The 276,306-nt window shown below is 48.6% G+C and overlaps 2 protein-coding genes and 2 long non-coding RNA genes across 12 annotated transcripts; 1 reads left to right on the top strand and 3 right to left on the bottom strand.

Moving 5' to 3' along the window:
- Window positions 1-64,366: 64,366 nt before the first annotated feature.
- Window positions 64,367-125,171, bottom strand: BCL2L11 (BCL2 like 11). 8 transcript variants are annotated; one of them, XM_074989218.1, is made up of 5 exons: window positions 120,916-121,006; window positions 119,491-119,648; window positions 119,245-119,334; window positions 90,814-90,926; window positions 64,367-69,445 (listed from the first exon to the last, which is right to left on the bottom strand). In XM_074989218.1, exons 2-5 carry the CDS (start codon window positions 119,630-119,632, stop codon window positions 69,359-69,361), a joined length of 432 nt encoding a protein of 143 aa, XP_074845319.1. In that variant the 5' UTR covers window positions 119,633-119,648; window positions 120,916-121,006; the 3' UTR covers window positions 64,367-69,358. The 8 variants fall into 8 exon arrangements, with proteins under 8 accessions (XP_074845319.1, XP_074845318.1, XP_074845323.1 ...); XM_074989217.1 differs by having other exon boundaries at window positions 119,230-119,334; window positions 119,503-119,648; XM_074989222.1 differs by lacking the exon at window positions 120,916-121,006 and adding an exon at window positions 125,018-125,171 and having other exon boundaries at window positions 119,230-119,648.
- A 3,650-nt stretch (window positions 125,172-128,821) lies between these two features.
- Window positions 128,822-188,320, bottom strand: LOC142010783 (uncharacterized). 2 transcript variants are annotated; one of them, XR_012644884.1, is made up of 4 exons: window positions 188,185-188,320; window positions 153,361-153,506; window positions 137,371-137,526; window positions 128,822-134,359 (listed from the first exon to the last, which is right to left on the bottom strand). It is a non-coding gene; the product is annotated as an uncharacterized LOC142010783 (long non-coding RNA). The 2 variants fall into 2 exon arrangements; XR_012644885.1 differs by having other exon boundaries at window positions 128,822-130,731.
- Window positions 188,321-221,180: 32,860 nt separating this feature from the next.
- LOC142010784 (uncharacterized) lies at window positions 221,181-229,041 on the bottom strand. The gene is made up of 2 exons (XR_012644886.1): window positions 228,758-229,041; window positions 221,181-225,074 (listed from the first exon to the last, which is right to left on the bottom strand). It is a non-coding gene; the product is annotated as an uncharacterized LOC142010784 (long non-coding RNA).
- Window positions 229,042-229,284: 243 nt separating this feature from the next.
- BUB1 (BUB1 mitotic checkpoint serine/threonine kinase) lies at window positions 229,285-275,757 on the top strand. Its single transcript, XM_074989213.1, has 25 exons — window positions 229,285-229,307; window positions 229,827-229,886; window positions 229,968-230,112; window positions 231,763-231,959; window positions 232,873-232,916; window positions 233,963-234,066; window positions 238,385-238,434; window positions 238,541-238,731; window positions 240,314-240,474; window positions 240,837-241,192; window positions 245,065-245,123; window positions 245,481-245,618; window positions 247,382-247,477; window positions 248,454-248,541; window positions 248,924-249,005; window positions 250,281-250,458; window positions 252,776-252,863; window positions 255,001-255,239; window positions 263,404-263,544; window positions 266,174-266,289; window positions 271,371-271,532; window positions 271,754-271,911; window positions 271,996-272,173; window positions 272,689-272,795; window positions 275,486-275,757. Exons 1-25 carry the CDS (start codon window positions 229,285-229,287, stop codon window positions 275,679-275,681), a joined length of 3,357 nt encoding a protein of 1,118 aa, XP_074845314.1. The 3' UTR covers window positions 275,682-275,757.
- Window positions 275,758-276,306: the final 549 nt, after the last annotated feature.

Below are 276,306 nucleotides of genomic sequence, written 5' to 3'. Positions count from 1 at the left end.
ATTTGTCAGTTACTGTCAATTGGTAATTTTTCTGTTTTCACACTTAAGAGAAGAAAATTGTAACTTGAAAATCAGCACTTCCTGCAGCACTATCCATGTTGACACAATCCATGTTCTGCTAGGACAGGTTTTAATGGACACATCTTGACCAGCAGCACCCCAATATCTTCCCCTTTTTCCCAGGCCTACTGGCACTGCTGGTGAATTACATCCTGATTTCTGCACCTAACTACACTCATTTTTGAACCCACTAAAAATGTTCATTGAATCTGAGAACTTGCAAGTCAAGCTGGATACAGAACACATTTTGTTGCACCAGGAAAACAAAACAAATCTGATGGGTATTTTTAGATTTTAATTGTTTAAACGAGAACAAGTATTTAAGCATTGAAAGGAGAAATTTGAGTAATGACAAATGGCACACCCACTTCACATCTGGCTGTAGCTTTGGGCACTGTCTGAAGAGCATCCCATGTCACACGCTTGGGATTCTGTTGGCTGAGTAAGAGCAAACTGAGAGCTGGAACTCTGAAGTGGCTCTTAGAAGCTGCGTAAGCCGAATAAACTCTGAGTGCTCGTCCCCTGAGCCAGAGCTATCCTTGTGAGATGAACAGTAACAGAGAGGGAGCCGGGCTAGTCTACACACTATCAAAACAAAAAAGCAGTCAAGTAGCACTTTAAAGACTAGCAAGATGGTTTATTAGGTGATGAGCTTTCGTGGGACAGACCCACTTCTTCAGACCACAGCCAGACCAGTGAGCACAAGGTCCAGCCAATAGTTACAAGGTAGCAGAAAACTCCTACAAGTTGAACCTTTCCAGTCTGGCAATAGCCGCAATCCAGCGTGATTCTAGGGAGCCAGACAACCACTTATGGGTGTGGCCGAGCTTCCTGTGGTCCAGTAAAGTTTGTTTGCAGCTACCCGGTGCTTTTTTTTCCAGGAAAATGGCAAACTCAAGCCCCCGAATGCCCAACCCCCTTCCAGCAGCTTAACTCCACCCTGCAGCGGGGCCCAAGCCACCCCCCCCCAGTGGCTTAACTGCCCCACAGCAGGGCTGAGCTGCCCCCCCAGCAGCTTAACCACCAGGTGTCGGCTTAACTCTTCCCGAGCCACCCGTCTCGGTGGCTTAACTGCCCCCCCAAGGTCCAAACCACCCCCCTGACAGCTTAACCACCCCCTGGAGCTTTAACTGCCCCCCAGCAGCTTAACTGCCCCCCCTCAGTGGCTTAACCACCCCCAGTGGCTTAACCCTGCCCTGGTAGGACCTGAGCTATCCCTGGGCAGCTTAACTGCCCCCCTCCGTTGCTCCCGAGTCACCCCCCAGCAGCTTACCCACCCCCGGGTGTTTTAACTGCCCCCCCCAGTGGAGGTCTCCCTGTTCCCCAAAGCCAGGTACCTCCAGGCGCCCACCCCCGGGAATGCCAGCTACTTACCTGGAGCCACGCAAGTGCCGAGCTGGGCCAGGCCACCCGGGCTGCTCCAGGACCACGCCAGGCTACAGGCAGCAGGAACCGCGCAGCTCCCAGCATGGAGCCGCATACTCATGGGGGCCGGGAGGAAGGGGCACATTCAAAAAAGTGGTCCTGGGGAGAACGGTGCCGGAACGCCATTCCACGGCCTTGTGGCAGAAAAATGCCCTGAAGCCGCCAGTCCTGGCTCTCCGTGTGCTGGGCAGTTACTTGGCTCTAATTTACCCCAAGTGTCTTCTAGGAGCCCGGCAAGCAGTGGCGGTGCTGGCCATGTGCTAGGCAATCCTGACCGTCTCTCGCCTGGCCCCGGCAGGCCCAGAGAGCTTCGACCCGTACGAGAGAACTACGCTGGGCGTCCTGGGGCATGTTGCCCAAGGGGTTCTGGCTAGCGCCTGCAGTCTGCACTGCCCTAACTTGCCCCGTCTCACGCCCTTTCACCAGGCCGGGGGCTGCGTTCTCCCAGCCGGGCTGGAAGTGACTCTTGGGCGTTGTGTGTGACAGCGCAGACAGAAAGGGAGCGTTCTGTTCTCACCACATACAGCAGACCAGCTGCTTTGGGCTGCGGGTAGGAGCGCCTGCGGGGCAGGAGGTGGCCAGAAGCCTCATTAGCCCTGCTCCCCACTCACCAGCGCCCCCCCCCCCGGAGTGGAGCCCCTTTCGCCCCCTCTCTCTCCTGTGCTAGGCTGGGCACTCGTGGGAGAATTAGCTGCACCCTTCCCTTCAGAGCAGACCCCAGCCAGCCGCGGGAGGGAAGTTTCCTCTGGAGCAGCCGAACACGTCCCCTTGCTGCAGGGCTGGGGAGCGGCGCTGCCTGGAAGCAGCTCCCAGATCCAAACACGTGGGGCAGTCCAAGCCTTCTGCTCAGCCAGCCCCTGGGCAGAGGCGCCTCTGGGTTAGAACCCGCCCCCACTGCGCACTCCTGTGCCCGGTGCTGCATTCCTCTGGGCTCTGGGCAGGGACAGTGCTGCCTGGCAGGAGGCCGGGGAAGGAAGACGGAAGCCTGTCAACGGGGTAGGGATCTCTTGGTGAGTCCCTCCTCTGTCTGTTCCCTCTGGGGCACTGGCGAGTCTCATGAGCCCAGGTCTGTATGTAGCCTGGGCCACTCAGACTTTCGGTGCTGCCCATTTGCTGAGAATCAGACTTACAGTTGTCAGAGCACCAGATGTGTGAGTCTGTATCCGCAAAGAGAGCAAGAGGTCCTGTGGCACCTGGTAGACTAACTGAGTTTTTGGAGCATCAGCTTTCGTGGGCAAAGACCCACTTTGCCAGATGTGAAGCCAGAAACGCCCTGAAGGGGTAGAGCAGGAGAGTAACCATCTTCCACCCTGAATCTGGGCGCTCTGCTGCCCTGGACTTCAGCAGCTTGGTGAGCAGCGTGAGCCTCCTCTCCGCCCCTTCGCCGGGGGAGGAATGGCCCCCCTACATGGAGGGGGCCGTGGGCATGGGGTGTTGTAGGTGATCCAGCATGGCTGGTAGCCAGGAGCCCCAAATCTTCTACCTGGGCAGTCACTGACCTGCTGTTGTTGGTATTGATGCTCCAGGAGCACTGAGGGTCCCTGGGGTGCATGGTGCCAGGTGCTGCACAAACATCAGGCTGTGTGCAAGGAGCCGTCCTGCCCCGGGGCAGCCTGTGCATGGGCAGAGCCCAGGAGCCGCCCCTCGCCTGGCTGAACCCACAGAAAGGGGCTCCTCTGTGCAGAACCCTGCCCGGAAGAGCTGAGAGCAGCTTTGGCCACCTGGGCTGTCTCAAGCTGGAGGTCGTGTCTGAGGGCCGTCTAGGCTGGCTGAGAAGCAGCTTCCTTAGCTTCTGTTCCTGGTTCTCCCAAGCAGCTGTAAACCTCCATCTCAGCCTGGCTGCTCTGTGTTGGGGGGCTTTGCTGCCTCCTGCACCAGCCCAGGTAGCACCTCACACTCCCTGCAGTAGGGCAGCTGTCAGCTGGCTGCTCCCGCCCTGCAGGAGTGGGGTAGGCTGTGGCCCCTGGGGGCCCCCTCTGCTGGGATTCCAGCAGGCGCAAAGCCCCTCTGCTCACCACCCATGGCCCAGCTCCACCCCTCGCTCACAACGGCTTCGTGCCCTTCTGCTCTCTCTCCCCCGCTGGGGGAGCCGCCGAGCCGGTGCGTTTCAGAATTGCACGAGGCTGGAAGGCCGGGTTCCGAGCCAGCATTCAAGGCCTGCTTCCCCAGCACCAGCTACTAAATCAAAGCCAGTCCAAAATCCGGATAGCACTCGGTGTAACTTGAGCTCTCTTCTCCCTTTACTGCTGTGAATTAGCCAAATGTCGCCGTGCTCTGGGCGCTGTTTGTGCAGCTCTCGTTTGGGTTTTGGCTTGTTCTGCTCACTGTGTTAAATAAAGCTGCCCTGGCTGAGCTTGGAGCCTGCTCTTATTAACCCCCGGGGCGAGGGGGCAGCAGGCAATGGAGCTGACTGCTGGGTGGGTCTGTGCACTAGGGCTGTGGGAAAATGCCAGGGTGCTAAGGGTTAAGGACAAGGCCCTGACCATGGAAACGTGCTCAGGCTGCAAATAGGCATGAAGCATTTGGAAGCTGCCTGTCCTAATGACCCTAAGCAGCAGAGTAAATACTGAGCCTGTAAAAAGAGGATGGAGCGACTGTGTAAAGTCCCTGCCCCACAGCAGGGGAAGGTCCATTCTCGGTGACCGTTTCCCAGACCATCGTGTTCCAGGAATCTCCCAAGGAGAGGGTCAAGTCGAGCGTATTAATGGACCTGCAGGACCCAGAGGGGATGTGCAGCCCCAGCTTGGCACCAGAAACTGACCCAGACAGACCTGAACTTGTGCTGACCTCCAGCCCCACCCGCCACCCCCAAAGGAGGGCGAGTAATGGGGCAGTGCACCCCACCACCACAGCGCTCTGGGAAGCCCAGGATTTCAGGCATGGGGCCTCTGACGGAGGGGGCTATTTGGGTACTGGGAAGTGGGCAGATCTAAGCCAGCCCAGTGCTAAGGCCCCTCCACCAGCCTAGTGGGAGGGGCTGTTGGACCCAGGACCCAACTGGTTGCTTGGGACACCTAATGGGAAAACAGGGGCAGGAAGGGAGAGGGGCTGGGAGTGGGTCATGGTCCTCATTGCTTTAAAAGGCACTCAGAGGACTGCAGCAGGATGGGGGCAGTGATCTGGGGGAGTTTCAGCTGGTGCTGACTTAGAGTGGACTGTCATCGCGTGTATTATACAGGGCACTGCAACGTACTGAGCACTGCCACAAAGCAAAACATTGAGTCAAGGAGAAGGACAGATTTGCTCTTCCAGATCAGGCCTTTGTCCTTGTGGCCCCTCAGTGTTGTGAGTGTCTGGGAGGGGAGCGTGGGAAGAGAGACCTGAGTTGTTCCAACACTGTTGTAAATGCCGGGGGTGTCCTTCCTGTGTGTTTGTACCGTGCCCCACATGACGGGGCCCGTGCCCCACATGACGGGGCTGAATCTGGTCGTGCAGCTGCTGCCCCGTAAGTGGTAAATACCAACAGTTCTGTCATTGTGCGTGTGCCGCCGGAAGTGGAGGAGCACGAGCTGTTTCTTCTTGATTGAGAAGAAGTGCTAGGCCAGGTGTGTGCCATGACGAAAAATCAATTTCCGATACAATGACTCCAGCCAGGCAAATTGCACAGCTGGAGTCAATGCATCAGAAGTGGATTTGCCTTGCCACCCCCTCAGCGGGCAGTCGACGGGAGAGAGAGTCTCCGCTTGACTTCCCTTACTCCTCGCTACAGTGAGGAGCACCAGGGTCAGCAGTGGAGCCCTGATGGTTCGAGTTAGGGTTGCATCACTAGCCATGCTAAATCAAACCCAGGAAGATCCACCACCACCACACTGCTCTACCAGTAGCTGTAGATGTACCCTCTGTTATCTGACCTTGCCAGATGGTCCTTTGGTAAGCCCATCTGCAGTGAGCATCTGGTCACCACCAGCGGCAGTGAACTCTGCAGGGTAATTCCGCTCTTTGAAAAGCGTTTCCTTTATGCTGGTCTGATTTTTTAGCTGCTCTTTAATTGCATCCACTTGTGTGTTTTCCATGTTGGGGACAGGACAAAAAGGCAACAAACTGAACAGTCACCAGCCTACGCTTTATCATTCAGCATCCCTGCGTCCGATCTTTCTCCAGCTCTTCTTTGTATCTTTAAAGAGCTCTAGCTTTTGTTGTCTCTCCTCCCAGCGCATTTCTGACTGTCCTTGTTGCCCTTTGCTGGGCTATTTCAATCTCATTGACAGCTTTCTTAACGTGAGATAATCAAATCTGAACCCAGAGATGCGAGACCCGTTGTCAGTGTACAAGGTGTCACTACTAGAGCTTATGCATTATATTTTACCTTTCATCCACTCATGCCTTGGAGCGTTGCATCCGTGTTAGTAACAACTGAAATCCATCCACAGGGACTCAAGTCTTTCACCAAAACAAGCTGTTGACTTGCAGAATCCATCTGCAATAGGAGACCCCGGACTCCAGTATTCTAACCAATGCATTTCCCCTTCTTTTGGGCCAAGGTAAATGTCCATTCCCTTGGGGTCTCCAAATCCACTCATGATGGACAGGCACAAATGGAGGCACCCCAAATTAGAAGCCATGTAAAAAAGGCCTTTCTTTGTATTTATTTTATTGGGGAGCACAGGCTAGTTTTCCAGCTAGGTACAATACAAAGCAAATGCTTTAGTACCAGCCAAAGATAATACTCACTCATTATTACTATTCTCTTCTGGCTGGGGCTGCTTCGGTCTGTCTGGAGCACTATGATTGTAAGTCTGCAGTAGAGCTGAACAAGAGTCCAGAAATGGAGAGTTGCACCAAACCATGGAAGAAGTTGCAAAGCAAGAGCTGAGCAGAAAGGTTTTGTGCTGGGTGCTCCCTAACTCTATGGCTTTCTGGCAATCACGGGCAATCAGTCAGTCTTCTGACCCAGGGAAGACCCCAGTGGGGTGTTCCTAGCTGATATGGATTTGACAGTGTTGGCTAGATGACACACCCCTGTCCCAGGACAGCTGTTGGCAGTGGAGAGACTAGGTGGGTGTGGCCATATCTTTTACTGGGCCAATGCCTCACCAAGAGAGGTTGGTCCAATAAAAGAGATGCCCTCACCCACCTTTTCTCCACAATACTCTGGTACCATGGAGACTCCTATGACTTAGCATCAGACACATCGTGGGGGTGTAACCCAGGAGGCAGGGGACATGGTGATAACCGCACTGTGCTCTGGGTGGCAAGGACCACTGGCAGGAAAAGAAAAGGCTGCTCCAGCTTAGGCAGTGGGTAGCAGTGCTCTTCCCCAGCCTCCAAGCCTGCCCCAAGCAATGGAAATGGGAGCTGGGCTCTCAGAGCTCACCGCCTTGAGTGCAGAAAAAAAGAACTCTGCAATGCAGAAGGGCTGTTACTAAGAGCACAGGGACTGGCCAGTCTCATTACCCAACAAAGGCAGAACCAAAGGAATAAAAGACCCTACAATGAAGCCACAAACCTTGAGGCTTGAGGCCTGGGGAAACCCTCACAGCCACTGGATTAGCAAGTTGAATGGAGGAGGCTGTGGATTTGACAGGCACCATCTCTCAGGGTGGGCTTCGGGGTAAGGAAATCAGTTGTGACACAATGCAGGGCAGGGGGCAGGTGACCCATGGGAGCTTCCTTTCCGCACTGAGTCCATGCCTGAAGGACTGTATCTACCAGTTGAGCGGTAGAACTTGGAAGGATGCTCAGGGGCTTGGGGGCCATTATTCCCCAGAGACGCAGTTACTTGCCCACATTTCCCAACAGTACCTGTGTGAGTGGCCTCTCAGGCATTTTATGTCTCAAGTTTCCCTGCAAAGAAATGTAGGCCGGGGCACAGCATTTAAGAGACAAATGAAGGAAGTGGGTAGCCACTTAAAATTTGCTTTCACAGTTGCCTTGCAAACAAACAATCGCTTTCACCAGAGGCGAGGCATTAAAAATATCCCCGATGGAAAGCACCAGCTACGGTCTGTTTGCTGTGCTCCTCAAATCCCACTGCAATTAAACTGCCATTAGGGCTTGTTGGCCACCGTGCAGCTTGTAACACTAGGGGCATTTTTTGATTGAATAAAACAGGTGACTGTCCCCAGCGGGATGCCGAGTGAAATGAGAAACCCACTGACTCTGTCAAGGCTCCTTAGAGGACTTGTCAGAAGCCAATTTCAGTTGATGCTGTCTGGTGGCACGTTTTAATGGGGTTACTTCCTGTTGTGCTGCCTTTATTGTCTCATGCCAAGTCCTGTCTGTGAATGCCAGAGCGAGCGTAGCTGTAAGTGGGGGGAAATCAACACAGGATGGAGGAAAAATGTCTTGGAGCTTCACCCCCCAACCCCCTCGGCTCCCAACCAAATGGGGCTTCTGCGAGCCGGTTCTGTGCTCATTCAAAGGGGCTGGAGCGTGAAAAGGGTTGGCCGTTTCATTTGTAATTACATAGGGGTGCAGGAGTTAAATGCCGGTGGGGAAGACGTTAGAACATCTTGAGTTTGTTTGCCACTAATCTCGCTATGCTGAGCTCTTCCCTAATTCTCAGCAAATGTTGTCCCCTTGACAACTTATGTGGTAAGAAGTTATGATTGTGTGTGGAAAGACAGTTTAGCAAGGGCTTACTTTTTCCATAGCTAAACACATTGTTATCCTCCAAATTGTAATCTTATCATATTTAAGTTGTTCCACATAAGTAGACCTATGTACATTTTCAGTAGTTTCAGCTGAAACCCGTTAAGAACAGATGTGGCTCTGATTCCATGGCAGTGATCCCTTACAACGGATTTTTCCATGAACACACATTATTATTTTCTCCTTCGGGATTGTGCCTTCATTCAGGGGACTACGCAATGGGGCGGTTGGGCTTCTTACAAGCCGAGTTTAGAAATACTTTTCCAACTTCCCTGTAGGGCCGTGCAGAGTTTTGAACACAGACGGGCTCTGCTGAGGCACAGCTGGGGTGTGGGTCACCATGGGTCTGTCTCTAGAGTGGCACGGCATTCTGCCTGGGTGTTTCCAGGGATGCCATTCTAGACCGGGGCCGGGTAGCCCAGTCAGGCAATGAGCAGGCAGACATGTCAGCCCACTGCAGCCAAGCGGAAGGACTCTTGGCCCCCCCTTGGCTCTCCTGGGTTCCCCCGTTCTCACTCTCAGTAGGTCACAGAGCTTGCGCCGTGGGTGAGTTTTCCAAAGAGAGACATGGAGGAGGTAAACCAAGGGTGGGGCGTCTGTCTCAGTAGCAGGGGAATGCTGGGAAGTTCTTGTCTCCCTGGACTCCAGGCATCGGGGTGAACCCGTCTCTGACACCTCCCATCGCCTTTTCCCTGGTTAAAAGAAGATAGCTGAGGCAGCCCACTGAGGGCCGGGGGTGGGGGATGTATATTATGCACTTTTCTCTGCGGCCATCAAGAGGGTGGTCCTTGCCGACATTGCCTCAGAGGTTGCCTTGGTTCAGGGATGACCTGCAAATGCATTGTGCTATTTGCCTATTTAACAACCTCGTTGTTATAATGTAACAAGGCTGCTGCAGGACCTCTGGGCAGCATCAGCATCCGGGGCTTGGGGGGGAGGAGTGCCTGGCATGCTGGGCTCTGGAACAGCACACGGTCCCGCCTGCCTGAAGTGCAGGTCTTGGTGCCACTCCATCCAGGACAGGTGGTTTTAGGGCACCAGTCCCACCTGAACCTCTGTTCCCTTTGGGGCGGTGCTGGCTGCTCTGGAGGAACAAGACACAGCAGGTGGCCATGGGAATACCAAGTCACCCTCCTGTGTGGGGAGCAGCAATCCAAGCACAGTGGAGTAGTGTAACCCCCCCGCAGGTGGACTCCAACCTGGGCCTCAGTGTAAGTGGTCTAGGTTCTACTCTCAGGGACAGGGACCCACACCTAGGTGTGGGGCTTGCGGTAGCATTGGTCACTGGGAGGTATTGGAGGCGGCCAACTAAGCCTCGAGCCCTGAGTTCTATTCCTGACTCTGCCACTGACCTGTGGGGTGGACTTGGGCAAATCTCTTGCTTTCTGCGTCCCACTCTGTGGCCCCCCGGTCAGTGCAAGCTGCTCCAGGTAGGTATGGATCCAGCGTGGCGAGCGTCCGATCGCAGGCAAGACCCCCTCGGCTCATGGGGCACTGTTCTAAGGTGTAGGTCCCACTGCACCAAGTTGCAGCATGGGGCCCCTTTCAAAGGGAGCACTCCAGGCCTTTTCTTTTCTCGCTTGTCCAGACAAGAGGCAGCCACCCTGCACGCTGTTGCACCATGCAGTGCAAGCCATGGGCTGACAGGCGTGGTGGTCACTTTCCCACTGTCCAGGCACAGCTGAGGTTCGGAGGAGGTCTGTGCCGAAAAATATCCACTCTGGGAGGCACGTGCAAAAATCTTCCTCGCTGTTCTCCTCATTTCAGAATACAAGTGGGCCAGATCCTCAGTTGGGGGAAGTCTGAGTACTCGACAAAATCGGGGGAAAATTAGTGTATCACATGTACACAACCGTATTCTACAGGGAAAAAGGGGGTTTATTCTGGATGCGTTCCACAGGCCAAAGCCTTTTCCCTCGCCTAGATTTATAAGAGAGGCCGATAACCAGCTCTGACCCTTCGCCCTGCATGTCTGCAGAGAAAACCATGAAGGGCTGATGCAACTTAAGGCAACGCTGCTTGTGTAGCTCGGATGCTGACACAAGGAGCCTGTGATCAGGAATGTACTTTGGGGCCTGATCTTGGAACTGTAGCCCCCAGAGTGCCACGTGACTTAGCTCAAATGGAATTTTGGTTGCATGAGCAACACAGCTGGTGCAAGCCGGGATGTCGGCTACTCCAAGCCAGGGAGAGGTGTCAGGGAGGGGACGAGTGAGTGAGTCCACAACTATGCCTGACTGGGGGGAGTTCCCCATACTCTTGAGGCGAGCACAAGGCTGTGGGAGTGGCTGGGCCAGGCCTGTGTATGTGCAACACCACCTCCTGGGTAGAGCCCTTCTAACAGGGCGGCGGACTTGACGTTGAGGCCTGGGTCAATCAGTGCATTGGAATGTCGTAGTCTGGAAGTGGCTTGCCTGAGTGGGGGCTCCCCGGGAAAGGCTGGTTGAAACTAGGACTCCCTTTATTTTGGAAAAAGAAACAAAGTGACCACTTGCGTACAAATCAGCAGTGAAATTTGTCTTGGTGGAGTACTGCAGCCAGGAGATGGAACTCCTTCAACACCCAGGAGACAGGCGCCCTCTGCTTAGCTAGAAAAACCAGCCAAATTGGTTTCTCTTTTTTTAAAACCCTTTTTGCTCCAGAGCGACCCGCCTGTAATAAAGTACCTGCTATCACAAATCACGCCAGCCAGGCTGCATGCTCCCTAATGAATTCTTCAGCCAGCAAGCAGCTCATTCATTTCTGGTGTAGTTGTTGCAGATCACTGCACAGCAACAAATGTTGCATCAGGCTGTTTGCGTCTGAACGTGTATTGCAATCAGAGGTAGGCACTCGGGCATGAGACGGTGAATCATTCACTGTTCTTCATAACATCCTTGCCTCCCCCCACCCCACGGCCCTCTGCCTCTCCTTGCGGACTTTAAGTGAGGCTTCTTGAAGTGCAGGCGGTAGGCTTTTATCCGGGCAGTCAGGGTGCATCAGTTTTTAGTTTTTTAACTCTGAGGTGCCCGAGGTTGCCATTAATCAGTGGTGGTGTGTGTATGTGTGTGTGTTTCTCACAAGAGAGAGGATGCCTGTGGCTTAATGCAAATCAGCATTAAAGGGCTTTTATCGGGATTGCTGCAAGCTGACAAAACTCAGTTGCAAAGAGAGGCTGAGGGCGTGGAAGGGGCCTGGATGGTGGCCAGGAAAAGGGGGAAGGCTTCAGCCCTGCCCCCCTCCCACCCCCTCCCCCGGGTGCTGTAATGACACTTTCTGGTTTGAGGCCGTTATTTCTGTGATTTCTTTTCATTGTTTCTTTCAAAGCAAACTGGGGTTTCCCCGCTCCTCCAAACAAACACAAAGCCGGTCGGTTTTCCCTGAGTTCCGTTACAAACGCTGCTGCCCTCCGAGGCCGCATACGCGCAGCGATGGATCCTGAGATATTCTGTGGAATGCAGTGCAACCCTCTGCCAGCGGGTAGCTCGGCAGGATGTGTTTACCCCGAAGGCTGGGAGTCGCACAGCCGGCTGAGAACAGCGTGCAGGCTCCCACAGGCCAGGAAGTCGGCGTTGGGGTCCTGCATCCGTGTGGCTTAATTGCGTTCCGACGTCAGGCCAGGACTGAACGAGAACCGGCGTTCAGGAAACGTTCCTGCCTGGCGCTGCTCCTGCAGCAGGGGCCAGCGGCGACTTCTCCTTTGCCCTGCCCGTGGCCTGTTTACACTCCATGGCCCTGTGCACAACAGGCAGCGTGCCCACTGCAGCCGCTGTGCAGCCTGCCCAGCCTCTCTGTGCACCTGGTGTTTGCGGGAGCGTGGCCACTGAGCAGAGACCATCCCGGCACGCACGGCAGCTCGCAGCACGGGCCAGAGGCTCAGCGCGGTGCAATCCGGCGCGGTCCCATTCACTCCAGTGGAGCTGGGCTGACTCACGCCTGCGGCGATACGGCCTGTCTAGTGACGGCGTACGCACCATCCCCCGGCCCTCTGGTCTTACAGAGAGCTGCGAGTGGTGCCTCTCGGCCCGGGCCTGAAGGAGCCCGGTGGGGAGCACTGCTCCCTTTCAGAGGTGGGCAGGCCTCCTGCCGCTTGGCCGCTGTGCCAGAGCGGTGCTGCTAATGGCCGTGCTCTGTGGCCATCGCGGGAAAGCTCCAGGGCTGTGTGGCGCCGTGGGGGCCTGACCGTCACCCATCGCTTCGCTGGGGAGGGTTGAGGCCAGGCCGGGCATTTCAGTGGCAGCTGCTGGCCCCCCCCGACGTCGTGCTCAGAATGGGCTCTGGAGGGGGAGGGTGGGCCTGGAGCTTGCGGGGAGGAGGAGAAGGCAGCAGGCCCAGGACCCCAGAGAAGCTGGACCAGTTCCCTGTTCTGGGGGGGCCTGGGGACACCCCTGGGGGCTAGAGCCGTGTGGGGAAGAGCTCCTAATACCCCGTGCCAAGAGGGGCCATGGCCTGGCAGTCTCACCACGGCGGGGCTGCTGCTGGCGGAGGCTACGCCCTGAGCAGCACAGAGCCGCCAGCAAAGCGGCATGGTTCAGACGGAGCGCCCGGCCCAGCACGGCAATGCCTCGCTGCCGCCCACAGGGAGCTGCAGCCCCTGGCTAGGTCCAGGCGCCCTGAGTGACCCACCCAAGCCACAGTGCTGCGCGGGGCCTGCCTGCGCCAGCCAGCGGGAGAAGCTGCGGTGTGGGACGGGCCTCATCCTTGACCCTCAAAGATGGGGGAATCATGGGCCTCTGCTTGGGGTTCACAGCCATGAGCCCCTGCTGGAGTCAGGCCCTTAGGCCGGGCAGTCCCAGGCTCAGATCTCCCTCAGTGCTAAAGGAGGCCTGGAAGCCAGGTCTGGCCCAGCTTGCAGGAGGGCTCTCACCCTCTAGCTGCCCTCTTATGCAGGGCCTCACCCTGCAGGGGTGCCCTAAATGGGCTCCTTGGTGGGCCCTGCGCACAAGATAGGCAGGGGAAAGACAGAGCCTGAGCCTCCCCTCAGGCATGGGCTGGGCACTGGGCGCCATGGCTGAGGCCACCAGCAGGCAGTTAGGTGCCAAGGGGATGTACTGGTGGGACTGTACACATTTATGGAATTTGAGCACCTGCAGGCTTAGCTGGCACCTGGATGAAAGGTTAGGTGCCTAAATCCCCTAGTGCATCTAGCCTGCGCACCTAATGAGAACAGCTTGGGAACTGCTTGACCAGGGAAGGTGGCTTTATACAGACAGTGCAGCAAACATGGGGCAGCCTCTGCCCCACCTCGATGCTGCAGATGCACATCCCCTACTAAAGCCAGGTTTCCTGTCTAGCCGCACACACTGCTGTACCTGCTCCGACATCCCCTCCCCAGGCTGCTAGCCACACTTTGGAGAAAAGCCTTAGCTGGGACGTTCATATTCTCTGGTAGTCCCTGAGGGCAGCCAGCATACCCCGGAGCAGTCCTGAGGCTGCTCTAATTGATGTCCAGGAGCCCAGCAGATGGGGGACATGAGAATGGATGGTCTCTACCTTTGCACCCTTCTCCCTGACTACTGCAGAGCTGCCCAAGTCTGGATTCCAGGGCCAGAATGGACCATTGTGATCACCTGGTCTGACCTCCTGCACGATGCAGGCCAGAGACCTGCCCCAGAGCTTTAGAAGACCGGCCAGCCTCGGGTTAAAAGTGGTCAGAGGTGGAGAATCCCCCTGCCCCTTGGCACATGGTTCCCCTGGCCAATTCCTCTCACCCTTAAAAATGAACCTCTCATTTCCCATGTCTGAACATGTCTTGCTTCGACTTCCCGCCACTGGCTCGTCGCTGCTGGGCCAAAGCGCCCGTTGTTAAACATTTCCCTTCCTACATGCTACAGACAGTAATCACGTCACCTCTGAGCCCTTCGCTGGCCGAGCTGATTGAACTCCTGGCGCCAGTGGCTCGGAGGCAGGTTTCTTATCCTTTCCTTGTTTTCGTGCTGCTTCTCTGACCCCTCAACAGTTCATCGACATCCTCCTTAGGCTGTGGGCCCCAGGATCAGGCACGGTGCTCTAAGCAGTGGTCTCTCCAGCGCCAAAGGCCGAGGTAAAATAAGTGCTCTGATCCTTTTTGAGTTTCCACCATTCAGCCATCCAAGGATCGCAGGAGCCTTTTGGCCATGGCATCCTGAAGGGAGCTCGTGCTCAGCTGATTATCCACAGGGACCCTGAATCCTTCTCATAGTCCCAGCTCCCCAGGGTCGCATCTCCCAGCCTGTAAGCCTGGCCAGCGTGCCGGGGTCCTTTATATTTAGCTCTGTTACAACACATGCTCTTTGTGTGTGCTCTGTATTGGTGGCCTGTCCTTGTCTTCATTTCCCATTTCTCCAACCTTTGTGTCACCTGCAACTTTATCGTGGGTGACTCTTTGTCCCCGGTCATTGATCAGAATGTTAAATGTCGTAGGGCGAAGAACCAACGCTAGCAGGACTCTCTAGCAGCGCACGCCCATCTAATGATGGGTCCCCGTCCGCAATCACTGGCAGTCAGCTGGCTTTTAGGCCACGTAATGGGTGCCACGTTCAGTGTATAGCATTCTAGTTCTTAAATCAAAGCATGCTGAGCTACCAAGTCAGCCCCTCGACAGACGGCTTAGCCTGTTACATCCACACTCCTCTCTCTATCAGCCAAACTTGCCTTCTCACTGACACAGAGACACGACATTCGTTTGACAGAATCTTCTTTCCATAGACTCATGCTGATTGGCATTAATTACATTACCCTCCTTTAATTCTTTATTAATTGAGTCCTGCATCAGCTGTCCCATTATCTTGCCTCAGATCAACGTCAGCCTGACAGGGCTGTAATTGCCCAGGTCAGCCTGTTTCACCCTTTAGAAGAGCAGCACGGTCCCCCCACCCGTCTTCTGGAATTCAGTTACTGAAAATAGCTCATGGCCCAGGGAGCTCTTTTACAGCTGTGCCCCAGCTCACGGGCTGGGCAGGCTGAGCGCCTGGCTCTGCTCTCGCATGTGTGTCTGTAGAATACAGTACACCCGAGCGTGAGCGCACACACAGAGCATTACCCTGTGCTCTTCACTCAGCAGTTCATTATTCATCCAATAAACAAGCTTCCAGCGTCATGTTGCTGCAGTCCTGGGTAGTTATGGGAGTCTGCCGAGCCTGCCAAATTGTACGTCAGCCAGTAGTTGCCTGACAGCTCATTAAGAGTAATTCTTGTTTGCTGGAGCCACAGCTCAGGTTTATGCAACTCCTTTCAGAAAAAAACGACCCTGCTGCTCAGACCCACACGTTAACAATGTGCAGGGTAACTCCGAACGATGCAAATGGAAGCCCATGCCAGAAGAAGTGGGGTGTGTGTGTGCGCACGCGCACATGTGTGTGTGCGTGCGCACGCGGGGGAGGGGGGTGGGAGGGCAGGTGACTATTATGTGGATAGAAGCTGCAAACATTTGCTCTCTTCTCTCCCAGCTGCCCCAGCCCAGGCGTAGGCGAGTCAAATGAGGCCGCCTGGCTGCGCTGTCGCTGGTTGCTGGGCCCAAGGGACAGAGTTCATTGGGTCCCAGTGGAGAGTCCAGGCGTAACTGCACGTCCCTCCTGGCGCAGCAGGAATCCCAGTCCCACTCTTTCCCCCTTGCTTGTCTCTATTCCAGTGACGAGAAATCCGGGTGCTTTGTTCTCCCAGGGCTGATGCCGCAGGTTGGGCAGGAGAAGTTGGCATCTGGGACGAGCGGCACCCAGCCCTTCCGCGCTGTGATGAGCTAAGGCTGGATTTGTACAATAGCTGGGCAGGGAAGGGTGTAGCCGGCAGAGGCCTAAGGGGCACGGAAGTGTCGTTAATAATCTGGCCCCCAGACTCAATAGTTTGAAATAGATCAACTCAGTGAAAAATCGATTTTCCTGTCTGTTCTGTTCAATGTCCCACTTTCAGGCCCAGACGGTTTCAACTCCAGCTCCTCCAGATTAGACCATCTCTGGTCACGACCTGGCTGGCAGGTGGTTTGCTCACTAGCTCTGGCCTGAAAGTGACTCTGCCATGGAAGGGTGAAGCCGGGGCTTTCCCCTAACCCGGCAGCTGCCTGCCCCCTCCCCCCGACCCACCTGTGGAGCCAGCGGGGGCTACAGGCTGGAGCATCTCTGAAACTTTCTCTTGGGTTGGCAGCCGGCCCACTTTGGGCTGAGGTCACAGGTAAACTATTCCAAGGCTGCCAGAGCTCCTGTGCCCACCCTGACCTGGCCCTGGTGCCCAAAGCGGGCAGCTCCTCCCAGCAGCCAGGGGAGGAAATCTCGGAACAGCTGGGCACAAGAAGCTGTGGGATGTGCCCACGGGTGCAGTCGTGGCACGCTCCGGTGAGTGCAGCGTGGTTCGGCAGCGCAGCCCTTTGCACGTGGGCTAGACTGACCCCAGCACGGGGGGCTGCTGACTGCCTGAACCGTGCAGCAGAGTCACAGCCCTGCATGGGCAGGACTCTGTACTGCTGGTGTCGCTGGGAGTTTCCATCACTCCACTCTGGTGGCATAAGGGGACCACAAAGCCGGTGCCAGGTCTACTTACCACCCGTGGCAGCCCACTGTGCGCTGCCGGTGGGTGTAAAGTGGCTTCGATGTAAACGAGAACCAGGCTCCAGGGTCGCTGTTCAGTTACTTGCGTTAGTGCGTTGGGTGGGGAGTACGGTTGTGCGCACGTTGGGGTGGGAGCCCAAGAGACCACACTTGAGAGTGAAAGTGCAGCTTCGTGCACATTAAAACGGGATCCCCACGTGGGACATTTCATCCCAATCTCTGGTCTCTAGGACTGGCTTGAACCCGCAGCCTGGTGCTGCATGTCCCTTCCCCCGTCCCTGATGGTGCTGGCTCTGCTTGTTGTCTGTGTAAACATCCGGTCCCTTCTGGACACTTGCGGAGTTCTTGGGACCGCGAGTGCCATGGCCTGAGCACACGCTGTGTGGAGCGTATTTCCTTTTTCCAGTTTAGAGTTTGCCATCTTTCATCTGCTTTGCAGGCCCTATTTTTACCACATTGTTTGTGCATGGGCCGTAACCTCGGGCTGGGGAAAGGGACAGCCAGGGCCCTAATGCAATGAGCGATATGTTTCCCTTGGTAATGGGAACCAGGGGAAGGACGCAGCGTCACAAAGAAGGATTGCACTTCAAAGTCCTGGGAGACCCCAAGCCTGCTCCCGTCCAAGGCAATGGAAGAACTCCTGTTCGTTATCTCCTGACGGACCCAAGCAGGGTCATCCGGGGGTGGAATAATTTTTGCTCTGTGCACTGAGGTGCGTGCAGCTGGGCACTGCCAATGGAGACGCAGGCTGCCCACTGTAGGCGCTCTGCTAACCAGCTGGGCATCACCTGAATCTCTGCTGGGTGGCTGCCCAAGTGCTCAGCTTACAGGGAATGCTGGATCCAGGCCGGAGCACAGGACTAAACCCCAACCATCCTCTATGTTCAAGCTTTCTGCAGCCAGAGTGGAGCCCAGCTCCACCGTGCCCCTCCTGCCGCTGGCCCCTTGACCTGCCCCCATCCTGCCCTCACTAGGCTCTCGAGCATCACGCGAAAGGCTGAATCTCAATCTTCCAAGAACAAACCTGACCCCCTGCTGGCTGGAGCAGCGCACAGCTCTGCCCTGGCTTAGGCTGACTCTAGAAGGCAGAGCCAGCTGGAATAAAGCCTTTCTGAATGCAGCCAAATTTCGCTCCGCCCTTCTGCTGTGCCCTGGGTGCGGACAGGGCTTAAAGGGTAGGCCATGCGCTGAAGCACACAGGCTCTTCGTTTTCAAACCCGCGCTGCTGGACTCTCCAGGTTGCCTCCGCCCAAAGAAGCAGCCAGGCAGGTATGACCCAGCCAGCTCCTAATCCCACCTTCCAGGTGAGGCTGAAAGTCTCCCAGTGGCAGCATGGGGGGCGGGGGGGGGTCAGAGGTAGCGATGTGTTAACCGGGGCATTTCCACGGACGGCGGTCTCCGACGTCAGCACCCCAGGGTGTGTTTGGCAGTGGTGAGGGCAGGAGCCCGTTGGTGGTGTCATGTTTTCTGTATGCGGGGTTGCCTCCTCCTGCCTGTTGCACCGTCTCTCGGTGTTGCCTTTGCATCACTTTGGGGCAATGTGGAGCATGTGGGAAGGGTGCTTGGGGTGTCTTGGTGTTGTTTGTTCAACTCCAGCAACTTGCAGCTTGCACTGTATTCGCACACTGGCAACGTGACCCTTCTGTCAGAGGCATCCAAAAAACAGCTCTTAGCTCTGCTTGGGGGCGGGGAGGGGTTGGCAGCTAGAACTTCTGAAGTGGGTGGAAGGGTGTGGGTAGGGGGAGTCCCCCTGTGTTAACCTGCTTTCATTGCTTGCTGCATATGAAACTTCCTGGTGATCTGCCTAAAGAGCATGGAGAACAAACTGACTAGATCAATTACTAGACGCTCTGTGCACTGGCCCAGCCCTTGGTGCATCTGAGCACAACTGCAGGGCCCTTATAGAGTCATAGGGCTGGAAGGGACCTCAGGAGTCATTGAGTCCAGCCCCCTGCTTCAAGCAGGATCAACCCCCAGTAAGTCATCCCAGCCAGGACCATGTCCAGCCAGAACTTAAAAATCTCGAGGGATGGAGATGCCACCACCTCTCTTGGGAACACATTCCAGTGCTCCACCATCCTCCTGGTGAAATAGTTTTTCCTAATATCCAATCTACTCCTCTCCTTCAGTAACTTCAGACCATTGCTCCTTGTTCTGCCATCTGACCACTGAGAACAGCCTCTCTCATAAGAACATAAGAACATAAGAATGGCCATACTGGGTCAGACCAAAGGCCCATCCAGCCCAGCATCCCATCTGCCGACGGTGGCCAATGCCAGGTGCCCCAGAGAAGGAGAACAGAAGACAATGATCAAGTGATTTATCTCCTGCCATCCATCTCTTGCCCTTGTTCTGAAGGCTAGGGGCACCATACTTTATCCCTGGCTAATAGCCATTTATGGACCTAACCTGCAAAAATTTATCAAGCTCTTTTTTAAACCCTAATAGAGTCCTGGCCTTCACAGCCTCCTCGGGCAAGGAGTTCCACAGGTTGACTGTGCGCTGTGTGAAGAAAAATTTCCTTTTATTAGTTGTGAACCTACTACCCATCAATTTCATTTGGTGTCCCCTAGTTCTTGTATTATGGGAAAAGGTAAATAATTTTTCTATATTCACTTTCTCCACACCATTCATGATTTTATATACCTCTATCATATCGCCCCTCAATCGCCTCTTTTCCAAACTGAAAAGTCCCAGTCTCTCTAGCCTCTCCCCATATGGGACCCGTTCCAAGCCCCTAATCATCTTAGTCGCCCTTTTCTGAACCTTTTCTAATGCCAATATATCTTTTTTGAGGTGAGGAGACCACATCTGCACGCAGTACTCAAGATGTGGGCGTACCATAGTTTTATATAGGGGAAGTATGATATCTTTTGTCTTATTATCTCTCCCTGTTTTAATAATTCCTAACATCCTATTTGCCTTACTAACTGCCGCTGCACACTGCGTGGATGTCTTCAGAGAACTATCCACTATAACTCCAAGATCCCTTTCCTGATCTGTCGTAGCTAAATTTGACCCCATCATGTAGTACGTGTAATTTGGGTTATTTTTTCCAACATGCATTACCTTACACTTACCCACATTAAATTTCATTTGCCATTTTGCTGCCCAATCACTCAGTTTGCTGAGATCTTTTTGTAGTTCTTCACAATCCCTTTTGGTTTTGACTGTCCTGAACAACTTGGTGTCATCTGCAAACTTTGCCACCTCACTGCTTACCTCATTTTCTAGATCATTGATGAACAAGTTGAACAGGATCAGTCCCAGGACTGACCCCTGGGGAACACCACTAGTTACCCTCCTCCATTGTAAAAATTTACCATTTATTCCCACCCTTTGTTTTCTGTCTTTTAACCAATTCCCGATCCATGAAAGGATCTTTCCTCCTATCCCATGACCACCTAATTTACATAAAAGCCTTTGGTGTGGGACCGTGTCAAAGGCTTTCTGGAAATCTAGGTATATTATGTCCACTGGGTGCCCCTTGTCCGCATGTTTATTAACCCCTTCAAAGAATTCTAATAGATTAGTTAGACACGACTTCCCTCTGCAGAAACCATGCTGACTTTTGCCCAGCAATTCGTGCTCTTCTACGTGCCTTGCAATTTTATTCTTTACTAGTGTTTCTACTAATTTGCCTGGTACTGATGTTAAACTTATCGGTCTATAATTGCCAGGGTCTCCTCTGGAGCCTTTTTTAAATATTGGTGTTATATTGGCCGTCTTCCAGTCATTTGGTACCAAAGTGGATTTAAAGGATAGGTTACAAACCACTGTTAATAACTCTGCAATTTCACATTTGAGTTCTTTCAGAACCCTTGGGTGAATGCCGTCTGGTCCTGGAGACTTGTTACTATTCAGCTTATCAATTAACTCCAAAACCTCCTCTAATGTCACTTCAATATGAGTGAGTTCCTCAGATTTGTCACCTAAAAAGGCTGGCTCAAATTTAGGAACCTCTGTAACATCCTCAGCCGTGAAGACTGAAGCAAAGAAATCATTTAATCGCTCCGCAATGGCACTGTCTTCCTTGATCGCTCCTTTTATATCTTTATCGTCCAAGGGCCCCACTGCTTTTTTAGCGGGCATCCTGCTTCTAATGTATTTAAAAAACATTTTACTATCGTTTTTTGAATTTTTGGCTAGCTGTTCCTCAAAATCTTTTTTGGCTTTTCTTACTACATTATGACACTTAATTTGGGAGTGTTTATGTTCCTTTCTATTTTCCTCACTAGGATTTGACTTCCACTTTTTAAAAGCTGCCCTTTTCTCTCTCACTGCCTTTTTAACATGGCTGTTTAGCCATGGTGGTTCTTTGTTAGGTCTCTTACTGTGTTTTTTTATTTGGGGTATACATTTAAGTTGGGCCTCTAGTATGGTGTCTTTAAACAGTTTCCATGCAGCTTCCAGGGATTTTAGTTTAATTACTCTACCTTTTAGTTTCTGTTTAACTAGCTTCCTCATTTTAGTGTAATTCCCCTTTTTGAAATTAAATGCCAGAGTGTTTGACCGCTGCGGTGTTCTTCCCAACACAGGAATATTAAAAGTTATTATATTGTGGTCACTATTTCCAAGTGGTCCAGTAACAGTTACCTCTTGGACCAGATCCTGCGTTCCAGTCAAGACTAGATCGAGAATTGACTCTCCCCTTGTGGGTTCCTGTACTAGCTGCTCCAAGAAGCAGTCATTTAAGGCATCACGAAATTTAATCTCTGAATCCCGTCCTGAGGTGACATGCACCCAATCAATATGGGGATAATTGAAATCTCCTATTATTACTGTGTTTTTTATTTTGATAGCCTCTCTAATCTCCCTTAACATTTCAGCATCACTATCACTGTCCTGGTTAGGTGGTCGGTAATATATTCCTAATGCCATATTCATATTAGAGGAATGAATTGTTATCCATAATGATTCGATGGAACATTTTGATTCCTTTAGGATTTTTACTTCATTTGATTCTATATTATCCTTCACATATAGTACCACTCCGCCACCCACACGACCTGTTCTGTCTTTCCAATATAATTTATATCCCGGTATGATAGTGTCCCACTGATTGTCCTCATTCCACCTCTCCATCCTCTTTAGAGCTTCCCTTCAGGAAGTTGAAGGCTACTGTCAAATCGCCCCTCAGTCTTCTCGTCTGTAAACTAAAGAAGCCCAAATCCCTCAGCCTGTCCTCATAGGTCTTGTGCTCCAGCCTCTTAATCATGTTCTTTGCCCTCTGCTGAACCTGCTCCAATGCGTCCACATCCTTTCTGTGCTGGGGGGCCAAAAACTGGACACAATATTCCAGATGTGGCCTCACCAGTGCTGAATGGAGTGGCACACTGTTTACTCATATCCACATTTTCATCCACCATAACCCCTAGGTCCCTTTCCATCGTACTGCTGCTGAGCCAGTCGGTCCCCAGCCTATAACAATGCCTGGGATTCTTCCGCCCCCAAGTGCAGGATTCAATACTTTTCCTTGTTGAACCGCATCAGATTTCTTTTGGCCCAGTCCTCTAATTTATCCAGGTCACTCTGGATTCTATTTCTACCCTCCAATGTATCTACCTCTCCCCCTAGCTTGGTGTCATCTGCAAACTTGCTGAGGGTGCAATCCAGTCCCTTATCCAGGCCCTTTTAGGATGAGTTTTTAATCCCATTTGTGGCTGGAGATCTAACAAAGCTGCAGGTTCTCACCACTCCACCTCCTAAATTATAGTTACAGTGGGTACGTGCCATGCTTATTTTGTCTTACCTTAAACAAAGAGCAAATCCAGCTTCCCTCTAGGCAGGATTTACTGGGCTGTATGACACTAGTATCCTTTTAGGCAGGACTTCTGCAGGTATTGGAGGATGACGTTTGCGGCCGAGAGCTGTCCTTGTCTGCTCTAGGGGGGAAAGTACCAGTGGGTTCCTTTCTACTCAGAAGACAAACTTTTCATGAGGTGCCATAAAGCTGCACTGGGAGATCTGACAGGCAGGCCGTAGCTATGGAAAATGGACTACAGTGAAATGTTCTTTGCAACGATCCCAGGGGAAATTCTGCCAATGCTGAAGTCAAAGGCAAACTTTCCATTGACTCCAGAGCAACCACCTTTTCACCCTCAGCTAGGGGCTGGCCCGGAACATGTCACAGCACATTTGAGCATTTTGTCTACACTGTATATAGCTATTTACTCTTCTCTTCAGTCAAAGAAGACTCCAACTTTCCCTCCGAACCCAGAAAGGTGAAGCCCAGATGTAATAAATTCTATGAGCTGCAGGAATCTAAAGCATACACAGCCATGTGCTCTACCACCATTTTATATTATTATTCTAGTTTATTTATTATCTCCTAAATTCTTTGTATTGGACTTTCAGGGAAAAAAAAAAAGCCCATACCAGTTCAAAGAGAGTAATTTAAAGCATCTGTAGTTTTGGTAAACTCTGTGATGTGTTTCTCATGTAACTCTTCAAGGGCTAAATGTCTCTCTGTTTGCTTCTCCTGGCTGTGCCCTGCTTCAATTTGGATTTAGGTTATTTTCGACTTGCAATGGATGAAACCTTAGAAGTTTCAGTTTGGATTCAGCTCAGAGCAGCAGCCAAAGCTGAGAAGCTTGTCCCTCAGACCCATCCTTTTGCACTGCTTCCCAATCAAGAGGTGTGACCTGGATGATTACAAGTGTGCAGAAATCATGAGGCACCTTCCGTCATCCAAAGATTCAGCTTTAAAATCAGGGGATTTGTGAAAAACAAAAATCAATTATTTTTCTTTGCCTTCAGATTTGAGAGGTAGCAGGGGCTGCTCCAGGTCACAGCTGGCCGAAACTTGTGACTTTTGATAGCAGAGCAATGTCATAAAGCTGGAAGTTCTCACAAACCAGCTATTCTGGGACACGCAAACACAGGGCGGTTTTGAAGGGATCTTTGCTGCTCCAGAGGGGCAGCTGCTAAATTAAACTGATTCTTGTGCCTGTTTCACTACTGCACTAGCCACAGTCCTGAGGGGGGGTGACTGCATTGGGGTCTCTGTCACAGGCGTGACAGACCTGGGCAACTGCTCCTAGGAACTTCCCAATACACAGCACTGGTGCTGTGAGCCTGGGAGCCTTGAGAACCTTCCCATGCCCTGGATTTCCAGGGTTCCTGTAGCTGAGCCCAGCTAGAGGTCCGGGCCAAAGATGAATGATGGTAAACCATGTAGGGCATGCACAGAGACATGAGGAGCGAGTTGTACTGAATGCAGTAGTTCAAGGGTCACATCCAAAAGCCAAGGCTTGTTCAGGCAGGAAGAGATGGGAAGGCTCTGCAGTGCATGAGGACGTTGGGAGATTGGAGAAGGTTTAGAGAAGAGCCATGAAAAGGATTGAAAACTGTGACTTGGTGTGACAGATGTGAGGAGCTGCTCTCTTCAGTTAAACAAGGAGAAGGCAATGGAGTAATTTAATCACAGCCTGTGAGCACTGAGGGACGGGAGCAAATGTTGGATAATGGGTTCTTCGGCCTTGGACAGTTAACAAGATCCAGTGGCTGGAAGTCCAGGCAAACTCAGCCTGAAGACAAGGCTAACAGCGGGAGTAATTACTGGAAACATTTAAATCCAGGACTGGAAGTGTTTCTCACTGACCTGCTCTTGTTGACATTGGAATTATTTTGGAGAAGTCCCATGGCCTGCATTATTCAGGAACTCCACCTCAGTGACACCGGTGGTCCTTTCTGGCGTTACACACTATGGCCCGGGAATTTCTGTTTCAAGAGGGAACTGAGGATGGAGGACAAACAGGTCCCGCTGAGAAATTCAGAGCAGGAGAATTAAAGCAGCATTTTCACCAAGAACTGGCCCTGTCACTGCGGCCCGTGAGAACAGTATAAGCCGGTTTGCTACTGCAGCTCCCGTTCTTCCGCCCCTGCCCCAGGATTCTCCTGAGCTCTCCACTGGCAAAGCGTCTGACCGGAGTTTCTGGATCCCCCACCCCCCAGGCAATGCGGAGCTCTCCAGCAGGGGCTCCCAACCTGTTCAGTAACCCGGCACACATCAATGAGACAGACAGTTCCACCACACACCCCCTTTTTTCAGCTGAATCAATTGCTCAAAAATGTCACATGGACTTACATTTACTATGGCTGTGGTCTTACTGGAGGGGTCTGCAACATAGCAGTGCATACCAGCTAAATGAGGATCAAATGCATTAATGTTGCAAACCCACCACCGTGAGCTTAGACAGTGAGCACAGACACATTGTCAAATCAACACCATGCTGGAGATGTTGAGTAAATGAGTTAACACTGAAAGCAGCTCCCCTCCCTCCCAGGCTGTAGACACCAGCTCCAACAGATTCTTGTCCTCCCCCTGGCCACAGCAGGGAGTGGGGGGCAGGGTCCCCACAAGCTCGTTCGGGCCAGGAAGCAGCAAGCGAACGGGGGCCTCTGGACATGGCATTTCCTCCCATGGTGGTACCACAAAGACCCACCATGGCAAGGAAATTGATGAGCTCTGTGTCAGCTGGGACTCAGGTAGCCTTGCTGCTTGAGCCCCAGCTGGCATGGGCCACAGGGTCATCAGTTCCCCTCCCCCACACCCCCCAGTGGCTCTGCAAAGAGCCCCAGTGAAGGGACGCTGATGAAACTTCACAGCACACTTGTACAGTTCTCTTGGCACACTGGTTGAAAGCCACTGCTCTAGAGCCCCCTGCCACGTACAGCTTGGGCAATGGCAGCAAGAAATGGTGCTGCTCCTTCCTGACTCTGCACTCGCTTTTATGGCCCTGTTTTCAGCTGTCACCAAGCTTCAGCCACTTGTTTGAATTCTGGAAGCCCCGCCGGGGCTGGGCCAAGATCAGGGCCCCATTGCTCTGGGTATTGTGCCATCACCTACTGAGACAGAGTGCCTGGGCCAGAGCTCCCCATCCACAGAGACAGGAGAGGGCCAAGGAGTCTGATCCCTGCAGAGAGGTCCACAGTGAAACTATGACTTGCCTGAAGTCACAGAGAAAGCCCCTGGCAGAACCGGGAACTCAGCCCTGCTCTCCTTGGGCCAGTCCAGCCTCTCAGCTGCGCAGTCACCCTGGACGCTCTCTGCCTCGCACACTCCATGGGCTCGCTGGAGCGTGTCACATTCTAACCTGGAAAGATCTTCAGCGCACACGCTTAGCTGCTCCGTCCCTCTGCCTTTGTGTTCCTCTGCCGCTCTGCTATTTATTTTTACAGGGCGTCGGAGGGTGTCCTCTGCAGGAGAGACTCAAAAAAGTGCACTGGCCCCGTGCAGTGTTTAACTAGACCGCTGAGTTTGTGCACATGAGTCTAATGCTGATAACAAGCCCAGCCCCAATGGGTAGTAGTGGAACCAGCTGAGAGCTGAGACTTGCTGCGGTGGCAGCCCGCATTCTGCCAGCCGGAGCACCGAACGGCTGGAGCTGGGCAATGCTTTTGTGCACACACTTTGTTTCATTGAACAATGGTCCTTTGCTAAAACAATAATGACGCCAATAATAATAATAATAGTACCTTTTGCCCAAAGTAACATTTTGTCATTGATTTTTTTCCCATTTTATTTCTGAAAAACAGCCAGCAGAAGTGGTACCAACGTGCTTGCCAGACGGATTTCAGGAGCTCTTTTGATTCAAAAAGATGGGGACTTTTCAGCTTAGAAAAGAGGCGACTAAGGGGGGATATGATAGGGGTTTATACAATCATGACTGGTGTGGAAAAAGCGAGGAAGGAAAAGTTATTTCCTTGGTCCAATAACATAAGAACTGGGGGTCACCAAATGAAATTAATGGGGAGCGGGTTTAAAACTAACAAAAGGAAATTTTTCTTCACACAACGCACAGTTGGCCTGTGGAACTCCTCGCCACAGGAGGCTGTGAAGACCAGGGTTCACAGAAAAACTAGAGAAATTCACAGAGATCAGGTCCATTGATGGCTCTTACCCAGGATATGAAGGAATGGCAACCCTAGCTTGTTTGTCTGAGGCTGGAAGTGGGAGACAGGAGAGGGCTCACTTGGTGTTTGCCTGTTCTGTTCATTCCTTCTGGGGCACCTGGCATTGGCCACTGCTGGCAGACAGGACACTGGGCTGGATGACCCTTTGGTCTGACCCAGTGTGATCATTCTTATGTTCTTATGTAGAAAAATAAAAATAAAATTGGGACGGCAGGGTACGGCGGGGGAAATCCATGTAAGGCGCATTTTCCAAAACACCTGAATGTGGGTCCGTCGAGTGCTGGGGAAGTTCAAACTGGGGCACATTTTTGCACACTTGGCTGTGGGTTTTCATCCTTCTCTGATTATCTCCCAGAGCTCTGAGACAACAACCAGACTCCTGAGGCAGGTTCTCTGCCCTCTTCTAAACCTCTTGCCCTGCTGAGTTTCCCCCAACAAGGAGCAGAAACCACTTGTCATTGCTTTGCGGGGACTTCCATGGCATGTCTCAAGCCACCCTGGCTATGCCTCCCAAGGGACGGGTGTGCTCTGTGCTCTCTGTCCATGGAGACTGTTGCTGGCTGGTGTAAACGAGAGCAGTCCCTAGGCTGTTCTAGCAGGACTGGAGCAGAGAGTCCACGAGCTGTAAGTGGCTGCTGGTGCGCAGCTTCTCTTGATCCCTTTTTCTGGACTGCCTGGAGGGTGTGACTCCTTTGCTGGATGCTCCCTTGACCTCAGGCAGAGGCTGCCCTGCCCTTACACTGCAGCAGGGAGACAAGGCAGTAGCCAGAGCCATTCTCCTCTCACCTGTGCTGTAGCAGGCTGCCAGCACCAGCCCCCTGGGGTAGGGAAGAGCAGCAGCTCCTCAGGGTGCTGGTGGTCTCCAGCGGAGCTGGGGCTGATGGGAAGCAGGTGGACCCACAAGCTCTGCTGTAGGTTCCTAGGTTGTGACACCACTAGCAGATGTCGTAATCAAGCACACCCAAGGTCCCTGGCTCTTGGCTTGGGGATCCCAACTGGCCCCAGGTCCAGGGCTGGACATCCTCTCCTTTCATTGGAAGGAGAAATAAAAGGATGTTTCTAGCCCTTGTTCTTGTGGAGAAATGCTGGAGAACGGTCTCCAGAAGGCAGCTCACCTGAGCCCAGTGTTTCTTCTGTGCAAAGTCTGGATGGGGGCCAGGCCATGTGACTCCCTCTCCCACGCCAGCTCTTGGAGTGGAGGAGGGGGAGCCATTTAACCAAGGGCGGAGGCAGAGTTTTCTTCAACTGGCAGGTGGGGGGTTCCTCTAGAAAGGCCCTGGGAGGGTGCAAGGTGCCAGGGGCATCCCTTGACTCTGTAGAGCAGATGGCTAAGGGGAGGGTTGTGGACTTTTGTTCTCTCTCTCTGGCCCAGGGCCTGACAGAAGTGGCCTTGGCCAGGGTTCTTCTCCACTCCCAACTGCAGCCTTGCTTGGGGCAGCGCCAGTCAGCCGGAGCTGGGGCCAGCACGGACAGGGCCCACGAGGGAGAGGAACGGAAGGAGAGCTGGTTCTCCTGCCAGGCCGGCTCTTAGTGCTGCTCAGCACATTTCCTATTCCGATTGCCTCTGGAGCCCTCCCTCCAGTGTGCTCTGCTGGGAGCCAACTTGTCTTACACCACGTCAGGCATTTCTTAGCCCCGCTGTTAGTTAGTTTGGTTTCTCAGATAATGTATTGCAGCCGGGTAATCCCAGGATTTATGGGCAGGCTTGTTGACAAGCTGATGTTTGATTAATATCTGCCTGGTGTGTGGAAAGGGGAAAGCGCCTGATAAATGTTCAGCTTCTTGCTTTGCTTTTTAAAAAATCAACCTCCCCCTGCCTGAGTTTTCATGCCTCTGGTTGCTTTCCTCAGGGGCACAGATCAGAAAGGCAGCTGGTGGCAAGGCACGGGAGCGGATCCCTCTCCCTATAAAACTCAGCTGCTGTCTGTCATCGGGAAGGTCCCACTGCCAGGTTCCCACCGCAGACCCAGCCCTGGTCAGTCCCGTCTGGCTTTTGAACGCGGTGCTCTCTGATCCAGAACAGGAGTTAATGAGAAGATTCATTTTAAGGAGGGGCTTTTCCTTTGGGCTGCCACGTTTCCAGCTTTTTGTTTGTGTCCCCAGCTTAGCCGCTGTTTTACCAAAGCAGAGCCCCACATTGCAAGCTGTCACCAGATCCCTGAATCTCAGAGGCAAGCTCGGTACTTCCAGGCAGCTCCCTCCTGGGCCTTGGGCCTCTCAACAGCTGGGCGCGTGCTTAGCTCCAGACCTTGTGCCCCACTACAGCCGTGGCTTAGCACCCAGCATGCAAGTCATCCCATTGGAATCACAGGTCTGTAGGGCTAGAGAGGGCCGTCCGGGTCACCTAGAGGAAACCGCTGCCAACGTGCAGGCTTTGCTGCATCTAGCCCATCCCAGCTACGAGGCTGTCCACCTCCTTTTGAAAACCTCCAGCAAAGGAGCATCTCCCATCCCACCAAGGCCTCTGGGCCATTGTCCAGCTCTTCGTGCAGCCAGGAAGTGTTTCCTGAGATTCAGTCCAAACCTGTGGTGCATCTCTTGTCCTGCCCTCCGTAGCAAGAGAGAGCAACTTCTCGCCATCCTTTTCCTGGCAACCTGTCAAGTGGGCAATGCTGGCTGTCACAGCCCTCCGAGTCCTCTTTCCAAAGTAGCCACACCCAGTTCCTTCAGCCTTGTCTGGGACGGCTTGCCTTCCCTCCCTCTGCCCAGCTTTGTCGCTTGCCACTGGATCCTTTCATGTGCCTTCACATCACTGCTGTACATCGGAGACCAAAACTGGACACATCACTGCAGCGGGGACTTAACCAGTGCCAGACAGGGCAGCTCTATCCCTCCTGCGCTTCAGGCAGTGTGGCCTAAAACTGCATTGGCTTGTGCTGCAACACCGCTGCGTCCTGTTGAGGTTGTGATTGACTGCAGCTCCCAGCCCCTTCTTAGTAGGGCTGCTGCCAAGTGAGTTACCCTCTCCACCCCTCAGCGTTTGTGCCTTCGCTGGCCTGTCCCTACCCAGAGCACTGCCCATTCTCTGAGTTTCATTGTGTTGTCAATAGCCCAATTTGTCATGATCCCCCTGAATTCCAGCACTATCCTCCAAAGCGTTGGCAGCCCCGCAGCTCTGTGTCATCTGCAAACTCGGTCAGTCTGTTCTGTGTTCCTACAGCCAGCTCAGTAATAAAGGTGTTAAACCACCCTGGACCCAGAGCTGAGCCCTGCACAACCACTTGAGATTCCCTCCAGTCCAACATTGTTCCATTCATAGGGACTCTTCGCTCTTGGCTGTTTAACCAACAGTGTCTCCACGTAATGGGAGTTCTGCGGAGCCGGCTTTCGCCAGCTTGCTTATCCGGCTGCCAGGTGTGACTGTCAGAAGCCTGGCTGAAGTGCAGGTGTGCTGGGGTCCACTGTGTACTGCAAGCCACCACACCAGTTAACCCATCAAAGAAGGAACTCACGCTGGTCTGGCCGGGTTTGTCCTGGGTAAGCCCAGGCTGACTACCAGCAACAACCCTTTCTTCCTCCCAGTACCTGCAAACTGCGTGTTTTCTGCATTCCGCTCGTAACTTCCCGTGTATTGAAGTCAAGTTGGCTAGGGATGCTCGGCTCCTCCCTTCCCCCCTTTGAAAGGTGGCCTCTATGTTAGCCTTTCTCCAGTCCCCCAGGACCTCTCCTGTCATCTGTGGATCAAAGTCCTGAGCTGATCCTGGGCAGGTTTGCAGCCTTGCTGTGCTGAGCTGGGAGGACGTTTCTAACTGATCTGGCCCTGCAGTGGAACCCAAGAGGTGTCCCCTCTGTTCCCGGCTGAGTGGCCTGGTGTGACCTCTCTCTGGCCCATGACTCAGTTCCCTGGCTGTACCTGACACGAGTGTTGTAGGCTAAACCCGTTAATGGGTCCATCAGTTACCCAGGCAATGAGTTTCCTGTTCATGGAGCTAACACAGGAAGTGAGTGGTGGGCGTTATGTACGTCCATTATCATTAAGCACAATTTGTCAAAATGGAAACACTCTCTGATGCCGTGTCAGGTTTGCCCAATCAACCAATTCGAAAAAGATTTGGAAAGAGGTTTTGAACTGCTTGAAAAGGCCTTTTTGGACACTTTCAAAACAAAATGTTTCATTTTTCAGTTTGAGCCATCATTTGGGGCCTTTGTGTTAGTTACGTTATCAAAAATTGACAGCATCAAAGGTCAAAAATCAATCTGAACCACCCTGGAGGTATGGAAACAAAATGCTTTCATGGGCCCAATCTGCATGTATTTATTTATGGGCAATCAGTTTGCCAAACTTGTTACGAGTTTGACTGTCCCACTTTGGGCTAGGAAACTATTTTGAAATCTCAAAAACTTTTCTGCCTAGTGCTGTTCATTTTCACTGGCTCTCAGGCAGCTGGCTCCAGCAGGGAAAGCGGTTAGGCCCCAGTAATAGAAAGCAAGCCAGGCAGTCAACCTCCTCCCCTCCATCCCTATCAGCTGGCAATACCAGGGCCTTGTTCAGTGACCAGCAGGTCAGCCGTGCAAACACTGCAGGGGATAGTGAAAAACAAGCAGAACTCTTCAAATGTCTTGACAAATGTGCAGCCTCCTCCCTGACCATGCATCACAAGTGCTGAGTCTTCTTCCAATCCCCGCATGTAGTTAAGACAGCCCTTCCGTGGCAACGGCATCCTAGTAACATGGAGGTGATTGTGGTAGCTGCACTGGAAGCTTTCTGAACACAATGTTGGAGCCTGGTTGGTCCCAGGATACGAGCAAGACTAAGTGGGTGAGGTGTTATCTTTTACTGGCCCATCTTCTCTTGGTGAGAGAGAGGTGCTTACAGGGGCACCACCTGTTCTGTGATGGACTCGGTACTTGAGGGGCAAATGAGGGACAGGTTCAGCAAGCAGGCAGGAGACACAGGCAGCCATCCCCGCTGGGCTCACGCAGGGAGTACGGGCCTATGAGTTTGGGCCTGAGGTATATGGACTTTTCTCCAGCTTTTCAAATGCACCAGTCCCTGTTGCTTTTCTCCACCCAGGGTGCAGCTCTCCGAAGGGGGCATAGCCAGCGCTGCAGAGCAGGGGTGTGTCTCGCGAGGGCAGAGGACCCCGGCTTCAGAAATAAAGTTGAAGTTGAGTTGCTTTCAAATCTGACAAATTTGACTTGTCAGATGCAAGTTCAACTTGTGGACAATTCACTAAAGGCCGATAATCGCCATAGTAACTGCTGCATCACATTACTTACAGACAAGCACTTTCCACTACAGACGGGGAACGGCGCTGAAAATCTTTTGCTTGTTTTAGTCCTTTCCTGATTATTTAATTTAACAGAATACGATCTGGGAACCGTTCTGTTTTTTAAGCTGATAGTTAACTGTAAAACTGCCACCACTGCAGCTGCCAAAGGGTTTTTCAAACATTAAATCAGCTTTTTTAAAGGCATGGATTTTTTCCACTTGTGGGGAGAGCGAGAGAGAGCAGTAAGATTGTAAGAGTTGGGAGTGACTCTGATTTTCTCTCCCCAGCTGCCCCCCTCCCTTTGGTTTTTCTTCCAGGAAACCAACAGAATTATGACTTCAGGTTTTTAGGACTTTTATTTATAGAGCACCAGCAAAGTGCGCTGTGCTTTGCAGAACATACTAAAAAGCAGGGTTCCTCCTGCTGCGCTCGTGTACTGACTCAGAGAAAATCTGACCATGACAGGCTCATGGAAATGTAGAGTCTCCATGGTGTGAGGGAGAACTGTCATTTTCTTTTCTTCCTGCCCCCCACCCCCAGCTTCACTTTTTTTTCAAACACTTGGCTTGAACCTTGCCTGGAGAGACAGTGAAAAATTCGACATGGCAGCAGTGAGGAGAGTCAGAAACCCTTAGCCAGCTAAATGCCTCGTCTCTCCTGTGACGGAGCAGCTGTACGCGGGTTTATTGCCCTGTGATTGGATTACACCCAGCTAAGTTCAGCAGCCCCTAAAATTTAGAGCTGCCTTCCAGGAAAAGATAAACAGACTCTCAACAACCTGCACCTCAGTGCTGTGGAAACTGTCCCTGCTGCTTCCAGCCATTTGTAACGGTGCGGCAGCTTCTTCCTGAGTCCTCTCTCTTCCACCGGCCTGTGATGTAGTTATTGCCCCTAATTTAATGCACCCCGAGGGCATGTCCCTTGTGCTGCAGCCTCGTTGGATATTTCTTCTTAGAACACATGGTGCGGAAAGCTGAAAAGACTCACAGCCACTTTGCAAGCACAGCAGAAAAGCAGGGGCATGATCCCACAGCCCCCTGACAGCCACCCACCTGTCCGGGATCGGGGCCCCACGAGGGAGGCCCTGCAGGCTGGCCCCACAGGGCAGTGCCTGCCCTCAGGCCCCCCTGGTGCCGGAGGGACACTGCAGAGTGGGTGAGGCCCAGAGGAGAGCGAGGCACCACTGGATGGTGCCGCAGACGGCAGCGGGCTGAGGAAGGTGCCGCTGAAGCTGGCTAATCGGGAATGATGCGGATGTGTGGCTGAACTTCGGCGCCTCCCTCTGACCTGGGTTTAGGCCATAGGCTGCCTCAGGATTCAGCACCGTGGATCCTCTCCAGGACTCGGGCAACTTGTGACTGTTGTCCCCGCCGTCGGTGTGCTCGGCTGGGTGTGGGAGACGTGGGTTCAAATCCCCCCAGCCTGTTGCTCAGCCGGGCTCGGAGCCCACAGCTCCCACTTGGCAGGGGGACTGCCCTACCCCCAGACCTGTGATGTGGGGGCCGGGGGCTCTCAGCCCCTCCTGTGGAAACCATTAGGCCTAGCACAGCAGTTGGCTCCTGGCTCTGCCGCGTGCCTGCTGAGCACATGGCTGTGCAGGTCCCAGAGGGGCCACCGCCGCTGCTCTCCTTGTTACGAGCGGGTCCCGGCGGGGAGCTGCTGGGGCCGAGGCATCTCAGGGATTCCGCCAGCAGAAACGCAGGCCCTGCGGGAACACAGGCGTCCGCAGGGTTAGGTGGCGGCTGGTCTGACCCCCCTGCACAAACACCGAGGGGGGGCTGGCCCAAAGTCCCCCGGGTTCAGCAGGGTCTCCTGCCAGCCTCGTTCTTCCCTCGCCCACTAACATCGCCTGGACTTCCAAGCACAGCCCAGTCCCCCGCGTTCCTCCCATGCGGATGCCTGCCCTCTTCGGGGGAGGGGAGGCACATTGCAAAATATGAACTGAGCGTAAGCGAGGAGCCGTCAGCTCTGTTCTGGCGTCGACTCGACTGAGTCCTGGCTCTGTGCCCCTGGCCTCATGCCACCGCGCAGAAGGGGCCGGCGCTGGCTGCCGATGCTGTCACACAGGGCGAGTCAATATCTGTGGTTGGCCCAGTGGCTCTTGGGGAGAGAGACAAGCATTCGCGTTTACACAGAGCCCTCGGAAGCGAACTCAGGGCTCGTCCACACCCCTCATTACATCGGCCTGCAGCCGCCGCAGCAACCACATTGCTGGTGCGTGGCTACACTGTGCAGCTGCTGTCAGTGGTGCACGGCCTCAGAAGAAGGTAAGAAGGTAAGAACGGCCCCGCTGGGGCGGAGCAAAGGTCTGTCTTGCTCCATGAGCTGTCTGCCAGCAGCGGCCAGCGCCGGGCGCCTGTCTCTGCTTGCTTGGATTGAGCTGTGCGCGTGGGCCATTGTGGGACAGCTTTGGAAAGCCAGCAGGAGTCAGTGGAAGTAGTGCGGTGTCTATGCGGACACTGTGTCAACTGAACTGCGTGGACGTTGACTCTCCTCCGCCTTCACAAGAGGCGCAAAGTCCACACAGTGGGTGAGATAGGTGAGCTGGAGTGAAATTTTAGTGTAGACACAGGTCCGTGCCGGCCACCTGGTGCCAACCTAATTCTGTCATGTAGAACCAGACCCAAAGAGTCGCAGCTAAATGCAAAGTGGAAAAGCTTATCCAATACGACGAGTTAACCCAGATTTCAAAGAAGCTTTTCAGGGAAAGTGGCCAGTTAACACCCTCCAGTCCCAGGGAGAAAGTGGGGGAACAGCTGGGGGCTTGCTCTTAGTGGGTTACAGATTGTTGTAATAAGCCATATGTCCCACGTCTCTGTTCAGCCCATGATTTTTAGTGCCCAGCAAGGTTATGAAGTTAAGCTCCCAGCTCATTTTTTGGAAGTGTTGCGCGGGTTCCTTTGCAGGTGAGAGGACAGCTGGGGAGTGATCGCTCTGTGAAAGTTGTTCACCCACAGTGGGGGTGCTGTGTTTTTCTCTATCATTTCCCTGGGTTTGAGCTTACTTCCAATGCTCAGCTTGGAGAGGCTGGTCTGACGGCCAGAAGAGGGGGCTTGGGGAAGATTTCTTTCCAGATGGGGTCCCCGCTGAATATGTAGTTGTTCATTGACATGCTGTATGGATTCCCAGGCTTGGCGTGGTAGGTGAGGACGAGAGGGTGTGATTGGAAGGGTACACTATTTCTATATTGAAGCAACAAGAGGTCTTGTGGCACCTTATAGACTAACATATTTTGGAGCGTGAGCTTTCGTGGGCAAAGACCCGCTTCATCAGATGCATCCCTGGGACCCTCCCTGGGACTGAAGGGTGTTAACTGGCCACTTTCCCTGAAAAGCTGCATCTGATGAAGCTTTTCCCTGAAAAGATGCATCTGATGAAGCAGATCTTTGCCCACAAAAGCTTATGCTCCAAAATATCTGTTAGTCTGTGAGGCGCCACAAGACTTTTTGTTGTTCTGGAAGCTGCAGACTAACACGGCTCCCTCTCTGTACTGAAGCAAGTTCTCTCTGGATGTTTGTGTGGCCCATTCCAGGACACGATCTGCTTCTGTGGTGGGGTGTCCTTGTTTGGTGAAGGCATTTTTGCGTGTTTATAAAGTGTGTATCTTGGACTCTCTCCTCAGAGCATGTTCTGTGCTATCTGAGAGCCTGGTTGTAGACAACAGATTTCATCTGTCTGGGGTGGTTTCTGATCTGGGGAGGCAAGCAGTCCTGTAGCACTTTAAAGACTAACCATTTTATTTATTAGGTGATGAGCTTTCGTGGGCAAGACTCTTACCCACCACAGCTTATTACCTAATAAATAAATGGGTCATTCTATAAGGTCCTACAGAACGGCTTGTTTCTGGGATGCTACAGACAAACACGCCTGAGCCATGAAAGTAGGCCTGGTGCTCCATGAGTTTCTTTGAATAGTTGTCTGTCTGGTACCAACATGGTTATAGTGGCTCTATCTGTCTGTCCATAGATCACCGAGTCATTTTTTAACCACACCACTCTAATCTCAGACAATTCACCGTTACCTCTTATTGTAGGCCCCATTTTCTGTGCATCACTAGGACGTTTTTCACTGTCCAGACACGGTCTCTTACAAAGTGATCTCTTGTCTGGTTCTCCGGAGCTACAAGGCCATTACCCCCCAGTCCCAGTGGCCAGGTCCCCCACTAACCTTCTGGAGGGAGGGACTGTCTTTTAGTTCAGTTTATACAGCACCTGGCGTACAACGTGGTCTGGGGCCATGACTAAGCGCTGCAATAATAAAATAATAAGACAAAAACATAAATCAGGAAACAAACAACTGGTTTTGAGTCTCCTGTGATGGGGGAAACTGTTACTTAATTCAGAGTTGGTAAGAGCTGCTCCAGCAGATTTTACAGCTTTGAAAGTCACTGCAGTGAAAGCCATTTGTCCGGCCTGGGCCACCTGCCCTGGGCTCCTGAGGCTGGGCTGTGGGCTGTACAGTTGTAGTGTAGACGTCTGAGCGCTGGCTCGCAGACCCTGCAAGGGGAGAGACCCATATCTCAGGCTCCAGCCTGAACCAAATGTCAACCCAAGGCCCCCATGAGCCCTAGTCAGCTGACCTCAGGCTGGGTGGGCCTGGATGTGGGTTTCTCATCGTGGTGTAGGCATATCCTCAGCTCCTGGGTTTCTGGCGCTGGGTTGTTACTAAGAAGCCACATGCAGCTCTCAAGTCTTCTGATGGAAGCCCAGGGCATCGTGCGGCAGATGGGGGAGTTGCTCTGTGTTCACAGCAATGGAAGCAAAAGCAGAACCTGCCCCAAGCTCTCGTGTTTAGCTGCCATGAGGCAGACCCCTGAGGTAGCACTGAGCGAGGTGCCGGGGGCCTTTGCTGAGCAGAGAGGGGCGCCCCTCCTCCCCCGCTCAGCTCTCCTCCGTTTCCCCGAAGCGACAGAGAAATTCCCACCTCAGGCTGCCAGGGTCCCGCTCCAGCTTCTGAGGATTGTGTGGAGGGCAGGAGAGAGGCCATGACCAGAGACTCCTGTGTCGGGCAGTATTCCTGCCTGGGCTGACCAGCTGTGGTCTGGGTCTCAGCCAGTCTGCATGGGCACATTAAAGAGCACGCTGACCTGTGGCTGACATGCCAACTCTGCAGTGCCTGCATGACACCGGCCCCTGCAGCTGGCACTACAGAGGTCAGTCCAGGCAGAGGGCTTGTTCACCTGTGGCTCATGGGGCCCCTTAAGCCTCCTGGGCTGGCTGGCTCATCAGTTTGTCGATTCCCAGGCTAGAAATGACCACTGTGATCAACTAATCTGACTGACTGGCCAAGGGCTCCTGGGGATTTGAACCCCCGACCCCCAGCATGAGCCAGCAGCCGATTTCAAATCAGCTCCTCTGCCCCTGGTCATAACACAGACCACAGAACTGCCTTGAAACAATTTGTGTAGCACCAGGGCGCATGTGCCTTATGTCTGGTCTCTGTCTGTCTGGCCTCCACCTCTAGCGCCAGGACAGTGTTAGGCCTTTCGCAGCTGGGCTGAAGAGACATGTTCCTCGTGCCAGGATTTTTCCCCACATTCTGCCCTCCTGAGAGGTCTCATAGAGAAACCGAAAGCTTCCCCTTTGTCAGCTGTGAGTCCCGTAGGGTGCTGTCAAGTCATCATGAACCCGCAGCCCCTTCCTCTTTCAGAAACAAAAAGAAACGAGATCCTCAGTGCTCAGAATGCTGCAGGCAGGAGGCAGGAATCTGCTATGGATTCCGTCTGGCATGCTGCAACTCAGACATAGGAGCCTGCCAGTCCTTTTGCAGCAAGATGGCATTGGTGGCAGCAGGTGGGCTGGTTAACAGGGGTTAGTCAAACTCCAGGTAGTTAGGCAGTGTGAGAAGAGACGTTTGCAGGAGGTTAGCGTGAGAGATGGACGATGCATAGGCTTCCGTAACTCAGCGTTTCTTAACTTCTGAGGCCTTGACTTTGCAACCTGAACGTTCTTTTACTGATGGTTCTGTAATGTCATTTCCTACTATTTTTCTTTAAATACAAACTGGAAAACCAGGAGCTCCGTCACATAAAACTGCATTAACCACCAACTGGGGTTCTCAGCGGGATGCAGGCCTTGGAGCTCAGGATGACTCTCCTAGATGTAATCCCCCACCCCCATTGCTCCAGCTCTAGACACCTCCTTAGAGATCCACTCTCTCCTACTTGAGCTACGGTGGGACTGGTAGCAACGTCTGGGCCAGCTGTTAGAGGCGGAGGAGAGACGTGCTTTGCCATTGGGTTTCAAGGTGGTTTAGCAACCAGAGAGAAATGGGGAGACTCAGGACTCCTGGGCTCCCGGTTCTGAAGTGAGTGGGGTTAAGTGGTTGGTGACCCTTCTTCTCATTCCCTCTCTCTTTCACCCTCATAGCAAAGCCCTCGATCCCTCATCACCTCCAGTCCTCCTCCCTACCCCAGCTCCTCCCACCGCCAGCTGGTCCGAGGGGCAGGTGCTCAGAGTATGGGCTGTGGGCATCAGTGTTCTGCGGCACAGGGTCCCCATGTGTCTGGCTTTCTGTGCGATCCTTTTGCGTGAAGGTTTTTTCTTGCTGGCACCTTTGGACGGGATGGGCACTGAAAACGCTTTCCCCACAGCTGGCAAAACGCCCTGCTCTGTCTTCACCACGACCATTGCGTAGTCCTCCTCATTCGTCTTGAGTCTAGCACCACAGTGGCCAGTGAGAGCAGCAATCATGGGGACTGTCCTGCTGAGCCCTGCCTGCTGGTGCATGTTTAGCCCAGCCACATGTAAGGTGGTGCAGAAATCACTGCCAAGCTCTAAGGCTTTACTTAGCATGCGCCCACCGAGATTTTAGCTTATAATTCAAATACATTTGTGCGTTTTTCTCCCGTGGCAACAGCGAAGCTCACACGCCGGACACCAGGGCAGTCTCCTGGGCAGATTTCAAGTCCTTGTTACAAAGTGTGGAGATGCGGGAGATTCTTAATGCAGCCCTCGTAACGGTTTGGGTTTTTTTGTTTTTTTCGTTTTTTTTTTACTTGGGCAAGACAGCGCCTTGCCTCTCTGCACTGGTGAGCGGATGTAGCTTGAGCGTTCCACAAATCTCAGCCTGCGGCAGACTCCCAGGGGGGATATTTCAGCTTGAGCAGTTAAAGTTTGGCAAGTGATACAGGGCTGAACCTAAGGTTTTGTAATGGGATGGTTGGGAAGCTCTAACAAAAGGCAGCACTGCCAGCATAATCTAGACTGTAATATGTACCTTACTTGTCAGTGATTTTAAAATGGGAAGGAATCCTTCTCTGTCACAGGGAGTGGTGAAATGTTACCTGTCCCGCCATTACATGAACAGTTGTCTCTTTGCTAAGCTGCGCCAGGCTGTCCAGCCAGGCAAGTGTTGACTGATTCATACTTGTCAGTGCTTTATAATTAAATAGCTCATTAGTGCTAGCACCTTTCCTACAAGTGGCTGTACATAGGCTGCTCCAAGTGGACGTGTAAAATGACTAACTATAATTAGCACTGTGTTTTGCTGAACTGAGGGGAGGGGAGGGTTGTTTGAAGCTGGAACAGCATCAGTTTCACTTAGGGTGATGAATTTCCCCAGCCCCAAAGTGACTCATTAGAACAAAGAAGCACACAATCCAGCCCAGAACAGGACTTTGATTCTAAGCCATCACTTCATCTGTCAGCACCCTGCGCTGCAGACTGCGGGGAAGATGGTGCAGAGAGATAAGACGGTACTTTGTGGGGGAAAGAAAACAGAGAGAGCCAAAGCGTGCAAGTTTTGTTTTGGAAAACACAGGTGGCAAAAGTAAACAGAGACAGACTCTCCAGGGCTGTCTAGACAGCACGGGGCAATTGTACCAAATTGCTGGGAGCCCAGTTAACTTCCTTGAATGATACCTATTCATGAACTTCACGTCCACCACCAGCATGTATCTATTAGCTGGGCTTAAAAGAGAATACCCTGGTGGGGCCAGCATGGCAGCGACCTGTTCCCAACACTTCAGTGAAGGGTGAGTACTCAGGCAGATGAAAAAGGTGGTATCATCATTGGTATACAAACATGGCCTGTGATTAGCTTTCATCTCCTGCTTTCGCTGGGCACCAACCGAATTCCTGTAACGATGCCTGACTTGTATGTAAATGCCGACATTGTCACCGAGTTTACGTATTTGCTGTTAATGATTGTTGTGCATTGCTGGACACCTCTCAGCGTGAAACAAAGGGCTAATTGCTAGGGATGGAATTGGTGAGGGGTGGCAGCTGCAGAGCTGGGTGGGGAAAACTGCCCAAGACAAAAAGCCCTGGCAGAAAGGCCCAAGGTCATTCCTAGGCTGTGACCCTCGTAAAAGTACAGTGAGAGGCCAAAGAAGCCAGAAGCGGACCCCACTGATTGAAAGCATCCTGTTTTCCAGCTCTTCACACAAATGTCATCCTTTCTGTACAAACGTGTCTCTTGGAAATGAACCGCTGCGGACCCATGGCATCCTGGGGTTGTTGAAAGATATCAATGATAATGTGGAGGCAGCGGTGAGAACATACAGGGAGTTGGGAAGTTGGTTTAAAACAAGTAGAGGTACGAGACAAGGAGATCCGATATCGCCAAGTATCTTCATCACACATCTGGAGAGAGCGACGGACAAGATCAAAGAAGAGATAGAAGGGATATCTGTGCATGGGAAAAGAATTAACAACTTGAGGTTCGCGGATGATATAGTTATCATTGAGGAAGATGTGGAGAAGCTAGCGAAAACGGTGCAGGTGTTAAACGAAGAAGGGAAGCAGTGGACTGATTATGAACATCGATAAAAAAAAACATTGGTATTTGGAGATAACGAAATAGGAAGGAAGATCAGTGTCAATGGTATTGAAAATGTGGAGAAGTTCACATGTCTGGGGAGCAACATAATGTATGATCTAGACTGGAAGAAGGAAACAGCGACTAGAATAGCGAAAGCGAGAGCGAGTTTGAAGGCGATGGATAAGATCTGGAAAAGCAAAGCGATTAGCTTAAGAATGAATCTGGGTGTCTTGAAAACGTGTGTATTCAGCAGCATGTTGTACGGATGTGAGACATGGGTGATAATGAAAGATTCGAAAAGAAGAATATTGGCGTTCAAAAGGAGTTGTTATAGAAAGATTCTGAGAATAGGATGGATGTAGAAGGTCACCAATGAGGAATTATATAGGAAGATACAGCCGAAAGAGAACCTGCTGCAGAAGGTTATAAAACAGAAGCTACAACTATTTGGACATATTTGCAGAATGAACGACGAACGAAAAATCAAGACCCTGGTATTCGGCATAATGGATGGCTCGAATTGGAGAGGCAGACCCCACAGAGAATGGATAGATGATGTAGTAGATTGGTGTGGAGCTAGTCTACAGAAACTAAGCCACTCTGCACTGGACAGGAAAAGATGGAAGGAAATAGCGAGGGAGGCATCGGACACCAATGGGCGCTGAGCCCACGGTTATTGATGGTGATGATTATGATGATGATGATGGGCCTGTAGGAACATTCTGCATCATTCTGCATCTTACAGCCCGTAAGATGATGTTAGTACACGTCCCAAACCGCCTAGGCAAAGGCTGGAGATACCTGTCTCAGGCAGAGGCCCGGGTGTTTACCTCAGCTGATGTGGAAAGTAGAAAACAGGGTCCCGAGACAGTAGCAAACAGAACAACTGGCATTTTAGCAAACACAAGGGCGTGGCGGGGATAGAGTCTGGAGCAAAGGCACACAGCACTCCCACGCATCCACCTCTGAGGGATCCCTGGTGGAAGTTCCCTGGACTAGAAAAGAAAGGGTCCGAGAGCCCGAAGCTTGCACGTTCTCCTCACCTGAGCAGCCTGTAGCAACCCGAAATGGCCAGGTGTATTTTAATAGAACTTTGTATTCCTATGTATCTTGGTACCACCCTGTATTGCCCTGTATCTTTTTAATAGGTCACAGACTTTGTATGACTCTTCAGATTTGTTATGTTATGTACTACTTTCTACCTTCGAAATATCCTTTATATTTATATCCTTCCTTAGCTCTCATCCACTAACACTCCATCTCTACTTACACTACATTGATGATATCTTCATCATCTGGACCCATGAGAAGGAGACTCTGGAGGAATTCCACCAGGACTTCAACAACTTTCACCCCAACATCAACCTCAGCCTGGAACAGTCCACACAGGAGATCCACTTCCTGGACACCACGGTGCTAATACACGATGGCCACATCAATACCACCATGTACCGTAAACCCACTGACTGCTACGCCTACCTTCATGCCTCCAGCTTCCATCCCAGACACACCACACGATCCATTGTCTACAGCCAAGCACTAAGATATAACCGCATTTGCTCCAACCCCTCCGACAGAGACAAACACCTACAGGATCTCTACCAAGCATTCTTGAAACTGCAATACCCACCTGAGGAAGTGAAAAGACAGAGCCAGACGTGTGTCACGAAGCCTCTTACTACAGGACAAGCCCAAGAGAGAAACCAACAGAACACCACTAGCCATCACCTACAGTCCTCAGCTAAAACCTCTACAGCGCATCATCAGGGATTTACAACCCATCCTGGACAATGATCCCCCACTTTCACAGGCCTTGGGAGGCAGACCAGTCCTTGCCCACAGACAACCTGCCAACCTGAAGCAAATCCTAACCAGCAACTATACACCGCACCACAGTCACTCTAATGCAGGGACCCATCCATGCAACAACCCTCGTTGCCAGCAATGCCCACATATCTACACCAGCAACACCATTACAGGACCTAACCAGATCAGCCACACCATCGCGGGTTCATTCAGCTGCACGTCTACCAATATAATTTATGCCATCATGTGCCAGCAATGCCCCTCTGCTATATACATCGGACAAACTGGACAGTCTCTACGTAAAAGAATAAACGCACACAAATCAGATATCAGAAATGGCAATATACAAAAACCCGTAGGAGAGCACTTCAATCTCCCAGGCCACACAGTAGCAGACTTAAAAGTAGCTATCCTACAGCAAAGAAATTTCAGGACCAGACTCCAAAGAGAAATTTCTGAGCTACAATTCATCTGCAAATTCAATGCCCTCAGCTCAGGCTTAAACAAAGACTGTGAATGGCTGGCTAAATACAGAAGCAGCTTCCCCTCCCTTGGTGTTCACACCTCCAGATCAACTGCTGGTAGTAAGCCTCACCCTTGCTGACTGAGCTAACCTTGTTATCCCCACCCTTGCTCTGGCTTATTTACACCTGGCCCTGCAGATTTCCAAGACCAGCATCTGATGAAGTGAGTCTGTGCTCACGAAAGCACATGCTCAAAACTTTTCTGTTAGTCTATAAGGTGCCACAGGACCCTTCATTGCCTTTATATTGGTTATTTTATATTCATAAGACACTTTGTACCAGATTCCATATTGTGCCTAAAACTCCATTTTACTCTTGTGTGAGCCTGTAACACTTGTGCTCTCAGTGAGAATGGGTGTGCGTGAGAGCCACCTGGAAGTGTGAATGTGGGCGCTTAGAGAGTTACTCTCTGGAGCTGCCTGTCTGGACAACAAAGACTTGGGGGCTGAAGAACAATGAGAACTGGACTCCACAGCAGTGACCCACCCGGAGAGGAGGATAGGTGATGAGTCACAGTGAAACCTGGGCAGTGGGGAAGGATCAAATCCCTCTGCCATTGACTGGTGACTCATCGTGCCGGGGGCAGTGGGACAGAACCAGAACTGTGGACTAAGAGCTATAAAAGACGTGTGCCCCACTGCAGAGCTGGGCTCCTCTTCTCGGCTTGTCAACGTCAGAGCATTGATTCGGATCAACAGAACCTGGCTCCACACTCACATGTAATCCATCTGGCCAACGGATTAGAGTGAGCAACCTTGGGTAACTATAAGCAACCACAGGACGGGTGTGCGTGTGAGTGTGTGTGTGTGTGTGCGCGTGTGTATGTGTCTGAGTAAACTATATATGTGATATGCACATCATAGAAAGGTGCCGTATTCTCAATAAATGTGGCGTTCTTGCCTTGTCCCTCTAAATAGATCCCGTGTGCTTCTTAGAAGTATAACAAGCCCAAGCAGCCAGCACGTGGGGCCTCGGGGAGAAGTCGTTAACGGGGAGGGAGAGTGGGGGGTCAGGTGCCACCTCACAGTGGGTGGAGGAGTGGGCAGGGGAGAAACCAAAGCAGGCCTGGAACCACCACTTGCTCGGGCGGATCTCAGACTTACAAAGGGGGGCGCAGCTGGCGAGGCTGGGAACCGTTTCTACCCATCTCCCCGGCGTTGGCGTTCACTGAAAAGCCCTGTTTGCCTTTGCTAATGTCGAGTTTGGCTTGCAATCTGCCCCATCCAGTGCATGTGCGAGGCCCGGGTGGAGCAGCGCGCTGTCGGGTCCTGAGCACCGAGCCGGGGCGCGGGTCCTTTTCACACCTGCACCGCCTGGCAGAGAGCAGCATGTGTTTCTGGGTGATTTCGGGGGCTGGGGTCTGCCCAGAAGCAATGCCCCAGGCTGGCCAGAGCCAGACCGTGGCTGGTGAGTTGCTGGCAGGCTGCTGGACCCGGGCTGTGGCGCCACGCGCACTCAGGGTGGCCTGCGTGCTGGCAGGCTGGAGTGGCCCAGGCTGGAAGCTGCAGCCGCCAAGCACTGGGAGGCCCGCAGGCGGTGACAGACCCTCGCTGACCTGGTCTGCACCCCATGATGGGGCACTGTCTCTTTTCCTTTCGATGCAGGCTGGAGTCAGGGGCCAAGGGGTGCGACCATCCCCATGTGGGTCAGCCCGCCCCTTCCCCACTCTGCCCGCCCTGGACCCTGCCTGACCAGCCTGGCTGGGGATTGCCCAGGAGGGGCTGGGAGGCAGACGGCAGCAGCAACCACAAGGGATTGCGCCCTCACTGCCACCCTCCACCCCGCCCCTGCTGCAGAGCGCTCCGCCTCCCCCAGGCCCGCTGAGCCCGGCTGGCAAGGGAAAAGAGCAAGCTGGGATGAAGCACTGCTGGGTGAGTGCTGGGGGGCCGTGGGAGGCTGGGGAGCAATCCCCTGTGGCGACGGCTGCCACCACCACCTGGCCCCGGCCCCAGGTAATCCTCCCTCTCCTGTGCCCGGTGGGGGGCAGGGTTCAGGGCGAGCGGGGGATGTTTGGGCCACGCAAGGGACAGTGTTTGAGCTGAGGGTGCTTGCTGGGGCTTTGTGAGGTCGGGGGGTGGCAGGGAGTCCTTGGGCTGAACGGGGGTGGGGAGGGGCTGAACCAGGCTGGCTGGAGGACCAGGGTTGGGGGAGAAGGGCAGAGCCCGTTCTAAGGGTGGGGGGGCATCCACATTTGCACCCCCCCAAAATTCCTGTGTCTGGGCCGGCCGTGGCTGTGTGTGTTATAACGTTCCCCGTGCACTGCAGGTGTTCAGTGTCCGGGCCTGCCGTGGTTGTGTGTGTTATAACGTTCCCCGTGCAGTGCAGGTGTTCAGCCTCCGCTAGGGCCAGGCTCAGAGAGGCAGGCTCGGTGGTGGCCAGCCACACAGGGCGTTTAGGAGCTGCACTAGGCACACCGGTAGAGTCTGCCTACCCGTTCAAATCCGGCTACTGGGCGCCAGCGTCCCTTGCTGCACTAGCGCCTGGGGGAAGCTCCGCACGTGCTCAGTCCTGCAAGAGTCTGAGTGCGCTGCCTGGGGGCCGGGGCCGCTCTGCCACACCTGAGTTTTCCTTCCATTGCATCCAGCAGAAAGGGGCCTTTGGGAATAAGTCATGGGCGGGGGCAGGCGGGAGGGTGCCCAGGTGTGTCTCAGTGAGAACTTCATCCCAGTGGTGGTGTTCTTTGCATCATCCAGTTGTGCCATCTCACGCCTGCTTCCGGTCAGCAGCTCTGTGTAACTTAACTACAATTTGCAGTGGCCTCTTATCAAACCCTTGATCTTTAGAAGTCGTATTTCAGTGGCTGCCGGAGAACATTGTTCCAAACCACACCTGATGCTATCGGCTGTCTGCCAGGTGCTATTGGTGGTGAAATAAAAGTGCAGCCAGCAAGTGGGCTTGTAGTACCCTGCAAAGGCACTCAGCCCTGCCTGTGACCTGCAGGCCACTGTACAGCACTGGGAATGGCTCCGAGTGCAGGCACCCCGCAGCCAGGAGCATGCACCCCAGAGAGGCCAGGGGTGGGCTTTCATCTGCCCACATGCAAAGGCAGGACACAGGCAACTGAAACGGCAGGAAAATGGCTCCTGGGAGAGCTGACATCAAAGGAGAGAGGAGGAACCGCCCATGAGGGGCTCTGTCATCTTCCAGGGCTGTTTGGTAGCCCCTGGGCCTTAACAGTGTACTGTCCCCAGAGCCCTGTAAATGCAGGTGGTGTCCCCTGCCAAGCCATCCCCAGACTGATTCATTTCAGAGCCAGGAGGGCCTGTTAGGCTCAGCCAGTGCATACTCCCTTGTAAGCCAGGCCAGACCCTCACCCGGTGCGAGGAGAGCACCACGTGTCCTTGCTGAAGCTGAGAGATCTCCCCAGAAGTGAGCACTGCGGGCGGACGTGGTCTCCTCACCTCAGAAAAGATGCACTGGCGTTAGGAAAGGGTCAGAAGAGGGCGACTGAGATGATGAAGGGTTTGGAACGGGTCCCATATGAGGAGAGGCTGGAGAGACTGGGACTTTTCAGTCTGGAAAAGGGGTGACTGAGGGGCGATGTGATAGAGGTATATAAAATCATGAATGGTGTGGAGAAAGTGAACACAGAAAAGTTATTTACTTGTTCCCATAATCTAAGAACTAGAGGACACCAAATGAAATTAATGGGTAGCAGGTTCAAAACCAATAAAAAAAAAGTTTTTCTTCACACAGCGCACAGTCAACCTGTGGAACTCCTTGCCAGAGGACGCTGTGAAGGGCAGGACTCTAACAGAGTTCAAAAAAGAGCTCGATAAATATTTGGAGGTTAGGTCCATAGATGGCTATTAGCAAGGGGTAAGGTATGGTGCCGCTAGCCTTTTGTCAAAGGTGGGAGATGGATGGCAGGAGACAAATCGCTTGATCATTGTCTTTGGTTCACCTCCTCTGGGGCACCTGGCATTGGCTACTGTCGGCAGACAGGATACTGGGCTGCATGGACCTTTGCTCTGACCCAGTATGGCCGTTCTTATGTTCTTATGAGAGGGCAACCCCACACCTTTCGCTGTGCCACCAGCACGCGGGGGTGGGGGGTCTGTGTACCAGCTGAGCTGAGCTCATTGCTCTCCTGCAAGGCTGGCCAGCAACGGAGACCTTCCTGTGCTCCCCGACCCTGGCCCCAGCTGGGGCCCCAGCCAGTTCTTGACATAAATTCAGAGTCGCCATGGCCGGAGGGGCCCGCAGTGATCATCCAGCTGCCCTCCTGTATAGCGCAGAGTGGAGAACGCCCCCCAGAGCAGAGCTTTTGCAGAAATAGCTCCAGCTGTGATTAAAAACAGCCAGTGATGGTGAGTTTGCAGGAGCCTTGGGGAATTGTTCCAGCGGCCGTGTGCATTCACCGCTGAAAGGTGCATTTTATTTCTCATCTGAACAGGGCTAGTTTGCTCCTCCAGCCGCTGACTGGGGCTAGACTTTCCTCTGCTAGGCTGAATGCTTGTGCCCCACGCAGACGCACCAGCCTGTGATGAAGTCCTCCCTTCAGTGGCTCTTGGTGAAGCTCGCTGGTTTGCGTTCCTCGAGCTTACCACCCTCGGGGACATCTGCACAGACAGCGCCCGAGCGGCATAGCAGCAAACCTTCAACACAGGCACTGCGTACGTTGCTTGGAGGCTTCGCCCTGGGCAGGGGGCAGCTGCCTCCCAAAGAGGCGGTAATGTGGCCGACAGGAGAATTCTTCTGCTCCCCTCGCTCTGGCTGCACCGTGGTTATGTTGCCATAGTGACGCCTCCTGTGGTGTGGATTCCCTCCCCCCCGCCCCCCCCGAGAGCTGGAGCTGCCCCCAAGCCAGTCGTAGCGCACAGCAGGCCTAGGCCACGTCCCCCCCATTCTCATGGCTTGGCTCCGAACCCGCTCCGACTCAGCGGCTGAGTCGTGGGCACCAGTGCTGGACGCAGCATTCCAGCAGTGGCTGCACTGGTCGCAAATACGGAGGCAAAATAGCCTCCACTCGTGTGCAGAAGCCCCTGCTCAGGTGTCCTTGGGGCACAGCATCCCGGACCCCTCCGCCAGCCCTTCCGTTCCGCCTGGCCTTGGCAAGGGGGATTTTTCCAGAGGTGGGACTTTGCACAGTGCAAGCCAGCTGGAAGTTGGCACTACAGCCACCTGAGGAGTCCTGTGGTCTCGTGCAGAGGTGGGGTTCTGGGGCCAGGCCACGACCAGTGCGTCTCTGTATGCCGGCAATGTCCAGCTGGCCGAACGGCCCTTGGGGAGCTTTTGCAGCGGGTGCACTTTGGAGCGGGTCGGAGCTGCCTTTAAGCTGTGCTGTAGGCGGGGACTGACCCCTGCCGAAGCCCAGGAATAGATCTCCCCGAAAGTGAGACTCTACCCTCCGCTCGGCCTAACAGAGATGACGGGGGAGGTGTAGCCATAGCCATGCACATGGCCACCAAGGAAGGATCCTCACAGGAGGGCAGAGTTGACTTGGAGGATCCGTGAATGGTGGCAGAAAGAGCAGGCGGCTGCGGCATAGACCTCTGCAGGGCAGGCGTTGAGGCGGAGTCCCTGCATTGATTAACCTACTGGGACTATTGCAGGGATGGCTACACCAGTGCAGTAGCTCAGGGCAGATGGCCCAAGTGCTTAGGGAAAAGCTGTGCCCAGCTGGGAATAAATGGAAGCCTGCTCTTTAGGAGTGGGCCGTCGGGCATTTCTTCCCTGGTGTTGCCAGACTGCAGGTGATGAACTCCGGCTGTTGATTAGATGTAAATTGTGGTGTTCTCAGGGTTGCCTCTGCCTGTTTGCACTGGTGCTGAGTGGTCGGGTTTTGTCGTAACTCTCTGGCTGTGTTAGTAAACCCTGTCTCAGCAAAGCACTGAGACAATCTTTCTGCTCCCCACCCCCATTTGTTCGGGATTCCCTGCCTTGGGTAGCATAGCCAAGTCTGAGTTTCAGGGGCCAGGCTCAAACTTAGCTGCTGCAAAGAGGAAACATCTTGGTAAGTATCTTTAGGAAACTCCCTTCATGTGGAATAACATTTACCAACCCCTTGCCTTCCCCCGCTGGCGAGAAATCTCCAGGCCCAGCTCCCATTGCAGTGAAAACCTTCTCTCCTACTCTACATAATTTTGTATCATCTGCAAACTTTGCTGTCATGCTGCTTTCTCCACCTCCCACTCCCCACTGCCCCACACGTGCTTTCCCAATCATCAATAATCCTACTAAACAGCCCAGGAGCTCGTCGGGAGCTGGGAGCCCCCATTGTGTACCTTTGGCCATGCCGAAGCAGAAGCTGGGGGCCAGATGCAGGCCTCACCGGCTGGCAGTTCCATCGCTGGGTTTTGCAGGAGGTCTGACAAGACGATCACGGTGAATTTATGTGCTGAGAGGAGAACGGGTGATTGGGGTTAAAGCTGAGGAGGACAATGCACATACCAGAAAAGGTATAATGGAAATATTTGTAGCAATAAATCCTTCACATTCCAAACAAAGTGGTGACCCCCAAAGGATTTACCCATCCTAAGAGCAGTTTCTTCCGACGCTGGCACTCGGTTTTAGTGCAGCACACTAGCCCCCTTGGCCCAAGTGGCGGCGTTGCTCCTGGACACAGGCTCAGGCTATTGGGAAAAGAGCCAAGAAATGCATAAATTACCTCGCTACTAATAACCCTCCCAATTGCTGCAACAGGCATTCCCACCAGCCCCTCCCCACCGCCCCCAACCCCACAGGGACGTCTAGCTCACTCCCCATGTACCATACAGCTCCTGCACCGAGTCACTCAACTGGGGAGCCCCACTTCCAAACAAAGCCCTTGGCACCCATCCCGCCAAGGCGGCTCAAGAGGAGCATTTACTGGGCCCTGTCCAACATCCACACCAGTCAGTGGAAGTTTCCCATTGAAACTTGGATGAACTTTGGCTGTGGCCAGAGGCGCTAAAATACTGTGTGAGAAACCCTTCCCCCACTGACATCAGCCTCCAAACCCAGGCACGCCGCCCATGCGGGGGCCGTCGCACTCTTTGTCCCCCTCTAGTGGTCAGAGGATGGTGGCATATGAGGCTGCTACTGTCTTCAGGCTCCCAGAGCAGTTCCTTTTGCTCGGGTAAAGCAGGCTGCTCCGCTCTTAGCTGGACGGGTCGGTCCTGTGGTCTGGCCCCATACGTCTGACCTGTCTGCACGTGCTGCTGCTGCTGCTGCTGCTGCCTGGGCAGATGCTGAAATTACTGAAGCAACCAGGTGCCTTTGAAAACGAGCCTTATTTTTTCCTCCCTCTTTGCTGCTGTCTTCCTGGCGGGTGTTTGGACTGTGCTGGGAAGGAAGTGGGCAAGATCGGAACGCCTTGTCCCAGGGCCGGTTTGTCTCGATGCCCGGGAGCTCCCGGACGGACCGGGGAGAGTCCCGCACGCCTTTTCCAAGGCCATAGAGGCCTCTCTGCTGTTGTGGGCGGCTAGCTTGTTTTCACACTTCTCAACGGAGCGGGAAGAGCTTTGCCGGCGCGCAGTGAACCTGCAGAGAGGGAAATGCAACACAATGGTAGCCTGGGCGCTCGGCTTACACACAATGGGCCAGCAGAAATGTGACACAGGTCACTGGCTGGGGACTGTTTATCCGGGCGCCCGCAGGCGTTCAGAGGCAGGAAGGGGAGGGGCTTTCCCCCTTTGTTTTTGAGGAAAACAAAACACAGAGAGGTGGTTTTTGTTTGTTTGCTTCCCCTAGTCCCAGCTGCAGCTAGAGACACAGCTTGGCTTCTCGGGGAAATTAACAAGGCAGCCGCCTTCTCTTTCCTGCGTGCTGCAGACTCCGGCCGCTCTCAACCCGCCTGCTGGTTATGAGTGTTTCTGCGGCGGCGGCGGTGGTGCTGCACAGCTATTTTGGGATCCCAAATCGCCAAACCCCCAACAGCCTATTTTGAATGAACTCGCAATAGGATGTGCAAGTTGTGTGTCTTATGTCCAAGGTTCGGGCACAGGGTAAACGTAGCCTGTGCGTCTTCCCTCAGATGCGAGGGGCCCGGTTACTGCCTTGCGTACCTAGGAAGCAAGAGGGAGACGGATACGCTCAGGGCAGCGTAGCTTCCGGGTTACAGGCGGACGATATCAAAGGGCCGTCGATGACCTGGGATCGGGGTATTGCACTGGGCCCCTCTGCGCTGAGGCAGCTCAGCCTCTGCTCTAATACTGGCAAGGACTCAGCCCGTCTCCCAGCTGTCTTTCGTTACTGTCAGCCGCGTCTGTAGCCCCCTTAGTTGTGTGACTGGGGGGCTGTGTTGGGATCTTACTTCCAGCACTGAGTAAGCAGTGGCTACCCCTTGGGAATTGCCATGGCTCAGCCACCTCCCCCAGGGCCACTACACTCCTGGGACAGGAGGAGCCACATGCTGTTAGCTGAGCACCTACAATTCCATTGTGCCCCGGCGTACGGGCGTGCGGTGAGGAGCGGGGTACAAAGAGCTCCTTTGCTTTGCACAGCTGGTGGGTGGCAAGGCTCCGGGGCGTTCCCGCTATCACAGGGCAGGAACATGCACTGCTGGAAGGCATTAGCCTCCCGCCTGGCCTGTTCCCTTCCCCTGGCCGTAAGCGCTCCGTGGGGCTATGGCCCCTCTGCACAGGCTGGGAGTTCCCTGTGCCCTGACAGTCATGGGGTGGCAAAGACCGGGCAGGGTCATTCAAGTCCCCTCTTGCCTTGGCAGGAGCCGGCTGCCAACGGGTGCAGAGTTCAGCCCACTGGAAGGGGTGAGCGTCAGCAGCTCGGCCCCTGCTGTGAACATCGGCTCTGGTGACCTAGTCTGCGTCCCCGGAGACCAGCTCGTGGGCCTCAGGGAGCGAGGACATGGGCCTCGCAGCCCAGCCTGGCTTATTGGCCAGATGAGAATGGGGAGCAGTGACCAGGCTTGGGCCAGCCTGGCCTATGCAACAGAGGTGGCATCACATGAGGGTCTGCTGTCCCCATGGGCCCAATGAGAAACATGGGCCCTGGCTCACCCAGCTGCCAGGTCAGGGGACAATCAGCACAGGGAGCCCTCAGCGGGGACAGGCAGTGAGGCTCTGTCGAGTTCCAGCACCGCCTCCGCTCACGTGAGCCCAGAGCCCTGTCCAAACGGAGCTGTTGCTACCCTTCAAGCCTGGCGTCCCTGGCACGTCCGCAGCAGGCCCCTGCTCAGCTAGCCAGCCCTGTCCTCGGTGTGCTCTTTGCACTCCACAGCCAGTCACCAGCTTCCCTCCTGGCAGAGGCAGCAAGCAGGGCCATGACCCGCATCCTCCGAAGAGACGAGGCCATGGTGCTGCAGAGGCTCAGGGTGTGGGAAAAGTTCATTTAGGAGCCCAGCCGGGGCCTAGAGGGAGAGGTGAAGGCAAGTGAAGGAGACATGAACACCAGGGACATGGGGGAAAGCGAGGAGACCATAAGGAAAGGTGGGAGGGGAGAGAGGCAGCCTGGCAGGAGGATGAGGAAACACAACGGAGTACAGGACAGGTTCTGGTGGCGCAATCCCAGCTTGGCTGGTGAATTGTTGAGCCTTGGTCGTCTTCTCTCCAGTCACTGCAACCTGTGTGTGCCAATGGCCCCCGGTGCCTTGCCCTGGGGCGTGGGGACCGGCTGCCCATGCAGCTTCACTCCGAGGACGCAGGGCGCTGTGGACGCTGTCCCCCCGCTGGGCAGGGGGTGTGACTCAGGTCTCCAGGGAGCGAGCGCGTGAGAGGCAGGTTCCAAACCTCCCACTGCGTCTGTGAGCTGGGGCGACCCGAGGCAGGTGGAAGTCGCAGCAGACCAAGGCGTGGAGTGGGCTCTGCTGGGACGGAGCCGAGGCGAGAGCCGGCAGAGAGACGTGCAGTGGGGGACGAGAAGAAGGCATCCACCCTGTATCTCTCCGGTCCCCATTACCATGGTACCAGGCGCCTCCCAATCCTCAATGTCTTCATCCTGCCAGCTCCCTGGAGACAGGGACATGCTGTGGTCCCTGTTACACCCTCTGCGACCTGGGGCTCGGCAAGCCTGGCCCAAGGGCTCTGAGGACACCTGTGGTGAGTGGGTGCTACCTGCTGGCCTGTCCACCGTCTCCACCACGCGGCCCAGGAGAAGAGCAGCCACAGAGCTGGCTCTGCCTGGGAACAGCAGCTGCCCAGCGACACCCTGGCAACGAGGACCTTCCTGTGCAGGCCTCAGGCCTCCGCTGCTGGGGAGACAGGGATTTTGTCCCAGTGAAAATCTTTGACCAAAAAGAAAATCTCGTTTGGCCAACATTTTCCTCTCGCTTTTTCCACCTTTCGGCAACGGAACGGTGGGATCTCTTCGGGGCTCGACAGCCGGCAGATGGCGGTGAGGCTGCCGCAGAGGCCTCCTCAGGGAAGCTTCCATTGCCCTCGCCTGCACACTGGCGCTCATCTCCCCTGCTTCCAGAGGGCTGCTGCGGGGCTCCCTCTCTGAGACAGGCTGGGCTGGGACGTGCAGCCTCCAGAACTTGGCACCCTGTGCTCTGAGCCCCACAGAGGCTTGGCTCCCTTGTGGGATGCCCTGACTGTCACCGGGCCCATGTGAGCAGGTGGAGAGTGAGGTTGTGTCTGGCTGCCAACTGACCTGTTGGGCTGCCCACACCAGCACCATCTCCCTGTTCACAAGGCTTGTGCTGACCTTGGCATGGTCCCTCCCACTTGTCGGCCGAGACGCCTGCTGCTCAAGGAGAGCCCTCCACGAAGAGGCCCTGGAGTTCCGCTTCTCTAGAGCTAAGAGGTGAAATCCCCGGCCTCACTGAACGCAACAGCAAAATCCCCATTGCCTGGCATGGGGACGGGGTTTCCTCCATCATCCTGCAGGGCTTCTGCCCGCCTGCCCCCCGTCCTGCCTCTGCTCAGAGTCTGAAGAGTGTCTCTTTTGGAGACTTTCTCCAGCCTGCCTGGCCCCAAGGGGAGTGCCTTTTGGCTACCCTTGTGCGGAGTCACGCTGAACTGGCTTTGGCCAGTGGGAGATGTGCTCCCCACACCCACAGCTGCGGTGTTGTGGTGGTATTCAGGGGTGGGGTGTTGCTCAGCTGGAGGTATTCCAGTGCTGTCAGTGCTCAGGATTTGCTCCTTCGTGTCTGGGATTTTGCATTAAGTCCCAGCTCCTGGAGTCAGGTGATGGCACCAGGATCTAGGCTTTTGTTTAAAAGGAAGGTAATCCTGGTCTGGTGGTTGTGAAGATAAGCCTGTACACATAGCCCAGGGGAACCTGAACATCTGAGCTCTAGAAGGCGTAGGAAACAATCCCTCCCCCATTCGTTAAATCTCAGGGTTTCAAGCCAAAGTCGTGCTTTTGAGAGCACCGTTTGGGACGTCTGAATGTGGGGCTGGCAACACTGAATCACATGCTAAGAGGTTCGTTAGGAAGCCAGGGTGTGCTCAGTAATTCACCCTTTTTTGGCTCCTGCAACTCCCGCAGGATGTGGGAAACGTACCTCTTGTCTCACCTCTGGGGCTCAACAACACTGCAAGTGGAAGCCCTGCGTCTGCCATCCTCTGGGCATGTGCCCGCAGATCGGGCCCACCTCCGTGCTTGGTGCTGGGCTGGGTTTGGTTTTGGGCACTTGGTTTTTCTCATCATTGCAGTATTTCACAGGGACGGTTTTGCAATGAAATGGCAGCAGTGCCGTCCTTTCAGAGAGCTGACGCGCCCCTTGCGTTCACATGATCCTTCTCTTGAAAATCCACGGCTTTGAAACCAGCAGGATGGAGCCGGGGAGAGACGAGCTGGCATGCCTGGGGAGTCCTCCTCTAGGCCCTGGGTGTCGCACGTCTTGGCAAAAGCAAATCGGACACAAGCGGGCCAGCTTACCCCAGGTCACAGCTTCTTCACTGGAGTGCCCTTCAGCAAGGAGGAGGTGTGTGGCAGCAGCTGGCAGAGTTTACCTCTGACGAGGGGCTGCTTCATCTGCAGCAAGGGAGATTCAGGGTAGCTGTTGGGAGAAAGTTGCTTTGCAATTCTCAGGAGAGCTAAGCTCTGGGATTGGCTTCCAAGAGAGATTGTGGAATCCCTGTCTTGGGAAGGTTTTAAGAGCTGCCTGGCCAAGCACGTGGCGGGGCCGGTCGGGGTTCACTTGGTTCTGCCGCAGCTCTGGAGGCTAGATGAGCACTCATGGTCCCTTCCTGGATCCTTGGCCTCTTGAGACCTTCCTGCGATCTGAAAGAGTTGCTCAGTGTCCTCCCAGAAAGGGCCAGCACCTCCCTCCCACTGCAGCTGGATCCCCGACATCTGCGCCCCAGCTGGAGTCTGGCTTGGCACAGGCCAGACCGAGCTGCTGGCTTTGCTGTGCAGTGTTTGGCCCTGGAGTTCTTTCTCAAGTCCCCGCTCCTGGAATCAGGGGATTGCCTGAGACTCCCTGCGTCCGCGGTTATTGGGAGGAGAGTGGTGGCAGCACAGAAGGGCCATAGTGCAGCAAAGAGCACGCCTGCACTACCGCTCACAAGACTTGTGGCGCCAGAGAGCTCCCCACGGTGCCCCGTCCAGCCAGCCGGGGATGCACTGCACAGTACCATGGCCACATGGCCCCAGGCAAACGGAGTCCCAGCTGTCCTCGCTTTCTGGCCCCCCTCTACCCGCTGGCAGCGGCTCCACAGACACGGCTGGGAGGGAAGGAGAAGGGGGTGAGGGGTGTGCAAAGGTGGGTGACGTATTCGTTCACACTGCCTTGGCCGTTCACAGTTTGTTTGTCATTGCAGGGCTGGGTTGTTACCGTTGTTCTGATGTTGGGATGGCTGTGGCCTGCCTGACCAGGCTTAATACTGGGTGACATCAGCGTGGACTTTACAGCAAGGGCTCGACATTTACGAGTGCGACATTCGCAAATGCCGCTGCCTGGGGCTCTGTGGCCCCGCCTTGGTGAAAATCAACATCCTCGAGGGTTCTGACCCCGGAGAGACCCGACTGCGCTTGCTCGCCAGTGGGCTTGCTTCGGAGGGTCACCACCAGGCAGTGCTGTCACCCAGGGACTTAAAATGCCGTGGACAGAGCGGCGCCAGCGATTTTAAACCTCCTCAGGGAGGACGCACAAGCCCAGGCACACAGCTGCTGTGCCCAAGGGCTCCAGTCCCCCTGGCACTGGGATTGCACTGTGGGGCAGGCATCCCTAAAGGCTTCGACCTTGCACATGCCTGCTTGATTTGGCTCATGCGATTCATCTTGTTTAAGTCAAAGGGAGCCCTTGAATGCTCCCAAGGAAGTCTCTGAGCCAATGGCTTCAAGATCAGGGCCAGAGACGGCCTCGGCTCCCCCATTTCACCACCGAGCCATCGCAAAAAAGGCTGTTTTTAAGCTCAGGCCCATGTGGCTGTGAGACAACACAGCAGCTAATAAAGCACAGCATACGAGAGACCCTCTCCGTGCAGTGAACTCGGCTCCGGGCCTGGACACAGAGTCAGTCACGTGCTCTGGAACGTGCACAACGACTCCCTGCGATGGCGTGCAGAGCCTGCAGATCAGAGCTGGGCTCGGGGCGTAGAACAGGAAGGTGCTTCGCCAGGACACGAGGACAGCACTGGGCCATGGGTTGGACCCATTCTGGAGAGACCCCTTCCTTGCAGAAGGCTGGTTTCACTTCCAAGAGCAGAGCCGTTTGCTGCACCTGGAGCCGTGCGGCTGGGAGCGATGAGAAGGGAGCGGAGCGGCTGCTTTGGGCATCTGGAGGAGGAACGCTGCCAGAGCTGGGAGCTGCTGACTCAGCAGAGCCCGAGGAGGACTAGTGAAATTCAATCACCCTCTGTTTTCTCCAGCACACGGCAGCTGCTCAGAAGAGCAACCCGCTTATCGGCCTGCCCACGCCTGGGAGCTCCAGAGCGCCCCACGGAGGGGCTCAGTCCTCTTCCGTCTGAGCAGGTTTCTTGCAGCCTCGTCCCACTCTGAGCTGGTCAGTGCAAACTGCTTTTGATTCCTGACGGCTGGGATCATTGACCTGTACAGCTCCTGAGCTTATTTTTTCAGTACATCTCCTGCTACCTCCCCACTCAGTGAGGAACCCCAAGAGGCTCTGGAAGAGCACTAACTGTGCTTTTCCGGCGTCACAGACGCTGCCACCGGTTAGAAGGCGAAGTCTTCCTGGTGGTCGCTTGATAACGAGTAGGACGCCTTCTTGTCACCCTCCTGTTTGTGAGCCCGCCGATGGCTGACCAGCCCGATTCTAGAGCTGTAGATGTTATCAGAGAAGGGACCGGTGTTGGTAGCTGGTGGAAGGGTGTGGAGCAGGTTTTGATTCTCTTTTCTCCTTCTCCGCCTCTCCTCGTCTGCACTGCGGCGGGACCTCTCAAATTGTGCCACCCCCTCCCGGGGACGTAACTCCAAACTCGGTATGACCATGACTATTACGACGCCGTAGCCGTCAAATGAGGAAAGCCACACGTGCTCAGACTCCCCCATTGTTGACGCACAAGACGTGGTCCTGAGCGAGCTCCTGGCATGCAGCGTTTCGAGGAGATGAGCGAGCGTGTTGCTGCTGCGGAGCAGGAAAGCTGGTCTGGCAGGGTTAACTCATTCTGCTTGCTCTCTACCGGGTAGGACTGTCAAGTCACTGCAGAATCGATGAGGTCATCTGGGTAGTTTCAGGTCAGGGCCATACTGTGAGCTCGGTTTGTTTTGTGGGTTCTGCCAAGGGAAGTCAGAGATTTTTCTCTTTTCATTTATCTAGTTACCTAGAATAAGGGGTTTCGCCTGCTCTGGTTAACACTTTCAGTTCACTCAGCTAATTGCAAAACTAATTCCAAGCCATTCAGAGCCTTGCAATTCGCAGTGCCTCTGTGGTCCTCAAATGACTGCTCAGCAGTCTGCCTCCTGACTGGGTGCCATGGAGGTGTGTGGTTATTGTTCTCTGCCCTGCAGTCTTCCAGCCCCCAGTAGCACCACAGAGCAGCTCCTACTGTTAGAGCTTGCTGCATTTTTCTACTGATGCTATATATAGTGCATGGAAACTTTCTAAGTTTTCTTCTGATATATTCATGGCTGGAGCTGGGTGAAATTGGTAAAACATTTGCACAAATTCATTTGAAATTATGCATCAGTTTACTTCATGCATAAATCTACTTCTAGCTCAGCCTTTCTTGTGTGTGCCATTTCCTGTACCAGCACTGTGGTAGCCAGGGGTTGGGCAAATTAACCGTGTTGAGAGAAAACAGGGGAGGTGGCAATCTACAAAACAGTTCTACATGCTCCCTGGGTCAGAAGCAGCCAGACACCTGGATTGCCACGGGCCAGGGACACCATTGTTCCTGGGGGGAGGGTTGGAAGAGTTAATTTTAATTCCTACCCTATGTGATGTTGAGCGTAGTGTTACTTCCCCTTCCAACCAGCTATGACTAATGGGTGTATTTCTTGAACTACAATATCTTGCTGTTTACAGCTTTTCCCGTCACTGAGGCTTCACTGGCTGCCTGTCGCTACCAGCGTGAATGCATCTCTTTCCATGAGGTAGCTCCTTTAGGCTTGTTTCATACCTCTGCCATGTCCATTTCTGAGGGCGTTCTGCAGAGGGCAGGGTTGAGGTTGCTCTCTGGGACTTGGGAGCCCGTGGAGGAGCAGAGCTGACTTGCTAGAGGGCTGGAGAGGAGGCTTCCGGGCTGGTGGACGTGTGAGAAGATGCGCCGTCAGGTGACTGTACACTGAGTGGGGCAGTCTGGTTTTCACCAAGTGGAGGGGAATTTTCTTCTTCGAGTTTCCTCTTTCTTTAGCGTTAGATGAAAACACAGGCTGGAATGTTTGAGGAAGACTCGTGTCACGTGAATGCGATCAGCTGACGTGCCACAATGAGCGGTCGCCCCGTTTGCCTCAGAGAGACTGCCCCTCGTTTGCCATTTCCCAAGGAAGTGAGATGGCCACTAGTAAAGATGGCCGCTCTCTCCTAATGGTCCCAAGGCACTAAAGCCACAGGCCGCCCTCACTTAAAATGGCCACCTTTGGGGTACAGCTTTTGCAAGTGGAACTGAGACGGCCCATAGAAATTGGTGTCTGTCGTCCATCGTCTGCAGCAGGTCTGGAGCCAGACAGCCTTCAGGAGCAGTGGCCACCCTCCCTGTGCTCGAGAGCTAAGGAAGGGGGCAGTGAATCTGGAGGAGGCCGGATTAAACACGGGGAGAGAGGAATATAGGCACGGTCCTTGTTTCCATCCCTGCCTGGAGTCCCAGCAGCGCTGCGCACCCGCCAAAGGGCCAGGCCCGTGTTTGTGGAGCTGCCATTCCCTCACTGCCAGGCTGTGTGCGCTGCCATGGAGGGGGCACGTTCTTTTCCACATCGATAACGTTACAGCCCCTCGCTGGGGTCCTTCGAGCCCAGCGTCCCAGAGGGAGGCCATGTGCCTAGCCCTGAGGCTGGAGAGCCCCCTGCGCCCTGCTGCGGAGATAACCACACGGCTAACCCGGGGCCGTCTGTCCGAGAGCCGGAGAGGTTTGAGCCGCACGTGCTGTGCAATGCTCTAGCTGGCGCTGGCTGAAGTCAAGAGAAAGACACAGCAGGGCCCCGCTGAGGGGAGTTTCCGCCATGCTTCCCACAACAGGGACTGGAAAACTGCCATTGATTTCAGCAGGAGCGGGGTCTGGCGATGCTGGGTGCCTCTGCCAGCCCCATCGCACTGGTGTTGAGAAAGTGCCTGATGCGATATAGCCCAGCATCTGCACCGTCCCCCTCGCCAGCAGCAGCAGTGATCGTTGGTCATTCTGATGACGATTAATTATCAAATAATCTGCGTTGTTGTTAATTTGAGGGGGCTCTAGGTGTGTCCCACATGCTGCAAGATTATTGTTTGGGAGCTACATTTTCAGAGCACTGATGTTCTGTCTTCCAAAGCAGCTAAAGGGATTTAGGCACCTACCAAAGAGCCAACAGCCACCCCAGGCCCCGCTGGAAGGTGGGAGGGGGGCCCAGCTCCACGCCCCTGGAAGGGGCTGATCCCCAAGCCAAAGGGGTGGGGCAGGGACAGTGCCACGCAGACCACACTTCTGCCCTCCCCAACTCCCACTCCCGCAGCGGCGCTGCTGTGGCCCAGAAATCCGTCAGTCGCCACTGCCAAAGTAGCAGCAGGGGTGGCAGCTGGAGTGCTGGGCCCCTGGGAAAACCGGGCCTGGGGGCAAGTGCCCCCTTCCCCCACCACCATTGGCTGGCCTGGACACCTAGAGGAGTTTGCAAAAGAACCGAAGCCGGAGAGGCCCCTGCCTCCCCGAGGTAAACACCCACCCTGCCTAGGTGCCGCCGCTCGCCAACTCGGCGTCTAACCTCGGTGTCAGGGGCCTGAGTACCAATCAAAAACCTGACTCTCGGAAGGCTAGATCAAGGTAATGGTACTTCGGCGCCTAAGCCAGGGCAGCGCTGTTAAAATGTCGCCCTTCTGCTGGTGTTCTAATAGAAACAAACTAAGGTGTAAAAAAAGCGATTGAACAAGGGACTTCACAAACCAGCCCTGTAGGCCAGCAGGCAGAAGCGGGTCGGCAAGAAAAGCTGGTGCTGGAGGTACCTTGAAGCAGAGCGGCGGCAGCACAGAAAGGGAAAGACGTGATTTACCCAAAATGGGTTGCGAGCACAGGACGGGGCAATAGCTGGAGAAGCAGCATTTATTCCGCTAGGTGCGACGGGGGGTCTGCTACTGGCTCAGTGCGCAGTTAAAACCAGGAAACAAAGGATCGGAGCAAACAGTTTTCAGAATGAAAGCAGGTGAATACCGGTGGCCCCCCCCCCCAGGGTCTGCAGTGGGACCAGGGCTGCTCAACGTACATTCACGCGAGCAGAAAAAAATTGCAGCTGAGGCAAAATTACTCAAGACAGTTAAATCTAAAGCTGCCAGTGAAGCGTTACAACAGCCCTCACAAAACCAGGTGAGCGACTTGTCTTTGCCATTTTGTTGCCCAGAGTTGATAAATGCGGAGTAATGCCCATTGCAAAGTGCAGCCCCAGCTGTACAAACAAATGGACGGGCTCTACGCTAGCTGCCACCACGCACGGAAACGCTCCGGCCGTCCCTGCAGGCCTGTCCCTGAGAACAGCCATTCAGTGTGCAGGGGCTGTCAACACCTGCGAGACTGTTGGGCACCACTAGGCAAGGGGTAGGTAAGACACGACACACCCTAAAGCCGCACTGTAACTCCAGGGCATGTGCACACCTTGAATAGCGGGTGCAGACCTGTCCTGCCAGCTCAGAAAGGATTGATTAGACGTGGACAAGGTGCAGAGAACAGCAGCAAGCGTGACTAGGGCTCAGCCCAGCTTCCCCTGGGGAGCGAGGCAGAGGTGTGGGACAATTCAGGCTGGCAAAGCGAGAGCCCTGGCAGAGGTCCAGGAAGTCATGACGTGTGTGCAGCAAGTACACAAGGAAGGGCTGTTTACTCCTTCTCAGACCCTGAGGAACTAGGGTCACCCACTGAACTCAACAGGCAGCAGGTTTACACCCAGCAGCAGCAAGTACTTCTCCATACGGCGTGCAGCCTGCCGCTGGCACTAGCTGCTGAGGGAAGGTGCGAAGGCCAGAATTGTAATTTTTTGTATCTTTTAAAAAAGAGAACTAGCTCAATGCCTGGAGGGCCGCTCCCGCGAGGGCTGTTAGCCAGGCCAGGCAGGGCCTCAGCCCCATGCCCTGGTGTCCCTCACTGCTCCCTGCCAGGGGCTGGGCCTGGCTGACAGGCCTGGCTCACTCGGCGGCACGTGGCAGAAGACAGGGCACTGGGTACGTAGCCCATTGGGCTGACCAGCACAGCCGGCCTTGTGTGTAAGGGGCTGGCTGGTTGCTACGGCCGCATGCGGTTCAGGCAGACGTGTGTTGAGGCAGACACAGGAACGCTCCTGAGGGCAGAATATCAGAACAGCGCTTGGTAACCGACTGTAAAGGGTGGCTCAGGTCAGCCAGGTCAGATGCCGCTTGCAGGAGGCCATGTCCTTCCTGTGGCAGAGTAGAACGGGTTCGGCCCGCGGCTGGAGAGTAGCGCTACATGGCACAGCATGGCGAACCCTGGAGCTGGGGCAAGGCCAGTGGGGGACCGTTAGAAAGCCCCAGGGAGAGGCAGATGGTGGAAGGGGTTAACAGCGAGGCAGAGCTGGGCTGGGCTGGGCAGGGCAAGCTTAGAACCAGAAACAAGGAGGTATGTTTGGTGATCCAGTTTGAATCAATTCAAGGGGCCAGGGCTGCTACCCAGAGGGTGATGGGGCAGGCGGTTGCAGTTGCTGGAATAAGAGAGCTGGGAGGTAGCACTGGGGAAGGGGGAACAGCCGCTGGCAGCAGAAGGCAGCCTGGCGGGGACAGAGGGGCACGGGCTGGTTGTATGGGTGCTAGGAACCTATGCCACCAGTGGGGCCTGCCCAAAGCTCACAGCAGCTCACAGGGACACAGGGGACGGGCGAGGAGTGCAGCGAGACTGGCTGGGGGAGCATGGGCTCTGAGCAGGGCATCCTCAGCCAGGGCCAGGAGCATCACTGAGAGCAAACGATGTCAGCAAGACCCTGCCCACAGGTGTGGGCTGCAGCTCTTGGGTCAAGCCAGATTTCCCTGAGCTGAGGAGAAAGGGCTTTGAGGATGCGAAGATGAGCCTGAACTGACAGAGCCTTCTGACCTGGCGAACTGCCAGGCCTGCCTGTGCAGGGCAGGGATGTGCAAACAAGTGTGCATGTGTGTGTGTGCACGTGCGTGCATGCATGTGTACACAAAACCCTGCTGGATGGGTTGGGCAAATTGACCGTTAGGGCCCTCTAAAGGAGGTGAACTTTCAAATGTGTGCAGGAACTTTTACTGGTGGGTGTGTTTGCTAGTAGTTTGACCAGAAGAACAGGTCTGCCTGCACAGGAAGAGCGGCCTGGAAACACACTGCTGCTGGCACTACTCTGGACATCACCCTCCGAGAGACAGCACCCTGTGGGCACTGGCTGCTAGACAGACTGGCTTGCAGGGCAGTGCAGCCTTAAAATGTGGGAGGGGAATGGGTTTCTGCAAGCAAGGGGATGGCTGGGGCCTTCACCAGGGAGTGCTTTCTGGCACTGTGTGCTTGGCCCATACAGCCGCAATGTGCATTTCCACTAGGCTTCACTCCAGCTTGCCTGTCTGTCCTTGTTGAGGGAAGGGGATTTTTGGAGCAGCATTAAGCTACCCATGAGGCATAAAACAGATGGCAGGTGTTGCAAGGAGGGGGTGGTGGGCGCTTAGCATTGGAGCCAGGCAGGGAGAGGAACCCTACGGAACGAGAGGAGACACAGGGCACACAAGAGCCTGCCCGGGGCAAGGAACCCCAAGGGCTGGGTGAACTGGGAAGGGCAGTGCAGGGAGGGGGTGTTGTTCGGTAAGTGAGACACATGCTCATCAAGTACCAGAGGGGTTGCCCTGTTAGTGTTTTTGTGGATATAGACTGAAGTCCTGGGGCACCTTAGAGACTAACAGATTTATTGGAGCATAAACTTTTGTGGACAAAGACCTGCTTTTCCAGACGCATTGGACGAAGTGAGTCTGCCCCCCAACCTTACGCACCAAAAAAAATCTGTTCGTCTGTACATCGCCCTAGGGCTTCTCATAGATTTGAGGAAGTGTGTGATTATGGGAGGTGGGGTGGCGGTGTGCATGTGTATAAGTGTTATGTACCACTGCTCACCCCCCAGGCTGCCGCCCTGAGGCAGCTTCCAGGAGAGGGAGTGGGTAAATACAGGGTACGGGGAGTTGGGGGGAGGTCTCAGAATGCAGAGACTGGGCCTCTCTTCTCAGCATGGTTTGCGGAGGGGTTCAAAGTGCATGTATCTCCAGATTGAATGTCTAGCTGCTGCTTTTTGTCCTTTGGCTGCCAGACAGAAGACCCCCTATTATCTGTACAGGCTCTTACAAGACAGGGCAGGTCACCCATTAACCTCCTCTTGGCTGAGGGGACTACACCTGTGGTGCTCAGGCACTGTGAGGCAGGTCTTCTAACTCCCTCATCATCCTTTGGCTCCTCCTGCCTTATGGGCCCAACTGTCCACACAATTGTAGCAGTGGCAGCCTCTGTGCCTTTTGGCCACAGCATTGCCCTAGGGAGTTCATGCTTAGCTGCTTCTCCGCCAGACCCCTGGAGCCCTGCTCCAAACCCCTGTGCCCCAGGATAGCACTCAGGTGCCCCAAGAGGCATGGCCAACATTACTTGTGTGTAGGTATTTAAGCACTTAACCCTCAGATCCTCCAAGGCATGAGGTGTCTGACTCCGTCAAAGCTGGTCCCTGGCCCGGCAGCGTGCATCCTTCGGCAACAGCAAGGCGGCTATTGTTTCCTTCCAGCCAGCCAAACAGTTGGGAATACTCAAATGTGTCAGAAGTGAAACACTGATGGCAAGATTGGTTTTGATGCATCTTGCCTTGGGAGGGGAAGGAGACATGTCTCACCTCAGCACGGAGAGCCCAGTGGTTGGGTCTGACACATCCAGTAACCCCCTGAATTCCTGGGCTAGGCGGGAGCAGGTGCAAAGGTATCATTTGAAACCTGCTGTTTTTCACAGCACCGGAAGAGAACATGCCACTGACTCTTCAGGTGAGAGTCTCATCCTCAGTGATGGTAGTAGTCTATGTATAGAGAAGCCCATAGGAATTCAGTGCATACTAAGGAAACATTTAAGAAAGACATTCCCAATGTCGTGTAACACTGAGTCTGACAAAAATAATACTCCTCACAAATAGATGAAAGTTTTATTTATATAAAATTCATTAAGAACATAAAAGATTGCATCTTAAAAAAGGATCTGTAGCTATGTACAGCAGTATTGCACAAGTAAAGTGGCAATTACCCTGTCAAAAATTCATCAGTGCAAACCACAAGTAAGCCAGGGAAATTGCAATAAAAATGCTACATAAAATGCTGGGTCCTATGAAACAAGTTAGTGATTAATCAGCACACGCTCAGTGCTTTGTTTGTACCTGATGAGTAGTTTTGATACAGTAATGACTGGTCTCAAAACCAGGATGCAAAAGTTTACTCTAGAAATCAAAGTAGAAAGTTCTATAAATAACTTGCAGGGGCTTCTTGTTTCCGAGGTAACAGCCATGTCCTGCACTATGTAAACCAAGGATGAAGGACAAGGTTTTTAATATCCCCAGAGATGGCTATTATTGCATTAACAGGAAGCACTATCAAGTTATAGAACTGAAATCTACAGCATAATTTTCAATTGTCAGCTGCATAAAACAATGAAGTGAGGCAGCCAAAAATCAGTATGAGCACACGGATGGTGAAATCTGAAGGCAGTGGATTGGCGTATCATATAGTTCTTGAAAGGTATGAAGTTCAACAGTATGTTTGACTAAACGGCCCTAGGACCCTTGGGATGATAATGTTTTGCTTAGAGGACTACAGTTACTCGTAGTTCAAAGCATTAGTTTATTACAAAGAGTATGGATGTGGCTTTGGTGTTTGACCCAGTTTGCACCTCCATGTTACATTTTACTTCAAATCTCTGCCTCTATGGGCTGTGCTGAAATCATTGTGTCCAGAAAGTTAGGACAAGTGGCCAAAAGAGGGGTTTCAAATGATGGATAAAATTTGGAAGACAGACTTTAGGTAGACAAACTCAAGTCCCCTTGACTTTTAGTACGTCACTGCCTAATTCACTTCTGAAACTTGGACTTAGAAGTCTAAGTCATTTAGGCACTTCTGAACATTTTACTTAGTAACTAAACCTTTTTGACTGCACTGAATTAGACAGTGCTCTAAACTGATCAATCACTAATTCCATATATACCAGTAAATTTCATTAAAAACTTTACAGGAACTTAAATAAGCAGAAAATAAATATACAACAATTCTACAAGTTACAGCATTATGGAACAGTAGAGTGCATTAATTACACAGAAAAAAGAATCTACAGTATTTACCAAGTTCAATCCTAAAAAGGGGGTAGAAACAGTTATTTACTTATTTATATGCTGTACAAAACTTTACTTGACATAGTAAGAAAAGATAAGAAACATTGCACACAGACATTTGGCTCAGATTATAAGAATATGATGCCCTAATCTAATAAATATTCAAATATTTACAATTATTGAATGAGAAAAGCATAATACCATATCATACAAGTTTTGTAGGAAAAAAATTGAATCTGGTTTCTCCACAACCAAAGAAAATTTTTCACAAAGTAGTTTTGGCAGGGCAGAGTATGGATATTATGGAATTAAAATAAATTCTTCCACTAACAATATAGCATACATTTTATAACTAACTGTTTTCAATGTCATGTTGAGATTTAAGAAACAAACTTGATAACCACCCATAAAGTTAACCTGGGCAGAGAGGTTGCCAAGGCACAAAACCAGCTTTAAATGGTCAGAAACAAACAATGGGGTTAGTTTTAACTATTTTTCTTAAAAAAATACATACTGCAAAACCATCTGCAGGAAACCTCTTGATAGACAAGAGTGCAGAGAAGTCCAAGTCACACGGTGCCAATATCTTGTTTGTTAATGTTTATATAATTCACAGAATTGTTTCTAAATTATTCATTACGCTTATAGTAAGCTAGTCTGAAGCCATGGTGTGGTGGCAACCCTGTTGCACTACCAGGCTAGAGGTAAACATACAAAAGGAAGCACCCAAGTCTCTGGGCCAGCAGAGCCTTGCTGAGAGATGAAGGGAGTGGGATAAGATAGGTTGTACTGATGCCAACTCTGTGAAGGGCACTATATTTAGAAGATCTGAAGTAAAGTGCTCCACTTTAGATGCATGTGTGTGTGCATCCATACACACACCAACTGTAGAAGCATGTTGGGGTGGGAGAGAGTACTGTAAACAGAACATTCTTTGGTGTGCTCAGAAAGGTACATATTGTAATGCCAACTTTCAGAACTAGCTCTACGGTGTTCATCGTGAGCTAGTGGTAGGTGGTCGTGGTTTCAGGACTGGTATACCTGAAGCATGTGGTCAACTAACCTAGTTCCAGGAAGTGGCTAGATTCCAATGACATCAAAAAAAGATTAGGGCAACATCTAGTGTTGAAAAAAATCTGATTTTGTCTTATCTTTTTAATGGTTGCGTGGCGCTGTTGGGGGAAGAATGCTCAAAATGGAACAAGAGTAAGGAATGGTCTCAGAGGCCCCTCCAGCCTTATTCTCACTTCTAGCTTCAAGAAGCAGTGAGAACTCTTACATTTATACTTGCTCAAATCATTATGTGTACGATGTTATGAATACCCCCACTATCCATAGTACTTTGATATGATCCAAAATTTGCTGTTATGGAGGTGATTATCTGCAGTCAGCCCACTGGAATTTCTGCCTGAAACTCCAGCTATAATTTGTCACCGATATTTCTGTAAAAAAAAATGTAAAAAATGAACTACCACAACTGCTTCGATAAATGAGACCAACTACTAGATGAAAGGTTTAGCCTAAGAACCAACATATGCCTTTATCCTGTGGAGTCACTGCTCTTGGGGGTGGATTAACACAACTGGGAAATAGAGCCACATCTGGAGGCGCCCTTCCACCTGCCACAGAGGCATCAGTGGTAAGTGCATAGAGTTCAGCATATACAAATTAACTTGACAAAACTAAAAAAAAAAAAGAGTCATCAGCATATGCTGTTGACCATATTGCAATGTTTGGAAGAAAAGCTACCATATTTTTCTATGGTGCTGGTGAAACCAGACATAAAATGCGGCATTTTGAAGTAGACTGTAGCAAACAGAAAACAATCATGCAAGCTGTCTGCATCACATACCAAAGGAAACCAGTTTCAGAAGACAATTCTGAAGCCAGACTGGGGTAAATTCTGCATTAATACATCACACAAGTTGAAGGAACTGTGCACTCCCCAAAGCACCTGTCATGTAGTTCATCTTTTGCACCATGGGAAATTGCAAAACAAATGTTAAAATTCATTTGAAGCCTAGATCTGTGGCTACAGCACCACAACAGGCTTGGGACAGCAGTCAATGTACATACCTGAAAATTAGAAAATGTTTTATTTTTTTCTGTGCAGTCCTTTTGGCACTTCTTGGCTTACTGAAGTTGTTACAGAATGATGCATTCTGTATGTTCTGAATACCAGAAGTTTGCAAGTCATGAGATCCAGACTATTTGTGGTTTCACAGAATGATGCATACTGGAATAACGTCAGTGAACCAGGAAGTGGTAAAGGCAGTTCTATAGAAGGAAGATTAATAAAAGACAAGGTAAGTTAAATTTTCTGTGCTAGATGCCTCCCCGAGCCTACTGAGTGGGTCACTCAATACAAGAGTCTTGATTTAACTTAGTTCTGTTTTTGGTGACCCTTTAAAACAAGTCACAGAAAGTCTAATGAATACAGTCAGTTCCTCACTGTGTGTGTATGCAGTGAGTGCCTTTAAAAGTGTGCTACTGGGAAAGATTTTATGGAACCTTTGCTAGAACTGCAGCATCTTTCAAAATGGCATAACTTGTGCCCTCCGTGGATTTTTGTTTTTTTTGTTAACTTTGGGATTTTTTGAACCACCATAACCAATTCAAATGTTATACTGTTGCCTGCAACACCAATACAACTCAGTCAGTAGTCCAGCCCATATGTTCAGCTGTTAACATGTTAGTTCCTCACATCCCTCAGAATAGACCTGAACCACACAGCCAGCTCTAGCAAAAATCCAAAACCATTTAAAAACCAGCAATACCAACCAACTGAGTTTATCAACAGTCACAATATATTAAGTGAAGTTTGAAATAGGTTTTGGAGTTACGCAATAGGGCATCTTTGGGTAAGACTGCTGTGTCTCAACTGTTTTACCCCCATACAAGTATTTTATTGTTCTATTACCCCCAACCTTCAACACTGTACATTACAGAACAACACGGATATGAGACTCGTGAGATACAAAGAGTTTTCAGAAAGGCAACTTGGTATGGGGGTTTTGAAACTTCATACTCTCACAGTGAAGCAAACTGCAGATCAACTTTGAAATTCCTGCTGCTAGGGTGGATGAGGTGGAAGTTTCACGTGGTAGCGCGCCAGCTGCACTTCGCTGCAGTTCACAATGTGTGGTTGTGTCACGCACACACTGTTGAATTTAGGGTGGTATTAGAGATTGACAGGGCAACTGAAGTTCTGATGTAAACCCTTCCATCCTCCTTCAAGGAACTTCAATGAGTGATTTACCCCTTTTTGCATGAAAGGAGCCAGGAACAGAGGAAGAGCACCCCGTCTCTGAATCAGTCCCTTCCCTCGTGGGGGAAACCACCTCTGCACACAATTATTTTATAACAGCCTAAGGCAGCTCTGCAAGGTAGCTGGCTCAGTTAATGTCATTGCAGGGTATAGCGAAGATTTGTACAGGTTTCCAGAAAAAGGAGTTTGATCATATTCTTTTAAAAGTTCAAGACAAACCAGCGTAAACACCACTCTTACATAAAGTCCTGCTTCTCAAGAGTATTCATGTATCCATTTCCAAAATCCATCATGTGTTCACAGTGAATTCCCATTTTAAAACACTCTGTCTTCTGATAGCAGACAAAATGAGACAGTATGTGCATATTTTTCACAAAGGTGGAGTCCTATTGCTCCTTCCAATGCTGCTGAAGTCCTGTAGGAAGATTTGTCAATTGCATATACAAGATATAGAAAGGGTACTATTGCTGCTTGTTTTTGCTGGTTTATGGGGACGTGAACAATCTCAGAATGTCTCTCTCTCTCTCTACAAATCTGTTACTGCATTCTCCAAATGAGGCGGATGATGTAACGCAACAGACGCAAAACAACTTGGTAGTTTACTGCTTGATTATCCAAGAAACCCTGCAACAGAAAAGAAGTTTATTCATTCATTCCTGAAGTCTCCATTGAGAAGTATCCATAACTATCTTACACAATAACAAATAGTGATAGAACACGGTGGCATTAACAGAACAATGCTGGATAAAACCAACAGCAAAGAAAAAATTTTAAGTGGAGCAAACTGATCATGGTTCCCTTTGGTAAGTTAATCAATTCTTCCCAAACCATTGTAGGGATTTCAAAAGAGTTAATCTTGGTTTAATAGAGAACTCCAAGTTGATACTGAGGAGTTCACATGATTACTGGTTATTTTTGTGTTAAACCTGTGGTCAGAAATCGCTTCCATTTTGCAAAGTGAGATATACTGGAAGCACAGGAACATGTTAACTTTACACTGCAGTACCAATACCAGATGAAAGGGACTCTTCCTCACTATTTCAGAAGCACACTAAGAATACCTACAATCATTCAGAACAGTGGTCCACACACAGTGGGGGGCATGTCTCCTTAGGGGAGGTGAGGAAACATTCGGAGGGGTGGGGGGGGGAGGGAGGAGGGATGTGCCACCCAGCCCTGTTCCAACTGCAGCCCTTGGACACTAATCCTGTTCCTGGCAAGGTGTGGACAGACTTCATTAGAAGTAAGGGGTGCACGACACAGTTTAAAGGGCCACTGATTTTAGAACCACAGCAATTTTCATTTTATGTACACTTTTTACATGCTTAATACACTGACACTGAGTTGATTTCAAGTTTGGATACACTAAAAAAACAGCTTGTAACTTACGGGATTTGGTACAGAGGAAAAAGTTGGGAAAAGCCAACAACATAGTATTCTCAGTGTATAACTGTGCCATAGTCCAAATTGTTGACTCTGTAAAATGTTTCAGATTCCCAAAGGGGAAAATCTGGTAGCTGTAATTTATTTAAGAAAGCCAGTGATTTGGTGTAATTCATGCTAAGGAGCTAAATACAGCTAAGGGGAGTCTGTGCCAGAACTAATGAACTAGTGAACCTCCAAGTTGTTCTCAAGTGAGTCCACCTGTGTAAATAATGTTTAGTCAACGTTTCTGGTCTACGTACATGGAGAGACATCTGAAAACAACTTCGCTCTTTTCAACTGAAAGTGGAAACTGTAAAACAGGGAAAAAGTTTATAAACTGCACATTTGTTGTATAGTAGAAGTTCAGAGTCATGCACACCTCAGGAATGGAGGGTGCTCCTAAGTCTGAAATGTTTGTAATTCTGAACAAAACATTATGGCTGCTATTTCAAGTTTACACTGACTTAAAACATCTCTGAAATCTAACTACACAGAAGAAAAAAATGTTGCTTTTTAACACTCTCACAAACGTCTTCTTACCTTATTTTTTAAAATCTTTCCTTTGATCTTTAGTAATTTGTTTAATATGCAGTATTGTGCTCTTTTGGTTTGTTTTTTGCCTCCCACCCCCTTTGGTCTTATTTCTGCTTTTGCCACTTGATTGTGTGCTTCTGGTTACCAAAAGAGGCATGTGATTGCATGGCCAGTTCATAGCTCTGAGATTCTAACCATGTTAAGTTTTGACTACACTGAACTATTGGCATGTTTTGTGTGTGGCAAATACAGAAACTAAGCTGCTGGTTTGACACTAATGAAACAGCTGGCACCCAACCTGCACACACCCTACACCTCTCTGCCAGATTTGTTTTCATTTCTTTTACGCCTGAGGGGAATTTGGAAGACGTTGTTCCAGGGTCACTGAACATGCATAAAAACAAAACACAAATCAACTCTTTCAATAAGATCAGATTAATCACTTCATTGTTAGGAACTGAACGCTGTGCTAGTGATTTCCTTAATAATATCTGCATAATAATCCAAAAATGCTGTAAGATGACATAGGCACTGCATTTTAAAATGAACACTGCCAGCCTCCACCACCTCACATCCCAACAGGCAGGGTAAATAACTATTTGGCTGGAAGCCTCCAGCCAATTGTGCTCAGTACTGGTTTGAGACAGGTTAGCTGTAGTTATTGACACAAGGCAGTCAGCGCCTCCACAGAGAAGAAACTCCACAGCAGCTGGTGCAGCTTTCTCCAAACTGTTGCCCTGGCTCTGGAGAACTTGCCTGACACAATGGGTTTGTGATAAGACCAAGGCATTTCCTCTCTGTATCTCTGTAACAAGATGGGAGGAAATCAGTTTTCTGTATGCAATGGCTGCAGACGCATTTAACCAGAGCACACTAAAATCTTTTCACATGCAGAATTGATTTTGCTCCAGTTTCAATATTGGCTTGTCATAAGTTTTCTGAAATAAATTTGAGGTTTTATTTTCAATTGGGGCGATGAGTCAGTTCCTTCACGACAGCTCAAAATAGAAGTTTCCTAGAGTACAGTCTTGTGACTTGAACCCTATGAAGCTGGAAGCTGAATATCTGGACCATTAACTAGCACTGGCCAATCCCAAACTGGGTTTGGCTGACCAGCTCTTAACAGAAACGATGCCTGAAATATGTCTGCAAAGGAAACACTCCTAAATTTATGTCCTTTCTTCTTATCATACATGATTCATAAAGAGCATTGATGGCGAAAACTGCTTAATTCAGAGAGGAAATTAGTTTTGGTCAGACAGTCCAGTGTTGTTCTTTGAGTGAAATGGGCGCCACAAATTGATTACCGAGCTGGTTTTCACCTCCACCCGCAGCATGCATCTTCAAGCAAGGGCCAAGTAAGCTCTCTCAGTCTGCACTTCTAGGTGCTCAAGACAGGCGCAAGGCAGAGAAGACAAAACCCAATTTTTGTAACACTTCAAAGGCAAAATAAAGTGAGTATAAAGGTGGTATAACAGTAGTTTTTAAGAAGACACAAACCAATTTTATTTCCTTCTCTTCAGGCCCCCATAAGAACGAGAGAACACCACAGAGATCACCATTCAGCGTCTGCTGTGCTACAAGAGTGGAGCCTCAGATCTGAGAGACTGTTGGCCCCTCTCTGCGGACAGGGCAAGGCGATGTAACCTGAGGTCCTCTGGTTAGTGCTCGTGGAAAAATATTAGATATATGCAGGGCATGAAGGGAGGGGAAGTTCCATATCCTAATTGCGAAGAAGGTGGCAGGAGCTGGATGAGAACAAAGGGAACCACAGGAGGCTGGCATTTCAAAGGGAATGAGTAAGGTGGTGGAGAGAGGCTGGTAGTATCAAGGACTGTGATGGATGGGATAAACCGAGGACAGATCCAGTAACTCAGAAGCAAAAGGCTTTCATCCCACTTCCATATGAACACACCCTATTAGCATAACTAACCAGAATAATATTAATCCTTCGAAAATGCAGTTTTCGCAAGAATCAACTTCTCTGCCTTAATCTGACTGTCATGAAATAATGAGCCAGAGTCTGGAATTACATTCCACTTGTGCCAAAATACCCCAATTAAACCACTCCATGGGAGTTCAATCCAGGGAAGCAGATGCATAGGAAACAAACGCAGAACTCCAGGGCAAACTGCTCCTTCAAAGGCCTGCTGCAAGCACCTGTTATGTTTAGCTATGCACTGTTTCGCTTCCAGGTATGAATGATGAAGTCAACAGCTGAATAAAATCTACTGCTAAATAATCTCAAGACCAGAATCACAGCAGTTTACTACAGTACAGAACTTTGCACCCCAACCCAGTACTCTTAACCAATCAAACGTGCAACAGTCTGTTAAAATAAAACCTGTAAAACAGGAGGGAGCTAAAAATACACACACCAAATGATCAACCAACCACAGTGCACAGAAGCAAGCCAGGCGGACACTACTGTGAGGACCACGCAGAGTGATGCAAGTCAGTGACACAAAATGGCCTAAATCCACTGTTAGCAACTGCATCCAGAGACACTGCTAAGATACAGAGCTGTTGCGCTGGGTCCACAAGCACTGCATGATCCTGCACACTAGGGGTATGGCCAGTGCTTTCTTCCTACATAAAAAGGTGCTGGAACTCAAGCCACAAACCTTCCCCCCCCTCCAACTGCCACAAACCGCCCTCCTACAGCCCCGTCCCCACTCAACCTGCCCATACAGCCCCAGCTCAACCCCCCCCCCCCCCAACCCACCCCCTTCTCCCTGGCCCCAGGGCTCTGGCTCAACTCCCCACAGCCCTAAGCCACTGCCAGGCTTAACCCCCACCCACCTACTATGGCATCAACCCAGCACTTACATTTCAAAAGGAGCTCCATATGCTCCTGCTGCTTCCCCAGCTGCATGGCTCCAGCCACACAGTCGCAGGAACAGCTCCCTGACCTGCACACTGAAAGAGCAAGAGTCAGTCTAATTGGTTTAATGGTCTGGCTGGCCATTAAGCCAATTAAATCAAGCCCCACTCTTTCCTCTGCAGCAGGGAGCCGGAAGAAAAGCCCTGGGTACATCTATACCTATGGGGGGGAGGTTGGTGTGGTGTGATCGATCTTCTGGAGACCCATTTTGCTGCATGTGAAACCGCAAAAAAATTGCTGTCTCTGGGCTTGGCTGTTGGCCCTGATTGTTCCTTGCTCCACGCGTCAGCATGGAGCAAGGGGATATCGACGTGAGCCCAAAGTTCTCTGATCTACACCAGGGAACAAAATCGATCCAGATATGTCGATTCTAGCTATGCTAATGGTGTGGCCAGAAGTACGCATCTGGGATCAACTTTGATCCCTAATGTAGACCAGACCTACAAGCAACCAGAGCAACAGCAAGGAACAGCAGGGGGGATAGCTCAGTGGTTTGAGCATTGGTCTGCTAGGCCTAGGGTTGTGAGCTCAATCCATTTAGGGATTTAGAGATCTGGGGCAAATAGATTTAAAAGAACAAATATATCCTTCAGGGATGGTGATAGGTTCTGTGGTGAGGGCAGGGGACTGGTCTTAATGACCTCCCAAGGTCCCTTCAAGTTCTAAGAGATGTGTATCTCCATATATTATATATTAACAATTGCTGCTGTAAGGGGATTTCTAAGAAGGAATGTGACCTCTCATTTTAGCATTAAGTCACTATGCCCAATGGGGTGTCCAGGGAGGGGTAGCACCTCTGTTGTGGGGACTTGTCATCTCTCTCCACAGGCAGTTCATGCACTTTTGGTCCCCACCTGGCACCCAGCTCTAACCTGTGGCTCCAAGAAGCTGTAGCATGTGGTAGCCACACCCTGATAAATCGCTTCGACAGGTGGGCTAAGCCAGGCGAGGGTAGCTGGCAGGTCTGAAATCTGCAGTGAAATAGGGAATTGCCTATCCCAGCATGCAAAGTCGGCCCCACCAGATTGGATGGATGAGATCAACAGCAAGATCCAATGACCAGGAAGGCAGTTCTGCAATGCTCTGTGGAGAGCAAGGGCATGACAAGGCACCAAAGACGGCCTGGCCATCCACTGCAGCCTAGGAAGTCCCAGCCGTGACAACTTTTCGTACTACTGGAACCAGGCTTCTGAGGTCGAGAGAGTGGAACTGTCCCTGTGCAATGATTTTTCCACTCTAAACATTCTCCCACACAGGTTCTTTGTGCATTCTCATCACACTTCTGTGTACCTCAAAGTCCTGCAGCGATGGCGGAGGAGCAAAACAACAGGTGGAGGTGACCACTGGGAGTCGTAGCTCCAAACCTGCCATGTAGGCGGCCTGTGGACTTTGGTCGCTCGACTCTGACCCCGGGACGACAGAGGAGTTCGGCAGCATCCCAGGTGACTGAGCAGGCCTTTTTAGCAACAGCACTGCTCACCTTCAAAATGAAGGAGAGTACTAGAAAAGGTGTCCCAAAAATTGCTTGTCTCAGACAAAATGGCCAGCATGCCACAGCTGGCAGTTTTACCCTCACGGTGGTCGAAAAACAGTGAAAAGAAAGATGATATTTGCAGCATGGAACGTTCGCACCCTCTTGGACAGGGAGAATGCTGTGAGGCCTGAGAGAAGAGCGGCCCTCATAGCAAGAGAACTGGCATAACATTGACATAGCCACCCTGAGCAAGACCAGACTGGCAGAGGAAGGATCCATCCGCGAACCAAAAGGAGGTTACACCTTCTTCTGGAAAGGGAGGCCAGAAAACGAAGACAGAATCCACGGAGTGGGACTTGCCATCAAGACATCACTTCTGCATCAGCTTCCTGGCCTACCAACTTGCATCAGTGAGCGTCTGATGAAGCTCCGCTTCCCCCACAACACCTCTCGCCACGTTACAGTCATCAACGCTTATGCCCCCACACTGACTAGCAGCGACAAAGCAAAAGAAAGTTTCTATAAGGACCTTTACCATCTTGTGAAAGCATCTCCTCCTAGTGACAAGCTTCTCCTCTTGGGTGACTTCAACACCAGGGTTGGCAAGGACTGTAGGACCTGGAAAGGGGTGCTGGGGCATCATGGTGTTGGTAACATGAATGCCAGCGGCCGCCTTCTGCTGAGCTGACGATTACCAACACTCTCTTCAGGCAAGCCAATAAATACAAGACCACATGGATGCACCCGACATCCAAACAGTGGCACTTGATTAACTATGTCATCAGTCGCAGGTGGGACATTCTAGATGTTAAGATCACCACGGCCATGCAGGGAGCTGAGTGCTGGACTGATCATAGACTTGTCAGATGAGTCCTTATGCTGCACATCACACCACTGCACCACAAGAAGCTCAAGGTTGTCAGACCCTCCTTCAACATCAGGAAGCTACAACATACTGGTCATCGTGAGAAATTTGCAGCCTGTCTTGACCAAGTGCTGATGTCCCATGGACCTCTGACTGGAGACCCAACACAAAAGTGGGGCCAGTTCAAAACACTGGTGACAGAGTCAGCCAAGTCAACACTAGGACTGAAAAGAAGAGTTCACCAAAACTGGTTTAATGAAAGTGATGAGGCCATCATGAAGATCTTAGAGGAAAAACAGAATGCATTTCTGCTATGGCAAAACAATCAGTCAATCTCCAAACGTGATCATTTCAAACACCTTCAGATCCAGGTGCAAACAGCACTTCGCAAAATGCAAGATGAATGGTGGGAGAGTAAAGCTGATGAAGTCCAATACTACGCTGACACCAACAACTCCACGATGTTCTTCAGGGCTATCAAAGCTATATATGGACCTTCAAAGCCAAGTACGACACCTCTCCTGTCTGCAGATGGCATGACCCTTCTGAGGGAGAAGAACAGCATCAACAATAGGTGGAGAGAGCACTTCAGCATCCTTCTCAACAGACCCTCCACTGTCAACCCTGTGGCCCTAGACCAGATCCCTCAGAAACCCACAATAGATAGTCTTGACCTGCTCTCTACAATGAATGAGGTCAAAAAGGCAATCAGCCAGACCAGCTCTGGCAAAGCCTCTGGGATGGACGGTATCCCTGCTGAAATTTTCAAAGTCGCAGGACCACTGTCACTTGAGGCCTTTCACATCATCTTGATCAGCATCTGGGAAGAAGAAGACATGCCCAAAGACTTTAAGGATGCCACAATCATCTCGCTCTTCAAGAACAAGGGCAACAAAGCTGACTGTGAAAACTATGGGGGCATCTTCCTTCTCTGTACTGCTCGGACAATCTTGGCTCGAGTCATCCTCAACTGTCTGATCACCAGCATCTCAGAGGAGAACCTACCAGAGGCACAGTGAGCTTTTTGCCCAGGCCGCAGCGCCACTGCCATGATCTTTGCTGTTCGTCAGGTCCAGGAAAAGCGCATAGAGCGGAACTTGGATCTGTGCGCTGTCTTTATAGATCTGACCAAGGCGTTTGACACCGTCAACAGAGAAGTCCTGTGGATTATCCTGTCAAAACTTGGCTGCCTGAGAATATTCATTAACCTCATATGCCTGTTCCACAACGACATGACTGGCTTTGTTCTTTCAAATGGCAAGTCCTCAGATGGATTTGAGATATCCAACAATGTGAAGCAAGGGTGCCTGCTGGCCCCAGTGTTATTCAACCTCTTTTTCACGTGCATCCTCAGCGATGCAGTCAGGGACCGGGACCATGGAGTCTGCATAAAATACAGACTTGATGGGTCACTTTTGACCTTCGTCAACTGAATGCTAAAACCAAGACACTTGAGAGGCTCATCCTTGAAGCCCTTTTTGCTGACGACTGTGCACTTATGGCACACAAGGAATCTGATCTCCAGCTCATCGTCAACAAGTTTGCTGATGCCACTCACCTCTTTGGTTTGACCATCAGCCTAGGAAAGACCCAGGCGCTGTTTCAACCTGTTCCAGGATCTGCTGCTCTCCCCACTTCAATCTTTATTGCAGGAACAGAGTTAAAAACAGTAGAGGAGCTCAAGTACCTCGGCAGTGTGACAGCCAATGACAGCTCCCTTGACAAAGAAATCAATGCCAGAATCTGCCAGGCCAGCCGGGCACTAGGACGTCCGAGAGCGTAAGTGTTGAATCAGCACAATATCCAACAGTCCACTAAACTGAAAGTGTACAGGGCTGTAGTCCTGACCAGTTTCCTGTAGGGCTGTGAAACCTGGACCTTGTACAGAAGACATATAAAAGTGCTGCAGCGCTTCCACACACGCAGCCTGAGGTTAATACTGCACATTCGATGGCAGGTCAGAGTTACAAACCTGGAAGTCCTGGACAGAGCAGGAACCACGAGCATCGAAGCCATGATTCTGACAGCCCAGCTTAGCTGGACAGGGCATGTCACACGAACAGAGGAGTCAAGAATCCCTAAGCAACTCCTCTGCGGTGAACTCTCCCAGGGCAAAAGGAATCCAGGTAGGCCTCGCAAGAGATAGAAAGACTGCGTGAAGGCCAACATTGCTCACGCTGGTTTAAAACCAGATCGGCTAGAGCAGCATGCAAAAGACTGAATAGGCTGGTGTGCTCTCATACAAACACACGTATGACAACTTTGAAGAGCAGTGACGCGTACGCCTCATTGATGCTCATGAAAGTAAGAAAGCAGCAGCAGCAGCTGCACCAACAGAGCCAGGACGATTCTCTTGCACCCACTCTGAACGCCCATGCCGTTCAAAGCTTGCATGTGGCTGAGGAATCCGAGTCCACAACTGACGAGCCTGTGCAAGCTCAAGATGTTATCATCTGACACGATGAACTACCTACACTATGCCCAGTGCCTGTCATTTGTTGTTCTGTTCTTTAACATGCTCATTTGTAGCTGGTCCAATCACAATCCATTGCTCTCAGACAAAAAGTAACATGCTGGCAAACAGGACCTCTCACCAAAGCTGACATCAGTGCAGGATTCCCCATCTTTCCCCATGAGCTCATTCAATTGAGCCTTTAAGGTAGACCATATCCAACTACTTCAGGTAGAGATTAGGGGAGCACAGTTAAAGGAAAAACAGCAGGAGAACGGACAGTCAGAAATTTAAGCACAGGCCTGTAGCCAGGAGGAGGAATTGCTTCCCACCAGCTCAAACCACATTAACAGCGGTGATTAGGGCATGCTGAAGTGAATCTGCTGGCTCTTCGCTGGATACTAACAGAACCAACCAGCAGAGGCCACTGTGTTTCCCAGTCCAACATCAGCTGGTACAGAGCTCCAAAATCCCCGGAGACCAGGACAGAGGAAGCACAATCCCGATGGAAGAAGCAATCAGACGCAGAGGGAAGCCCCAAGTTGGGCAAGAGCAGGCTTAAAGCTGTGGCAAGGCCAGGCAGACTCAGAGCTGGGAAGGAAAAGCTGAGACACAGAGAAGCTGCATGTTATTGGCTGAGAACACAGAGCAGCAGCAGCAGCCAGCGAGCAGGAGGCATGGGGCAAATGCCCATCTGGAGTGGACAGTGTGGATGGGCCCCAATGAGATGTGTACAGGAAGGCAGAACTCTGGCTGGGGGAAATGGCATTAGGCCTCAGGGCCCAGTTACCTTTGATACCCTTCTGTGGGACTACCCTTAGGGCTTAAGTCTGGTGTGCTGATCTTTTACAGAAACTGTTGACATCTCCGTCCCAAACTATTAACATATTTCCAAGATTAAAAAAATCAGGCTGAGTACACTAAAGGCAGGGGAAGTGGGGCATAAAATTACTTTTTTAAACAGTCCATTCCAGGACACTAAGATGGGCAGGAAATGCATATATTTGGCAGAGCTATAGTCCCTTTTGATCCTGTTCTACACTGGACACGCAGCTGATTTTTATTGTTGTTGACTTTTCATCTGACTGGCATCATACGCTCATGTGACTCAGTTTGTGGGAACCCCACTGTCATCATTTCACAGGCTGTACAGGACCTAACGAAGATGAACAAAAATCGTTGAGTCTCGACTATTTTTTAAGCAACTATAGTTTAATATATCCTTTTCCCCATGGAATTCTGAACAGATTCTACTGCAAGACAGGATAGAAGAGACATGATAGAAGAGAGTGAGCAACATATAGGATTGTTTTCACCAGATCTCAGCTAGAGTAATCATGAGATTTTTCATGCAGAAGACTGCTGGTCTCTTTGCATATCCTGCCTAAGACAGAACTGCATCATTGACAAAAACAAGATCAGGGCAACAGCAATGAAGAGACAGACATTTTACTTCAGTAGAGGAGCTATTCTCAAAAGGCTATGTAGAGCACCAAAGTAGTCTTCTTAGGTGGTGTGCCTGCAGTGCAGGAAATTCATGTCTGTACATGCCCTGGAGAACAGCAGAAATTCTGCCCTTGACACAGATGAGATTTTTTTTCTCATGGTTCTATCTAGCCATATGACATAATGAATGGTCATTAAATTTACAGTTTCCAACCTAAAGAGCGAGACAGGAGACTTCCCCTCTTGCTTGGCTGACACGGAAATAAAATGTTCAGGTTCTCTTCCATCTATGCATTCCCATGCCACAAGATTAGCACCTTTAGAACTCTGCTGGCCAAGTCCAGCTAGACAAAAACCACTGAACAGGAGGAAGGTGTGTGCGCGCGCGCACACACCTGCAGCCTGCCAGGTCTACTGTCCTCCAATTTGTGATAGATACGCAGCAAATTACATTGTCAAAAGAATGCTCTGAGTCTCTAGCTGAGCAGCTTCAGGCAGTCCAGCAGCCAAAGAGGGTTTTAAGACAAAAGAGAAACAAAGATGCACAATGCAATTAGAAGCATGCAGGAGAAGATAAACAAGGAAAGGCCTGTCTTGCCAGCAACAGCATGACAAAGTGCTTCTTCACAGGCACGGATTTCCCACAGGATTACACTGACTCAGGCTCATACTAGACACTTTAGCCCAGGCGTGGGGAACCTTTTTCAGGTTGGAGGCCAATAACCTGTAGAGTCAGACAAAATCAGTCAGCCACAGAAGCAAGAGGCATAAAAAAGTCCAAAACTGATGCGGTCCTCAACTATGGGCAATGGGGTCTGGGAAGAAGGGTGAAGGAGCAAGTTGGAAATTGGGGGCCGGGGAAGGAAGGGAGGGTGCAGGAGTGGGCTGCGAGATCTGGCTGGGAGAGGTGGGGGGTTGGGTGTGTAGGTCAGAGGAAGCGTACAGGAGGGTTTAGAGTGCAGGATCTGGGCGAGGGGCCTGGAGCAGGGCGCAGATGGGGAGTCAGTAGGAGGGAAGCTGCAGGAAGGGGTGAGGTGAGGGGTCCAGGCGGCAGGGGTACACTTACCTGGGCAACAGTCCTGGAGGCACATGGCTCTGTGCCGCCTTCCTCTGCTGCTCCAATTGGCTAGAATTCCAGCCAGAGCCACAGGAGGAAGCCTCCAGGCAGGCTGCAGAGACCACTGCTGATCCTCCTTCCCTTCCCCCAGCTGCGGGAACAGGAGTGACCTGCAGTGGAGCCTGGAGCTGCTTCCTGCCCCCACAATGTCCAGTCTGGATTCAGAGTACAGCTTGCCTGAGCTGGCCTGGCCCGTGAGCCTCAGGGCTCTGCACCCACAAGCCTGCCATGGGCCAGTTCTGCTATGGAGAGGAGCTCGGGGTCCAGAGGGTTCCCCATCCCTGCTTTACCCTACAGAATAGCGCCAGAATTTGTGCGCATGCATGCACATAACTTAACCTTTCTGTGCTGACAAAACCTGGATGTAGATGCAGTTCACATCAAAGTGCTTTTGCTAGTAAAGCTTATTTTGCCCACCAAACCATTATACCAGTAAAAAAGTATTGTTTTGCCGGTATTCACTGCATCGCCACTAGCGGTATTTACCATACAGACTGACCTGGCCTCAGTAGCCACCATCCCCATTCCAATCAAATAAGGGAGACTATTTCAAGAACCAACACTTTGGCCCTGCATGGGGATGTATAGCTTACTATCCCTTCATTGTCCAAGTGTCTGGCCACTGTTGACGGAAGGAGCCTTTGAAGGCCAAGCCAAAATTTAGCTTTGCTATTTCAAGTTAAGAGAAATACAACATCCTTCTCCACAGCTGCACATGAGAATGCAGCAGCATTGCGCTAGTGCTTGTGAAGAGGAAAATAAAACTGAGCAGAGTAGTTTTACCCTTCAAGGGAGTGAAGAGTGAATAAGTAATTAGATTTTTCAAATTATTTCACTTTTAATACTAAGGCATTACCTGTAGTTACAGGCAGGAATGGCTTTGAAATACCATTTTCAACTTGAGAAAAGGTGCAACTCCCAGGTTTCTTATACGAGTGGCACTCAACCTTTTCACATTACCATGTACCTTTCGGGGGTCTAATTTGTCTTCTGTACTCCCAAGTTACACCTCATTTAAAATCTACTTGCTTACAAAAGCAGACGAAAATATAAAAATGCCACAGAACACAATGGAATATTGCTTCCTTTCTCACTTTTACCATTAAGTATAAAATAAATCATTTGGGATATAAATCACTTACATTTCAATATACAATCTACAGAGCAGTATAAGCAAGTCATTATCTGTAAGAAATAACATTTTATACTGTCTTTGCTAGTGCTTTATATGTAGCTTGTTGAAAACTAGGTGACTAGATGTACTTCCCTGCAATATGCATGACTAACCTTAGGGAGACACAGACCTCTGGTTGAAAACTACTGCCTTTATACAAGCTCTCGCGCTCTCTCTCTCTCCTGGAATCAGAACCCAAGAAAAAACACCACATATGGCCCCTTTACCTTTAAAGCCCATACCACCACACTGATCGACATAAAAAAGGGACCCCCTGCTTCTTCCCCAGCCACCCACTGCCCCAACTATCCTCACAGACAGGGATATTCACTCTGACTGCCCTTCCCAGCCAACAGCTGGGTCAGAGACCGTACCCATCCCCCCACCGTTCAGGAGGGAGATCCTGTACTTTGCATGCTGGGAAACACAAGCACAGGGTCAGTCAGCTCCTTTTGTCCACTGGATACAGTCAATGTGAACAGTAATGTGCCTGATAGAAAATGCAAGGACTGAGGGGCTGGGGCACTGCCACACTCATGGGTCTGACAACACGCACTTGCCCAAATGAGAGCTGTATTTGTGCACTAGCAGTTCACTCAGTCCCACTTCGAGCCTCATCACATAGCGTCACACTTTACACTCTTAAGAGCATTTAATAGCCATCCATCCCCTTTCAGTTTTATGCAACACCCACACACCCAATTGCTCACCCCTCCAAAACCATTTGATGACAAATTAACCACCAATTGAAATCTGCGATATTGCCATGTCTTGCGGGGGTATTTTGTCCCCCAGCAACAAAAAGCACAGATTTTTTTATTTGAGAGCCAATACTGTGAACAGGCCTGTTCAATAGTTACTGTCAATTTCAGACTCATTTGTTATGTTATGAGAACATACATAAAACGTTTAAATCTATAAAACATTTTACACTTGTTTTCAACTGGCAACAGAGAATGAGCTGAGCAATAACTGTATGGATGAAACTGCATATTTCAGTTTAATTTCCCAGACACTGCTCCTTAAAGAAAACAAAAGGCTTAATGACTCAATCACTGGAAAGCAATTACATTTCCTCCCATAACAACAACAAAAAGCTGCAACATGTAAAACAAGTGTGATAATAATGAAGGAGGTAATCCACTGAGGTCAATGCCAGTAAATTTTGGGAACTATGAGCAAATACATTCATGAGGTCTGAAAACCCCCAATTCGAATTGACAAGGCACTAAGGGTTATACAGAGTACACTGCAAACCGTCTTCAGGGCTCAGAGTGCCCCTGCTTTAAATAAAAAAAATACAGAAATGAAAAGGTGAACCAATTTTACTCATCTCCATTTTAAAATGGACCAAGAAAAATGACTAGCCACCCCTCCCCCACCCCCATCCTGAAGAGCTCTGTGTAGTTTGCAAACTTGCCTCTTTCATCCACAAAACTTGGTCCAGCAAGACAGGGGTGCGCAAAGTGGAGAGTGGGCAGCATGATTGGCTGCTAGGTCTCAGGCTCATCCACCTCATTAAAAATGTTAAAATCAGTAACGTTTCATGTCTGTGTGTTCCCATTTACATACCGTTCAATAATGTTTTTACGTTCTACGTACTTATTTGCTTACACACGTCGAAAGGTTGGTTTTTTTTCCATATAAGCATACCCGAAACTTCCATTGAACTGGATTATATTAGACGGGTTTGGGTCGGGGGGGGCCTGATGTAAAAAGTTTGCTCATCCCTGCAGTACGAGATAGTACCTCACCCACCCTCTCGCTCTCTAAAGTAGGAGGACCAGCTTGGATACAACACTGCATACTATCTCGTCTCACACAAAGGGTTACAATTAGACTATGTCTAGACTACAGGGATCTGTCAGAAGTTCGTGTTGGAAGATGCCTTGCAAAGAAACTTCTATCAGATCATGTCCAGACTGCAGGGCGGATTGAAAGAGTGATCTCACTCTGTTGACAGACAGCCCAGACTGCTTGGCTGCTCTACTGGCAAAACGGCCACCTGGACCCACAGCAGACAGGATTGTGCAGTGTCCCAGAGGCCTTTTCTGTAGACAAAAGGCCCCCCACCCCACCCCAGGAACATCCAGACCACTGTTTTGCTGACAGATCTGTCGACAGCAGCATTCTTCCTCATGGTGAGCAGGGTATGGCTTTGACAACAGTGCTGTGTTCGGTCGACTTATTGTCAACAGAATGCGCTCAGCAATCTGGATGCTCCACAGGTTTAGTCGACAAAACTCTGTAGCCTAGACGTAGCTTTAGTGTCTTATGCTTTCTTTAACTTGTACAGAGCATTAAAGCTGGCAAACGTAACCAACTCTGACAAAGAGGGAAAGAAAAAGTTTTAGAAGAAATACCTTCAGACAGAGAAGGTGCATCAGAAATGAAAACCAAAAAGCGCAGGAGACTCAGCAGCTGCAGAGTGGGGAAAAAACTAGATTCTATTCTACGCTCTAAGAACTCCCATTCAATGTGAGGGTACAAAACGTTCCCTTTCATATGCCGGAAGAGGAAGGGGCAGCCCTTCCTCCTACTGTCCAATAGTCAGGGGACAGGCTGGAGATCAGTATTACAAGTTGATTAGACAATCCTAGTAGGCAAGACAGATATGAACGATGGCATGGACCTTCTGCTGGGAATTCCATTATGCCACTTCACAGATTTTGGGAAGAAATGCTTTTTACATTTCTCATTCATTTTACACCACAATTTGGTAATTTTTAAAATGTACTTGGATAATAAATAATCAGGAGAGTAATCAGTAAAGCAAAAGCACAACTGAAAATGCAGCTGGCAAGGGATGTGAAGGGTAACAAGAACAGTTTCTACAGGTATGTTAACGATATGCAGGTTATCAGAGAAGGTGTGGGGCCGTTACTAGATGAGAGAAGTAACCTAGTGACAGATGAAGTAAGAAAAGCTGAAGTACTCAATGCTTTTTTTGCCTCAGTCTTCACGGAAAAAGTCAACTGCCACGCTACAGTGCTAGACAATGCAGTATGGGAAGGTGGAGGGCAGCCATCTGTGGGAAAGGAACAAGTTCTGAGCTATCTAGAAAAAACTATATGTACACAAATCCACGAGTCTGGATTTAATGCACACAAGGGTGCAGAGGGAATTGGCAGATGTCATTGCGGAGACTTTGGCCATTACCTTTGAAGACTCTTGGAGATCGGGATTGATCCCAGATGACTGGAAAAAGGCAAATGTAGTGCGCCCATCTTTAAAAAAAGAAAGAAGGGCAATTCAGGGAACTATAGACTGGTCAGCCTTACCTCAGTCCCTGGGAAAATAATGGAGGGGATCCTCAGGGAATCCATTTTGGAGCACTTGGAAGAGGGGAAGTGATCAAAAGTAGTCAACATGGATTCATCACAGGCAAGTCCTGCCTGACTAATCTGATTAGCTTCTGTGACAAGGTAACAAGCTCTGTGGACATGGGGAAGTCAGTGGATGTGATATACCTTGATTTCAGCAAAGCTTTTGATATGGTCTCCCACAAAATTTTTGCCCACAAGTTAAGGAAATATGGATTGGATCCTTGGACTATAAGAAGGACAGAAAGTTGGCTTGACAGTTGGTCCCAACGGGTAGTGGTCAATATCTGGACAGTGGTTGGTTGTAAGTAGCATGCTGCAAGGCTCGGTTCTGGGGCTGGTGTTGTTCAACATCTTTATTAATGACCTGGATGAGGGACTGGATTGCACCCTCAGGACATTTGCAGATTACACAAAGCTAGGGGAAGAGGCAGATATGTTGGAGGATAGAGATAGAATACAGAGTGACCAGAATAAATTGGAGGACTGGTCCAAAAGAAATCTGATGCAGTTCAACAAGAAGTGTAGAGTCCTGCACCTGGGGTGGAAGAATCCCAAGCACTGTTATAAGGCTGGGAACCAACTGGCTAAGGAGCAGTACAGCAGACAGGGACCTAGGGGTTATGGTAGATGAAAGGCTGGATATGAGTCAGTGTGCCTTTGTAGCCAAGAAGGCTAACGGCATATTAGGGTGCATCAGGAGGAGCATTTCGAGCAGATCTAGAGAAGTGGTTGTTCCCCTCTATTCGGCACTGGTGAGGCCACAACTGGAATACTGTGTCCAGTTTTGGGCCTTCCAGTATAAAAAGGATGTGGATGTGCTGGAGCATGTTCAGCGGAGGGCAACAAAAATGATTAAGGGGCTGGAGCACATGAACTATGAGGATAGGCTGAGGGATTTGGGCTTGTTTAGTTTACAGAAGACAAAACTTAGGGCTGATTTAATAGCAGCCTTCAACTTCCTGAAGAGGAGCTCTAAAGAAGATGGTGAGAAATGGTCCTCAGTGGTGTCAGATGGTAGAAGAAGGAGTAATGGTCTGAAGCTAAAGAGGGAGATGTGTACCTTGGATATTAGGAAAAACTACTTCACCAGGAGGGTGGTGAAGCACTGGAATGCGTTGCCTAGAGAGATGGTGGATTCTCCATCCCCAGAGGTTTTTAAGTCCCAGCTTGACAAGGTCCTTGCTGGAATGACTTAGTAGGGGTTGATCCTGCTTGAAGCAGGGGGCTGGACTCGATGACATCCTGAGGTCTCTTCCAGCTCTATGATTCTATGAAAAGTACATTTCACAACTTGATATAATGCCTAAACATCTCAATCTCTAAAAGCAGAGGGATTATAACCACCTCTATTATCACTGGAAAGTGAATGAGCAAAACAGATTAAAAATTATATAAATTACCAGTATATAAATTTAAACATATACATAAACATAAACCTACCACCACCTTTGTATTTCACTTCCGATTTTCTCCTGAACAGCCTGCCAATGTGTACTAAAATGTGCTCAAGTACATTAAAGTCTTATGACTTCACACAAATTTGAACACAAGCCCCTACAGGAGAAAAGCTTTTGCAGTGACCCACACAATGTACTACTGTTTCTTCAGAATGCAGTTCGCACATGATTGGGAATGGGACAAGCTGAAATACCACAGGATAATTATACTATCCTTGCACAGATGAGTAAAATTATCCAGTACCCTCTAGAATCCAAAACTATCTTTGGTATCAGGTGACTTGTGTAGTAACTTGATTATGATGATGGTTTCACAAAGGCTCACCCAGAGTAGATTTAAAAAGTCAGTCCCACTTTCCAATTTAAAAAAAATAAAATTTCAGTACATTTTTTGGTGTTTGAGAACCTATTTCAAATTAAATCTGTAATTGTGACAACTGGTATCTTTTAAAATAATTAACAAAATAGAACCCTAGTCAAGCACTACTTAATTTACCCCCAAGTGTTTTAAAGCAACTACTCATCTGGTAGAAACCACTGCCTAAGCAGAGTTTAACAAGCTAAACCAAAGTTTGTTTTAGTGCTGAACCAACTTTGGGCAGACTATTTTCATCATTTCATTCTATTCTCCTGGTTCCATTAAAATGTGAAAAAAGCAACTTGGATCTGAAGAAGCAGGAAAGCTTGTTTTCATCTTCAAATATTTCAATAGAAACAAGATGTGAGGATAAGATCTACTTACTAGTTCTGAAACCTCGAAGGACATGGTAACCAGAATTCAGTTCAATTCACTCACCGCAAATACTTAGCTTGATCACTTCATTTCAAATGCTAAACATGTTTTCAAATAACCGTCTCTTACATATGCATCATGTTTTTATTAGCCATAACTATTGTAACCATTTTCAAATGGAGGGTCCTGATCAATTTTAAATTCCCATTTCCATCCAACTGCAATTTGATACAAATCATGCATAAAATTATCTAGTAAATTTTAGAACACAAAAATGCAAAACAAGGAATAACCTCAATAAATATATATTTAGCTATACAATTGCTTAAACAGAGGCATATTCAGCAACTAGCGTAGCCTCCTGGTTAACAAAAACAAGTTCCAGATTTAGTGTAGAGGATATATTTAGTTGCAAAACATGTTTTAATTGTTACCAATCAGCATGAATCAGCATTTCTACAGGAAATCTAATAAAAAGCATAAATACGAAACAGGATTCATTTTAATATGTCCCATTTGCCAACTGAAATTGTGATTAAAACTGGCGATGTAAAAATCAGTCCATTCTGGATTTATCAGAGCAAGAATTTAATAACACACTACAGAAGTAGTACGTAGCTGTAATATAGCTTTATATGTGTACTTCTCAAAAGGTGCTTACAAAAGAGGCTAGATATCACAGTCCCCATTTTACTGATGGGGAAAGAGGTACAAATGTGAAGTGTTTTTAAGAGCAGTGGCGGAGAATGAAACCCACATGTCCTCATTCCTAGTATAGAGACCTGTCCACTAGCTCACTCTGCCCCTGCAAGTTTGTTTACTCAATAGCTGCAGTTGATAGCATCATTTTCAATTTCAACATCTTAATGAATGATATACATATCATTTTATTTTATTTATATAAGCCAATTTCTTAATGGTCACAGCTATCAGGGGCTATGTCTACACTAGCCCTGGCCATGCAAATGGCCATTTCGAAGTTTACTAATGAAGCCTCATTAGCATGCGGGCGGCCGCGGCACTTCAAAATTGACGCAGCTCACCACCGTGCGGCTCGTCCAGACAGGGCTCCTTTTCCAAAGGACCCCGGCTACTTTGAAATTCCCTTATTCCCATCTGCTCATAGGAATAAGGGGACTTCGAAGTAGCTGGGGTCCTTTTGAAAAGGAGCCCTGTCTGGACGAGCCGCGCAGCGGTGAGCCACGTCAATTTCGAAGTGCCGCGGCTGCCCGCATTCTAATGAGGCGCTGAATATGTATTTCAGCGCTTCATTAGTAAACTTCAAAATGGCCATTTGCATGGCCATTTCGAAGTTTTTGGCTAGTGTAGACACGGCCAGGATGGAGTTGAGGTAGATGAGGCACAACAACATTTTATTGGAACAACTGCTATGGGTGGGAAACAAGCTTCTAAACTTACAGAAAGTACTTCTTCAGGTACTCTGTGAGTTTGTATCTTTCACCAACAGAAGTTGGTCCAATAAGAGATATTATTCCACTCACCTGGTTTCTCTAATATCAATGGACCAAAATGGCTATAAGGAGACCAGCATATAAAAACAAATTTTACGACTTCATGGCATTCAATCATTACCCATGAGTCCCTCAGTGTCAAAATGCCCAATTAAGATTGTTTTTCCCAAACTTGAACTTTTAATTATAGCACTAAGAGCCTGGTTTATTTGAATCCTCATAGCTGGACCAGTAGAAGAATCAATTTTCATCTATTTATATTAATGCCTTCACTGTCTACGAAAAGTTGGCTCATGGAAGAAATATGTTCTAGTTTGCAAGTTAAAAGCCCTTTGTGTTTTTAACCAGGAATTAAACTTAGAGGTCCAATTCTACCCCATTATACATCTTAGGGCATATTATAAAAATGAATATAATGTATTTACCATGCATAATAGGACACCAGCCTTGAGTTAGCTACCTTGGAACAATATTTCTTTGACCTGTTTTGGCTCAATTTTCAAAAACCAGTGTTGAATCCATATTGTGGAGACCACAGAGGGGGCTTTATTGGAAGCCAGGAGATAGGATGACAAGATAAATGAATGCACCCGGTGAATGGTCTTGTAAAAGATCTGATTCTAACCACAATCAGAGAAGTAGTACTGCATAATGTAGGCCTATACCCACTGAGACATGAGAAGCCTACAGTGAAAAGAAGTCAACACTCACTTCAAAACCAAATTCCACCAGTGCATAAACCTCAAAGAAAAAGCCAAAGTGTGAGCACAAGACAACATGGTATAGAATATCACATGTAATATCCCTTGCTCAATGCTTATGCCAGGCAGAATTCTCTGGGGGGTGAATCTAGGACTATGCGCTCTTATGATGCGATGGCATGTAAAATGAACATAGGGAAAAGAAACCTCCCTCCCCCAACAGGGATAGGATTGTCCAGGAAACAAGAAAGCAAGTCCTTTCCATCAGCTTCTGCCATTAAAAACAACCAAAGAAAAATTAAAATAGCTAGGAAAAGATTTTGCTTCAGACTGTTAGTGCAGCTGTGGTACTTGCTACTAAGCAAAGTACTCCACACAAAATTATTAGCAACATCCAGGAGAGAAATACAAGTATACAGAGATGGCACAGAAGATGAGGACAGGTCAAGTGGCGGACTGGGAGAAGAACAGATTGCACTGAGACAGACACTGAGAGCCTCCCAAATGAAAGTCAAGTTAAGGACAACTAAAATTTTATATAATATTCTTGTGTTATGCTGACTTACCATTCATGAAAGTCAGTTAAAAATCCAAGTCACCACTGACATCTCATCTCTCATTTAGGTAACAGGAGCCCTGAGCACCAGTGTATCTCTTTGCTGTTCTCAGCCTGTGGCACACAGCACATTAGTCTGCTGAGGGATGGAATACTTAACCTAATTATGCTATTTGAGTTAGCATGAGGGTAGCTGGGTGGTGCTAATGCCTCCCTGAAGTATTACACATCTATACATAAATGTTTGTTACACACCTCTCTGTACATTTGAGAACATTAAATTTTTGCAGCAAGACAAATTTTCTGAAATTATGTTTCCTTCAAAGTTGGCATACAAGGAAACAAAAAAAAAAAAAAAAAAAAAAAAATATCTTACCCTTCTCGGGCAATAGGAAGCATTAAACTCATCTCCAATACGCCGCAGTTCCTGTGCAATCCATATTTCTGGCTGCATGTCTTCACGTATTGAGGGAGACTCCCACCTGGAAGCTGCATCAGAACAAAAATTAAGAGTACTTTGAAATGTCCACAAGTTACTTACTGAAGTTAAAATACAACAGGAATTATCTATTAAATGTATTTGGCCAAAAGTTTGTGGAGTATATTTTGGTAAATGAAATGTGTAACAACGAAAAACCTAAGAATACAATCACTGGAAGCTGCAAAAGGCAGCAAGGGAAAATTATTTACCTGCAATTCTGTTTCTTTGAAGACACCAGGGAATCAAAATTCTCACTCTACAGTCTTCACTCGAGTCTACCTGTATCATGCTAGGAAGCTGCTACAAAAATACCCAACCACCACCACCAATAAAGGGGGATTGCAACTATCTCCATATTGACTGAGAACATCACATCAGGATGGGATATGGAGATAAAATTTCTGGAAACCATTAACAATTGCCTCTTGGAGCAGCTAGTCCTGGAAGCGGCATAGGTCTTCTAGTCCAACAATAGAACAGCTGAACAACTCAGTAATGGTAACCATAATGAAATTAAATTTAACATCCCTATACAGGGAAAAATGCCAAAGAAACTCACCATAGTAGCATTTAACTTCAAAATGAAAACTTCATAAAAATAAGGTGGTAAGTTAAATGGAAATTAAAAAGGAACAGGCACAAGAGTGAAATGCCTGCAAGCTGCATGGAAACCATTTCAAAACTCCACAACAGAAGATCAAACAATACATGTGCCCCAAATAAAAAAATCTAAACCAGTAAGAGGACTAAAACAATGTCACCCTAGCCAAACTGAGTAAAAATGGCTGTTAGAGATCAAAAGACATGTTAAAAACTGGAAGCCAACACTTACTGAGGAAAAACAGAACTAAGCATAAACTCTGGCAAAAGTGTACAATTAAGTAGGCCAAAAAGAATCTCCAGAGCAACTAGTAAGGGACACACACACACACACACACACACACGACAGTAATTTTTTAAAATTACGTCAGAAACAGGATGCTGGCCAAACGTGAGGCCACTTGATGACACAGATGCTAATGCGTAGTTAAGGAAAACAAGCAGAAACTAATTAAATTCTGTGCATCAGTCTTCACTGCAGAGGATGTGAGGGAGATTCCCAGACTTGAGATATTCTTTTGGGGAGAGGAGAAATGTGAGGGACTGTCCCAGATCGAGATGGTCAACAGAGATGGCTTAGAAAAAATTTAATTAATTTAAACAGTAAAAAGTCACCAGGACAAGAGCATTCACCAAAGAGTTCTGAAGGAATTCTGCAGTTCAATTTCTAACTGTGCTATATACAACCTATTGCTAAATCAACCTGTGTACCAGGTGACTAGCAGATAACTGATGCGACACCAATTTTTTAAAAAAGGCACCAGAGGCAATCCTAGCAATTACAGGCATACCAAGCAAGCTAGATAAAACTACTGTATTGAACATACTTTGACATGTAGATAAGCATGGCTTCTGTAAAGGGAAATCTGGCTTACCAATCTATTAAAAATTTTTTGAAAGGATCAACTGAGTGGACCAAAGGTGATCCAGTGACTATAGTGTCAGACCCTCTGAAAATCAAGTAAAAGAGCTCTCAAAGTCTCCTCAGCAAATTAAGCAGTAATGGAAAGGTCTTCTCATGGACAATGGTTAAAAGATTGGAAATAAAAAGTAGGAATAAATGGTCAGTTTGCACTTTGGAGAGGGATTAATAGCAGGGTCCCCAGAGATGTATGCTAAGACCACTGCTACTCAAAAGTCAAATGATATGGAAAAAAGGAGAGAACAGTGACATGGCGAAGCAAGCACCCGTTACAAAAATTAAGACAGTTAAATCCAGAGTAGACAACATTCACAAAGGGGATCTCACAAAACTGGATGACTGGGCAACAAAATGGCAGAAGAAATCTGATGCTGATAAATGCAGAGTAGTGCATAATTCCAATCATACATACAAATGGCTGGGACCCTTATCAGCTATTACACTCAAGAAAGATCTTGGAAACAGTATGGATAGTTCAGAAAACACCCACTCAGTACACAGAAGCAGCCAAAAAAAGTGAATACAATATGAAGAACCACTAAGAAAGGGAAAGATAAGCCAGAAGATACCCTAATACCACTGTATGCATCAGTGACAGACTGAGGCCCGCACCACACAAGTAGTTCTTTAAATGTGTCTCCTGGGGCTCTTTGCAGTCCAACATTAAAACAATGATTTAATTATTAACCACTCTAACTTATTTACTAATCAGAATGCTTTTACTGTGTTATTAACAAACTACAGTAGATAACATAACTTGGGTCAGACATTTTGCTATGAGAGTACACATAGAAAATATTTCCCTTATCATACTGTTTAACTATGAAAACAATGAATTCCAATTCACACTGCTGTGGCTCTTTTGGGGAATGCTGATCACAAATTGGGCTCCTGAAACAGAGGTGTGAGCAACACTGATATAAATCCATGGTACCCCCACATCTTGAATACTGCATTCAGTTCTGGCTCAGCCATCTCAAAAAGGACATTAGAAATGAGAAATGTATACAGAAGGTCAATAACAATTGTCAGAGTTAAGGAACTACCACCATCCAAGGAGAGATTAAAAAGGCTGGGACTGATGAATTTGGAAAAGAGAAACCTAAAGGGGGAAAATGATAAAGGTCTATGAACTCAATGGTTTAGAGAAAGGGATTAAGGAAGTGCATTTATACCTTCTCATCCCACAAGAACCAGGGATCACCCAATGAAATAGGCAACAGGTAAAACAAAACATACAGAAGCACTTCAGCAAGAAACGCAATTATCTTATGAATTCATTGCTGGGGGATGTTTGAAGACCCAAAACTGGGTTCAACAAAGAATTAGGTAAGTTTATGGACTGGTCCATCAATGGCTATTCACCAAGATGATCAGGGATCAACCTAGTGTTCCGAGGCCACTTAAACTTCTGACTGACAGAAGCCGAGATGTGTCAATGGGACAGATCATTCGAGATTTGACCTGCTCTGTAGGTTTGCCCTTGAGCATCTGGCACCGAACACTGTCAGAAACCACTGATCTGAGCCTAACGGCCATTTTTATGTTCTTATAGTCTTCTAGCTCCTGACCAGCCAAGTGAGAAGACAGACACCGATACAGTAATAGCAATACCCAGCTGGCTGGTGTGAAAAGCAAGGAATTGAGTGCGGTCAGTGCCCCAAGAGCCTTTTGACACTCAGCACATGAAAAGGACCTCATGGGGAGAGGAACAGAGGGTATGACAAATCTTGGCAGGACAACAGATTTAACAGAGTGGAACTTTCTCACAGCCGTGCAAATGACTTTTTGGTGATTCCACACCGACTGATCAGTCACAACATTTTGAAGCTCACTCTCACTAGGAGCTGAAATGACTCTCAGCAAGAAAACAATCTTCCATATGACACAATTAAACTCACAGAAACTGAAAAGTCTCAAAAGGAACTTTCACCAGCCTTGTCATAGTGATGTCGTTCTCCCTAACACCAGGGGCTGTTTAACATGAGGTTTCTGGAACTCTTGATACGGTCTCCCACAACGTTCTTGCCCATAAATTAAGGAAACATGGATTGAATCCATGGATTATAAGATGGATAGAAAGCTGTCTTGATGGTCAGGCCCAACAGATAGTGGTCAATGGCTCATTATCTAGATGGCTGTTGGTTTCATGTGGAGGGCCCCAAGGCTCGGTTCTGCGACCCAGTGTTGTTCAACATCTTTATTAATGACCTGGATGAGGGACTGGATTGCACCCTCAGCAAGTTTGCAGAGGACACAAAGCTAGGGGGAGAGATAGGCTCCAGAATTACCTGGATAAACTGGAGGATTATGCCAAAAGAAATCTCATGCAGTTCAACAAGAAGTGTAGAGTCCTGCACTTGGGATGGAAGAATCCCAAGCATTGTTATAGGCTGGGGACTGACTGGCTAAGCAGCAGCACAGCAGAAAAGGACCTAGGGATTAAGGTGGATGAAAGGCTGGATATGACTGAACAGAGTACCCTTGTAGCCAAGTAGGCCAATGGCATAATAGGGTGCATTAGGAGGAACATTTCGAGCAGATCTAGAGAAGTGGTTACCCTCTATTCAACACTGGTGAGGCCACATCTGGAGTACTGCATCCAGTTTTGGGCCCCCCAATACAGAAAGGATGCTGATGTGTTGGAGCAGGTCCAGTGGAGGGCAACAAAATTGATTAGGGGACTGGAGCACATGACCTATGAGAGGCGGCTCCGGGATTTGGGCTTATTTGCTTTGCAGAAGAAAGACTGAGGGGTGATTTAATAGCAGCTTTCAATTTCCTGAAGGAGAGCTCTGAAGAGGATGGAGAGAAACTGTTCTCCGTGGTCAGATGGCAGGACAAGGAGTAATGGTCTGAAGTTACAGGAGAGGAATAAGTTGGATATTAGGAAAAACTACTTAGTTCGGACTGATCCTGCTTTAAGCATGGGGCTGGACTCGATGACCTCTACTATATATCACAACTTTCTCTTTTAGTCCAAAGACAACAGTGTTAGGTTTTTAGGTTTCTTGGTCAAATAATACTGAAATGTCCAATAATAAAGAAAAATCTCATTTTTGTCAACCTAGAAGTCAGAGTTGTCCCTCTCCTAAAACGGCACATTTATTTATATCTGGAAATACTTTATTATTGCACAAACTGAAGAACTATTCCTCTTAGGTTAACTTCATCCTTCTACCAAGCTTTGAGTGAAAAAATTAGATCCAATAAAAAAGCATTGCCCCTAAAGGATGCTTAAACATAAAAATCTTTTGCATTTAAAAATATATGTAGTTGACAGCTTTGTTACTCATTTTAAGAAACAATTCAATATGAACATAAACCACAATCCTGAAATACATTAATAAGAGTGTTCTGCTTTTGACAATTCAGTGCATGCCACATTTGAAAAGAGATTTGTGCTTGTTGTGACAATCTGCGTCCAGACACCTTGAGCAGAAAACAGGGGAGCTGAACTTCAAAGAAAAAACAAGAAGCAGCCCTGTGGCACCTTATATACTAACAGATATTTTGGAGCGTAAGCTTTAGTGAGCAAAGACCCGCTTCATCAGATGCGTGAGTGAGGGGGTTTCAGAGGAGGATTTAGAGAGGGAGTCTCTGTAAAGGGAAGGGCCAGCGCTGACAAGGTCTATTCAGTCAGGGTAGATATGGCCCATTATCAGCACTTCATGTGGAGTTGTGAACATCAAGAGAGGAGAAACTGCTTTTGTAAAGGGCCAACTGCTCCTAGTGTCTATTCAATCCTCGGTTGATAGAGTCAAATTTGCAAATGAATTGCTGCTCAGAGATCTCTCTCTCTCCATTTTATTTTTGAATTTTTTTTGTTGTAGGACTTCTACTTTTAAATCTGTCACCGAGTGTCCAGGGAGACTGGAGTGTTCTACAAGTTTTAGTGTGCTACCGTTCCGGATGTCCGACTGACGTCCATTTATTCTTTTACGTACAGACTGTCCAGTCTGACCAATGTAAATTGCAGTGGGGCATTGATGGCACATGTGGTTGATGTGAGGTCCTGTGATATCGCCCTCCCCTTTACTGAGACTCCCTCTTTAAATCCTCCTCTGAAACCCCTCCTCTCATGTATCTGACAAAGAGGGTCTTTGCCCATGAAAGCTCATGCTCCAAAATATCTGTTACTCTATAAGGTACCACAGGACTTCTTGTTGTTTTTGAAGATACAGACTAACTCGGCTACCTCTCCGATACTTGTCCCCAAAGAAACAGGAACTGAATTAACTGATTGTACACAATATACTGTACAAGTGGACTGAGTAAGCGAGTTCAGAAAATGGTGAGACACTGATCATGACTATTACTGAGTGATGCTTGTATGATAGGTGTCTAAGAATAGGTGTGCTGGAAATGAGATCTTAAAATATGTTTAGGAGGCAGAGGATAGACAAGTGTGCCTTAGACAAAGAACTGTGGGTTTACCTATCTAGGACAAACTCTGTAAGCCATACACAATGAATGTACATTTACATATGAGATAACCAAAGCAAACAAGCAGTGAAGGAAACAGCTTGGTGAGCTCACTAGGGAGCCCTTAGCCCGGAGGTAGCTTTTTTCTTGGTTCCTGAGGCAAATCCAATAGATTCATAATTGTAACACATAACCATGCACTAGTCTCCTTTAAATCAGTTTATGACCAGGGAGCAAAGACATTCTAGTGATCCATCTCACGGGGAACAAAGGAAACAACATCTCTGACTCCCAACACTGGATACTCTTGCCTGCTAGAGGTGCAGGTGACTTGATTTGTTTTGGTAAAGACAACCTGCTAGAACTGAGTTTTAGAAACCACGCTCTTTGCCTTACTTCCAGCCATTTTCTGTTCTCTCTGCATAGTATCATTTAAACCTACGTTCTTAATTAGTAAAAGCTTATTCTTAGTTTTACTGTAAGTCAGCTTAGTGCTGGGATTTAAGGTAGAGCGCGTACCCTCTCGGAGCCAGGCTAGCGGGTACACTGCTCTGCAGCCAGCAGACAATGTCTGTAAGTGCCCTGTGAGAGGTACTGTATGTGCACAAAGAAGTCTCTGGGGAACTCTAAGTGGAGACTGCTGGTAAGGCAGAGATATTGCAACTGCACAGACTAACTCCAGCAGAGCTCTCCCATGCCAGGGCAGAGTGCATTCTGAGTGCCTGGAGAGCACACCACAGGGATACAGGATGTATTACGTGGAAATGTACACCCAAAATCTAAGCAAACACGATGACACTTTTTTAGCAAAGTATTTCACAAACTTGGCCAGAAAACCTAAAAGGAATCAAAGGAATACATAGCTTCCAATCTCAAAACAGTCAAAGAGTTAATAAGGCAATAAAATACAAGGGGAGTGAGGGAATCATCTAAGTGAGTGCCTGGCTCCAGTCTCACTAGGAATGTTACTTTTGAGCCTGACTAGTATTTGCTTGGCTTGGATATATATTTTGTTTTCATGTTGTAAGGTGAAAGACTAGCACCAATCAACCTTCACTGCAAAGTTTTTATTGGCAACAGTAATTTATTTTGTTAGAGGCTGAATTTCATTCTGCAAAGTCTTCATATTTGAGGAGAACATTTTGGAATCAGGAAAAACAATTCAAGGTAAGACGTAGAGAATAAAAACCAACCTAGATGCGCGCGACTGAACCAGGCAATTTGCTTCCCCAGGAGTTACAACTGAACCAACATGCAGTAAACTCTCTTGTAACTGGTATTGAATCAACCGGTACTCTCAGATAACTAGCACTCCCACAAGGCGCTCTCCTGGTGCCGAGGTCTCCTTTTCCAGGTGGCTGTGCTACCTGCAGGCAATAAAGGGATCCTTTCCCACCCCCAACCATTGATGTTGCTTCCCCTTCTTAAGAAGGGACTGGTGCTGGCACATGTGGGGGGGAGCCAAGAGCAAGCTACTGCATTGCCTGTTCCCCTCATCCCTCCCTGGGCCAGGGCTGCGGAGGCTCCAGGGCTCCTCAGCAACTGCTGTTGCCAATGGGGTGGAGAGTTGGGGGGGGAGGGAAGCATCCCTCCACCGCATGCCAGCCTCTAGGTGTGGCAACACCAGCTGGGGCTTCAGCCACTGGGGGCTGCTTAACCCCAGAGGGAGGGCAGTGGGGGCGAGTGGGCAGAGCACACTGAGCCAGCCCTACCCACCTCCCATGCGGCAGCACGTGCTAGAGCTTCAGTCACTGGTGGCTCTGAGAGCTGGGGGAGGAGCGCAGCGGGACGGTGGCCAGAGCCCGGGGAGCCAGTCCCTCCCCCTCCTCATGCAGGCCCATGGGCTGGGGCCTGAGCTGCCGAGCCCCAGCAGGGAGTGCAGAGCAGGCTGCGGAGGCAGAGGCAGTTCTCTGGTGACAAGGGATCCCTCTCTATTATCCGTGATACTTTCATAGCCAGCAACCTGCTGGTTCCAGGACTGCTGGGTATGAAAGTTTACTACAGACGTCTCACTGCTAAAGGGGGGTGGGGGGGAAATCAGCTTTTCAGGCCAGTGTTAAAGCACAGTTCAGATACCCACATGCAACAGACAGTTTTTAACCAACTGCATAACTACCACATTAAAAGGAGAGGGAGAAAGGCAGAGGGTAGGGGAGGAAAAAACAAGCACATGGATTTAGTTCTAGAACTAAAGTTAATAGGAGAAAATACACATCCCTCTGCTCCAATGCTTTCCCTTAAGAAGATGTGTTATGAGCCTCTGTATAGGCTTCAAATGATAAAAGCTCAGCAATTCAAGAAATTAGTATCATGGTTAGGTGGCTGAGAGTGAAATCAATCTGAGGTTTTCAGAAAGGACTTTCTGTCGTGCTGCCAAATCACAAAATCAGAAGTGTCAAGTCATAATTAGCCAAGCAAGCAGAGATAAACTCTCAAAATTAATTTAACACTTGCTAGCCACCAAATAACTTTCACCATCAGCATGAAGGAGCAGTACTAGTCATATCATGACACTTCAGTATTCTAAATCATAGAGAGCATCCACAGTAGTTGGGGGCGGGGAGAAAAAGTAACCTATCCCCTGAGAAATTAGCCTTCTAGCACCTGGAAAAAAGCAGACTCATGAAAATATTGTCCCTACTTATCATACTAAGACATTGGATATTCATTGGTCACCCATTCACAGGTACAAGATATTCCATTATCTGCAAATTAAATGTTTTTATCCATGCAACTTTCTGAAGCTGGTATTGAGCATTTCTATTCTTAGGCCAGCAGGTCTACACTAAGGGGTAGCATCAAACTAAGGTATGCAACTGGAGCTGACGTACCTTAGACTGAACTACCATGCCTCCCTATACTTCTCTTTCAGGTAGAGTACCATAGTCTATGCAAATGCAATCAGCAGTTGATTTAGCACATCTGTACTAGATCAGCTAAAGCAGGCTTTTCCCAATCTTTATATAGTTGGGACCCAGTTTTTTTCAGTACCTTTGAGGCCTAACTCACATGCCTCCCACCACTTCACCAGGAAGATGCTGAGCAGCTGGTTTTCACTCTGACAGCTACACAACAGTTCACCTGCTGGTTCCCTGCTATATCAAAGGAATGAGGAACTAGCTCTGGCTGTTCTCTTCCAGCCATTAGGCTGTGAGAATCCTGCTGATGCTCAGAGGCCTTTGACTGAGCCTAACGGAGCGTACCTAGTAAAGGACAGCTTCCATAACCCACACAATCACCGAGCACTGCTCAAAGGAAGAGAAACCGAGAATCACATCACCAGTTACAGGTTCCCAATTCTCTGCCCCTGCCCAAAGGAGGGGCTGCACAAAGTTACACAAGTTCACAGTGATCTACTAAGGGACATGCTCCAACCAAAGAAGATGTAGGAACTCGTTATGCCAGCTCTACATTCACTGGAATGTTTATACATATGGAGAATCCCAGAAGAGGAACACATGTGGGCAGCAGTACAGCTGGAGCAGACCAGGAAGAAAATATGCCATGCAGTACTGCTTGTGGCTTCTTACACCTTTTTAAAATAATACATATGGCCCTCAGGCTGAAGAGATTTTACATCACAGCTCTACCTTCTGGACAATGAAATGAAAGGTCTTAAAGAAAAAAAGTTTTGCCATTATGATTTCCTTTGCTTGATGTAACATTTGCAAGACAATCCCAAGCAGTCAACTTAATTTAGGGCAGTGCTTAAAAACAGCTGGTAAAACAACACAAATAATAAATCTTACAAAACACAGCCAGTGCCTTAATACTTTTAAGCTCTCAGAGTATATTGTCCATTTGCCACTTATCAGATTCCAGACAAAGCCACAATAAACTACTTCCATCAACTTAGTAACTTAACCCTTTGAAAGCGCTCAGCCAGACATATGGAGACGTAGAAAACATCTGCAGCATCGGAACACCAGTGTTCCTACTTTTATCTTTTCTGGTTTGTTTTATTTTTAGGCTTGTAGGTGTGTCTACAAACATCCATATAATACTAGCTTATGTTATACAATCAGTCTATAGAGTACTAAGTTCCCTCAAAATCTGTAAAGGTACATATCCTATTTTTGACTTGTGTATTTCAACATATTTAATAAATGACTCAAGCTGAAGTGTGAGGTGCCTGTATAAAACACACAAAAACAGAATCACATCCCCATTAAAGGCATTCAGAAACCCCTGTATAAAACACTCTTCCCATCAGCCCTCCCCTGACTTACACACATGCAGTGAATGTAGAGTTAGCCTGGCCTGTGGCTAACTGAAAGCAGAAACTTAAAGACTTTTTAATCTGCCAGTAAGTGGTCACCTTAAGTCCTGCTTCTCCAACACATTCCCTTCATAGAATAGCCGTGTTGAATTTGCATTCTTAATCATGCAAGGTTGCAAATTTTTTGAAGCAACAGCTGGAAGTTCAGGATTACCCAAACATGCCCAAAGCCATGCTTTCCACAGACAGAATGAATAATTCACCATGCATCTAAATGGTCTTCTGATCATTGTTTCCAGAAGCCCAATGTGCAGCTGGACTCCAAACTAGTAGTAGGGAGTTAGAGTTATCAGTGCACTTAACAATGAGGCTCTTGCAGGATGAATAACCGCTGAATAAGCAGTGAAAAGAATGGTCTAGTTTAGCAAGGAAGAGCTCTTTCCATACAGAAGAGCACGTAAGTTCAGTTCCACAGGATAGCTACAGATAAAGGAAGAATAGTGAACCGTTTGAGATGAAAGGCTAAAATTAATTCTGGGGAAAAATTGGGATGTTGCCAAAAACAGTGTCGTCAGAGGTTTAAAAGAAGGTAAAAGATCAACTAACCATTAGCATCTGCAACTCAGAACCACGAACCTCTCCTTTGAGATGAGGGTTTTGATCACCCCATGAGACACCAGAGTTACACAACCAGGAACGTCTCCAAAATGAGAAAGACCTTGCCAGGCTTTGATTATGAATCTCAGACAACCAAAGATGCCTAAACGGATTGCCTAGGTATCTCCAGTATTTCTCCTAACAGGTGCATAAACTCCTCTCTCTCATCTTTGAGAATGGATGAAACCTCAGGAAGCAATGAATTGCAGTTGGACTAACAATGGCTGTTCTCTCAAAGACGTGGCCTGTGACACCATCCACTCTGCAAAGAGCTTGCTGGAAGGAAATGCTGACAAACAATTACAGCAACAAGAAGGTGCTGATCCAAGTTTTACATATTTAAAAACTTATATCAGCAATATTTCACAGGGTACTGGGTACTACTTTTTGGTTTAAAAATAATGCATAGTGAAACAATTGCCCTTTAAAATGAAAGGATCAACACTGTGGCTCATATGTACAAATATTAAAGCATATGCCATGAACTACATGGAAAAAATATGACACTCTTTAAAGCTGTATTGAAGACTAGGCCCATAATAATTCTACTTCTAGAACTCAAAGAAGAGTACTGTAGGCTCAGTTCAAAGGACCAGTGTTGTATGTGGAGAAACCCTCCATGAAGGCTAAGGATGATGAACAGGCCAAGGATCTGATGAAGAATATGAATCAGACTCCTAGGGCTGGAAGAGGCCTCAGGAGATCATTGAGTCCAACCCCTTACCCAAAGCAAGACCAACCCTACCTAAATTATCCCAGGCAGGATTTTGTCAAGGTGAGATTTCAAAATCTCTAGGGACAGAGGTTTCACCACCAGCCTAGGTGACTCAGTCCAGTGCTTCACCACCCTCCAAGTGAAACAGTCTTTCTTAATACCCAACCTAGACCTCCCCACCGCAACTTGAGACCATTGCTCCTCATTCTGCCATCTGTCATTACTGAGAAGAGCCTCTCCCCATCCTCTTTGGAACCACCCTTCAGGTAGTTGAAGGCTGCCATCAAATCCCTCTATACTTCTGCAGACCAAACAAGTCCAAAATCCCTCAGTCTCTCCCTGTAGGCCATGTGCTCCAGCTCCCTAATCATTTTTGTTGTCCTCTGCTGGACCCTCTCCAATTAATCCACATCCTGAAGTTACAGAGGGGGAGATGTAGGTCAGATATTAGGAAAAACTACTTCACCAGGAGGGTGGTTAAGCACTGGAATGAGTTACCGAGAGAGGTGGCAGATTCTCCATCCCTAGAGATTAAGGTTAAGTCCCAGCTGGACATGGTCCTGGCTGGGATGATTTAGCTGGGGTTGATCCTGCTTTGGGCAAGGGGCTGGACTAGATGACCTCCTGAGGGCCCTTCCCGCCCTAGGATTCTACAACTGTGTGTGTGTGTGTGTGTGTGTGTGTGTGTGTGTGTGTGTGTACGTACACACACGTGGGGGTGACGGAGGAGACTGGCATACCGTTAACTCATGTACAACTTCTCAGCCAATGTAATCCCCAGGTCCTTTTCTGTCGAACTGCTGCTTAGATGGCAGTCCCCACCCTTTGAAACCTGCCTAGGATTCTTTCATCACAAGTGCAGGACTCTGCACTTGTCCTCGTTAAACCTCATCAGATTTCTTTTAACTCAATCCTCCAATGTGTCTAGGTCATGCTGGACCCTATCCCTACCTTCCAAACTATGTACCTCCCCCATCTCTTATTGTCATCTGCAAACTTGCTGAGGATGCAATCCATCCCCTCATCTAGGTCATTAATGAAGATGCTGAACAAAACTGGCCATAGAACTGCTCTCTCAAGTCCACATCCAGTGCTTTAACAGCAAACTCCATCTCTCTGTGAAATGGCAAATAAAGTTAGAGGACCTGATTCTGCTAGTCTCACTCACATTGAAATGTTCCTTACTCTAGTCTAGGAGCATTTCAGTGGAATAACTCAGGGACTTCGGCCTTGAACACCTTGAGTTAACGGCTCTAACGGATCTCAGAATTTTGGTTAGTCTGAAAGAGGCGACAGTGGCAAATTGCAGATTCATTCAATTTCCCTTCCTTTTTACATACATTTCCCAATAAAAGCCATTTGAAACCAACTGCCAACCAGACATTGAGCTATTGATTACAACAACCTCGCCAGCTTTCTATTCATCTCAGTCCATTTATCTCACATGGGCTATGTCTACACTAGCCCCCAACTTCGAAATGGCCATGCAAATGGCCATTTCAAAGTTTACTAATGAAGTGCTGAAATGCATATTCAGCGCTTCATTAGCATGCAGGCGGCTGTGGCACTTCGAAATTGACGTGGCTCGTCCCGATGGGGCTCCTTTTCGAAAAGGACCCAGCCTACTTTGAAGTCCCCTTATTCCCATCAGCTCATAGGAATAAGGGGACTTTGAAATAGGTGGGGTCCTTTCGAAAAGGAGCCCCGTCGGGACGAGTCGCGAGGCGCGTCAATTTCGAAGTGCCGCAGCTGTCCGCATGCTAATGAAGCGCTGAATATGCATTTCAGTGCTTCATTAGTAAACTTCAAAATGGCCATTTACGTGGCCATTTTGAAGTTTGGGGCTAGTGCAGACACGGCCATGGAGTCACACAAGGCTGTTACTGTGGAAACGAGCAGCTTGGTAGAGCCGTGAATCAGTCACCAGATTTATATATTAGGAACTTCCTCTGGCACAAAGGTTTCCAACAAACCGGCTGACTCTAAGGTCCTGAATAGCCAGTCAGTTTAATAGTCCATTCCAGTTCATGACAAGTGAACTGACCGCATATGAGAAAATTCACTTCTAACTTGCTCTCCCTAAGTAAATACTTCAGACAGGCAAATACACCCACTCTCACAAAGACACATGCATTAAAAAAACCTCCATAAAACTAACTGAGCTGTCTATAGCTGCTAAGGGAGAAAAAACTTGCTCCTAATTTTAAGTAGTTGGCAGGTACTCAGACCCTACAGTAATAGAGATCATATAAGTGAACAGATACACATAATATCCCCCTCAGCTCCTATAGGTCTAAGGACACTCTGTTAGGAACTCAGCACTTAAAATTTTAAGTGCTAACTGCTTAATAAGTTAATATTTAATTACTATGTTGCTGGAAGAAATTCAATCCAATCACAAAAAGATTATTAATTTTTATTTCAAAACCACAATTCATGAATTCTAAATGTATCAGGTTGCTTTTGGCATGCCTGAATTTTGAGTATACAGAGCATTCCACTTCAGAAAAATATTAACTTTTTATTCACCGCAAATTTCAATAGGGCAGCGGTTCCCAAACTATGTTCCAATGGAACACGGGTGTTTTGCGAGCTATGGCGAAGTGTTCAGCCACTGAAATAGAGTAATGGTGGTCTCCACCCCCTTGTCGGTGAAAAAAGTACATTTTGGGATGTTTTCTCTCGCATCCTGGCTATATTTGTTTTGTTAATGTCTGGTTTCATTATTATTTGTTGAACTGTGTTTACTGTACATTAATTTAGTATTATGAAACATTTTCCATTAGTAAAGTTCCTCATAGTTAGTATGATGACGTAAGAGAAGGCAAAGTGTGCCACATAGAGTGCTGTGATGTCCAAGTGTTCCATAACCATAAAAAGTTTAGGAACTGCTGCAATGGGGCATTTTGAATGATTTGCAATTCAACAAGTTGTATCATAGAAAAAAAAATCTATCAGACAGAAAACATTTCACAGCAATAACTCATTCCTATGAACTATTAGACTCCAGGAAGCAAAACCATAAAGGGAATCATAACAGATCTATGAACAGCACATCCATAATACATATTGACAACACTAATAATAGGTAAGGTTGCTTCACACTTTCCATTAGAGGACACAGTTTTCAGTGGCTTATAGTTTTGGCAGCCTTTAACTGCTCAGTCAGATATTTTTAATAGTTTCAGGTAAATGACTCTGCTGTTTCCAAGAATAAAAATCAAGGATATACAAAAGCTGTTTTGCTCATGCTTACGTATTTATTACAGCTGTTTCCCTGAGCTCTAGCACTTCCACATACTGCAGGAGGGGATTTTAATTTGATATGGAAGAGGCTGCCTTGGTAGCAGCAATGTGCCTTGAGCCACCACCACGAAATACAAGCCACGTGATTAAAAAATGAAATTTCATACACCCATGCCCACTGGAGACTTGTTAGTTGGCAACTACATTCTCCAAAGATGTCACCTGCATAAAGCATGCTACTATGCCTCGCAGCTTCTAAATGCTAGATGTACTGCCCAAGTGCCACCCTCATGGAGCAACAAGGCACATCCGTTCCATGGACATAAGGTCTCACCAGCACTTTCAAGGCAGTTGGGAGCCACGGCGGTACTAGAACTGAATACAGACAGACCCTCTCTGATGAATCCGTAATGCCCCCCTGAAGAGAGGAAGCTACCTAAATCAAATGCAAGAGGGTGAGTAAGCAGGGAAAGTAACAGAGGTGGCCATGTCAGTCTGTATTCTAACAAAACAAACCACCAGCATAGAGCACTTTAAAAGACTAACAACATAGTTTACTGGGTGATGAGCTTCCATGGGACAGACCAATTTCAGATGCAGCAGGGAAAGAGAGAAGGAAGTCTAGGAGGGAAAAAACACAAACCAAGTGGCAGGCAATGGAAGAACCACGAGGAGCTGGAGTGTCCAGAAGTCCTGTTGTGGTGGAGTGAATGGTGCAGGGGGGAGCAGCCACAATTTTATTAAAAGGTCAGGGAGTAAACAAGGGTATGTAAGGAAACGTGGAGGGCCACCTCGGGGAGCACGTGGTAGGTGAAATAGAGTGAGGTGAAGGTAGGCAGGACAAGTGTGGTGCTATAGTGACAACGGGAACTGAGAAGATGGAGAAGAGGTAGAGCTATGAAGAGCTGCAGACCTGGAGCAAGCAACACTTCTCCTCCTGCCCCGCAAACCAATACACCTGACTTACCTCTCCTACTGCATGTCTACTGAAAACCATGCTGTGACTCAACACACTGTAACCATGCTGGTTCGTAACGATTCAGTGCATGTGCATACTACAGAGCATTAACGACAAGACAAATAACCCAGAAAATCTCAACCCTCCCATACATACTCTACACAACTGTATACCCTTTGACTTAATTAGGGGAGGAGCAGATGTTTGTTTCATGATTAAACTGGCCTTTTTGTTTCAAGTTTTCCATCACTGCTGTTGTCATGCTGGCTGTTATAAAAACTCCTATCCCCTCACCCCCACACTTCCAACAAAAAAAAAAATCAAGAGGTTATGCAAGTATTTACTGTATTTGTTTTTCTTATTTTAACAAACAGACTGCTGCATCCGCTGTTAGAGAGTGAGCAGTAAGAGTTTCATTCAGGAGTTAACACCACACCATACCTCCTCTATCAGCTTCTGGCTGGGAGGAAAGCATACCACATGTGAAATAGCAGAGGAGAAACTAATACCAAACTATGATATATGCAATGCTCACATTTACATAACCCATACAGCCTTTCAAAACACACCAGGAAAACTGTAACTAATCAGACGCTTTTCTTTACGCAGTCACCTGTCTTTCATAAACTAGGTATTTTTCATTTAAAATATAAGCAGAATCATTAGTCCCTAAAATTGGCTAATCTGACCCGAAAATAGGTTTAAAATACTCAAGTGAGCACGAAAACAAACTTTTCACATCTTGTACTCCAAGGTTGTGTGTAGCCTGTGTCCACCCTACATGGAACCCACTAGCCCTTCTCTTCCCTAATTCTGGAATAAGACCACAGGATTCTCCACGTTCTTGATACTGCATATAATTACTTTTCTTCAACCTCAAAAGTTTCACTTCCAGATCATCAGCATGGAACCTTTCCCAAATCTGAGTCAAAACCCAGTCTTGTTTAAATTCCTGAAAGGTAAAAATTCATTCATAACAGAGCTGGGTCTACACTACACAGTTCCATCAACGACAGAGAGGCCTTCTGTAGACAAAACTAGGGAGTATCTACACTACAAATGCTCTCTGTCGAGAGCTGTCAACAGAACCCAGCAGAGATGTGTCTTGACTGTCCAAGGCATAGCACCTCAGTCAGATTCCATCAATAAAAAAGATAGTGTAGATGCTTCGGGAGGCCCACTGTCAACAGAAGCCTTTGTTGCACCAGGCATCCCTGTTTGCAGAGCTTCCACTTGGCTGTTCTGTTGACAGAGGGCTGGGCAGTCTAGCTGCTATCTGTCAACAGAGGATGTTGACGGGGGAGCCTCTATTAGCTGTGGACATGTCCTTTAGACAAAAGTTCTGTCAGGAAATAATCTGTTGCCAGTGACGTCTGTCGACAGAACTCTGTAGGGTAGACACAGCTCAGGAGAAAAATTAAGAACTACCTTAAGGCATATGCTTTAACACAGTGGTGTCCAAAAGGAAGTCCACCAATTGCCACATGCCCTGCCCCGCCAAGCACTGCCCCGACCCCAGTCAGGCATCCTACCTCCCTTCACCCCCACTGCTGACTCAGAGCCACAGTGCCAGAGCTGCCCAGCCTCAAGCGCCACACCGGGAAGGAGCTGCGCCGGGGCAGCACGGCAGGGCATGGCGCACAGCTCCTGGCCAAAGCCTCATGAGCTGCGTCGGGGAAAGAGCTGCCTCCTCTACTGCCGCTATGCGTTTGTGGTGGGGCACGTGCACAGAGCGGAGGGAGGGGTGCCCCACACGTGCAGATCTACTGAGCCGCTGAGTGGCATTTCGCTACACTGCGCTGCCCTGCTCGCCACATGTGGCAAACGGGAAACATACTGGACAACGCAGCTTAAACAGGACATGAAAAGTAAGAAAGCAAAACCTGGCTGTAAGGTTTGAAGTACAGATGTTACCAGAGGATTACCCACATGACAGCCCTATTTAGAGTACAGCCATGTCTTCAGGGAAGGGTCATGGAAACAGAACATACAGGACCAAAGCACCGAACCTAAGAATGACCATACTGGATCAAACAATAGTCTATCTAGCCCAATATCCCATCACCCAACAGCGGCCAATGTCAGAAGCTTTAGAGGGAATGAACTGAACAGCTGGTGATGCCTTTCAATGTGTCATTTACAAAACAGATTTAGTTGTATATCTGAAGTCCAAATACACAAAATCTAGTTTCCCTCCTGTTTCCCCATAACCCAGACACCTTAAGTTATAGAATCCCAGTATTCTTTTCCATATCCTCTCTGATCCTTGAGCATCTTCACAGAATTCTTTCACTGCCCTGACAGACAAAGTCAGGCTGTATTTTCATTATTCATTCTCTGTAACACACAGTCCTTTTACACAAAATTCTCATCAACTGTCCTGGTGCCATAACTTAGTCACAGCTTCTAACATTACAACTATTTTCACTCGAGTCTTTTGCTGCCTAAGAATCTTTCTAGACCTCTTGTTGCAGGAACACTTTTGAAAGTTTTAAATGAAAAATAACGTCTTGGCCTTAGGAACACTGAACACTGTAAAACCATGTCCCTTTACAAAGGAACTTAAGGCTAATCACCTTAATTTTTAGATTGCAGCCTGAGCCCTCATAATAATTTCTTCCCTGTGAAGAGATCGAATTTTGGAGTCCCTTTCACATTCATTGCCCAGCTTTTCAAATACACACACTTTAGATCTCTATTCCTCCACATACTCTTAGTTGTATAGCTCATTAAACACCACTAAAGCCACACAGCAGACTACCACCCACGTAAAGAAGCAGGCAGTCTGATCCTTTGGTGTAACAGACTCTCCAATATCCATTCAGAGCAAGTCAAGGTGTAGAACGTTTTCTGTTGCCTTTCAGTACTTCCTAACACTTCTTCAATCAATCATAAAAACAGAGTAGCATGGAAGAAAACAGGGATGGCTGCTGTATAATAAACTTCAGCCTGGACACAAGCATATGTTATACCAAGCCACACCCTTGACAGATGAAAAAAACCTGTTTAACACAATCCAAGGCTTGACCTTGCCTCCATGAGATTTAACTGCAGTTTTCAACTGTGCATCGCAATTGGCTAGGTGCTGGACTCTTAACCCACTGAACCCGTTCTGGCTGTAAGTAGTGGAGCTGGCCCAGAACGCATCACTAGAACTCTGTCAGTCTGTATTCAATTACTCATGTTTTGCCAATATGCAGAATGACCAACAACGAAGGAACTTCAAGCCACATTGCTTATTGAGTTATCTGCTGAATTTGTTTGCTTTGTACATTTTACTTTACCTATAAAGTATATTACCCCCAACAAAGATACAAACAGAAAATACAAGAGAGATATGATCTCTAGTACTGTCAGACATGTCTCTTCCTTATAAATTATTGACACACTGGGCTGAAAACAAAGGGCCTAAAAGCACCTGGGAAATTTAGGTCTCTAACATAACTGTTCATTTTGTGTCACTCTTATTTATATGACATGCTCCTAGTTACCTGTAAGAACATCATGGAGGGAGAAGGGAGGAGAAATCTAGAGAAAAAAACTGAAATGATGGTATGTGAACCTCATTTCTGTGCCGGTCCCTATACACCAGGACTACAGTCACACTACAGCACTCTGCCAACAGAAGTCACTGTCAGCAGAGATTTCCCAATAAAACTTCTATTGGCAAAGTGCAGCCATGCACACACGCCAATTCAGAGAGGGCTCTTCTCTTACAGAGCAGCTTGCCTGCCCAGCTGCTCTCTCAACAAAATAGGCACCCGGAAGCACAGCAGACAGGGTTGCCCACTGTCCTGGACAGCCTGTCTACCAACACTCACTCAGCTCTTTTCCCAACAGAACCTGCCAACAAAAGGCATGCTTCCTCATCTGCGAGAGAAAGAAGGCTGTCAGCGGAAGTGCAGATGCGTGCAGACGTTCCACCAGTTTTCTTAACAGCAGGGCTAGTGTAGCCGTAGCCCAGGAAAAGGGTTCTGTGGGCTCTCCAGAATTGGCTGGTGGGGAATTTCCCAGGTGTCTGAACTCAAGATGATGACTATAAACTATGGCTATAAACTACTTCCTGAGGACCACAAGCAAGTTCCAGCATAGGAGGTGCACTGGGGACAGAAGGAGACACACTGGGGTGGGAGACGAGCGTGCATCAAATACAGGAATTTTCAGGAGCCACAGGATATTGAGTAGAACATTAGACCTCCCCTGCTATTGGGGTGGGAGTATACTGAAAATTAAAGCTGCTCTCAGACCTATCCCCCTCAAAGTCATTCCCACCTGTGCAGCAGCAGAGTCTAGGAAGTGAAAAGTTGACCTTAAAGCCATCTGAGCCCCATATTTGCTAAAGGTTTCAAGTTCTGCATTGTGGCTCTAAGACATACCACAGAACCCCACCCTTGAAAATATTTCAAGTAAATTAAAGCCAATGGCAAAAAACCATACTTTCTTTCAATCCATCCTCAAACTGGGTTGGCCTAAAAATTCCTAATTTTATGGGTTTTGCTGAGGAACAGCATGCTCTAATGTGATTTCTGTTGTTTTGGGTACTTTTATCTTGGTGAAAAAATTACACCAGCAGTTTTATAACAAAGCTCACACTGAAATATTTAGGAAAAAAGTGTTTAGAAGTTCCCTCCCCCTCTAAAATATATGAAAACTTCCAAATAAATTGTAACTTTTTTTCCCATACCGGGGTCAATTCCAACATGGAACTGACAGCAACACATTCAACATAGCTCACTTAAGGACAATAATGTTGTTACTGTACCACAGTGAAAAATATAAATTTTAGGTCACAGTCCTCCAAGATTTATGAACATGCTTAACTGAACTCACAGTGCATAAATCCTACTGACTCCAGTGGGCCTATTTGTGTTTTCAAAACTAAAAAACCGCACTGGTATGCATTTTTGAAAGACTGGTCCCTTACAAGATCTACAAACATCAGGGTGGATAAAAATCGTTTTTTAAATCTGATCTAATTTTTCAAAATCAATGCTAAATTTCTGATGTAAAGGTAACTTAACAATTAAGTCTTAATACAAACATGCCATACCTACACTGAGTCTCATAAAAATGAATTAAATGGCTCTATTCTGTCCAGCCTAACAACCAGCTCTTACGTCTTCCAAGTTCTGGGCTTTCAATTTCTGCTTCTCAGCAGACTAGTATGTGCAAAGACAGGCTGGATAGGATTGTTTTGTTTCTGTGCTTATGTGGTGGTGTACCTAGGCTATGCATGCCAGAATTTGTTAAGACACTGTCTAAAGACAGAGACAATATATAGAAACAAACAATGGCTTGTGGGGGGGGGCGGCAGGGGGGAGACATTCAGTGCACACACAGCTTCCTATACTGCCCTATCTTTTACCACACAAAAACTGTTATGGTTTCTGGGTATTAAAAAAAAGAAATTCGTTCCCTGGGTAAAAAAAACAAGAATGTGTCAAGTGTAAATAGTGATGCATGGCCTAGTTGTAAGAATGCAATACCATAAAGAAACAGGGAGAAAATTATGTGAATATGTCTGAAGAACAATGTGGATCAACTCCATAATGTATTACTCTTCAAGACTCTATGCTTTTCAGTATGCTGCAACAAGTAAGCTCCCAAGCTGTTTACTACGTCAGACACTACTGGTGGGTGGGGGGGGGGGGGGGGGGGAGTTTAGCCTAGCTAATTCTTCTGCTTGTTTAATATCACCCAAGTATGCAGTACAGAAAGCTGCAGTAAGAAATCTAGAGTTGCTACTGTGTATCATTTTCTTATATTGCGTAACACATGCCTCTTACTTTGGAACATAATGGTCACAGACCAGAACGGTGATGCCATACATCTATTCCCTATTTTCATAGAACGAGGCTACGTCTACACTAGCCAAAAACTTTGAAATGGCCATTTTGAAGTTTACTAATGAAGCGCTGAAATACATATTCAGCACCTCATTAGCATGCGGGCGGCCGCGGTACTTGAAATTGACACGGCTTGTCCAGTCGGGGCTCCTTTCCGAAAGGACCCCGGCTGACTGGACAAGCCGCGTCAATTTCGAAGTACCGCGGCCGCCCGCATCCTAATGAGGTGCTGAATATGTATTTCAGCGCTTCATTAGTCAACTTCAAAATGGCCATTTGCATGGCAATTTCGAATTTTTTGGCTAGTGTAGGCACAGCCCAACAAAACACTAGAACTGGAAGGGACCTCAAGAGGTCATCCAGTGCAGTCCCCTGCCCTCATGACAGGACCAAGCACCATCTAGACCATCCCTGATAGATGTCTATTTAACGTGCTCTTAAATATCTCCAATGATGGAGATTCCACAGCCACCCTAAGCAATTTATTCCAGTGTTTGACCACCCTGACAGTTAGGAAGTTTTTACTCATTGCTTCTTGTCCTATCCTCAGAGGTTAAGCATAACAGCTTTTTTTTTTTAAAAAAAAAAAAACCTTCAGCATAACTAAACTGTCCTAAAGGAACCCCATATTATACTTGATTTCAATGGGGATCACTCCAAAATTAAGTGCACTCTAGGCACAATCAGTCTTAGGTTTTTTGGTCACTTGGAATCTGATATGAATCACACAGTGACAGTGGGAACATGAAAAATGAGAGCTAGTTGTAGTTTTTAGGACACTGTACGCTAAGAGTTTTGAGGACTGGTCTGTTAGAGTTAATAAAATTAGAAAAATTAAAGAATGTAAGGACAGCCACCAGCAGGCAACTCAGGAGACTGCTGCCATTGCAAATGTGAAACTTATGGAACAATTTATTAAATTAAATCTTAAATACTGTTGTGCCTGTGATTTCATTCTTACAATTCCAAACGTACCGCTGCGATATCTGCAGTTTGACAGAGGGAATGAGTATTACATACTATTTCCTAAATTAATAAAAATCAAGTTAGCTAAAAAAATTACACAAAGTATATAACCTCTTAGATGTTGTAATATGCTGCAGCAAGCTGTAAATTAACGTGTTAGCGATCAGACTCGCACTATTGAAAAAACAAGAACACAATATTGTTTAACTGCTCAGTCACTTGAACACTGGTGGGCAAAGGGGGGGGCTTGAGTTTGTTTTGAAAAGGAGGAGCATTTTCAAGCACTAAACTCTACAGAAACTCCCTTTCAACTTCAACATTTGTGACTATAAAAATGTTTTTGCTTGTGACTATATAAGTATTGCAAACTACCAAGGCCTAACCCATACGTTGGACCCTTAAGCTGTACTTCATTTCCTGTCATAAAACACATTTTATAAATATTACATAACTATGATATTTGATAAAAAGAAATCATTTTGCAAAAGTTTAGATTTATAAAGTATTCCTGATTCTTTCCACTGGCCTCTTGAGTATTCAAGAAGCACGTGGATCAACTGGAGAAGTATCCAAGAAGAGGTATTAGAATGATTAATGAATAAGAAAACATGCCTTACAGGCTACAGACTCAAGGGCTACTTCTATACTAAAAATGTGTACTCAGCACTTTTGTCAACGGCCTTCTGCAGAAGGCCTTTCTCGAAACAATCTATTGACAAAAAGAAGCTGGGTGGATGCTCCGGGGGGCCCTCTGCTGACAGACAGGGTTTCTGGGACACCAGACAGCCCTGCCTGCTGTGTGCTTCAGGTTGGCCGTTCTGTCAAGAGAGCAGATGGGCAGTCTGGCAGCTCGCTGTCCACACAGCAGCTTGACAGAGTGATCTGGTTCCATGTGTGGCTGCAATCTGTCAGAGGTTTTGTTGGAAGGCTCTCACAGAATCCTAGAGCTGGAAGGGACCTCAGGAGGTCATTGAGTCCAACCCCCTGCCTAAAGCAGGGCCAACCTAACTAAGTACAAAAATTAGCTGACCCATTATAAGGGCTCTTTTACATACTTTGTTTTATCCAACTCTTGACTTCCCCCACTCCTACTGCCCCCTCTGCTCTTCTGATTTGCCCACCTTGATTATAATTTTTTCTGATTTGTCACCCTTGATAATTATTTTTGGTTCTCTGTGCCTTAAATATTGAGGCTGTTCTGGTGTGGCTACGGTCTGAATAAGTGGGTATGTCCCATGAAAGCTCATCACCTAATAAATTATTTTGTTAGTCTTTTAAGTGCTACTGGACTGCTGTTTTGTTTTGATAGAATATAGACTAGCACAGCTCTCTCTCTTTTACTATCCTAACTAACTACATCATTCCAGCCAGGAAATTGTCAAGACAGGACTTAAAAACTCTAGAGATGGAGATTCCATCTCATCTGACAGCAACTTCCATCAACTCATCACTTTAGTGTAGACATAGCCGAGGCACGTAATCTGTTTAGTTTATCCAAGAGAGGGTTAAGATGTGACAATCACTTCCTGCAAGAATCTTTTTAAGAAACCAATCTATTTAATAGTGGGCTCTTCAGCCTGCCAGGGAAAGGTACAACATGATCCAATGGTTGGAAGTTCAGGCTACACAGATTTTGAACCTTTGTCCTAATCTGAATTTAGCATTGTACAATTAATAACTCAGCAAGAGTCAAGCTACATTCTCCATCACTGATTATTTTAAAATCAAAATGAGATTTTTTTCCTAAAAGATTTGTTCAAGAAGTTATTGGGAGGCAGGGAGGGGAGAATTCAATGTCCTGTTGTTACACAGGATAGATGATCACAACAGCCCTTTCTGGCACTAGCTCTATGGCTATTTTCCACCCCATTATGAATAAAAATTAATGAGGTAGGAGGACAATTAAAAAAATAAAATTGTTATTTAAATTATACTGAGTTTTTCTTTTCAAATACCAACCTGTTTAAAATTGTCTGAATTTAATACAAAATGTGCTAAGGCCTAAGCTTATTATCGCAAAAATTTACATGAAAAATATGCTGAACATGAGCCTCTATTAAAAATTCAATTAAAGGCTACTTTCCTATATAAAAAAAAAATCAAGGAGAAAATGTCCATCTTTTGAAGTCAAACTTTACAAATATGGCACAATGTAGTAATAAGCAACATATCATCCAACATTCTGTTATAATAAAAATGTACAATTAAGAAAAAGCAACTACATAACTTAATATTTTCAAATAGTCATAGCATAACTTCTTCGAGAGCAAAACAATGTGACAAATTGAGTATAAAGACGGTATTTAGTTGTAAATCAATTTTTGGTAGTTAGATCAATTAATGAATATGTACCTTTCTTTAGAAGGCAAAAGTAGGATAAATGGAAAAAGCTGATTAATTGATGGTCTCCAGAAAGGCCTTCCATTTGAGGATTTAAATAAATTATTTCAATATCTGATTTAAATCAATCCATCCCACTTTTCCCTGGATTCTGCTGTATTAAGTTCAAGCTCATTTTCAAAGTTTCCTGAAGATATGGCATTCCTAATTTTAAGGGATCAATTCTCCAGTTCCTGTATGAGTGAAATTCCCATTGAGTCTCATGGAATTTGTCTTGAAAATGGACTGCAGATTCAAGCCCTCATGGCAACTTCTCAGAGACTATGATCTCTTCTCTCTACAAGTCTCAGTTCAAAATGCAAAACCAACCAGTAAGTCCCTCCTTGGAAAGCACAGTCCCTGGGCTAGAATAAAAGATCTTGACAATGTCACATTTCTGTTCTAATCATGTTCAAAAATGGCCATAGTTACTATTTAAGTTCCCCCAGGAGTTTGACGATTTAATGCTTAGGATGGTGCCCATACAATAGTAAGAGAAAGATTTTGGTAAAATAACCATTTATGTAGTTTTCAGAGCACATGTTACATGGATGAAAAAAATACTACTTTTCTGAAATTATGGACAGGACATGAGTTTCTTTCTTGAACAAAAAATAAACACTTCACTGTTAAACTATAGCTTTACTTGTGTTATAAGCAATGTATATTGCAAGAACTCTAGCTCCTTCTGTTTAATAATACCACTTATGCTCTCTCAGTAAGACTGTGAAACTTACATTAAACTGTGATTACTGCAATAATGTCAGAAAATCATTCCTAAGGGAACAGTATATTAAGTACTTCACATCTGTATCCACAACTAACAACTACCACTTATGAAAATGTTTTGATTATGGAATTCTTAACTTGGTGTTTGTTATTGACAAAAGAACACTATCTATGAACAGTTAAACTATTGTGATGACTAGATGGTCCCTATTTCCACAGAGATTTGGGCACATAGACATTAGCATTGGTTTCTTACAAAGCCATTTTTAACTTAATTTAGCTCCATCTACCTTCATGGGAAACTGGAAATGACATTGACAATTGCTTACTAAAAAAGTCTCTCTCGCCTCTGAAAACGTGGAATAAAACCATGCCTGAAGTCACAAAAATTGTTTTGCAATGTCAAGCTGGCCCTTTGAGATTTTTTTTTTTAGAAAATGTGACCTAACCCAAGACGCTAAGGTGAGATTTTTCAAAACCAAAGACATTTAATTAGAAAACTCCCATTAATTTTGATTGAAAGTAGGGACATAAAATCCCATTTAATTAGTTAACCAGATAAATGTTAATCAATTAAATGGTGGAAGAGGCTTTGGAAAAAAAATCTCACCCAATATAACTTCTCATAATAAAAGACCAACCCTTGCAGTGGATTAAGGAACAGTACCAATAGGATCCAAAGTAATCCTAGCAACTCTTGCCTAACCAAAGGACTCTAGAAAGAAATTTCAGAAGATGACGGGAAGAGAGATGGCCCTCTGGACTCCTGAAGAAACAGAGAAGGTTCCTCCCTTAGGGAAACACACATCTATTAGTCCTCTCTCCACTCTTAATGCAGGGAACTGTGTTTCACATCTCACCCACCTGCCTTTTATGGACTCCTGCGGCAACATCACAGTCACAATCTACCAAGCAAAACGTTGTGAAGTGTCTTCTTAGAAAACTCAGCCAAATGGGACACCATGCTGAAATATCATATTGATAGGCATTTTCCAGACAGGTATACACGGACACACTTCAAGACTCCAGACTCATCCACATACAATACAAACCAAAATCTTAAATTTTAATTAGCTTTTTCATAATTCATAATATACTGCCCACATGAGACAAAGGATCTTTGAGAACTGGGACATCTATCCCAAGACAAAGCTCTTCGTATACTGTGCAGTGGTTGTTCCAACATTACTGTACGCATGTGAAACCTGGACAACGTACAAGCGTAATTTGAAGGCACTTGAACAATATCATCAATGCTGCCTCAGGAGAGCCCTCAAGATCTCTTGGGAGGATTGGTGCATGAACACAACCAGCATTGAAGCCATTATCATTCATCAACAACTTTGTTGGACTGGCCACGTAGTTTGGATGTCTGGATCAGCACCTCCCAAAACAGATCCTGTTTTCCAAGTTACAGGAAGGACGAAAGAGCGCTGGGGGCCAGCGGAAGCGATATAAGGACATGCTGAACACACACATGAAAAAGTGCAGCATTGGTGTAGATACTCGGGAGAACCTTGCCAAGACCACCCCCAGTGGAAAATGGTAATCCATGAGGGGGTGACGCAATTTGAGACGTCCCACCGCGGTGCAGATGAGGAATGGCAGAGGAGAAGAAAAGAGCATCAAAACCTGCTCCACAACAATCCAACAGCTACCAACATCTGTCCCTTCTCTGATGAGATGTGTGGCTCCAGAAGCAGGCTCATCAGCCATCAATGGACTCTCAAATATGAGGGTGACATGAAGATGTCCTACTCATCAAGTGAGTGCCGAGAGACTAACCTTGTTAGTCAAATAATGGGGTCATCTGAGACATGCTTTTGAGAAGAGGGGTGCAGTAAAGTATTACTTAAATATGAAGTTACGAAGTACAACAAAATAACATTTCAGAAACATTTGAAATAAAAAAAACTTGCAACACGTTTTCCTTGTATTTTTAAAATATGATTTCCTTCATAATGTGCATAAGAACACCTATTCAGACCAGCACATTCCAGCCCAAGATGTATATTTATAGATAAATTTAAACTCCAGATAATAAGAGGAACAAATCAAAGTCAGTAAACTACTCCCACACCTCCCAACCCCAGTATTCTGATTATCAGGCTCTTCAGAGGGAAAAAAAAAGCTAAGAATCTGTAGTATGGCAACATTGCTTCAATTTTAGTACTATGGTCCAGTGTTTCCTACCACAATGTTTGTTATATTAGACAATATGGCCTCTACCTCCCCCCTCCAATCCCACTGCAACTTCCTTAGTAGGACAGGACTCTATCACCACAATAAAGTCACAGACTATTTCAAATAAAAAGAACCAACCCCTTCTAGAATCTGCATCAGGTAAAAACAATCCAAAATACTGTCTCCTAGAACACATTCCATGTGCTGTGAAAACCAAACGTAGTAGGGATACCTGGGCAACTTTCCAGTTTTTTAGGAAAATGTTCACCAGATTTAAATCTCACACTCTCAGTTCATAAAATAAGGCAGTTTTCAGTGTGACTTTTATTATTCAGCGCCTCAACCCAATGTCACTGTATACTATAAAGTATTTTGTTCTTCAGAATTTGCTGGCTGACTCAATACTGAGATCCTGAAAGAAATACAACGTCCACAGTATAAACTATGAGCTTAAAGGTATCTTACCATGATCTTGCTTACCCATTGCACTTAGATAATGATTAAAGGCTTGACAAGGGGGACTTGGAGTCTGCGTGGACTTGTCGCAACTCATAGGCACGGCACTCCTGTCTGTGTCGAAAGAGAAATACCCACTGGAGGATCTAGACAGCAGTGGGGATCTTCTTACAAAGATGAAGAGTGGGGATCGAGTGGCAAATGGACTGGGGCTAGTGGGTGGTGCAAACGGTCCCTGAGGACTGCCAGGCGAAGAGCTGTCTCCCTCACCTGAATGGTTACCTTGATACTCTGTTTGTATAGAGGTAGGGGCCCCAGGTCTAAGATGTGGAGGCTGACTTGGCCTTTCTGACTGAAACTGTCCGCCTTCTCTGTTGCACTCTGAATTTACATCAGAAGGTTGCTTTGCCATTTGGTCTTTTTTCCCCCTGCAAATAAAGAAGGCAGCATTAGGAGTATGCTCTCCAAGCTTCATTGTAATACTGCAAAACTTATTAAATATTACAATAAATTATCAACATCCTTGTACTGTCTAGATAGAATTCTAGTAGTACTACGCATGCCTTTCAACTGATACTCTTCTAGCTTTTACAGAACTTACTTTTTTCCAGACCTGAAATACAATCAAGTGCTATCTGATCTATAAGTAGTTCTCTGTTCACTTTTTCCACCTCTTCCTAGGACACCTGCCTCAAAAGTATAATTTGTGGAAAGCCTTTGTCGAAACAAAGGCAATTTAGTTTTAAAGAACAACTCAATCAGTCAGTCCAGTATCCTCTAGTCATGCACTAAATCTAACCTTATAAGAAGCTTTGATTCAGCTACTTTTGTTTTTTGTTTTTGTTTTTTTTTTGTTTTTTAGGAGCAATAAGCTCCGGTTTCCCCAAATCACTAAATAAAAGGATCGGATACTGGGTTGAAATGCAAGAGTGAAGCGTATTTGCAGTGATTGTGCAGAGCCTGGCCATGTTCCCCGTTCCAGCCCCATTGTTCTATCTAATGTGCTGATCGCAGCAAGTCTGGAGGAGGTTTGGCAGCAGCAATCAGTTGTAGTAAGTGCGTCACAATAGAGTTTGTAGATTGCACGGGGCTGGCTCTCGCTCACCCCCCTCCTCACCCTTTTAATGCGAACTCAACAAATTCTCCTCCCCACTACCAGCCCGGAGGGAGAGGCGAGTAGTAAAACGTCAGCTTGAAAAAACCAACGCAACTTCCCCACCCAAACAAAGGAGCAGCGCTCGGGAGAAGTCCCCGGGAGCCCCGCACACGAGCCCAGCCCAGCCCAGCCCCACGCCTCCAGCCCGCGCCCCACGGCGGCTCCGCGGACCCGGCGCCGCACTCCCTACCGCAGCGGGCTGCAAGCGGCGTGAAAACAAAGCGCGGCGGGGGTGCGATGACACCGCACCCCGGGCCGGGCCCGGCCCGGCCCGGCGCGAGCGTCCCACGGCCCCACGGCGCGCGCGGCAGCACCCCGCCGGGAGAGGCGGCAGCGGCCCGAGCGCCGGCGGCGGCGGCGGCGGCAGCAAGAGCCCGGCGCCTCCCGCCCGCAGCCGAGCAGGGCGCCCGGAGCCCGCCGGGGCGCCCAGCGAGGGACCCCTCGGCCCCGCGCCGCCCGACAAAGGGAGGCGGCCGGGCGAGCCGGCGGGCGGGGCGGCCGCGCAACGCCCCGGAGCCCCGCTCCGCCCCCGGCCTCACCTCTCCGGCGCTCGCCGCCTCGCCCGGGAAACAGCGCCGGCCCCGGGCCGCGCCCCGCAGCCACACGCGCCCGCCGCCGGCCCCGGCCGTGCGCCGCTCGCGCTCTGCGCGCACTGACTGACTGACGGCCGCCCGCGCCGCCAGCCGCTCCCGCCCCGCAGGCAGGCCGGGGCCGCCGGGCCGCCAATCCGCGCGCGAGGGGCGGGGCGAGCCGGGTCCGCCCCGCCCCCTCCGCCCAGCCAGGCGCGAGGCCAGTGTTTACAAACAGGCAGCCGCGGCACACGGCCCGCTCGGCCGGCCCCGCCCCCGCCCCCGCCCCCGCCCGGCCGGGCTTAACCCCTTCACTCCCTTCACCCCGCCCGGCCTTAACCCCTTCACCCCGCCCAGCCAGCCCTTAACCCCCTCACTCCCTTCACCCCGCCCAGACAGCCCTTAACCCCCTCACTCCCTTCACCCCGCCCGGCCTTAACCCCTTCACTCCCTTCACCCCGCCCAGCCAGCCCTTAACCCCCTCACTCCCTTCACCCCGCCCGGCCTTAACCCCTTCACCCCGCCCAGCCAGCCCTTAACCCCCTCACTCCCTTCACCCCGCCCAGACAGCTCTTAACCCCCTCACTCCCTTCACCCCGCCTCCTCCCGGCCCTAACCCCTTCACTCCCTTCACCCCGCCCAGCCTTAAACCCTTCACTCCCCTCACACCCCCCCGCCGGCCTTAACCCCCTCACTCCCTTCACCCCGCCCAGTCCTTAACCCCTTCACCCCGCCCAGCCAGCCCAGCCCTTAACCCCCTCACTCCCTTCACCCCGCCCGGCCTTAACCCCCTCACTCCCTTCACCCCCCCGGCCTTAACCCCTTCACCCCGCCCAGCCAGCCCTTAACCCCCTCACTCCCTTCACCCCGCCCGGCCTTAACCCCCTCACTCCCTTCACCCCGCCCCCGCCCGGCCTTAACCCCTTCACTCCCTTCACCCCGCCCAGCCTTAACCCCTTCACTCCCCTCACACCCCCCCGCCGGCCTTAACCCCCTCACTCCCTTCACCCCGCCCAGCCCTTAACCCCTTCACCCCGCCCAGCCAGCCCAGCCCTTAACCCCCTCACTCCCTTCACCCCGCCCCCGCCCGGCCGTAACCCCTTCACCCCGCCCAGCCAGCCCAGCCCTTAACCCCCTCACTCCCTTCACCCCGCCCGGCCTTAACCCCTTCACTCCCTTCACCCCGCCCAGCCCTTAACCCCTTCACCCGCCCAGCCAGCCCTTAACCCCCTCACTCCCTTCACCCCGCCCAGCCAGCCCAGCCCTTAACCCCCTCACTCCCTTCACCCCGCCCGGCCTTAACCCCCTCACTCCCTTCACCCCCCCGGCCTTAACCCCTTCACCCCGCCCAGCCAGCCCTTAACCCCCTCACTCCCTTCACCCCGCCCGGCCTTAACCCCCTCACTCCCTTCACACCCCGCCCAGCCAGCCCTTAACCCCCTCACTCCCTTCACCCCGCCCAGCCAGCCCTTAACCCCTTCACTCCCTTCACACCCCGCCCAGCCAGCCCTTAACCCCTTCACTCCCTTCACACCCCGCCCAGCCAGCCCTTAACCCCTTCACTTCCCATCCCAACCAGCCCTTAACGCCTTCACTCCCTCCTCCCGGCCAGCCCTAAACCCCTTCACTCCCCCCGCCTGGCCAGCCCTTAACCCCTTCACTCCCTTCACCCCCCCCAGCCAGCCCTTAACCCCTTCACTCCCTTCACGCCCCCCAGCCAGCCCTTAACCCCTTCACCCCCCCCGGCCAGCCTTAACCCCTTCACTCCCCCCGCCCGGCCAGCCTTAACCCCCTCACTCCCTTCACTCCAGCCCCCAGCCAGCCCTTAACCCCTTCACTCCCCATCCCAACCAGCCTTAACGCCTTCACTCCCTCCTCCCGGCCAGCCTTAACCCCTTCACTCTCTTCACCCCGCCCCCGGCCAGCCTTAACCCCTTCACTCCCTTCACCTCCCCAGCCTTAACCCCCTCACTCCCTTCACACACACCCCAGCCAGCCCTTAACCCCCTCACTCCCTTCACACACCCCCAGCCAGCCCTTAACCCCTTCACTTCCCATCCCAACCAGCCCTTAACGCCTTCACTCCCTCCTCCCGCCCAGCCTTAACCCCTTCACTCCCTTCCCCCCCCCACAGCCAGCCCTTAACCCCTTCACCCGCCCAGCCAGCCCTTAACCCCCTCACTCCCTTCACCCCGCCCAGCCAGCCCTTAACCCCCTCACTTCCTTCACACACACCCCAGCCAGCCCTTAACCCCCTCACTCCCTTCACACCCCCCCAGCCAGCCCTTAACCCCTTCACTCCCTTCACACCCCGCCCAGCCAGCCCTTAACCCCTTCACTTCCCATCCCAACCAGCCCTTAACGCCTTCACTCCCTCCTCCCGGCCAGCCTTAACCCCTTCACTCCCTTCCCCCCCCACAGCCAGCCCTTAACCCCTTCACTCCTCCGCCCAGCCAGCCTTAACCCCCTCACTCCCTTCACCACCTCCCGGCCAGCCCTAAACCCCTTCACTCCCCCCGCCTGGCCAGCCCTTAACCCCTTCACTCCCTTCACCCCCCCCAGCCAGCCCTTAACCCCTTCACTCCCCATCCCAACCAGCCTTAACGCCTTCACTCCCTCCTCCCGGCCAGCCTTAACCCCTTCACTCTCTTCACCCCGCCCCCGGCCAGCCTTAACCCCTTCACTCCCTTCACCCCCCCAGCCTTAACCCCCTCACTCCCTTCACCCCCCCATCCCCGGGCAGCCGCGCGCCTGCCCAGCCCCCAACCCCTTCAGCCCCCCTTAACTCCCTCACCGCCTCCCCGCCTTTAACCCTTACTCGGCCAGTCCCCTCAGTACCCGCCCGGCCCCTCCCGCGCCGCCGCTGGTGCCGGCCCCGTCCCCCGCCGGGCGCTGTGCCGCGGGGCCGAGCCGGCAGGGATCGCTCAGCTCCCCACGGCGGCAGCCCCGGCGTTCCCGGCCGTGCAGGGGGCGGACGAGTCAGGCCGGTGCCGGCGCAGGCAGCTGTGCCGGTGGGAGCCGGCGTGTGGCCGCGCTCGGCCGGTTCGGATCAGGGCTCTGCCGCAGGGAGCGGGGAGGGAGGCAGAGCTCGCAGCTCCCCGCGGGGAAATCGGTGGCCCGGCCCGGCGGACACCTGAAGTGGGCAGAGCAGCGGGCCGGGCCGAGCCGAGCCGGACGCCCCAGCCCCCCCGCCCCGCGCTGCCCTGCCGGGTGCAGAGCGGCCAGCGCCGGCGCGGCGGAGGGAGAGGCCGGGCGGGGCCGGGGAAGGGGCTCCCGGGCGCCGACCCGACCTGCTGCGCGCCCGGGCGAGCCGCGGCGGGACGGGACGGGACGGGACGGGTGCGGCCCCTGCGACTCCCTCCCGGCCGGGGCAGAGGCGGGGGCCGGGCCGGGTCAGCCGCCCCCGTCAGCGGCCCCAGGCGAGCCCGGCGCGTCCCGGCGAGCCGCCCGCCCAGCGAGCTCGCCTGCCGCCGGGGAGTCGCGGCAGCTGCGTGCGGCTCGGCCGCGCCCGCTGGGGCCCGGGCAAGGCCAGGATCGGGCCCCCCCGCCGCAGACGCGCCGCGAGTCCCCCCCCCCCTGCCCCCGGCAGGGATCGGGTCCCCCCCGCAGACGGACCGCGAATCCCCCCCTCCGCCCCGGCCGGGATCGGGCCCCCCCGCCGCAGACGCGCCGCGAGTCCCCCCCCCGCTGCCCCCGGCAGGGATCGGGTCCCCCCCGCAGACTGACCGCGAGTTCCCCCCTCCGCCCCGGCCGGGATCGGGCCCCCCCGCCGCAGACGCGCCGCGGGCCCCCCCCCCCCGCAGACGCGCCGCGAGTCCCCCCCGGCCGGGATCGGGCCCCCCGCAGACGGACCGCGAGTCCCCCCCTCCGCCCCGGCCGGGATCGGGCCCCCGCAGACGCACCGCGAACCCCGGGGCGGGCTAAACGGCCAAGTGCCTCCCGGCCGGGCCGCCTGCGCGCTGCCGCACCCCGCCTCGGCGCCGGCCTTAAGGAGGGGAGAGCCCAGCCCAGCCCGCCAGCCCCCCACGGGTACGCCCGGGCCGCCGCCGCCGCCGCCGCGCCCTAGGCACACCGCGCCGCGCTGGGGTCGGCTGTCTCCGCCTGGTTTCGCCTGGCCGGTGAAAGCGTCTTCCGAAGCAGCCGCTCTCCTGCCGCGGGCGCCACGAGTCCTGTGGGGCGCAGCCTGGCGCTCCCCGCCGCCCAGGCGTGTCTGGGGGCCCCTCTGGGGCGCGGGAGACCGGCACGGGGCCTCCTGTGCCCTCGCTGGGGCGTGCGCCCCGCGCAGCTCCCGCCAGGCGTTCCCAGCCGCACCCACACCCCTTCAAAGGCTCCAGCGGCAGTTCACGCTCGCGGCGCGGGACGACCGAACCGAAAGCTCGAATTCGCACTTCTGTCAGCTCTCGGTCCGCGCCGCGATCCCTTTGTGATTGGTTTGGAGCGAGCGCGGCTCGCTCGAGCGCTTCACTTTCTGCTGGCAGAGCGAACCGGCTGGTGGTCGGACCAGGCATTTCAGCGCTCGCGCCGAGCTCCTCGCGCTCAGGGACCCCGGGATTCTTTAACTCCGCTTTCTGCCTTGACAGCTCCTGCCGAAATTCCTTATTTCGAGCGCAGGGTTCTTACCTTCGCCTGTAGAAACCGTGACAAATGCGTATTAGATGCTTGAAAGCACTGAAGTGTTTATGCGGTGTTTTTGTAGCGTCTTCCCACAATAACGTGCACACAACTTTAATACGACTTAATTTTGGAGTTAGCTTTTCACCTGGCAATAAGCTAAAGCCTTTTATATTTACACCGTTTTCTTTAACCATGAAAATTTTAATTTACACTGTGATTTCCATGTACACTCATACTGTTATTTTGTGGTAAGCATCTCCGAAGTGACTTTGGCAGCTGATGGCTGAAGACCACAGCTGCCTTTCCACCGGAGACCAGCGAAAGGTGTTTCACACACTCCTAGCACACAGGTAAAGATAAATCAAAACATTTCGCTGGAGAAAAATAACATAAAATCAAACAGAATATTAATGTGTATGTATCGTTGATGCTGTGTGTGTCAATGGACGGTTAGATCAGAGTGGGAAAAGCTCAAATCGTTAAAATCGCTGATTGTTATCTCTACATTCAGTGTTTTGAATGTCAGCCACTTAGCCATAAATGAAGTGTGTTACGAAAACAAAACAGCCGTCATGCTGCACTTTAAAGACTAGCAAAATAATGTATTAGGTGATGAGCTTCGGTGGGACAGACCCACTTCTTCCGAATGTGCTAGGCACAGGGATGCCATGTGTATGACTGATAAATGCTGACACCTACATGTTACTGCTTGCGCATGTTAGAAAACAAGCACTTTGTCCGCTTTTCCATGATTATACTGTTCATCACCTCACATTAGTGGGGAGGAGGGGTGAAGGGATGGGTAGTATTTTGGTTAAAGCAGGAGAAGGGAGGTCAGGAAAATTGGATGCAATCCCGCCCCATAAAAATCAGTGGCAAAATTCCCCCGACTTCCAAGCATTTCACCCCAAAATTTTATTCTAGGTTCTCCCACACATACACACTACTTCCCTGTTACTGAAGAGTTACACTTGGGGGGTGGGAGGGTTAATTTGTTACTACCTGTCTGTTCCTTCTTACAAAATACTAAACTGAAACTTTTTCCACCAGCTTTCAAGTACATTGGGGTATGTTCAGCCTTCCTTATGCTTGAGTGAAAGGGGCTATTCAAAGCAATTGTATGCTTGAGATTACAGAGCTCTTCTGTACTGAGTGCCACTAGAGGGGCACTCCACACTGGGTCAGACCTAGGCATGTCTAGCCCAGTATCCTGTCTACCAACCACTAGTGGCCAATGCCAGGTGCCCCAGAGGGTGTGAACAGAACAGTTGATCATCAAGTGATCCCTCCCCGTCACCCATTTCCAGCCTCTGACAGAGCCAGTGACACCATCCCTGCCCATCCTGGCTAATGGCCACTGATGGACCCGTCCTCCAGGAGTTTAGCTTTTCTGAACCCTGCCAAAGGGGGAAAGAGAGCACCTGAGCCCTGCTAGGAAGCCTCCCAGGCATGCGTTAGATGCTGAGCCTTTCTTTGCTCTAGGCTGCAAGAGACTCTCGGCTCCCTGCTCATTGGTATACATATCTCTTAATCATCCCTGGCTGCCCGAGCTCTGCCTCCTACTAGACCCCAATTTACTCCTGTTTTATACAAACCAGCTAGTATGACTTAGTTGTTACAAAGAACTAGAAGACTTACCCGGCACTGCTTGAGTCCTTGACTCAGCTAATTCTGTGTTTTTCTTCACTGAAACCATTGCTCTTGGATGGGGCTGGGGATGAGGGGTCCCACATGCAGGCAGTCCCAGAGAGAGAGAGGGCATCCCCAGCACCCTCTCACCGCAGCAGCCTGGAGCCAGGTGAGAAGTGGCTCTGCATGGCTGGCAGCTGTGGCCCCAGCAGGCACCGCTGGAGGCGGGCTGCATGTACCTCCACACTAGGCAATAAGCTACACCTGAAGTTTTTTAATCTGTAGTGGAGATGCCCCTGCATCTACCCTGAATATCAAGAAAGGGGCCAACTGGGGGTAGGCCCCTGCCATCTGGGACTGCTCCAGCCCTAACCCTCCCATCCAGGTGCCTTTTAGGGTTGGCAAGGGGTGGAGGCTATGCTCCCTGGCTTAGAATGGCTGCTGGTTGCATTGGGTCCACCACCAGTGCTGCAGGCTGTGTGCCGTGATTAAAAATGGCAACACCCCACCCCAAGCTGGGAATCCCCACTTCCCTGCTTCTCTCTCAGTGTAGGAGCTCAAGTATCGCCCTTGAGGGCTGGGACTGGGCCACACAGCCACTGTGCCAGTTACTGCCAATGTCCTCGTCTCATGACTGATTGGAATGGGTAGTCAACTAGCGCCAAATCTTGCTCTGGTGTTGGCATTAATGTGGAGTTGTACCACTGTCAGAAAGTGACACATTTGGCTCTTACGGCCAAGAAACTCTTGCATTGTAGTAAATGGGCAACTGCCTTGAGCAAATGTAACCCAGAGGCAGCTCTGATCAGGGCTGGGTGACCAATCCCTGGGCAATGCTGGCAGGTGTCTGTTAATCAGCTATCTGCATTTCAACCAGGGGTGAGAGGGCCTTGGACAGCATGATTTTTTTTCATAGAGTTGAAAGCCAAATGGGACATCTAGCCTGTCTTGATTTGAAGGTATCAAGAGCTGGAGAATCCACCACTTCCCCGAGTGGTTAGTTCTGGTGGCTAATCACCCTTGCTCCTAAAACAATTAAGCCTTATCTGAAATTAGAATTTGTCTGGCTTCAATTTCTAGCCTTTGGTTCTTGTTCTGCCGGCCACTGTGGGAGGGTGGTTCATGGCTTTTTATATGTTTGGATTGACAGCCAACCTGCACGTCTTGCTTCATTTTTTTGTAAAGTGTGGTTTTGGATTGCCCTTCTGCTGTGCATCAGAGCGTATCATGCCACTAGATTACAGAGCCCTTCAGCACCCGGTATTTCCAACCAGTGAAAGTATCTATAGATCATAACCAAACTACTTCTTGATCCCTTCATAAATTAATTAGACCGAGCTCTGTAAATCTCAGTCAGGCGTTTCTCCAGCCCTCGCATCGTTTTGTGTCTCTTCTCCACTCCTCTCCAGTTGTTTGCTATCCTTTTATTTTCTGAAATCTCTGTGTGAAGATCTTTTCCAGGTTACATTTTATTACAGAGGGAAGCATACACCCTGCAGTGCTAATTATGCCACAAATAGGCAAATATCAATTTTTCATTTATATATTTGACACAAGTATTATTAAAATGGCCTGCCTCTGGAACTAAAAATTACCTCAACAATCAATGCTATGAATGCCGACAAAATTAATCCAACAAGTACATTTATTTCATACCAAACAACATTTAAAAACAGCAGCAGTTGCTGAAACTTGTTTAAAAATGAATTCATGGAGGACAGTATGAAAAGAACACAATGTTCAGACTATGTTTTGCCGCCTTAATTTTCTTGAGGAAAGATCCCTCTAGAACTCTGAGGGATTTCATTTCTGTAGATTATAAATCTCAGCATCAGCCTTCTATTCACTTCAGTAACAAGATTAAGTACTTTAGACGTTAGAAAGCATGGCTCAGAAGAAGCCAGCTTCCAAGAGACTCAAAGCCCCTAGGGTAAATTCACTCCCGATTGACATGTCTTTCATCTGAAAATTGAGCAAAGGTTTTCCTGTGGCCCTGATCCTGCAAGCAACTGAAAGCAAGGAGGCTGAATTCTGTACTCTTATGAGAATCAATAGAAATTGAGAGGGATTGGTACCTTGCAGGACTGCATCCTTAATGATCGAACCACCATGTAGCCTCTAAAAGCACTGTCATGACAGTGCTTAGGGGTTTAACCGGTGACTCATGCCCCCCCGCCTTCTTGGTTCCCATGAAATCAGAAGTCCTTTCTGGTGCTAATATTGACAACTGAAAAGAGAAATGGGCATTGAACAAAAGAATGCGACAGCAATGGACTCTAGGTACACTGAGAAAATTCACGCACAGATGCCTACTCTGCATACTGCTTTGTTTTCAGGATTCCCAAGAGGGTTGGGTATTTCTGAGAACAAGCCTCCAAGGTATCAGCTACATAAGCTCTGTTCAATTTGCAGATTCCTCTTCATGTCTCCCGGGACAGCATCACTATGTTCCAGCAAACAACCCTCAGGTCAGCAAGTTTGGAGAGTGAGCCAATGGATAAAGTCAGGTATTGTCAATGAGCCAACAATGGCAAACTATGGGAATCGATGTTTCTCATGCAAAATAGGGAGTGGGAAAAAATGAAAGCTCCTTGGAAATAACTGTCTCCTAGGTCTGTTCAGATCAATTTTCTGCTAAAGAGAGGGCTGTGTACAATATATACATTTTTTCTGTGTTTTGGATTTAAGAATGTTTGAGGAAAGTACAATAATATACAACACAGACATTCAAATAAAGGCATTTTAAAATGTTAATGAATATCATCATCCAAATGCAGGGTAGAAAGGGATCTTGAGAAATCATCAAGTCTAGCCCATGTGAACCTAGATCATTCCGCCAGGTGTTCATTCAACCCATTTTAAAATTCCAGTTGTAACCCTTCTGCCGATAGCAGTCAGCAGCAACCAGGGCTGGGTTCACTGTCTAGGGGTTCCATTTCATCCATCTCACACAGAACTGGCTTGAGCCCCCACACAGTAGCCTGGGAAATTCATACACCCCTGGGCGCCTCAGAGAGGCAGTGATTCCCCACTCACAAGCACAGAGTCTGAGCGCAGGAAGGAAACTTTTAATGAAAGAAGCAGGGATGTCACATGGCTTTAGCTTGGGAAAATACCACACCCAGAGTTCATAACCAACCCTCAGGTAACTGTTCCCACTCAAATGGATTGAGCAGCGTCCTTGGCCTCTCAGGTTCACCAGGTTGACACTGTAAGTGTCCCACTCACATGCCCAAACTTTCTCTGTACCCCGCTTCAAATGCCCCACTTACAGCTCTGTCCAATCCATGCAGGCCTTGACACATCACCCTGATGACTTCCCTCATTGAGCCTGAGGCAATGCCCCCTTTGTGCTGGTCCCCTGGTCCACTTCCTCTTCCCAGACACTCTGCTGGCCACTTTGCAGGTTTGGCTTGAGGCAAAACCCCACGATTTCCGCTCTCAGTTCTTCAGCTACCACCCTGTGATTTCAGCTCTCAATCTCAGTATCCACCAGGGTGGATTCTCAAACAAAAAGAATGCAGATTCCAGACAGTGAGTGACCTGAAAGACACATGGCAATTATCACCCCCGAGCTGTGACGATTCAACATTGATATCACTGCCCTGGTAGAAACACAGAGACCAGAAGGTGGGAAATGCAGAGAGAAAGCTGGAGGGTCCACATTTTTCTGAAAAGGAACCCCAAAGGAAGAAAGACAAATTCATGGAGTAGGATTTGCCATCAAGAATGAACTGAGAAGGATCTTATCTGAAGTCCCTGTTGGCATCAATGAGTGTCTTGTGATTCTCTTCTTGAAGCTTGCCAAAATCCAACAGGCAACTGTCATCAGTGCTTATGCACCAACTCTAGATGCTGGAGATGATGTGAAGGAGAAGTTCTACACCCAACTGGGCACAGTCCTGAAGGACATCCCCAAAGAAGACAGGATTATTCTCTTAGGGGATTTCAATGCCAGAGTCGGAAGAGATGTGGATCTCTGGCAGACTGCCACTAGGAAAGATGGAATTTGCAACAGCAACTCCAGTGGAGTGCGCCTCCTTACAAAACCGCGCGGAGCACGAGCTCGTCACCACAGACACCCTGTTCCAGCAGAAAAACAAATTTAAGACCTCATGGCAACATCCTCGATCAAAGCACCGGCACCTCATAGACTATGTCATCGTCCGCACTCAGGATTGGTATGATGTCCTTCTTACGTGTGCAGTGACTAGTGCTGATGACTGTTAGACTGATCACCACCTTATTCGATGCACAATGACGATTATGATTGTCACCAAAGGGAGAAGTCAGAGGAAACAGATCTGACGAAAGATCAATGTGAAAGGCTTGAAGGACCCCAGCAGACGAAGTGACTTCCAGACAGCGTTCCAAAGGAAGCTGTCGGCAGCACACCCTGAAGATGTGGAAGAACGCTGGTGTCAGTTGAAAAATGCCATTGTTGGAGCTTTTGGAAAAGCCATTGGTTACCAGTCCAGGAAACATCAGGACTGGTTTGATGAGAACCATGTGGAAACTGATTGCTTGATTAAAGCAAAAAGGAAAGCCTTTAGGGCTAGGCAAAGTGACACCAGTTTCACAATGAAGAGAGAAGCACACGCCAAGGCCAAGGCAGAAGTGCAACATAAAACAAGGCTCTGAAAAACCAGTGGTGGACTGAGAAGGTGTGGGAACTCCAGCATCTCACAGACATCAATGATACAAGAGGTTTCTTCAATGCTACCAAAGTTTATGGACCGAGAAACCATGAAATCAGTACCCTGGGATCTAAGAATGGTACCCAACTCTTGAAAGACAATGAAGCCATTGCTTCTCGCTGGAGGGAGCACTATAATGAGCTCTAGAACGGCCCCTCCACCATGGTTGTAGAATCCCTTCACCAAATCCCTCAGCAGCTGCTTAGAGATGATTGTGCAACACTTCTTAACCTTGAGTGAGGTCCAAGCTGCCATCAAAGCAATGAACTGCAACAAGGCAACTGGACTACGTGGAATCCCCACCAAAGTATTCAAAGAAGGTGGGCAAGAGCTCCACAAACAGCTCCACCTTCTGATTCTCAAGATCTGGGATAGGGAGCAGATGTCACAAGATTTCAGAGACACACTGATCATCAGCCTTTTCAAGGAGAGAGACAAGTCAGACTGTGGAAACTATCATGGCATCTCCCTCCTGGCAACAGCACGGAAAATCTTAGCTCGAATCCTCACAGACCAACTCCTACCACTCTCAGAAGAAATCTTCCTAGAATCCCAGTGTGGCTTCCGACCATTCTGAGGAACAGCAGATATGATCTTCACTGCTTGGCAATGGCAAGAAGAATGTCATGAACACAACCAAGCCTTGTATATGAGTTTTATTGACCTGACCAAAGCATTCAAGTCAGTTTATCTTAGCGTCCTGTGGATCATCCTCTCAGATTGTCTGCCCCAAAAAAATTATTAGCATTTTAAGGCTGCTTCACAACAATAATGACTGACACAGTATTGAGCAACAACGGATCCTAAAGCAACCCCTTTGAGGTCAAAATGGGAGTCAAGCAAGGGTGTGTCATTGTCCCATCACTGTTCTACATCATCACCATGGCCCTTCACCTCATTGATGGCAAGCTCCCAGATGGTATGCAGATTGTCTATAGAATGAACAGGAAGTTTTTCAGTCTCAGGAGGCTGAAGGCTAAAAGCAAGACCTCCACAACCTTGATCATGGAGCTCCAGTACATGGATGAAAATAGGGTTGTTGCTCTTTCTCCCACAGCTCTTCAGACCATCTTAAGTGCCTTCACGGAAGCATACAAGAATCCTGGCCTCACACTGAACATCAAAAAGAGCAAGGTGATCCACCAACCTTCACTGATGTGGCAATCTCATGAACCTTCTATTGAGGTCAGTGGAGGATTGTTGGAAACTGTGGAGCACTTCCCATACTTTGGAAGTCATCTTTCTGCTAAAGTTGACATTGATGTGGAAATCCAGCATTGTCTGAGCCATGCAAGTTCTGCTTTTGCCCACCTGAGACAAAGAGTTTTTGAGAAGTGGGACATCTATCCCAAGACAAAGCTCCTCGTATACCATGTAGTGGTTGTACCGCTATGATATACATGTGAAACCTGGACAGCATACAAGCATCATTTGGAGGCACTTGACCAATATCATCAACGCTGCCTCAGGAGAATCCTAAGTATCTCTTGGGAGGACAGGCACACAATCACTAGCGTCCTGGAAGAGTCAAATATGACCAGTATTGAAGTCATTATCGTTCATCAACTACTTCGTTGGATTGGTCACATTTTTCGGATGTCTGACCAGCGTCTCCCAAAACAGATTCCGTTTTCTGCGTTGGGGGAAGGACAGAGGAGCGTTGGGGGCCAGTGGAAGCAATATAAGGACATGCTGAAGGCACACATGAAAAAGCGTAGCATTGGTGTTGACACTTGGGAGAACCTTGCCCAGGATCATCCCCAGTAGAGCACAGTAATCCGTGAAGGGGTGGAGCAATTTGAGAGGACCTGCCACAGTGCAGATGAGGAGGAGAGGCGGAGAAGAAGAAAAGGGCATCAAAAACTGCCCTGAGCCCCTCCAACAGCTTCTAACTCCTGCCCCTTCTGTGATAAGCTCTACTGCTTCAGAATTGGGCTGTTCATGTCACCATCCTATTTGTGAGTCAGTTGATTGCTGAAGACGTTCTACTTGTTATTGAGAGACCACCATGAGACAGACTCCAGCACCCAGCTTTTAGGTCTATCTTTGAATAGTGGGGGTAAGGGCTATTCACACTAGGTTTATGGCTATATGGCCAAGGCTCAGTTGAGCCTAAGGCTCCCAACCAGCTGGTTCATCCAGTAACTCCTCCCCAGTGCTGCCTCATAACACTTAGATGAGGGGAGCCCTATGTAATCCATAGCTTACATAGCAATGATGACCGTTCTGTATTCCCACAACAACTTTAAGCATTGGTAATACTCCACAATTCTTACACTGAGCGATAGCATAAATTGTGACTTTATAACAACATGCTGTTTACAATAGACAAAACCCCATTGCTTCAGACTCCTGCTGGGCTGTGGCTGGTCCTGGGAAGGAGATGGGTGCAAAACCAGGAATCAAACAGTACAATATTGTCTCAGTAATTCAGAAAAGCATCAAGTTATCCCCTGAAGAACTGCCTTTAATGTCTGGAGGCCAAAAGCAAAATATAGTTTATGTAAGTGTGCTTCTGTGTATTCAGAGACCAGCAGCTCAGTTCCTGGAGGCTGCTTGGCCAACAGTGAGACTCAAGCTGTGAATAAAGCCTTTGTACGTGACAGAGATGTGAAATTCACAAAATGTATTTTGTGATGTATGTTTAAAAAATTGCAGAGCATTTTTGCTAAGGGGCGGGGGCAGGAGGAGGGGAGAGGACACTGGTTTGTCTTGTTGCGGTTACCGCTTATGGGTCCACAAACAGCAATTCTAGTCATTCCTGGATGGCAACAGGACGTTCTGTTCCAAGCCCCTGGGACAAGCCAGCCAAGTATGTTAACAAGGCTTTCGAGCTTGTAGTGCCCACACAGCAGATGTGAAAATTCAGGGGGCAGGTCACCTACAGAGGAGACCCAGAAAGGACACCCTGTCCGGAAAGGTGAGTACCCATCTTGGGTTCTTACTAGTGCAGGCGTCTGCAACTGAAATAGCGAGAAGAGCCGTTTTTCAAATTCAGTTACAAAATCAAGACTTCAAGAGCTGCAAAGCATGTGAATATGAGACAGACCTTAATAAATAACGTCAAACTGTACTTTTTATCACCCGTTTTAAGAACAGCGCAAACATTTATTTGTACGAGTTAGAAAGTTGTTACCCCATCTCCAGGCTTTACCCCCCAATCCCACAAACACACCCACCATCCCCAGGCTTAACCCCTCCCAGCCTCAAACCCCCCCTCACCTATCCCCTGGTTTAACCCCTCCCAGCTTCAACCCCCCCCACACCCTATCACCAGCTTTAACCCCCCTCAGCCCCAAACACGCCCTTCTAACACCAGGATTCACCTGCCTCAGCTCCAACCTCCACTCCCCACAACACCAGGATTAACTCGCCTCAGAGCATGCAGCTCCTCCACAGCTCCCCTTTGCCGCCTCCTCCTCAGCAAAGCTGCGTGGCTCTGGCAGGGGCAGGCTCGGCCACCCCGCCCCCCAGCTCTCCTGCAGGGTTAGTGCTTCTCCCACATGCAGTGTTGGCAGCTCCCTGACCTGCCACGGCTTTCTTCTCCAGGGCTCCCTGCTGCAGCTGGCTGCTCAGTGACTCCAGAGGCTGCCACCACTTATACAAAAACACTGAATCCAGTTGGTTTAATGGCAGGCAACGGAGCAGAGTTTTTTTGTTTAAGCAGCGGCAGGGCAGAGAGTCACAAGAGGAGTCAGTGGTGGCAGCACTCGGAGGCATAAGTGGCTCCTTAAAGAGCCACCTGCGGCTCTGGAGCTGCAGGTTGCCAACCCCTGTACTAGTGGGGAAAAGCTTGCAGCTGTCAACACCTGGGGTTGGGTGAAGATCCATGGAGAAATCAACAGGATGCTGGGTTGCTTTCACATGGATTAGTGCCTCCTTGTAAGCTGCTCAGAGCTATCTGCATTTGTGCAGTTCCCCAGGTGCAGGCGTGGCTTACAATATAGCCTGCATGGCCTAGCTGTATCCATGCACTCCAGGCAAGTGACCCCTGGCCAACATGGACTCTGACACGGATTGCCTACATAACAACATTCTCTGTGCGCCCCGCTACCCCAGGCGTGCTGCTCTAACAAATAACCGCTACGCACTCCTGGCATATTTGGCCTGTATGTAACTTCCTGGTACATTTTGGACAATTACGGCACTACATTTCTTGCCCTGTCCAGCCAGTACAGTTGACAATTTACAGGTGGCTCAGCATGCCCTGGCAGGGCCAAGCTGTTCAGTGGGAGGCATACTGGCAGGGTGAGTGATACATAGCTCTCACACAGATGTGGCAGATGTTGAAGTAACCGTGTCTGAGTGCCTAGTAAAAATTAATAACTGCTTGTGTAACTGCTGTTTGCACTTCCTGGTCTCCCTTGGGAATTGCACATGGTGGTGGGAAGGCTGAGGCACTGGCATGATTTCCGCCGTAAGCAGGTACAAGGAACTGCCTGCAGCTTGCAATAATAATTGCCCTGGGACTCCCCCCATTCCTATCGTAATAGCAACATACATGGAGGCAGAAACTTATTGGGCTCTGGGGCTAAGTCAGCCTCTTCTGCTTCCACTGGCAGTTCTGTAGCAGCTCCTCATGCAGGGCAGAGGGATTGCAATCAAATAGCTGTTCCCAGTACAGGCCAAGACACATTCTAGCTGTTCCAGCACCAGAACCTCCTATGGGACCAGAAGATCACTGGAGTCACTTCAGACACCTGACCTGGCACTTGCTGGCTCCTCTTCAGGGCTGTCACTAATGCAGGGGTCATAAAGTCACCATCCAGGCCAGCTGACCAGGCTAGCATGAACCAGAGAGGGCTCAATGCTCAGCAAAATGTTCCCAGCACCTAGTCAAAGTCCCCATAAAACACCAGAATGCCATGTTTGTTTCTGTGCAGTGCACTCTCAATAACTCCCCGGCATGCAGGCCCTAGGCCCTGCTGGGGCGTGTTTCCAAACTGGAGTCCACTGGTCCATGGCTCCAAACTTGACCATTTTGCAGCATTGACCTAGCTCAGACTGAATCCTGAGAGTCCACCAATGCTATCCCACAGTTCCCTGGACCAGTGTTTCGTGGTCTCTCTATCCCAAGACTAGCCAATTGACTCCAAGGAAGCAGACCTAACCCTCCACGTTCCAGAACAGCTGCCTGGCATTTAACCCTTCCATTTGTTTCTGCCCACTGCACTGGAGACAGAGTGAACTATCTCCTTGGTGGCCACAGCTAATGCATGAGTCCTTCGCCCAGCACTGCAGCCTAGACAGAAGCACAGTCAGATCCTAGCAGAGCTGTGTAGAGGTGAGCAGGAAATAACCATCTCTGCCAAGAAACATGTGAGAAGCTGGCAGCGTGGGATTTCTACAGACCACCGACCAGTGCAAGGAGCATCTCCCAGAAGGCTAGTGATGAGAACCCTCATTACTCACATGCTCCCAGCGCGCAATGCAAAACCAACCAAGCAAACAAAAATAAAAAACGAAAAAAACACCTCTTACTCACACTTAACTGGGCATGCATCACAGTCCAGCCCTGGGTGGAAGTGTTGACTCAGGCCTTCCGGGGCGTGGTGTGGAGGCTTGTCAGGGGCCGGATCCAGCTTGCTGGCTGTAGGTTCCCCACTCCTGTTACAGGCAGTAGAGAAACACCATGACGTAACTAGGAAGAAAAGGGAGATAGTGTGGAAGTACTGCATTGGCGCTCACGGCCGAGAACAAGGAAGGCTAGCGTCTTGGTAAAAATCAAGTTGTAATCACAGCCATTCATTTTATTTACTGCCATTCTTAAAATGGAAATAGACTGCTACCTTCAAAGTGTTTTCCCCCCCTTGCTCACAATCATATTACTGGAACGAAATGAATGCAAAGAGAGACGTCCAATGCTGAACAAAGTGACAAATGCTGAATTCTTACCACCCGTTAGGTACTTTTGTTTCAGCATCTAACTGTGGTCTGCTGGGCAAATGTTGACTTGTGTGTGAAACTCAAGGAGAGCATTGGCCTATGCCCCCTGTCTGGGTTTGCCATTACATCCAAGTCTTATATAAGTACATAAACAATCTTCTAAAACCACAGAGGTTGAGCACTTTTGTCCATAGCAGTAGCGTGATGTGGCCAGTCAGTAAGGCCTCTGTACTAGAAAGTCCAAACACTAACTGGGCTTGCTAAGCCGAGAAATTTTGTAAGTGTAAAACCCACAAAGTAATACAAGGTAGCTCCTAAAGCAAAGGCTTTGCTTTTGGAGGGTGATGCTGCCACTGTTAGCTCCTGTGTGGACTAGCTTAGAAAAATGAAAAAGGGAAATAAAAATGACACACTCATAACAAAGTCTGAAGATCATCTAGGCCCTGCTGTGACTGAGCAAAGCACTTAAGCACACACTTATCATTCTGGCACCCTGAAGCCCAGCATGGGGCCTATCAAACACTGGTGCCACAGCCAGCTCAGGGGCTTACAATCTTTACAGGGTATAATGGTTGGAACAAGCAGCCTATCAACAACTTCTCTTATGCCACTGACCCACAACAACCAAAAGAATTGTAGTATGCAAATTAGTTACATAGGAAGTATGATCATTGACTGAGGTATCTTTGATGGCCCTACAGAGTTAGGTCAATGTTAGCTACCTTGCATCAGCCTAGTTGTTCATGTGTCTACTCTTAATTTTGTCTCCCACTCATTATGCCAGTATAGGAATGCCAACTCCCTGAGCAGCACTGAGCAATGGTTGTTGTATGGAGGTTGAGGGGGTGACTGTAAACGCTACGTCTCCAGTGCACCTCTAGCAGTCCTCCAGCAATTGTCCCATGATTCCTGGCAACTGACTGTTCTAAGCTGTGAACTCTATTGTCTTTGAATCCCGCAACAGCCTAAACTCAAAACAAGCTATGCAATTTGTGCTAAGCAAACATTAACTTATTTTTAGTCAATTTTGAAATAGACTATTTTAACATGGCTGCTGTCTAAATGGTGCATCATGTTGAAATAAAGCACAGTTTCGAGGCACCCGGTACGCCTCCTATAATGAGATGTACAGGGATGTTGAAATAATGTGCCTGTTGTTTTGAAAAATATTTTGAAATGATGGGTGCATCGCATAGATGTGGGGCAGCTATTTTGGGATACAGTAGTATTCCCAAATAGCTCCTGTCATGTAGACATGGCCAGAGATGGCTGCTCTCCAGCACTTTTAAAGCCACACACATTCTTCTGCCTGGGAAGGTCACCTAGCAGCTCTCCATTGTTGTGTGCAACTGTCCAGCTGGCCATGCTGGCCACTTGCTCCAGATGTGGGCTGGCCATAGCAGACAGGAGATATTGCATCTCCTGGGCAGGAGGCATTGCTACAGGCTAGCCACGGAGATGCCGACATCTACAAGCCGATTTTGGGGCATACAGGAGAAGGTATGTGACAGTGACGAGCAGCAGTGTGGCAGGAAAGCCAAGGAGCTGTGACAGGCACACTAGAAGGCCAGGGACGGCAACAGTGAATCCCGTGCCAAGCCACAGACCTGCGACTTTTACCACAAGCTGCATGTCAGACTGGATGGAGACCCCACCAGCTTCCCCCACACCAGTGAGAAGCCCATGTCACACACCTCTGGCGTGCACTGTGGGGATGAGGAGCAGGTGGAGGAGGAAGAGGATGGGGAGGTGTGACTGGGAGCAGGGGCTCTAGCTGTGCTGCAGGCCAGGACGTGTTTGAGACTCCCCTGCAGTCCAGTCACTCCTGCCTACCAAGCATGGGAGAGCCCCGTGCAGGGAGAGGAACCTTGGGTAAGGGTGTACATGTTCCCCGTTGGAGGGAAATAATGCTCCCCCAAGCTACTGCCCTTGACTCTTCCTGGACTCACTTGTCTGAGCAGGTAGCCTTGGTCTCTGTTTTTCAGTCTCCTGTAGAAGGGCAGGGGAATCCCTGGCCTGCGGGCTGGACGCAGTAAGTCACAATTAGCTGGTGGCAGGCTGCCAGACACTTTGCATCCCTGAGCAGCCACACGCACAGCTACTTGCAGCTCCCAGTGGCCATGGTTCACCGTTCCCGGCCAACAGGAGCTTCGGGAAGTGGTAGCCCAGCACGCACTGCTTCCAGCAGCTGCCATTGGGAGGCAATGGTGGGCAGCAGCCTCTGGGAGATGCAGGGCTTTGTGCCTGTAGAGAGGCAGGTAAACAAAGTGTCTCACGGCCTGCCAGGGACTAACCCCGATGAATGGCGTGTGGCTGGCATGCTGAAGGTTCCTTACCCCGTCCTATAGCTGGGCATCGGGGCCATTCAGCGCAGGTTGCTTCTATACACAGGACTGTCCCATGGATCCTCCTGAGAGATCTCCAGTGGTGGCTGCTTTATTGCTTCTTCCATGGCAGGCCACTTCCCCACTCAGGTCAGTAGTAACATCAGCTGGCACAAGTACAGTCAACAGGCTAGTGGCTTTGGCACGCCAGCATCCGGGGTGCTCATTCTGCCTTTCTACCCCGCAGGAGTGAGCTGCCAGCTCTGCGCTCCACCACTGGGGAAAGCTGTGCCAGGATTCAGCACCACCGCCTACGTCAGGCATCTGAGCAATTCCCTCCTTATGCCTCTCACCCTTGCTGGGCCCCAGGTGCTGTGGATTGGTGCCAGGCACAAGCAAGGAGAGCTGAAGCGTCAATCAGTATGTCTTATTTAACACTTTAGGGGAGCAAGGGATCTGCAAGCCAAGGGTGTGTCTGGCAGTGAGCAAAGAGCCTGGAGGATGAACACTGGCAGCAGCCTGGAGAAGCAAAGAGTGCAGAGGAGACAGGCCTGGAAGTTCCAGTGGGGAAAGGAGAGAGAGATGCACCAGGATGTGATGGGGCTTGTCAGGCAGAAAATGCCAAAGTTGCAGATTCTGAAGGATCTGCAGGTTCACCACACTTGGGCTCACCTTCCCCTTTTGACCACAGGATTGGGACCTCACATTCAACTGATCACCTAGCACCAGCCTCCCACTCTCTTCCAGAGTCACTGCTTACCAGGAGAGCGTCCGTAAGAACAGCCTATATTCTTTGATCCAAGCTGGACAGCTCTACAGGAAGCTGCATTAAAACACATATTGTTTCTTTGCCCACGAAAGCTTATGCTCCAAAATATCTGTTAGTCTATAAGGTGCCACAGGACTTCTTGTTGTTCTCGAAGATACAGACTAACACGGCTACCTCTCTGATACATCTGCAGATGTTATCAGTCATTCTGTGTTTTGTTCCATGTCACTGAACCAAATATTAAATAGCGTGGGCCCAGGAACTGATGCCTGCAGGACTCCACTGACAAGAAACCTGCTTAATGTTAATTCCCTGTTTACAGCTTCATTTAGAAACCTCTCAGTTAGGCAGTTTTTAATCCATTTAGCATGTACCATGTTAATTTTTTATTGTTGGAGTTTTTTGATCAAAGTGTCACATGGTATTAAGTCAAATGCCTTACAGAAGATGATGCAAAGCAATCTACTTAATCTCACCTACACAGCCTCTCTGAGGCTTTGTCTACGCTGCCAATTAAGTTACAAAACTTTTGCTGTTCACAGGTGCTTCACCCTCCCCTCCAAGAGACAAAAGCTTTGCTACAGTAAGTGGCATGTAAACGGCCTGTGGTCGGCAGGAGCGATCTCCTGTCGACAATACAAACCCCTCTCGTCATGGGTGGAAATATTTTGTCAGCAGAAGTGCTGACAAAGAGCATTTAGACTGTCCGACTGGTAGCAGAACAGCCATGTTGACCTGGCTGTGTCTCTAAAAGCTGTGTAGTGCAGACATAGCCAAAGCTTATTATATGAACCCTATTACCCTCACCAACTGAACTTGACATCTCATCAAGAAAAGAGATCAAATTAGCTTCACAGGATCTATTTTCCAAAAACCCTAATTGATTTGCATTAATTACATTACCTTCCTTTAATTCTTTATTAATCAAGTCCCATATCAAATACTCCAATATCCTGCTTGGGATTAACAAGAAGTCCTGTGGCACCTTATAGACACAGATATTTTGGAGCACAAGCTCTCATGGGCAAAGACCCGCTTCATCAGATGCATGAGCAGGGGGGGTGTTTCAGAGGGGTATTTAAAGAGTGGGGTCCCAGTAAGAGGGAGGGCCAGAGCTGACAAGGTCTATTCAGCAAGGTGGAAATGGCCCAGTATCAATAGTAGGTACCAAAAGAGGAAAAAACAAGTCAAATCAGACAGGGGGATATGACCCATTGTCACAGTCTAATGGGGAGATATTAACACCCAGGGCAAAGAAGCTGCTTTTGTAAATGGGTCATATCCCCCTGTCTGATCTGACTTGTTTTTTCCTCTTTTGATAACTACTATTGATAATGGGCCACTTCCATCTTGCTGAATAGACCTTGTCAGCTCTGGCCCTCCCTCTTACTGGGACCCTACTCTTTAAATACCCCTCTGAAACCACCCCCCTCACTCATGCATCTGATGAAGCGGGTCTTTGCCCATGAAAGCTTATGATCCAAAATATCTGTTAGTCTATAAGGTGCCACAGGACTTCTTGTTCTCAAAGCTACAGACTAACACGGCCACCTCTCTGACATTTGCTTGGGATTGACATCAGTCTGATTGGCCTATTATTATTATGTGGGCCATCATATTTATCCTTTTTTAAAAATGGAGAAATATTGGCTTTCTTTCAGTTTCCTGTAAAATCCCACTGCTGTAGGACTTATTGAAAAATCAGCGTTAACAGGCAAGCTCTTCAACCAGCTCTTCTAAAATTCTTGGATGCAGGTTATCTGAACCCGCACATTTAAAAATGTCTAATTTTAGTAACTTCTTTTTAACAGCCTCTAGAGACTCCAGTGAAATGGAAAGGAAAGGTTATCAGTTTTTCTTCCCTCTACAGTACAGAAATATGTATTGAATACATCTATTTTTCTGCATTATTGTGGAGAGTAGTAATGGGCCAATACCATCACTGGGATTCTTTTTGTTTTTAATATACTTAAAAAAAACTTCTTCTTCTTGTCCTTGTGTCCCTTGGTTTCCCTTATCAATTTTCACAATAACTAATTTCTGATTTATATTCATTACTATCAACTTCCTCTTTCTTCCATTTGTTGCATTTTTTTTGAGTTTTTACAGTTCCCTTCACTTACATGCTAGACCAGGTCCTTTATTTTAATTATTTTTTAAACCAGGCTCACCTACTTTCTCAATTATTGTTCTTTTTGGGCACTGTGAGCTGTTTTAAAATGATTCCCAATTATCATTCACATTTTTCTGATAAAATTCTTCCTTGATGCTTGCTGTGGTTTCTATTCGAACTATACTTTTGACCTGGTGTGAAGTCCAATTTAACCCTTGGTCTGACTACTGACCATGGCCCCAACTCAAGACTGGGCTTTGACCATTAGGTCAGACTGTCCAGCATCACGGTAGATATTATCCTCGCTTTCTTCTGCATCTCTTGCTGGCAATGGTTCCAGGCCCTTAAGAGGAACATTTGGCATCCCCTTATAAGCACTCTTGCTACGCTTATCACTATGCTCTACGGTTGCTCAGAAATGTTCCATGAATCTGTTTTTCAGTGAAGAACTGGGTTGGTGGCAGCACAACATTTTGTTTTTTTCAATCAAATAACAAAATGTCCAAAACCTGAACTATCTGGATTCAGAGACATCCCTGCTGTGAGCTGTAGTTTGGTTTCATCACTCTCTGTGTTCTCCAGGAGCCCAGCTCCCAGGCCAAAGTACCTGTCCCATGACTAACTGCCTGCCCTGCCAGGAGAGGAGGGTGTGCGGGAAAGTGGCAGCCATGGCCCAGCTAGGTCCCCAGGCAACAAGGAGATTAGGAGCGCGAGTTTCCGAACCGGAATTCCCATGTGGCATTGTCAACAGCTCTGAACAGCAATGCTTTGGTTTTCAACGAAATCTTTCCCTTTTGGATTTTTTGGCCAAACAGCAGTGGGGCCGACAGCCACCACAAGCTCTGAGGCAAGATCTGGGAGGAGGGCCTGGCACCATGACCCTGGAAGTGGGGCACTCGGAGAAAAAGGGCCCAATGACAGAGGAGGAAGGGGAGCTGTTGCCTTGGGTCCCCGAGATTGAAAGGGGCCTGCAGCTGTGGCAGAGGACAGCTCCCGGGGCCTTTTAAATCACTGCCAGAGTACTGCGCTGTGTGCCCCAGGCAGTGCCAAGGGCTGGGCTGGGGGCTGGCATGCTGTACTCTGGGCAGTGATAAGGACTGGCGGGAGGGGGCTGGCTGCCCTCAGCCCTGCCAAGCCACCATCCACCTTACCCAGGGGCCCATGGAGGCTATCAGCTCCCTGTGTACAGAGCCTGCTATCCATGCGCATAGGTGCATCAGCAGCACTGGGCTTTGTGGCGCCTCTGAAGTCTGTGCCTGGGTTGCTTCCAACCTTCCCTGCCCCAGGAAGAGGCTGCTCCTTGCCTGTAAGTGCCCTGAGCCAAACGGCTCCATTCAGCACTGGAGTCCCACTGTGGTGCAGGAAAAAGAGCAGGACAGTCACAACTCCAAGAAGTCTCACAGCTTCCCCTCAAAACCCCCCACAAGCGCTGCTTGGTGGGCATGAGCGGCTAAGTCATGCTGAGCAGAGGGACGCCATGTATGTGCTGTTGGCACCTCTGTAGAAGAGACCTCTGCAAGGTCCAAAGATTTTAAAAACTGTAAATTTTAAAACATGTCACCCAGTAAAGTGTCTGGCCTCATGGATAGGCAGCCACCGCGGTGTGTGGTTTTAACAATGCACTCTTGGCTAGTATGACTTCCTTGCAGTACAGCAGAATAATCCTGCAGTGGGGGGGAGAAGAAAGATTTCTCACTTGTAAGGTAAAATAGTAACAGAGATGAGCCATGTTAGTCTGTATTCTAACAAAACAAACCAGCAGCCCTGTAGCACTTTAAAGACTAACAAAATGATTTATTAGCTTTCATGGGACAGACCCACTTACTCAGACTGCTGGTTCGTTTTGCAAGGTAAAAGGCATATAACTCAGTGACCAACTTTTGACTCCATCCTTTTAAGGAAAAGTGTGTGTGAGAAAGGGACTTGTCCCTAACTTGCACTGAGCAAACCAGCAATAAAAGGTGCACATTTTGCCACCAAAGGTGTGTTTCCATGTGGTACAATGTGTATTTGGACTACACTGGGATTCTTCCTACTGTTTAATATTGTTTGAGTTGTGGTAGTGAGTAGAGACCTTTGCCCTATTGTGCTTGGTGCTGTACAAACACATAACAGAGAGACGGTCCCTGCCCCACACCCCTTACATTTTATGTCTGCCGATTTAGCTGAATGAGAAACTAAAGGAAAATAATCCTGGATTGCAAGGACATTACTTTTAATTGATCACAAAAGTGTTTCACCTAGCTCCACTGGTAACGTGTTTCATTTCCACATAAGCGAGCAGGGATGCGATACATAAGGATTTATAATTCAGATGGACCTTTCAATATACACATATTGGAGACCAGGTGCATTGGGCGGTCCCTGTCTGGTAAAAAACCAAGACACTCTCAGAAAAGTTTAAATAAAACTCACTGAGATCTCTTGAGAATTCAATAAATTCCCTCCTAGTACTTGACACCCACTTTCCTGTCATACTCGAGCTCATTAACCATAACCCTCCTACTCATTGATGACAGGCTTATCTCTGCAGAGTACACAAATTCGCAGATGATAAATGTGCTCTCTTGCTGCAAATGTAATTCTGCCTTGACAGCCATGTCAGTGACACAGTCCCTTCAGGAGTCATGTCATTTACTAACCTTCCTTAATTAACAAAATGTGGCTCTCTGAATTGGGGCCTCCCTCCACTGCCAGCAAGAACATTGCAAAAGTAATGTAAGGAGAACACTTCTTCTCACGTTGGATCAGCACAGGCAGGACGCCACATTGCCAGGTGCTGAACAGATACAGAAAACAGGCCCTGCCTCAAAAGAACTTACAATCCAGTTGTGTTATTTTATTTCAATGCAATTCTTCTCCTCCTTTTCATCCCAGAGCATCTTTGTAGACACAGGGAGCAGAACAGCCTCTCCATCCATTTGTTCCATGACTTGTTCTGCCATTAAGCCCAGGCTGGTTACGTGTCTGCATACGATGTCTCATCACCTAAAGAGCTGGCCACTAGGCTGGACTGATCTTGGTTTTGTTTCCATGATTCTCTCTGGCATCCTATCATCTGCTTGTCTTCTGCAGGGTTCCCACCATTGTGACTGTTTTGATTATAGCCAATAGCACACTCTGATTACACTTCTTACTCTCCTTTTAAGATCCTCATTTGTCTTAAAACTTCACACCTGCTGAAGAACCTTTATCTCGACAGCCTCCAGTCCTCTCACATCTGCTTCAGACAGCATACCTGCCTCCAGACCACAGCATGCTGGAGTTAGTACGCTGGTGCGATATGTTTTCACTTCGGTACCAAACATCATATTTTTACCAGTCTCTAGTTCTCTCAGTTCCTCTGCAGTGTTTGGGGCCAAAGCATATCTCGTGTTAAACTCAGGCTTGATGGAGCTGTTGGCACTGATCAAGCTTCCTAGGTACAAATGAGCATGCACTTGTACTGTGACTCCACTGCTGTGGCATTTGAACACTTTATCTGTTGTCCCCTTCCCAGCCTGCAAATCCTCCATCTTCTTGGCATTTATTGTAAGTCCAAATGAACTACACCAAATTTCAAGAGTAGCAAAGAAAAATGGCGTAATCATTAATTTAAGCACATCTGCCAGTGGTATGATGTCATCTCCCTAAGCAAAAGAGTTTAACTCAGGACTGCCCAGCATCACACCCTCTGGCTCATCTAACATTCTCAACATCCCATTTAAGAACATGGTGGACAGCAATAGTTATTCCGTCCTCCTTTGTCATACACTAAGCTTTATCTGCGACCAGTTGCTTAATTTTCCACCAATTCTTACAGCACTACAGGAACCTTTTTTTACTAATTGCAATTATCTTGTCTGGAAGGCCATATAATTTTGCTACATTCCATATTGCTTCATTCCAAACAAATGAGCAGGTTTCCTCCCAGACAAGAGGGAAGGAATTCCCATTTGCACACAGAGTCAGCAGGAAGATGGGAAGCCAACAGGCAGGGAAGACCAGCAGAAAGTGGTTCTGCCTCTTGTAACAGGGTAATGCACTTTGGGAGGGAGCAGCAAAAACAATCAATTCTAGTATCCAAATTTTGGAGCTGAAAACTCCAGAGCTCTTGAGATTGCAGAATGTTGAATCCTTCCAGTGAGGGGTGACCTGACATTTATGGGAACTGTGTTTAGGTAGGAAACCTGCTTCAGCAAAGACTGTAATGTGCAGAAAATAAGTTTTAGTTGCAGAAGCATGTTTTTACTTCTGTTTGCTGTCACCCTTTGCATCGTTATTCCTGACATGTGGTATTACTCTGCTCTGCCCTTTTGTTGAATAAACTTGTTTTACTTTTACTACAATCCAGTCCAGGGCTGTTGGTGAAATCAGAGCATTTATCCCACCCCAGGGAAATGAATGAACTGCAGTGTATTGTCTCTTTAAAGGAGCAATGAAGTGAATAATTTCTCTAAGTGTTTTGTCAGTGTCCAGTAAGAAGGCGGGATACTGGTGTGAGACAGTTCGGAGGAAGCTCAGGACTGGGCAAGTGCTGGGGTAGGTAAGTGGGTGATGGAAGCCTGGGTGTGACTTGCATATGTGTCTGCTCACTGTTAGCATCCACTGGGGAGTCCTAACAGGAGAGCCTTGAAGGCTCCCAGGCATGGAGTGACACAACCTGTTATTGTTTTGGGTGGAACCTTAAGCATCACACCGGAGTGTGTTGGTGTCTGGACATTTGTGCACTGTACAAACAGCCTGGTCATACGGTTGCCAGCCTTCTCGAAGGGGTGTGAGCTGCTGGCGTTGGCTTCCGGCCAGCCCTGGGAGTGCTCTGCAGTCCTGCCAGCTGTCACTCTGGGCAGGACATGGAGCTGCCCGGCCAACAGAACCAGCTGCTAAGCCTTAGGGGGGCAGGAGGTCTCCCTGCTCAGGTGACTGGCGCATGGAACCAAGTGGGTGAGCTCAAGCAATTCTCTCCAAGTGCGCTGGGCCCGACCCGCATTGCTCAGGAGATTGTCGTTCCTCTCTCTGTTCAAATCATGGCCACTGCGAGCTCCCCTCAGCCGGTAACACTCCACTGGTGCCGGCCAGCTGTGTGCGCGCTGGCACTAGGCAGGAGCTGCCTCCCGTACCCTATGACATCCTTGTCTGGCATCAGCTGTTCTGTATCCCAGTGATCTTGAGATTTCTGGTCCTGCTGGTCTCTCAGGGGCCCTCCAACACCTTGTGAAGTCCCTTCCCTGGTCTTCGTGCCATTTTGTGCCAGCCAGCTGAACAGACCCAGGCTCTCCTCCAGCCTCTGGCATCAGGTCATCTGCCCTCCTTAGGCTCCTCTCCCCACCTATGTACCTCCAGCCATAGCCTGGGACCACCTGGGAGAGCCTCACTTGGGGAGTGTCAGGTTCCTCCCACTGCAAGCAGCACCTCCTGAATGGGGTGCAGGCAGACATCTGTGTACATGGTGGCAATTGGCGTCCCATGGGCCTCATCCAGCTTCTCCCTTATGAGGGTCTGACTCCTTTAATCCCATCACTTAGGACCCAGAGACCTGCCCCATCGTGGCCGGCCCCTGCGCACATTCCGGGGGTGGCTGTCCAGCTTTGCCCATAGCTACAATCCAGGAAGGGGCAATAATGCTGAAACGCCAGGTTGCCACCGCTTGAAGCAATCGCCTGCCTGTGGGACCATCAAGACCAGAGGAACCAATGGCTCTGTGCAGCCTCCTTCCCTGGGCATAGGAGTTCTGGGGCTTTCTTGCTCAGCCTCCATGTCTGGGCTTTGGCAGGGACTCAGGCTCACTCTAGCTGACAACGTCCTTTGCCCCTTTCCCTCCAGCAGCCTCAGCATCCCACGTCCGGTGATAGCCCAGCCGCAGGGCCCCCACCCATGGCGGCATGGAAGTGTGCTCATTCAGCTGGCGGTTAACTGACCACGAGGCCCACCGGCTCCAGTCTGGTGCATGGGTCAAAGTCTCTGCATCCACACCCATCGTCCGACCAGGACAAATTGCTCAGGCATGATATCCTCTGACCCCACAGTTCACCCTTCCAGCACCAGCAGTCACCCGTGAAGTGCCAGACCATTAGCCCAGCAGGGGACCCAGCAGGAATTTTTCTCTCTGGAAGCGCCAGTGGAACATCTTCATGGAGATAATGAAATAGTCTAAAATGGGTTTCGGGCACCCAGAGAGCTAGTGTCCTACAGGCCACCTGGGCCAGCCCTGGCAGGCATGGGACCAGGACCATGGCCCAGTGATCTGGCCCACAGCACCACAGTGGCCACACATTCAAAAATCATCCAGACAGCTTCAGGGCTGCCCTCTGGTCCCACCCTCATGAGCCCGACTGGGGTCCCTGGAGTCAGGACTCAGGCAGAGGACCCTGGCCCTGGGTGAGCAGCCCCTCCTGGGACTGGAGGAGCTCCACCATCTGCTGGACCAGGTGCTGCTGCTGCCCTTGTGGTGTGTGGCCAGCTCGCCAGTGAAGCGCTGCTCACCGTGGGTGTTGTCAGCCAGCTGCTGCACTCCTGGGCTCGGCTGCTGGTGCAGCTGGCTTGCTGTTGTTGGCCCCAACCGCCCACTCCAACAGATGCTCCACATCACACTCCCTCTGCATTTGTTTCTCTGCTGGCCTTCCTTCCATCTGGTAGCACCACTTGGCCACCAAGCCCCCATTCTCTGTCATCCTCTGCCGGGGGTTAGAGCCTCTGGGGGCAGCCCCACCCAGGCCCTGCCCCTCCACAAGGCTCCCATCCAGTGTCCCTCTTGGGCACCAGCAGAAAGGCATCTGCTCCCTGCAGCCTGGCCAACGCCTCCCTTCACGTCACTTCTCACTGCTCTGTCCCTCGGTGGGCATTGTGCCTTGCGGTTATCCTTTGCAACCCAGCCCACTGGTCTCTGCAAGCAAAGGATTCCCAGCTCTCCTCTGGGATAGCCTCCTAGCCTAGTCCTCTGCTGAGGTGAGCATGGCTCTGTCCGCTCCACCTGCCACCAGAAACCCACCGAAAACAAGCACAGAAAGGCTCTGAACCCCCACAAAACCCAGGAGGTATAACCAGGGGGCCGTTTTGAACATCTGCATCCAGGTGCTGGGTGGGATTTATGTGGGGCATGTCATGATGTGGGACAGGGTTTGGGACACAGGCAGGGTTTGTGTCAAAAAGTTCCCAAAGGGCAGAATTAAAGTAAAAAGTGGCCCATGAAACAAGCCACACAATTCTGTGGCCAATGACTGTCTGAAACCACCAGCCCAACCAGCCAAAACCAGGGGGAAATCCCTTCCTTTAAGTAGACCTGTCAGGCCATTCCAAGCATGCCCTGACCATGCCCCCAAGCCCTTCTCTCTCCAGCCTATCACAGTCAGACAGACACTCCAAACCCCTGGCCGGCATCACCAGTTCCCTACTGGCATGCATCTGATGAAGTGGGTCTTTGCCCATGAAAGCTGGTGCTCCAGAATATCTGTTAGAGTCTATATGGTGCTGCAGGCCTTCTCGTTGTTTCTGCAGTCTCTACTGACATCCCCCTGTGCATTTCAAATCTTTGGGGTGCAGATCACAGGCCCACAGCCTCGTCCCGCTGAGCTGATTCCCCTCAAAGCCAGTGGGAATTTAGCTGGAATAAGGACTGCAGCGGGGGGTGGGAGGAGTGTCCTACATGTCCTCCCTTTATATTCATCGTTACCTGCCTTCTCTGGGGGTGGGAAGTGCTTAGATGAATGGATTAAAAGGTTGTGGCCATGTGGAGCCCACACAAGCCCCTGGGGCCCTGCCTGCTCTGCCACAAGCACAGTTAGGGCTGTGTATAATGAACTGCAAGCTCCAAGTGTTGTGGGCCGTGTTTTCAACACAGCATAGAAATCAGCTGGGCCCAAGCAGAGGTGCGTTTGTCCTGGGGTGAACTTAGGCCCCAGGGCAGCAGTGAAGAAGAGGCTCTCTCCTGGTGGCTAGGCGAGAAGGGAAAGGGAAGGCTAGTGCTCTCAGTGGCACTGCAGGGTGTTGCAGGGTATTTGCTGGCAGTGCAGGGCAGACTTGTCACAAGGAATTTTAAAAAATATTTCGGCAGTGTCCAGCGAGGAATGCAAAGTCCAGGTTATTATGTATGTGTCTTCCAGCCCAGCTCAGGGCCCCACTGTGCTAGATGCTGTGCACTTCCCGAGTAAGACCCTGTCTCACAACTGAAAGCAGTTACCCTAGACTGGTACCTCCCACCTGCTGGGTGCCACCCATGTGGGGGTAGCAGAGGGGCGCACAAGAGGCAGCCACGTGCTCTGCAGGCACCTAGCTCCAATGGGTGCCAGGCAAGGCAGAGAAGAAACTGCTCACATCCTCACAGCCCCCGTCAGACCCCTAAACCAGCCCTGTCCCGGCTCCTTGTCTGTGCCCATCTCAACTCCATCCAGCCACCAGGCTCTACCTCTTCACACTGAACACCTGGCAGGCTTAGGAATATCTGGAATATTGTGTCACATCTGGAATAGTGTCCAGTTCTAGGCCCCCCACCAAAGAAAGGATGTGGATGTGCTGGAGCAGGTTCAGTGGAGGGCAACACAAACGATTGGGGGACTGGAGCACAAGACCTATGAGGATAGGCTGAGGGATTTGCGCTTGTTTAGTTTACAGAAGAGAAGACTTAGAGGTGATTTGATAGCAGCCTTCAACTTCCTGAGGGGGAGCTCTAAGGAGGGTGGAGAGAGGCTGTTCCCAGTGGTGACAGGTGGCAGAACAAGGAGCAATGGGCTGAAGTTAGAGGGAGAGGTGTAGGTTGGATATTGGAAAAACTATTTCCTCGGGAGGGTGGTGAAGCATTGGAATGTGTTGCCTGGAGAGGTGGTGGATTCTCCATCCCTCGAGGTTTTTAAGTCCCAGCTTGACAAGGTCCTGGTTGGAATGATTTAGTTGGGGTTTATCCTGCTTGAAGCAGGGGGCTGGACTAGATGACCTCCTGAGGCCCCTTCCAGCCCTACGATTCTATGATTCAGTGCCTATATTGCTACAGCCTGGCAATCACAGGCCTGTGGGAGGGAAACCTTCCTGGTTCACAGGCTCACAGCAGACTGGGATTTTCTTTTCTTTTCTGTTTTAACAAAACGTGCACAATTCTTTGATGCTTTTCCCCAGTGCAGACAAATAAAACGACTTTAAGGACTTTAAAATAAGCAGCGCTATACGCAGAAACCTTACAACAGGAGAGTGTGATGGGAAATCATTCAAGTACACAAAACAATTTCAGTTTGAAGCTTCCTGCAGGTTATAACCACCATTGTTTTTTGTTTTGTTTTAATTATGGCATATTCCTTCAAATTGCCTAGGTATATTATGCATTCAATTATTTTAAATTTCCTCATACTGTATTTGATTGTATGCAGGGGAGAGGGAGTACCTGGAAATTGTTCTTTACATAAATTTAGAAATGCTGAGACCAAATAATGTGGCGTGGAACATTTTCTCAGCCCTGATAAATGTGGTACCTGCACATTTAAATAAAATTTAAATTTTCCTTTTTAAAAAGAGCAATGGCAAGGTAACCTACATAGCAGAACAGATGAGTTCTGCCTAGCCTGCTATTTGTATAGCTGTGATAACTAAGTGCCCCAGCCTTTGACCAGGCCTGCTTTGTGCTAGGTACTGTACAAACGGAACAAAAAGACAGCCCCTTCTCCGGAGAGCTTACAAGCTGAATTAATGTCTCTGTATGAATTTATGGTGGGTGTGTGCTGCTTCCCACATACTGCCTTGTCCGCGTGGATTGCAGCTGTCCTGTGCACCCAAAATCGTTAGCTGCAGAGCAGCACCAGCTCTCTCCTCCTGCCTGGCAGTGTTTGTTTGGAGAGAACAGAGCTCACAGAAACTCCAAATTTTCAGTCTGTGGGAAATTTCTACACTTCCAAATTTGGCAACAGTTTGATTTGTCACTGAACCAATAGCCCAGGTTTGCAGGCTGCCAGCTGAGCTGGCTCTGGAGACTCCTGGCTCCATGGCCGGATGTCTGGAATGTCTGGGCTGCCCCAGAGCCTTGGGCCTGATTCTTAAGGAATTTGCGTGGCAGGGAGCAGGCCAGGATTGGACCCCAGAAGGGCTGAAACGAGCCCAGGAGCAGGTGGGTCCCTTGAAGCCAGCTCACTCTCTCCATTGCTCTGCCTCCCAGCTGCTGAGAGCTTCCGCCCCGTGGTCTGGGAGGACTCACGTCCCGACAGCCAGGAGCCCTCTTGTGCTGCCTAGCGGCGTCCACCTCACCCCACCCGCCTTCTTGGCCCCACCCACATAGCACAGACGAGCAACTGGCTTCTAACCATTATTCCAACTTTGCTCTGCAGAGCCACTGCTGGGGGAATCTGCAGTATGTGCTGCGCAACGGACCATGCTCTCCTGGTCTGCCTTCCCATCTAACGTCCGGGGCTCTCACGTAACACGACTTACCAGGGTGTAAGTGTGAGCGTGTTGCAAGGTCATGTGGGGCTGGTTTCCGCTGCCCTTACTCACACGGAGCGGCTCCTCACTCTGCCAAGATCACCCCTGAGAGGACTTCCAGCCGTCCCTCTGCTCTGGTGGTAGGCTCTGGTTCCCTAAACAAGGACAGGTGGTCCCCGATTAAAATCTCGATTAGCTCCAGGCAATCACTGATTTAAATGTTGTCAGAGAGTTAATACCCATGACCTGTCCAGGGACGAGAACCCTCTCTCCAAGAATTGCAGCAGGCCAGACGTAGCTATGCAACATTCCCTGTGCTGCTCCTGCCTATGAGCAAAAGAGTATTTTGATCTTCAATGTCCCATTCGGTCCTTATCCACTAGGTTGCTATAAGGAGCCACTCACCGTGATTTTTGCCTTGTCTTGTACCTGGAAAAAGCAGCTCTACCTGTCTGGATGGGATTTGCAAAAGCATTCAGCAGTGGCCCAGCTCTGCTCTCATTGACATCGATGGTAAAACTACCAGTGACGAGTGTAGTGCTGATCACTCCCGGAAATTCCACCCTCTGGTTTCCTTCAGTTCCCGCTGTGCTGGAGTCAGTGTCTCAGTGGTGATGAGACCACTGCTGGAGGGCTTTCCTGTCCCGGTGGCCACACTTTCCAAAGGGTGTTGAAATTGGGAGAGGTTCAGAAAAGAAGCACGAGGATTATTCCAGATCTAGAAAGCGCACCTTATAGTGAGAGCCTAACGTAGTTCATGTGACCTAGCTAAACAGAGGGACACATACGAGGTAACTTTGAGCATGGTCCACAGGTTCCTACATGGGGAGAAGAGAGTGGACAACAGATGGCTCCTTAATCCAGCAGACAAAGAAGAACAAGAGGCAATGGCTGGAGGGTTAGGTAAGCAAAATTCTAGCTAGAAATAGGATCCCCCATTGAGCAGTGAGGTATTTAATCACTGGAACAACTGACCTAGGGACTTGGTAAATTCTTTGTCATTGAGAGTCTTTAAATCAAGAGTTAAGTCCAAAAGATACTTTAGCCAACCATGAGTTATGGGCATGAGCCAAGACTCACTGGGTGAAATTCTCTAATCTGGGTTACACAGCAGGTTTATAATGGCCTCTTTGCCCTTAACGTTTACGAACATTTGTCAGTCTGTGTCAAGTTTTACTTGACTATTTAACATCCCTCTGGTCAGAATGGAAAAAATGTGGCTTTGGCCTGATGCTATCGGATAAGCTCCACCCACAACGTCCAGCTGTGCTTGCAATTTTGGAGGCCTTTCCTGACAAAAGGATCAGCAGTGAAATAGTTATTTTGGCTCCTGTATTATTCAGGATCAGACCTAAGACCCTGCCGAGATGGATGGTGGTATTTTACAGCTGTTTAGGCTCTGATCCAACTAAGCACAAGGGGATTGCTCACATGCTTAAAATTAAGCACGTTTTAGCGCTCTGCTGGATCGGGGCCTTATCTCTCTGGTTTCTTTATCTGCATGCTGGAGAGCATTGAATCAGGTTGCACTTCCCAGGGTTGATCTATGCATCTGTTGGAATGAGAAACTTCACTTGTTTTTGCAGGCGAGTATTTACACTTCCCAGGGGCCCGCAAAATTAATGGTGTGCCACTGATAACCAGGACAGCCCCACCTGCGCTTCCATCAACCGCATATTTCAACTTGCCAACATTCACAAATGCCCAGTGACTCCTCACCCTGGCCTGCCCAGTGTCTCCAGTCTATTTTCAGCTTCCCTTGGACTGTAAGATCTTTGGGTCTGGAGCTCTCCACAATGTGCCTTGTACAACATCAGTCACTCTGGACCCTCAGATCATAATCACTGTCAACCATAGCACATACTTTTCACTGTCCTTCTGCTGAGCCAGTGGGTGCTCATCTGCATAGCAGGTAGGGTACTGAAATGCATGAGATTCCTGCTCAGGCAGCAGTACCTCTGTCAATTGCAATATCCTGTTTGTTCACGAGAATGCAGCAGGCAGGTGGTGGGGGTGGAGGGTGGGGAAATGTGCTTTTGTCTGTGAAGAAACCTAGCACCTACGCTGGTTACCAAAAGCTATAGAAGTAAATGATGATTCCCAACCCCCACCCCACTGTTCCAGAGCCTGAGCTGAACTAATAGACATTCCCAGACTATGAGGGCAGTTAAAAGGGCTTGTGTTTCAGAAAAGCCGAGCTGGGCTCGCAAGTGTTCTTTTCACAGTACAAAACAGGAGCATGGCATAGGAAACAGGCTCTTTGACATTAGGGCAACTTCCTGTGGCACTGGGATTCAGAGTCAACAAGAGGATCCTTGATACAATTCCCTCACCTGAATTCTCATTACGCCACTCTCTGTTAGTCTGGCATCACTCCCAGGGCAACGTTTAACATTAGTCGGCACATCTGTGCAAAAGCCGGGACGCAAACAACTTCTGACCAGTAAGACCTGACCAAACAGAGGACGCCCCCATTGAAAGAACAGCCTCATCCAAAGCAAAGCACACCCACAGCTAAAGCACACCCCCATTGAAAGCACAGTTTCATCCAAAGCAAAGCACACCCACAGCTAAAGCACACCCCCATTGAAAGCACAGCTCATCGAAAGCACAGCCCCTTCAAAAGCACACCTCCATTTTGCCCTGTTGTGGCAGAACCATCTCCAGGCTCATTTCCCCTCTCCTTCTTCCCTCTTTGTTTTTCTGCTCACCCCAGGGGAATGGGGAGAAATGCCTGGGACAGGCGTGCCCATCTCCAGGAGCTTTTCGATGGCAGGTTTTGCTGTTGCTCAAAGAATGGGCTTGACCCTTCCCTCCAGGGCTGAGCACAGTGGTCTCCACAGCACACAGCCACAGAGAGGAACACCAGATCCATCACGTGGCCACAGCATGCCTGGGGCTATTTACATGCTCTAAGCCATCTTGTGCTAAGGCACCCACAGGGATTTTAATGATACTTTGGCAAAACCAAAGAAACCACCACACACCTTAGTGTAGACCTGAGACATATTTCTAGCGAGGTAAGGCCGGGAGGTCGTGTCTTTTATGTGACCAACTTCTGCTGGTGTGGAGACAACCTGCAGGGCTCCGCAGAGCTCCGCTTCAGGGCTGAGAAATGTACCACGAGCGTCAGAGTTAAACGCCAGCTGGAACCGATGGTTTAGAATAAGTACTTTGCACATATTCTATGGGACCATTCCAGGAGAAGTGGCTCATTACCGTCACTACAGACAAAGGTCTAGAAAGAGGAGTTTATGGGTTGCAGGTCATTGTAAAAAGCCGTACATCCAGAGTCTTTAAGAAAATCACAGCTTTTAAAGACTAGCTGAGTTATGAATGTAAGCTCCTAATCTTGTCTTTGGCAGGTGTTGGGAGGCGTCCTTTGAAGACAAGGCCTTAGAGGCCAGATAGAGAGTGACTGATTTGCAAAAAGTGTTCCTCCAAGGGTGACAGAATGCCTTTGTTCTTTATGACTTCCCTGCATGATTTCTTTCGGTAGTGCAGCGATTGGCTGATGTCATACACACCGTTGTTATTGAGGCAGTTAGTGCCCTGGGTGAGAGGCAGCCCACATTATGATGGGCTTGTGTGGGATCCATGAGTCTTGAAGGGTGTGTTGTGGAGGTGTTGAGCACTGCAGCAGTGGAGCTGTGTCTGCAGGTCGCACCTATTGCCGTGGTAGGGTCTGGTGCTGCTTGGAGTGGTGTATCCACCTCTGTCGGGAGCTTATGTTGGTGACAGGCTTAATCAGGTTGAGGGGCTGTTGGACAGATTTTTGTCTGAAGAAAGTAGGTACATCTGAGCTATTAAGGCCTAAAAAAGGAATATAACATTGTAATGGTCATAGTTCCATTTATGCTACCTCACGCGCCTAGTCAGAGCCTAAAGGCTGAGAACTCAGGAGACGAATTATAAACCCGTCCAAATTTAATATTTACAACTGATCTCTGATCTTAAGGTCATCTCATGACTTTCGGTAGCCTTGACTCATAGGTTTTACGCACTTGGGGTGATGGTACTGTTAATCTTTCATATGCAAATGATCACAAAGGGGCAATTCATATGACTAAACTGAACTTAAAGATGGTGCTGAAAATTATACTTTCATGTCCTTTTCCAAGCATAAGGTTTATACAAAAAAGTTCTGCAGAAATCACGTACTTTACTATTATAAAGATTTCACTTCGACAACCCTGCACTCAAAAGCTGTCTAAGCTTCTTGACCTTTTTGCATGTTAATGCTCCCATGGGAATATTGCAATGCATGTAAAATTATACAATTAGAAATTTTAAAATATTCAAATCTTTGCAGAGTTGTGAGGAAGAAATTATTAAAAAAACAGGACTGAGAAAAGGTCTGGTTGTCAACAGCCAGATGCTTTTTCTATTTTCTTCTTGTAGCTCATTTTGGTTTCTGTGTGGGTGGCTCATGTGAACAGAAAGGTTACTGGGTAAATGTTTTGAGACTTAAGCAGGTTGTCCTTTGAAAACCTAAATTTAAGGCAGTATTTTACATGTACCATCAAGGGTAAAACTTGGCTGTTTCTTAAGTTTGCTAGATAGTATCTGACTATGGTTCTCCTGAAGATAGAAGTAAGAAGACAGTTAAGGTCCTATTCTTAGCTCGACAGTTTATTACCATGCAAGGGAATGAAAACTCAACAATCTGTTGAGTTTCTCCTGTAGTTCTGTTCAGTGGCGGGTTTGCTGTGGCCTTCTCCCTCCCACAGTGAATGCTGAAGACTGTCCCTTATTACGCTCTCCCAACTTCATACCTCTCACGGGATTGGCTGGAGGAAAGACCCCACCCCTTGCTTTTTATTGCCTCTCAGCCCCCAGCCGTCACTGGCCCTCAGAGTCATCCTGCTCCCCTGGTCATGGCTGCCCTGGAATATTCTCAAGGCAGGGGTGGTGGGGACACCTACGGTTTCACGAAAAGCCGCCTGCAGTGGCTTGCTCCTTTGTGCCCCATAGATTGTGGTGGGGGTGGGGAATGCGTTCAGCCCCCAATCCTTCCCCCACACCACCAATAAACCTGGTTCTATACAGCAGTCTTAGTGGTAGGGGTTTTGCAGGGCCAGGACATCTAACTGGGCTGGCTCTCCCCCCTTGTTTCTTCTGCCAGCTGTTTGCAGTGCTGGCGGGGAGCCTGGAGGAGGAAACTCACCCCTGCGCGGGTCAGCACGGTGACTGCCCCACAAAGCCCGGAGTGGGATGAGGGTCTTCTGCACTCCCCCCGCAAAGGGGAGAATTTCACTCTTGCTAAAGTTTATAAAGCACAAACTGTCAGACAATTCCAGTGAGATTTTTCCCACATCTCCGCTCCGTTCATAATGAGTTCAGACAATCACCTGTTCGAATGTCTTTCTCAAATCGCATTCTTCCTTGGTGAGTCACAGGAACTGCTCTCTTGGAACAAATCTGTTTCGACTTTATCCACCTCTCCATTGTCATCAACTATTTCAGCTATTAAGCTATGTTTATTTGGAAGCTGCATTTCAAAGGTCACGTGACTCACACCACCTTTTGGGGCAATCCAGCACACTGCTTGTCAACAAACAAAACCAAGAAGCCCTCACTCACTCTGCAGTTAATCTAAAGCGATGAGTCTCTGCTAGCTGAGCGAAAGGAGCAGTCCCACTAGGCTGGAGTCAGAACTTCCACTGACATTAATTGTTCACGTATAAGGAAGGGGGAACACATACCAAATGGCAGTGTGTATTTGTCACAGGCAGCAATGCAATTTTGAACTTAGGATTCCCCTGTTTACAAGTCTAACTCAAAGGACCAAATTAGCCCTGTTAGCTACTGCAAGCCACTGAGAGTTTATGTTTAGCTAGTTAACAACCATGACCCCAAGGCCTTTTCAGCCACAACTTTTGGGGCATAGTCCCCCCTCCAGAGAGTGTGGGCCACTTTCAGTGATCCTAGCTGGAAGCCCTTGTGTTTGGATGTATTAAATGCATGTTGTACGGGTGTGTCCAACCTACCAAGTGATCCAGCTCTCTCAGTGACCCGTTCCATTAGTATTTGCTAGCTTGCCAACCTTTGTGTCATCTGCAAACCTTATCAGCCATGAGTTTATATCTTCTTTCAGGTATTTCATATACGAGTGATGGGCTAAAAACCAGTGTGCACAGGAACCCAACAGAAACACCTCAGCTAGGTGCTAATTCAGCACTAACTATCACTTTTTGAGATCTAACAGGTAGCCAGTTTTTTGTCCATTTATGACATGCCATATTACGTTGGTCTAGAGCTAACATTTTGATCAGAATGTTGTGTGGTACCAGGAGGGGCTGTCCACCCTCCACAAGACTGAGCCAGGGTAAAGGTGACTGCGTAGGCCAATTAACTCTACAGGCTGCACCTGAAGCAGAAGACACATGGACCTGTGTTCCCTGATCAGCTACACAGGGAGCGGTACTCAAGCTGTGAATGGACAGACTGCCTAGGACTGCTGATGGACGTACCCCAGAAGGGGGAATGCGGAGTGAACTGGCTGGAGGGAGAGGAGCAGCCAACCAGAGTCAGAGTGGCTGTGGGTGAACTGCAGACCCCCAGGTGTCAGCCTGAAGCGCTAATCCCCAGACTGACCCAGAGGAGGCACCAGACCAGCAGGGAGTGGTGTTCCCCCAAACAGGTTGTGTGGGCCTTATCCAAAGCCCACTCCAGTACTTGCAGGACTCTCACTCACTTCAACAGGGCTTTGGAGCCCACCGCTCCCTTGGACAACATGAGTCAAAAGGAATTCTGCTAATCTTCGTCATCATATGGGTGGGGCTCAGCCAGCACCAGAATACCATACGACTCTTGCCCATCCTTAACCAACCAACCCAAGCAACGTGAGGCTTCAAACCAAAGGAGATGGCAGCAGATAGAGTGAGCACAGGGCAGCTTGGTCTGCATAGGCAGGAGTTAGGCTCGACCTTTAATTGTTAAGCTTGTGGCAGACATAAATTTATAAATAAAAAGAACAAATATAAATATTAAAACTACAGACTTCTCATACAGATGAATTATAATCTCTGTAATCGTAAAACCCTTTTCCTGAACAGTTAATAGACCACAGAAACAGTTAAGCTCATCCACACTTTGAGTTAATGCCCAGTCTGTGCAGGTCAGGGACCAGCCGCTAACCAACCCGCACAGTACCTAGGTTCCTGCACAGAGCGCAAGCTTTGACTCCAGACCTCACAGGTACATGATACAAGCCGGCCCCGGTGTGAGCAGCTCATGGCCAAGAAGCAGAACTGGTTATATGCTGCATCTAGGGAGGACACTGTGGAGTGGGCCCTGACTTAGAAAAAACGTCCCTGATCCTTGCACAGAGGAAGCGAATCTCATGCTGGATGGACACGTAAGGGCCTGTGCAGGAAGACAGTCTCAGATGGAACTCTCCTTCCCGCAGACGGGGTGGAGAGACTGGGAATTCCTCCTGCCGCAGAGGAAGCAGCAGCAGGCCTGGGGGAAGCGATAGGCTGTGCAGACCATGGATTCCATCACCAGGAGTGAGAGGAGCCAAAGAGACCTACCTGGTGACTTGCCTGTTGGCTGCTTATGGGGCAGCTATCACAAGCCGGCTAGACAGACTTCTGGGGAGTGCTGGAGAGAAGTCTGTGGTCACTGGTACCAATGACATAAGGGGATGATGACCACAGAGGGGTCCTGGAGGTTAATGCCGATGGCTAGGTGGAAGGAGTTGGACCAGAGCCTCAGTAGTCACATCCTCTGAAATGCTTCAAGTTCTGCACATATGTGGAGTGGGACAGAAGGAACTTGAGGGACTCAGTGTGTCAGTGAGGAGATGATGTGGAGAAGAAGTTATCAGGCAACAAGCAGTGAAAGAGGGGCCCTCTCAGAAGTGACAGGCTCCATCTTAATCAAAATGGAACCAGCTTGCTGGCTTGTAACACAAAGATGTTGGAGGAATATTTAACCTAAGCCGCAGGGGGAAGTCAGCAAGAGGAGTGGAGGAGCACACAGGTCAAACAGACATCAGTTAAACACGCTGGGGATACAACAGACTCTGTGTATGCAGATCTTGTATATGATGCAAATTACTATACACCCAACCTAGAACAAGGCCATGGAGAGAGCACAGAAGTACAGCCCGTTAAAAACACAAGAGGGTCTTAGATGAAGGAGTTAAATAAAAACAGACACTTGGTCAAGAATAAAAGTGAATGATGTCCATACGCAAATGCAAAAATGTTCTCGCTTGCCACAGAGGGCAGGACATGAGACCAGGGGCTCAAACCCCAGCACAGCAGGTTTGGACAGAATCTCAGGAGATGCGTTCTAGCTGTACGCACAGATCAATAATGGAACAGATGTCCGGGGAAGATGTGGAAGCTCCTTCACTGAAGGGTTTCTGAAGGAGGCTGGATTGCCATCCGTCTTGGATAGTTCTGCCACAAGAAATCCTGCATTTTGGCAGGTGTTAAACTAGACGACCTTTCCTGTCCTTTCTAACTCTCTGGTTCTCTGATTCTAATGTACTTAGACTCCCATAAAGTGTTTGACATTCACACAAAATTTTGACTAAAAAATTAGAATGATATAAAATTACCATGACATACATTAAATTGATAAGAAACGGCTTAGCTGAGAGGCCTCAAAATGAAATTGTACATTAGGAATCTGCATTGAGCAGGTCTGTTTCCAGTGGGGTCCTGCAGGGATCAGTGCGTGGCCCTGTGCTTTTTAACATTTTTATCAATGCCCTGGTAGAAAACAAAAAAATCATCACTGATCAAATTTGCAGACACAAAATTTGGGAGTAGTAAATAACCAAGAGGACAGGCGGTTGAGTAGCTTGTATGGTAAACTGGGTGCGAGTGAATAATGTGCATTTTAATACGATTAAATATAAATGTGTCTATATCTAAGTGCAAGGAACACTGGCTATAGACACAGGATGGGGGACTCTGTCTAGGGAAGCAGGGACTTTGAAAAAGATCTGGTGAATCGTCAGCTGAACAGGAGTTCCTTGAGTGACACAGTGGTCAGAGGAACCAGTATGATCTTGGAGTACACAGGCTGAAGAATTTCAGGTAGGTGATTTTGCCTCTGTCTTCAGCCCTGGTGTGACTGCTCCTGGAATACTACCTCTGAGTCTGGTGCTCACAATACAAGCTGCATGATGATAAACTGGAGAGCGGTCAGCAAAAGTCACACAAATGATTAAAGGTCTAGAAAATCTGCCTTACAGTGATACAGACCCAAAGATCTCAGTCTATTTAGCTTAACAAAGAGAAGACTATGGAACGAATTGATTACAGCCCATAGCTGTCTACATGAGAACAGATATTTAATAATGAGCTCTTCAGCCTGGCAGACAAAGGTCTAGCCTGTTCCAAGGCTGGCAGTTGAAGCTGGACAAATTCAGACTGTAAACAAGGCATATTTTTAACAGGGAGGGTAATTAATTCTGGGGACAACCTGCCCAGGGGCGTTGGGGTTCTCCATCTTTGACCAGTGTTAAGTCAAGACTGGCTATTTTTCAAAAAGCTCCACCCTAGGGCTTATACGGGGGCAGGTCTCTGTCCAGAGGTCTACAGGAGGTCAGACGTGACAAACACAATGGTCCCGTCTCGCCTTGGACTCCATGAATCCATCACTTGAAGACTGCGTTCTCAGCCTAAGGAAAGGAAACTGAATGCAAAATGACAAGCAAGGTCAAAGCAGCAGCAAAAGTCAAGCAACAGACCATAATGGGGGACTTCAGCACTCATTGAGGGATGACTGAATTGCCCAATGGGGCAGAGTTTAGAGAAACAACTGCTCAACAGTGGAGAGGCTCTTCTTGGTGGAGGCTAAATCTGCACTCAAAGCACTGTATTTCTTTTGGTGACATCACTTGAAGCCGGTAGGAGGGAGTTTTCCTGATGGCTTAATTACACCACCTCGCGCAAATGGTGCTAGCTATGTCAGGGGGAGAAACCTTCCGGCTGACAGAGCACTATGTACCCTGCTGTGTAAACAATGCTTCACAGGGCTCGGGGGAGAGAGATGTGGGTTTTTTACAACCACCGAAGGGCTGTAAAAGTAAGTTCTAATGTAGGCAAAGTAAAGTGTAGGGGTCCAAACATGGCTAGGAGACTGAAAGCAAAAAGTAGGAATAAATGGTCAATTTACATCACAGCAAAAGGTGAACAGAAGTAAGTTCTAGTGTAGGCAACTTTTCAGTCTTTGGAAGTTCACAGGAGCTAATTCAACACGTGATAGTGGCTGAGCAAGTGAACAACAGTGACCTGAGGCTCAACATCCCAAAATTAGGCTGGTATCAAAAAAGGTCATGTTGAAACCAAATGTTAGAAGAGTTTAAAAAATAAGACCTTTAATAATAAAGGTAAAGGAAGTTAAACACCTAGGCTGTGTCTACACCAGCCCCTCCCTTTCGGAAGGGGCATGTTAACGAGGCACTTCAGAACAGGTTAATGAGGTGCTGACATGCATATTCAGCACCTCATTAGCATAACTGTGGCCAGTCGCACTTCGAAAGTGCTGCTTTGGAAACGCAGACTGGCTGTATAGATGTGGGCACTTCAAAATAAGCACCACACTTAGATAGTACCTTATTCCCAATTTGTTTTGGGAATAAGGGAATTTCGAAGTGTGGGGTTTATTTTGAAGCATCTGCATCTATACAGCCAGTCTGCATTTCAAAAGCAGCACCTTCGAAGTGCGACTGGCTGCCACTATGCTAATGAGGTGCTGAATATGCATGTCAGCACCTCATTAACCTGTTCTGAAGTGCCTTGATAACATGCCCCTTCCGAAAGGGAGGGGCTGGTGTAGACACAGCCTAGGTGTTTAACTTCCTTTACCTTTATTATTAAAGGTCTTATTTTTTAACTCTTCTTTTCTAATATATGCATATGATCTTTAAAAACAACCCACACCCTGGAAGATTGTGATATGATTGGGTCTAACTAGCATGGATTTTGCAAAGGAAAACTGTATCTCACAAATCCCCAAGTTCTTTGAATGTGTCAGGGAAGTAACAGATAAAAGCAACTGGGTTGTCGTAGATTGTTTAGACTTCCTAAAGGCCTTTGACACAGTCTCACACAAGAGGCTTCTGAAGAAGCAAAGAAGACATGGGGTGGTAGACAAAGTATTGTCCGGGGTCCAAACATGGCCAGGAGACTGAAAGCAAAAAGTAGGAATAAATGGTCAATTTACATCACAGCAAAAGGTGAACAGAAGGGCCTCAAGGATCAACAGAGGGTGCCATGTTGTTCGATAAGTTTTTTATGAGTGATCTGGAAAGTGGAAGAAGCAGTGAGGTAGCAAAAGCTGCAGATGGCACAGAGTTACTCAGACTAGTCAGGAGCAGAGAATGGAATTTCAAACAGACCTAAAGGAGCTAGGTTAATGGGCCCCACAGTGGCAAATGAAATCCAGCATTGATAATGCAAATACACTGGAGGGGAAAAAGTAAAGTACTCATATGGCATATGGCATTCCAACAATATCGACTCCAGAGAAGGACCTGCATGTCATTATGAACAGCTCCATTAAGAGTTCTGTTCATTAGGTATCTACAATCAAAAAGGGAAATAAGATGTTGGGATGCATAAGAAAGAGATGGTGAACAATACGGAGACTATTCTAGTATCTTACATAAATCAATGCTGCAGCCTCACCAGGATAATGTATGCAGACTGGATCACCTGATCTCAAAAAGAATATTGGAGAACAGAGGGGGCTCAGACAAGGGTGACAAGAATGATTAGGGGTCCAGAAAACTTTCAGCTGGAGAGAGAGTTTGAAAAGACTGTTGCCAGTGAAAGGAGATGAGGAAGAGGGGATGTGATAAAAGTGTGTAACAAAATGTATTATTTCCAAAAGGTAGATTAGAAACTTCTGGTTTCCCTTTCTTGTTACATAAGAACAAGGGACGTTCAATGGCCCTGAGAAGTGGGAAATTCAAACCCAATACAAAGAAATACTTTTCCACACAACGTGTAATTAGACCGTGGAACTTACTGCCACAGGAAGTCACGGAGGCCAAGAACTTAAAAGGAGCCCAAAAGAGATTGGATGATTATATGGAAAATGAGAATATCTAAAGTTATAATTAGCAAGGACAAATTTTGGATGGGATGATAAACTTCATGCTTCAGGTTAAACCAACCTCTAAATATTAGAGATCAGGGCGAGAACTTAAAGGCGCATATTATCAATATGTGCCACTGCAGGTCTCCCGCGCCTTCCTCGGAAGCATCTGGCTCTGGTCACTGTCAGAGAAGGATGTGGAGCTAGATGGATATTGGCTCTGTTCCAGTCGGGCAACTTCTGTGCTCCTGTTCCAACTCAAAAATAAAATCTAATGCTGAAAACTGTCCACCAAATGCTGGTAGTCATTTTACCAGCAGAAGATGTCAATGGCAGACAGCTCTTAGGACACGAGCCTCTTGTTAGTCTTAAAAACAGCATGACCCCAGTGACCGCAGAAGAGGGAGGGGATCATTCATGTCATTGTTAGCTGAAGTTATGTGACCTACCTTGTCAACAATTAAGAATGAAGAGGGAAGGAGAGCAGAGTGGGGCACTTGGGGAATGGCCCTGAAATATGCACGGCTGCAGTTTGTCAAGAACGCCAGACTGCAGCTTCCTCCACATCGTCTGGTGGGACTAAGCTGAGCCTGGCCATCACAGCAGCTCTGGAGCTCTGAGGGAGTGAGCCTTGACATGGCCATCACACTCCGAGGTACAGGTCTCTATTTCTTGCGCTAACAGCCAATTAGAAGCGTTGCCTTTGGCCACAGCCTTACCTGAGTCGTTCTTACCAGATGAAATATAACAAGCACTGGCTGCTCTCTACGGGGTTGCTGCTTTCTGAAGAGAGAATTATGGACATTTTCGTGTTTCATTTGACAAGTCCAGTTTAGCTGGCTGGGCTAGGAGGCCGGAAGGAATTTACTGCTGAGCTGATTGAATGGGGGCACAGAACTCCAGCTTTAGAAAGGAACTTCAGAGAAGTGTGTCTGGACACCAATGCAGCACTTTGCAAAGGAAGGAGCTATCGCTAGAAGTCCTTGATGTCACACACACAAACACTGACACATTAAAGGCAATGGCCTACTAAAATATGTGGTCCATTGTAATTTATGAGCTGTCTCCTGTATACAAACCTGTTTTATGTACATAACTCAGCCATTACTTGGTTTACCACATGCCTACTGCGTAACAACTAGGTCAGCTCTTATATCGTACTTCCAACTTTGCATGGTTTTCCTTCTCTTGCCCCACTGAAGCTGGGAGTTTGATTTCTCTGGCTGGGGTGAATACCCTCCCAGGTTAAGACTGCCAGCTCGAGTATGTCACAGGGATTGCAGGTGACACTGACCTTTGGGGTCTGCGATCTAGTCAGTAGGGAGGTGTCCTTCAGGGCAGGCAGCTCTTTGTGTCAATGTGGCTCTCCGGTGATTCAAGTGAGGCAGAAGCAGATAGGGCTCAGGAGGGGCGGCAGGCTGTGCTGTGGAATACACCTTCTGGAAAGTGTTGTGGCAGGAGAGAATAAGAAACAGTCACTTAGTGGGGAGCTTTGAGTCCAGGTTGCAGAGGTAAGGAAGCGGATGCCTAGGACTCTAAGGAGAGGGTTTTGCGTGGATCATCATGACAGCAGTAGTGCCAGAGGACATGCGGCATTGACTGATCAGTGTTCTGGCTGTTATTCTACACACAGCTGAGTCACAGGATGGTTCCAACCAGCCCTGCTGTGGTGTACATGTGTGTATTTACTTGTCCAGCTCCACTGAGGAAAACTTCTATACAGCCATGGTGCAGCACTTTGAACTTCCTCGTAATTTGTGGGCCGTTGCTCCCACAGTGTGTGGACACAGATGGGGTCGTTATGTCATGCTGACAAACTAACACCAGAAGTCTTCAATTGGGGTCTGTAACAGGGCTGCTCAGCAGCACTGCATCATAACTCATGGAGAATCGGCTTGCCATTGTCCAGGTCCCAGTGGGCAGGTGCTCTGTCTGTTGCTTCAGTCGCTTGCTCTGCAGTCCCTCTCTCAGGCGTTAGAAGCTGCAGTGCCGCCCATTCGTGGCTGAACCCTCCAGACAAGATGCATTCAGCCTCCACTTGCAGGGTCTCCGTCATCAAGGGCTCCTTCCACAGAGACATAGGCAGTCTCCATCTCCACTGAACTGGCTGCACCACTCCCACAGTGGCTGGGCGCAGAATCTGGGGCCACTCTCTTCTCTGGTTTTCCTTCCCAGTGTCCTCAAACCAGCAGTTCTCAGCTTCCTCAGACTTTACTGCTTGTGATTGTTTCCAGACTCCTACTCTCGACCTGCAGGCTCATCTCCTTGCCACCTCTTTTGCCCACCACTCCTGGGCTTTACACGCCTCCTGCCCACTCCTGCCAGGTGAGCTTCATGCTCAGTATCAGCGTGCCTTAGCTGCTCACCAAGCACAGCCTATGGCTAACTGGCTTTGCTTGCCACTGGAACACCATCCTAGGGCTAACGTAGATAATGCCCTTCAGCCCCGTAGTCTGATGCAGGCTTTGCCACAGAGAAATTCTGCAAGCCTCAGGACAACCCATGCAGGTGCACACAGAAGACAGGCTTTGTCATTCTGCAGGGGCTCCCACAGCTGAGTTATGCACTTAGAGCAATGTTTCCCAAATGGTGTTCCGCAAAGTGAAAATACGGGTTATGCGAGAAAACAATCAGGGTCGGCAATCTGCAGCTCCAGAGCCACATGCAGCTCCAAGGAGTCATTTGAGGCTCCGGATGCTGCTGCTGAAACATAGAACTAAATTTAATTGGTTTAACATCTGGCAGGGCAGTGGGAGGGATCCCACCATTAAACCAACTGAATTTAGTTACATTATTTCAGTGGTGGAAAGGCAGGGGGCTGCAGAGAGCCCCTCACTCACAAAAAAGATGGCGCATGAACAATGGGGGTGGGGCAAGGGGCGCCAACAACTATCTGGAAGGGGAGTCAGATGGGTCCTGCAATTCCTGCCCTGTCCTCACCATTCATTGGCTGTGACTGGCCTCTCACATTGCCATAGGGCAGCCAATGAAATTGGGCAATCAGGACTAGAGTCGGAGGAGCGGCAGTGGCTAAAGTAGGTTTGTCTGCCATGTTGGATGAGGTAATGAGAGGACCTAACTTAGGCAGAGTTCGTTCAGGTGGGGTTAGGCTGGGGGCCTCTTGGGTGGATGGGTTAATCCGGAGGGCTGGTTTGGGGCTGAGGCAGGTTAATCCTGGGGAGCGGGTTTGGGGCCGAGAAGGGTTAAGCCATATATAAGACTGTTATTAGGGTTCTGCAAAATTCTGTTGACTTTAAGAGGGTTCTGTGGCCAAATAAAATTGGGAAACACTGGCTTAGAGCAAGGGTGGTTAGACAAACACCCGCCACGGAGACCCTTCTGAGTTCCGGTGCCCAGCTCCACCATGCCAAGAGCAGCTATTGCAGAGGAAGTCCTGGGGTGTGATATGCGCAGTCAGGAAGGCATGTACATGGCCCAGTGACAAACAGGAGCTGCAAGAGCCTGGGGCATGCTCCATGCTGATGGACTCTATGAGAATATAGCTGCCAAATGAACACAGCTCTACTGCTCACGTACCAAACGGCGACTTTTCAGCACTTGTGATTTGGCTCAGTGTGGGCAGATTTTTGAAGAGGTGGCAAAAACCATTTCCCTGGCACCCCACTGAACCCAGGGTCAAATTCCAAGTCCCTTCAACATAGAAACACTTAAGCTTCTCAAAACAAAAAGCAGTCAAGTAGTACTTTAAAGACTAGCAAAATAGTTTATTAGGTGAGCTTTCGTGGGACAGACCCACTTCTTCAGACCATAGCCAGACCAGAACAGACTCAAAATTTAAGACCCAGAGAACCAAAAACAGTAAGCAAGGAGGACAAATCAGAAAAATATAATCAAGGTGAGCAAATCAGAGAGTGGAGGGGTGGGGTCAAAGGTCAAGAATTAGATTGAGCAAAGTATGCAGATGAGCCCCTATAGTGACTCAGAAAGTTCCCATCACAATGTAAACCATGTGTTAATGTGCCGAATTTGAATATAAAAGCCAGCTCGGCTGCTTCTCTTTCCAGAACGGTGCGATAATTCCTCTTCAGTAACACACATACCTTTAGGTCATTGACAGAATGCCTCATTCCATTAAAATGTTGACTAACTGGTTTGTGGATCTGGAGTGTTTTGATGTCTGTTTTGTGCCCGTTGACCCTTTGTCTAAGGGAGTTAGAAGTCTGTCCAATATACAAAGCATCTGGGCATTGTTGGCACATGATGGCGTATATGATGTTAGTAGAGGAGCATGAGAAAGTGCCCGTGATTCTGAGAGTAACCTGGTTAGGTCCAGTGATGGTATTTCCGGAGAAGATATGTGGACAAAGCTGGCAGCAGGCTTTGTTGCAGGGAAAGGTTCCAGGACTGGTGTTCCTGGGGTATAGACTGCGGCTGTTAGTGAGGATCCTCATGAGGTTGGGAGGTTGTCTGTAGGAGAGAACAGGCATGTCACCCAGGGCCTTCTGGAGTGTAGCATCCTGATTAAGAATAGGTTGTAGGTCTTTAATAATTCGTTGCAGTGGTCTGAGTTGGGGGCTGTAGGTGATGACCAGTGGTGTTCTGTTCTTGGCTTTTTTGGGCCCATCTTGGAGTAGTTGGTTTCTGGGTATTCGTCTGGCCCTGTCCATTTGTTTTTTTACTTCTCCTGGTGGGTAATTCAGGTTTATGAATATTTGGTAAAGTTCTTGTAGTTTTTGGTCTCTGTCAGTTGGATCAGAGCAAATGCGATTGTACCTAAGAGCTTGACTGTAAACAATGGATCTAGTCACATGTGCAGGATGGAAACTAGAAGGGTGTAGATAAGTATAGCGATCAGTAGGTTTTCGGTACAGTGTGGTACTGATCAGGCCATCCTTGATTAGTACTGTAGTGTCCAGGAAATGTATCTCTTACATGTTGTAATTGAGGCATAAGTTGATGGTGGGGTGTAGATTGTTAAAGTCTCTGTGGAATTCTTCTAGAGCCTCTGTACCATGGGTCCAAATCATAAAGATGTCATCAATGTATCTTATGTAGAGGAGTGGTAATAGGGGACGAGAGCTGAGGAATCGTTGTTCCGGGTCAGCCATAAATATATAAGCATATTGTGGGGCCATGCAGGTGCCCATAGCAGTTCCACTAATCTGGAGGTATAAATTGTCCCCAAAAAGGAAATGACTGTGTGTGAGAACAAAGTTACAGATGTCAGACACCAGATTGGCTCTGGTAACATCAGGGATGGTATTCCTGATCACTTGTAATCCGTCTTTATGTGGAATATTAGTGTACACAGCCTCTACATCCATTGTGGCAAGGATGGCGTTATCAGGAACTTTTCCGATGTTTTGTAATTTCCTCAGAAAGTTGGTAGTATCTCGAATATAGCTGGGAGCATTGGTGGCATAGAGTTTGAGGAAGTAGTCCATGTAACTGGATAGTCCGGTGGTAAGGGTGCCAATACCTGAAATGATAGGGCATCCAGGGTTTCCAGGTTTGTGGATTTTGGGAAGTAAATAGAATAATCCAGGTTGGGGCTCAGATGGTGTGTCTGAGTGAATGAGGTCCCGAGTAGCAGCAGGGAGTTCCTTCAGTAGTTGTTGTAATTTCCTTTGGAATTCCAAAGTGGGATCAGTGGAGAGAGGTCTGTAAAATGTGGTGTTGGAGAGTTGTCTGGCTGCCTCCTGTTCATAGTCTGACTTATTCAGGATGACAACAGCACCCCCTTTGTCAGCTGGTTTGATTATGATGTCTGGGTTATTTTTAAGACTCTGGACAGCATGGCGTTCAGCATAGTTGAGATTGTGTCTCATTTGGCATTGTTTGTGTATAATGTCAGCCTGAGCACGGTTGCAGAAGCACTGTACGTAGAAGTCCAGACTTTCACTGTGACCCTCAGGGGGAGTCCACATAGAGTTCTTCTTCTTTTGTTGTTGGTAGGGGGGGTCGAGAGAGTCAGACTGTTGTTCATAGGTGTGCTGGAAAAATTCCTTTAGACGGAGGCGGCGAAAGAAGGCTTCAAGGTCACCACAGAAATGTATTAAGTTCGTGGGTGAAGTAGGGCAGAAGGAAAGACCCCAGGATAAGAGAGACTCCTCTGCTGGGCTAAGTTGGTAGTTTGAAAGATTAACAATGTTGTTGGTCGAGCTACTGTTATTGTGGTTGAAGTATCCTGAGGAATGAAGTATCCTCCGTCTAAAGAAATTTTTCCAGCACACACATGAACAACAGTCTGACTCTCTCGACCCCCTGATGCCACCACAGCCAATCTGGTGTATTACCTCTGTAACTTTGTTCTCACACACAGTCATTTCCGTTTGGGGGACAATTTATACCTCCAGATTAGTGGAACTGCTATGGGCACCTGCATGGCCCCACAATATGCTTATATATTTATGGCTGACCTGGAACAATGATTCCTCAGCTCTCGTCCCCTATTACCACTCCTCTACATAAGATACATTGATGACATCTTTATGATTTGGACCCATGGTACAGAGGCTCTAGAAGAATTCCACAGAGACTTTAACAATCTACACCCCACCATCAACTTATGCCTCAATTACAACATGTAAGAGATACATTTCCTGGACACTACAGTACTAATCAAGGATGGCCTGATCAGTACCACACTGTACCGAAAACCTACTGATCGCTATACTTATCTACACCCTTCTAGTTTCCATCCTGCACATGTGACTAGATCCATTGTTTACAGTCAAGCTCTTAGGTACAATCGCATTTGCTCTGATCCAACTGACAGAGACCAAAAACTACAAGAACTTTACCAAATATTCATAAACCTGAATTACCCACCAGGAGAAGTAAAAAAACAAATGGACAGGGCCAGACGAATACCCAGAGACCAGCTACTCCAAGATCGGCCCAAAAAAGCCAAGAACAGAACACCACTGGTCATCACCTACAGCCCCCAACTCAGACCACTGCAACGAATTATTAAAGACCTACAACCTATCCTTAATCAGGATGCTACACTCCAGAAGGCCCTGGGTGACATGCCTGTTCTCTCCTACAGACAACCTCCCAACCTCATGAGGATCCTCACTAACAGCCACAGTCTACACCCCAGGAACACCAGTCCTGGAACCTTTCCCTGCAACAAAGCCTGCTGCCAGCTTTGTCCACATATCTTCTCTGGAAATACCATCACTGGACCTAACCAGGTTACTCTCAGAATCACGGGCACTTTCTCATGCTCCTCTACTAACATCATATATGCCATCATGTGCCAACAATGCCCAGATGCTTTGTATATTGGACAGACTTCTAACTCCCTTAGACAAAGGGTCAACGGGCACAAAACAGACATCAAAACACTCCAGATCCACAAACCAGTTAGTCAACATTTTAATGGAATGAGGCATTCTGTCAATGACCTAAAGGTATGTGTGTTACTGAAGAGGAATTATCACACCGTTCTGGAAAGAGAAGCAGCCGAGCTGGCTTTTATATTCAAATTCGGCACATTAACACATGGTTTACATTGTGATGGGAACTTTCTGAGTCACTATAGGGGCTCATCTGCATACTTTGCTCAGCTTAATTCTTGACCTTCGACCCCACCCCTCCACTCTCTGATTTGCTCACCTTGATTATCTTTTTCTGATTTGTCCTCCTTGCTTACTGTTTTTGGTTCTCTGGGTCTTAAATATTGAGTCTATTCTGGTCTGGCTATGGTCTGAAGAAGTGGGTCTGTCCCACGAAAGCTCACCTAATAAACTATTTTGCTAGTCTTTAAAGTGCTACTTGACTGCTTTTTGTTTTGATAGTGTATAGACTAGCACAGATTACTCTCTGTTACTATTAAGCTTCTCAGTGAAGCTGTTGTCAGGATGTTTTTTAAGATGGGCAAAACAATGTATTGTCCTTAACTTAACCATTTCTGCTGAAACTTTCAGAAAAATTCACCTTGAGGCAGATTCCCGAATGGGAAATTTCACCTAAACCCTTCAGGTTCAGCACAGTTCCAGAGATTCCAAGATCTGAATGGTCTGTTGTGATCATCTTGTCCCAACACCTGTCCGGCCCAGGCCAGAGATCGGCCCCAAGGTGATTCCTGTCTGAACTACAGCTGATCTTTTCAGAAAAATCCAGCCTTGATTTTGAAATTGCCAGTGATGGACAATCCACCACAACAGGGTTCAAGTGGCTAATTATAGTCACTGTTCATAATTACCTCTTATGTCCAGTTTGGGTTTATCTAGCTTCAACTTCCAGCCACTGGATCTTGTTGTATCATTGTCAGGCACGCAGAAGAGCCTAGTGTTAAGTATTTTTTTCCCAAAGATACATACAGGCTGATCAAATCACCCCTTAAACTTCTCTCTGTTAAGCTAAGTAGACTGAGTTCCTGGGGTCTAACACCATAAGACAGGTCACGCTGCAGTACCTTAAAGGCTAACAAATTTCTTTATTAGGTAATAAGCTTTCATGGATAAGACCCACTTCACAGACTAACATGGCTACCCTGCTGTATTTTTTTAACTAGAAAACAGGTTTTCTAACCCTTTAGTCATTCTCATGGCTCTTCTTTTGTCTTGCCTCTCCAGTGTTCCACCAGTCTTCTGTTGACACCAGAACCAGACACAGCAGCCCAGGAGCAGTTGCACCAGTGCCAAATAGGTAAAATAACTTCTTTTCCTACTCAAAACTCCCCCATTTCTGAATCCCAGTCTTGTATTAGACCTTTTGGCCAGAGTACTGCTCTGAGAGTGAACATTTATGACCCAGCCTTCCCAGGCTCACGTCCTCTGTCCTACATGACCTTAAGAAATTCTCAGGGCTGACTGATAAAGGGTTTACTGTTCCGTAACAGCAGCTCCCGCCAGGCCTGGAAAACTTATTACACTCAACGCATTGCTTTCATTGTATTTATCCAAAGAGGTTCAAGTGAGGTATATCATAAAAGCTTATGTAATATTGATCCTCAGTCATTGTGAAATGTACATACAGATATTTAAGGAGTTGTGTGCATACTAAAAAGATGTTTGAAAATCTGAGTCCCAGACAGAGTGAAAAAAAGAGAAGTTACTCACCGTAGTAACGGTGGTTCTTCGAGATGTGTCCCCGTGGGTGCTCCACAATAGGTGACGGCTTGGCCGGCGCCGCAGATCGGATCTTCCAAGCAGTTTCTGCCGGACCGCGCATGCGCCGGTGCGCGCCGCTCCCTGGCGCGCTCCTGGCCATGTGCGCGATCCGGTCCCCGCCAGTTCCTCGACCAACCGCCTCGGGTGCCCCTGCAAAACACTAACAGAGATCCGAAGCGGGGAGGATGGGCGGGAAGTGGAGCACCCACGGGGACACATCTCGAAGAACCACCGTTACTACGGTGAGTAACTTCTCTTTCTTCTTCGAGTGTCCCTGTGGGTGCTCCACAATAGGTGACTACCCAGCAGTAACCCAAGATAGGAGGTGGGTAATCGGATCATGTGCAGCTTGTCCCCGAGAGGACCGCTGCAGAGAGACGGGTATCCTCTTGGAATACCCTGTGAAGGGCGTAATGTTTGGCGAAGGTGTCGTAGGATGACCAGGTCGCCGCTCTGCAAATGTCTTTCAATGCAACGCCCTTGAAAAAGGCTGTTGATGCTGCCACCGCCCTGGTGGAATGAGCCCTGGGAGTGGCCGACAAAGGAGTCTTTTTGAGCTCGTAGCACATTTTTATGCAGGATACAATGTGCTTTGAGATTCTCTGCGATGAGAGACCTTCTCCTTTCGATTTGGGAGCGAGGGAGACTAGGAGTCTATCCGTTTTCCGGAAGGACTTGGTCCTGTCTACGTAGAAGGCTAGCGCCCTCCTCACGTCCAGGAGGTGTAGGCGCGCCGCTTCGCTGGAGTTATGAGGCTTTGGATAAAACGAGGGTAGAACAATAGGTTCATTGATGTGAAACTCGGAAGAAACTTTGGGAACAAAGGCTGGATGCAGCCGTATGGTTACCGCCTCCTTGGAAAAGACAGTGCAGGGTGGCGTTGCCATGACTGCCGCAAGCTCGCTCACCCGACGAGCTGACGTAATTGCAAGAAGAAAGGTCGTCTTTATTGTAAGGAGGCGAAGGGGAACCGTGGCCAAGGGCTCGAACGGTGGTCCCATGAGTGTGGTAAGCACCAGGTCCAAGCTCCACGAGGGTGGAATCGGTTTCCGAGGGGGGTAGAGGTTTACCAACCCTTTGAGGAACCTGGTAACCATAGGGTGGGCGAACACCGTGTGCCCTCCATCCTCATGTCTGAACGCCGAGATGGCGGCAAGGTGGACCTTTAACGAGGATAGCGAGAGTCCTGCTCTCTTGAGGTCCAGTAAATACTCTAGAATTGTAGGTATAGGCACCGAAAGCGGGGCCAGCTGCTTGGTAGAACACCAAGCCATGAAGCGAGTCCATTTTTGTTTATAGGTTTTCCTAGTGGAAGTCCTCCTGCTACTTTCTAGGACTTGCTGTACTTCCACTGTGCATGTGCTCTCTAGGGAGCTGAGCCATGGATTAGCCACGCTTGCAGTCGCAGGCTTTGGGGGTGCGGATGCACTATGGACCCCTGGGCTTGCATGAGCAGATCCGGCGCCACCGGAAGAGGCATCGGTGGGCGGTCCGACATGCGCAGGAGTAGGGGGAACCATTGTTGGCGATCCCACGTTGGGACTATCAGGATCATCCGAGCCTTTTCTCTCCTGGCTTTTTGCAGAACCTTGTGGATCAGCACTGCGGGGGGAAACGCGTAAAGCAGGGGGCCCCCCCACGGGATCGCGAACGCGTCCCCCAGGGACCCCCGGCCCAGCCCTGCTCTGGAGGAGAATTGTGGGCACTGTTTGTTGTGCTGAGTGGCAAACAGATCTATTTGGGGAAACCCCCATGCGTGGAAAATCGGCCGTAGTAGATCGGGACGGATCTGCCACTCGTGGGTGAGCGCAAAACGCCTGCTCAACTGGTCTGCCTTCACGTTGTGCGCGCCCGGCAAGTATGAGGCTCTCAGGATTATATCGTGGGCGATGCACCAGTTCCATAGGCGGATTGCTTCCGCGCATAAGGTACGGGATCGAGCTCCTCCTTGCCTGTTTATGTAAAACATGGTGGAGGTATTGTCTGTACTGATCCCGACGACTTTGCCTTGTATACGGTCTCGAAAGTGTTTGCAGGCGTTGAACACTGCTCTGAGCTCTAGAACATTGATATGTAGAGACTGTTCCGTGGGTGACCACAGTCCTTGAGCCACCTCTGCGCCCATGTGCGCTCCCCACCCTATGAGGGAGGCATCCGTAGTGAGGAAAACCGATATTTGCGGCTGATGGAAGGGTACCCCTGTTAGCAAGTTCCCGGGGTTTACCCACCATTGCAGGGATTCGCGCACCCCAGGTGAGGGCGACACCACCCTGTGAACGGTGTGTACTGCCGGCTTGTATACACTTGCCAGCCAGTGTTGCACGCTGCGCATGTGCAACCTGGCGTTCTGTACCACAAACGTCGCCGCTGCCATGTGGCCCAGCAGCTGCAAGCACGTCAAGACCGGCACTGTAGGGCTGAAGGTGATGACCTGCACGAGGGAACCGATGGCTCGAAAGCGAGCCTCTGGTAGGTATACTCTCGCCGAGACCGAGTTTATGCGAGCCCCTATGAACTCTATGTCCTGTGAGGGGTCTATCTTTGATTTTGCCAGATTGATAACCAGGCCAAGTGAGGAGAACGTGTTTGCTGTGACGCGTATCATGCGGAGAACCTCCCTTTTCGAGGTCCCTTTGAGCAGGCAGTCGTCCAGATACGGGAAAATAAACACCCCCTGTCTGTGCAGGTAGGCTGACACCACTGCCAAGGTCTTGGTGAAGACTCTGGGGGCCGAGGAAAGGCCAAACGGTAGGACCTTGTATTGGAAGTATTCGTTGCCCACCATGAACCGGAGAAAACGCCGGTGAGCCGGATGGATGGTTATGTGGAAGTACGCGTCTTGTAGATCGAGGGCTGCGAACCAGTCTCCATCGTCCAGTGCTGTAAGGATGGAGGCAATCGTGATCATCCGAAAACGTTGCTTGCGTAGATACCTGTTGAGGCCACGAAGGTCTAAGATGGGCCTCCAGCCTCCTGTCTTTTTCTCCATCAGGAAATACTGAGAGTAGAACCCTTTCCCTTGCAGTTGCTCCGGCACCTTTTCCACCGCCCCTATGAACTCGAGGTGGGCCACCTCCTGCCTGAGCCTGGCTACATGGGAGGCCTCCTGGGGGTGGGGCTTGGGCGGGGGTCACGGCGGCCGGAGCGACTGGAAGGGGATGGCGTACCCCGTGGCTATGATCTCCAGCACCCATTTGTCTGTGGTGATCCTTTGCCACTGGTCGTAGAATGGTCGGAGGCGATGGTGAAAAAGTCGTTTCGGATGATCTTGTGCAATGGTGTTGATGGCGCAGCCCTGGATCTGTATGTCAAACTTGTGGCCTTTGGCCCCGCCCCGAGGACGGACGGCCCTGTTGTGAGCGTCGCCTGGGGGTTCTGTACTGCTGGTGCTGCTGATGCCGCCCTTGCTCGTAACCCCTGTGATACTGGGGGCGCTGTTGCTGGTACTGGTACCGCCTTTGCTGTGGGTAGTACCTTTTCTTTGAGTATGGAGGGGTGTAAATCCCCAGGGTACTGAGTGTGGCTCTTGAATCTTTACTGGAATGAAGGACCGAGTCAGTTGATTCAGCAAACAGCTTCTGCAAGTCGAAGGGAAGGTCGACTATCTTCGCCTGCATATCTCTCGGTATACCCGAGGTCTGGAGCCAGGACTCCCGTCGCATCACCACTGCAGTTGCTGTGGAACGTGCTGCCGTGTCCGCAACGTCCAAAGCAATCTGAACTTCCATCCTCGCAGCCGCGTAGCCCTCTTGCACTATGGCCTTGAGGACCAGCTTTTTGTCCTCTGGAAGCGAGTCCATGAGGGACGTTAATCTGGCATAGTTGTCGAAATTATGGTTCGCCAAGTGCGCTGCGTAATTTGCCATTCGCAACGTTAAGGTGGAGGAGGAGTAGACCTTTCTGCCGAACAGCTCTAGCTTCTTGGCATCTCTGTCCGTTCCCCCTGTTTTAAATTGAGATGTCTTTAATCTTTGTTGCGAGGACTCCACCACCAAGGAGTTTGGCTGGGGGTGGCTAAACAAGAACTCCATGCCCTTCGCCGGCACGAAGTATTTCTTATCCGCTCTCTTTTGGACAGGCGGAATAGTTGCAGGGGTCTGCCATATGGTAGTGGCGGACTCCAAGATCGCTTCATCAAGCGGTATTGCTACTCTGGAGGAGGCCGGGGAGCTCAAATTTTTAAGGAGTTTATGATGTTTCTCTTGCACTTGTGCTGTCTGGATGCCTTGCGTGAAAGCTACCCTCTTAAACAGCTCCTGAAACTGTTTGAGATCGTCCTTAGGATGGACGTCCCCTAAGGCCGTGGCCTCATCCGGGGAGGAAAACGAGGAACCGCTGGGGTACATTTCTTTGGACCCTTCCGGTTCTTGATGGTGATGGTGCGCCCTCTCGCTGGAGGTTTGCGAGGGAAAATCTCGTGGGTCCACGGCCAGTCCCCCCTGGGATGCTTGAGTCTCTGTCCCCGATCGCGATTGCCCTCGGGGGTACGAGGTAGTGTGTGGGGATCTTTCCCTGGTAGATTGCCGATGGTGTCCATGCCCCGCGTGGTAGGGACGACCATGGCAGTATAGGCACTGTTCCTGGGAAGGTGACCTTGACCATTCCCTTTGCACGTACCCTCTGTGTCTGGGAGAGGGGGATCGTCGAGACACTGGAGAGAGTGATTTTGCATAATAGTCCAGCGTTTCAAATCCCAGGAAGGGTGAGGGTGGTGCCAGCCATGGGGAGGCTGATTGCAGGAAAGGAGAAGGGGGCTCCGGGTAGGCTAGGGGGGACCCCTGCCTTCTGGTTGGAGTCTGCAACATGAGCGGAGGGCTGTGAGAAAAGAGCTCCACAGCCCTGTCTGGAGAGGGGCTGCAGTGCCTCCTCTTGTGTGCAGCCTTTCCCCTCCCTAAGGGAGGTAACTCCGCCCCCTGATGGGCGGGGGATCCCGGCCCCGTCGGCACCGTGCTAGGCACGCTCGAAGGCGGTGCCGCACGTGCGGAGTCCTTCTGCGCCTGCAGGCTACGTGCCTGCGCGCTCTGCACCGCCGGTTCCCCGGGGGTCGGTGCCGCTGCCTGCGGTGCCGCCGGTACCGGCGCTTGCTTAGCCGCCGCCCTGCCTGCGGTGCGGGGCGGCTGGCTGATTATCGGAGGCTGAGCCGCTTCCACGTGGCTCTCCGTGCCGCCGCCGATCAGCTGTTGCTGCGGCTGGGGGCTGCTTGCTCCTCCCGTCCCGCTCACTGTTGCTGCCGGCAGGGATCGGGTTGGAGAAACTTTCCTCCGTTTTTGCGCTGATGGAGTGAGGGAGGCAGCTTTTCTTCTAAGGGCCCCGGAGGGTCCCTCCTGCTGCGGCCGCTCCGGCACGTCTGGCTGGAGGGCCTTGTCAAGAAGCAGCAGTTTAATCCTCATCTCCCTGTCTCTCCGTGCTCTGGTTGTTAATTTTGCACAGAAGGCGCATTTCTGTGCCACATGGGACTCCCCCAGGCACCTTATGCATAGACTGTGCCCATCGGACACTGGCATCGCCTCTCGGCAGGACTCACATTTTTTAAAGCCTGAGGAGGACATTGTTGGTGAGTCTTTGAGTTTGTTTATGGGTACTTAGCACCTTCTTTGTGCTGTTTCCCCGTCCGATGGCCTGCCTCAGCAGGAGGGCTGATGGCCCTAGCTCCCGGCCTCCGGCGCTTGTTACTGGGACTGGCTTGAGCTGTCCCTCCGTAGCTTGTTTGTTGTTTGTTTTTTTTGTTTTTTTTTTACAAAATAACAACCGGCTACTTATGGTAGCCTAAATAACTGAAAACTTTAAAGAGAAAACAAATAAAATCGTTGAATACGCTATGTGGCTTTAGCCTAGTCGGATTCCGTCTGCAGCCGACGGCGGTTGAGAGGAACTGGCGGGGACCGGATCGCGCACATGGCCAGGAGAGCGCCAGGGAGCGGCGCGCGCCGGCGCATGCGCGGTCTGGCAGAAACTGCTTGGAAGATCCGATCTGCGGCGCCGGCCAAGCCGTCGCCTATTGTGGAGCACCCACGGGGACACTCGAAGAAGAACATTTTCTATTAGACAAAGGGATGTCAATTCACCTGTCTTGGGTTATACGTAAATTAGACATTGCGCACCAACACTAGGAAGCCTGATTGTGCACATGGAGTCAGAACAACGATGTGTGGCAACTTGGAGCCAGCACAGCAGGAAGGCCCCCATGGGGTTGCCCTGACTTTGGGAACACAAGCAATGGAGCTTGGGGAGCATAAGGAAAAGTAAGGAGAAATTTTATTATTCTTCACAGAGGGAGCAAAAAGGACAAGACATGTTGCGTGTATGGAAGGTGGATTCCAGCCAGGGTTGGTGACACTGGGCATTTGTTTGGATGAAACACTAGTTCAGCCCAAAATTTTAGCCAGTTAAAGCTAAATTTAGATTTTCAGACCTTGTCTACATTATCACAGTAAGTCAATCTTACATATTCAGTCTGGTCTGGTCTGGATATGGTCTGAAGAAGTGGGTCTGTCCCACGAAAGCTCACCTAATAAACTAGTTTGCTAGTCTTTAAAGTGCTACTTGACTGCTTTTTGTTTTGTAAGTCAATCTCAGTTATGCTACTCCAGCTACAAGAATAACATAGATAGAACACTTCCACTTCCTACAAAAAAGAAAAGAGAATAAATTTTCTAAATTACTTCATACATCAGGATACTACAACTACAATAATGACAGCTCAACTAACAATATTGTTATCCTTTCCAGCTACCAACTCAGCCCAGCAGAAGAGTCTCTCTTATCCTGGGGTCCTTCCTTCTGCCCTACTTCCTCCATGAACTTAATATAATTCTGTGGTAACCTTGAAGTCTTCTTTTGCTGCCTCCATCTAAAGGAATTCTATCAACACGCCTATAAACAACAGTCTGACTCTCTTCGACCCCGCCTACCAACACCAAAAGAAGAAGAACTCTATGTGGACTCCCCCTGAGGGTTGTAGTGAAAGTCTGGATTTCTACGTACAGTGCTTCCGCAACCGTGCTCAGACTCACATTTTCGCAAACAATGCCAAATGAGACACAATCTCAACTATGCTGAACGCCATGCTGTCCAGAGTCTCAAAAATAACTCAGACATTATAATCAAACCAGCTGACAAAGGGGCTACTGTTGTCATCATGAATAAGTCAGACTATGAACAGGAGGGAGCCAGACAACTCTCCAACACCACATTTAAGGACCTCTCTCCACTGATTCCACTTTAGAATTCCAAAAGAAATTACAGCAACTACTTAAGGAACTCTCTGCTGCTACTCGGGACCTTATTCACTCAGACATACTGTCTGAGCCCCAACCTGGATTAGAGAGGCAGCCGTGTTAGTCTGTATCTTTGAGAACAACAAGAAGTCCTGTGGCACCTTAGAGACTAACATATATTTTGGCGCATAAGCTTTCATGGGCAAACACCCGCTTCATCAGATGCATGAGCGGGGGTGGTTTCAGAGGGGTATTTAAAGAGTGGGGTCCCATTAAGAGACACTCTCCAAGACCACATTCTACAAGCCTCTGTTGAAGGATCCCACTGAGGAATACACAAAGAAACTACAGCATCTGCTCAAGACTCTCCCTCTGAAAACACAGGAACAGATTTACACAGACATACCCCTAGAACCCAGAGCGGGTTTACTCTACCTGCTACCCAAGATCCATAAACCTGGGAATCCCAGAGGCCCCATCATCTCAGGCATTGGCACCCTCACCAGAGGACTGTCTGGATATGTGGACTCTCTACTTAGACCCTACACTACCAGCACCCCCAGCTTTTTTCGAGGTACCACCGACTTCCTCAGGAAACTACAATCCATTGATGACCTTCCTGAAAACACTGTCCTGGTCACCATGGATGTAGAGGCCCTTTACACCAATATCCCACATGAAGATGGACTCCAAGCTCTAAGGAACATTATCCCTGGTGAGACCGAGGCACAAATGGTGGCGGAGCTTTGTGACTTTGTCCTCACCCACAACTATTTCAGATTTGAGGACAAATTATACCTTCAAATCAGTGGCACTGCTATGGGCACCTGCATGGCCCCACAGCATGCCAACATTTTTATGGCTGACCTGGAACAACGCTTTCTCATTTCTCGTCCCCTAGCATCCCTCCTCTACACTGATGACATCTTCATCATCTGGACCCATGGGAAGGAGGCTCCTGAACAGTTCCACTGTGATTTCAACAGTTTCCACCCCACCATCAACCTTAGCCTGGACCAGTCCACACAAAAGATTCACTTGCTGGACACTACTGTACAGATAAGCGATGGTCACATAAATACCACCCTATACTGAAAACCCACGGACCGCTATGCTTATTTACACGCCTCCAGATTCCATCCAGGGCACACTACATGATCCATTGTTTACAGCCAGGCACTAAGGTGCAACCGTATTTGTTCTGATCCATCAGACAGAGACAGACATCTACAAGACCTTAACCAAGCTTTCCTCAAACTACAATACCCACCTAAGGAAGTGAGGAAACAGATTGACAGAGCCAGACGGGTACCCAGAAGCCACCTGCTACAAGACATGCCTCACAAGGAAAACAAGAAAACACCACTGACCATCATAGACAGCCCGCACCTAAGGCCTCTCCAGCGCATCATCAGCAATCTGCAACCCATCCTGAACAATGATCTTTCAGTCTCACAGACCTTGGGAGGCAGGCCTGTCCTCGCCTACAGACAGCCTGCCAGCCTTAAACAAATCCTCACCAGCCACTGTAGATCACAAAATAGTAACTCTAAGCCTGAAACCAATCCCTGCAACCAACCCCGCTGCCCACTCTGTTCACATGTCTACACCGGTGATATCACAGAACCTAACATCAACCACACCATCATGGGCTCCTTTACCTGCACATCTACTAATACAATATATGCCACCATGTGCCAGCAATGCCCCACTGCAATGTACATTGCCCAACTGGACAGTCTCTAGTAGTAGCATCCTTCAGTCTATGTAGACTATGGATCGCACCCTTCGTAGTTCCGTTTGGCATCCTCATTTGCAGTGTCGGCTGTGACTGTCAAGACCCACATGAGAGTGACAGTCCTTGCTGCATCTGTTGCAGATGTAGTGGGTGTCTGGCAGGTCCTTGCTGTGCTTTCTGTGGGCTTGCTTCTCCTTTGCTAGCTGTCTGATCCTCAACTCACCCTTCTGAAGGCCCTTGTATAGATTCTGCCTCCATCTGCTGCGATCGTCTGCCAGCTCCTCCCAGCTGTCTGGCTTGATGTCTACCTCCCTGAGGTCTCTCTTGCAAACATCTTTGTAGCGCAGCTGGGGGCGACTGGAAGGTCTTTTGCCAGAGGCTAGCTCGCCATACAGGATGTCTTTTGGAATCCTTCCATCATTCATCCTGTGGATGTGGCCAAGCCAGTGGAGCCGACGCTGCCTGAGGAGGGTGTCCATAGTTGGGATTCCAGCTTGCTCAAGGACAGCAGTGTTGGACACTCTGTCCTTCCATGATATTCCAAGGATGCGCCTGAGGCAGCACAAGTGGAAGACGTTCAGCCTCTTTTCCTGGCGGAAGTACAGGGTCCAAGTCTCGCTGACGTAAAGGAGAGTGCTGAGGATGCAGGCTCTGTAGACTTGCATTTTGGTGTGAGTGTACAGCTTGTTGTTATTCCACACTCTCTCGCTGAGTCTGGACAGAGTTGTGGCTGCTTTACCGATCCTCCTATTTAGCTTAGTCTCCTAGGACAGGGTGTAAGTGACGGTGGACCCAAGGTAAATGAACTCGTGGACGACCTCTAACATATAGTTGTCAATGCTGATTGATGGAGAATCAGCAAGGTCCTGAGCAAGTACATTTGTCTTCTTTAGGGTGATGGAGAGCCCAAAGTCCTTGCATGCTTTGGAGAACCGATCCAGCAACTTCTGAAGCTGGTCTTCTGCGTGAGACACTACAGCAGCATCGTCTGCGAACAGCATGTCTCTGATGAGGACTTCCTGCACCTTAGATTTAGCTTTCAGCCTTGCAAGATTAAACTGTTTCCCGTCAGATCTTGTGTGCAAAAAGATGCCCTCTGTTGAAGATCCAAAGGCGTGTTTAAGGAGGAGTGCGAAGAAGATCCCGAACAATGTCGGAGCAAGGATGCATCCTTGTTTGACGCCGCTCCTGATGCTGAAAGCATCCGATAATGTGCCATCGTATTGGATGGTTCCTCTCATGTCTTCGTGGAAAGACTGGATCATCTTGAGTAACCGTGGCGGACAACATATCTTGTGGAGCAGTTTGAACAGTCCATCCCTGCTGACCAAGTCGAAGGCCTTGGTTAGGTCGATGAAGGCAATATAGAGTGGCTTCCTCTGCTCCCTGCATTTCTCCTGCAGCTGCCTCAGAAAGAAGACCATGTCAACAGTAGATCTCTCTGCACGGAACCCGCACTGTGATTCAGGATACACCCTCTCAGCAATCTTCTGGAGTCTGCCGAGGATGACGCGAGCGAACAGTTTACCAGTGATGCTTAGCAGGGAGATTCCATGGTAATTGTTACAGTCGCTTCTGTCTCCTTTGTTCTTCTACAAGGTTATGATGTTAGCGTCGCGCATGTCCTGTGGAACCTCTCCCTCTCTCCAGCACAGGCACAGTAGCTCATGTAGGGGTTCCAGGAGAGTGTCTGTGGCACACTTGATCACCTCTGGTGGTATACCATCCTGGCCCGGGGCCTTTCCTACTGCAATGTTGTCAATGGCTTTCTTCAGTTCATCCACAGTTGGTTCCTGGTACAGTTTGTCCATTACTGGTAGGAGTTCGATGGCATCGAGGGCTGTGTCGACCACAACGTTCTCGCGTGAGTACAGCTCGGAGTAGTGCTCGACCCAGCGCTCCATCTGTTTGGCTTTGTCAGTGATGACTTCACCAGATTTGGATTTCAGAGGTTCCATCTTGTTCTGGGTGGGTCCTAATGCCTTCTTGATGCTCTCATACATTCCCCTGAGGTTACCAAAGTCAGCACTGGTCTGGATGCTGCTGCATAGCTTGAGCCAGTAGTTGTTGGCACAGCGCCTGGCCATGTGCTGTACTGTTTTTCTGGCTGCTCTGAGCGCTTGCAGGGTATTCTGGCTTGGGGAACGTTTGTACTCCAGGAGCGCAGCGCGCTTGTTTTCGATGGCTGGAATCATCTCATCGGAGTTAGCTTTGAACCAGTCATTTGTATTTCTAGCTCTTCTTCCAAACACTGACAAGGCCGTGTTGTACATTTTATCCCTCAGATGCTGCCATCTGGATGTCACATCGGCAACCGCAGGGTCGCTGCGCAGATTCTCCTCCAGGGTCGCTCTGAACTTTTCAGCTCTCTCTGAGTTAGTCGTCTTTCTGGCATCGATGCAGGGCCTTCCAGTTGGTTTAGAGCGGTGCAGCTTCTTGGGAATCACCTTGAGTTTGGAGCAAACTAACACGTGATCTGTATTGCAGTCAGCACTATGATAGCTGCATGTCAGAAGGACGTTTTTGAGGTTATCACGTCTAGCGATGACCATGTCTAGTTGATGCCAGTGTTTTGAGCGTGGGTGTCTCCATGACACTCTGTGCTGTGGCTTGGTTTGGAAAAATGTGGTTGTGATGCACAGATTGTGGTACGTGCAAAGTTCGAGAAGACGCTGACCATTTTTATTCATTTTTCCCACTCTGAAGTGGCCTAAACAGGAAGGCCATGAGTCACGATCGGTTCCAACTGTCACATTGAAGTCACCCAGAATGTACAGTTGTTCGTGAGCAGGTATTTGCACTATGGCAGCACTAAGCACACCATAAAACTTGTCTTTTACTTCTGGTTCAGCGCACAGGGTTGGGGCGTAAGCGCTGATCAGGTGGACAGGACCGGCACGAGTTTCAAGTATGACCTGAAGGAGTCTTTCTGATCCACCCATGACTAATTCCACCATTTGCAGAAGGGGTGTTTCTGATGGCGAAGCCAACACCATGCTCTCTGGGTTCTTCTCGGGCTTTACCCTGCCAGAAAAAGGCGTAGTTCTTTTCCTTTAGAGATCCCGAATCTGCGAGACGTGTCTCTTGCAGAGCAGCAATGTCAACTTGGAGCCTCTTCAGTTCCTCATCGATGACAGCGGTCTTTCGGGTGTCACTGATGTCCTGAAGATCTTCAATCAGACCTGTGAGCATGGTCTGCACATTCCAGCAAGCAAGCTTAAAATTTTGATGGTTTCGTTTTCTTGTTGATTTTCTTATTGGTTTGCCTGGTGCTCAGATTTCAGGTCACTTGTCAGGTTTGGGAACCTTAAGCCTCACACACCCAGCGAGGGAGGTGAACTGTGGCGGGACAGTACCCTATTGGCTGGAGGCTGCCCAGCTTGAGGCGGGCAGTGGCCATCCAGTGAGATGCGACGATCTCTCCCACTGTCGGAGGCAACCCCTCACACTCGTTCTCTACGCCAATCGAGCAAGAGCTTACAACTGGTATCTGTTACCTCCCATGGTGGTTCAACGCTGTTAGTGATGCTGGAGTACCTCTCCAGGCGCAAGCTTGGGCGATTATTGGGACCCTGGACTGCCCAGACGCCAGTGTTCCCCTCTTTGCTTTACTGATCTAGTCCAAAGGAGAGGATAACCTCTACGTCTGGTACCAGCTCAGCTGCAGGAGTTGCCGGGTTAATGCCACAAGTTGGCACAGAACCGCCTTAGGACTCCCCTCTGGATTTTCTGTCAGGGTTTACTCCCTTAGCCTTGCTCCTTTCCAGGATAACCCACAAGGCAGTGGGGCATGGAGAATGTGGGTACGGTCCCACTACCTCTTGCACCTCCCTGGCACCACATGTCCCCAAAGCTCCCCATGACGACCACCTCGCCTCCCCAGGACCCTCCTCCCCACACCTCTGCCTCTCATCGGCTACCATCACCCCCAGATCCTCCCTCCCTGTCCCCTTTTTCCCCTTCCACTCCCATGTCTCCCGATTGCACCACATTGCCCCCTATCAGTTCTCTTTGCCCCCAGGTCCCCCTTCCCCTGGCCTCTCCGCACCTGGCCACACGCTGCCGCAGCCCCACGTCCTTCAGGAAGGCACCGATCTTGCAGCTCAGCCACACCCTGGGTCCCACCCAAAGCTACCAACTCTTCATCTGGCTACGGCTGTCCCTGGAGCCCCACAGATCTGGTGAGGCGCATGCATGCAGGGAGCGCAGGACTGGGACTGGAAGCCATGCAATCTGAGCCAGCACAGCGCAAGCAGCCTCCGTGGGTGCTGCCATCCTCACAGCCGTACCAGACACCCCCAAATCACTTGCCCACCACTGACATCCCTCGATCTCACCCCCCCTGCTCCTCATGCTGCAGCGGGTCCCTCAGCTCCAGCCAACAGTTGGGGGTGATGCTGCCCCTTACACCTGAAGAAGTAGCTAGCTCCCTCTAAGCTCCCCCTCTAAACTCCCCTCTCAAAACTCCCTCCTGTTAGCAACCACCCAGTCGCAAACTCCCTGGTCGCTTGCCAGCAGGGTTTTAGAGCTCTGGCCTACCTGCTAGAGCCCCTCCCTCTGACTACCGCTCAGCCAATCAGCACGCAGCCTGAGCTCATGGCCAGCCTGAGCACATGGCCTTTCAAACAAACAAACAGACAGCTCAGCACTCCAAACACCAAATAAACAGACAAACCGAGGCCCAGAACCCCCAAACCCAGGCACCCACACACTCCAGAGAGCCACTTACCCAAAGGACAGTCTCTACATAAAAGAATAAATGGACATAAATCAGACATCAGGAACAGTAACGTAGTGAAGAAACCTGTGGGGGAACACTTCAATCTCCCTGGATACTCAGTGGCAGATTTAAGGGTGGCAGTCCTGAAACAAAGAAATTTAAAAAATCAAATGTAGAGAGAACTCTCTGAGCTGCAATTCATTTGCAAATTTGACTCCATTAACCAAGGTTGGGAGTGGCTCGCACCTTACAAAAGGAGCTTCTCTGCCCCAGGTGTTAACATCTCCACATTAGACTGACAATTGGCCATATCTCCCCTATCTCATCTGACCTGTTTTTCCCTCTCTTCATACATACTACTGTTAATGTGCCTTTTCCACTCTGACTGAATAGACCTTGTTAGCTCTGGCCCTCCCTTTTACTGGGACCCCACTCTTTAAATACCCCTCTGCAACCACGCCTCCCCACTCATGCATCTGATGAAGCGGGTCTTTGCCCACGAAAGTTTATTCTCCAAAATATCTGTTAGTTTATAAGGTGCCACAGGACTTCTTGTTATTCTCAACCTGGCTTATTCCACCTACTTCCCAAAATCCACAAACCTGGGAACCCCAGACACCCAATCATTTCAGGTATTGGCACTCTTACCACTGGAATATCCAGGTATGTGGACTCCCTCCTCAAACCCTATGCCACCAACACTCCCAGCTATCTCCGAGATACCACTGACTTCCTGAGGAAATTACAAAACATCGGAAGAGTTCCTGACAACACCATCCTTCCCACCATGGCTGTAGAGGCTCTGTACACTAATACTCCACACGGAGACAGATTACAAGCAATCAGGAATACCATCCCTGATGTCACCACAGCCAGTCTGGTGTCTGACCTCTGTAACTTTGTTCTCACACACAATTATTTCCGATTTGGGGAGAATTTATACCTCCAGATTAGTGGAACTGCTATGGGCACCCGCATGGCCCCACAATATGCTAATATATATAGCTGACCTGGAACAACGATTCCTCAGCTCTCGTCCCCTATTACACCACCTCTTCTTAAGATATGTTCATGACATCTTTATGGTTTGGACACATGGAATAGAGACTCTAGAAGAATCCCACAGAGACTTTAACAATCTGCACCCCATCATCAACTTATGCCTCGATTATTCCATGCAAGAGATACAATTCCTAGACACTACAGTACAAATCAAGGATGGCCTGATCAGTACCTCACTGTAACGGAAACCCACTGATCGCTATACTTACCGACACACTTCTAGCTTCCATCCTGCACACATAACTAGATACATTGTTTACAGTTAAGCCCTTTGGTACAATTGCATTTGCTCTGAACCTACTGACAGAGACCAAAAACTAAAAGATCTTTACTAAATATTCATAAACCTGAATTACCCACCAGAAGAAATAAAAAAAACCAAATCGACAGGGCCAGACGAATACCCAGAGACCAGCAACTCCAACATAGGCCCAAAAAAAGCCAAGAACAGAACATCACTGGTCATTACCTACAGCCCGCACCTCAAACCACTGCAACACATTATTAAAGACCTACAACCTATCCTTAATCAGGATGCCACACTCCAGAAGGCCCTAGGTGACAGGTCCGTTCTGTCCTACAGACAACCTCCCGACCTTATGAGGATTCTCACCCACAACCACAGTCTGTACCACAGGAACACCAGTCCTGGAACTTTTCCTTGCAACAAAGCCCACTGCCAGCTTTGTTCACATATCTATTCTGGAAATACCATCACTGGACGTAACCAGGTTATTCACAGAATCACGGGCACATTCTGATGCTCCTCAACTAACATCATATGTCATCATGTGCCAACAATGCCCAGATGCTTTGTATAATGGACAGACTTCTAACTCTCTTAGACAATGAGTTAATGGGCACAAAACAGAGATAAAAACACTCCTGATCCACAAGCCTGTCAGCCACCATTTTAATGGATTGGGCCATTCTGTTAATGACTTAAAATTTGCATCTTACTGAAGAGGAATTTTCACAACAGTCTGGAAAGAGAGGCTGCTGAACTCTCTTTTATATTCAAATTCGACACATTAACACATGGTTTGAACCAGGATGGGAATTTTCTGGGTCATTATAGGGGCTCTTTTGCACACTTGGCTTAATCTAATTCTTGACTCCCCTCCCTCTTCTGCCCCTCTACTCTCTGATTTGCTCACCTTGATCATTTTTTTCTTATTTGTCAACCCTGATTACTGTTTTTGGTTCTCTGTGCCTTAAATATTGAGTCTGTTCTGGTATGGCTATGGCCTGAAAAAGTGGGCCTGTCCCACAAAAGCTCACCTAATAAATTATTTTGTTAGTCTTTGAAGTGCTATTTGACTGCTCTTTTGTTTTGATAGTATATAGACTAGCACGGCTTCCTCTCTGTTTCTATCAATAGAACTGGCATACGGTAGGTCACTGTACCACTGTGTCAATGGGAGATGCTCTCCCAGCGACTTACCTTACTCCTCTCATTCTGATGGAGTACTGGAGTCAGAAAGCACTCTGTACTTGATTTAGCTGATCTTCACTAGACCCACTAAATCGACCCCTCTGAATCAATCGCTGCAGCGTCAATCCGTGGTAAGGGTAAACACAGCCCGAGAAGGTGTTACTGTTCTGTTTCACGTGTAACCATTTGAGTTTCTATTAGCCTAATTCACTCTCTCGAACCTCAGCCATTGTTTTCATTATATTTCAGTGTTGGATTGTTTTAAAGGCCCTGATCCTGGGTGATAGTCAAGTGGTGTGTATGCTGTTCCCCTGTGAGTGTGCAGGGACAAGGGCTGGACACTACAGGGGATGCTTTCAGAAGGGTTAGCATTCACCAAGTGTTAACCAGCAGGACAAAGGGCTGGAGCCCAGCAGAGATTGTTTGGGAGTCTGAAAGCTTGGTGGAATCAGGGAGCTGACATCCAATTAAGCACAAGCAAATCCTCCACTATCTGGGAACAGGGTAACAAGGAGACCCACAATTCTGAGCTCCCCACAGAGTGTCAATGCCTACACCCTTTGTTCCTAGCCGTACACATTTACCCTTAGTTGCATTAGAACATATGCGGTTTACTTACACCTATCTTACAGAGCAATTTGGGTTGCTTCGTATCAGTGATGTGACCTCTTTGCTATTTATGGCAAATTGTGCCACCTGCAAACTTTATCTGGGATGATTTTGTGTTTTCTTCCAAGTCACTGATAACAATGTTAAATAGTGAGGAGTCAAGAATAGATCCCTGCAGGACCCCCATGGCATGCCTGCTCGACAAGGACTCCCTGTTTACAATTATGTTTTGACACCTGTCAGTTAGCTGGGTTTTAATCCCTTTATGTGCCCTGTTAGTTTTGAATTGTTCTCATTTTTTAATTAAAATGTCGTGTGCTACCAAGTCAGATGCCTTACAGAAGTCTAAACACATTTCATCAACACTATTAACTCCATCTGCTAAATTTGAAATCTCATAAATATGATATCAAATTGACAGGATCTATTTTCCATAATCCCATTTTGATTGGCAGGAATTGTGTTACCCAGCTTTTATTCTTTATGGAGTCCCATGCTGTCTCAGCCACTCTGTTATCTTGACTGAAATCAATGTCAAGCAAAAAGGCCTTCACTTATTGGGTCATCCCATTTATGTTTTAAAAATACTGACACCACATTAGTTTACTGCTAATATTCTTTTAAGATTTACTGAAAATCTATGAGAATGATCCAGTGATCTACTTGCCTAGGTCCTGCAAAACCTTTTATAAGTAACTAAAGACAGGATCTTGTCATAGAAGGTGTAAGACCACCACAGCCAGAGGCACTGCTATCGACCAACTTAAAGTCACAGTCACACGCTCAATGTAAAAATCTATGCTGGTGATGGTTACAGAACTGTATCAAACCCTGTGGAGTTGGCTCTTCAACACCTTAATCAACTACCCTCCCTAAGATGCAGTAGAAGGTTTAAAAAAAACAAAACAAAAAAAAAAAACAAAAAACATTACTATAAATACACCCCAAACTACACTAAGGGTGCGTCTACACTAGCTGGCTTCTGGAGTCTGCCAAGGATGACGCCAGCGAACAGTTTACCAGTGACGCTTAGGAGGGAGATTCCACAGTAGTTGTTGCAGTCGCTTCTGTCTCCTTTGTTCTTATACAACGTTACAATGTTAGCATTGCGCATATCCTGTGGAACCTCACCCTCTTTCCAGCACAGGCTAAGTAGCTCATGTAGGGGTTCCAAGAGTGTGTCCGCGGCACACTTGATTACCTCTGGTGGTACCATCCTGACCAGGGGCCTTTCCTGCTGCAATGCTGTCGATGGCTCTCTTCAGTTCATCCACAGTCGGTTCTTGATCCAGTTCGTCCATTACTGGTAGGAGCTCGACGGCATCGAGGGCTGCGTCAACCACAACGTTCTCGCGTGAGTACAGCTCAGAGTAGTGCTCAACCCAGCGCTCCATCTGTTTGGCAGACTCCAGAAGACTGCTGAGAGGGTGTATCCCGAATCGCAGTGCGGATTCCGCGCAGAGAGGTCTACCGTTGACATGGTCTTCTCTCTAAGGCAGCTGCAGGAGAAGTGCAGGGAGCAGAGACAGCCACTCTACATAGCCTTCATCGACCTGACCAAGGCCTTGACTTGGTCAGCAGGGATGGTCTGTTCAAGCTGCTCCACAAGATAGGCTGTCCTCCACGGTTACTCAAGATGATCCAGTCGTTCCACGAAGACATGAGAGGAACCATCCAATATGACGGTGCATTATCGGATGCTTTCAGAATCAGGAGCAGCGTCAAACAAGGATGCGTGCTTGCTCCGACATTGTTCGGGATCTTCTTCGCGCTCCTCCTGAAGCATGCCTTTGGATCTTCAACAGAGGGCATCTTGCTGCACGCAAGATCCGATGGGAAACTGTTTAACCTTGCAAGGCTGAAAGCTAAGTCTAAGGTGCGAGAAGTCCTCATCAGAGACATGCAGTTCGCAGACGATGCTGCTGTAGTGTCTCCCACAGAAGACCAGCTTCAAAAACTGCTGGATCAGTTCTCCAAAGCGTGCAAGGACTTTGGGCTTACCATCAGCCTAAAGAAGACGAATGTACTCGGTCAGGATGTTGCTGAATCCCCATCAATCAGCATTGACAACTATACGTTACAGGTCATCCACGAGTTCGTTTACCTCGGGTCCACCATCACTGACACCCTGTCATTGGACACTGAGCTAAATAGGAGTATTGGAAAAGCAGCCACAACTCTGTCCAGACTCAGCAAGAGAGTGTGGAATAACAACAAGCTGTACACTCAAACCAAAATGCAAGTCTACAGAGCCTGCATCCTCAGCACCCTCCTTAATGGCAGCGAGACTTGGACCCTGTATGCCCGCCAGGAAAAGAGGCTGAATGTCTTCCACTTGCGCTGCCTCAGGCGCATCCTTGGAATATCATGGAAGGACAGAGTGACCAACACCGCCGTCCTCGAGCAAGCTGGAATCCCAACCATGCACACCCTCCTCAGGCAGCGTCGACTCCGCTGGCTTGGCCACGTCCACAGGATGAATGATGGAAGGATTCCAAAAGACATCCTGTATGGTGAGCTAGCCTCTGGCAAAAGACCTCCCGGACGCCCCCAGTTGTGCTACAAAGATGTCTGCAAGAGAGACCTCAGAGAGGTAGACATCGAGCTGGACAACTGGGAAGAACTAGCAGATGACCGCAGCAGATGGAGGCAGGGGTTACACAAGGGCCTTCAGAAGGGCAAGATGAAGATCAGACAGCTAGCAGAGGAGAAGCGAGCGCACAGAAAGCACAATAAGGACTTGCCAGACACCCACTACATCTGCAAGAGATGCAGCAAGGACTGTCACTCTCGTGTGGGTCTTCATAGTCACAATAGACGCTGTAAATGAAGTCCTCAGTTGAAACTTTAAAGGGCGCGATCCATAGTCTATGCAGACTGAAGGATGCCTACTACTACTACACTAGTAGACTAGTCATGTCTACATGCGCCATGTGCTATTTCGACGTTGAAATTGACATTAGGCGGCGAGATGTTGAAATCGCTATTCCCATCCGCAGATGGGAATAGCGCCATACTTTGACTTTGAACGTTGAAGTAGGGTGTGCGTAGACGATCCGCGTCCCACTACTTCGAAATAGCGGGGTCCTCCATGGCGGCCATCAGCTGAGGGGTTGAGATGCTCTGTCCAGCCCCTGCGGGGCTTTATGGCCCCCGCACGAAGCACCACGGACCCAGATTTCCTGTGGCAGGAAGCTGAGAGCATGCAGGCAGCAGCACACACACACCAGCCTTTCCAGAGGCCCCAGTCTGCACTGCCACCAGCAATGGCCTCGAGCCAGTCCCCAGGGCTCCCCTCCTGAGGGGACCCAGGCACCCCCGGCAGCCAAGCAGGGGACCAAAAAGCGGTGGGGCCCTTTCTGGTGGGAGGCTGAGCTCCGAGACCTGCTGGGGCTCAGGTGAGGAGGTACTCCACGTGATGGGGAGCAAGTGGCGGAACGTAGAAGCGTTTGCCCACTGGCCGAGGGCCTGGCCGCACAGGGTCACCCTGCCTGCACTCCGGATCATGTCCGGAGTAAGGTGAAGGAGTTGTGGCAGGGGTACGCCCGGGCCTGGGACTTGGCCAGCCGGTCTGGGGCCGCCCCCACTGCTTGTCCCTATTACAGGGAGCTCAGGGCCATTCTGGGCCCCCAGAACACCTCCTCTCCCCCCTCCCGGCTACCCTTGACACCACGGCCGACGAGCCCCAACAGGCCTCAGAGCCAGAGTCCAGCCTGGAGTCCAGTCCCACACCCTGGGGCCTGCCTGAGGAGCCCCCCACTCGGGACAGCAGAGGAGGGGTCCAGTAGTGAGGAGAGGGGGCTCCTCATAGACCTCCCCTCCTGGAGCATCAGCCGGGCATCTGCCCACCGGGCTTCCCCCGACCGCAGCAATAGACGGTCAGGTACGTACCCCACAGGGCACACACCCACAGGTCACAGGGCAGGGGCACCAGACACAACTGGGAGCCTCACACATCCCCAGCAGACCCCAACCCGCAACTGCCCAGCCACAGCACGGTCCCAGGACGGCGGCACGGCCATCAGCGCCCGTCAGCACCCACACCCATGGACAGCACTGTGCCTTAACCCCAGGGGTAGGGGGACAATGCTAAGGGGACAGCCAACAGGGACATCACGCCCACCGACGGGGGCGGGGGGGAACGGGCCATGGGCCAGGGCATGGTACTAACAACCTTCCCCTCCCTCTCTCCCTCTCTGCAGCTGCACCATCCAACGCCCCCAGCACCCAGGCACACTCTGTTGTCCCTGACAGCCCACCGGAGGTCAGCCACCGCCAGCACCCGGAGACACCCCCAAGGCCAGCAGGATGGTCCCGCCACCGCCGGACCTTGGGGATGGCCCCTGTGGACCCCCAGCTCCTGGTGGCTCTCCAGCGGCAGACAGAGGTGGCAGAGGAGAGACTTCACTTTGATAGGGAGGAGTCCATCCGGTGGTGGGCAGTGTGGGAGGATTTCATTGGCGTGTTCCGGGACATAGCCGGGTCGATCTGGGAGGCTGTCGCCCGGCTCCTGCCCCCTGCTGTCCCCCGGGCCACCCTCCCCGCCGCTCCACCCGATGCCCCTGCCCCACCACACTGCCTGCCACCCTACCCGCCTCGCCGCCTGCTGCCCCACCTGTTGCACCGCCTGCCAGCTCCCCAGGACCAGAGCCCATTGGGGCTGAAGACCGGCCAGTGGAGGCATCCTGGCCATACTTGCCGGTCATTCCAGCCCCCAGCCGGCAACGCCAGGGACCGCGGACACGGGGGCGGGTTGCAAGCTGTACCCACCGGGGGTCGTGCCCCTCTACCCCAACCCTGGACTGATGGGCCAATGGCCAAGCCGTCCGCCGGGCCCTCATTTGCACTAGTTGTCCCCCTTGTATATAGTTGTCCCCCTTTGTATATTGGCTGCAGTTTCTGTTGTGCACAAAATAAAGTTAGCAGTTTTAAAAAAAAAAAAAAAAAAAACGGTTTTATTTTCCAAAGAACTGGAGGCATGTGCTTGTTGGGGGGTGGCATGCGCATGTTGTGGGCAGTGCACGGGGGTCCTTTGGGGAAGGCCAGCGAGGTGCTCAGGGGTCTCCCTGCTAGAAATGGGCCCACAGGGCCTCACGGACCCATACCCCCTCACAGTGGGCCTGGTGGCTGGGTGCGGCGGCCAGCTTGGGGAAGCCCATGCCGGCGTCGACCACCCACCCCTGGAAGAAAGCCTCCCCCTTGCTCTCCACAATGTTGTGGAGCATGCAGCATGCACCCACAACCTGGGGGATGTTTTGGAGGCTGATGTCCAGGCAGGCAAGGAGGCACTGCCAGCAGCCCTTCAGATGGCCGAAGGTCCTCTCCACCACCTGGAGAGCATGGTTCAGGTGGGCGTTGAACTGCTCCTGGCTGGCATTGAGGTGGCCAGTGTATGGGCACATAAGCCAGGGCTGGAGCGGGTAGGCCGCGTCCACCATGAGGCAGAGGGGCATGGTGGTGTGCCCCAGAGGGAGATCCCTCTGGGGGATGTAGGTCCCCGCCTCCAGTTGGCAGCACAGGCCCCAGTTCCTAAAAACATGGGCGTCGTGTGTGCAGCCGGGCCAGCCCACGTACATGTCCTGGAAGCAGCCCCAACTGTCCACCATGGCCTGCAGGACCACAGAGTGGTAGCCCCTGCGGTTTATGTATCTTCCTCCGCTGTGGTCCAGGGCGCGGATGGGGATGCAGGTCCCGTCCAGGGCCCCAAAGCAGTTTGGGAACCCCATGGTGGTGAATCCAGCGATGGCAGCGTCCAGGTCCCTGAAACAGATGATCCTCTGGAGCAGCAGGTATCGAGTGCACGGACCACCCGTGGGGAGGGAACACAGGCGCCCATGAGGGTGTGCAGGGTGCCCCAGGGCCTTCCCCCCAGGCCCCCTCCCAGGCACCTCCCCGGGTACCCCCCCGCCCAGCCCCTCACTCCCCGGCATCCCTCCCTCCCCAGCATCACACCCGCCCCCCACCGCACCCCAGTGGGTACGTGTCCGGGCCTCCTTACCTCCATGATGACAGCCCTGACTGTGGCCTTTCCCACTCCAAACTGGTGTCCCACAGAGCGGTAGCTGTCTGGAGTGGCCAGCTTCCAGACGGCTATTGCAACCCTCTTCTCGATGGGGAGGGCGCACCGCATCCGGGTGTCCTGGTGCCTCAGTGTGGGGGTGAGCCGCTGGTTGAGCTCAAGAAAGGTCTGCCAGTTCATGCGGAAGTTCCGCAGCCACATGTCGTCGTCCCACTCCTGCATGACCAGCTGCTCCCACCCCTCGGAGCTGCTGGGGTAGCTCCAGAGGCCGGGGAGCAGCTGGAGCAGGAGGAAGAGGGGAGCCCGGTGGTCAGAGGCATCCCCATCTGCCCCCAGGGAGGGCTCCTCTGGCAGGAACCACTGGGCGGCCTCCCGGGCAGCACCTAGCAGGGCGCTTGCCCCCTGGATGACTACCTGGAGGGCCTCCTCTTCCTGCTGCTGCTGGGGGTCCATAGCTGCTGTGACTTGGTCTGCGAGAGTGTGGAGAGTACCCTACGGACCTCGTGCTGTGCAGGCCGGATGTTTCTGGGAGGGGCCCTTTAAAGGAGCGGCTTGCTGTTGACCCAGAAGGGCTAGTCCAGCCTGTGACCTGGTCCGCAGGCTTTCCTGGACCCTTATTTCAATGGGCAGCGCTTGTGTGTGTTGACGCTCCGCGTTTCCTTCTGGGGCGGCTCCTTTCGATGTTCCCCGTCGCTACTTCGACGTTGAATGTCGACGGCACCAGCCGTGGAGGATGTGTGGACGATACACATCGAAGTAGCCTATTTCAATGTCCTTACTTCCAAATAGGCTACTTCGACGTAGTGTGCTAGTGTAGACGTAGCCTAAGTGTTTCTGAGGGAGAAAGACAATGGCCCTGAGGCCCTGGCTCTGCTGAGCTTGGCAACTTTTGTACACCCCTTGTCACAGGACAAACTGTGGTGATTTTAGAAGCCCATATGTAGCTATGGGAGAAAGGTGCAGCTTGTTCTTAACGAGTGGTGGGAGTTTGACCTTATCCTCAACTCGGGGATGGCCAAGGGACATAAGAACATAAGAACAGCCATACTGGGTCAGACCAAAGGTCCATCTAGCCCAGTATCCTGTCTGCCGACAGCAGCCAATGCCAGGTGCCTCAGAGGAGGTGAACCGAAGACAATGATCAAGCGATTTGTCTCCTGCCATCCATCTCCCATCTTCGACAAAAGGCTAGGGGCACCATACCTTACCCCTTGCTAATAGCCATCTATGGACCTAACCTCCAAATATTTATTGAGCTCTTTTTTAAACTCTGTTAGAGTCCTGGCCTTCACGGTGTCCTCTGGTAAGGAGTTCCACAGGTTGACTGTGCGCATGTGAAGAAAAACTCTCTTTTATTAGTTTTGAACCTGCTACCCATTAATTTCATTTGGTGTCCTCTAGTTCTTACATTATGGGAACAAATAACTTTTCTGTATTCACTTTCTCCACTCCATTCATGATTTTATATACCTCTATCATATCGCCCCTCAGTCTCCTCTCTTCTGGACTGAAAAGTCCCAGTCTCTCTAGCCTCTCCTCATATGGGACCCGTTCCAAACCCTTAATCATTTTAGTTGCCCTTTTCTGAACCTTAGAACCAGAGGCGGCAATCCAAGCAGTGCCAGGAACTCACTCCTTCCACAGTGCTCTGCTCAAACACAGGCTGCAGCGCAGTCTGTCACCTGGCACCACTGGAAGGAGGAGGCCACCATCTGTGAGGATCCTTACCCTCCTCTAAGTGAAGGGAACATCTTTACCTCATTGAACACACGCAGCTGTAAAGTGGGACTCAGTAGGTGAGACAGCCTTGCTTAAATTTGGGCAGGAGGTATTATGCAATTTTCCTGCAGGAACTCAGATGGAGACAGACACCGAAGCCAACTGGTGAATGGAGTGGTGTGACAGTTACCCCACAACCATTTCTTGATGTCATTGGGTGGGAGGAACCCTTTTATTCCCAGACCGACTGTCAGTACCAGTGTAAAAACCAGTTAGCCAAGATGGGAAGCTGTCTGAGCCACACCACGGTCTGCCTGCCTCTCTCTGCTTCAAATCCTGTTGGCAACAGAGCCTAGAGTTCAGCTTCTGATGCTGCTGTGTCCTGATTGTCACTATTCGATTGCTGTCTGTAACCTGGTGCCTAACCCCAATCTCCTTGCAACCTGACCCTGCCTGCCTCCTGCCTCTTGGTTTGCCCTCTGTCTTGTCTTGGACTCTGATTTCCTAGTACACAATTCTGGCTCCAATCACTAGGTCCAGCCACCCATGTCCTGACTGTGACAGAAGATAGAGCTGTGGAGCAGCTGGAGTGGGAGGTTGTGGAGGTGGAGTGGTGCCAGGAACCCACCCCACTGCAGAGAGGGCCCAGAAAAGTGGGATAAGCTCTGGGCCCTTTACAACCATCAGGCCTGGGGCACATTCACATACCCAGCTCCAGCAGAAGACGGATTGCAGCTCCCGTTTCTCCTGGGCTGTGGAGTGCCAAAAGACATATCATCTGCCTCCCAGTGGAGGATGAGACCTTCCTGATGGATCCAGAGCAGATGTGACAATGAGTGATGACTTTATACCCTGATCTCTTCTCTCCAGATCCCAGTCTCTTGAGGCTCTGTGGGATGAATTCCTGATGGTCAGTGCTGGCAATCAGGACCAGCTGGAGCTTTCTCTCTCTGGCCGAGTTCTTGGAAGCTCTCCATATGCTGCCCATTAACAAATCTCTAAGCATGGACAGGCTGACTATGGAGGTCTAGCATGAGTGTGGGGCATCCTTGCCATTGTCCCTGGGAACAGGGTGCTCCCCATGCTATGCAGGCAGGCCATGCTTGCTCTGCTACCAATAAAGTGGGGCAGGGGGTTTCCAGTGCCTTTCCTTTCAGGGCACAGTGTTGATTGTTAACCACACTCTGTCACCTGTTCAGTACCTTTAATGCCCCTCAAGCACACTGGCCAACTTCCAGAGGAAGGTTGGAGGATTCTTCTTGCCTGAGAAGCAGTGGGTCACCACAGGCGTCCTGAGCCTCTCTCTGGAAGAAGGAATGTAGGGGCTGCTGTGCATTCACAGCCAGGTCCACACTTTCTATCTTCAAGCTCTGTGTAGCGTAGACAACACCTAGAAGAAGCTGAAGATATGCTTACTACTTTCTCAATTTTATTTTTCTAGATAAGCATTTCCTGGTTATACCAGGGTGGCTGGTCCTGCACAGGATGCGCAAAGTGACACGAGGAAGAGCCTGTGACCAGGATAGGTAAGAAAGGGCTGGGAGTAGCTGACCAGACTGGAGGAGTGGGGGCTGTGCCCAGTGGAAGGCTGAGGAATGACATTTGTGTTTACTTGAGAACTTTAACTAAATTAATTTGACTCTAAGGAAGGATGTTCTGATAGGATTGGAAATCCCTGTGTGCAGTTTATGTGGAGAACCAAGAAGGGAAACAAAGGTGAGGTACTGCATATCACGGTGCCCTTAGCCACCCCCAGGGCCATGAGACAGCCACTCTTCTATGCTGTTGCTGCAACAGGGATGTTCTGCGATCTTCCTCTTCAGTCACCATGCTGTGGAAATGTTGGCAAAGTCCTGCCACAGGGACCAGAGGACAGAGAGCAACTCAGCACTGCTGCACAAAACAAAAATCCCCACTTGCAAGTCATGTTGATTGAGGACATTGAGCTGCAGTTCAAACACACAGCTCAAATGTGTGAGTGACACACAATGCTTCTCTTCTCACTCCACGCCTTTTGGGGTTTCTCCTCCTGAAAAGATCTGTTAATAGTAGACTCCTGTCTGAGAACATTACCGTATCAGTCTGCCATGGAGGCATCACAGTGACAGAAGTATTAGAGAGGTAGCCGTGTTAGTCTGTAGCTTCGAGAACAACAAGAACTCTTGTGGCACCTTATACACTAACATATTTTGGAGCATAAGCATTCGTGGGCAAAGACCCGCTTCATCAGATGCATGAGTGGGGGGGGGCGGGTTTCAGAAGGGTATTTAAAGAGTGGGGTCCCAAAAAAAGGGCTGACTAGGTCAATTCAGCAAGGTGGAAATGGCCCATTATCAGTAGTAGGTATCAAAAGAGGAAAAAACAAGTCAGATCAGACGGGGATATGAGCCATTATCAGAGTCTAATGGGGAAATCTTAACAGCCAGGATAGAGAAGCTGCCTTTGTAAGCTGTGAGCCACTCCCAGTCTCTGTTTAACCCTTGGTTAATGGAATCAAATTTGCAAATAAATTGCAGCTCAGAGATTTCCCTCTCCATTTGATTTCTGAAATTTCTTTGTTTCAGGACTGCCACCCTTAAATCTGCCACTGAGTGTCCAGGGCGACTGAAGTGTTCCCCCACAGGCTTCTGTACATTACCGTTCCTGATGTCTGATTTATGTCCATTTATTCTTTTACGGAGAGACCGTCCAGTTTGGTCAATGTAAATTGCAGTGGGGCATTGCTGGCACATGATGGCACATATTACATTATATTATATTAGTAGATGTGCAGGTACAGAAGCCCCTGATGGTGTGGTTGATGTTGGGTCCTGTGATGTCACTGGTGTAGACATGTGAACAGAGTTGGCAGCAAGGCTGGTTCCAGGCCTAGAGCCACAGGTTTGTGATTTGTAGTGGCTGGTGAGGATTTGTTTAAGGTTGGCAGGCTGTCTGTAGGTGAGGACAGGCCTGCCTCCCAAGGTCTGTGAGACTGAAAGATCATTGTTCAGGATGGGTTGCAGATCACTGATGATGCACTGGAGAGGCCTTAGGTGGGGGATGTATGTGATGGTCAGTGGTGGTCTCTTGTTTTTCTTGTGAGGCCTGTCTTGTCGCAGGTGGCTTCTGGGTATCTGTCTGGCTCTGTCAATCTGTTTCCTCACTTCCTTAGGTGGGCATTGTAGTTTGAGGAAAGCCTGGTAAAGGTCTTGTAGATGTTTGTCTCTGTCTGATGGATCAGAGCAAATATGGTTGCACCTTAGTGCCTGGCTGTAAACAATGGATTGTGTAGTATGCCCTAGATGGAAGCTAGAGGCATGTAGATAAGCATAGCGGTCCGTGGGTTTTCAGTATAGGGTGGTATTTATGTGACTATTGTTTATCTGTATAGTAGTGTCCAGGAGGTGGATCTCTTGTGTGGACTGGTCCAGGCTAAGGTTGATGGTGGGGTGGAAACTGTTGAAATCACAGTGGAACTGTTCAAGAGCCTCCTTCCTATGGGTCCAGATGATGAAGATGTCATCAGTGTAGCGCAGGTAGAGGAGGGGCGCAAGGGGATGAGAAATGAGAAAGCGTTGTTCCAGGTCAGCCATATAAATGTTGGCATGCTGTGGGGCCATGCAGGTGCCCATAGCAGTGCCACTGATTTGAAGGTATAATTTGTCCTCAAATCTGAAATAGTTGTGGGTGAGGAGAGAGTCACAAAGCTCCTGCACCAATTGTGCCTCGGTCTCATCTGGGATAATGTTCCTAACAGCTTGGAGTCCCTGGAGTGACAGAAGGTTAGGACTGGAAGGGAACTCAATAGGTCATCTAGTCAAGTTCCCTGCACTGAGGCAGGACTATAGACCATCCCCAACAGGTGTTTGTCTAACCTGTTCCTGGAGAATCTCAGGATAACTGACAGAACTGCCTAGCCCTGGGCAAGGTATGTGGGGGTGCTCTGAACCCCTGGGAGGGGCAAGGCCTGTGGCAGAAGGGGTGTGGCTGGCACTAGCCTCCCCCAGACAGCCCTTCAGCGCTGCCTGACCCTCGCTGCCCAGAGCTCCGGCAGTGATTTAAAGGGCCTTGGGCTCCAGGCACTGCCACAGCAGCAGTGGTGGCAGTGGGGAGCCTTGGCCCCTTTTACCCATTTGCAGATGCTCCACATCAGCGGCCCTGGAGAGTCCACAACTTCCTTATGTAATCTGTCCCAGTGCTTAATAACCCTGACGGCTAAGAAGTTTTTTCCAATGTCCAACCCTAAACCTCCCTTGCTGCAAGCTAAGCCCATGGCTTTGTCCTGTCCTCAGTGATCAAAGAGAACAATTTATACCACTCCTCATTATAACCACCTCTTATATACTTCAAGACTGTTGTCATGTCCCTCCTCCCTTCACTTTTCTCTGGACCATACCCTTCGTTTTGCAATCCTTCCTCACGTGTCTGGTTTTCTAGACCTTTACTAATTCTCATTGCTCTCCTTTGCACTTTCTCCTATTCGTCCATGTTTCCGAAAGTGCCGTGCCCAGAACTGGGCACAGTGCTCCAGTTGAGGTCTGATCACTGCTGAGTAGACCAGAAGAATTATTTCTGTTCCTGATCGTGCATCCCAAAATGATGTTTGCTTTTTGTGCAATAGCGTTCCATTGTTGACTCATATTGAGTTTGTGGCCCACTAAAACCCCAGAATATCAGGTTAGCTTCTGAGGATGAAGAAAGCAGCTCAGTGGCAGAACCACTAACTGTTTATCATCGCTTGATATCCTCCTCGCTCGAGATGTGATTCATAGTTTCAGCTGAATTTCTACTGGCAAATTGTCCTACCATAACTCTGCCTGTGACACAAGTCAGATGACCAGGACAGCATGCAGGTAAAATTTACCTTCCTTTGTCAAAACTTTTCAGTCAAGAAGTCAGCTGTCTGCCAAGAGAGTACAATATAAGGAAATAGTTTTCAACAATCCTTATCATTATCCAGTCAGGAGTGAGATAAGAAACAGATGAATGTACCTTACAAAGCTACTTAACCATTATATTTCACAACCTGTGTCTCTGCATATAAACCCCGTGACAACACAGTATCGTTCCTCAGACTGACAAGTATCAGAGAGGGAGCCGTGTTAGTCTGTAGCTGCAAGAATAACAAGAAGTCCTGTGGCACCTTATAGACTAACAGATATTTTGGAGCATTAGCTTTCATGGGCAAAGACCCGCTTCATCAGATGCATCTGACGAAGCGGGTCTTTGCCCACGAAAGCTAATGCTCCAAAATATCTGTTAGTCTATAAGGTGCCACAAGACTTCTTGTTATTCTTCAGACTGTGTAATTCACAAGCACTGAAAATCCGATCACCCTAAACAACAGGTGATTTGCCTGAAGGGTGCAACTAGCCCCACTTACGTTGAGGAAGCAGCAAGTTCTCCAACCGGGCATATGTCAGTTGTGTATATCTGCAAGCTTCCATTGGAGTGGGATCCTCTGCCAGGCTACGTCCTTTGTTTTCACAGAAAAAGCCCATGTCTATAGAGGAGACCTGTATGTAGGAGCCTCCCTGGGCATTCGTTTCCTTTACAGGAAAAAACAACTTCTAAAAGACTCTCTCAGAGAGTATATTTCAGTGTCTTCCCCCATTCTCTCACTTGCCATTGTGATCCATTCTAAGCACGGAGGAAAAATCTTCATCTCATTATTGTCAATAGTAGTTTTGCTGCTGATATCAATGGGGCCAGGATTTCACCCATGTTGCCCAAAAATTCAGATGTCCCTTTAAACTATTAAAAATTAATTGTGATCTATAATTCATTGCACCAACCTACACATTCTCACAACTAACACTTCCTTTATGTTAAATCAACCCACAAAAAGCCATCCTATCTGTACTTTGACTAACAAAAAGCAAGTGTTTCCCTCCTTTTAAAACCTCAAAGTCTTGGTTCAGCTCTGTTATCTATCACAAGATATAACATTTGATAAGTATCAAAGACATTGCATATGTTCTAAAGTGTGTGTCTGCCTTCAAATTTGGCAAACATCTCTACCAGCATGCCTACATAAGGCATTTCAAAATGCTAGACTCAATGTCTGTTGCCTAATCATCATCCTCAAATGAAGTGTAATGTTATCATTGTAACAGAATATTAGCGGAAAATATACATGCATGACTTTTTATATTAAAGAGGACTGGAATATCTAGCAGTCAGTTAAATTCTCACCAGAAATCAATGGTGTGCCAGGAGATTAACATATGGCTCTCTCTCTGGGCCATTTTCTGCTTTTAAATACTCGACTCCTTTGCTTGGTTTTTTGGAACATGCTTAGTTTGGAAAGACAAACTTGAAAACCAAACCTAAGTCCCATACAAAACATAGGAGCCACAACAGAATAAAATTGCACCTCTGTGAAACTGGATGTGCCATTCACCCATTTGCCAGAACGTGTGACTGCTAGACGCTTCCAGATTTTACATGACTTTGTCATTGAAGTGTCAGGTGATGCTGCCTGGATAATTCAAGCTGATGACTTCAGAGTTGAAAGTTGGAACTGATCACAGAGTAGCCACTGGATTCTCCTGCTGCAGACCCAGGACAGTCATGGACTTTCAGTGTAATGCCAGGGGATGAGCTCCCCAGCAAGCCTTAGCACAGTGCTGCCCTCTGGAATCCCAGACTTGAGAGCAAATTGGTATTTAAGGGCAGGGAGCTAACCGAGGGGTGGAAGAAGACTACTGCTTCCAGTGACTGTCTTTCACAGCCTTAGCGCTAGGTCTGCAGATTCCTACAGGACATGAGTAAGTAAACTAGCCCAGGCCAGAAAGGACCTCTTAGTGTAGCAACTGGAGGGTTCTTTGAAGAAAACACAGAGCATTCAATGTCCTCCCAACTTCTGAGGCTCTTCCCTCACTTCCTTCTCCTTCAGCATGGGAGGAAAAGACTTCCTGCCACAGTAAGTCCCTTCTCCACTACAATGACTCAGGCTCGTTGAAAATCAGTGCCTTTTTCATTCCAGGCCAACTTTTCTGGGCAAAGTGGTGCCCTGCAACTTCCACAGATGCCCCCGATTTTGCCCGATTCTCACTCCTCAGCCCACAGTGCTTGCAGAGTTTGGGGTGGACGGTTCTGTTCCTCTTCTACTGGAGACTCTACCTCCCTGAGAGGGGAGCCGGGGAAGGAAAAGTACACTTTTAAAGGCTCGCTGGAAGCAGCGTCCTTGGGGGCCAGGACTTATTCCACACAGAGTCCCTGTCGGCTTGTCTCAGTCAGCACATGGCAGCCTCTGCAGAGAAACTGGCTCAGACACAGCCACTCACTGGTGCATAGGACCTTTCCTGACATCGGCAGTGGGGCCAATGTCCCCGGCATTCACCAGGGTTACAGCTCTGTCCATTCCAAACAATGTTTATGGCCTGGTGCCCATGGGGCAAAGACTAGGATTTGAGAAAGGAGCCAAGCAAGCATCTGAATGCCTGCAGGCCTCTCTTCCTTCTCACACCCCAGCTGTCACATGTGCACACTTTGCACCCCATTCAGCAGACTAGCAGAGCACTCATGGATGCCAAGTACTCCCTAGCTTGATCCATAGCTCCTGGGCTGTGCCGTCCTGGGTACCTCTCTTCTCTGGATGAAGCACGGCCTCTGCAGAGGACCAGCCCACACGAGCCCACCCTCTAGCATGAGGTGCCCTCCTTGGCCTGCTGAGCACAGTCCTCCACTGTCAAAGGAGACAGCCACTGGCATGCAGTGGGGCTGCAGCACCGTCCTCTCCAAATCACTCCCCGCCAGGGTCCTGGAGACTGGACCTGCTGAGGAGGGAAAGAACGGCGAGAGGCACAAGACAAAGGCAGTCTTACTGCCAGGGCCAGAAAGCTGTGTGCATCCTGAGGCTCTGATGGCAAGAGGCCAGAGAAGACCCAGTGGATGCCATCACTGGACTGAGTGAGGGGGAGGTGGGCTGCTCAGAACTCTACAGCTCTTTGAGCACAGCTGGGCATGACCCACCCAACAGTGTTCCCAGTGCAGAGGGACTGCTCTGGAAATAGGAGCGCCTGGGGGGAAGAGCAGTGGGGTTGATCCTGCTTTAGGCAGGAGGCTAGACTAGATGAACTCCTGAGGTCCCTTCCAGCCCTATGATTCTATGATTACCCCTAACCAGCAGCAAAGCGGGAGAGGACCATAACTCTCCCCACCAGCAGCAGAAGGGTGAGCCTGTTCCCCACACATGCACCTCTCTCTCTTGCACACCAGCTGGGATGGCTGGTTTTCCCTCGCTGCCCCAGAGGCTGCTACAGATCCTGCCTTGCTGGCTCCTGCTGTTTTGGTAAGAGCCAGTTCTGCTGAGGGTGAGCTGCTCTCCCAGCAAGGGAACTGAAGAGACTAGATGAGTTTGTTTTACAGGGCTCTAGATATCGCCTCAGCCATTGTCTTGCTGCACTGTAACAATGGAGCCATCTCTCCAAGCCGTCCCTTAGGAAGCACCGCTAAGCAAACGCCTCCCCACCCCCATAGCCTTCTTTGGTGAGACACAAACGTGGCTGGATATACATATTCATACCTATCTCATAGAGCTGGAAGGGACAGTGAGAAGTCATCAAGTCCAGTCCCCTTCCCTCTTGGAAGGATCAAGCACCATCCCTGACAGATTTTTTTTTTTAATCTATTTGCCCCAGACCACTGCATGGGATCTTGTGTGTTACTCGGAGCAAGGCAGGCACTGAATTAGAGATGCACAGGAAAGTGTCTAGACACTAGGGAAATTCTGGGGGGTAACTGGTCATTACCCTGCCTATCTGACCGAGGAAGAGGGAGCAAAGGGTATCTGTGCTGGCACAAATCCAGCCCCAGACACAAAGTTTCATAACCCCACAACACTTGAAAAATTGCCTTTACATAGATTTCTTTCTTAGCTCTCTAAATGCAAGTCTGGAGGATTCTGCTTCTCAAGCCCGTTGTGACAACGCCAACATTTCACTTGAGTCTATCTAAGCAGATAAAATCAGTTTAAGCCACACATCTTAAACAGGAGGTTTTAACTGATTCAGTTTTGAAACCTGACCTTTATTATAGTGCAGCAGAGCAACACAGTTTGAGACAAATACTGCACCTCCTGACGTGCAAGGGTATAAACAAATATACAGATCTTCATGAATCATCTGAAATGCCTTAAGGATATCACAGGAGCAAACATGAGTGTTAAAAAATGAGATTGTTATCTGAAAGGAGGACATTTTTCTGACATATTCAAAGAGGGGATTGCTTTAGAAACTAAGAACACACACAGTTAAGATACACTTCCCACAGCAGCAAACTGATGCAACAGTGCTTTTACTATACTCCATAACCAAACGAAGTCAGCTGAAATCATAGGGAAAGCACAAACATTTAAAATGTCTCCTTGCTGATTTGGATGTTCTCGTTATAAACACTCTCCATCTAAGCTTTCTGGTTAATATCCTCTTCACAGTTGAGTACAGATGTGGCTAACAGTGCCTTGTGAAATAAATGCTCAGCTGCAGGCCTCCACCACAAGGCTCAGACACCTGCAGGTGACATCACCCACTATCTAGCTGACACCAGAGGTTGATTAACATGCTGGAGCAGGTGCCACAAACCCCACAACTCTTAGAAAGCGTATGTACCTCTCCTTAATACAATGTTTATATGGTTGATATGATTGTACAGGCCTCTGTCTCTTTGACAGAAGTTTTTCTGCCACTAGTGTATTAGGGGTGTAGGGAGCTCTGGATAGAGGTAGTACCCTTGTTCTCTGGCAGCTGCATCCTATTCGTAGGATGGACAGAAACACTGGTCCTCATCCATCTCCTATCTCTCACATCTAGCTCCAAGTGCCACACCCCAGGCAACAGTCTCAGCTGGCCGGCTAAACAACGTGTGGGGGTGGTGTTAACATGGCATCACTGGGCGAATGTCTTCCATGCAGAAGCCACCGGCCAGGGGGGAGTGGCTTCAAGATAAGCTCAACAGCCACATGTTCAGGACCAAGGCAAGCCATAAAGTTACTGTGGAATTTCGGCTGTGGTCAACAGCCTGAAGAGGGATGGGCTCCATCAGGCTATCCTGCCCATGACACACCACATGATGACATCTACCACTACCCAACTCATACCGGATCGGTTGTAGCCCGGGTTAACAATGACCATGCCCACTGTCGCACACCAGGACTGAGGTGAAAAGTATGTTACTGGTGACCAGTCAAGCAGGATCTGTGGGAGAGACAACATTGTTATCGGTACTTGGAATGTACGTACATTGAGAGCAGCAGGGAAGTTGAGAGAACTGACCCATGAAATGGAAAGATACCGCTGGAACATCTTGGGTATCTGTGAACTGCATTGGAAAGGCTCTGGTGAACAATCCATCGAAGGGGGTCATAAGATGTACTTCAGTGGAAAGGAAGATAAACATGAGCACGGTGTTGGCTTTCTAATATACAGCGACATTGTGAATACTGTCATTGGATGCCGACCAGTCTCCAACAGATTCATCACCATCCATCTGAAAGTAGCCCCTTTCAACATCACCATCATTCAGGCTTATGCCCCAACATCCGATTACGATGATAGTGAAGTAGAAGAGTTTTACGATCAGCTACAGGATGTCCTGGAGCAAACACCAAAAAAGGACATACTTATTGTACAAGGAGACTAGAATGCAAAAGTTGGAGCGGATGCATATAGTAACTGGAAAGGAACGTGTGGGCCATACTGCAACACTGAAACCAATGGCAGAGGCCTTAGACTTCTGGAGTTTGCCAGATATAACGACTTCATGCTGGCTAATACATTCGGCCCTCACAAGGCGTCCAGACGATGGACTTGGCATAGCCCCAGTGGAGACCATCACAGTCAGACTGACTACATCTTGGTCAAGAAGCGCTTCCAAACAAGCGTTAACATTGCAAAGACACGCAGTTTTCCGGGAGTGGGTGTTGGACGTGATCATGATCTAGTGATGATGTCATTCTGCCTACACTTGCAGAAGATCTTAAAATCAAGGCACACAAGAATTAAGTTTGACCTTGAAAAGCTCAAGGATCCTGAGGTGGCAGAAGCCTTCCAAGTAAAAATAGGAGGGAGACTCGCACCACTGCTCATCCTTGGTGCTGAAGAAGCAGATGAGGACATAATGGCCTACATCTTTAACACAGCAGTAGTAGATACAGCTACTGAGATTCTTGGCAAACACCACCCAAAGAGGAAACCTTGGGTTACTACTGATCTGCTTGACTTCTGTGACAAACGGCGAGAACTGAAAAAGAAGAAAGGTGAAGCTGGTGGGACTGAGAAATACAGAGAAATCAACAAGACCATCAGGAAAGGCACAAAGACAGCAAAACAGAATTGGGTAGAAGACCAGTGCACGGAAATAGAAGACAGCCTTAACAAAAATAACACCAAGAAGGCATAACAGACAGTAAGAGAGCTGACAAACTTTAGACAACCTAGAGTTTTGTTTCCACAGTCCAGAACAAGGCAGGGAACTGCCTCACTGAAGAGAAAGAGATCCTTGGCAGGTGGACAGAATACTGTTCTGAGCTGTACAATGATAAGGTCGATGGAGACCCAGAAATACTGAAATGTCCATATGCTACCGAAGAGGACAGCCTCCCAATCCTTCGGGAAGAAGTAGAGGCAGCAGTGCCATCACTGAAGAAAGGAAAGTCAGCTGGAGTGGACAATATCCCAGCAGAACTGATACAAGCCGGGGGAGAAGCCATGATCAGTGCCCTTACCAACATATGCAATAAGATCTGGCAGACGGGAAAATGGCCTACGACATGGACCCAGTCTCTAGCGATTGCACTTCCCAAAAAGGGCAACCTCCAACAGTGCCGAAACTATCGTACGATAAGCCTCATTAGCCACCCAAGTAGAGTCTTACTGCAAGTAATATTGAACAGGTTGAAGCCCCAAGCTGAGATGATTATTGCTGAGGAACAAGCCGGCTTTAGGGCAGGGCGGAGTACCACCGAACACATATTCAACCTGAGAATTCTCTGCGAGAAATATCTGCAGCACCAACAGCACCTGTACCATGTTTTTGTGGACTTCAAAAAGGCCTTTGACAGAGTTTGGCAGGCAGCATTATGGGCCACCATGAGAAAGTACAACATCAGCCCCAACCTTGTCCGAGTTGTTGAACACCTGTATGACAATGCCACCAGCGCAGTTTTCCACAACGGTACCATTGGAAGCTGGTTCAAATGACAGTGGGCGTCTGTCAGGGTTGTCTGCTCTCCCCCACGCTTTTCAGCATCTTTCTGGAGCGCATCATGATTGATGCCTTGGAAGACCATGAAGGAACTATCAGCATAGGGGGCAGAATAATCACCAACCATTGCTTCGCTGACAATATAGATGGATTAGCTGGAGGAGAAGAGGAACTTGCCAGCTTGGTAGAATGGCTGGATACCACCTTGAAAGTCTATGGAATAGAGATAAATGCAGAAAAGACAAAACTGATGACCGACAACACCAAAGGCATCAGTAGGGATATAATGGTGAATGGACAAGCTCTTCAATGTGTGTCCAGTTTCAAGTACTTAGGTGCAATCGTGTCAGATGAGGGGTCCAGACCAGAAGTCCTCTCCAGAATAGTGCAAACAACAGCAGTGCTTACAAAACTTAGACCCATCTGGAGGGACAAGAACATCAGTCTGAGATCGAAAGTAAGATTGATGCGCTCACTGGTCATCTCAGTGTTCTTGTACACTTGCGAAACGTGGACCCTTACAGCAAAATTGCAGAAAAAGATCCAAAGCATGGAGGTGAGATGCTATAGGAGGCTTTTGGGCATCTGATATTGAGCATGTCACGAACGAAGAAGTACGACATAGGATCAGGCATGTCATAGGCCCACATGACGACCTGCTCACTGTGGTGCAGAAGCGCAAGCTCAGATGGTACGGCCACGCATCAGGTCATCAGGCCTTTCAAAGACCATCTTGCAAGGCACAGTACCTGGTGGTAGAAGGAAAGGCAGGCAAAAGAAGAGATGGGAAGATAACATCAAAGAGTGGACAAACCTGAATGTGAGCGAGTTACAGAGAGCTGCACAGGACAGGATGAGGTGGAGTGAGTTGATCAGGAAGTCATCTGTGGTGCCCCAACGACCCTCAAAAGGGGTTATGGGATAGAGATGAGAGAGATGAGTGTATCAGCAAAAAAACAGAAAGTCTTCTTACTGAGCACTCTTGGTTTTACTTCTATGTAAGCACACACAACACATTTTAAATGTACATGTATGTACACAGGTGTGCCTGGTTCTACCCCACTGCTTTGAGAGCAAATTCCACTTAAATCCATTCCTGAGGCCCCTTTCTTCCTCTTACCCCTTAGTGCTATTATACTGCCTTTGGGGAAGAGAATGGGGAATGGCAGGGGCAGGACTCTGGGGGAAGGGCTGGAGTGGGGATGGACCTGGGGCAGAGTCCAGCACCTATGTGGAAGCTGGCACCTAGGACACACACACAGACACAGTTAATACAATCATATGACAACAGTGACCAGACTGCCAAGGGACCCCGCTTCCCTTCCCGACGCTGACCTTTCTTCTGTGAGCGCTGCCTTTGGCACCTCACCATGAGACTCTCGCAATGTGCTCTACATGGGGCAACAACTTCCAGACATTCATACCTGGATGCTGGTGAGACGTTGGAAGCTTGTTTACAAGTGGGGCCACATGCTCAGAACAGAGGACACCAGCATGCTAGGGTATGTGTTGGCCTACTGGCTTCCAGTTGGTTGCTGGTTATGAACCTGAAAGCCCTAAATGGCCTGGGATTGGCCTCATGAGAGACTGCCTGTTTTTCTAGGCAACCGCTCTGATCAGCAGAGGGTTGTGGGCAGATCTCCCTTCCTATCAGAGGATAGTTAGTCTCTGTGAGGGCTGGTCTTCCCCTCTGTGGGCACCAGCCCTGTAACCCTGGTGAATGCCGGGGACATTGGCCCCACCGCCGACGTCAGGAAAGGTCCTACACACCAGTGAGTGGCTGTGTCTGAGCCAGTTTCTCTGCAGAGGCTGCCATGTGCTGACTGAGACAAACCCACAGGGACTCTGTGTGGAATAAGTCCCGGCCCCCAAGGACACTGCTTCTAGCGAGCCTTTAAAAGTGTACTTTTCCTCCCCAGGCTCCCCTCTCAGGGAGGTAGAGTCTCCAGTAGAGGAGGAAAAGAACCCTCCACCCCAAACTCTGCGAGCGCTGTGGGCTGAGGAGTGAGAATCGGGCAAAATCGGGGGCATCTGTGGAAGTTGCAGGGCACCACCTTGCCCAGAAAAGTTGGCCTGGAATGAAAAAGGCACTGATGTTCAGTGAGCCTGAGTGGGTGACACCTTTGGTCTGAAATAGCCTGAATGTCATGAACTTCCAGCCATGGGGCTATCAATTTGATAAGGTATTAGGGGGAGGAGATGATATGCTCCCCATAGGGATACGATTGCCAACCCTTCAGGATTGTCCTGGTCTCCAGGAAGAATGTGTCACATGACAAAATTTCCCAGAATTCCTCTGACTAAAGTTGGCAACCTTACATGTTGGGGAAGTGGGTGCTAGAAACTTTTCCGGTGCTTTGATTTACTGTTGGTTTCAATTAATTTGTCACTGGCTTATGACTGCTTCAGGCTGGGCGAATCTGTCTGGGATCACTATATAATTATTTAATGCTGCTGTTGCCTGTGTTAATTTCTTTGCAGCCCAGAAGCATTTGGTGTTGGTAAGTGCTCATTGTTATATTGGTGTGAGTCTAATAAACTGGTATATGCACAGAGCTTTTCGTATGGGCATTTTTAAATTACTGCTTACTTTGAATTAAATGGATGCAGATGGAGCCCAGGTGTGTAAAGAAAGATTTGATTGGCGGGCAAGAGTTTACAGTGTGCAATTTATTCACAAGTGGCACAGCTACAAATGAGTTACACAGGACAGTACAAACGAGTGCAGCTATGCGTTACGTATCACAATGCACCACTATGCAGACACAATGGGTGAGCAAATTACTTCAAATGTGTAAACTCTGGCTTTGTGAAAAGAGAGACTCCTACGCACCAGGAAACTTCTCCTCACTGTGTAGGTGGTGGAGGCCCTGAGATAAGTTATCTCTAAAGGGCGACTCTGGGGATACCTAGAGATCTTCCCTAATGTGGATTCAGCTCACACAGAGTGATGGAAATTTCAATCTGCCATTTTAAATCATTTTTAAACAATTCAGCAAAAGTAAATAAATATGAGACAAGAAGAATAGCTTCCCTGTTGATCTGTTGCCAAAAAGCAGCAACTCTAGCTAGCCTCACACATACCAGGACGTGCAACATTCAGTTGATTTTAACCACAAGTCACTCTTGCTTCCCCAAGAACCATATTTATTTTTTTCAAAGGACAAACTCACATGACCGCAGCTTACCACTTAAATGTTCACAATCACCTGACTATTACTGCATGATCCCCCAACCCACCTGTTTCTTGTCCTTCATACTTTGACTACGTTTGGGGGCAAAGGCTGTCTTTGTGTTCTGTGGTTGCGTGGGGCTTAGCACAGCAGGGCCCCTGATTAGGCCCTGGGTGCCACCATCAGACTCTGACAACAACAACATTAGATTACAGCCAAATACACAAAACCACATACTTAGCAAATACTAAATCCATGCACTGGGCCAGAGTTTTAAAACACAGCTCTCCTGTCTGCGTGCCTCCTCAGTGATTAAAAGGTTACAAAAATGCAGTCACTCTAAATTGCTACAATTCACTGCTCAGCACCAATCAGAATTTTCTCTTCCCTTTAGCTCCATTATATTGCCAGAGAGAACTGCCCCACCCCACTATGTGCATGCCTGCAGAATGCATTACCCTCTCAAGGTGTGTGGAAGGTTTTCCTTTTTGGGCCCTGGCCTGTTTCATAGCTTGGCACATCGTCTGTCTCCTGAGCTCAGGCTTGGGCTTCTCTGCTCACTCTAAACCTAGGCGTAAGGAATGAGATGTGGGTCAATCTCTCTGCTGACCTTGACCCAGCTGAAGTCAGTGAGTCTTCCCCTGGATATGATTAGGCTTTGGATCAAGTCCTCTTGCCTTCAAAACATCCCCTTGGAGTCACCCTTGAAGCCAACAAGGCAAGCACAGTCGCTCCTAGAACACTAGTGTTCTGTTCTCAAAACAAGAAGTTGTACCTAGTTTAACCTAAAAGGCGGGCTGCCTTCAACATGACATTTTGCCCAAATATTGCAGCATAAAAAATTGTGCAATTTGCCCAATGAACTGTACATCATGGGCACACACAGGAATATTTCTGTTATCATTTACCATTGAATCAATCTTTTGTGTCTTGCAAACCAGCAAACTTCAGCAGCAATTTTTTTTTAAAATGGAGATACACCTCTTCTAAAGCTGGAATGGACCTTGAGAGATCATCTAGTCCTGTCCCCTTTGCAGGACCAAGCACCATCCCTGACATCTCTTTGCCCCCAAGTGGCCTCCTCAAGGATTGAACTCACAAGCTTGGGTTTAGCAGGCCAATACTCACACCTCTGAGCTATCCCTCACATATGTTTTCCACCAAGAACCAATGGCTATGGTGGGGACCCACTTTAAACATCCCCACTCAATAGTGTTTCCCCATTAACAAAATAATTTTGAAACCAATCTGCTATCTTTGCACCCTGAAAACTGCTGTCAAAGAGAAATACAAAGTCTGAGTTATCATTCTGATGATTAAGTTGGCCTGAACTTCCCTCTCACGCCTATGCTATGCTCTCAGAGCCCAGTTAACCCTGGTGATTGTCACTCAGCTCTGAGACCCACCTTAGCTAGCCTTGCCTGGGTGTGAGTGAATCCACTGCAATGCTGCTACCTGTGTTACTGTGCCCTCACCATGTCTGCACCAGCTCATGAGCATTTGGAGGCATAGTCAATGCTGAGACCCACTAGTGTTGTACTCAGTTGGAGGAGAATATGTCCATCCTTTGGGGACCAGTGGGAAGGTGCTGGAAGACTATCAGCACTTGAGTGATTTTGTCTGTGTCTTCACTGCAAAGTGAATGGGTTCCAATCCAACCTGAAGTGGAGTCAGGGCTCTAAGCCATGTCCCCAGCTGGGTAAGGTAGCCCAGACTTAAAGCACCTCCAAACCTGGGTCTGGGGTTTTTGTGAGAGGATGGGAGGGCTGGGGATTGGGCTAAAAGCTGGGGCAAAGCCCTGGTTAACTCTTCAGTGAAGACGTACCACAGATACAGTCAGTCTCTTCCAGGTAAGGACTGGTGCAGCAGTGTGTGGAAGCTTGTACTGCTACAATCCGTACTCTACCCGATGTGTGTATAAAAATACAAGATCAGCATTTGGGGTTGTTAAGTCAGCCCCAGTTATGAAGACTTAGACCCAGACCCTGCACGCACTTAACATCATGCAATGTGGGCGGTCCCATTGGCATTAACTACTAAAACAACAACCCAAGGCATACAGTTAACCATGTGTAAGTCTTGGCAGGACAGGCACCTTACTCAGTATTTTTCAGTTGGTATATAAAGTTGTTTTATGATTGAGGGAGCACGTGCTGAGTAACCAGCATGGCAAACGTACTCTGCCTGGCAGAAGTTTTTGCCTGGATGAAACACAGCTGGATTCAGTCCAATTCATCTGAGAAAATTAAGAAGGAGAAAAACACCGAATGTTTGCATTTCCACCAGCTAGAAAAAGGTTTCTCTGGCTGATCCACTTCACAGAGCAACTCGGTGCAGCTGACTTGTTAAGCAGATGTTTTACATCAACTCTGAAGGCTTTCCATATGAGACAGAAAGCTGAAACAGGCAAACCTGACTGCATTAAAGGGTAATCTGAGAGTAATTTGTCATAAAAACATCCAGAAGAGCACCAGCTGCAGTTAGAGGCTTCCTACAAATCACAACATAGGCCTCCTGGTTCTTTAAAAAATACTGCCTTACATTATCCTAAAAGTAAGGCAATAATAATTTACTGCTACTTTGCTTACAATAGGCTGAGAAGGTGAAGGCTGGATTTCCTGCATTGCCAGCTAGGTCTACATTCAAATAAAAGCCAAAACACAATCCTTGTTCCTATTGGAGGGGATGCGGTTCTGTAAAGGTTTGCTATCAAGTAGCAAGTGGGCATGAGTGCAAAGAACAAACATCTTGGAAGTGGAAGAGTTTAAGGTATAATGTTCATGGGATCAGAGCAAGTGGTGGCAAAGTAACAGCATTTCACTTTGATTCTGGAAGCAAAGTGCCACACCAAATGCGAATGACTTACCATTCCCACTTAGACTCCATGCATTTTTCCTCAGCCTGCAAACTCTAACCATTTATAAAATATTATTTGAATAAAATATCTCAAACTGGCATAAGCACAAACAAGTGGCTTAAGGATGAAGTTTACCTCAAATTTTAACTTGATTGTTTTGAAGACATTATAGCTACATCCTTCACATTACCTTAGAACCCTATGCATTTCCAAGAGACACCTCATTTGGCTTTTCTTCATTTCCTCTTTTGATACGTACTGTTGATACTGGGCCATTTCCACCTTGCTGAAGACACCTTGTCAGCTCCAGCCCTCTTTCTTACTGCGACCCCACTCTTTAAATACCCCTCTGAAACCACCCCCCACTCTGCACTCATGCATCTGAGGAAGCAGGTCTTTGCCCATGAAAGCTTATGCTCCAAAATATCTGTTAGTCTGTAAGGTGCCACAAGACTTCTTGTTGTTTTCATTTGGCTTATTAACAACACTTATATGGTCAGGTTTTCAATATAAGGACATACTAATCTAGCAGATGGTTTTGGGAACTTGAATGTCAGCCTGGTGAAGAGACCAGCCTTGATGATTTTACTAGCTGTTAGGTAGATGGGGGAGTGAGGGGCTCAGATTATGTACTCCTCCTTTTCTTACCATCTGAGGAGTAAGATTTTTGCCACCCGCATCACACAGTTCCTCCTACCTTTAGCTGCAGGGGAAAGGTCACAGCCAGAGGGGGAGTTTTGGGTGTATGAAGACAGATGCTTCAGGCTAAGATTTTCAAAAATAGGTAGCTGTTGTTCAGCTCCCAAGCACCTGTACAAATATTAGCACATGAGGCTAAGGCCTGTAGGTGATAAATACTACACTACAGGTTAGCTGTAAAGTCCAGAGAATAATACATGCTCTTCCATCAAGCACCTACTCCATCAAGCACAGCACAAAAGCCATCTGTGCTGTACAATCAGTATCTAAACTCTATACAGACATTTAAAGAGCTGACAAAACTGACAACACCCTGCACCACCGTCCTTCTAAAGCCAGTGAAAAAACAGCAGGAACCTGAGAGATGCTTTGAAAATCTATGGTTTGCCCCCCTCTTGTGGCTAACTGTACAATTCAGCTTTGTGCACTGGGAGACCTGCTGGCTCAGGAGATGGGTGGGGAGAGGGCGAGAAGAGTTTCACTTCCAGGCCCACACGAAGCGTACGGTCATGGTGATGGATAGGTTTCACCACCTTCGGGTATGTGGCAGCCTAGTGAAAGGAGCTCGAGAGGCTCCTGGGGAGAGCCCAGAGAAATGTCTATGCTCTGTTTTACACAGAGGAGCGAATTCTCCATGACTGTGCTTTAAAATGAACGGTTTCGTGAGCTCTGGCTGTCATAGACCTACAGGGTCTCTGCTACCCACTTGTAAACAAGCTCACTCCCAGCCTCCTAACACCTGTTTCTCACACGGAGCTCTGCCCTGAGTGTGCCACTGAAGGCAACCCCTGTCCAGACACTTTTATTCCTTCCAGGGATCAGTGCCTTTCACGAGGTACCTGCAGCGACTCCATGGCGATGTCTACACTAGAGTGCTACTTTGAAGCTGTGACATCGAAAGACGCCACTTCGATGCATAGCGTCTACCCACGCGCCAGGGCTGGCACCATCAGTGTGCAACGTCAAGGCAGCAATGCCGCACATCGAAAGGGGTCACCCCAGACACGGAAAGAGAGCAACTTCAATAAGGAGAAGTGTAGAGTCCTGCACCTGGGACGGAAGAATCCCAAGCATTGTTACAGGCTGGGGACCGACTGGCTCAGCAGCGGTATGATGGAAAGGGACCTAGGGGTTATGGTGGATGAAAAGCTGGATATGAGTAAACAGTGTGCCCTTGTAGCCAAGAAGGCTAACAGCATACTGGGGTACATTAGGAGGAGCATTTCGAGCAGATCTAGAGAAGTAGTTATTCCTCTTTATTCGGCACTGGTGAGGCCACATCTGGAATAGTGTGTCCAGTTTTGGGCCCCCCCAGTATAAAAAGGATGTGGATTTGCTAGAGCAGGTTCAGTGGAGGGCAACAAAAATGATTAAGGGGCTGGAGCACAAGACCTATGAGGATAGGCTGAGGGATTTGGGCTTGTTTAGTTTACAGAAGAGAAGACTTAGGGGTGATTTGATAGCAGCCTTCAACTTCCCGAAGGGGAGCTCTAAAGAGGAGGGTGAGAAACTGTTCTCGGTGGTGTCAGATGGCAGAACGAGGAGTAATGGCCTGAAGTTGAAGAGGGAGAGGTGTAGGTTGGATGTTAGGAAAAACTACTTCACCAGGAGGGTGGTGAAGCACTGGAATGCGTTGCCTAGGGAGGTGGTGGATTCTCCATCCCTTGAAGTTTTTAAGTCCCAGCTAGACAAGGTCCTGGCTGGGATGACTTAGTGGGGGTTGATCCTGCTTGAAGCAGGGGGCTGCACTAGATGACCTCCTGAGGTCCCTTCCAGCCCTGTGATTCTGTGAAAGAGAGCATTCACATGTGCAGGTGGGCCCTTTCGAAATAAGGGGCCAGGATAGGCTGCGGATGGGTTCGCAGCAAGCCGCACCCTTAAAGACCCCCTCCCAAACACACACGGCCTGCACAGCATGGTGACGAGCACTGCAGACACAGTGCCTGCAGAAATGAGCATGGAGCAGCAGCAGCCTGACATCCTTCTGGCCACAGCACAGGCAGCCACCGAGCAGCTCCCGGCAGGGGCGCCCCCGCCCCTCCCAGGGCAGAAGAGGATGCCACAGACCATCAGGCCCTCCTGCCCCACCCTGCTGGTGCTGGAGCCACCCCACCACCTCCAAGTGGTGGGAGCAACTTGTCTTGGGGGAGCGGGACAACCAGTGGCTCCAGAATTTCTGGATGAGGCAGCAGACCTTCCTGGAGCTCTGCCAGTGGCTGACCACCGCCCTGAGACACCAGGACCCCTGGGCGCAGCATGCCCTTCCCATGGAGAAGAGGTCCCACTCTGTGGGACACCACTTCGGTGTGGGCAAGGCCACAGCTGGGGCCGTCGTCATGGAGGTAAAGAGGACTGGGTATACACCCACTCGGGGGAGCCCAGGGCAGAGGCCCAGGATGCGCTGGGCACACCCTGCATACCCTCACGGGCACCTATGTCCCCTCCCCGCAGGTGGTCTATGCCCTGAATGCCCTGCTTCTGCAAAGGGGTGTCCACACCAGGGACCTGGACAGCCATTGCAGGCTTCACTGCACTGGAGTTCCTGAATTGCTTCAGGGCCCTTGATGGGACCAACATCCCCATCCGTGCCCCACAGCACAGCAGTGGACAGTACATAAACCTGAAGGGCTACCACTCGGTGGTCCTGCAGGCCATAGTGGACAGCCAGGGCCGGTTCCACAACATATATGTGGACTAGCCTGGCTGCACCCACGACACACGGGTCTTGCACAACTCAGGGAGATCCCGTGCTGGGGGACACCACCGTGCCCCTCTGCCTGGTGGCCAGCGCGGCATACCCACTCCAGCCCTGGCTTGTGAGGCTGTACACGGGCCACCTCACCACCAGCCAAGAGTGCTTCAACAGCCAGCTCAACCACACCCGCCAGGTGGTTGAGTGTGCCTTTGGCCACTTAAAGGGGCGGCGGCACTGCCTCCTCACTGGCCTGGACGTGGGCATCCACAACATGCCACAGGTCGTGGTGGCTGCTGCATGCTCCACAACGTTGTGGAGAGCAAGGGAGAGACCTTTGCGCAAGGATGGGAGGTTGAGGCCAGCATGGGCTTCCCCCAGCCAGAAGCTGCCCCTAGCAGCCAAGCCAACCAGGCAGGGGTCCATGTCCAGGAGGCCCTGCAGTGGTACTTCAAACAGGGGCCCCAGTGAGCGCTGCCCCAGCCACTCCCAGCAGGCCTCCTGCACATTCCCCCCCCATGCTACTGCCCCAGTGAGTACACTGTACACAGGGGTGTGGGAGAATGGAAATGTATATATATATACTGGGCACATGTGAACCTTCGAATAAAACATACTTCAACCAACAACAGTGCAGAAAACTATGTACATGAGGGGGTCAACTATTTACAGGAGGGGGATCAACTATTTACAGGGGAGGGCACTCGGGGGCACGAGCAGAGGGGCGCCATCCCTGCCAGCTATGGGTCCCAGGCTCCTCCCTTGTCCGGGGTCCCTGCTGGGGACAATAGGGGGATATGGCTGGGGATCGGCCTCAGACCAGCAGTCTGGCTCAGTGGGCCCCTCTCCCAGGGGGCAGGCAGGTGGGGTGGTGGGGCCACGGTGGGAGGGGCAGCAAGTGAGCCAGCAGTACAAGGCCGCCAGGTCCTGGAAGGTGGCCATGAAGTCTCTCCATGCTGCCCGGCGCCAGGTGGCAGAGTAGTGGAGTGACGCTCCCATGGCATTGGCAGCAGCAGTGGCTGGGAGCTCCTGGTCCCTTTGGAACACCAGACCCCTGTGCATTTGCCGCCCCCACCATCAGTGAGCCTGTAGAGAAGCAATGCAACGAAGTCTTTTCCTTCCTCTATTGCTTCCAACTGATGACATTCAGCTAACAGCGAACATAAGCCCCTAAATGTAAAACTTTACATTTTATAGTATTAAATCTCATCCCTTTTCCACTAGTCCAGTTCTCGGTGAATAATATTGATCGTCCACTGTACTGACAATGCCTCCCAAATGAGTCAGTCCATCCAATCCAGCAGTTTTCCTTTCCAAACAAACCAGTCATCTCCCCTTTAGCCACTTCCTTATGAGCCTTACAGCTCCTGTGCTTATCCCCTTCTTCCCCCTTTAACTAATAATTTCCTGTGCAGTACCTTATCAAAGGTCAGTGCAAATGTAGAGACCTCCAAGAGAAGCCTTGTGTCATCCCCAGGGGGTCTAGCAAAGCTGCACTCTGCATCTCCAGTAGCCCTCAAATGGATTTCAGACCCTTCTATTCACTCGTAAACATTGCTTTTTCCACACACAGATGGTAAGCACAATCTACCTGCAAACCTAGGGTGCATTTTCTCCCATTTACCTCGCTGGCATTTATAATGATTTCCTTCAGACTTTGTTCTAAACCCTTGGATGCTCATGAGGCCTGTAGACTGGTGGGCCTGTCAACAAGCTGGGAACAAAACAGTTAGCCAGACCAACACTCTGTTTTAGCTCTTAGTCCTCAACTACTCAAGGGCAAGAAATACTGACCAAAAATGTGGTGGTGGTATTGTACTGCAGAGGCCTCTGCCCTCCCCAGGGCTGAAGAGTCCCTTGCTCTCAGGGGAACCAAAGGACACACCAGCCCTGTTGCAGCCTTTCGCCATTGCTCAGAAAAGTTTTTCTCTCTCAACCTCCCTTCCCCTTCAATGAGGGGTCCTCACTTGTATCCTCCACCTGGGAATTGGGGCCAATCATTACTTGCTGTCTAACTGGACCAGCTGGTTCCTAACATGTGCCTGCTGGGCTTCTTTTTAGGCCACAATTTGCCGCTCCCTGGATCTAAAGGCCCTTAAAGGGTCCCACCGCCCATCTCTGTGGTCAAACAAACAGGTCTAGAGTTGCTCACATCACTTGCTCACCCTCTCTCAGAGATGTGCTAAGTTTGCTACCCTCCAGTCACAGAAGACCACCACAGGTTTGTGGTCTTTCCCACATGCTTGTGGCTAAAACAGGCTCTCCTCTGGACCCTAGGACTGCCTTCTCCAGTTCAAGACCAAGCGGCCCTTGAAATATGCGTTAATTTCATAGGCTAAAGAAACTGTTCCATACTGTACTTAGTTGTAATATGCTGAATACCTTTCCCAGACCAGAAGAAGAGCTCCACATAGCCTGAAAGCTTGTCTGTCTCACAAGTAGAAGTTGGTCCAACAGAAAATATTCCCTCACCTTGTGTCTCTAACATTATCCATCTGACAAGGGGACAACCCTCCTTTTTAAAAATTGAATTTTCTCTAGAATGGAGTTTGTGTGGCTGCACTGTGCTACAGAACTCTTTCAGGCACTACAGATTTTGGAGACCATGTTGGATCTTGTGGTACATAACTGGTGTGAAGAGATGTCATTGCAAGCTGCCAGTCGGAAACCAGTCACATATAAATCTCTGCATGTAGGGTGATTAACAGTACATCTTACAAGTGGAGTGAGTTGCTGAGCTAACAAGGTGGCCCTGAAATATCTGCCCTTCCTCAAAAAGTGACTAATAAAATCTGACGTTCCTGTTACAAGAAAAATTTGCAACTATTAGCACCTGGGATTGGATCAGAATAAGTGAGGACGTTGTATAAGCATCTGCATGAGTCAGTGCAGCCCCAGGGCTTCTGACAGAGCCTTTCAGGATTGCATGTAAACACACATAAGCCCATTGCCAACCTCTTTCTCCCCCAGGCAAACTTCTGGACTAAATTCAAACCTGTGACTGCTTTTGTCAACCATGGAATACATAAATTACATTTAACAGAAATGGCCTACATTTGAACCTCTTCGTCCTCCTCACCCCTCACAGCTGTCTTCTCAGGCAGCTCTTTACATCAAGGATTTGTATTGACTGGCATATATAGAGGGAAGATTATGTAAGGTTGTTATCTTAACAAACCGGCCTGTACTAGCAAAAATGTGCAGCATGGTAGTAAAAGTTCTCTTCTGGATGCCTGTTGATTGAGTGCATTTCTCCATTTTAAATTCCATATTGGCTGGAGGGGGTTGGGGACAAGAGCGAGGCATTGGCACTGCTAGTCAGGGCTCCTAATAACCTTTACATTGGGTCATAGAACAGAAATCCCTCACGTCCTTAAATCAACGAACATAAACATTGAGCCAGAAACTTAGCAGGGTCTGGGGCAGCTGCTTCTTCTTTCATCTCTACAGCCAGTTCAAAGCTGGGTGGTTCCTCTGGGGCATACAGGGGCATCCATAAGCTCCTCTGAGCATGGCCTCAGGATGGGCTGCAGCTGCTCCTGAAGGAACACATTCACTAGCAGAGTCACTTCATTTGCCTCTTTGCGCCTCTTGATTTCTGTGTTGTCTTCTGAGGCCAGCAGGGCACCCGGCAGGCTGACCAAGCCATCATGCAACACCGATAGCTTCAGGCCCTACCAGTTCCCAGCACCTGGTGGAACTCATCACAAAATGAGCAAGATGTTGGCGAGCTGTCAAAGGTGTTTTTGTGATCCTTGGCTGTCCAGTACCCAGGCTGTTCCCTGAACTGGTCACCAGTCTGGTACATTTCCAATAGCATCAGCCACTTCACTATTTGGTAGTGCATCGTCATTCCTGGTACTCGTAAATCAATTCTTTTGCTGGCCTTGCACCGGAGATTAACCAAAAGCTGACTGTGCTCCCATGACCATGGTGCAGTGCACTTTGTAAGTGCTTCTGGTCAGCACGTACAGCAAACACCACGTTTTCCTAAGGTGTGTTTGCAGCTCTGCAGTCAGCATAAAATAGCAGAGTGAAACATCAAACTACTCTACTGGACCAAGTGGGTTCTTCACTTTCCCTGGAGTTTACTGGAGAACCCTGGGAGAAGGAGGAAGTCAGTCTTCAGCACTGTAGGAAACTTAGTAGACTTTGAATTCAAGTATGGGAGAGGATTGCTTCCACACGATAAAACAATAGCGCTTGAACCCCAGTCCTGCCTTGGCTCAAGCTCTGATCCTCCACCATCTGAGCATAAGCTCCAGAAACTTGTGTGTAGATGGAAGCCAGGTTAGGACTGGAGCCTGAGTCTCAGCCTGGGCTTACACTGCAGTGTAGACATGACCTGAGGCTCATATAACTGGTATAAGAATTGCTAGTACTGCACTAAGCATGGCACATTTCCTTGTCATGGGTGAATGAGAGTGTCCTTCTGGAATGAGACAAAACTGAAAGGAACAGAAATAGAGCAATGTTACTGGTCAATGCAATGCGAGTCATGTGTTGGGATGGGGGGTAAGGCTGGCAGGAGTTTGGTAATAGTTGCTCAGGTCTCCATTCTGCTACCTACTCAACCTGACCCATGTGAGCAGACCACCGTGGCATGCTGGAGGCCAGTTAAAAATTCTAGTGAGTTCTTGTAATGGGCAACACTGAGAATTCCCAGCAGACAAAAGGTCAGTGGGCCTAGTCATAGGCACATACATAAGTCTACAGAATGGGGCCTTGATTTGGAACAGTTCCACCTAATTTCTGAGTGCACATTCCCACAGGAACTCAGAAACTAAGTGTGAGTCTGGCTGCAATTGCTTAAGCTGGTGGAGGGAGGATCTGAGAACTGCAACCCTCAGCAAAGGGGTGAAGATAATGGGGCAAGTGAAAAGAGGTCAGAGAAAGGAGCAGTAAGGAACTGACGTGAGCAGTACTTAGCAACTGTTTATAAGGTCCCTGGGTTGGAAACTGGAGCACTGGAAGGCCCAGGTTCCACCATTGCAAAGTGGTGTAAAGCCTGAGAAGGTGACTGTAATGGGGTTCAGGGGTCCCCAAGCTCTGCACCCCAACCACAGACCAAAGTGACTCTCACTCAGCAGGAGAATAGGAAGTTTATTAGCCAACAGGGCACAGCATCGTACAGAGGAGTCAGTAGTAGGCAGACACGGTCATTCCAATTCATGCTGGGGAGAGGAGGTGCCAAGGGGCCCCTGAGCTGGGGCCTTGCCCTCTCCTTTGTCTCTCTATCTGACCAACTGCTTTCCAACTCCCAGTTCTAATTCAAAACCCCCAGGCTCCACCTCCCTCTTTGTCTGCAGTACAGAGGTCACCTAGGTTACCCTCAGCGGGAGCCCCACACCCTCTGTGAGCCACACATGCAAACACACAGGTATCCCCATTACATCACAGTGACAACATCTCGTTGGAAGCTCAAGCAAAGGAGCGAATTTAAAGGCTCCAGAGCTGGGGCTGAAGAGGCAGGAAAGTAGATAAACAGTTGGGTGGGATTTTTACTACTTTGGAAGGGGGTTGTTTTGAGAGTGTGACCTGGACTGAAGACCAAGCCACTGAAAATCCATCATCTGATGCTGGTGCTCTGTGGGGTGCCTGGAGTGGGAAAGAGCCTGCAATACTTCAAACAACAGCAGGAGGTGCTCAAGAGGTAAGTTCCCCCATCACATGCTTATAGCATTATTTAACTGAAAGTGTGGTTCCTTGAAGTCTCACTAATAACTTTCCATTACTGATTGTAAAGAACAAAGAGAAAAGCACTCCTTGAGATGAAATCTCACCACTTTTTTCAGCCCTGATGATAACTGTGGAGTAGGGGTGAGCTGTCCAAGAGCCCCACGGCTCTTCTAGATTCTACAGCTGCTCTTGCTTGCTCATCAAGTTCTGAACTTACAGGTGATGCCTTCAGACGTTATACAGATAGTCCCCAACTTAGGAACAGGTTACATTTCGAACACCTGTTCGTAACTCGATTTGGTCCTAAGATGGAAATACTCTTATATTGTAATCCCTCGAGGCACGCGCGGGTTGCGTTCTACACAACTCTTAAATACCTTGAATTTTGCGTAAGTTGGGGAGGGCTTGGGTTGGGTCCCTGGAAGCGGGTGGAGGGTTAAGCCTGGGGTGGGTTAGGGTGGTAGGAGTGGTGGAGGGTGTGGTTGAGCTGGGGCTTGCAGGGGGTTGGATCTGGGCAACAGTGGTTGGAGCAAGGGTTGACCCAGCCCGGGGGTAGAGCAGAAGCTGCAGCAGGGGCTGTGGGGGTGGTAGGTAGGGGGTTGGAGCTGGAGCCCCATGTGCCAAGGAGTTTGAGCTGGGGCCATGGGGGATTGGGGGGTTGAACAGGGTGAACCGGGGCGGAAGGGGTTAGCTGGGGGGCAGGGGGTAGAGCCTCATGTGCCTGCAGCGGCTGACAGATGGGGCCTAGCGCATGCCAGGAGGGTCAGCTGGGGATGGGGGTGGGTTGCTCCAGGCAGAAAAGGGATTGAATGGGGGTGAACTGGGCCGGGGTGGGTTGAGCTGGTGGGGGGATAGAGCCTCTGTGCACACTGGCGGTGGCTGACAGCTGGAGCTCCAAGCATGCGGTGGTGGTGATGTGAGCTGGGGTCATGGGAGGGAAGGGTTGGGCCAGGTGGGGGGGTTGAATGGGGGGGTGCACTGGGGTGGGGTGGCCAAGTGGAGGGGGGTTGAAACCCCAGCGGGGGCTGGAAGCTGGAGCCCTAGGCATGAGTTGAAGTCAGAGCTGTGGGGGTGGGTTTTGAGCCAGGTGGGGGGGTGCATCAGGGCAGGGTGCTTGAGTGGGGGGCAGGTTGGAGCCCCACATGTGCTGAGCCAGCTGTGCAGGAAGAGGTGATCTGGGGCCACAAGGGGGTTGGGCCTGGGTGTGCAGAGGGGTGGGTTGGGGCATGGGGGTTGGAGCCAGGCCCGAGGGTGTTGGAGGGGAGCCCCAGGCATGCAGCTGGATCCTCTCACTGGGAGAGGTGAGCTGGGGCACACGGGGGCAGGGATGAGCTGGAAGTTGGTTGAAAGTACAAATGGTCATAAGCTGATGTGTTCATAAGTCAGGGACCACCTGTAGTTACACCCTGTTTTCAAGGATTGAGGGCCAATGGGATCTGACTCTACTACTTCTGTCAAAATCCAGTAGGTGGCAGTGGTATATAGCAAATATTGTTGGTCCTCAGAAGTAGAAGCTTTTTGTAAGAGCTTTTTTTCTTTCCTTCTTTTGATAAGTGCTGCTGATACTGGGCCACTTCCACCTTGCTCAACAGACCTTGTCAGCTCTGGCCCTCCCTTTTACTAGGACCCCACTCTTTAAATACCCCTCTGAAACCACCCCCCCCCCCACTCATGCATCTGATGAAGCGGGTCTCTATGCCCACGAAAGTTTATGCTCCAAAATATCTGTTAGTCTGTAAGGTGCCACAAGACTTCTTGTTTTTTTGTAAGAGTTGTTTCTTATTCCCCAGATTATTAATTGGAATTCTGTCTCTTTTATAAACAGCTCCTCCTCATATTTCAAAGTCAACCATCGGTTAGGTATATCTTTCATTTTTCTTGTTGTGCCATACATGTCTTCTAGAATGCAACAACCACTAAAAAAGAAATCAATCACACACAAATCAGACGTACCTTCCCGACGTTTAAGTGGGCATGGACCCCAAGACTTCAGCACTGCAGTGCTGAGCGTTTGTAGCACCTAACCTTTAGGCATCGAGACAATCTCAGGAACAATACAGGTGTGCCGGGTCTGTTGTAAAGGTCACAGAGAGGTAGCTGTGTTAGTCTGTGTCCTCACAACACAAAAAAAGCAGCCTTGAAGCACTTTAAAGACAAAAAAAATGCATTGCTCTGTTAGCCTTTGAAGTGCTGCAGGACTGCTCTTTTGCGGCGTACATGTGCTGGTCATGTGAGACGGGAGACAGGGTATGTGAGGTGACACGTTACCGGGCACAGGGGACCAATACTGTGCTGCACAAAAGTCAGCTCTGGGACCCCCATACAGGTCTGTCCTTCGGCTGCCGGGGGCCTTTCACGGTGCTACTAAACTGGGGACTAGTGTGGGGAGTGGGGTGGGGCACCGGGCACCGGGCACTTGCCCATCCCCCTCCTCTGCCCATCCCCCGCCTACCTCTTCCTGCGGCAGCGCCACACCTGCGCTGGGCCGTGCCACGCCGGGGCGGGGAGCTGCCCCGCACCCCCTGGACGCCGCGTGGTGCAGACTGGGTGTGCGGGAGGGGCGCATGCGCCTCGCTCTGCTCCCTCACGCCCGGGCTCTGGGCGCCCCTATTCCCCAGGGCGCGGGCGGGACTTTACAATCTTCAGGAACCCCCCAGTGAAACACCCGAGGCGCCCCGGCCGGGCAGCCAGCGCGGACGCTGAGGGCCAGGCCCGCCCGGCACACTGGCTGCAGGGCCCGGCCCCGCTAACCGGCCAGGCCGGGACTAGTTCCAGGGGGCGGAGCCCTGGATACCGCGCGCCGCACCGCGACCACTGGCCACGCCCGGCGGCTTCTCAGGACGCCCCCCGGGATTGGCTGCGGGCGGTCAGCCAATCCGGCTGCGTCCGCAGCGGCGCGGCGCCTGCGCGGGGGATTTGAATGCTCCGGGCCGTTGAGCACCGCGCTGGAAGATCGGTTGCTGACGTTACTGCGCGGCCATGGAGCTGGCGGCTCGCGCGCGGTGAGGGGCCGGCGGGGGGCGCGCCCGGGACCTGGCCAGGCCTCACCTCGCCCACGGGAGGGAGCGAGCTGGCCCGCCGGCCCGCGAGGCTGCGGCCGTGGCCGGTGGGAAGGCAGCCAAGGGCGGGCTGCTGTGGGGGGGCCCTGTGGGGTAGGGGGCGGGCTGCCTAGGGGGCTGCGGGGGGGGGACCCTGTGGGGTAGGGGGCGGGCTGCCTAGGGGGCTGCGGGGGGGCCCTGTGGGATAGGGGGCGGGCTGCCTAGGGGGCTGCGGGGGGGGGGCCCTGTGGGGTAGGGGGCGGGCTGCGGGGGGGGGCCCTGTGGGGTAGGGGGCGGGCTGCCTAGGGGGCTGCGGGGGGGGGGGGGCCCTGTGGGGTAGGGGGCGGGCTGCCTAGGGGGCTGCGGGGGGGGGGGCCCTGGGGGATGGGGTTTGTCTCATCCCTTTATGTTGGTGCCTGACCCCTGGGTTTTGCCCCTTTCCTTAACGGCTGCTGGTCTCTGCCTAACTTCTGTATGTTGCAGGATGTTTGAAGCCCAGATACAGAGCTATCAAGGCGAGGACCCTCTTGATCCCTGGGACAGGTTGGTAGTTGCACTGCTTTCATAAGAGCATCACTGACATATTGTTTGTGCTGTATCAGTGATACCTTTCTCTTGTTCCAGATATTTGCAGTGGGTGGAGGGTGCTTTCCCACTTCAGAGTGGACAGGAACACTTGTTGGCTTCATTAGAACAACTTGTAAATGCATTTATCAATGAGGAGAGGTACCACCAGGATCCAAGATTCATTAAGTACTGCATTAAGCTCGTAGGTACACTTAAGTACATTGTAAGACCTAGGAGTGTGTGGGGACCTTACCAGGGTCAGAAATAGTTTCAATTCCTCGTCTAATGAGATTGTGTAGTGCAGTGTTTCTTAATTTGTTTGAGACCATGGAGCACCAAACAATAACTTTCTTCAAAGTGGTCAGACCAAAAAAAACCAAACAAACCATAGTTTAAGAAACACTGGTTTAGTGGACCAGAAATGCACCTGCCTTTATGTGACTATCACTCTGTTAAGTGGAGAAGTGTGCATGTGAACTCCAGCTGTTAACTTTGCCTCCCCCCACCCCCGTTTAAAGGCAGAGTTCTTTAATGGGCGTTTAGATGAGCAAGTGTATCTGTTCTAGTGCAGACAAAATATCACTGTAACTTCTGCATAGGTGCAGAACTGCTTCTAGGCTTTCTAAGTGTTATTACTTCAAAAATGAGTTTGAAAGAGAGTGTATCCTTCCCTCAAAATCCAGAAGACTAGGGTTTTTGCATGATATGGGCATGTACTAGGGAATGCCTACTGAGGGCCTGTCAACAAATGTATTTTTAAATTCTAACCTCGATGAGACCATAGATGGAAAGGTGTTTGTACTACAATACTGACTTCAAATATTGTATGCTATTGAAGCTTAAGAGGTCTTTTAAGTCTTGTTCTGGGAATATGGTTGGAGAAATTACCCTTTCTTCCTACCAAGTGCCTGAGAGTGGATTTTTGGGCAGCATGATTTATTTCCTCCTCCTTACCAGTTTCTTTCTGCATCAGAATAGTGTTCAGTGGAGTTTATTAGAAAAAAGGATAACCTCTCCCATGTACAACAGGGTGAGCAACCTTTTTACATCGTGCCCCCTTTTTCATCCCTGTAATTACCTCCCCCCCCACCTGTCTTATAAAATCCAAACAAACAGAAATGTCAGTTGTTCATATGGGGGAAAGCCTTTCAGCATACATAAGAAAATAACTATGTAGAATGTCAGGACTTTATTAATCAGTATATAAATGCAAATATACATACATAACAGTAACATTTTAAAAATTTTAATGAAATGGCAATTGCTTTATATAATATAAAAACTTGATTTTTTTCAAAAGGCTGTCCCACCCATTCTCCATTTTGGAGGAGGAAAAAACCAAGAAACTAACAGCTTTCTGCTCTTTAAAGAGCCTGCTTCCCTGCCCTTCTCTAGCTGTCCCTAAATAAAAGAACAAAACAAAAGATCAACTTAATTACACTTTAAAACAAAGCCTGAATTCTCTCCAGGAAGCTGAACAAAGAGACTGTCCGTCACATCTTGCTCAGGCTGGGAGACCAGAAATTATTCCAGTGGTCTCAGGGTACTGTTGACCCCTAGGGAGCAGGAGGACAGGCAGCACAGGTTAGCCTAGGGAGCCCTGCTGAGCTGATGGATGTAGCGGGGGGGGGGGGACTGTGCTGTGCCTCCCTTTTGAAATTGCTCTCTGCCACCCCACCACCCAGTTTGCACACTCCTGATATACAGGATTTCTAGGTATGCCACAGAAATAAGCATTGCACAGTTTTATAATGGGGAATGTTGGAGTGCCTTAAATAAAAGGCATCACTACTGCTGCCTGTAAATATTTTTCCTTTAACTTTCTGGTGGGTATATGTGGTGTTTTCTATAGGCAGAATTCATCAGTGCTCCTAGTCAATTTTTTGACTATATCTACAGTCAAGGAGTTGGAACGAAGATGTCTGCTTTGTACATAGCTTGGGCTCAACAGCTTGAAACTGAAGGGAATTTACAACATGCTGGTGTTGTTCTTCAAAAGGGTATTGATAACCAGGCAGAGCCAATGGAAAGTTTGCAAGAACAATGCAGGTAGGTTCTTTTTTCTCCTAATTGCTCTTTCATGGCTCACATCTTGTAAACAGGAACTGTTCAAAATGTGGTGTTCAGTGAAATGCTGGACCTGCCTAAATATACATTTTCAGCAGGGACAAAGACCACTGACTTTCCTAGAAAAGGTTCACCCAAGCTAAACATCAGTAATTATTCAACGGTGTTCCTCTAATCTTTTCCATTCATGTGCAGGATAAATGTTTGTTCAATGAGCCATGTTCTTGTTTCTACCAGTGGCACACATTTGCACAACTGATATTGTAAGGGAGTGGGGAGAAGCTGTTGGAGCTCTGTTATTCAGCAGGGCAGTATTTTAAATGTCTCCTGACTGGTAGCACAAGCACACACCATATAGGAAACAGTGTTCATTACGCCCAGACTTGTGGGTTACCGTTTTCTACTGATTGAGTATTGAAAAGGCCATAATTAAAGATGCAAGGAGAGGGATGTCCAGAACTTACAAGGGTTTTGTTTCTCTTTTCTGTTTGTTTCTCTGGTTTGTGGCCGATCGATTGGCTTGCCCCTTATGGTGTCACTTCTACTGCATAAATCCACTTTAATGAACAAAATAGCTTAGTCCACTTCAATTGACATGCTTTGGAAGTATGTTGTGGGATGCTTCACTTATAGTGGAGCCTCAAGCAGTTGGCTGTTCTAGTGATACTTTACTTATGCTATTGCAGTCTACGTTCTCCTTTGTGATGATTTTATCATGAAGGTCCTAATTAATCAATACTATAAGAAGAGATACTTCATGTGAAATCAAGGGGGGGTGGCATCCACTTATGTGAGTGGTAAACTTGGCCCTCTGTTTTTGATTTTTATCTACTGGAACCACAGTATGAAAAATCAACTTTGTATGACTTCAAAGTATCTTCTTTCTTCAACCTAGACTGTTCCTGAGTCATATCCCTCAAAGTCATCCACTGATGCAAGGTGAGACTAATGATAACCTATCTATGTACTACACTCACTCAAACAGGACAGCTTGTCACGGTGTTCCTATGTAGGCCTGTGTAAACCCTGAGATTTAGCTTTCTGGAACGCTGAGTCTTATTTCCTTTATAAGATGTGCAACCACATCTGGCTGCTTCTTCCTTCCCTAATTGACTCATAATCTTAGGGAGATTTTGCCTCTTTCTCTCCCCTCAGAAAAGGTAGGGGAAGGGGGATTTCTGCAGCTTAAGAGGTCAGAGTTGTACTGCAAGATTTACATAGGTGCAGACGCGCTGCTGGTGTCTCTTTGCCAGGTACACTACAAGCCAATGGGGAGAGAGCGCTTTCCTGTTGGCTTAACTACGCCTCCACAGGAGGTGGTAGCTTTGTTGGTAGGGTATGCTTTTCCCTGACATAGCACTGCCCTTTGGTGGAGGTGGGGAGTGGTTTCTGCTGTCAGCCTCTTCAGTTCGTGTTTTATGTGGAACACCTGATTTGTATTGATTTTGTTCAAATGAAACACCAAACATAGCTGTAATAATGACGTGTTGCGGAAGGTCAGCCTTCAGAAGCTTCCAGTGAAGGCCTACTGCAGTAAGCACTAACCGGCTAGAGTCATAGGCTAAGACCTTCCTTTTAGTGCACTATAAAAATATTTACTTCAAACCACAGGAACACTTTCAATATGTGGGGGTGTGGTTTTGGGGAGGAAAAAAACTTTGGCTTGGTCATTAAACGTGCTGCTTACCAGAATAGATCAGATTGTGTCCATCATTGCTGTTGCTAAAATGAATGGATAGGAGGCTTATAATTTAATAGTCGTATGGCTCCTTGTTAGCACCGTTAATCAAAGATTCTTTTAATATTCATTTAGCCACTTGAGTATCTAAGGCTGTGAAACTTTGTCATGCATTTTTCTGAAATGTCTGTAGAAGTTCTTAGACTTCAGCCTGGGGGCTTGATTTCTGCGATTGTTAATAGGTTTCAAAAGCTTTCTATTTTGGTACCTTAAAATCCTTAAATAGCATATGTATTTTCTGTTCTAGTTGCTGCCTCAAAACAGCTTCACAATTCCCAGACTCCAAATCAAATGGCTCCTAGAAAAGATGTCTCAGAAGCTGATGACACAGTCTCTCTCCCCAAAAGTCAGGTATCTAAAACTTTTAAATCAAAGACTTGAGAAAAAGATCATACAGTGGCCATGGGAATAAGAGCTGAACACCCAAATTCTGAGACCACAAATTACTGTAGAAGCCTACAATATAAACTCTCAATGGTGAAATCTGAGTGAACAGATCACGCTCTGCCTCCTTCAGCAAAATGTGGTCAGCAGTAGTGCCTTAACTTAAATGTACAGACATGCTAGTATCAGGACACTGTTTCCTCTTCACCCCACAAATTTCCATACATTAGAAGAAAAAAGTGATCTAGCCTAGTATACCTCAGTAATAAGGCAGGTTCCATAAATTGCACTAGCTACACCAATTTTGATACTTTTGTTCGTTATGCTAAGAAATTTCAAATATGAAAACTTCTGTCAGGGTTAAGGAAATAGCTACAAGAACAATTTAAAGTGTGGAAAGCCTGCCATTCAGTGAGATCCAATAAACTAGATTTTACTTCTTTCATATGTAGTTGTGGTGTAATTATGTTCCACAGGTATGTTGTGGAAAGAAAACTTCCAATAGCAGAAGCAACTGTGCTGCAGCAGCATAGAATGCTGTTTTGAGGGTGGTAGGGAGCCAGTGAAGAAGACAGCTTGAGCTGCGCTGGGGGAAGACTGGGGGCAGCGTGAGATGTACCCACAGAGGGTAGTTGGAAGGTGGTTGGAGAAGGGTGTGAAAAGAGGATTGGCTAGAGGAAGCTGGACCATCAATAGGAAAAGCTGAGCCATAAACTGCATAATACCTATGGCCTGCATAGAAATCTTTCTCCTTGTGCACCAAAGCTACATGGGGCTGCATTTTGTGCATAACCAACAGTCCATATTTTCAGCAGCCTGCTTTTGTAGCATTCCAAGCACCATTGCCAATGCTCTCAGCAGACGCTTCTGCCACAACTACACATGAGATCTGCATACTTAAGTACTCTCAAGACATATTCAAGAGGTGGGGATGGCCAGAGATTTCTCAGAGGTGGTGAAGAGATCAGACTGTTCTGCCTTTTGGCAGGGGAGCTGAGTCTCCATGCCCTGAGGATGCTTGTACAGAGAGAAAGGCAGGTATGTTCTACGCCTTTCCTCCAGTGCCCCTAATTCTAAGCCTGATGAACAAGATCAGGCAGGACAAGGCCAGATTTTTCTGATAGTGTCTGTCTGGCCAAGTTTGGCACCCTTACCTGCTTCAACTCTATCCGGTCATTGACCAAGCTCCTGATCATTCCTTGTCTCCACTCTCAGGAAGAGGGGCTTGTTCATCATAATTATTAAAGGATACACTCATGCCTTCTTTGAGCTCCCATTATGCTCCTAAACTCTGCCTTTGTAATGGTCTGAACAGAAGCTGCCTGAACCTTCCCTTCACAGAGTTTGTGGAAGAGTAAGTGAAACTGTAATGTTAAATGGCACACAAAGTTTCAAGCCTGTTACAAATCCTTCCTCTATAGCAGCTGTTGTATTCTTTCTGTAGGCCCCATTAAGTGCAGATCCCTCTCCTCTGTCCACCTGCTGAAAGTCCCCATGGCAAGGAGTCCCTGTACCCTGGTAGGGACACATCCTACAGAACACTGCTAAAATGAAGGGTACCAGATCGCTCAAGATACCTTTTTTCTATAATCTTCCTCACACTGAGAGCTCAAAGAGAGATGCTTGTAGATTATGCCTGAGGCTATTTTGCACCAAAAAATTAACTACACAAAAATTTTCTGTCATAATACTGCACAATCACTTTTGTTCCAATTATTTTGGTAATTTATTTCAAAATGTTTATCAGGAGGTATGTCTGTAGCACTAAAGAGACAAAACTTCCCCCGGGAGTAGAGTCAAAGAAACCTCTATGGCAGCCTCTTCCTGTGCCTCTGCTCTGCACCCCCCTCCCCCCACATAGGCCTGTGGGGATGAGGGAGGTAGGGTAGATAACCCGTCCCGTCCCCCCCCACACACACACACACAACCTCAGCTACAGTCACCTGCCCCGTTGGCCCAGATATTGCACCATCTCCTACCAGTGCCCAGCCATAAGGCCCCAAATACCCACACCCTCTATCTCCCCTCTCCAAGCCTAATCATGGAGGGGCCTTGCTTGCCCAAATATATACACACACATGCACACAGCTCAGATGCCTTCTTCCTCTCTCTGCCCCAGTTCTCAGTTGTGGCCCAGCCCAGTTATCTTCCCCACAGGGATCCAGAGGGAGCCTGATGTTTGGTCCCAAGCCGCCTTGGGGTTTCCACTGTGTTCAATCACCTTCTCAGGGTGCTGGTAATTTGGCTACCAGGTACTCTCTCATTTCTTCTTCTCTTCCGGGCAATGTCATTTGTATGTGAGGTGGGCACTGCTGGGTCCAGTAACTCTTAGTGGTGGCCCGTAGCACTATAGCCCGTTTTAGGGAGGGTGAGAAGAAATTCTACATGTACAATATTAATTTGTGCAAAATTCTTCCATTGTACAGTGGCACAGTAATTCCCCCAGGAGTAATTTATGCCCCCATTGAGCTACAGCCCCATGCTTAGTTTCATCATTAATACAGCTCTTCTAGATTTTGCTAATTAGTCCAACCATCATTCAATACAGCTACCGCTAACAAGAAAATCCTCTAGAGTGCAGGGAGATACCCCCATTGGCTATTGCTGACTCCAAGGGGGCAGAGTTAAGGCTGTGTGGGCATGTACTTTAACTTTGTGTATTCTGCTTTTCTCTAGTTTGCTACCTTGTATTCTGGGGAGGGATGGGGGTGCATGATATCACTTGGTGATCTAACTCTCAAGTTTGTTTTTGTTTGTTTTTTCCATTTAATGAAGTTGAGCATAATTGTAGCTAATCAATACTAGGATTGTTTTAGCCTATCCACGCTTGTTGGCTAGACCACGTTATAACAAAACTGAGGTACCATTTCTGTTGTGGAGATGTTATGGTTCTGCTAGACTCTGTCCCAAAAAAGAAACCTCTAGATCTGCATATAAATTGGATACTTAATCATGCTACTGTCTTGCACTTCAATGGTGCAGTGTGGGAACATGGTTAAAAATGGCTTGCTTCTATCTGTAGTCAAAAGTTATGGACTACTGTGCTGAATGGCTGCTGCAGCATGGTGTAGTGATTGTGGATGGTACTGGGTTGAAAAGGAGGATACAACTTGCCACGAAGTTGTTAACTCTCTGAACGCCAGTGTATTGTTCGGAGGGGAGGGGCTCTTTTCCTCACAGGAAGGAACAATTGTAGTGTAGTCAAGTATCATAATCTCACACCACTTGATAATGGCCTTCCTGTCTCATGGGAGTAGAGTTGACTGGTACTGAAAGGAATCCTGGCTGGCTGGCTGCTGGAAGAACTGTGGTGGGATGTAGACTCCTCACTCTATTAATGTAGAGGAGAAGCTGAAGCAGTGGCAGTGCTCTGCTCTGTCAGACCCAAGTGCAATGCCATTGTACTGAGTGGATGAGGAAACTATTGTGCTACCACATTTGGGCAGTGAGAAAGAGGCCTTAGGGGAGGAAGATTTATGATTAAAGACTTGAGGAGAAGAGACTGATCAGGCTTCTGCTGCCCCAAAATCTCTCACTTTAAAGTTACTAGTGAAATCTGAGCATCTGGTGAGGGGAATAGATTTAGGAGTCTGTTTTCTAGGTATTATGCTGTCCATTCATTGATGGAATGAAACCCTTAATAGCTGGTACTGCTTCAATAACGGCTAATTTTATAGCCCCATCTCTTGTGGCTATTCAACTAGTTCAGATTTATCAAAACTTGTAGCTTGGGGAGATCAGTATATCTTCCAGATTTTTTTTTTTTATTCTGACCATTCACAAAGTGTTGAACAGTGTGGGGGGAAATGTCTATCGTACTTATCCTTTCAGACTATTGGGCTAGTCTACTCATTGACTAATGTTAGTACTGAAGTATTTTCAAACACGAGGTCTAGTCTTGCATTGTTTATGCACTCAAAATCTGAGGCAGGGAGTTTAGGGAATGTAGGCTTGGTACCTCATTCTAGAACTGGTGTTTAGTGTGTCTGAGTCTCTTGATAAAATTGCATTTCTGCAGCTCACATGAGAATCATTGTAAGGCTTATGAGGGGTAAAAGCTAGACAAAATATACAATCATAAAATGTGCTTTTAAATTGCTGGTGTCAAAGATATTGCACATTTCGTCTGAGATTTTTGTGAAATAAAATGCAAATGTCAGAATAAAAGTGCACTTCCAGTGTTTGTGGTAACCACATAGCCATGTGGATTTCCTGAACTGCTGACTGAACAAAATAGGTAAACACTTTAAGACTAGGGTTTCAAAGCTTCTTTCTACCTTTTTAGGATCCAACGTTTTCTGCAGCTCAGTCGTCTCTGGATGCAGCTGGAAAAGTGTAAGTAACCCTACTACTCGCTCAATTGCACTAAACAAATCTGCTTAAAAAAAATCAAAGATCTTCACAGTAAACTTGAATGCATCTTTCACACTTTTCTCTACAGAGAATATCTTACATACATTTCAAAGTCAGCAGTTATTCCAAAGCAACCTTCGACCTCCAGTGAACTTGAGCAAGTGGCAATGTACAATAAAAGCATGCTCATCTGTGAAGGCTCAGAACTGTCATTTGAAGAAGTGAGAGCGAAGATTATTTACCGAAAACAAGAGAGACTGAGACGACAAAAAGAATGGGGTGCTCTATCCACTTCTTTCAGAAATGTCCTTCTCTTTATCTCCAAGGAAAACTAGTGGGTTAAAGTAATTCTTCACCACTGTCTCTATTTAGAGCCCTCCACATGCTCCCTAGGCCAAATCTGGTATCCCTTCTCCTGTCCAAAAAGTAGAAAAGACATGCATGGGAACCTGTAAATGTCAGTGAATGTGTCTTAGAGTGCTTTCAGGTGGGCTAGGTTGGTACTGCCTTCCAGATAAGAGAGCAAGAGAATGTAACTAAGGCCTGGTCTACGCTAGGCAGGTAAGTTGATTATAGAGGCATAAGTCTAGCTACAGCAATCGCATTGCTAGAATCAACTTATCTGCAGCCAGCTTACCTGGATGTCTTCACAGAGGGAGGTTGGTGGGAGAAAATTTCCCATCAACCTCTCTTACTCTCCGTGATATTGAGGAGTGCAGGGGTTGATAGTTCAGTTTCCCACATCTCTACCAGGTGCACAAAATTGAACTTCCATATAATCTGGATGTACCCTAGGTAAAACCCAGGATTCCATAACCTGACTTCAGTGACAATGTCCGGCCAATCTTCTCAAACCCAGTCTTTCCTATGTAGTACTGTGCACTTCCTCTCCATTCTCCTCTGACTTTGTAGTTTAGCAGCTCCTTGTCACAAATCACAGGAGTTTTGACTTCTCCAGATTTACTGGAGGTAGTGAAGGGAGCAAGGAGATATTTGCAAATGGCTGTAAACTTGACACTCTCCACATCAGTGGTATCCAATAGAAATTTAAGGATGGGCACATGGCTCGCCCTGCCACCCTGCACAAACAGCCGTTGACTCACCAGGGCTGTTGCCACCATGTGCTTGTCCCACCCAGTGTTGGGGTGCAGAGCAGGTAGATGGAGCTCCATGTGTGCTGCTCTAAGAAGCTGTATTTCACCACACAGTGGTGCCCAGTTCACCACATGTGGTGAACGGAAAGCGTATTGAACACTGCAGCTCTACATCTTTCACACATCCGTTTTTAAATATTTGAATTTTCCTTTTTAAATTGAAAACTGAGAACCTGTTCCACTCAGCACCAGAAAAGGCATGCAAAGGCATATATCTCATACCTATGCCTTCCTTATCCTAAACAAATCCATATTCAAGGACAGTAGTAATAGAAGTGACACCAGAACACCTTAATTCTTCTGCCATGCAAAACACACACACATACCGTACCTTTGCTTAGCAAACAACTATTCTACAATTCATGCCACACGGTTTGCAAATTAATTTTAGAGAAATACAGAACAAAAGGGAAATCACTTAAATAAAATCACAAACAAGGAAAGAGCCACTCACATGAACATGTACCCCAAGAAGGTAGAGTTCTGTGGCACTGGTTGATTAGCTTGCAGTAGGGCACGTGGAAAGGTGAAGTATGTGGCTATTTGGTGTTATATTTCCTTATTATTTTAGTTTTGAACACATTTGTAGCCAACTAAATTGTAAGAGCTTTTTATATATCTGTATTTTATTTAAACTAAAGTCTCACTTCTGATGTGCGGAGAGAACAGCCTAAATGGATGTTCATTGACTATTTTACTGCTTTCAGAAGAAGAAGAGAGAGACTATGCAAAGAGAAAAGAATCTGCCATCCTTGAAATGCAGTTCTTGCAGCAGAAGCTGGCACAACTCAGTCAACTGACCAAAGACTTTCCAGAAACAAAGCTGGAAGATACATCCATGCTGCAGGCTGTTCCGGAGAGAATGATGGTAAGTGTATGCTATCAGCAGCAGTAGCACTCTCGTATCTGGTAGTAAAGTTAGACTTTCTTGGGTGCCTAGCTTTAACTCAATTTTTTGTAATTTAGCTTAGAAATCAAGATTCACTGAAGTATCTATTTTCCTGATTTTTGTATTTCTGACATGGCTTCAATATGCAATTTTTAAAACATCCTTTGTAACCATTAAACCAAAAAAAAATCTACTTAAGCCACCAACGTTTTATTTTTACCTACATGTGAAAGTTACCATTGTGTGGTAAGACTGGTTGATTCTTTTTCTTGTTTCTGGGTAACTTCAAGGACAGTTTAGCGATGATAAATGAGTTTGCCTGTATGGTTTTTCTTGCAAAGGTTGAGCCGTGTGCGAAACCAAATACTGCTGTACAGCCAGATTGGCCAGCTCCTTTTCAGACCACAAATCTGCAAACCTCATGGTGCCTGGGGCCAGACCAGCTGCAATCAAGGGCTTCAGCAGGTACTTCAGCAGCAGGTACTTTTATACCACAGCTTGTTGAAGCTCCCAGCCATCAGTCTGTGTCAGCCTTACTATCATCATCAACAGATGAGAAGGCCACAAGTGAAACTAAACTAGATCTTGAAGGACTCCAGAAAACACTGCTACAACTTGAGCTTAAGAGTGGTGATGATGTGTGTCAGCCTATGCAGGAATATTCCACCTGCAGTCATGGCCATTCACCTGGACAGCAGTAAGTACAAATGGACTTCATAATTCCTGCTTCAGATGTTGCTCAAAGTCTTTATAATTAGACTACATTGCTTCAGCTGTGTATGTTTTGCTCCTGTCTTCTGTGGCTGCAACCCTCTGCAGGTAGTTCCCCACTGTGAAACTTGAGGAAGGAAGTCAGCTGGTCTGAATGAAGTTTTAAAATATCCAGTTGACCTGTTTCATAACTCAAGCTTCTTGTCACACATCACCCAAACTCCCTAGCAAGGATTCTTTTTTGTGTGAGTGATAGCCACAATATTAAATACTTGTACAAAGTATCTGACAAAGATAGAAAATTTGAAACACTAATACTTTATGCAGATCCATTTAAAAATGAAATTTTTATATTTATATATTAAAAAACTGTTTCAGTAACTATAGTGTGTATATATAATATGCTAAAGTTACTGAAATAGCTAACTCTTCCAAATTACAGCTTTAATTGGAAGTACTGCTTCCTCTCTGCCAGTCTGTGTCCAAGTTGTAGTAATCAAAGAGCTAGAGCCAGTAGTAACTGGTGTTACCAGAACTAAGTGTGCCAAATTTCAATTTCTTGTCCCCACAGCTCTTTGCAGAGTTGTGTGTGTGTGTGTGTGTGTGTGAGAATTGATGAAATTTCACTACATGGTTAGATGACCCTGTGGTAGCTGGAGGCTCAAGCAGCAAGGCTGCCTGATTCCCAGCTGGTACGGGGTCATCAATTTCCCTCCCACATCCCCTTTGCAAAGCCTCTTTGAGGGGAAATTGACCATCCCCAGGCCAGCTGGGAATGGGGCAGCCTTGGTGCTTGAAACTTCCTGGCACTGGATCATCAATTCCCCTGTGGCTAGGCAAAGAGCTGAGGGGAGAGGAGACTGATCAGCCCTGTGCCAGCTGGGAATCAAGCAGCCTCCCTGCTTGGGCCCTCAGCTGGCCAAGGTTTGGTCAATTTCACCTTGCAGATGCTTTGCAAAGTGGCTACGGGAGGGAAATTGGTGACCATGTGTCAGGTGGGACTCAGGCTGCATCTCTCCTTCCCTGGCTCTGCAAAGAGCAATGTGGAGGGAGGAGGGAAAATTGACCAACCACAGCTCAAAGGGGCTGGTGGGTAGGGGAACCTGCTCTCTGGAGCTGCTGCCTCCTCTGCAAGTAATTGCTGAAATTTTCAGCTGTTATTGCTATAATGTCAGGCTTTTTCACAAGGGGAAAAAGTGGGTGTGTGGTGGAATTCTCATTGAAGTGTGCTGTATTACTGAAGAGGTAATGAACCACTGAGCGCACTAATCTTCAGGTGCGACTTTAACAATTCAGCCTCAGTATCCCTAGTATGTCACAAGTACATCAACTTGGGTGCAAACCAGGATAAACTGGACTGAGTAAGCAATGCCTTTCTGCTTTACTGCCCTGGTAGGGGAGGAACCTTTGTCTCTTGTCACAGTCCTGTTTCATTTATAGTGTTCTAAAAATTAATTTTTGGCTAATTTAGCTTTTAGTAGAACCTAAAGTGTGTAATTGAATTAAAAGAAGTTAAAAATGATCTGGAGAAGTAAAGTGTCCCATTAAAATGCTAGGAGGAAAATTAGAAAGACTTGCATGGAATAGTGACAGGCTGAATATAACTATATTGAAGAATTATCCTTGGATTCAAGCTCTATCTAGCAAAAGTTAATAACTGGTCCTAGTCCCATAGAAATATACCAAAAGGCATTAAAATGTCTTCCCACAAGGCATCCAGATCATATTGGAAATCTGTTTATTTTAGAATGTCTGTCTGTCTGTCTGTCTGTCTGCATCTGTTAATCCATTTATTCCAAGAACTTCTCCTAAACTAGAGCTAAGACCACAAAATCTGGTATGCAGCTTCCTCACCATAACTTAAAGCAAGGTCAGGGATGGGAGATGGTCAGTTGTACCAGGAGATGGGAAGTGCTGGGAATGGGACTGTTTTCCATAATACGAAAAGGGAGGGGGCAGAGAGAGGAAGGATGTGAAGGGGAGGGACACAGAGAAGGAATGTAATACAAAGAACTATTGGAGGCAGCTGCACCGTGAAGACAGTAGCCAACAGGGCTGGGACCAGACCAGGTAAGTAGCCCTACTGCCCTAAACCCTTCCCCCACCCATCCACTGGGCTAGGTGTTTGGAGGCGGGGGAAGAGAAGGGCCCCCCTGCAGGATGGGAACCCCCACCTTCCCTGAGTCTTCATGTTCCAGCCTACTGCCCAGCCCTCCCCGTCCCCCAGGCTCTGCCCCAATTCCTGCACCTACCAGACCCCTGCTCTGAAGGACCTACACAATGCCATGTAAGTCCTCTAGTAAGGTATAAAGTTAATAGTAAGCATAACAATTTACCCAAGTTTGTGGTGGATTCTCCAACACTGACAATTTTTCTGTGAAGATTGGATGCTGCTCTTGGTCAGAATTGTTTTTGAGGCAGTTCCATGCCCTGCATTACATAGGAAGTCAGATTAGGTGATAATGCTGGTCTTTTCTGGCATTGGAATTTTAGTTGTACCCACTGGACTAAAAAGGGAATGAATTAATTCCCCAACTTCTCTGTAGGCTTTGAACCCATTAGCAAACATACTATAAATCTGTAGGGAACATATCCTTTATTTAGGATTTCCAGGATTCTGAGTTTCTTACCTATATTTTGTGACTGAAGTGCCCATGCTAGATGTCATTGTAACACATTTCAAATGTAGTAATAGCTATTAAAATGAACTGCTGGACCAATTTCTAGAGAACATTTGCAAAACTCAAAGTTTAAAGAAGTCCAATGTTTTGAAAGGTAACTTTGTAATATCGGTCTTAAGCAGAATGCTGCATAGATCCAGGCTTTTTAGTGAGACTGTAAAGACTTACTAATAGCTCTGTTTCCCTGCAGAGCATGCATCATGTTGCTGTGTTGTAATTGTGCCATCGTTTCCGCTCCTTCAGTATCCAGGCTGCTCATGAGCTTCTAGCATTACAAAACCTGAGCCTTGATGAAGGGGGCTGCAGGCATTACTCAGATACTCTACCAGCTGCAATGAGGAGGGGTTTTCCCTTTTTTCCCTTCTCAAATTGAGAAGGTGCTTTCTTGGCTTTCTTAAACCCTTTGTGTTTGCTTTGTTCCAGTTACAACTTCTGTGTTTTCAGCTTGTAAGTTACTTGCTTAGACCAGCTGCTTACATCTACCCTTCTGAAATCCATCCAGTTAATATTGTTGAAGTTTAGGGGAGTTGTTCTCCCACTTGGGTACTTGTATCCCTGTGAAATACAGAGGTCTTCTAGGGGTACATCAACTCATGCAGATATGGGTCTAGTAGTTCTCTAACAGCTACATAAAAAGCACTAGGGAAGTCAGTACAAATTAAAATTTCAAAGGCAATCATTTGTTCTTCTCCATACTAGACGCTAAAATATAAGTACAAATTTATGTTCCAGTTGATCTCATAATATATGGTAACATGAGAAAGTAAGCAATTTTTCAATAGTAGTGTGCTGTGACACACTTGTATTTTTATGTCTGATTTTGTAACTTAAAGGAAGGTGAAACTTGGTACACAAGGCAAATCAGACTATTGAAAGGGATAGAGTGCTCTGAAAAGATAAAGAGCATTGTCTTAGGGGATCTATTTGTCTAATTTCAGCTTTGCTGAAGAAATAGCAGTTATAGTATGAGCATAGGGATATCACTGTCTGGGAAAAGGTTGTCATGAAACCACTAAAATTCTTATTGATTAGAAGTGCTCTGTTTGGTGCAAGCCATGGGAGATGATGCTTCAAAAGCTGAAATGTATTACTGAAAATTGTCTGAAATGAAACGAGTTAATTTAGAAAAGATTTTTCTAAACCCTCTCAAACTAGCACTCATCTTTTTCTTTTGAAGGCACACAAATATGAACACTTCTGGACTCAAATTAGATTACTGCACAGAGATGAAAGAAGGTAATTGCTGAACAGTTCCAAAAACAGTGATCCCTTTGCATGTGTCCTTTTTTGTGCTGTCTGGGTGTGCATATTATGCACTCTTCCAGTGTCAGTGAGTCAAGTCCTCTTTCTTGAGAGATACCAGTATATAATAAGATATTTAGAGCCCTGTTTATGTTGCAGCTATACATCATGCTGCTATATGCACTACATTGACCCAAGCTTAACTGACGTGTCTGCAGAATTGTTATAGCTCTAGTACTAGTTCCACTAAAGAGTAGTAGAGCACTGATGCTTATGACCAAACTATGGGAAATTGTAGGCTCCCAAATCTGCTTTTGATAAATTCAAAAGTTGTTTAAACTCTATTTTTAGCATCTAGAGTTGGAAATGCTTCTGTCAGCTTTGGAAACACTTCTCGAGCAACACCAAACACCTCATTGGGAGGAGTGATGCAGGCAACGCCATTCAAAGTACAACCCTCACCCACTGTTCATACTAAAGAAGCACTAGGTAAGTGTGCGAGGTGAAATCCTAGCTAAATTGGATTCCTTCACCATAGACACCAATGGAGCCAAGGTTGCATAATGGCCTCTTAAAAACAAACCTAGTTACTGGAATCTGGCTACAACACCCATGCCTTTATTACCAAAGGGGAACCATATTACTATAGCACAATATGAATTCTTTCCATTTGGAATGGGTGAATGATCTGGAACAATACAATGTGCCTTTCTAACGCTCTGTGTTGCGGGGGGTGGTATAGAATTACTGAGCAGCCCAAATACAAAAGAGACGCCAGTAATCTTAATGGAACCTTTTTCTGGATCAGAATTAGTTATCCCTGACGTGGTTCTGTCTGTAAGCGAAGCCTGAACTCCTTTGTGTCCAGAGGTGTTTCCAAGTCAAGAGGAACTGTTACAAACTAGTACAGTGAAGAGTTAAGGAATGGAGAACTTTGGTGTATAAATGGTTGCTTTTGGTATTCGGCATCTCCTTGTGGCAAAACTGGACAAAAGCAACCTGTGCCTCAGTTTCCATCTACATTTGGAGGACATTGGGGCTGCGTCTACACTAGCAAGTTCTTTTGAAAGATTTTCCAAAAGAAGGGGCTCTTCTGAAAGAGCCCATGGAGCAACTACACAGTTTTCTTTTGAAAGTAAATCGAAAGAATGTGGTATTCCTTTCATAGTCACTCTTCCTTTCCTGTTTCAGGAAGAGCACTCTCTTTGGATGCTTCTTTTGAAAGAAAATGTGTGTAGACGCTCCACAGCGCTCTTCTTTCAAAAGAACAGTCTTCATTTTCAGTCCCTGGTCTGTTCTTTTGAAAGAGTGGGTGCTGTGTCAATGCTCTCTTTCGAAAGAGTAGATCACTTTTGATCTGCTTTTTTGTGTTTGGATGCACTCTTTCAAAAGACGCTCTTCCAGAAGATATCTTCCAAAAGAGCTTCTTTTGAAAGATTTATGTAATGTAGATGTAGCCTGGCTGTCTAGATTGCTTTTTGGTCCTTTGCTGCAATCTCAGCCCTTTGGCTGGGCTGTTTGGTAGTTCTGTCCCCTTTTGGAGTGCCAAAAGATCCAGTGCATCAGGAGGCCAGCCTTCCTAGATAGGCCATGCATCCCTTGATCACTGAGTATGGCTCACTTACTCAAGCCCTTCAATCGTTTTGTTGAATTTGATAGGGGAACCAATCCCTACCTAACTTCTACATTCCAGGCCCCTGTATAAAGCTGTTAGTACCAATCTTTCCTAACTCTGGTGTTCCCTTGCCTGTTTTCTACTATGGTCATCCTATAGACTAGTATTTTGGTTCACCTGTATGGTCATCTCCTCATAGATGTATTTATTATCTGTAAACAAGGAAATAAAGAAATATTGATCTGTTATCATAAGTAGAGCAATATAATCCTGATCCCACTGTACCCCTTTGAAAACTTACTTGCCACCAGTTTTTGTCTTACCAACTGACCAAAAATAGCTTGCAGTTTAATTCAAAAGGTTCATTGGCCAGAAATGTCTTAATCTACACAGGTGGAAGAGGGTGCCATTAAGGCTCTTTAAACACTAATGTCATGGTATTCAATCAGGTATGAAAGTCTACTTTTGTTGTTCTCTTCAACACCTGCTGAAGGTGTTTTGAATACAGAGTCCTGAAAGACAGTCCAATGATCAGTGCTTTTTTTTTTTTTTTTTTTTTTTAACTTTGACTTTTGTCCAGAATGGAAAATCCTACATCTTTTGCAACTATTTTGAGAAATTTAATTTCTCTTTTTAGGATTTTTAATGGACATGTTTCAGACACCTATCCTTCCTGAAATGTCTCCTCTTCAAGAAAATGAGGAGAAATTTGAGGCCTATTGTAGAAAAAGTGGTATGTATCATTGTTTTTTTAATCTACAGTCACACTGTAAATCAAAAAAAAAGCTTACTCCTATAACATTTCATAGCGTGAATCTGATTTACTTGCAGATTTTAAATTTTTGTACAAAGGCTTAGGAAAAAATAAAAGCACTTTTATAGTGCTTACAAAATGCTATGGAAAAGTGAGCTTTAAATTGGATTTAAATAACTTGTTAGTTACAATCACTTCTCTGGGCACTTAAAACACAGTTCCAGGAAAGACCTAGTTAATATTCTGATCTACAAAATTTCAATCTAAAAAGTCTCCATCATATCTCTTCCTCCTATCATTACTCTGAAGTAATCTATCTTAACCTAAGTATAGTGCTCGTCACCAAATGATACAAGCCTTCAGCTGTAGTTACTGACCTGGTAATTGGCATGTTGAGATGGATTTATTACTATACTCTACATCTAAGCCAGCATGCTCTCAGTTCCTAGCAGGGTTTGGTTCTCTACACAATAAGCTCCTGGTTTTGGAGTGAAAGAAGCTCCATTAATAACCTCTGTAGTCTAGTGTAGCAAAAATTACACTGATTTATTCTGCTGAGTGCAGACTCTGAGGATGCTTCTGCTTGATGGCTGATATGTGAGAAGGCAGGACCATGTGTCAGGACCATGACTCCTTTCCCTTTTTTCCTTCAATCCCAACCCCTTGCTGACACTGTTAACTTACCATTAGTTACAGCAGGTGAGGAAAAAGGCCGGACAGGTTCTAAATAGTTGTCTCAGACTGAGTGGTTCCTTTTCTCTCTATCAGAGAATAGTCTTCTACTTAAAAGTTACATGTGTAATACTCTTACTAGAACATGCTTGATGTTGGAGTACCTAGCATTTCCCTTCCCATCAGTTCTTTGGCTGTATGCATGAGGATATGGTCTTTTTTGCTATGCTTTTTCAGGTAAAGCAGAGGCAATATTGACTTAATTCTGTCTTTTGATTTTTAGAAACTTGTAAAAGTATGGAAGTTAACGATCCTGCCCATATTGAACCTGATTTTTCCATTTTTGAAGATGGGAATGAAAAAGAAAACAGGTAAAGAGAAGCTAATCGCAAATCAAATTTCTTTTCACGAGGCTATCCTTGGAGTCAGCACTGCCATTCCATCTAGTCCTGCTGTGACTGTATCTGCATGTTCAGTTAATTTAGATCTTCAGTTTAGGAAGAATACAGAGGAAATTATAAAGATTTGAGGAAATGTAATATGAGAAGGCCTTGGTTTCTTCTCAACAAAATGTCTGAAGTCTCTTTGAATATACTTACTGTGATCATAGTTCTTGTGTGGCTTGCTTGGTAAGTGTAAGCTGCTTACTTGGAGACCATAACAAGTTTCTAGAAGGGTAATACCAGTTCCAGTCTCTTAACTTTTGTGCATGTTGTTCTGCTAAAACAGCTTCTAAAGAGCAGTTTCTCCTAGGTACCCCCCGCAAAAGAGCAAGCTTGCCCAGGTCACAGCCTTTGCAGAACATCCCTTACTCAGATGTACTGAGCAATCAAAAGTAAGTGTGTGTGTGTGTATTTCTTTTAAAGCCTAGCCTAGTAAAGTGTTGTGGAATTGGAGGGCTTTGAAGGGTTGCCTTTAGTGCTGTCCTGTAGTGATCTGCAATTCTGCTCTGTCCCACAGCATTGCAAAGTTGCTAATCTGTATCTGCACAAAACACTTTGCGTATTAAGCTTTTTGGCTCTTAAAGTTGATGGGCAAATAACTGGATATTTGCATGGAAACCTTCTGAGACGAAGGGAGGATTTAAAGACTTTTAGGTCTAAAAAGGAACTCATTAAGGTGCTTAGTAGGATTCAAAAGTGGGGTAGCTGCATAATATGCTGGGATAATGAAAGAAAACAAATCTTATACTTCTGGGTAGGTTTCTTCCTAACCCACAGAGGCAGCTTGTTTCTTAGATGTCTAGAAAAATCTTTCTCATCTTTCTGTGAAGATTGTGGACTGCCTGGTCTCAGTCAGAATACTGGACTAGATAAACCAGTGATTGGATGGTTAGAGAGAGCTCCTGTGTTCTCAGCTTGGTTGGGGGGATGTTGCTGGCTGAATCTGCTTACATGGGATCCATTGCATAAGGGCATGTTGGTGAGAATTCTTGGTGCACAGACAGTTTCAATAAAGATCTCATAAGTTTCACATATCCAGTCTGCTTCCTTCACATCCTCAAGTACCAGCTCACTGCACAGCTCTGCGCTAAGACTCTAGGAGAGGTCAGCTAACCTTCAGGAATTCTTGCCAACTGTTCTCTACTCCTCTCTTTTTCTTTTCTTTTCTTTTCTTTGTTCCCCATCCCTCTTTCCCAGCTATCCCCAAGTCCAACACAATTAAACTGAGGAGAGAAGTTTGTCCCTGGCAGAACTGAGCTTCACTCCCCTGCTTGCCCAGGAGCCAGCCATGTGTCTGCATGAGAACATAACGTAGATGCATGCGGGTGGGGAGACGGAAGAGTGCTTCAGTGCTACAATGACTAGAGTGGTAGTGCCTTACTAGTCCTGTTCCTTGACCTTTGTACTGGGTATATTGGTTCAGCTTTGGAATTTGGCCATGTCCAAATGTTCAGAGGCGGCCATGGTGGCTTTTTTGCTAACAGTGGGGAGACTAATTCTGATTTGGAGGCAATTGGACCAGAATACATTGGTTCTCTCATTTGTGTCAACATGTTGAGGATATTGACTCTTGGCTGGAAAAGCACTGTGAGGTCAGGCGTGAACTGCAGGTGTTGCAGACTTACTGTTAGCTCCCTGCTGAGCACTGTTCGATCCTTCTGTGTTAGGAAGGAACTCGGACAGCAGAGTTCTTGATGGATGACTACACGGTGTGTGCTCTGCACAATAATAAGACCCTGGCACCGAGTCCCAACAGCACAAGAGACTTTGCACGTGCTACACAGCTTGCTTCAACTCCATTTAATTACCTGTCAGCACATTCGTGGCAAGCCATGGAAGACAAAGGTAAAGAGTTACGTTATGGAATGTGTATTGAGAACATGACATCTGATTCTCCTCAGCTTTACATGTTTCATGTACCAGCATGACTTCCATAGCTCAGCAGCTAGTTGGAGTTCATTGCCCCTAGTTCATTGCTCCCTAGGGTGGAGGGGGGAACATAGCAGGAAATGAGAGACTACATAGCACCAAAGCTCCTCAAGGAGTTGTAATTTGGTAAGGGACAGAAGGTAGCTGTTTCCCATTCCACAAGGATGGTTTGAGGAAGGGCATTTCATACAAGAAAAATGTATGGAAGCCTCTCAAACTATTTTTTTGTGAAAAGTAGGAGTCAAATCTTAAGTGTCTTGCTTGTCTGTTTCTACAATGAACATCTTTGCGGATGCTTCCATACATTTTTCTTGTATGAAATGCCCTTTCTCAAACCATAAAGCTACCACAAATCTCTTAAAGAACTGCTCCTACCATAGTGCTTACAGATTACTGGCAACTGACTGAGTACGCAGACAGTGAGCTGAACCTATTGCCACTCATTGTATGCCTCGTTAACACACAGCTGTACTTACTAATTATACACACAACTATTCTAAAGGAAATAAAAACTTGCATTGCTATTGCTCTTTGCCCATGTCTTCCCACTCTGTTCTGTCTTTGAATTTTCAACTTACTTTAAAAGACATCGGGTTAAGGACTCTGCATAAAAAGTCTAGCAAGAGCATTTCAATCATTTCAGGGTAAAAATCTTAGTTTGTCATTATTAGCAAACCAAGAAATTCAGTTACATTTAAACTTCAACAAAATACTTTTGGAAATGCAGATAAGATTTCCCAAAGTGGGGATGTAAAATCCCCATTAATTGGTTAACCAGTTAAATGTGGTGTTTAACCAATTAACTTATTAAAGGGGGAGCAGGGGGTGAGGGGCAGTCATTCCAGCCTGGCTAGGCTGGAGCAGCCCTCCCTCTATCCCAGCCTGAGCGGTCTCTGCCTGTGACATGGCCTGGGCTTGTCACAGACAGGGCCTGCTCAGAGGAGATAGCGCAGCCCCTGTCTGTATTGGGCCTCAGGAGGCTGGAGTACCCCCTTACCTGCGGCATGGAGGGAACTGCTCCAGCCCCCACTAGTAAACTGGAGATAGTAAGCACTGAGGGTGGCACTAACTGGTTAACCTTTCACAGTCCTAGCCCAAAGAATCCTGTTTCTGCCCCTTTCCAAATGCCAGATTCCTGTCTTCCTTTTTCCCCTCATCTGCTTTTAGACGTGACTTTTTTTTTTTCCCCCCCTCTTCTGGGGGGCCATGATGCGTGTAGAAGGGGTCTGAATACATCTCTTAGAAGAATATTAACATATCTTCTGTTGAGTGGTAACTTTCTTTGCCTGGTAACTTTCTGTGCTGAATAATACAGTAAAACCCCCAGTTCCTTGCAACCCCTGTGTAACTCAAATTTTCACACAAGTCGGGGGAGGGAGATCCCTCCCTTCTTCTCTGCGCCCCTGGGAGCCAGGAGTCAAATACACAGGAGGAGGGAGGGGTCAATTTCCTGGTTCTCAGCTGCTTGACCAGGTGCTGCTGCTCCTGGCTCCCAGTTCCCAGGGGGCTGAGGGGCTTCTCCCTCCTCCTCCGAGCCCCCCGCCCTCTTGGGAGCTGGGAAACTGGTCAGGTGCTACTGTGTCTGGCTCCTCAGGGGCTTGGAGGAGAGGATGGAGGTGGGGAGCCTTGAGGAGCAAGAAGCCAGGTGCAGTAGCGCCTGGTCAATTTCCCAGCTCCCCAGAATTTCAACATTCGTGTCAATGATTAACCCATGTTGACCTCGAGTAAAGCGGGGATTTACTGTACAGAAAGTGTTCCTATTGACCCCCTGGGCTTGTACTTGTTACTGCAAGAGCAGAAAGCAGAACAATGTTCAAAATGGCTTTTGTGCCTGATTCAGTGTGCAGTCAACACGCAGAGCATGATGCTGTCCCACAGTAAGATTTTTCAATTACATGTGTAACAATGCATTCCAGTGCACATAGGCCTCAATCCTGGAGACTGAAGTCAGTCATGAAATTCAAATAATTGATTTACAGAGGCGTTTTTTGCTCTGAACTCATTCAAGTTGAGGAAAAAATTGGGTTGGGGGTTCTGACTACTTCGTTGATTGGATTAATATGTTCCAGTACTTCTATCCCAGATTATGCCAAAATCTCCAGTGAATTTCTTGCTAACTAGTTACATGATTCCTGGCTTTTGTGCTGAGTTATACAGGATTTTATTATAATCACTTGTAGTTCACAAACTACACTTCAGCTGGGGGACAAACTTGTCATGCACTTTTATTCAGAAAATGCAGTCCACAACAATGGCAGTAAGATGGTTCTGGATTCTTCTGAGGAGCAGTATGTGCAGGCATCCAAAACCAGGAAGCTAAGGTACAGTTTGACATCTTCTATTTGAGATTTCATATACCTATATGCAGATTCCTTGAATTTATAGCAAATTTGTCACCTCTTCCATATACCAAACAGATGCATTTTTTACATGGTCTAAAATCCATTTGATTATGCAGATTGTCTCAATTTTTCTGAGCCTAATGAGGGGACTGTGTAGGATTGGTTAAACATATGGCTATACAGCTAAAGTTCTCCTTAAATCATTTTATCAAAATACTGTGCTTTCAATATTTTTATGCTCTTGTGGCTTAAATTATCCCTCTAATCCTTCCTAAATTGATATTGCCTGCTTGAAATTGATCTCCAAGCACAGTATTGACTACCATTTGGGAAAGCAGTATTTCAGAAATTACAAAGGTAAAGTTGGTGACCATAATACAGGTTGACCCAAACTGATTGATTTGCCAAAGAGTGAAATTTGTTTGTTCAGCAAGACATCTGTGTAACTGAAAGTACGTTTACACTTTGAAAAGATAAATAAAAAAAACCCTCCTAGCTGCAAGTTTGAGCTGAAGTCAGCTAAGGATTAACTAGGGAACTTTTGAAAGAGTCTCAAAGGAAGAAGCTGGAGGAGATTCTACAACTGCTATGAGCAGGAGTCACACAGGTCTCTTGTAAGACCTTTGATCATGGGGGGAAAAGGATTGGGTTTGTAAACCAGAAGGCTGAGGATTAGGGAGAGCAGACTCCATGGGAGTAGAAAAGTCTCCAGCCAAGAAGGGCTGAGAGCGGCCTGCCGTGGCCAGGAAGAGATCAGACTCAAGAATGTGAACAGGCAAGCCTGTGTGCTGAGTATTATTTTGTGTCTTATGCCAATAAATTGGGCCTAGGGAAGAAGGGATATTAATGGACAAAAACAAAGCCTTTGTGGAGCTGGGAAATGCAGGCAGGGCCCATGCAGAGCTGTACTTAGCTGACAGAGGGTACCTCAGGACAGGCTCTACCACTGAAAGATCAAGCATATCTTTGCTCAGTGTTCTGTAGTTCTTCTTTTGAGTGATTGTTCATGTGCATTGCAAGTAGGCATCTGCATATGTGTTAGCTGTAAGATTTTTTTCACCTACTAGCTAGCCATAGGGTCTGCCTGGGCACTCCTGAAGTGGTGCTGAAATGGAGCCCAATATTAGGTCCTGCTGACCTTCCCTCTGTCCCTCCCCAGTTCGTTCTTTCTGCCAGTGACAGCTAGCTGAAACTCCCCATTTCTCTTGTTCATAAGTGCAGCAGCTTGTTATTTGTAGTATAGATATTGCTAATTCATAGTAGTTCTTTTAATAATATCTAGTTTAAACAAATTTTTTTCTATCATTTCTCCCTCCTGTGTGCTTTGGCACAGGGCATGTCAGGATCTCCTGGCTCTAAAGCCTATGGACCTGTGACATATGTATGCCCAGAAATGAACCACACACTTCTTGCCTTGGATGTTTGGGAGAAGAGCACCAAAAATAACATTGCCCCAATCTGTGAAACCTTCTGTCCCCTTATGCTAAACGAACAGCAGCTGGAGGTACTCAGACCTCAACCAGAGCATTCACTGATAGATTCGGCACTGACCACCACCTCATCAGTCCAAAATGCTCTGGCACTGACAGCGCATAAAAAATCTCATGGCACCTCATGGGGAGCTTCCAGAGGTTTGCATTGCTGGCACCTTTTGCAATGGCAGGCAGTGCATCCTAAGAACAAGTTGGGTTGTGGAAGATTTCCCCATGCAGGACACGCCTCAGGTGTGACCCAAAATGGGCCACCAGCCTCCTGGGCCACCCACTGGTGCTGTGGAGAAGCCCCAAACACCACTACCAGCAAGTTCTCCTGAGGTGCCTAGAGACCTGTGCATGCCATCCAGACCTGAAGCATTCCAAGTGGCACTGGACTACTTTTGCTTCTGAACTGAAGGCATTTCAATAGCTGACTCAAGCTCTGAAGTGTCAGGATTTGTTTCACATAAATTTTTTCAGGAACATGTAAAATGAAGTGAAATTAGTTTGAAGGAATACACATACATACTATTACTGTTGGGACAAAGCGCGAACATAGGTTTACTGCTCTAAATGTTTTTTTTGGGACATCAGGATGGCCAGTTCATTATGGGTTTTTTGTGTTTTTTTTAAATATGTAGCCCAGTTTTGGAGCAGAACCCAGAACATGGAAAACTGCCAGGAAATGTGACCTCTGCAGCTGCTTCTGTTGTGTTAAACCATCAACTAGCTACTGAGAAGGCTTTGTCAGAGACTTTGCAAGCAGCTGGGAGATATTCAGAGGATGGAATAGCACTAACTGCATGTAAAGACATAGTCAGTGTTCCACAGATTCTCCTGTGTGCAGAGAACAGGACATACGCAAACGTTAAAGCTCCAGGTACTAAGGGTCAACAGTTTCATTGCTCTGTTAAAGCTGTGTTTTTCAGATAGCTCTGTAAACTGTGTGTGTTCTTCAGTGTATAGTCTGAAGCAAACAACTCCTGAATCTGAAATGTCTTGCAGTTTCCCTAAATGGTGTTGGTTAGGTGGAGCAATCCAGCTGCATTTCACGGGCTAAGACTGATGCTGAGTGCCTTCTACTGCACTGATTTTATTGGAACCTGAGGATTCCCTCTTCTCTGTCAGATCAGGCTCAATGGCTCTTTGAGTGATTGCTTATGTGCATTCCAAGTTGGGTGTGCACTGGTTCATGCGCAGTCATTGGAAGTTTGTGCCTGAGCCATGGGGTTGGTGCGGTGCCCCCTGGAGTGGCGCCAATATGGTGGCCAGTACATGCACTGCCTGACCCACCCCCTGCTCAGCTCCTTCTTGCCACACGGTCAGTCAGTTCTTAAGTATGTGTAAACAGTTTTATTGTTAGGTAACTAATTCTCCCATCTTGTGAGAGCTGAAACAGGCTCTCCAGGCTTTAAGACTTGTTCAGTGTGTGGCAAATATATGCCCAAGAGCAACCCCCGTTCAGCGTGTGTGACTTGTTTGGGGGAAGGACACACATGCGACCACTGCTCAATTTGCAAGGCTTTTAAGCCAAGGACTTTGAATGATAGGGTCCAGCTCCTCAAAGTCGTCCTAATGGAAGCAGCACTTCAGCACCAGGAGTCCCTAGTGGGAGCTGGAAGTGGAGCCTCTTCTGTGCAGAGTGCACCGGTACCAGCCACCGCAGTGCTGACTAAGGACTCCTGGTACCAGGAGCAGGTGCAGGCACCATCACCCTTGAGATGCCATAGGAGTCAATCTCTGGTGCTGAAGAAGAGGAGGAAGCACGAGAAGCATGGGTCACCAACGTCAAAGTGCAATGGCTACAAGTCCACGGCTCCATCATGCCCTCCCAAGGGACAGGAGGTGCGTATGTTGAAGCTGGTGCAGAGCGGGAGCTCACATTCTCTGGACTTGCCCTCAATGCTGGAGGCATTTCGAGTGGCCCAAGGACTATTACAGATGACATTGCCGGGTCCTTTTGCATCTATGGAGGACTGGTGTCATAGCACTGAGACAGAGGAACGTCCAATGCACATGGACGTAATGCTGGTGCCGATTCTGGCAGTGACCTCAAAATCGCATTTGATGCTGAACAGTCCAGTGCCATCCCATCAAGGAGCGATGGTGGGCCAGTTCCAGGTGCCTTATGTTCCAGCGCAGGCACTGTCCTCGAGGTTGTGGTTAACACTGATATTTGGTAACTCCACCATGGTCTTCAGTGTCTGAGTTGGTCACTCCTTCTACTCGACCTCCAGCCACAGTGGGAGCACAAGAGTGTCCCGCCACAGCCATCACAGATACCATAGCCACTATTGGGACCATATGGCTGGGTTGCTGGCTTCACAAAGTGCTCAGCAGTGGCTCTTTTGGACCCCATGGGCCTTTCACAAAGCGCAGACTCAAGCCATAGGAGTGACATCCAGGGTTCCGGGGTCTCTGCCAATTCCAAGCTCAACGCCATTGGCGTCACTGGGTGGTTTCCCCCACCAGAACAGCAGCAAGACCTGGCTGCCTCTCATCGGCATCGACCTCAGTGCCGTCATCGGCCCCATCACAACAGGGCTGGATTCCACCAGTACCTACAAGCATGATGCCGATACCACTGGGGCCGGAGACTCGGGCCAGCTCAAGCACCTGATAGGGCCCAAGGGCGAGGACCTATAGCAGCAGCCAGCCATGGAGTTTGCTGGCCAAGTACGGCGCCACCCAGGTTCCCAGTAGTGTCTTCTGGGAGTCAATTGCAGGGACAGGGCCCAGCTACCCTCCCCTTCCAGACAGAGGTTATGGGGCTCTCCTCTTCATCTTCCCATACAAGGCGGTAGCAGGCTCTTCAGCCTTGCCTGTATTGGATGATGGCAGGGCTTTCCAGCAGCTTTTTAGGAGAGGGGCCCAGAACTTAGGGATCCAGGCAGAGGAGGTGAGTGGTGAGAGAGACCCAGTCACAGACATTTTGTACCCTGCAGGACCTACCAGGGTGGCTCTACCCATTGAGACAGTTACCACCATGGCAAAAATGGTCTGGCTTCCCTGCTTCCACTATTCTTATGGTCCATAGGAATGAGAGAGAATATTTTGTCCTATCCCTGGACAATGAACATTTGTTCACTCACTGCCACCCCCTGGCCCACCCGCCCAACTCCCTTATAGTAGATGCTGCAAATCAGAGTGCCAAAGGTTCCAGGATCCATCCCCAAAAAACAGCAATACTTAGCACTTGGACCTGTATGGGAGGAAAGTTTGCTTGCTGGATGGGTTACAGTTAAGAATCACTAACCAGCAGACCCTGCTTAGTAGATATGCTTACAACACCGTTAGTGCTCTCTCCAGGTTCTCGGAATAGGTGCCAACTAGGCAAAGCCAAATAGGGCTTCACCTCAGTGGTGGAGGAAAACAAGTTTGGTGGTTCTTCAAGTGGTCCCTGTGGGTGCTCCACAGTAGGTGTCGGGCTTGCCCAGCGCCACAGATTGGAATTCTTCTAGCAGTTTCCACTGGATCGCGCATGCGCCGATGCGCACCGCTCCCTTGCACGCCCTTGGTCATGTGCACGATCTGGTCCCCTCCGGTTCCTTCTCAACCGCCAACGGCTGCAGACGGAATCTGCTCTGGCTCTAAAGCCTGAGACAGATAAGATAGTTGTTTTACTTGTTAGCTCGTTGTTTTTACTATTATACAAAAAAAAAACAAACATACAAAATAGTAGAGGGAAGAGAAATGGAGGAGAGAGGGGCGGACAAAGCCGTCTGCTACCCTGAAGGCCGTGAATGTTGTTTGGGTTGTAGAACGCACTGAGTGGCATCTAAGTACCCTATTAACAGTAAAGACTCACCGCGATGGCTTCCTCGGGGTTTAAGAAGTGAGTGTCATGCTGCGAGGCTATGCCGGCCTCTGAGGGGCATAGTGAGTGCATTCGTTGCCTGGGAGAGTCCCATGTTACCCAGAAGTGTTCGCACTGCGCTAAGCTTACAAAGGAGGCGGTGATCTTACAGTTATACCCAGCCTTCGTTCCGAAAGTTTCCTCGGAGTTCCATCTTAACGAACCAATAGTATTACCCTTGTTTTACCCGAAGCCTCACAGCTCCAGCAAGGAGGTGCGCCTGCATCTCCTAGATGTGAGGAGGGCGTTGGCCTTTTACATAGACAGAACCAAGTCCTTCTGGAAAACAGCCAGGCTTCTGGTGTCTCTCGCTCCCAGGTCAAAAGGGGAAGGCCTCTCTTCCCAGAGAATTTCAAAGCACATTGTGTCCTGTATAAAACTGTGCTACGAGCTTCGAAAGACCCCTTTGTTAGCCCCGCCCAGGGCTCACTCCACTAGAGTGGTGGCGGCATCAACGGCTTTCTTTAAGGGAATCACGCTGAAAGACATTTGCAGAGCAGTGACTTGGTCATCCTACGACACCTTCGCCAAGCATTATGCCCTGCATCGGGTGTTCGATGAGGATACCCATCTGTCGACAGCAGTTCTCTCGGGGGCAAGCTGTACATGAATCGAGTACCCACCTCCTTACTTGGGGTTACTGCTGGGTAGTCACCTACTGTGGAGCACCCACGGGGACCACTCGAAGAAGAAAGAGAAGTTACTCACTTGTGTAGTAACGATGGTTCTTCGAGATGTGTCCCCGTGGGTGCTCCACTACCTGCCCATCCTCCCTGCTTCGGATCTCTGTCCGGTGATTGTCAGGAGCATCCGGGGTGGTTGGTCAAGGAACTGGTGGGGACCAGATCGTGCACATGACCGAGGGCGCGCAAGGGAGCGGCGCGCATCAGCGCATGTGTGATCCAGTGGAAACTGCTAGAAGAATTCCGATCTGCAGCGCCAGGCAAGCCAGACACCTACTGTGGAGCACTCATGGGGACACATCTCGAACCATCGTTACTACAAGTGAGTAACTTCTCTTTTCCAGGGCAGCATTACAGGCTGCCCTCTGCTGCGGATACTGCCACTTGAGTTATGGTATCGGGAATTGCCATGTGCATGGGGGCATGGCTACAGGTCCCAGGCCTACAATGTGAGGTCCAACACCATCCAGGCCTCCCATTTGACGGCACAACTCTGTCCTCAGAGAAAATTAATAAAAGACGCTATAGTCTAAAGGGCTCCAGGGCCGTCCTGCATTCTTTGGGTCTACGTACTCCTGCGAATCAGCGCAGGCACTTGAACCCCCCTCCGCAGCTGCAGAGGGGACAGTACCAGAAGGCAGAGCAGGACAGGCAGGCACTGTTCCGGCCAACATTCTCAGGCACAGGGCCATCAAAAAGGCCCACCGAGCCCCAGGCCACCCTTTTGATGGCATGGTCAGGAGTGTTGAGCCAGTCACACTCATTGTAGCATCCCCCCTTTTTTCATTCCATCTATCCCCTTTCTACCCTATGTGATGCAGCATCACCACAGAGCAGAGGGTCCGTTGTACGGTACAGAGGGGTTACGCCATTCATTTCTTTGTACCCCCTATTCCCAACCCTCTTCTCTGTCCCTCTTCAGGGACCCATCTCACAAGATCCTGCTACGGCAGGAATTACAATCCCTTCTTGTTTCTGGGGTCATAGGAGAAGTTCCTCCAAGGTTCAGGAGATGAGTGTTTTACTCCTGTTATTTCCTAATTCCAAAGCCCAAGGAGGGGTTGAGATCTATTCTAGAGAGCTCTGAGAGCTGAACAAGTTCATTTAAAAAAAAAAAAAAAAAGTTAGTTTCATATGATATCCCTGGGTCTCATACTCCCAATTCTGGAAGAGGGGGATTGGTTGCCTGCTCTTGACTTACAAGATGCATATTTCCATATTCTAATTTACCCTTCTCACAGGAGCTCCTGAGATTTATGGCAGACAAACAATTATCAGTTCACAGTACTGCCATTTGGTTTGTCTGCAGCCCCCAGGGTCTTCATCAAATGTATGGCGGTTGTAGCCATGCAGCTATGCAAGCAAGGGGTGCAGCTGTTCCTGTACCTGGATGACTGGTTGGTCAAGGGTCGTTCTTGAGACCAGATGCTTCAGCATGTACAACTAATTTGACGAACGTTTATAAACCTTGGTCTCTTGATCAGTGTGGTAAAGTCCATATTGCTCCCATCTTAGCTGATAGTTTGTAGGAGTCCAGCTGGATGCCAAGAGTGCCAGGGCATTCTTGCCAGTCAACAGGTTTCAAACCATGTGGGTTGTTATCCATGACATCTTGTCAGTTCCCAACACAACAGTCAGATGTTGCCTGTGCCTGCTATGTTGGATGGCTGCATGCACCTTTTGTGATTCAGCATGCCAGTTTGAGAATGCGCCCCCTGCAACCGTGGCTGTTGGAGTATTGCCCTGTAAGAGACAGTTTAGACTTGGTGTTTACAGTGCCACCTCAGACTCTATTGACCCTACAATAGTGGTTGGACAAGCAGACCAACCACAGGAGTCCCTTTCACACACGCACGTGCGTGCACACACACATCAGCAGCCCTCCATTTCCTACTAGCAGGCACTTTGGACCGGGGGTTTGGGAGCTCACTTGGGTGTAACACTTGGGTCAGCTCCAAACACAAGCTATATGGAGTGATTCAGACTTTCAACTCCATATAAATATGAGGGAGCTCAGGGCCATCAGATTTGTGAGAGAGACCTTCAGGGCCAATCTGATGGGACTTGCATGTCAGTTGGCACAACACGACGGCAAGGTATTATGTGAACGAATGGTGGGGGTAGGCGGGTGTATGCTCTTTTCTGCTGTGTGATGAAGCCATGGTGCTCTGGGAATTCTGCATACAGCACAGCATCCTGTTTCAGGCCCATTACCTGCTGGGGTGCACAACTTGCTAGTGAACCAGCTCAGCGCGTCCTTTATGGATCACGACTGGTCACTCCACCCGGAGGTCGTTCAATCCATTTTCTAGAAGTGGGGCCATCCCCAAGTAGATCTGTTTGCCTCCCACCTCAAACTGAAATTTAGGGCATTTCTTCTTTCTTACTGCAATCAGTCTCTGGGGTCCTGGGTGGACACCTTTGTTGTTCCCTGGTCAGGCCTGCTCATGTATGCGTTCCCTCCAATTCCACTAGTCCACAGGTTCCTCCTTGAGATTCAGTCAGACAGGGCATTGATAAACTTGGTGATGCTGGCATGTGCATGCCAGCACTGGTACTCTACCCTCCTGCACCTGTCAATGCACCCGCAACAGTTGACACAACAAGGAGGGAAAGTCCAGCATCCCAGTCTCCAGGTGCTGCACCTCATGGTGTGGCTGCTCCGTGGCTGAGATATGGAGCTGGCCTGTTTGGATCCCACAAAGGAAGTGTTGTTAGATGGTAGAAAGCCCTCTATGAGAGTAGCTTATGTGGCTAAGTGGAAAAGGTTCTCAGTGTGGGTGACCCACAGAGGGCACTCTCCCTCACAGGCCCCCATCCCGCTAATTTTAGACTACCTGTTGAGCTTAGTATAGGAGGGTCTCTCCCTCTCCTCAGCCGTCGTGCACCTGGCAGCTATTTCAGCCTTCCAGCCGGGACACACAACACCTTCTGTTCTCAGACCTGATAGTCAAAAGGTTTCTGAAGGGTTTAGAAAGAATCAAATGCCAGGTTTGAGCACCCCTGCCCCCGTGCAGCAAGGGAGGTTTAGATTGGTCCTTAGGAAAAACTTTCTGTCGGGTGGTTAAACACTACAATAAGTTACCTAGGGAGGTTGTAGAATCTCCATCACTGGAGATATTTAAGAGCAGGTTAGACAGGCACCTATTGGGGTTGATCTAGATGGTCTTTGGTCCTGCCAAGAAGGCAGGAAACTGGGCTCGATGACCTCCTGAGGTCCCTTCCGGTTCTAGTGTTCTATGATTCTATGTGGTTTCTCGATTTGGTGTTAGCCAAGCTCATGGGGCCCCCTTTCAAGCACTTGGCTTCCTGTTCCCTGCCGTTTGAGTTACACGACAACGGTTTTGGTGGCAATAACCTCCAGCCAGAAGGGTATCTGAGCCATGAGCACTTTCAGTGGATCCTAGGTATACAGTGTTTCATGCGGCTAAGTTTAGACTGAGGCCTCACCCCTCATTTTTACCGAAGGTGGTGTCGTCTCTGTTTCCTGTTAATCAGGACATTACCGGTATTTTACCCAAAACCTCATACCTCTGCGAGGGACCAATGCTTACATACCTTGGATGTAAGAAGGTCACTAGCTTTCTATATGGATGGGACTAGGCCCTTTAGATGGGTGAAGCAACTGTTTAGTGGCAGTAGCTGACAGGATGAAAGACTTCTGGTCTCTTACCAGCGGATTTCCTCCTGGATAGTAATTTGCGTCAAGGGGTTATAAGCTCCCAGGGGTCTTCTGATCAAGGCTCACTCCACTAGAGTGCAGGTGTCCTCTGTGGCACATTTGGTGCAGGTGCCTATCCAGGACATCTGCAGGGCATCCACCTGGTCCTCAAGTCACACGTTTACAGCCCACTATGCATTGATACAGTGGAGGACGTTGCCATAGGCAGAGCCATCCTACATTCCCTTCAGGCTCCAATCCTGCCTTCTAGACAGTTGCCTGTATTCACCCAACTTGGAATGCACATGAGCAATCACTCGAAGACGGTTACCTGTTCTGTAACTGGTGTTCTTCGAAATGTGTTGCTCGTGTCCATTCCAAAACCCACCCGTTTTCCCTACTGTTGGAGTAGTCAGCAAGAAGGAACTGAGTGGGGAGTTGGTTGGGTGGTTCATATGTCGGTTGCCATATCCACACCACTCCAGGGGGCCCCACACCAACCCTATGGCTACTGGCTAGGGCCAAATGCTTCCAATGACTGGGCATGCGCCAGTGCACACCCAGCTTGGAATGGACATGAGCAACACATCTCAAAGAACACCATTGCAGAACTAGTAACTGTCTCCTTCGCTTTATTAATGCCTGTGTTTTCAAGTAACAATAGCTTTTGTATGTTTGTTAAACTCTTTCACTCAGCTAAATCATCAAAGCTGAGACGTGCATAAGGGTTCATGATAGGATAATCTGTTGTGCCTGCTTATCATTAGATTGTGGATGTGTTCCTCTATTTACTCACGTTTTACATACAGCCTACAATTTCTCTCTCTCTCTCCCTTCCATTAAGTCATTGTTGAAAATCCTTGGGACAAAGACTTAATTCACAGACTTCTGTCAAGGCTACCTAAACCACTGAGTACCTACACTAATACCTTTGAATGGAAATCCAGTCTTCCTGCTATCAAACTGAAAACTGAACTAACACTGGGTAAGAACTGCCATTTTGACATATTGATTACACTTTGTCTGAAAATTGCTTTAGATAAACTGTGAAGTAGAAAAATTCCTAAATTCTTCTACATTTACTCAGAAAACCTGCCAAAAATGACTCCCAGATTGTTTGTTTGTTTAAAAATAACGGAATTTAGGGTTCAATACTGGGACCATTTAAAAGTTGTATTTGGGTATTGCCTGCTTCTGAGAGGGAACCACTAAAATACTTAACCTGGAAATCCAAGGCTTGTATGAAACCATAGTCGTATTTCAACTTAGATGTGGTATGTTGTCGTAATTACAGCATAGCTGCATGACTTAAATATTAGTGTTCCTGCTAATAGAGTATACGTTAGATTGAGTAGTCACTTGCAGCTCTAGGCAAACAGATACCACTAGTTTGGTCAACCTAATAACCCACTCTACATAACCACTTGTCATTTGAAAGTGTATTATGTCTACTTTAAGATGAGGTCTGAGGTAGACTGTCAAATGATGCTGTTATCATAGAAGCATGGATAAACAATCACACCAGTATGTCAAAATTACCACTTTGAAACGTTTGTGTGTTTTGTTAGTTTAATGACTATTATTTGAAGACCTTAAAAGTGGATTTTTTGATGCAGCTATGTCACTGTAAATGAGTGTAGATTTTTTGTTTCTTTGGGGTAAGCTTTAAGGGACTTGTTCTTATACACTGTAACTTCCCTCCTAAAGTATATTGTTAGAATTATTATTCTGTGTGGTGGGGTTCCAGAGGTATAACTTGGAGCTGGTGTACTGCTGTTCCCCTTAATTCTCCAGCATGGTGATAGACAGCAAACCCTTTTCTCACTGTTATCACTCAGTACAACAGCATGTGGAGCCCCATACCCAGTTTAGATTGCATGAAAGCTTCTTCAGCCACTCATGAATTGCACAGATAAAGGCACCAGCAAATTCCCCAAGACCCAATCTGGCACCCCAGAACTGTACTGTCTTGCCCTAGTCAGAAAGATCAGCGTAAGCTTGTTATCCAGTCCACCTCTTGGTGGCTATGTCTACACCTACAGCAATCTGTTGACAGAAGTCACTTTTGGAAGAGATCTCCTGACAAAACTTCTGTTGACAGATTAACTCCACACAGCAAAGTGGATTGCTCTGTTGAGCTGCTCTGTCAACAGAGCAGCCAGACTGGCCAGCCACTTTCTCTGCAGAATAGGTGTCAGAAAGAACCCTTACGTACAGCTGGCAAGTGCTTCATGTTTCCTGCCCACTCTGAGGCTTGCCTACCTCATTGAGGGACAGCATAACTACTGAAGGGCTCAGATGCTTTCTGTGAGTTTGTGCTTTCCAGATAGCCATGATGCCAGAGCAGCCCCCAGGGGGCTTGCATGGGCTGTACACACAGGTGCTGCATCTTCTGCTGCACCTCATCCCGGCTGCTCTCCTCTTCCTCTGGGGGAATGAGCCTAGCATTGGTTTCAAGGGGTGCATGCTGTGGCTGCCGCACAGGCCCACCTGCACTTGCCCCCTCAAGTGCTCAGGTGGGTCTGGAGGAAACTACCAGTTCCAACTGGTGGGGCAGTGAGATGACCATCAGTAGCTCTAGAATTTCAGAATGAGAAATGGCACATTCCTGGGGCTCTGTACCTTTCTTGCCTCCTTCAATAATTAGTACTGCACACACGAGCAGTCACAAATTAAAACCTTCTACCAGACCACAGTGTACATTTTAAAAAAAAAAAAAAAAAAAAAAAAAAAAAAAAGGCTGTAAGTGGAGAGGCACCCTATAAAGTATTCATTTACACTTACGTCTGACCACTTAGATGGTACAAACTGAGAGCACAATCTACTGCTATTGGTGCACAACTTTCCGTGTGAGACTGATCTGGTTAGCAAGGTTCAACTGAAAATATGGATAATTATTGTAATCATTTGTGAGATACTTCAACAATTAAGAATGTGCTATGTGAAAATACATTGGTATATTGCAAAATGCTGCTATTTGCCATTTTTTTTGCCCCCATGTTAAATAACTGCATAATTTTCTGTGAGGGAAAAATACCTGCCCATGCAGTTTTAAAAACAAAACAAAACTTTTAATACGTTGTCATTTGATAGCTTTGACCAGTATATCACCTTAAAGTGTTGAAATTAAACTGTAAAAACTATAGACATAGTGACCTTGCTGTGTTGCTGGAACCGTGGAAAAAATGGAATTATTCAGCATACTACTCTTTTAGCACTCTTACAGCATCCCTTGACAGTGCCACATCATCCCTCCTCTGAACATACATAAAATAAGCTCGCAACAGGTGTGTGTATGATGGATACACTAAAATCCAAACTTATGACCCTTTGTGGAGAAAATTGCCACATGCCTATTAAAAAGTATTATTGTTATTGCAACAAGAGTGTCACATGGCTTCTGAAGTTTTAAACTCATTTCTGTTGCGCAGCATGAAGGTGCATTGAGAACTACAGTAAGGTATTTGTAACACACCAAAGCAGCAAGCTACAGTGCTGCTGGAATGTGCTTGGCCAATTCATTCTGTCTAGAGAGCTTTGCTGAAAAGGAAACTTGTAAATAACAGAACTCATCAATCTATTGTATCTTTCATCTCCTTCTCAAACTGTCATAGGTCCTAAATCATTCCATGTGGATTGCTTACTTGGAGAAGGGGCTTTTGCATATGTCTATCAGGCTTCTGTCCTGGACACACCCAATCCTAAAAATAACCAGAAAGTAATACTAAAGGTAAGTGGTTTTGGTTCTGAATGGCTTGTCATATAACTTTGAGAGCTGGCTTTCTCTGAGGTCCCTTAGTAGTCTGAGATGTGAAACTAAGTGGATTTCTTAAAGCGATTGACTAATAAATTGACTCTCTGATTTCAGCCATTTCTTATGTCTTTCTCCACAAAGCAGAAGAGCCTTCCAATACCTGCTATTTTTTCCTACTTAATATACTTCGGTTCCAATCAAAAAGATTGAGAGCTGACTTGATAAGCTAAAAGGACTGAATTCTTGTAATTTGTTATAAGGCATTTTTTTCCAGCCCTTGAATATTTTGCGGAAGAGGGGGATCTTTTCTTTGTATCCTCTACTTCAAAGAATAAGAAAACCAAGGTTTTAAAATGCAGGGTTTTTTTTAACCTGACAGTGGTTTTAGTACATAAATACCTTGGTTCCATTATTTACTACAGACTGGGAACTGTGTTCAGTGTTTGTATTAGCCTCCTCTGTGGCGGTTTGTCACAAATTGCAGATTGAAGCAAGAGATGTACTGCCTAGATTAGGCTTAAATGCCATTTCTGGTCTTTTATTTTAAATCAATTTATAGATAAATTAGAGCTTCTAACCACGTGAGCAATCATTGCTGTGAGCTGAATGGTTGGAGCATGTTTTCAAAAAATCAGTCAGTCATAGTTTTTTTTGTTTGTTTGTTTTTTTTAAGGCCAGACATTTCCTTTAGATTGCTCTCTTGCATATCACAGTCTACCAATGCCAACAGGGAGAGAATGGAAGAACTAACATGCACCAAGGACGTGCAGTGGCAGGGAACTGATCTGTAGTGTTAAATCTCTGCAAGGTGGAAGTAGCCTGAGCAAATACTCTTTTTCAAGTATCACCCTTATGGATGCCCCACTATAGGTATGTCTGCATTCTTTCACTGCTGACCAGAGAACTTTTGGTAGTGGTGTTCGTTCGTCCTGGTGCTCTGCCATGAAGCTAACCAGTGCTGTGCAGCAAACTCTTGGCAGTTTCTTCCCAGCCATACCTAGCTAGAGGCAGAACTTACCTCTCTCAGCCAGTTGTTAACTTCCTTAGAATTAGCTACCTTTTGGAATGTCCCTTTCTTTTCTTATCTCCTTTTTTTTTTTTTTCTTTGTTATTTATTGGGGTGGGGAGAACCTTTTTTGTACTTTGTTCTTTGTTCCCCTGTATGGGGACTCCCCTGTGTAGTATGGTATGTCCAAAGTACAGTTAGTGGTAATAGTGACCATGCATCAGCAGGAAGAAGGGTATTCGGTTTTACCCCACACAACTACAAAGAGGTTTCCCAAAGGCATAATAAACTTTTTTTTCCTCAACCCCGATGTCATACCCACAATGGGGTCTCTAGCTGGTGTAAAAAGGATTGGCTAGCATGCCATTTGCACCCATGGCCACTTATTCTCTAGCTCACCTTTCCATTGACTTGATGGTGTTCGGGAATGCCATTTTCATGAAGGCTGGGGAGATAGCAGCTCTGAGGGCACATATTCCCTTCCCCCTCCCCGCCCCCAGCTCAAGTGTTCTTCCCTGACAAAGTCGCACTCAGATCTACAGTGAACTCTTTCATATCTAGCAGCCCTGGGACTGGGAGGTTGCCAGATACTCAACTATTCCAGATAACAGAGAGGTAAACCTAGCAATGCATAACACTAAAGAGAAACAAAATTAGATATTGAGGTACAAACAAAAATGTATACAGAGTACTTTATTTACCAACACCACAAGTATTTTATACTGTATTTGCTGTATTTATGTGTATTTATTTTCACTTTATTGTACGTATGGAAAACGTAACTAAAATTTACTTACGGTTAAAATGCTGGTAATTTGAGAGTTCTGGATGATAGAATGCAAAATATGAAAGAGTTTACTGTAATATGAAGTTCATCCCCAAAATAACTTCTGTATTTAACGTGAACCAACTTATTCACCTTTTTGACCTTTTGTCACAAATCCCATCAGAATAATAGGGAAGCCACCCTCCTTTTGGTGTATGAACAGCCTTGGCCTTCAATTTGGACAGCACCAGGGTTTTTAGAAAATCTGAGATTCTTCTCTATTGCAGTGGTCTCTAAAGGTACAGTGAGTTCAACTCAGGCTCTCCAACTTCATTATACGCTTACGAGATTCAAAATTTAGCACCTCCATCCACAGTCCACACACATTCTGTGAGATGGGTCTCCCTGTTCATCGCCGCCTTCAAGGGTATCCCTGTAGCTGAAATCTGCAGAGCAGGTACTTGGGCATCTGCAAAGCTGCTGCTGAACACTGTGCCGTCTTGGAGAATTCTGCTGCAAATGCCAAATTCGACAGCAGGGTTCTACTGTCTGTAACAGAGAAGGCTTCAAAGCTACAGCCTTCAGTGGGGATACTGGCCTAGAATTTCCTACAATGGACCACCTGTAGGGACACTACTCAAAGAATTTGGTGGTTCTTCGAGTGTTTGTTCATGTCTGTTCCAATCAGGTGCATGTGCATTCATGGTAACTGGAAGATTTTTCCTGTAGCAGCATCATCCGTCAGGTCTGCCTGGGCACATCTTCCACCCACCAACCCCTCAGTTCCTTCTTATCTCCTGTGACGGCAGCTGGAATTTCTCACTTGTACTCCAGCAAGTGTTTGTCTGTTTGTTTGGTGTTGGAGTGCTGAGCTGTCTGTTTGAAAGGCCATGTGCTCAGGCTGGCAGTTGGAAGCTTAGCCTTGATTAGGTTTAGGTTTGAAATCTAAACTCTGCATGCTGATTGGCTGAGCGGTAGTCAGAGGGAAGGGTTCTCAGGAAGGCCAGTGCTTTTTAAACCCTGCTGGCAAGTGACCAGGGAGCTTGTGAACAGGGCGGTTGCTAACAGGAGGGAGTTTTGAGAGGGGAGTTTAGAGGGGGAGCTAGTTACTTCTACAGGGGTAAGGGGTGGCAAGATGGTTACGGCAGCGGCGTTCCCAACTGCTGGCTGAAGCTGAGGGACCCGCCGCCCCCAGGGTGCGGCGTGGGCAGCAGGACACAAGTGGGCTTGGGAGAGGGTGGGGGGCGAGACCGAGGGGTGTCGGTGGTGGGCGTGTGGTTTGGGGGCGTGTGGTACGGCTGTGTGGATGGTGGCGCCCATGGAGGCTGGTGGTGGCACGCCCGGCTCAGATGGCCTGGGCTTTCAGGCCCAGTCCTGCAATCCCTGCACACGTGGCCTGCAGCCAGAAGAAGAGTTGGTAGCTTTGGCAGGGACCCAGGGCATGGCTGGGCTGTGAGATCAGCACCTTCCTGGAAGACGTGGGGCTGCAGCAGCATGTGGCCAGGTGTGGAGAGGACGGGGGAAGGGGCACCTAGGGATGATGAGAGCTGATGGGGGACATGGGAGTGGATGGGAGACAAGGAGGTGGGGAGGGGGGAATCTGGGGTTAATGGTAGCTGATGGGAAGCAGAGATGTGGGGAAGTTGTCAGGCCATGGGGAGCTTTGGGGACACATGGTGCCAGGGAGGTGCAAGAGGTAGTGGGATCGTTACCCACATTCTCCATGCCCCACTGCCTTGTGGGTTATCCTGGGGAGGAGCAAGGCTAAGGAAGTAAACCCCGACAGAAAATCCAGAGGGGAATCCTAAGGCGGTTCTGTGCCAACTTGTGGCATTGACCCGGCAACTCCTGCAGCTGAGCTAGTACCAGACATAGAGGTTATTCTCTCCTTTGGACTATATTAGTAAAGCCGAGAGGGGAACACTGGCATCTGGGCAGCCCAGGGTCCCAAAAAATTGCCCAGGCTCGCACCTGGAGAGAGACTCCAGCATCGCTTAACTCCAGCAAGTGCAAAGGCTTAGTATCCTGCTTATAGAGGTAGCTCTACGCCTTCAATCCAACTGAGGATTGGCAAATCCAATGCAGAGCACTTCTTTCTTGCTGTGAAGCATACTGGCGCTGGTGGTGCTTGACCCGGCACGTTGGAGGGAACCCAAGCACTCTGCACAGGCATGGCACAAAACAATTCTGGCAGCTGCCAATTGTCATCCCCAATGCCCCAAAAAACGAAGAGGCAGGAAATAAGACAGTTTGGAAAAAGTGAATAAGGAAAAGTTATTTATTTGCTCCCATAATAAAATAAGTAGGAGTCACCAAATAAAAGAATGAGGAGCAGGTTTGAAAGGAAGTTTTTCATCACACAGTGTACAGTTGGCCTGGGGAACTCCTTGCTAGAGGAGGTTGTGAAGACCAAGATTTTAACAGGGTTCACAAAAGAACTAGATAAATTCATGGAGGTTAGGTCCATCAATGGCTATTAGCCAGGATAGGTGGAAATGGTGTCCCTAGCTTCTGTGTGTCAGAGGTTGGAAATGGATGTTGGAAGAGGGGTCTTTTTCATGATTACTTGTTCTGTTCACTCTCTCTGGCGCATCAGGCGTTGGCTGCTGTCGGAAGACAGGCTACTGGGCTAGATGGACCTTTGGTCTGAACCATTATGGACATTCTTATGTAGTTTTCCTCTTCCTAGACTGTAGTGGCAGGGAGACCCCAGTCTCCCTATCCCATTTTGGGCTGATTTGACTCCTGCCCTGCAAGGGGTCCAATTGAGTGCAGCCCTACTGACTCAGGATCTGACCAGTCCACTCATGGTTAGCATCGGTGTCTTTGTCAGCCTGAGAGCTCAGCCAAGCCTACAATGTTACTTCCCTATGGGTTTTCCACCACCAACCCTCCTTGACCCTAATTCAGAGTCCTTGTCATAACACTGTGGGATAGAAGGAAGTGAGGGTTTGAGAGTGTGGTGCTGGTTAGCCTCATGGCTGAGCATGGGACAGAAAGAGGGGCAACTCATGCACAGGTTGAACAGATGCTGTAACCAAAGCTGGCTGATCAACAGTACAGGGATGCAGACGTATCTGTGGTTGAGTACCTATGGGGAACACATCTCAAAGAACCACTGTTACTGCAAAAGACGAATAACTTCTTTGAATGGCTGTACAACGCATGGTCTAGATAAGAAGAGAAATGCCCAAGCATTCAGGTCACTAATTGTATGGGAAGATTTTTTTTTTTCTTTTTCAGTCTACTAGAGAACCCCATTTCATACAGAGTGTTTGGTTACAGGTGCAGAAGCCTGCAAATCCTTGGGAGTTCTATATAGCATCTCAGCTGATGGAGAGGCTTAAACCAAGTGTGCGGCATCTCTACATCCAGTTTTATTGTGCTCACTTCTTCCAAAATGGGAGTATATTGGTTGGTGAGCTATATAGCTATGGAACTTTACTGGTAAGCTCCTATGACTTGAGGTCTGAAGAGGTGTATATTAAGCTTTTTAGGAATTAAAACACATTACAAAGCATAGGAATCCATTCTTCCTTTTTGCTTTATAAAAATATTTGTGGGCTTATTTTCTAATGTGCTATTTTGCAAATATAGAGTTAAAAATGTTTTGTTATATAGAATTATCTTTTGGTGAGGTAAACATTCTCCTCTCCTTTTGTTCATAGAACACCATAAATATTTACAAAAAGCTTCCTGAAAAAGTAATGCCTCAGGCACTGGTGGTCTATTTTGCTGTGAAAATTCTGCACATGGTGGAAGAGCTCCACAACTGTGGAATCATTCATGGTGATATTAAACCCGATAACTTCATACTTGGAGAAAGGCAAGTATTTCTCTTTAGCACCAAAACTACCAACCTCTTGAATTGGGAGTTTAATAATTGTGGCAACAATTTGCTCAACTGCAGGCTTTTGGATAACGATACCTGTGACATAGACAGTCTCTCTCATGGCCTGACAGTCATTGACTTGGGTCAAAGTATAGACCTGAAACTCTTTCCTGAAGGAACTGCATTTACAGGAAAGTGCGAGACATCTGGATTTCAGTGTATTGAAATGCTGACACAGAAACCATGGAACTACCAGGTATGAGATAATCTGAAAATTTGGGCTCCAATCCACAAAGGTACTTAGGCTCCTAAATCCCAGTTTTAGGTTCACTGAAATCCACAAAACCGTTGCTAAACTCTCTAGGTACCTACACTCGCTCAGCTCCAAGTTTCTGCCTCTGAGCATATACACATCCACCCCATTATAGGCATCAGGATGCCTGTCTCCTGCCTAAACCTTGGAGTGATCCATAAAATATGGGAAGACAGGCAGACAAACATATCTTGTGATCTAGACCAAAAGCATTGGACGTGATTGGGGGTTTCCTGATGGATTATGACCCGTTAAAATCTGGTCACCAGAACTGGTGGTGCTACCACCATCCACCTGAAGTTTTACCAGTCGGTTGAGACACGCATCCGAGCTATGAAAGACCCAGATTGATCCTCTTCCTTCAGGTTGACAGGAAAAAACCTGGATTTCTCACATCCCAGTAATAGTGCTAACCCATTAATCTGGACTTCACGATAGATGCGTCTCTCTTTATTTAGACTGATTACTTTGGAATTGCTGGAACAGTGTACTGCATGCTCTTCGGAACCTACATGAAAGTGAGAAATGAAGATGGCATCTGGAAAACGGAGGGAGTCTTCAGAAGGTTGGTGTGTCTGCACCTTAAGGAGAACTCCTCAGGAGAATCTTTTTTTATAAAACGCAGTTAAAATTACTCTTTGTAGGAAGGCTAGAGAGATTTCCCTTCTGCGTTGTGTCCTGGGGAAGCTGCTAACATACAATTAGCTTTAAAACTGTCTTTAGTTAGCCTCCTGATTCTTTAAAACCCATTGATTTCAGGATGAAGTATAGTGAATTTGTATGTGCACATGCTGCTTGAGAAGGCATTGTACTTGATGAGGGAAGCCATTCTGGTACCATAGAATCATAGAACACCAGACCTGGAAGGGATATCAAGAGGTCATTGAGTCCAGTTCCCTGCCCTCTTGACAGGACAAAACACCATCTAGACCATCCCTGCTAGGTGTCTGTCTAAACTGCTCTTAAATATCTCCAGTGATAAAGATTCCACAACCTTCCTAGGTAATTTATTCCAGTGTTTAACCACCTTGATAGTTAGGAAGTTTTTCCTAATGTCTAATCTAAACCTACCTTGCTGCAGTTTAAGCCATTGCTCCTTGTCCTATCCTCAGAAGCCAAGCAGAACAAATTTTTCCCTCCTCCTTGTAACCCTTTTTGAGGTACTTGAAAACCGCTATCATGTCCCCTGTAAGTCTTCTCTTTTCTAAATTAAACAAGCCCAGTTCTTTCAGTCTTCCCTCATATCTTGTGTTCTCTAGACCTTTAATCATTCTTGTTGCTCTAATATGGACCTGCTCCAATTTCTTCACATCTTTCTTGAAATGTGTTGCCGAGAACTGGACAGAATACTCCAATTGAGGCCTAATGAGCACTGAGTAGAGCCAAAGAATGACTTCTCCGTGTCTTGCTCTAACAATCTTGTTAATGGATCCCAGAATCATGCTTTGGTTTTTTTGCAACAGCATCACACTGACTCATATTTAGCTTGTGGTCCCCTCTGACCCCTAAATTCCTTTCTGCAGTACTCCTTCCTAGTCAGGCGCTTCCCAGTCTATATGTATGAAGCTGATGGTTCCTTCCTAAGTGGACTACTTTGTATTTGTCACTATTAAACTTCATCCTGTTTACCTCATACCATTTCTCCAGTTTGTCCAGATCATTTTGAGTTGAGTCTCTCCTTCAAAGCAGTTGCAGCCCCTCCCATCTTGATGTTTCATCTGCAAACTTGATAAGCATACTCTCTATGCCAATATCTAAATCATTGGTGAAGATATTGAACAGAAGCAGTCCCAAAACTGATCCCTGTGGAACCGCACTTTTTATGCCCTTCCAGCATGACTGTGAACCATTAATAACTATTCTCTGAGAGCGTTCTGACAGCCGGTTATGCACCCACCTTACAGTGGCCCCATCTAAGTTGTATATGCTTAGCTTATTGATAAGATCATGCAAGACTGTCAAATGCCTTAGTAAAGTCTAGGCATACCATATCCACTGCCTCTCCCTTATCTGGAATACTTGTTATCCTGTCAAAAAAATCTGTTAGATTGGTCTGGCATGATTTGTTCTCTGCAAATTCTTGCTGGCTGTTATCACCTTATTTTCTTCCAGATGCTCACAGATGAGCTCCTTAATTATTGGCTTCATTATCTTTCCCAGCACAGAAGTTAAACTGACCAGCCTGTAGTTTCCTGGGTTGTTTGTGTTTGTTTTTTGTTTTTCCCCTTTTTATAGATGGGCACTCTGTTTGCCCTTTTCCAGTCTTCTGGAATCTCTCCCAACTTACAGGACTTTTCAGAGATGATATCTGAAGGCTCAGAAATCTCCTCTATCAGCTTCTTAAGTATTCTAGGGTGCATGTCATCAGGCCCTGGTGACTTGCAGACATCTAATTTTTCTAAGTAACTTTTTGAAATTGTTCTTTTTGTATTTTATCCTCTAAACCTACCCCCTTCGCACTAGCATGCATTATGTTAGGCATTTCTGCATCGGCCTTCTTGGTGAAGACTGAAACAAAGAAGTCATTAAGTGCCTCTGCCATATCCAAGTTTCCTGATACTGTTTCTGCCTTCTCACTGAGTAGTGGGCCAATCCTGTCCTTGGTCTTCCTCTTGCTTCTAACATACTTATAAAATGACTTCTTGTTACCCTTTGTGTCTAGGTAGTTTGAGCTCATTTTGTGCCTTGGCCTTTCTAATCTTGCCCTTGCATAGATGTGGTGTTTGCTTATATAAATCTCTTGTAATTTTATAATTATGAAATAATTATGTAATCACATCATTAATAAGTACGTACTTTTATACATACTTGCTTTTCAGCAGTGGATGTGCCAGATTCCAAAAAGTTAAGGAACCTATACAATAAATAGATTTAGGACGTGACAGCACATTAATCAGCAAGTTTAACTGGCTTCTTTGTAACACATTGCTTAGTTACATTGCATTATTTTGTCTAAGGAATAAGGTCTACAAATATCCCAGGCTATATGTTCCTGGGGGATGAAAATATTGGCCTGCTAAAGAAGTACGTGGAAGAGGACCACAAGGAAATTTATCTGTATAGTCAAGCACCATAACACTTGCACTTGTGCCACTGTACAAGAAAATACACATTTTTATCTCTTACAAGGATTTCTCTAAGAGTCAGTACTCATTTGTTTTCTGTAACTAGAATAATTCACTGTATAGGTCATATTAAATGTATTGAACTGTCCTGTTATGATGATGTCATAAAATGCTTGTTTTCCTCTTACAGGATTCCTAATGCAGAATTGTGGAGTGAGTTCTTCTTCAGCCTCCTGAACATACCAGACTGCTATCACCTTCCATCTTTGGGGGAGTACCGCAAAAAGCTGAGAGACTTGTTCCAAAAGTCATATGCGAAGGATATAAAGTTCCTCCGCAACAGACTTGTGGTATTGCTCACAGAGAACAAACGTTCACGAAAATAACCTTTGAGTTTATTGACTTCTGTTTCTCTTAATATGGAGAGAAGCTTTCTATAAATACTTTTTAAATGTCATGTCTTGTCCAAATATACTTACTTTGCTGTTGGCTTTTGGGTAAACCTTTTGTCCTGGACGACTTGAATATTTGCCTCTGCTGTCATGGAAAAACAACTCTACACAAGCAATATAACTTTTTTTTAAAAACCTAACCTGAATGTTTTTAAAGTTATTTTAGCAGACTTCAGAGTGGGAGACCAGCTTGTTGGGGGGGGGTGGGTCTCATGCAGCAGTGGTAAAACCTCCTTTTGTTTTCAAAAATTTATTTTCTAACGTATGATAGTATCCATGATGATTACCTCGTTTTTTGTGTAGATGATGCTTAAAGATGACAGGTAACTAGACTGAAAGGTGGTAGCTGCTTTGAGCCAATCATGACAACTAGGTTCATGATGGGCAAATGGAGAAAAGGTCCAACTAGTTGATAGTTTCCAAGGCCAGAAAGAACCATTATGATGATTGGTGACCTCCATAACAGAGGCTAGAGAACTGCTTTGACTTGAATAAATTGTTTCCTACTTGGAAGCGCTTTTAAATCATCTGTACCAAGGTTGTAATATCTGTTTGAAAG

This window comes from Carettochelys insculpta, chromosome 3 (genome assembly GCF_033958435.1).
Source record: "Carettochelys insculpta isolate YL-2023 chromosome 3, ASM3395843v1, whole genome shotgun sequence".
NCBI lineage: Eukaryota > Metazoa > Chordata > Testudines > Carettochelyidae > Carettochelys > Carettochelys insculpta.
This window is presented reverse-complemented; position numbering and strand designations above follow the sequence as displayed.

Excerpts from the sequence above, each read along its gene's own strand:
- BCL2L11 (XM_074989222.1), bottom strand. The coding sequence starts at position 119,632 with ATGGCAAAGCAACCTTCTGATGTAAATTCAGAGTGCAACAGAGAAGGC. Across the intron at positions 90,927-119,229 it reads AATGGGTAAGCAAGATCATG|CTTCCAGGTGGGAGTCTCCC; the intron begins GTAAGATACCTT and ends GTTCTGATGCAG. Across the intron at positions 69,446-90,813 it reads CTTCCTATTGCCCGAGAAGG|GGTTTCTTGGATAATCAAGC; the intron begins GTAAGATATTTT and ends TTTCTGTTGCAG.
- BUB1 (XM_074989213.1), top strand. The coding sequence starts at position 229,285 with ATGGAGCTGGCGGCTCGCGCGCG. Across the intron at positions 232,917-233,962 it reads AAGTCATCCACTGATGCAAG|TTGCTGCCTCAAAACAGCTT; the intron begins GTGAGACTAATG and ends TTTCTGTTCTAG. Across the intron at positions 249,006-250,280 it reads GATGTACTGAGCAATCAAAA|GAAGGAACTCGGACAGCAGA; the intron begins GTAAGTGTGTGT and ends CTTCTGTGTTAG.